The 245,305-nt window shown below is 41.8% G+C and overlaps 4 protein-coding genes across 5 annotated transcripts; 2 read left to right on the top strand and 2 right to left on the bottom strand.

Moving 5' to 3' along the window:
• Nucleotides 1-33,504: 33,504 nt before the first annotated feature.
• On the top strand, nucleotides 33,505-99,815 carry NUP205 (nucleoporin 205). 2 transcript variants are annotated; one of them, XM_079152412.1, is made up of 43 exons: nucleotides 33,505-33,737; nucleotides 41,041-41,183; nucleotides 42,940-43,111; nucleotides 45,198-45,342; nucleotides 45,867-46,026; nucleotides 46,406-46,634; nucleotides 47,780-47,944; nucleotides 50,446-50,621; nucleotides 53,971-54,087; nucleotides 54,275-54,412; nucleotides 56,340-56,490; nucleotides 57,523-57,728; nucleotides 58,373-58,555; nucleotides 59,693-59,743; nucleotides 60,563-60,772; nucleotides 63,373-63,472; nucleotides 63,957-64,094; nucleotides 64,404-64,593; nucleotides 65,271-65,391; nucleotides 66,636-66,717; nucleotides 67,536-67,700; nucleotides 68,012-68,136; nucleotides 71,229-71,343; nucleotides 73,659-73,808; nucleotides 74,568-74,639; nucleotides 74,998-75,155; nucleotides 75,719-75,799; nucleotides 76,786-76,977; nucleotides 77,503-77,770; nucleotides 77,871-77,969; nucleotides 79,076-79,224; nucleotides 79,709-79,900; nucleotides 80,728-80,849; nucleotides 81,772-81,910; nucleotides 83,438-83,564; nucleotides 85,795-85,871; nucleotides 89,639-89,767; nucleotides 89,954-90,080; nucleotides 93,657-93,823; nucleotides 95,778-95,901; nucleotides 96,336-96,464; nucleotides 97,221-97,294; nucleotides 99,457-99,815. In XM_079152412.1, the coding sequence occupies exons 1-43, from the start codon at nucleotides 33,710-33,712 to the stop codon at nucleotides 99,607-99,609; spliced, it is 6,039 nt and encodes a 2,012-aa protein (XP_079008538.1). In that variant the 5' UTR covers nucleotides 33,505-33,709; the 3' UTR covers nucleotides 99,610-99,815. The 2 variants fall into 2 exon arrangements, with proteins under 2 accessions (XP_079008538.1, XP_079008539.1); XM_079152413.1 differs by lacking the exon at nucleotides 59,693-59,743.
• A 3,618-nt stretch (nucleotides 99,816-103,433) lies between these two features.
• Nucleotides 103,434-115,596, top strand: STMP1 (short transmembrane mitochondrial protein 1). The gene is given in 4 exon segments (XM_079151104.1): nucleotides 103,434-104,065; nucleotides 113,998-114,051; nucleotides 114,898-114,969; nucleotides 114,971-115,596. Coding segments are annotated over 4 exon segments (177 nt in total). The 5' UTR covers nucleotides 103,434-104,050; the 3' UTR covers nucleotides 115,007-115,596.
• A 5,299-nt stretch (nucleotides 115,597-120,895) lies between these two features.
• SLC13A4 (solute carrier family 13 member 4) lies at nucleotides 120,896-165,136 on the bottom strand. The gene is made up of 17 exons (XM_079151102.1): nucleotides 164,960-165,136; nucleotides 164,387-164,560; nucleotides 159,121-159,249; nucleotides 146,036-146,172; nucleotides 143,731-143,903; nucleotides 143,266-143,317; nucleotides 140,769-140,808; nucleotides 140,000-140,077; nucleotides 138,180-138,364; nucleotides 135,847-135,966; nucleotides 134,555-134,656; nucleotides 133,042-133,143; nucleotides 132,146-132,243; nucleotides 131,830-131,954; nucleotides 126,387-126,548; nucleotides 124,901-125,038; nucleotides 120,896-122,515 (listed from the first exon to the last, which is right to left on the bottom strand). The coding sequence occupies exons 2-17, from the start codon at nucleotides 164,558-164,560 to the stop codon at nucleotides 122,378-122,380; spliced, it is 1,953 nt and encodes a 650-aa protein (XP_079007228.1). The 5' UTR covers nucleotides 164,960-165,136; the 3' UTR covers nucleotides 120,896-122,377.
• Nucleotides 165,137-167,468: 2,332 nt separating this feature from the next.
• On the bottom strand, nucleotides 167,469-182,097 carry FAM180A (family with sequence similarity 180 member A). Its single transcript, XM_079151103.1, has 3 exons — nucleotides 181,799-182,097; nucleotides 172,292-172,392; nucleotides 167,469-170,695 (listed from the first exon to the last, which is right to left on the bottom strand). Exons 1-3 carry the CDS (start codon nucleotides 181,872-181,874, stop codon nucleotides 170,363-170,365), a joined length of 510 nt encoding a protein of 169 aa, XP_079007229.1. The 5' UTR covers nucleotides 181,875-182,097; the 3' UTR covers nucleotides 167,469-170,362.
• Between the last annotated feature and the right edge of the window lie 63,208 nt (nucleotides 182,098-245,305).

The raw sequence follows: 245,305 nt of genomic DNA, 5'->3' as shown, positions 1-245,305 counted from the left end.
TTCTGGCCTCCAGTAATAGCACAGAAGATGGTCTGATCAGCTTTCCTTATTGTGCAAGAGACACAGAGGCACACTGCTAGTTTTGCATAGTGCAAATGTAAAGATTTCCTGGAGAGCCAGATGCTGTGGTGCACTGCATCTGGGTGTAATCCAGCGACTTGGGAGGCTGAGGCAGGAGGATCACAGAGTTCAAAGCCAGTCTCAGCAACATTGAGACGCTAAGCAACTCAGTGAGACCCGTCTCTAAATAAAATACAAAAAAGGCTGAGGATATGGCTCAGTGGTCAAGTGCCCCTAGGTTCAATCCCCAGTATCCAGAGGAAAAAAGGGGGGGGCTTGGCGAATGTAGCTTGGTAATAGAGCACCTCTGGGTTTGATCCCTAGTAAGAAAGGAAGGATGGATGGAAGGGAGAGAGGAAGGGAAAAGGATGTAGTGGCTTATAACAATTGTCATTATTTTCTTTTATGCACCCTCCAGGCAGCTGGGGGTCAATTGATCTAAACCAGGCTCATCTGGGTGGCTCTGCTACAAACTATTAATCCAGCTGTGATCACTTTCTCTCCGTGTGTTATGTTCAGGATTGCTTTCATGTGTGTTCAGGGGTGGTCACTTCCTGAGCAAAGCTGTTCAAGAGGCAGGGTACAGGAGGGCAAGACCAGATATGCAAGCACATCAAAACCTCTCCTTGCACCAAATTTGGTAAAACCTCAGTAGTCAAAGCAAGAGAAGAGCTGGGAAGTGTGGGGAAAGTGAGTGAATATTTGCTGAACAATTATCACAATAAAAGAGGGAAAGGAGTGAGTATCCAGGACCATCCAGATTTCTTTTTTATGCCACTTTCTGGTTCTTGGAGAGTTATAAAGTATAAGGCCCTTTGACCTTTCACTAAAGACAACTGTAAAGAAGTTGAGGGGCTGGGGAGATGGCTCAGTCGGTAGAGTGCTTGCCTTACAAGCACAAGGCCCTGGGTTCACTCCCCAGCACCCAAAAAAAAAAAAAAAAAAAAAAAAAAAAGAAGTTGAATGAATACTGGAAGCATTTACTGAAAAGTATCAAGATATAAAAATATAGTAGGCTTTGAACTGGATAAGAGTTAGAACTTAAAGAGGCGAATTGAAGCCATTTCTGTCCAAGGGGCATTTGATCTCTCAAAAAAGGCATCTGAGACACAAGTCTGCCTGGGCCACTGGCCAAAGGCAAGGGTTCTCTATCCTTATTATATATGCTGAAGGGCTACTGCTTTTATCCGAGGGCCATTTGCTAATCTGAGGGATGTAGCTGAAAAGTGGAGTGACTTCATGGACACCTGAGCCTGAAGGAACAGACATTATCTCCAGTGGTGGAGACCTTCTGCCCTTTGTTGAAATGCCCTACTTAAGAAAATAGGGGTAAGATCCCATTTACAATGGACCAACTAGGTGATCTGGCTTTTCCCTGGGACTAATAGCACCATCAATTACTTAGTAGAAGAAAACAAAATATTTATGGAGGAAGGCTACGTTATCCTAGCTTTTAAACTGTACCTAAAAGTAATTTTAAAATAAAATGGCCAGCCAGGTGTGATGGCACATGCCTGTAATCCTAGAGGCTTGGGAGGCTGAGGCAGGAGGATCACAAGTTCAAAGCCAGTCTCAGCAATTTAGCAAGGCCCTAAGCAACTCAGTGATACCCTGTCTCTCAATAAAATATGAAATATGTCTGGGGATGTGGCTCAGTGGTTAAGCACCCCTGGGTACAGTCTCCAGTACCAATAAAATAAAATGTCCTTGGCAGGCACTGTACCAAAGACTGTAATCCCAGCTACTCAAGAGACTGAGAGGAGGATCACAAGTTTGAGGCCAGCCTGAACAACTTAGCAAGACCATGCCTCAAAATAAAAAATAAAAAGTGCTGAGAATATAGCTCATTGTTAGAGCCTCTTCTTTGATCCAGTACCAGTACACAAAAAATAATTAATTAATTAGAAAGTCCCACTAAAATATGGAATACATGAGAAATCAAGACAATGCAAATGAGAACCCCAAAAAACAAAACCAGACAACAGGGAACAAAACTCAAAGGTACATTTAAAATGATCAGAGAGATGTTATAAAACAATTACTTTCCTCTTTTCTTGTAGGAAAAAAGATAAACTTTAAAATTTGTACGAGGAACTAGAAACTATTCAGATACCATAGAGTTGAAAAAGATCCAACTAGAAATTTAAAAATTCCTAATCACCAAAATGAAGAATTCAATGTGTGGGTTTCACAGAAGATGAGGTATTGTTGAAAAGAAAAGTGAACTCTATGAAGGAAGATTCAGCCACAGTGAAACTCATAGAGACACACTAAAGACAAATATGAATCAGAGAACATGAGATATATAAATGCAGTGAGATGGCCCCATATAATTAACATCCCCACAGGAGAAGAAAGAAACTGTAGTTGAGGCCCTATTTGGAGATAATGACTGGAAATTTCCCAGAACTGATAAAAAAACCTTGGTTCATTGATTCAAGATGCCCAGTGATTTCCAAAAAAGGTAGAACAAAGAAAGCCATGTGTGTTCATTCTGGGGCTCCTGCTGAAGGAATAGTATATATTATAGATAGCATATGTTGTAAGTTGTGAACATAGCTCAGTTGGTAGAGCACTTGCCTAGCATGCAGAAGTCCCTGGGTTCAAGCCCCAGCACCACCAAAAGAAGAAAGAAAAAAAAAGAATAGTGTATGTTGGGTCTTACTTTTCAATTCAGTTTGATGATCACTACCTTTTAACTGGGCTTTTAAAATCATTTATTTGGAATATAACAATTGATGTGGTTAGATTTCTATTGTATTGCTAGTGTTCTATTTGTTCCATCTTTATTCTTTTTTGCCCTTTTTTGCTATTTTCTTTCGTATTAGATATATTTTATTCCATTTCATCTTCACTATTAACTTATTAGTTATTTATTATTATTATTATTATTATTATTATTATTTAGTGCTGGGGCTCAGGCCTTGCACGTACTGCTAGGCAAGCATTCTACCACTGAGCTATACCCTAACCCTTAGGTTTTACATCTTCAGTACATCTTTAATACACCAACCTTAAAAAAATAGAAACTAAAAAAATTGTGTGCATTTACATATATGTAACAACTCTCATTAGTATGTATGTGTACAACTATAATGCTCCAATTAAAAAAAAGTTAGAAAAACTTTGTTTAAAGGTACCTTTAAACCTGTTGTGGTGGCACATTTCTATTATCCCAGCATCTTGGGAGGCTGAGGCAGGAGGATTGTGAGTTCAAAGCAGCAAGCCAGCCTCAGCAACTTAGTGAGGTCTTAAGCAACTCAGTGAGATCCTGTCTCTAAATTAAAAAAAAAAAGGGGGTGCTGGGGATGTGGATCAATGATTAAGTGCCCCTGAGTTCAATCCCTGGCACTCACACACAAAAAAACTACCTTTAAATAGTTTGGTAGTACTTCACATATAGCTAAGCATCTTGAACTAGAGGTGCAGCTCAGTGGTAGAACACCTGCAGACTTTGCCAAAGGCCCTGGATTCAATCTCCAGCACAAAAAAAAATCTTAAAAACAATATATTTCAATTTCCTCTTTGCCATTCTTTGTGCTATTTTTGTCATATATTTTGCTTTAGCATAAGTTATAAATCCCCAGTACATTGCTATTCTGAGATAGGAATAACAAACTTAGTTTCTCCTGTACTCACAACACAAATATTTCTATAACCTCCAATGTGTGCAGGTTCCACACACACACACACACACACACACACACACACACACACACCAAATAGTCCTTCAGCAGGGGACATCAACTGGATGTCCTCTAATTCAGTCCCTAATACATGGAGGTGGTATCAGATCTGAATTTTAGGACTCAGTCCCACAAGGCTGCCCCCCAACTTCACATGTAAATCATAAGCCCCAAGTTGGCCTACCTTGCTCACTAACCCAGTATGAATCAGGGTTCCCACAAGCCCCTCCTTAGGTTCCATTAATGCTAGCATGGCTCAGAAAACTCAAACATTTATTTACTTTCACCAGTTTATTATAAAGGATATTACAAAGAGCATGGATGAAGAGTTGTACAGAGTGAAGCATGGCAGGAGGAGTGCAGAACTTCATGGCCTCTCCTGGTGAACCATCCTCCAGGAACTGAGTGTGTTTCCCTATCTGGAAGGCCCCTGAACCATGCACTTTTTGGTTGATATGGAGGTTTCTTTAGTTAGGCATGGTTGATTAAATCATTGGCCTTCAGTGAACAACTTGACCTTTAGCACCTCTTCCCTCCCTGCAGGTTGGTGTGTGGGACTGAAAGTCCCAGCCTTCTAATTCTGCCATTGGTCTTTCTGTGAGCAGCTCCCATTCTGAAGTTTATTAGGGACTACCAGTCATCAGTCAATTGATTAGTGCACAAAGAGGCATTTCCACTTTGAAGAGTCCCAAGATTTTAGGAGTTGTATACCAAGAAACTGGATTAAGACCAAAAATGGATTTTACAACAGCAGTTATTATTTTTGCTTCAGACATCAATTATTTCTTTAAAAAATTAGTTTCATGTTACCATTTGTTGAGCTCCTATTTGTTCATATAGATTAGATCTCTACCAGATATCATACTTCTCCTTGGAGAACTTTCATGAACATTTCTTGTAATGTACATCTGCTGTCAGTTAATTCCCTCAGTATTTACATCGACATCTTTTTGGAAATTGAACCCAGGGGCACTTAATCACTAAGCTACATTCCCAGCTCCTTTTTATTTTTTACCTTGAAACAGGGTCTCATTAAGTTGCATAGGGCTTCCCTAAATTTCCAAGGCTGACTTTGAACTTGCAATCCTCCTGCCTCAACCTCCCGAGGCACTGGAATTACAGGTATGCTCCATTATGCCCAGTTACATTGACATATTTTTTTGAAAGATGTTTTCTGAGTCAAAAGTTATATTTGGTTTTTAGTAGTTTGTATAATGTGTCAGCCATGGAGGTGCATCACTCTTATATCCTTTGAAGAACCTGCTGCAGAGAATATAGCTGCCTGATAATCTCACCTAACATGCCTTTTAAAAGTCTACTCCTCAGAATCAGTCAATCACAGAAAGCACCAAAGACACACCTTAAGCATCAGGTTGGAGAAAATATACTATGTTTAGGGTGATGTCCTTCCAGATGCAGTATATACATTAAATTAGAGTCTATGTGACACAGTGTCACCAAGAGGAAGAATAAATGGGTCCAGAAAATAAGGGTGAAGCAAAAATGGCCTCATTTGTCACCACTCCCACGGGGATTTTGTGCTCCCATGTTGTAGGGCCAGGCTCTGGAGGGTTAATTGTTCTGTTACCCAAAAAGGCCATTTGTTTGCCAGAAGATACAGCTTGCCAAGGTCCCACTATAAGGTACTGCTGCCACCAGTGCACTTTGAACTCCTCGTAACCAGGAACCAAAAGTGAGAAGAATCCCCATCTTCATGACCTAATAATCAGGAAGAAGTGGGTGCTTTTCCACAACAGGGGTATGCGGGAATGCACATGGGATACTTGGGTACTTCTTAATATTCCCTTGCCCCATTTTAATTGTGACTGGACACATGCAGCCATCATGGTCTGAGAAGGCTACAATTGCAAAGAGCTCAGACGGTTTTAATTACACTTCAGGAGCACCTCTAAGAATGGCCAAGATGATAGTTGAGGGTGAGAGGTTTTAGCTTGGGTAATCAGAAAGGCAGAGAATGAAAACCTGTTGTAGCTTCCAGACCAAATGCAGTAATGGGGCTGTACTTCTTCCTATTAAATTCCTCTTCCAAGTGTACTTTCAGTAAGACAGGCCAACAAGGGAATGAGGTGGAGTCATTTTCTGAACATGTGTCAGAAAGTGGATCTGTACAGTGCCAAGGGTGGACTGTGACAGGAAGTCCCTCTGCACAGCGTCCCCTCAGAAAGCTGCTCTGGGGACCACAGTAAACTGACCCACCTTTAGACCTACCACAGTTACCAATCATAAGGAGCTGTGGCTTTGGGAGGGATCACTTAGATGGAATCAAGAAAATGGTCACTGAGGTGAGACGGTCAAGGAGCTGAGAATTCATGTGACAGGAGTTGGATTGAATCAAAAAACAGTGTGCAGTGATGACTTGGAGTTACCAGGATGGTAGAAGATGATATTAAAGAGTGGGAGAGGGGATGACATAGCCAAGTTATATGAATTCTGAACAGAAAAAGAAAGGAACAATAAAATCTATTTCCTGAAATATGTAGGGTATAATAAAATAAGAACCTTCTATTTCCAGTGATGTGGTATGCTGAGGGTACATTTATAGTTTAGTTGAGAGTAGTAAATACAGAGAATGATCTGGTAAGATATTGAAGATAGTTGTTGGTCACAGAGTAGAAATGCTAAGTCTCAGTGGAAGAGCTTAAGAGGAAGGAGAAGATGTGAGAACTGAGTCAGAAGACAGAAAGAACTAACCACCATAAGAATAAGAGGGAAATAACCGATAGTATATTTTTTAGCTTGTAAATCTATCATCTTGCTACTCCAATTGTGTCATTGACACCACCTAGGAGCTTGTTAACATACAGAATCTCAGGCCCCATTGCATTAGAATCTGTATTTTAACAAGATTCTAACATATATAATATGCATATTAAAATTTAAATTATACTAATATGGTTTTTGCTTACCCAGCATTCATTCATATTTTTTCTAGAAACATTACTCTGATCATTTCTCAGGGAAACAGTTTCCCCTTTTGGTGTTCCTGTGGTTCAGGTGACAGAGTCACTAGAGGTGGGACACACAGCTCTGCACTGCCAGGTCAAAGAATCAAAGTTCCTGAGCTACTCTGATAGTGTGATGGTTCAGGGTTGGTCTAAGACTTAGCCTTTCCAATTCACATCCTTCCATACCCTTGATTCCTCGGTTTAGAGCTAAGTGATCCAAGTTAGTCCATCAGAGCAACACCAGGAACTTAATGTAAGTGCTGTGAAGAAGAGATGTTCTCATTCCCTCCAATGATGCATCTGGAGGCTATAGATCCAAAAGATTTTCACATATGTTTTGTTACAGAACCTGTCAGAAAACTCACACAGAGATCAGCTCTGAGAGATGAGAGAGACCTGATCACATTGTTTGAGTCCCTAGTTCTGTCTTTGGCCTTTATGATCATCTGATTGTATGAGCTAAGGCCCATTGGAGTTAAACTTCTTTATTTGCAATGCAGAAGCCTATCTCATATCAGTGTGTTATAAATGGCTCTGATGCTCTGCCTCATCTCCTGTCAGCCCTCTGGAGTTCACTTCAGCTGCTACTGACTTGGACACTTCTCAGCTTCCATGTGTAATAATGTGGATCTTAATGTATCCCAGAAGCCCATGTGTTGAAGACTTGGTCGCCAACCTGTGGCCCTATTGGGAAGTGGCAGAACCTTTAGAATGTGGGGGCCTACTGGAAGTTAGCTGTTTGCATGCATGCCCTCGAAGGGGATTGGAACTCTAGCCCCTCCTCTGTTTTTGCTTCCCAGTTATCGGGAGATGAGAAGCTTTGCTCCACCACACAGTCTCTGTCAGAATGTATTGCTTCACCACAGGGCCAAATGGCCTGAAACTTCTGATACCATGAGCCCAAAAAATCTTTCCTTCTTATAAGTTGGTTATATTAGGTATTTTGTCTCAGCAATGGAAAAACTTCTGATACCATGAGCCCAAAAAATCTTTCCTTCTTATAAGTTGGTTATATTAGGTATTTTGTCTCAGCAATGGAAATCTGACTAACATACTATGTCAGAGTCTTCACTATGTCTGTTTGGCTACAGGCTGCAGCAACCTGGAAGCGTGAAGTTTTTTTTTTTTTGTTTTTTATTGTAAACAAATGGGATACATGTTGTTAAGCCTGAAGTTTTAATGCACCAGAGACAACCTTCAGATGAGAGGACTTGAAGATTGGTGAAAAAATACCCTCAGCGTTCTAGAGTTCTTGGTGTACGATTCTGAACCTTTGCACATAGAGGGTCCTTAGTAGGATCGAGCGCCAGTCACCCACCTCTTCACTGATCGTTAGTGTACTCTTTTCCTCTCTTCCTTGTCTTACTTTCCACACTTCCTCACCTGTACTTGGGATCATCTACCACAAAAGTACTTTCACCCAAGTTCTTACTTCGTGGTCTGATTTTGAAAGACTTCAAGCTGTCAGGTTTCATCAGGTGTACAATTACGTAAGCCTCACTGAAGACAAGATACAGAATGGTTCCTTCACCCTGAAAAGTGTGCTTGTGTTTCTTTGCAGTGTTCCTCCCTCCCCACTACTAGCCTCCAGCATCCTCTGGCCTGCTTTCTCTATCACTATCACTCTGCTTTATATATATTTTCACATAAAATGGAAACTTGATTTAAAATTTTTTGGCTTGTTGATTTTTTATGAGAGTTAAAAAGAATTGGTTATATATGCTTAAAGCTGCTGTACCCAAGAGGGACCCCAGGGAGAATCTCATTTGTGCCTGTTTCTGGGATTCATAAAAGTCTGAACATTTCTAGGAGTACTGAGGGACAGCTACCAGAAGTCTGCCTGTGGAAGATCTCAGGGAAGGACTGACATACAAGAGTGTAACAAAGCCTTAGTCACTGGAAAAAGCAGGGGATGATACTGAATCAGCTTGTTACTCATTTTTGTGTTCAAAATCACAACCCCCTCCAGAAACTCATATCTGAGTAATGTGGGCACCCAAATGCAGGGGTATGTAGTGGAAAAAGAAGCAAAAGTGAGCCATGAGTCAAAACTGAGAGAGCAATTTGCCTAAAATCTGCGCAATATTGGTGTGCCAGCATCACGTCTTTCACGTGCACACATAAAGCGTGACATCCAAAGCGCACTTCCCAGAATTTAGAGAAGCTTTGGCACCTTTAAAAGTCCCACATAACTACCATGATGATACCCAGAAAGGAAGGAGGTGACAATCAGGGCAAGTGGGGCAGCTTGAAAATCAATAGCTCCTGTGCTGGGCTCCTTCACATGACTTGGCAGGCAGCGAAATCCTGAGCAATTCCTGTTGCTGTGTTTAGGAAAGAGCATAGCTTAACTGATTAAGAATGTGGAATTCAGAGTCAAGACAAATCTCGGATTCAAACCCCAAGTGTCTCTGCATCCTGTTTTCATGGGAACCCTTGATAAAAGGCACGTACCAATTAATGGTGGGTGTCCAATGTATAATGATTTTTTCATTCGTTCAATACTTACTGAAGACCTACAGTATATCAGGCTCTACTGAGATGTGACAGTGAGCAAAGCAAATGAATTCCTTTTACTAATGAATGAAGTGCAAAGGCTCAAGTCCCTCTCTGCTAGTCACTCCTTAGCCTGCTCATGTTATTTTACCATTTCCAGGGTATAGATCCTTTACCACCTCTTCACCAAACTTGCTTTAGACAATTGGATTTTAACCTGGTAGCTTTGCCTAGATACTTTCATTTCCTCTTGAACTGCTGTCCTACCCAATTCTTGTGCCCAACCATTTTCTATTTGCTGGACAGGAGAGAATTCAGACATTTATCCTCTGATAACCGTATAAGAAGGAAAGAGCATTATCTAATTCCCAGAGACCCAAAGAAGCCCTTATTTACCTCTGTCTTGCTTTTTTACTTCCATGGCCTTTCAGGAGGGGATCAGATCCACACCCAGTGTTAAAAGTTATCCCACTTAAGACCCCAGTTCTGGGGAATCTCTGTGCTGTGTTTATGTCAGATTCTGGCTCCAGCTGAACTGTTTTGCTTGCCTTCCTTTTCACTGTATTAGTCAAAGGTTCTTGAATATGAAGAACAACAATAGACCCTGGTTAACATAAGTAGAAAGGAAATTTGTGAGAAGGATATTGGGTGACTCACACAATTGGTTGAAAAATGGAAAGTCAGACTTGGAGAACAGGTAAGAACCAGAAAGCTGGCGACTGGAGAGGTCTGGATGCCAGCAGGGTACATGTCGCTGGCATTGCGTCCTTCATCATTGTTCTGCATGGCACAAATGGCACTGTTGTATCTAGAGTTGCATACAATCACAAATAAAATATGACTAGCTCTTCCTCCTTGAATTATTTACTCTGAGGCCTAGAAATAGAACCTACTTGCAGAGCTCAGGTCGTATTTCTACAAGCCACCCAAAATTTGATAAGGTATTCATTGATTACCCTCTTTTCCTTTTCTTTTCTTTTCTTTTTTTTTTTTTTAAAGACAGAGTCTAGCTGTGTTTCCGAGGTTGATCTTGAACTCATGGATTCAAGTGAACCTTCCTCTTCAGTCTCCTGAGTAGCTGGCGCTATAGGCATGTGCCACTGTGTCCACTTGATTACCCTTTTTATTGCTCCCCGTTTCTCTGGACTGATACTCCTCCAAATTTTATGGCTGAGGAGATGAAAGCATCAGGGTCGACCACAGATTGAGATTCAAGAGCGTATTTGCAAGGAGACTTTCATGAGTGTCATGTGGACCCTATTTGGGCCCATTATTGTGTGTAAGTTCTCTGGGATACTACTATCATTTTCTCACTGAGTTGCCCTTGGTTCCTTTGTCTCTCCCTTGCCATTGTTCTCCACCTTTTGCTTTGCCATGTTTTACTGCAACTTATTTGAACCTGCATTTTCATTACTGAGACCCTTTTTCAATCTCAGTCATGTTAAACTTTTAGTTCTGTATTCTTTTTCCAGGTTTTGGATCATTTTGACTCTGGAAAAATCTGCACATGTAGCTAATGTTATTTCTCCTCAACCATCTCATTCTGCCATCCAAATACTTCACTTAATTCTTTTTTCCCCACTTAATTCTTAAACCATCCTACGCATAAAGAAAATAATTTATTCCCCAGAATCTACTATTCTTTTGCATGTTACAAACCTCTAATTTCTATTTTATTGTTTTCCTAAATTACTACGTATTTTTTAAAATTTGGAAATAATTACCCCAAGTAAGGTTTCAAAGAGCCTTCTTTTTCAGTATTTATATAATGTTATTTTCCCACTGAAATATTTTTGGTCTGTATGCTTAGGTATATTTTAATTCAGCATTGGTTTTAACAGCAAAACATAAGGTCTAAATGTCCATTGATAGTAGACTTGCTAAGGAAATTATGGCACTTTCATATAATGGAATTCTCTACATTTAAAAGAATGATGCAGAGTTATATACTGGTATAGAGTAATACTCAATACATCCTGAGAGGTGAAAAAGGAGGGGAAATAAAGTGTGTGCATGGTTTATTACCACTTGTGAAAAAATTCAAGTATGCAATAATTATCTCCAGAAGGATACACAGGAAACAAGTAATGGTGATTGCCTCTGGAACTGGCTATGTAGATTAGTGATGGAGCACTTGCCTAGCATGCATGAGGCTCTGGGTTCCATCCCCAGCATTGCAAAAAAAAAAAAAAAAAAAAAAAAAAAAAATAGTGATTGCTTTTGAAGAAGAAATCTGTCGACTGAGGGGAAACCGTGGGAGGGAGACATTCTTTTCACTGCATGCTCGGTATGGCACCAAAATAAAATATATTATTTCCACTAGGGGGAAGTCCAGAGACAGACAAAAACTGTCATAATTTGTGATTCTTCTGAAAGATCTTGAATTACTACATTTAAAGACGATTTGGTTCATAGTTTAAATATTTTCTGATTTCTCCTCTTGGTTTGATTGCCGCAAAAACTTTGAGGAAAACAAGATCTTTAGTTTACTGTATTTTCTTTGGAGAGACTGATTGGCATTTTTTTCTTTTCTTTTTTTTTCTTTGCAGTGCTTGGGATGGAACCCAGGATTTCATACAAGTTAGGCAAGTACTCTTCCCCAGCTTTGATCTGCATTTTTTCCCACATTTTTTATTGGTACATTATAGTTGTACATATTGATAGAATTTGTTGTTCTATATTCATACATGCACACACTATAACAATATAATTTGGCCAGTATCATTCCCCCAAATTTTCCCCTACTCCCTGCCTCTCACCCCTTGCCAATCTGTATTTGTGAAGAGGCATTCTAGAACATAGAGGTCGAATCTAATGGTATCTTCCCTCTGTCATTTACTTGTTTAAGAAGTATTTATTGAGCATCTATGGGACACCAGCACCCATGCTAAACATTGAAGTGGCCCATATTCTACAAGCAGGTTTCAGATCCTCTGATGAGAAGAAAGTATACAAGAAAATATAAGCCTGATAATGATAATTCTTGCTCTGTCACTGAGAGCACAATTCTGTGTAATTTTTTTTAATTCAAGTTCTTGAAAAACCAGTAAAATGACTTGAGAATTTAAAAACCAAAAATCCTTGTAGACTTAGACCTCTTTACTTCCAAACTATATTGTTTTTCCTTATAGTATTCTAGGATTAAAAAACCAAGGGTTACTCTACCACTCAGCTGCATCCTTGCCAACATGACCCCCCCCCCTTTTTTTTTTTTGGCAACAGGATCTCCTTAAGTTGCCCAGACTGGTTTCAAACTTGAGCTTCTCCTGTGTCAGCCTTCTAAGTTGCTGGGATTACAGGTGTGCATCACTGAGCCAGCCAGATGTCAAATAATTTTTAAGAAGCAAAGCTTTTTGGTTTTGTTACTGTTATTTATTTATTTTTTTTAATTTTTTTTTTTGTGGTGCTGGGAATTGAACCCAGGAACTTACACACGCTAGGCAAGTGCTCTACCACTGAGTCACATCCCCAGCCTCCCCCAAAGTTCTTATTTTCATAGTATAAGCTTTTATAGAACAAATCAAGTAAGTGATAGATCATCAAAATGTCATAACAGAAGTTTCTGTTAAAAATATATAATTATAAAAATATATAATTTTGTTCAAATACTTTTTATCAGTGTACTTGGGATCTTAGTGATTTTATTAAAATAATGCTTCAGTTTTAGAAATTAATACTTGTAGCCTCTTTTTCCCCATTTGGCATTTTACTGACATCTACAGGAGTCAGTTAATTCTTCCAGTTCTTTTCCAAAGATTTAGACAGTTATTTCCACATGAGACATTCATGGATACTCGATAAATAGCAGAGCAAGTGAGACAGAAATATGTGGCACTTCACTCAGCCAAGTTGCAATTGTAGTGTTCATCAGTTTTCCAGTGGGGTCGATCAGTGAAAAATAACCAGCCTGAGCCAAAAAAGAAGCCATCAAGAGGCCACTAAGAAAAAAAATTGACCATAATGGCTTAAGGAATAGCAATCTCAGAATGATGGTGCCGATGATGTGGTGCACTCAGGTATTTCTGCATATTGATGCAGTTGATTTTGCCTGGCTCTCTCCTTTAGCTAGAAAAGCTACCTCCTCTTCTACTTCTCCTTTCATAAGATACGTAAAAACTTTAGAGTGCTATAATTTGGGAGGGGGCGTGCTGAGGATTGAATCCAGGGCCTCATGCATGCTAGGCAAGCACTCTACCACTGAATGTCACCCCCTACAGCATTATATTTTTTGTACATCTTTTGCTTGAGTCGGTGGCATAACCAAATGTTGCACATGCTAGGCAAGTACTGTAATGCTATTCAAGGAGACTTTCAAGGGGGTTACAAATAGAGATCTGGATCCAGGCAGTTTTGTTAAGAGGCTTTTGAGGGGGCAAAACAGCATTGACTACAGGTTAGAATCTTTGTTATGGGAAAAGTGCTACATACAAACAGTTGCACAGTACCCCAGGAAAATGTCTGGGTGTGCACTTTTGGCAGAGACATATTTCTGTCTGAAATACATTTTCTTCCCTTCCCTCTGTCTTTAGTCTCAGTCACAGCTTAACTCTGCAGCACATAATAAATTAGCCAAATTTATAAACTATTCTTCCTAAATTCTGATCCCTTGAAATTATGACCTGGTAATTCCTCCTCCCACCAGTAATTCTGAAGTCAACATGGCATATAAATAAGGCAACTGAATAGCCACAGTTTTGATTTCAAGTTTTATTTCTCGGTATTAGACTTTGTCCCATTTTTGGTTCATTTTTCTGGAGGCCCTATAACAACAAGTTTTTGTTAGACAACTACTGTATCCTATAACTTTTAAGGTATTTTGCTTTATTTATGTTTTTAAATATAGGGTAGGAAGAATATTTGTATTTGAGCAAGTCCAAAAACTTCACCAGCAATAGAAAATGCAAATTGCAATGAGATATTGTTTTTTAGAAAACACTTTCAAATAACATCTATTTAAAAATTTTAGTATTTGAGGCTGTGAAGTTCAGCAGGTCAGTACATTCTCTGGCAGAAATGTAAACTGAAAGTCTTTAAAGCAATTTTGCTATATGCATGGAGAGTATTAAAAAGGTCTCACATACTAAACTAATAATGCTGCTTTTAGGAAATCTGTCTAAAGAATGTAGACAAAGATTTATGCATAAATATGTTTATGAAATTGTTGATAACAAAACATTAGAAAAAATCTAAACATTCATTTTTAAGAGATAAGTTACCTTAATTTAGGACTATATATTCATGTGCTAGAATAATACGTTGGCTTTGAGTTCTCAGCATGTAAATGTTCTCTGAATGAAACTGACTGAAAATGGTGATTTAAAGAATATTTAGCCAGGCATGGTGGCACACAGCCTGTATTCCCAGCAACTCAGGAGGCTGAGGCAGGAGGATCGCAAGTTAAAAGCCAGCCTCAGCAATTTATCAAAGCCCTAAGCAACTTAGTAAGACCCTGTCTCAAAATAAAAAACAAAAAGGGCTGGGGAATGTGGCTAAGTGGTAAAGTAACCATGGGTTCAGTCTCCAGTACCAAAAGAAAAAAAGAATGATGAAATAATGTTCATGGTGTATGTGTAGAACATAGAAACAACCTGTATGTATAATATTTAATTTATGCTAATACCCATGTGTCCAACTGGGTTAAATCAAGTTCTCTGTTAGATTGTGACTGGTTTTATTTTTTATTCTTTGCACTATTTTGTGCTTTCTAAATGCTCTATAATGAGCATGTGTTACATTAAAATCATTTTAAAATACTGGGGCCAGGGATATAGCTCAGTGATAGAGCATTTGCCTAGCATGCATGAGGTTCTGGGTTCAATCCCTTGTACCATAAAATAATAAAAATAATCAAATAGAAGTCAGAGGGAGTGAGCAAGGAGGTCAAGAGCCAGTTGCAAAAGAAACTCCTACTAGGAAAGAGTAAGACAGGCAACCATTCTGCAGACCTACCAGTGAGAGTTCAGTTTGGCAAGGGAATAATTTTTTCTTCTTTTCTCTCTCTTTCTTTCCTTTTCTTTCTTTTTCTTCCTCTTTTTTTTTTTTTTTTTTTTTTTTTATCACTGGAGGCCAAGTGCTAGGTAAGTGCTGTACTGCTGAATTACAACCTTAGCTCCAGAGAACATTATTTAATAAGTGCTGAGAATTCAAAACTTAGTAATGCACGATCATGGAAGAATTTGGTTTAACTTACTTAAAATAACTGAGAACTCTCTGTAAAGGTAGATGATCAGAGAACATAGAACCAAGAGTTTGGGGCTGGAAGTGTAGCTCAATTGTAGAGAGCTGCCTAGCACATGTGAGGCCCTGTTTTTTTATCCCAGAACCACCCCAGCTCTGCTTAAAAAAAAAAAAAGTTTATGTAGGTTACTAATGAGAACTGATAGCAATGAAGTCACACAGCAAGGTAGAAAAGGCAGAATAGTATCTTCTGTGAAGGTCAGCCATTCATCCAGATGTGCCCTCCACTTAGGCACAGAAAGATGAAAATTAAGAAATTAATCATTTTATTTCTCATTTATTTATCCAAGATATTTATTAAGTATCCCCTAAGTGCTAGGCACTGTGCAAGGGAATATATTGGTGAATATTTACTAAGAACACATTTATAATTGAACAAGTTAGGTTGATTACTTATTGTTGCTAAGTAGAATACACACAATGGGGCACTGTGGGAAGACTTAGTAAGAAATTGTTACAAAGGACTTAAAGGATTTGGGCTTTGGTTGAATAATTCTGGGTAGGATCTATTAAGTATCACTTAGATACTTATTAAGGTTCAAGCTGGATTAGGTGCTTTCTGAAAATGGGTTGGGAATCTCTATATGCCTTATCTATAGAGTGGACAGGCAAGAGGTTAAGGCTAAAGCTATATAGTAGTAGCATATATGTTTCAAGACCCCCAGTATATGCCTGAAACCAAAACCTATATATACTATGCTTTTTCATTTATATGCATATCTATAATAAGTTTTAATTTATAAATTAGGTTAGTAAGAGATGAAAAATAATAATAAAATAGAACAATTGTAATAATCAAAACATGTTTTCTGTTCATATCTTCTACTCACAAATTTAATGCCTTTTCCATTTAACTAAGCACTTATCACATACACTGTGGCTGTAACTTTTGCAATTATAGGTACAAGAGCAAAACTAGCATGGATTCTTTTTTGTTTCTCACAGTTTCACCAATGGATTTGTTCTTACTGCAAACCTTAGCTACCTCTGCATATACCTTTATTCTTATTAAGTCAAGAACTTTCACCTTTTCAGTTCAGGGAAACACTTTAAGGCTTCTCTTTGGCATATTTGAATCACTTTGGGGCCATTATTAAGTAAGATAAGAATCACTTGCATATAAGCACTGCCTGCTGCGATAGTGGATCTGGTGACCTTATAGCTACTAAGGTACGATGGAAGAGTAACGAAGTGGTAGTGTATACAGCCAGAATACTCTGAATAAAAGGATGATTCGTGATACTTAGATACAACAGGACTGCAACTCTGAATGGCACACAATTTAAAAATGGTTTGTTTCTGAAATTTTTCCATTTAATATTTTCAGACCATATTGATTACAAGTAACTGAAGCCGTATAAAGTGAAATTGTGTATAATGGGGGACTACTATAATTGGGGAAGAAGTGGTAGTCATTCATGTTAGTTGGAGAGAGGATATTTGGCATTTTGTAGCTTGAACAATGATAATTCTTGTCATTTTTTATTAACCCCCCCCCTTTTTTTTGGTTGGTCCTAAGTAGAAGGTGTTTTCTTGAATAAAGGTAAGTAGTACTACCTTTCTCATATATGTTCAGATGCTAGGCTAATCCTGGTTGTGGAAAGTATTCATATACTTTCTCTTACTCCATGTTCCTGAGACAGGATGACTTTACTCAAAGTGCTCAAAATGCTGCAAAAAGGAAAGAGAATTGTGCCTAAAAAGTAGTAGTGAGAAAAAAAAATGTCCTAGAATTGGGGAATGAGTTGAAGAAAAACTTATCCTTTGAGATTAGTATATTCATTCATTCAACTGTGTATTGAGCCATGTTCTGGACTAGTTGCTGAAGAATATAGGTGAGAAGAAGGTCTCTGCCCTCATGTCTTTTCAGTTAGCCATTAACCAATTAATTTGCCAAATCATTTGGGAGTGAAACTAATAATAATTATTATAAACTACAAATTTAAATAGTGATCACACAGTTTGATAGATGAAATGGCCATTTATTTGGAAGAACAAGTCCAGTCCAGAGACGAGTACTTCCTAATCTCATCAACAGAGTTGCTCAATGAATCGATTCTGGGAAAAAAAATGAAAGCACTTGGCTATAATGTGCCAGGCCCCAGAAGCATACACACAAAATGTGAACATACAGAATGATCTGTCTTAGAAAAGGGAGATCAAATGAGCTAGATTCGTGACTGCCACGATGTCACACAGGGAGAATGCCTGGGTCATCCTCTCCGAAGATTTGACTTGGTGATATCTCTGGATAAGCAAATATTCTTTTGCCATTTACTGTCCTTATAAAATTGAATTAGTAAGTCTGTCTCCTCTGTGAATGGAAAGAAACTGCTAAACTGAATTTTAAAGGTCCACCTAGTAAGGATGTATCATCTTTACTAAATATTGTGGATTTGGGGATTTTTAGTAGTTAGGATTTTGGCATTGATGTCCATAAGAAATATTGGTCTTTGGTTATCTTTCAGTGTAATGTCTTTGACTTTATCAGATGAATAATGGTCTTTTAAAATTATGTGGGAAGTGTTTATTATTCTCTTTTCTGCAAGAACTTTTATAGGATCTATATCATTTTTTACTCAAACATTTATTAACATTCACAAAGTAAGCCATTGAGGACTTGAGTTTCCTTTGTAGAATGGTTCTTTATTATAAATTCCATTTGAGGAGAGGGTGCTGGAATTGAACCCAGGGCCTTGTGTGTGTAAAGCACACACTCTACCACTGAGCTGTATTCCCCAACCTCAAATTCAATTTCATCAACAGATACAAAGCTGTTCGGGTTTTCTGTTTCTAAATTTTTGTTTATGAGGAAAATTTACCACTTCATCTAAGTTGTCAATTGACATGAGTTAATGTAAAGTTGTTTATAATATTCTCTTATCTTTTAATGTAGGATCTGAAGTGATATATTTGCTCACGTTTTCAATCAGTCAAGTTGCAGGCTTATTTTAATTATATTTTTAAAAGAATTATCAGTTGGTTTAGTTGGCTTTCTCTTTTTTTCTCTTTTCCAAGTTTAAAATATTTTCTGATTTGGGGTCTGGGGGTATAGCACAATAGTAGAATACTTACCTAGCATACACAAAGTTCTGGATTTGATCCCCAGCACTGGAAAGAAGAAAATGTGTGTGTGTGTGTCCTTAAAAAAACTAGGATTTTTTTTCTTGGAGTCTTCTCAATGGTTCTTTTTCTCTCAGTCCAACTCCGTCTCATACGTTTGTTTTTTTTTCCTCCTGTACATTCATTCAACAAATATTTATTATTCTTAATCCATTTTTTTAACTTATAAAGAGTAGAGGTTTATTTACTTCACAGTTTTGGAGGCTGGGAAGTTCAAGAACGTGGAACTGGCATCTGGTGAGAGGTGCATCATAACATGGTAGAGGGCATCACACTGGCGAGACCTCACTGGTTCTTTATTGACCCTACCACAAGGTGCTTGATACTATTCCAGGTTCTTGAGTAGCATGAGTGAATAAAATAATATCCCTGTCCTCATGTAGCATATATTCCAGTGATTCCAGTAGGGGTTAGAGTTTAATTTTATTTTATTTATTTATTTTGCGGTACTGGGGATCGAACTCAGGACCTTGTGCTTGTGAGGCAAGTGCTACCAGCTGAGCTATCTCCCCAGCCTGGTTACGGTTTTATTATGTGTACTATATTCATTCCTAACAAGGAGTTTCCTTTTTTTTTTAATCTTTGTGTGTGTGTGTGTGTGTGTGTGTGTGCACGCGTGCGTGCACGTGTGTGTGTTTGTATGTGTATGTGTAACCAGGGATTGATCCCAGGACTTCATGCACGCTAAGCAAATGCTTTAACACTGAGCTTATCCCCGGTTCCCTGCCATTTGTTTTCCTGAGTGTGTGAGTGTGTGTGTGTGTGTGTGTGTGTGTGTAGAGACAGGTCTTACTAAGTTGTGCAGGCTGGCTTTGAACTTGTAATCCTCCTGCCTCAGCTGCCTGAGTAACTGGGATTACAGATGCCATGCCTGACATCTTGATATACTACTTCATACATCTTCATTATAACTTTAAAATACTTACTTGCAACCATGAAATGATACTATGACTTTTATGTTTAAAAGACACTTAGTACCTCATATTTATACTGCAACAACTGATTCAGACCTATTTTTACATGTATTTCCTAAGTTTATAATCCTCTTCGTGAGATAGTACTTATTAGGAGATGTGTTCTATTCTATCATAGTTATGCCTTTTCCTGTCTGAATGGAGATGGACTAATTTCCAGAAGCATCTTTCTTTTAGCTTTAGGATTCCATCATCACTAAGGTTTTCTAACATTGTCAGCCCCAAAATTACTAAAGTTATCTCTAAGTGCTGATATTATGGTGATTTATATTTTTAATATTATAATTATTTGAAAATTAATTAAGAAGAAATTTCTGCAGTGATCTAAAGACTTATTAATGACAACCTTTCCTGGTCACTTGCAGAATGATCCTAGTTTTTAAAATAATGCATTGAAAAAACAAATAAGTTGGGAGGTTTCAGGATGACGGCCTGGAGGGTGGCTGCATTTCGTGTTGCTCCAGGACTCGGGATTCAGGGGAGGGGATGTTGGGGCGCTTGGGACCGGCTCAGGGTGGCCGGGTGACTCTCGCCCGTTGGGGGGGCGTCCGGGGTGGGACGGTGGTCCCGGAGCGCAGGAAACTTTGTGAAGTTGAGCTGCCGTTGAGACGCCCCTCCCCCCACTGGAGCAGTGGGCTCGGACAACTGGGAGCGCCGTAAAGGAGGCCGCTCGGCACAGCGCTGGGACTCGGGGCAACCACTGGGGCTCCGGCAGCTGCCCAGGGGAGGAGTGGCGAGGAGAGCTGTGTGGACTCAGGGCACCGGGGCCTGCCCTGAGGAGGAGGAGGGAGAGCGTGGCCGCTTGGATTCGGAGTGACTGCACCAGGGCTACGGGCGGTTGCCGGGGGAGAGGCCGCGCGGCGAGCTGTTTGGACTCAGAACGACGCTTCTGAACCCTGGGGCCTGCCCGGAGGGGTGGGGGGAGGAGAAGGAGGAGGAGCGCGGGGGTCGTTTGGACTCGCAGTGACTGCATTAGCGCTCCAGGTGGCTGCTCATTGGGGGGGGGGGGCGAGTGGTGAGTTGTTTGGACTTAAAGTGACAGCTCCTGAACACAGGGGGGCTGCCTGGAGGGGAGGCGTAGTGGGTCGCTTGGTCTTGGGTGGCCGCGCCAGAGCTCCGGGCGGTTCCCCAGGGGACCCGTGCGGCGGGTCGCGTGGGTTCGGAGCCGCTCGGGGCGGCCGCTCCTGAACACCCGGGGGATTGTCTGGAGGGGGGGAGGAACGGGGAGGGTCGCTTCCACTCGGAGTGGTTGGTTGCCCAGGGCTGCAGGTGGTTGGTGGGAGGTGGAGGCACGCGGTGGGTTTCTTGGACTCCTAGTGACCGCGCCGGAGTGCTGGGCGGCTGTCTGGAGGAGGAGGCGTGTGGCGGGTCTCTGGGACTCGGAGCGATTGTGCGGGGCCCCAGGTGGCTGCTCAGAGGAGGGGCCGCATGGCCGGGTGATTGGGTGCAGAGCGGGGTCCCAGGATCTGGGGGGCTTCTTGGTGGAGGAGCCGTGCGGAGACGGGCTTGGGGCGGAGCGGGGGTTCCGGGCCTGCGGGCGATTCTCTGAGGAGGGGCAGCCTGAGGAGATTCATCTGCGAGGGGTGGGGCTCCGAGGCCCAGGAGGTAGGGCCGGGCCCCTGGGAGCTTTGCAGAGGAGGGCAGCCCAGCCCAGGCGGAAGCTGTAAATTGAGGGGAACCTCTAGGAGGGAACTGACCAGCGAGACCTCCCCACTGGGTGAGTCTTCCCTGCCGGGTGAGGTTTCCCCACAAGGACGGTAAAACCAGAGACTCAGGCCCAAACAGGCCTTGCCTCAGCCCGCAGCCTAGGTCCCCTTTGGATGACCATTGGTCAACAAGTGGAGGCACCTCTGCCCACTAGCAGGGATTATACCCCACCTGAAGGCCACCACTCCTAGAGAGGCAGCTTCCTTGTGGAGCACCGCATTATCAACTTCCTCCAAGACTTCAGCCTACTGAAGGCTAAGAGGGGATATATATAGAAATCTTCAGGAACATTGTAAGTCAATAGAGGAAATCTGCAATATCTCAGCGGTCCAATGATACCTGAACAATATGAGAAAACAAGGAAAGAAAATGCTGCAAACAAATCTAGATGTTACATCAATAAAACCCAATGACAGCATGGCAGAAGACATGACAGAAAAGGAGTTCAGAATGTACATAATTAAAATGATCAGAGAAGCAAACGATGAGATGAAAGAGCAAATGCAAGCATTGAATGATCGCACCAATCGACAGTTAAAAGAGCAAATACAGGAAGCAAAAGATCATTTCAATAAAGAGTTAGAGATATTGAAAAAAAACCAAACAGAAATCCTTGAAATGAAGGAAACAATAAACCAAATTAAGAACTCCATAGAAAGCATATCCAATAGGATAGAACACCTGGAAGACAGAACCTCAGACATTGAAGACAAAATATTTAACCTTGAAAACAAAGTTGAACAAATAGAGAAGATGGTAAGAAATCATGAACAGAATCTACAAGAACTATGGGATATCATGAAAAGGCCAAATTTAAGAATTATTGGGATTGAGGAAGGCCTAGAGAAACAAGCCAAAGGAATGAACAATCTATTCAATGAAATAATATCAGAAAATTTCCCAAATCTGTAAAATGAAATGGAAAATCAAGTTCAAGAGGCTTATAGGACTCCAAATACACAAAATTACAACAGACCCACACCAAGGCACATTATAATGAAAATACCTAACATACAAAATAAAGACAGAATTTTAAAGGCTGTGAGAGAAAAGAACCAAATTACATTCAGGGGGAAACCAATACGGATATCAGCAGATTTTTCAATCCAGACCCTAAAAGCTAGAAGGGCCTGGAACAACATTTTTCAAGCCCTGAAAGAAAATGGATGCCAACCAAGAATCTTATACCCAGCAAAACTTACCTTCAAATTTGACGATGAAATAAAATCCTTCCATGATAAACAAAAACTAAAAGAATTTACAAAAAGAAAGCCAGCATTACAGAACATTCTCAGCAAAATATTCCATGAGGAAGAGATGAAAAACAAAGAAGCAAATCAGCAAAGGGAGGAATTATCCTAAAGGAATTGTCAAATAAAGGAGGAAACAAGTTGTGTCAAACAAATAAATAAAATTTAAAAAATGAACCAAATGACCAGGAAACCAAATCATATCTCTATAATAACCCTGAATGTTAATGGCCTGAATTCATCAATCAAAAGACATAGACTGGCAGATTGGATTAAAAAGAAAGATCCAACAATATGTTGCCTACAAGAGACTCATCTCATAGAAAAAGATACCCATAGACTAAAAGTGAAAGGATGGGGAAAAACATACCATGCACATGGACTCAGCAAAAAAGCTGGAATATCCATCTTCATTTCAGATAATGTGGACTTCAAGCCAAAGTTAGTCAGAAGGGATAAAGAAGGTCATTTCATACTGCTTAAGGGAAGCATAAATCAGCAAGATATAACAATCATAAACATCTATGCCCCAAACAGTGGTTCATCCATGTATGTCAAACAAATCCTTCTCAATTTCAGAAACCAAATAGACCATAACACAATAATACTAGATGATTTTAACATGCGTCTCTCACCACTGGACAGATCTTCCAGACAAAAATTGAACAAAGAAACCATAGATCTCAATAACACAATCAATAATTTAGACTTAACAGACATTTATAGAATATACCATCCAACCAAGAACGAGTATACTTACTTCTCAGCAGCACATGGATCCTTCTCTAAAATAGACCATATATTATGCCACAAAGCTAATGTTAGCAAATACAAGAAGATAGAGACACTACCATGTATTCTATCAGATCATAATGGATTGAAGTTAGAAATGAAAGAGTAAAACACAGAAACTATTCCAACATCTGGAGATTAAACAATATGCTATTATATGATGAATGGATAACAAGATATTAGGAAGGAAATTAAAAAATTCTTAGAGGTAAATGAGAACAAAGAAACATCATATCAAAATCTCTGGGACACTATGAAAGCAGTACTTAGAGGGAAATTTATTTCATGGAGCGCATTTAATAAAAGAAGTAAAACTCAACAAATAAACGACCTAACACTACAGCTCAAAGCCCTAGAAAAAGAAGAACAGACCAGCACCAAAAGTAGTAGAAGACAGGAAATAGTTAAACTCAGAGCTGAAATCAATGAAATTGAAACAAAAGAAACAATACAAAAAATTGACAAAATAAATAGTTGGTTCTTCGAAAAAATAAAATTGATAAACCTTTAGCCACACTAACAAAGAGAAGACGAGAGAAAACCCAAATCACTAAAATTCGGAATGAACAAGGAAATATCACAACAGACACGAGTGAAATACAAAACATAATTAGAAGTTATTTTGAAAATCTATACTCCAAGAAAATAGAAAATTTCGAAGACATCAACAGGTTTCTAGAGACATATGAATTGCCTAAACTGAACGAGGAGGACATACACAATTTAAATAGACCAATTTCAAGTACTGAAATAGAAGAAGTCATCAAAAGCCTATCAAGAAAGAAAAGTCCGGGACCAGATGGGTTCTCAGCCGAGTTCTACAAAACCTTTAAAGAAGAGCTCATTCCAATACTTCTCAAAGTAGTCCATAAAATAGAAGAGGAGGGAACCCACCCAAACTCATTCTATGAAGCCAATATCACACTGATACCTAAACCAGACAGAGACTCATCAAGGAAAGAAAATTTCAGACCAATATCCTTAATGAACATCGATGCAAAAATTCTCAACAAATTTTAGCAAATCGCATACAAAAACATATTAAAAAGATAGTGCACCATGATCAAGTGGGTTTCATCCCAGGGATGCAAGGTTGGTTCAACATCAGGAAATCAATAAACGTAATTCACCATATTAATAGACTTAAAGTCAAGAATCACATGATTATTTCAATAGATGCAGAAAAAGCATTTGATAAAATACAGCACCCCTTCATGCTCAAAACACTAGAAAAAATAGGGATAGTGGGAACATTCCTTAACATTGTAAAGGCCATTTATGCTAAGCCCATGGCTAATATCATTCTAAATGGTGAAAAACTGAAAGCATTCCCCCTAAAAACTGGAACAAGGCAGGGATGTCCTCTTTCACCACTTCTATTCAACATCGTTCTTGAGACTCTGGCCAGAGCTATTAGACAAACCAAAGAAATTAAAGGGATACGAATTGGAAAAGAAGAACTCAAACTATCCCTGTTCGCTGATGACATGATTATATATTTAGAGGAACCTGGAAATTCCACCAGAAAACTCTTAGAACTCATAAGTGAATTCAGTAAAGTAGCGGGTTACAAGATCAATGCCCATAAATCCAACGCATTTTTATACATAAGCGATGAATCTTCAGAAAGAGAAATTAGGAAAACTACCCCATTCACAATAGCCTCGAAAAAAATAAAATACTTAGGAATCAATCTCACAAAAGAGGTGAAAGACCTCTACAATGAGAACTATACAACACTAAAGAAAGAAATTAAAGAACACCTTAGAAGATGGAAAGATCTTCCATGTTCTTGGATAGGAAGAATTAATATTGTCAAAATGGCCATACTACCTAAAGTGCTATACAAATTCAATGCAATTCCAATTAAAATCCCAATGACGTACCTTACAGAAATAGAGCAAGCAATTATGAAATTTATCTGGAAGAATAAGAAACCCAGAATAGCTAAAGCAATCCTTAGCAGGAAGAGTGAAACAGAGGGTATTGCAATACCAGATCTTCAACTCTACTACAAAGCAATAGTAACAAAAACGGCATGGTATTGGTACCAAAATAGAAAGGTAGATCAATGGTACAGAATAGAGGACACGGACACAAACCCAAATAAATACTATTTTCTCATACTAGACAAAGGTGCCAAAAATATGCAATGGAGAAAAGATAGCCTCTTCAACAAATGGTGCTGGGAGAATTGGAAATCCATATGCAACAGAATGAAACTAAACCCATATCTCTCACCATGCACGAAACTAAACTCAAAATGGATTAAGGACCTCGGAATCAGACCAGAGACCCTGCAGATTATAGAAGAAAAAGTAGGTCCAAATCTTCACCTTGTTGGTCTAGGATCAGACTTCCTTAACAGGACTCCCATAGCTAGAATCAACCACTGGGATAAAAGCTAGAATCAACCACTGGGATAGATTCAAACTAAAAAGCTTTCTCTCAGCAAAGGAAACTATCAGCAATGCGAAGAAAGAGCCTACAGAGTGGGAGAATATCTTTGCCAATCATACTTCAGATAGAGCACTAATCTCCAGAATCTATAAAAGAACTCAAAAAACTCTACTCCAAGAATTCAAATAATACAGTCGACAAATGGGCTAAGGAAATGAATAGACACTTCACAGAAGAAGATCTACAAGCAATCAACAAACATATGGAAAAATGTTCAACATCTCTAGTAATAAGAGAAATGCAAATCAAAACCACCCTAAGATTCCATCTCACCCCAATTAGAATGGCGATTATCAAGAATACGAGCAACAACAGGTGTTGGCGAGGATGTGGGGAGAAAGGTACACTCATACATTGCTGGTGGGGCTGCAAATTAGTGCAGCCACTCTGGAAAGCAGTGTGGAGATTCCTTAGAAAACTTGGAATGGACCCTCCATTTGACCCAGCTATCCCACTCCTTGGCCTATACCCAAAGGACTTAAAATCAGCATACTACAGAGATACAGCCACATCAATGTTCATAGCTGCTCAATTCACAATAGCCAGACTGTGGAACCAACCTAGATGCCCTTCAATTGATGAGTGGATAAAGAAACTGTGGTATATATATACAATGGAATATTACTCAGCCATAAAGAATGATAAAATTATGGCATTTGCAGGCAAATGGATGAAATTGGAGAATATCATGCTAAGTGAGATAAGCCAATCTCAAAAAGCCAAAGGACGAATGATATCGCTAATAAGTGGAGGATGACACATAATGGGGGAGAGGGAAGGGTTAGTGTTAGGGTTAGAGTTAGGGTTAGGGAGGGGGGCAAGTATTGAGGAAGGAAGGACTGTATAGAGGGTAAAGAGGGGTGAGAGGGGTGGGGGGAAGGGAAAAAATAACAGAATGAATCAAACAACATTACTCTAGGTAAATTTATGATTACACAAATGGTATGCCTTTACGCCATGTACAAACAGAGAAACAACATGTATCCCATTTGTTTACAATAAAAAAAAACACAAATAAGTTAAATTGAAATTAAAAATGAGTAACCAAGAAGGATTTAAGGTTCAGAATATATCAAGAACTCCTGCAACTGAAAAATAAAAAAGACAACCCTGATTAAAAAGTGAACAGAAGACTAAATAGATGTTTGCCAGAGAAAATGTATGAATGACCAATAATCACCTGAAAAGATGCTCAACATCACTAGTCCTTAAGGAAATGCAAACCAAACCACAATGAAATACCACTTCATACGCATTAGGATGGTCATTGTAGAAAAAGAAAACACCAGAAACTAAAAGAAAAAGGTGTTGGTAAGGATATGGAGAAACTGGAACCCATGTACATTGCTGGTTGCAAAGTAAAATTGTACAGCCTCTGCAGATGGTATGATGATTCCTCAAAGAACTAAACCCAGAATTACCATGTGATTCAGTAATTCCTCTTATGGATATATGCCTGGAAGACTTGAAAGTAGGGATCCAAAGAGGTATTTGTACACTCATGTTCATAGCAGCATCATTCATAATAGCCAAAGATAGTAGCAATCCAAGGGTTCATCAACAGATGAATGGATAATCAAATGTACTATGTACATACTATGGAATATTATGGAATATCATTCAGCCTTAAGAGGGAGTTCTGACACATGCTATACCATGAATGAACCTTGGAGGTATTAAGCTAAGTGAAAAAAGTAACAAAAGGACAAATTATGTATGGTTCCAACTACATTAGGTACGTTAGGTACCTAGAGATTCAAATTCAATATCCTGTAGGAGGAATTTAGAGTTTTTTTATATTTGTTCTTATATAAGATAAAAGAATATATTTTGACATATTATATATATATATATATAATATATATATGGAGTATAACTTCTCATCCTTCCAGTTGTACATGATGTAGAATTACTTTGGTTGTGTAATCATATATGCACACAGGATAGTAATGTCTGATTCATTCTATCTTTCCTATTTCCATTACCCCTCCCTTCCCTTCATTCCCCTTTGTCTAATTCAAAGTACTTCTATTCTTCCCTACCACCCCCCTATTGTCAGTCAGTATCCATATATCAGAGAGAACTTTGGCCTTTGGTTTTTTGGAATTGGATTACTTCACTTAGCATGATATTCTCCAGCTCTATTCATTTACCAACAAATGCCATGATTTCATTCTTCTTTATGACTAATATTTCACTGTGTACATATACCACATTTTATTTGTCCATTCATTGTTGAATGGCATCTAGGTTGGTTCCATGGTTTAGCTATTGCAAATTGAGCTCCTATAAACATTGATATGATTGTGTCACTGTAGTATGCTGATTTTAAGTCCTTTGGGTATAAACTGAGGAGGAGGATAGCTGGGTCAAATGGTGGTTGCATCCCAAGTTTTCTGAGGAGTCTCCATACTGCTTTCCAGAGTGGTTATACCAATTCGCAGTCCCACCAGCAATGTATGAGTGTACCTTTTAGGAGGAATTTGAAATTGTATTGTGTATATGTGAATACTTAAGGCTTTGGGAGCCATATGGTTTATACTGTAACCAATTGATGGTACCATTGGGTGTAAAAGCAGTTAGACAATGAAAAAAATGAATGTTCACTATTATGTTCCAATAAAACCTTATAAAATTTAAAAAAATAAAATTAAATGCATAGGGTCATTCAACATGGTAGAGTCAACACTGCCATGGGATTTCATTAATAGAATTCATTGATATTGTACTGAATTGATACATCTTTATCAGACACTTTATCCAATAGCTCCTTTTCCCTTTTCTTTTTTGAACCCAGGAATGTGTCACCACTGAGCTACATCCCCAGCCCTTTTTCTTTTTTTTTTTTTTATTTTGAGACAGAGGCTCACTAAGTCGTCCAGGTTGGACTCCAGCTTGTGATCTTCGTACCTCAGTCTCCTGAGTCTTTGGGATTACAGGTGTGCACCACAGTGCCTAGCTCCTTTTTTCCTGTTTTAAATCCCTGTACTTCGCCCTCATCATTCTTTAGCTCATTCATCCTGATACTACCTCAGAAGATCTAAGTGCTTGATGTTAAATTGCTATATTAGTTCATGAATATCCACAGCAATCTGAGGAAAGTATTACTATTTCTATTTTAATGGCTGGGGAAACTTGGGCTCAGCAACGTTGAGTAACTTGCTCACTGTCACGTAGCAAGCCACTGGCGATGTAGGAATTCAGATGCAGGGCGATCTGTTTTAGGACTCTCTCCCCAACTTCACCAGCAGGCCGTGCCCTCCACTGCTTATCATGTTCTTCCTGATGTCCTAACTCTGTGAAGTAGGAAGAGAAGACATAAATCACATTGCTGAAGAACCACCCAAGCCAGTTTTGAATTGGAAGTATTCTTCTCTAATTTATTTACTTTTGGCATTTGCATTTGTCTTCACTTGTCCTTTGTTTCTGAGTTTACCTCATGAGTGGAACAGGTTTTAGTTATTTCTATCAGTGCTTTCTCATTCATATAGGAACACAGTTTCACTTTTGAGTGTTCTGAGAGGGCGAATGCAGTCTCACCCTTGGACAGAATCACGCTTTCTGTGGGAGCAACACTCTCCCTGGGCACTGCCTAACCAGAGCCAGAGCCACCTCGCCATGCTCTTTCCAGAATACCATCCAACTCCTTTCTGATGCTATGAGTTGACTTGCAATTAGCATCTTCACAACTCTGCCCTCCTCACTATCCTGTTTTAGGATATCCACAGTTGTGGCACATGCCCTTGTCAGGACCCAAGGTCAGATAGAGAAGGAAGTATGGAGTGTCCCCTGTTCTTCAGTTCCATGGTGGTCATCCATGTTTCAGAAAAGGAGGGACCCAACCTTCTTATCCCAGAAATTCCAGGCATCTCATGAAGCCATCGTCAAGGAACCCACAACATCGTGTGGCAGTAGGTGGAAGGCAGCAGCTGGACCTCTCTGCATCTCTACTCAGTTGACAAATGGTACCGGCTGCCCATGAGGCAGGCCTAATCTTTTGTGTGGAGTGTTCGTTCACTCCAGGACACAAAGTTATAAAAAAATTTAATCATGGGAAAGCAAAAGAGGAACTTTTCCTCCACCTGGGATAGAAATGGGATGGGGAAGGTGATGCTGTCTTGAGGCTTGAATGCCAGAGAAGAGTGACCAGAGGAAGAAGGGGCAAATCTGTTCTAGAAAGAGGAAGTCACACCAGCAAAGATTTAGAAGGATGATGTGACACAGCAGCAAAAGGGGAGTGACGAGAACTTGAAGCATTATAGAGGAGGAAGCGACTCCTCTGGTTATAGTGTGGAAGATGAATGGGAAATAAGACTGGAGGCAGAAAGGCCAGTCAGAAGGGTCTTGGGCTTAGGAAGGGAAGCCCTTCCACAGAACCCATTTGCTACATTATGGTTGTGGGTCCTTCAGGGAAAGTCTGTAGCACACTTGCTTCCTACTCTGCTAGACACCACTGGTGTTCAAGCGTATGTGATTCTTTGGGAGTCTTTTAATAACAGTCTCCTACAAGAATCTGTTTCAGTGAGAAGACAATGTCATAGGGAATAGGGTCATAAGAGAGGTGGGTCACAGCGAACTAGCAATGTAGGGAAAGGAATCCCTGAATCAGTCCTGGCAGTGGGTGGCGTCAAAGAGAGCATCACGGGAACAGCATTAATGTAGGCTCTGAGACTCAGAAGAGGTTAATTTGGTGGGTGGTCTGTTAACAGGGAAGTAAGGATGAGCATTCCAAAAGGATAGAACAGCGGGTGCAAAGCCATCCAGTACTTGGTACAAGAAAGCACATTTGTACCAGGAGGATAGAAAAGAGTTCAGAGTGATTAAGGTGAAGGGCCCTTGAGGAAGAGTGTGGGTGAGCAGGTGGAGAAGGAGCCTGAACCCTATCTGGAGTGTCATGAGTACCTTGCTAGAAAGTTTTCAGGTGACATTCCTGGGTCATAGAAGATCATTGATAAGTTTGATCGAGACAAGCACATGTCCTGCTTTGGGTATTTGAAAATCACTTTGGGAGTTGTTTTAGTCAACTTTTTCATTGCTGCAACCAAAAGACCTGACAAGAACGATTGGAGGAGGAAAGGTTTATGTGGGGGCTCTTTGTTTCAGAGGTCTTAGTCCATAGATAGCCAGCTCCATCCATCTGGACTGAAGGTGAGGCAGAACATCATGGCAGAAGTGTGTGGCAGAGGAAAGAAGGTGGGGATATGGCATCAGGAAGTGGAGAGAGACAACTTCACTCTCCAGGGACAAAATGTATATCCCAATGACCCACCTGCTCCATCCACACCCTGCCTGTCTACACCCTGCCTGTCTACCACCCAGTTAATTCTCATCAGGAGATTAATGCACTGATTAGGTTAAAACTCTCATAGCCCAATTTTTTCACTTCTAAAATTTCTTGCATTGTTTTACACACAAACTTTTGGGGATTATCTACTATCTAAACCATAAAAGGAGTCCATGAGAAGGAAATGAGATGAAAATCAGGGATACCACTGAGAGGACTATTATAAGATACCAAGTAATAGGAGGTGAAACCTGCAGAGAAAAATGGCATAAGGAGCAGAGGAGAAAAAAAGGGTTCCAGAAATATTTGGGGGGTTGAATGAACAGGGATTGGCAATAGAAGGAAGAATATAGAGACTCCTGTCTTCTGACTTTGGCAACTTGGTGAATACAGATGGCAGAATTTTAGGAGAAAAGTGATGATATACGTTTTGGACACATTGATTTTGAGATGACTGTGTGACAATAGAGATATAGATTATTCAGTTGGATATACAAATCTGAAGTTCAGCAGAGAGGACCAGATGACAGATCAAAGTATAGAATTCATCAGCAAACAACTGTCTTCTCACTAAACAAGATTTCCAAGAGCTGTTAGAATGAAAAAGGACAGAGGGTAGGGGGTGACCACAGGGAAAGAGCTGTACTTAGTGCAGGAGAAGAGGAAGAGAAGTCCACAAAAGAAGTTCAAAAAATAACTAAAAAGGTAGGAAGAAATCAAGGAGCGGTGGTGCCCCTTGACCACAGGAGGAAATAACATCTAAGAAATCCAGGAAAGTGCCTGCGGAATCTGACAGTCAATCACAGATACTGAGAGTAGTTTCAGAAGGGGTTCTAAGGACAATATCCCAGTTGCAAAGGACTGAGGAATTTCTGGCACGCAGTTGGAATGCTTGTAAGTGTAATGATGGTGATGGAGTTGCTAGAAGGTCCAGACAGCCTTCATAGAAAGCAAAGTGATTTACTGAGTTGGTGGGCTTAAAACAATATGTGTGGTGGGAGACTTGAAAGAATTGTCTGAGAATGAAAATCTTCACTGAGCTCTACTTCTGTCAAGTTCCTAGTCAGCATTATTCTTTCGTGCTAAACTTTGTGAAAAATCTCCTTGCCTTTTCATGTTCTCTCCCTTTACTCCTTAAAACCACTTTCACTGTAGTTTGGCATTTATCTGTATATAACAATGACTTTCAAAACTCAGCAGTGACTTTTATGTCACCTAATGTACACTGTGTCACTCAATATTTTTATTTGAAAGAATTAAAATATGCCTGATATTCTTTTGGGGGGGTGCCTAGGGGGATGCTGAGGATCCAACCCAGGGCTTCACACATGCTCGATAAGTGCTTTTACCTTGGATCTACACCTCCAGCCCTGTGCCCCATAAAATTCCTGATGTCATTAACAACCTACTCTATGTTTATGTCTAAATTATATGCTTTTGATTTCTAACATTGAAATGGGAACATAAGCTCCATTTACTTCCAGCCTCAGAGAAATGTTGGTGAGTTGACAGAGACTGTTAAAGAACACAGACCATCTCTGACATAAATAGCTATAATTTTATCTTCCCAATAAAATTATTGCAGAGATTAAATGAGATAATGCATGTGAAGTCCTCCTATTTTTCTTTTGTTGGTCTTTGGGATTGAAGCCAGGGCCTTAAGCATGCTAAGCACAACTCTACATTCCCAGCCCAATGCATGTAAATTTTCAAATAAATATCTGGCTTTTGATAGTAAGGATAATGATTATATATTTTCATTTGAAAATTAGCCAACTAAAATTAAACTAGTAAAAAAAAGAAAGTTTTGGGGGACTTAGGTAGAAAAACACTTGGCAATTATGAAATGATACCTGGAATTTCCTTCAAAATAATCTTCCATATTGTTCTGTGGGGAGTAGAGGGGACTGTCCCTCTCCCCCCCACCCTCTGTACCAGAGATCCAACCCAGGGCGCTCTACCACTGAGCCATATCCCCACCACTTTTCAGTTTTTAATCTTTGAGACAGGGTGTCTTGAGTTGCTGAGGCTGACCTCAAACTTGAAATCTTCTTGCCTCGGCCTCCTGTGTCCCTGGGATTACAGGAGTGTACCACCCGATGCACAGTGCATGCCCGGTGCTTGCCACTTGTTTGAAGCGGGATGTGCATTCTAATTTTGTATACATCTGACAATGTCATAGTAAAAATCAGTGCAGTTAATTGAAATCTTATGAAGACTTGGTTTGTGACATCCCACACCACTCCCCAAGAAAAGACGGCGAGGCATGAAGATGTCATTTGAAGTGTAGGTGAGGGTTTGAATTCACGCCTGTTGTATCGTGACGGGGCCTCACTGTAGTTACCGGTTGAGCGCATCCTGTCCTATTTCCACCTACGCCGCCGCCTCCCGCCCCGTCGCGTACTACACGTCCCAGGATGCACTGCACGACCAACGTCGAGGCCAGGACCCCGCGCCCCGGGCGGGCTGCTCTTGCCTCCTTGGAACGGCGATGGTCCTAGTGGACATTGGCGGCTGCGGCCCGGAGCAGACGGCGGGGGGCTCCCAAGGCCGGGTCGGCGGAGCGCGCCGTTCGGAAGGGGCCGCGCGGAGGCTTTCTGCTCAGGCGTCGCCCGGGGCGGCCTCGCCTTTCCCGGGTCCTCGGCGGCGACGGGCTCGGTAGTGCGCCTCCAAGATGGCCACGCTCTTGGCGGTAAATTCGGGTAAGTGCGGCCGGGCGAGGAGGGCGCGGGGCAGCGCGGAGGCCGGCTGTCCCGGGGCGACCCGCCGCGAGGTGCTCGGGGTCCGGGCCCCGCCGGGCGCGGCCCCGCTTTGCCCGCGCCCCGGCCCCCGGGCACGCCCTCCCGGTTTGAATGGCGCGCGTTGGCGCTGCGGCTCTCGCGCTCGAGCTGGGGTTTGAGTGGAGACCGGAGGCTGGGCTCGGTAGGCACTCGCGCAGCCTCGCGCAGCCTCGCGCAGCCCCGGTGAGCCTGGTTGCTCCCACCGCCTTCCCATCACGAACCTACGGTCCAGGTTTCGTCGTGATAAGCGTCGAGCCTCTGGCCGCGAGGCCAGAGCCCCCAGGTAGTTCTCAGCCATAAGCCGAGGTGGAGAGTCACCCCTCGGAGCAGGCATCGGGGTCCCTGCTGGGGTGGAGGTGGTTCCTAGAGGCGGCAGGCGCTCGGGTTGTGAAGTCTGCCGTCCAGGAGGGCCTGCGAAGGGGCGCCACGAGCTCTGCAAATGCCTGCCAGCTCTGCGGGCGAGGTCCGCCCTAGGCAGTCCTCTACGTGTATGTATAGCCCTGGACTTTGGCGTAAGTGGAAATCTAGACGGTAGTAAAGGAGCTATGGAAGACTTGGGGTGGGTCGTCTTTTGGTAATTTTGAACCCCCCCCCGGGACTCTTGAAAGAGTGGGTGCATTTTGACCCTCACGATCCTTGCGGTTCAGTACAGGCTTGTAATAGGCAGGGCAAAGATTCCAAAAGAACTGAGCCGGGCAGAACGGTCCTGAAAACATCCAGAATGCTAATTCCTTGAGTGAGACTCCCTTAACTATTAAGAGATTTTCTGTGGCTAATGCCATTCAAGAGAACTAAGACAACTCTTTCTTGGGAGTGTTTTCTGTCTCTTTGCAATCTTTTGTTGTTGTTACTGTTTGATACAGGTCTGCTTTCACAGGACCAATAACCATTTCAGAAATGCCCTAAGTTATTTGCAATAATGAGGTGTTGTATTTATTGAGCAACTACTATGTCCCAGGACTGGAGAGGGTGTAATATTTGCATTACCTCTTGCAGTCTCCTTTATGCCCCCTGGAGTAGCTGCTATTAAATACCTCACTTCATAAGCTTAAGCACAACTTAATTGATTTTATGACATCAGACTTTTTATATTTACATTTATGAATTTGGCAATCAAATTACATGCTTGATATTGCAGACCCTCTCTCACTACAGGTACACTTAAAAGCAAGGCTTGCATGCTACAATTGTGGAAATATCCAGTTGTTCAGTATGTACTTTTGGGGGGTAGAGAGGAGGCTACTGGGGATTGAACTCAGGGGCACTCAACCACTGAGCCATATTCCCAGCCCTTTTTTGTATTTTATTTAGAGATAGGGTCTTGCTGAATTGCTTAGCCCCTAGCTGTTTCTGAGGCTGGCTTCAAACTTGTGATCCTCCTGCCTCAGCCTCCCGAGCTCCTGTGATTACAGGCGTGCACCACCACACCCAACTTAGCATGTACTTATCCTGAGTTATTATCATCAAACAAATCACTAAAGGAAAGAAAAGTTTCCCAAAGCTGCAGATTATACATTGTATAATAAAGCTTTGTGACAGAAGTGTTCAATTAGCAACCAAAAAGGAAACATTTTTAAAGGCCTGGAGTAGGAGAATATCTTTTATTTATTTATTTTTAAAAATTTATTGTTACTTTGTTTTTGTGGTGCTGGGAATAGAACTCAGGGATTCATTCATGGTAGGCAAACACTTTGCCATTGAGCTATGCTCCCAGCCCAAGAGACTCAAAACAAAACATTTTACTGTCTGGCAAGGTGGCACCTGCCTATAATCCCACCGGCTAGGGAGACTGAGGCAGGAGGATCTCAAGTTCAAAGCCATCCTCAGCAAAAGTGAGGTGCTAAGCAATTCAGTGAGACCCTGTCTCTAAATACAAAATAGGACTGGGGATGTGACTCAGTGGTCGTCTGTCCCAGAGTTCCATCCCTGGTACCCACCCACTCAAAAAAAAATCTTAGGGAAACAACCCAAATGTCTGTGGATGAATGAGTGATGGATGAATGAATTAACAAAGTATGACATATATATGCAAAGAAATATTGTACAGCTTTAAAAACAAAAGAAATTCTATCATGTTACAACATGAATGAATCTTGGAACATTTTCTAAGTGAGATAATCAGGTCACAAAAGACATTGTATAATTTCACTTATAAGAACTATCTAAAATAACCAGACTTTTAGAACAGAAAGTAGAATTGTGGTTGTCAGGGTCTGGGAAAGATAAATGAGTTGTTTGATGGATGTACTATTTAAGTTTTGCATGACGGTGTGAATATACTTAACAAAAGATGACATTCCATGTTGATTCTTCTTTAATCTTACACACACACACACACACACACACACAAATGAACAACTTAAAGTTGGAGAAGGGAAAAAAGAATGAGAATTCTAAGACTTATGCTTGAGATTCAGTTGTATGAGTTGCTAGTATTGTGATCTGTATCACCTCCACCAAGTAGACACACTAGCAGGTGTGTGTGTAAGCAGCTATTAACATTGCTTGACAGTTCTTTTGTGGTAGTCTGGTCAGCCCTGTCAGTCACAGCAGTGACTGTTTCCGACACTTTCTGCTCATCAGACCTTTAAATCCCAACCCATCTAGAGAAAATAGAAGGCACCAGGTATGAACTCTCCTTATTCATCCTTAAACCTAAAAATCTAAATGTATTTGCCTCCTTTTGAATCAGTTTCCTTCTGTCTTACCTGAGGTAAATCCCACCGGATGTCCTACTCCCTATTACTTCTCTCTCTTGTATATTTACCTCTTGCTCTTTCTTTTTTCTCTACTATCTCTGTTCTTTATGCTGATCTTATGCTCTGCTCCATTTACTGTCCTCTTGCTCCTCTTCAGTGTCACCTTTGAAAGGATTTGTCAGTTTTCACCGTATCTTCTATTCCTTCGTCTGTTCTAGTCTGTTCTCATCTTAAACTGCTCTCAGTAAAGGTAACATGTTCAATTTCACTCAGTGTAGCAGACATTTTAAATCTTCATCTTGTTTGATCTTTAGGGTAACACCAACATCCTTAGCATGGGCTAGGAAGTCCTGTGCGGTGTGGCAGTTGCCTGCCTTGCCCATCCTTGTTTTCAGTATTCCTGCTCTCTCGGCCTTTTTTAGTTCTTTGACAAGGCAATGTTCCCTCTTGCCGTGGGGTCCCACTTACTGTCTTTTCCTGGAATGCACCTTTTTTTAAAAAATATTTTTTTAGTTGTTGATGGACCTTTATTTAATTTATTTATTTGTATGCAGTGCTGAGGATCAAACCCAGGGTGTCACACATGCTAAGCAACTGCTGTACCACTGAGCCCCAGCTCCATTCCTGGAATGTACCTCTTATCCTCCAGCTAACTGCTACTTTTACTTTTCAGAGTTCAGCCTAATTATCACTTCCCGAATCCTTTCAGCTGACTTCTTTGGTTGGATCATGTTCCCCTATTATGTGCTCTCTTGCCCTGGGTACCTTCCTTCCTAGTACTTATACAATTGGAGATTACATTTATGCACAATTATGTGATTGATGGGCCCTTACACTGTAAGCTTATAGTACCTCATACATGATGGATGAATGAATAAGTGTGATTTGCTGGAGGTATCCCAAAATGTTTAGGAAAATTCAAGTTGTTCAGTAAAGTGTACAACTTTTCTCTTTTGTATGGTACTGGGGATTGAACATAGGGATGCTCTACTATTAAATAAGCTCTATCCCCCAGCTCATTATTTTTATTATTATTATTATTTTATTTTATTTTTTTAAATTTGAGACAAGATCTCACTAAGTTTCCCAAGTTGCCCTGTAATCCTGCCTCAGTTTCTAGGGTTATAGGCATATATCACTACACCTGGCCTAACTTTTAAATTGTAATCAGTAAAAGAATCCAAAAAATGCAAATTGATCAAACTGAAGATAAATCTTTATCGTGGTTACTTTTGGTGATGTGTTGATGTTAATGATGAACTAAGTAGGCTAGTACATGTGATTTTTGTGTGTATATGTGGATTTTTGATCTGTTATTGACTGCTTCCCCAGAAATGGAGAAAATGGAACTTAAGTTCACTGAGCTTGGACTGGGGTTGTGGCTCAGCTGTAGATCACTTGCCTCGCACATGTGAGACACTGGTTTAGTCCTCAGTATCACATGAAGATAAATAAAATAAAGGTATTATGTCCATCTACAACTAAGAATATATTTTAAAAAATGAAGTTCACTGAGCTTATTATGCCAATCATGTAAAATGCAAGAACAATTTATTAGTTCTGCAGAGGTCCTGTTATATATTAAATATTTTAAGGGTATAGAATTAGCTTTTGTCAGCTCTAAATCAGATTTTTGGAATACTTGTGAGGCATGTTTTGTTTGCCTAGGGGTCTTTTTTTCTCCCAGCATTGAAGACTGAACCCAGTTCTTTGCATTCTACCACTGAGCTGTACCTCCAGTCTCTTTTTTTTTTTTGATACCGGGGATTGAACCCAGAGGTGCTTCAGCATGGGGCTACATCCCCAGCCCTTTTCATTTTATTATTATTATTATTTGTAATATCTTTATTTTATTTATTTATTTTTATGTAGTACTGAGGATGGAACCCCGTACTACATGTGCTAGGCAAGTGCTCTACCACTGAGCCACAACCCCAGCTCACTTTTTATTTTGAGACAGGGCCTCACTAAGTAGCTGAGGCTGGCCTTAAATTTGTGATCCTCCTGCCTCCACCTCCCAAGTTACGGGATTACAGGTGTATGCCACTGTACCCAGTTTAGGATTGTTTCTCTTATTCCATGTGATTCAACCTGTAATGTTCATTGATGGAGCTTAAAATTTTTAGGTAAATGAATTTGGCTGAGTTTAGACAAATTTGCCTGTGCTTGTCTAGATGTGATATATTCATTTTGCCACTGGCCATTCTATTTACCATGTATTTCTGATATATCTAAATTCATCTTCTGAAACCTTTTTACTTTCCAAGTATTATGCATGGAGGCAGTATAACCTGATGGTTTGTGCACACTCTGATGCCAGACTGTCCAGTTCAAGTCCTGCTTCTCCGGTGTGATCTCCAGTGATTATTTTGACTTTTCTGCCTCAGTTTCTGTATTTGTGATATGGAGGAAGACATGTGTTGACCTTATAGGGCGCTATAAGATATAATAATACATGTAGAGAGCTTAGGACTGTGCTTAGTAGCACATAGCCAAAACTCAATAAAAATTACCCATTATTGGCTGGGTGTGGTGGTATGCACCTGTAATCCCAGCAGTTCAGGAGGATTACACATTTGAGGCCAGCTTTGGCAATTTATGGAAACCCTGTCTCAAATTAAAAAATAAAAAAGGGTGGGATGTGGCTCTGGTTGGTAGAATACTCTTGGGGTCAACCTAGCACCACTGGAAGGAAATAAAAAGGCAATTATTGTTATTACATTTAGTAAATCAAAATGTGATCCTTTTTATGTGACTTTAAAATTATTTTGTGTTTCTATGCTATTTAGTTATTTAATTTTTGCAATGTTAGATGTCAGTGCTGTTTTTTAAGAGCTCATATCTCACCCAAAATAAAAAACAAAGTACATTTTTTCAGCTTCTAAATCAAGTTTTTTATTTATTTGTTTTACAAAGTCTGGATTATTTTCCTACCCCTGCTTTTCATTTGGATATTAGGAGGGGAGGAAAGGCACTACCTTTATTGAGTACTTGTGACATAGCAGTTACTGTATTGTGTTTATCTCATTTAAAAATTTAAAAACCATCTAACTCAGTGCAAGTGCTTCTGGGTTTGATCTCCAGTACCAAAATAAATAAATAAATAAATAAACAATGATAAAAAAAAAAAAAAGAGGACTGGGTTGTAGATCAGTAGTAGAATGCTTGCCTAGCATGTGTGAGGTATTAGGTTCAATCCTGAGCAGCACATAAAAATAAATAAATAAGCAAATAAAAATAAGTACAACTGAAAACTAAAAAAAAGAAAAGAAAGAAAATTGATGTAAGAGAATAGTTTGAAAAATGTATTTTGCAATCGTTAGTGTATATGTGTATATATGTGAATATATATGTGCACATGTATATAAATAAAAACATTAAAACCCTTTGGAGCAAAAACACAAAGTTTATATCATTGCCTAAGAATTCTACTAAATTGCTTTTATATTAATGTTTGGTTTGTATAGAACCTCTTATATTAAAAAGTAGTCACAAATAAAAGCAAGAATCAACAACTGGGATAGATTCAAACTAAAAAGCTTTCTCTCAGCAAAGGAAACTATCAGTAATGTGAAGAGAGAGCCTACAGAGTGGGAGAATATCTTTGCCATTCATACTTCAGATAGAGTGCTAATTTCCAGAATCTATAAAGAACTCAAAAAACTCTACACCAAGAATACAAACAATCCAATCAACAAATGGGCTAAGGAAATGAACAGACACTTCACAGAAGATGTACAAGCCGATTATCAAGAATACAAGCAACAATAGGTGTTGGAGAGGATGTGGGGAAAAAGGTACACTCATACATTGCTGGTGGGGTTACAAATTAGTGCAGCCACTCTGGAAAGCAGTATGGAGATTCCTCAGAAAGCTTGGAATGGAACCACCATTTTACCCAGCTATCCCACTCCTCAGCCTATACCCAAAGGACTTAAAATCAGCATACTACAGAGATACAGCCACATCAATGTTCATAGCTGCTTAATTCACCATAGCCAGATTGTGGAACCAACCTAGATGCCCTTCAGTTGATGAATGGATAAAGAAACTGTGGTATATATATACAATGGAATATTACTCTGCCATGAAGAATGATAAAATCATGGCATTTGCAGGCAAATGGATGAAATTGGAGAGTATCATGCTAAGTGAGATAAGCCAATCTCAAAAAACTAAAGGACGAATGATCTCACTGATAAGCGGATGATGGGGGTAGGAGGGGTTAGCGTTAGGGTTAGGGTTAGGTTTAGGGTTAGGGATAAGGAGGGTGGTAAGAATGGAGGAAGGAAGGACTATATAGAGGGAAAAGAGGGGTGGGAGAGGTGGGGGGGAAGGGAAAAAATAATAACAGAATGAATCAAACAACATTGCCCTACGTAAATTTATGATTTTTAATTTAAAAAAAAGTCACAAATGTGAACAACATGTTTAGATGGTAACCTCGCATTACTTCCCAAATGGTATGTTTTTTATTTGATGCTTTATTTTATTTGATGTTTTATTTGTTCATTTTTTTCTTCCAGCTGCTAGTCTATGGGGTCCTTACAAAGACATTTGGCAAACAGTGGGAAATGCTCTTTGGAGAAGACAACCTGAGGCTGTTCACCTTCTTGACATGATTTTGAAGAAACACAAACCTGATTTCATCTCATTGTTCAAAAACCCAGTAGGAAATTTTCTTCTTGAATTTTCTTTTTTTCTCTCTTTTCTTTAAAGGATTGAAGGAGCAATTAAGCTCTTAATGCATGTAAATAAAATGTTTCTTGAAATATTCTGGTGATTCAAGTTTTTCTTTTAAAAAATAATTTTTCCTGAGAGTAATTATTGTCTTTTTGTTCTCTGTAGAAGTTACTGTTATCTCCAGCTAAGAGTTAAACTTAATAATATTTGAAGATAATTTAGGAAATTCAGTGTATTTCAGAAATATTAGCTGCCTTAGAATTTCAGACGTATAGTTATTAATATATCTCACCTTGATAAGATTATTTCCAGACACACATCAGCATTTTAAGTGTTCATAGTGTTATGTAATTTGTGTTAGCTGAACTAATTAATTCTCATCATAATCACTATATCTTGAAAACCTCTGCAACTAGTAATAGAATATTTCAGTGGAGGGGATTCAGATTTGGAAACTCCTTTGCTTCTTTGACAGATTTTCTTTTTCATATTAACATGAGCAAATAAGAACTATTTATTGGATTGTGTGATAAGAAATGACTTTTTGCTTTTTAGATTTTTTCTTTTTCTTTCTTTTTCTCTTTTTCTCTCTTTCTCTCTCCCTTTCTCTTTCTCTTTTTCTTTCTCTCTTTCTTTCTCTCTCTCTCTTTCTTCCTTCCTCTCTGTCTTTCTCTTTCTTAGAAAGAGCCCTGTCCTCGAGCCTGGGAGCCAGCTGAGCTGTGTTCCAGACTTGATTCCATTCTAAAGAGTTATATGATCACAGAAGAGTTACCTGGCTTATCTGGGTGTCTGTTTTCCTGTCTGTAATAAAGGAGCTCCGTGAAATTACTTATGTAACCTTTTCTTTTTTCTCTCTCTCTTTTCATTTATTAATTTTTTAATTCATGCTAGTTGACAGTAGAATGCATTTTGACACATCAAACATAAATGGAGTATAATTTTTCATTCTTCTGGTTGTACATGATGTAGTGTTACACAATCATTTATGCACATAGGGTAATAGTGTCCAGTGCATTCTACTATCATTCCTTATGTAGCTTTTTCTAAGATCTAAAATTTTATGATCTGTGAGGTAATTCTGTCTGTATATCTTTTGTTAATTTTTTTTTTTTTTGGAAAGGGTCTTGGGGATTGAACCCAGGTACTTTACCACTGAGCTACATCCCTACCCCCCACCCCATTTTTAAAAAAATTTATTTTGAGACTGGGTCTCATGAAGTTACTGAGGCTAACCTCAAACTTAAGATTCTTCTGTGTCAGCCTCCTGAGTGACTGGGATTATAGGCGAGTGCTGCTGTGCCTGGCATTTGTTAAATATTCAAATCAAAGAATGTTTTTGGAAATATGACCACTACTAGGATTCACTCTGCTGATAGTTCAACAATTCATATGTCCATTTATTATTTCCCATTTAAAACCTCACGTTTTTTTATTAATTAGGCATACATTTGGAAAAGTTCTTTTGAAACTTGAAAAGTAGAATGCTGTTTGTGTGTTTTCTCTGAATTTTATAGTTCAGAGTTTAGCAGAGACAGTTTACTGAGAAGGTAGTATTAGAATTAGAAAGTTGAGTATTGCAAAACATTACCTCCTAAAGATAAGATTCCAGATTGTCTTATAAGGAATACTTGGTTTGTCTTGTTATAGGCTGCATTGTCATGAATATGCTTCTGTAGGTAATTCTGTAGGACCTTGTCTCCATTTACTGTTTTCATTACTTGATTACAATTTTTTCATTCTAGCCAAAAAATGTTCAACAGCATGAGAAGGTTCAGAAAGCCAGTACAGAGGGAGTCGCCATCCAGGGTCAACAAGGAACCCGGCTTCTTCCTGAACAGCTCATTAAAGAAGCTTTTATTCTCAGCAACCTTTTTGATATTGGGGAATTGGCAGCTGTTGAGCTTCTTCTTGCTGGTAGGTTGACATTCAGCTGATACAACGATAAAGTAGTAAGAACTATAAAGTTATGAACTCACAGTTTAAAAATATTTTGTTTGGATTCTAAAATAATTTCTAAGGATGTGGTTTACTTGACAAAACAGTATTAAAAATATTTCTTTTTGTTTACCTTTGATTAAAGGGAAGACCTCAACTTAGTGATCAGAGTTGTTACATTGTTACGGTAATTAAACTACTTTATGGTAGGTAGGCTTTCACTTGGTAACTTAATAGCAAAGAATAATAGGTTGTATTGGGTATGGTGGCACATGCCTATAATCCCAGCAATTTGGAAGGCTGAGGCTGGAGGATTGCAAGTTTGTGGCCAATCTCAACAACTTAGAGAGACCCTCAGCAACTTAGCAAGATCATATCTCAAAATAAAAAATAAAAAGGGTTGGGGATATATCTCAGTGATAACATGTCCCTGGGTTCAATTCCCAATACAAGGGGTGGGGGAGAATAAGTTTCATCTCAGAGTTTTATAGCACAAAGCATTTATTGCCTAAAGGTAAGGTTACTTCTTTTTTTGGAGATTTTTAGAGGGGGGTGATTCAGATAATGAACGACTAGGTCAAAAATAAGATGATTTCAATAATAATATTTGGAATAAAATAAGTTAGTGGGACATAGAAGGGGCAGGTTAGGGTAATTCTATATAGCATACTTAATGACAGCTTCTTAGGTGGGGATATTTGACCTGCAACCCAGTGATGAGAGGGTGCCAGCCCCCATACCTATTGGAAGGCTCTTCCAGGCAGATTAAACAATAGGTGTTTGCGGTGTGAAAGAAGACCTGGTTAGGGGTAAAAAGATCCCTGGGCTGGAGTATCATGAATGGGGAGTGAGTGGAGGAAGATGAGGATGCAGCAGGAATCAGATCGTGTTGAGTTTCGTAGGCCATGGAAGTTATAGGGATCTTATTCTGATTGCAATGGGAAGTTGAAATATATGTAATCCAGAATAACTTTGAGATTATTTATTTGGCTGCTGTATAGACAAGATCTTGGAATTTCTATAAAATAAGTAGTTTATTTTAATTTTAACAGGAAATTTGAAGATAATACAGGCATTTTGAACCAATGTTTAATGTCTAAAAGTATCATGTGCCTATCAAAATCCTTTTTGTTCTAAACTTTGTTGGAAGAAATATGATATTGAGAATGAGTTAGGTAGTTTTTCCTTCTGTGTAAGGGATACTTACCCTATGCCAGTCCTTGTGATAAGATTCTAGCAATACAAAGATGAATAAAACCTGAACTGGTATAAAGGAACATATAGTCTAGTCATTGAGAAAGATGAAGAAACCATTTTGAAACAATTCGGTGCATGAGTTCAAGTTTGTATGCAACTTAGTGACAGTCCTGAGAAAAGGGGACTAACTTGACATTGGATTGTGCAGAGGCCTTCACAAAGTTCCTGAGGTTTAATTTAGGTGTTGCAAAATGTGGGAGGGACACTCAGGAGAGCATAGTGCAACAAGCAGAAGACATCACCTGTAGGAGGGGAAAATAAGGTGAGGAATTTGGAGAACTGAAGCGGGTGTAGTGGAAGAGTGATTGAGTAGAAAGGAAGGAGATGAACTGAAAGATGGCGTGGAACTCATTCAAAGGGGAGTAGGTTAACAGGCAGAGTGCACTTGAAATGAGCAAACATTTATTTTCAAAGACTCCAGGAGAAGAAACTTCCAAATCTTTGTAAGTTTCCATGTAAAATGAAATATGGACATTGAATAAAATTAGACTCACTGAACAACAGTGAATTCTCACCCAGTATATAGAAGGTTTCTCACTCAATATATAAAAATCAGAGAAAGTAAAATTGAGAGTTTGGAAAAATGGTTAATTGCATGTCAGTGCTGTTGTTTGGCATAGCTGCATGGCCCTTTGCATAAGTTGTGCAAGGATTGAAAACAGCGGATGAGTATTTGAAGTGGAGGGCATGTAGGCTCCATTAAACTCTGTGGTTCTATGTTTCTTTGCACCATACATTGGCATAGTATTTTGTTTCATCTTAAGCACATTTGTTATACTTACTAAATTATTGTTCAACTCTTTTCTAGGAGAGCACCAGCAGCCACATTTTCCTGGACTCACTAGAGGATTGGTAGCTGTTCTTTTATACTGGGATGGAAAGCGGTGCATTGCGAATTCCCTGAAAGCATTGATACAGTCCAGACGCGGAAAGACATGGACTCTAGAACTCAGGTCTGTTTGCTTCTTGGGATTTCAGAGGTTAATTTGAGATTACTTGAAGAATTACAATTTTAAAAATAACAGAAATTTTACTTAGTTTGTACAGTTTCAGTAAAGTATGGAATATAAGCTTAGTAATATACCCCCTTATTGTATTGAGAATGACACAGCAGTTTATACTTGCTTTATTTTGTTTAGAAATAAAAGTAATTGTTTAGCTGGGCACTGTGGCATCTGCCTGTAATCCCAGTGGCTTAGGAGGCTGAGGCAGAAGGGTCATAAGTTCAAAGCCAACCTCAGCAACTTATTGAGGCCCTAAGCAAGGGAGACTGTCTCAAAATGAAATATAAAAATGGCTGGGGATGTGGCTCAGTGGTTAAGTGTCCCAGGGTTCAATCTACAAAAAAGATAGGTTATAATTACTTCATCCTGGTTGTTTTCAGTAATGTGTTACCAAAAGAGCATTTGCTGTATCATTTATTATGAGGAAGTATAAGCATAATTGTTTAATATAGGTTTATTTCTTTTCATTACAGTCCAGAATTGGTTTCCATGACAACACGTTTTACAGATGAGCTGATGGAACAAGGATTGACTTATAAAGTCCTTACTCTGGTGTCACAGATTGATGTGAATAATGAGTTTGAGAGACTACAACGAGAGAGAGGTTTGGGCAGTGAAAAACATCGCAAAGAGGCAAGATGAGATGAATCGGGGAGTTTTTGTGTCAAATCTGAGGCAGAAGAATTATGACAATTAGAATATTTTTGACATATAAGCCAAAGAAAATTAATGCATTTCAAAGTTATCTGTGTTCACTAGCATTTGTTTCAACTAGTCATTCATGTGCCATTCTAATATTAGTTCTGAAATGAGCTTTTTAAGGAATTGGTCATTCCATTTTTTAAAAGAATTTAAGGATGGGGAATAAATAATAGAATTTATTCACAATTCTAGAGATAAAACTTTAGGATCAGGTAGTTTTGTTAGCCTTAATAAAAGGTAGTTTACCTTTTGTACTAAGATCAGGCTTCCTGTAACTTACTTATATTATAATCATATTTTTTATTTCTAGGTTTCTGATCTCATCAAGGAGTGCAGGCAGTCTCTGGCAGAGAGTCTTTTTGCATGGGCATGCCAATCACCATTAAGCAAAGATGACACCCTCCTCCTTATTGGACATTTAGAAAGAGTGACAGTTGAGGCTAATGGCTCACTGGATGCGGTGAATCTGGCTCTTCTTATGGCACTTCTATACTGTTTTGATATCAGTTTTATAGAACAAAGCACAGAAGAACGAGATGGTATTCAATTTTACATATTTCAGTACATTTGTTTTTAGAAATGAGATTTGAAATTGTGGAGATAACATTCAAGAAAGGCAATATTTTAACTAACCAAATACAAAATTGCCTATTTTTGTTCCTGTGTGTACAATTCAGCCTTATTTGAATATTTAAATGTAAGATCCCATTTAAGACTGGGGATTCAGTGGTAGAGTGCATGGTTGGCACATGTGGCAACATAAAAATGCAACTCCCTTAGTTATCCCTATGGGATTGCTTTCTTTTGATATTTGGAGTGGACATGTTAAAGTATATATTTATAGATGCTTATGAGTTGGTTGGATTGCTTAAGTTTCTTTACTACTTATTTATACTTTCAAACTTTTCATGAAAACAGTTTGTTGACTATAATTTCAGTATTTCATCTTTGCTGTATAGTTTTTGTGAGATAAAAATTTTTGTAGACAAACTTTTTTTTTAACCAAAGATTGAACCCAGGAGCATCTAATCATTCAGCCACATCCCCAGCCCTTTTTAAAATATTTTATTTTGAGACTGGGTTTTGCTGAGTTGCTTAGGACCTTACTGAGTTACTGAAGCTGGCTTTGAACTTCTCATCCTTCTCCCTCACCCTCCCAAGCTGCTGGGATTTCAGGTGTGTGCCACTGTGCCTGGCTAAATAAAAATTTTTTGCTCTTAAGGATCGGCATTTATTTATATTTTAGAATTTGCATATAGAAAAAAAAATGAGTGGCTCTTGTTTCTAATTTTATGTTATAAAGATTATTGAGAGTAGTGAAATTAAAATTTAGAATTGGGGCTGGGGTTTTGGCTCATTGGTAGAGCACTCGCCTAGCATGTGCGATGCACTGTTTCAATCCTCAGCACCATATAAAAATAAATAAATAAAATAAAGGTATTCTGTCAATCTACAAGTAAAAAAAAAATATTTATTTAAAAAATTTAGAATTGTTATGTTTCTTCTTTTTTGTGTGTAAATACTTAACAGTGGTATGTATAGTATTTCACACATTAATGTTAACTAGCCATAATTCTTTTTTTAATATGCTCAGATATTCTGACTGCTAGACATTTTATTCCTTTGGGTCAAAAGTGAGTATTTATGTACTTTTGGGTAAAGTTATCTATTTTTGTATTTTCAGATATGATTCATCAACTTCCACTGTTGACAGAGAGACAGTACATTGCAACAATTCACTCTCGTCTTCAGGACTCACAGCCTTGGAAATTGCCTGGACTGCAAGCCACGGTTAGACTTGCTTGGGCACTGGCATTAAGGGGAATATCCCAGCTACCTGATGTGACAGGTAAAGTTTAGGTAATTTCGTAATGAGAGATAGTATTATCAGTTAATGAAATTTTGGAAGAAGTGTTATCTTTTGATATATATAAGCATGAACATAAATAGTCTTTCTTTGACCACTTTATGAAAAAATTATTAAGCCAGGCATGGTAGCTCATGCCTGTAATCCCAGTGACCCAGGAAGCTGAAGCAGAATGATCACAAGTTCAAGGCCAGCCTCAGCAACTCAGGGAGGACCTTAGCAACCTAAAAAAAAAGGGCTGGGGATGTGGCTCAGTGGTCAGTTACTCTTGAGTTCAATCACTTGTACCAAAAATAATAAATAATAATAGTAATAATAAAGTAGGTAGCCATTAGACTTTAATGTTCATGTACAAACTCTTATTACAGAACTACACATACTCTTCATTTATACATTTTTATTTCATTACCTTTCTTATATAAAATTAGCCTTTAAACTCTCAAGTGGCTATGATTATTACCCAAATTCGTACACCATGCTTTCCCATGCCACTGTTTTAAGTCCCAGGTCTTTGGCTACTGAATCTTTTTGGTTCTATATTATCATATTCTTTTATAAATTTTAGTCATTAGGGCTATTAGATTTTTGTGGGGGGATGAGTAGTGATGAAAATCAAACTCCTTCAGCCCCAAGAAATCGTAAACTGTAAATGGTGTTAATAATATTTAGCTAATTTAGTAACTTTAGTGTCATTATCAATCTCAATAAGGAATTAAGAGAGTATTTTGTTCACAGGGAGTTTAATGCTATGGGTAGAATGCAGATTTCATTTCAGAAAAATAAAAGGCCATCTATTCTGGTGGAGACTATCCTGACTTCTATATATTCCCTTTTTCAAGGCAATGAAAATGTACTTTCAGTAACAGACTGGGTATTGGGTGTATATGACAGCCAAGCAGAGTAAGTCACGTAGCAATTCTTCTCCAGTGCCAGATTGCCACAAAGCTACCTAGCAATTATATATTTAAAGTTTAAAAGCAGTTATAAGCAATATGTGTGTCTTGTTAGAAGATTGCAACACCACTTACGCCGTACTTACAACAAAAATCTGAAGTCAGATCCAGCCTCTCTAGATAGAACTACCACCTTTTAGTATTTTCAGAAGAAGGAGAATGACCTATACCACCAGGGTACAGTCCCTAACTACACTGTAGAAGTTCTGTGGGATGAAAGACCCAGTTTCTTCGGCAAACAAATGGCAAAGAAAAAATAAAAAAGATGTATAGAAGCCTACAAATGTATATGTTAACTGCAATATGTGGACTTAAAGCAAACAGAGTGCAGAAAAGATAAAAAGCAAAACAAAATCTTTCATTGCATTGATAATGTAATTGTAAATTTAATCTGCATATTTGACAGCAAGGAGTTATTCTTTAAGATACGATAATGAGGAGTGGGAGGGGTGGGGGGGAAGGGAAAAAATAACAGAATGAATCAAACAACATTACCCTATGTAAATGTATGATTACACAAATGGTATGCCTTTACTCCATGTACAAACAGAAACATGTATCCCATTTGTTTACAAAAAAAAAAGATATGATAATGATATTGTATATGTATATAGATCATTTTGTTTTTTTCTTTTCCTTTTTTTTCGGTACTGGGAATTGAACCCAGGGATGCTTTACCACTGAGCTAACCTTATTTTTTGTTTTGAGACAGGGTTTGCTAAGGTACTGATGGTCTCACTCAATTGCTGAGACTGGCCTTGAGCTTGTGATCCTCTTGCCTCAGCCCTGTACATGACTGAGATTACAGGCCTTACAGACATTATAGACATACTACTGCACCTGGCTCTTCTCAATACCTTACTGAGTTGTGTAATGAAATATTAAAATGTTGAAATGTTAAAATACTGAAATGTTTAATTAGAATTTTCTTCATTGTAGTATTATTGAAGGGAGGAATATATAGATGAAGTAAATTGATAATTCTGAAATGAAATGATGGTCTTGTTGAGGTTCATTAAGTTTGTTTGCAGTAACTTCAATTTTCCAAATAAAATATTAAAAATATAAGTGGGCCAGTTTATCATTAAGAGTTAGTTTTTCAATTTTAGCTACTTGGTTACAGAAATTGTATATTTATTTAACTGGTCATGTTTGGGTTTTGATCTTCATGTTTTGACTTGATGATTTTTTTCCTAAATGACCAATGAGAATTCATTGTTATGAAAGTCTTAGCATCTTTTTAATATTTTACTGTTTGGATAGTAACTGATTACATCAGTGTTATATTACACATCAATAAATTAATTTTCATCACTTGATATTATTAAGAGTACGTACTTTTATAATATACTTTTTTAGTAATTCTTTGGAGTTTATGAGTTACAGTTACACATAATTTCATTTTAATAAGTATAGCATGTGATAGAATGTTGGTAAGGTATCTGAAATTTGAACCATCAGCGGACCATTAAGAGGTGTCTTCAGTTAATGACTTTTTCTCAACGTATTTGTTTCTAAATGTATTTCCAGCTCTGGCTGAATTCACAGAAGCAGATGAAGCAATGGCAGAGCTCGCAGTAGCTGACAATGTTTTCCTGTTCCTCACTGAGTCTGTAGTCGTGTCAGAAAACTTCTATCAGGAAGAATTTTATATTCGTAGAACCCATAATCTCATTACAGATTTCCTCGCACTTATGCCAATGAAGGTAAGAGTAGCAATATATAAGATGAGTAAAAGGTAGTGGAAGAATTTTGTATAATAATTTTGAACTGATTGATCAGCTTAGTTTATGTTTTGGAAACTTAAAAAAAATCTTTTATTGTAGACTTAAAAAAAGTGTTTTTGGCATTCTGGAGATGGATCCCAAGAATGCTGTATCACTCAGCAATATCTCTAGCACTTTGTTTGGTTTTGTCTCACTAAGTTGACTAAGCTAGTTTCAAACTTGTGATCCTCCTTCCTCAGCCTCCTGAGGAGTTGCTGGGATTGTGGGAGTGTGCCACTTCATCTGGTGCTAATATAAAATTTGACTGTTGTGTGTTGCAATTATAGTTGTGACTCATGAAAATGAAATAAAATGATCACCGTTAGTCAAAAGTAAACCATTAGGAAGAGATGTTTGACATCGAAAATGGTTTATAATGAGAAAGTAGTAAGTGAAAGTGCTTTTGTGGATAGAAAATTACTAACTCCATGATACTGCCCTAGGGATCAGTGCTGACATTGCCTTTTGTAATGTAGTTGGCCCTTTCCATCTATAGGTTCCACATCTATAGGTTCAGCCAACAGAGGATTGAAAACATTTGGGGAAAAATAATTGCATCTATACTGAAGATGAACAGGGTTTTCCCTTGACCTCATTTCCTAAATATAGTATAACAACTATTTATATAGCATTTGTGTTGTATTAAATATTATAAGTAATCTAAAAATGAGTTAAAAAGTATATGGGAAGAGTTACATAGATTGTTTGCAAATGCTGTATATTTTATATAAGGAACTGAATCAAGTGTGGATTTTGGTTTCCTTGGGGGTGGGGTGCTGGAACCAGTCCTCCATGGATAGCAAGGGACAACGATATTTTTATACATGATTTAGAAGAGGCACAGTGAATAATCTCATCTTACAGATAATTGTTTATGCTCTTGGTCGTGAATAAATGGGACTCAGGGTATATACAAGTAACATAACGGATTTAAGAAACTGTTATGCAGTGGCTTGAGCTGTAACCGTGATCCAAAAAAGAGTTGTTGGAGCTATTTCAGACAATTCCTTTATATAGCGTATGTTCTGTGTGCCATTTTGTGCCTAAGAAGTCATCAAAATTGTGGCAGAAAGTAAATGTGTGTATATTATAAAACTTCCTCTTTTGTGTGTTAAAAAGAAAACACCCCAGAGGTTCTACACTTAAAATACATTATGAATTTCTGATACCATACCTTTTGAGAAACACAAAGCAAATGGAAAAAATGCCAAGAGGAAGACATAAAGCTGATGAACACATAAAAAATGTCCTGGGCTCAATCCCCAGCACCATGGGGGTGGGGAGGAGTAGGAAACCTACTCCCTTTGAGCAAAGAATTTATAGTCTAATCAATGAAGTAGATATATATAAAGAAAATAGATTATATAAAGAAAATAATGAGAAGTGCGGACAGTAAATTACAATGGTAAGTGTAGCTTACTTAGGGAATAGAATAGTCAGAGTGTACCTAACAGTTACTTTAAATGTCAGCAACATTGAAGCATCACAGAACTTTAATGAGACCTTGCCAATCCTTTATTTAACATTTGTAGAATCCTTAGAAGGGTTAAGACTTAAAATGTTTTCCTAATTAGTAACCCAGATGAGTATGATTATGGAAAGATGAGAGGAATTTGAATAGAAGAATCATAAATGGCTTGGATAAGGTAAATACTGAATTTACATGATACTGGAATATTGGAATTTATTTAATAAATAAAATATATATACGAAACTACTTGGATTATGTATTTTTTTCTTGCAAGAGCTTTGGCAGTTTGTAAGTATCAATAAATATGTCTTATTTCCTTCAAATAATCAAGTTGATTGGCATAAAGTGAATCCTAATGTACTGTATTGTACTTTTTGTTTCTATAGGATCTGTAGTGATATTTCCTTTAATTCCTGATATTGATAATTTATGTCTTTTCCCACTTTTCTTAATTAACCTGTCTAGAGGGTTATTAATCTTACTGGTCTTTCTAATGAATCAGTTTTTGGTGTCATTTGTTGTTGTGTTATATTTCATTTCAGTGTTCCTTATTTCTGCTTTTCAGTATTTTCTTTCTTTCGCTTTGGGTTTAATCTTCTTTTTTCCTTTTTAGTTTTTTAAGGTGGAAGCTTAGATTATTGATTTGAAACTTTTTCTCCCTAATATAAACTTTTTTAGTACTATAAATTTACCTTTAATAACTGCTTTAGCTGTGCCACACAAATTTTAACAGATTGCATTTTATTTTTTGTTTTAGTTTCAATGTATTTCCTAATGTTCCCTAATATTTATATAGAAGTATGTTTTTTAATTTCCAAATGTTTGGAGGAATTCCCAGTTACTTCTCTGTCATTAGTTTCTAGTTTAGTTCTGTTGTGGTAGGAGAACATCATAAGATTTTAGTTTTGTTGATGTTTGTTTTATCTCTCAAAATATAGCCTATCTTGATTAATACTCTATGTACACCTGAAAGGAATATATATTCTATTATTCTATGGAATGGTCCATGAACATCAATTAGGTTAAGTTGCTTGATGCTGTCAAATCTTTCATATCCTTACTGATTTTCTCTGTACTTGTTTTATTGAGCTTTGAAAGAAAGGCATTGAAATGTCCAGCTCTATGTAATTGTGGATTTGTCAAGCTATTTTGTTTTTGTTGTTGTTAAGAAGTGATTCGTGGGGACTGGAGTTGTGGCTGTGGTAGAGCACTTGCCTGGCAATGTGCGAGGTCCTGGGTTCAATTTTCAACACCACATATAAATAAAATAAAAGATCCATTGAAAACTAAAGAAAAATATTTTTTAAAAATTGCTTATTAAAAAAAAGTAATTTGTTCTTTCTGTTGACATTTAGTTTACACAAATGTAAGACAGTGGTTCTCAAGCAGGGCTCTAATAATCTTCACAGCATGTTGGGAAATGAGTAAGGCTGCATTTGCTTGTTACAGTTGCCATAGTGTTGTTACTGGTGGTTAGTATAGTTCCAGAGATGGTAAGTTTCTTGTAATGTTCAGGATGATCCACCCCAGTGAAGAAGTGTCCTACCTGAAATGTCACTAGTGGCCCCATTGGGAAATACTGTGGTTACACTCACCTTTAAGTAGTCAAAATTTCTTTGAAGATTTAAGATACTAGAAATTATAGGTAGTAATGTTGTGATAAGTTTCCTTGCATACGTCTTCATGTCACTGAAGTGGAATAGGTACTTAATGGTTTTCTGTTATGTAATCATTTTAAGATAGTTGTCTAATATTCTGATTTCATTATTTAAGCCATAAATAAGAAGTTTATATTAATTCGTCTAATAATTTTAATAGGTGAAACAGCTGAGGAACCGGGCAGATGAAGATGCTCGAATAATTCACATGAGTATGCAGATGGGTAATGAACCCCCCATTTCTCTCAGAAGAGATCTAGAACACTTAATGCTCTTGGTAAGACACTAATTATATTGAATAGTCTGTCATCTCTTTGTCCTTTCATTATTTTTTTCCTTAACTTTAGAAAATTTTAACTATAGTACTTTAAATTCGCAAGGAAATTTAGTACTAGTGTACATTTTTATTTAAAGCAGTTTTTTACTTATAAGCATTTCTCACAGTCTTTGCTTACTCATTGCAGATTGGTGAACTATATAAAAAGAACCCTTTTCATTTGGAGCTCGCCCTAGAATATTGGTGTCCCTCAGAGCCTCTGCAGACTCCCACCATCATGGGCTCTTATCTGGGGGTGGCTCATCAGCGACCCCCACAACGCCAGGTGAGTCTTTAGGCTCTTTACTTTTATATTCTGGTGTGGTAATGGGGAGTTTTGAAAACATGAAAAATGTTACTTCCTGATGTTGATGCTGTTTAAAACAAAAGACCTCTAGTCTTAACTATGAGAAATTTACACTTTTCCCTTATTTGCATAAGTTTAAAACCATTAAATTCAAGTTCTAATCATTTTGCAGGTTGTTTAGAGGCAAAAGGGAACGTCTCATATTTATCACTTATTTGAGTTTTATTAGTATTTTAGTCTGTCCTCCAAAGGTGCAACAGTAATGAATATACATGATTTTAATCAAGTTTTAGGAGTAGGAGAGGTACAGATATTAAGGAACAAGGCTTAGAAGTTTTAATTGATGAGAATATGCCTTCAATGACTATTGATAATGCAGGCAAGAGTTCATTTTCCATCCTATATTGTCTAAAGTGTGAGGTACAGAAGTAAATAAAATGGACTGCCATGTCAGTATTCATATCTTTGGGATATTTGTTGTAGAAGCTTTCATGCTGTCTATTTTTTATTTTCTCTGGAGTCTGTGATCAGATGTTCTTCTATTTTACTGTATTTCTTGTATTGTTTCAGTTTTTCCCCCATTCTAAAAAAATGTTTCAGAGAAGGATGTAATAAAACCTTTTTAAAAATTAAAAAAGTTATCTATTAAAAATCTGAAACATTTGGAAGACAGAATAATTATAATGAATATCCAACATCTTAATTTCATCTTTTAAGTTCACATTTTGCCATGTTTGCTTCATCTACTACCATTATTCCTACCACTTTTATTTTGCTGGGATTTTTGAAAGGAATTTGTATAGTCAATATCACATTTCACACCTCAGTAGCTACAATAAGTAGGATCTGTCTTCAAAATAAGGATATTTTCCTACTTCGTCATAAAACCTTGTTACACCTAACACATTTAACAATAATTCTCAGACGTCTGTAGCATTTTCAGTTGTGAGTTCCAACTAATGAGTCCGAATTAATATTTTTAGTTATAGGTTTAAAATAGAAGCAATTTAAAAGGGAAAACTAAGAAAGAGGTTTAATACAACAGGAGTATAGGAACATTGTTTTGGTGGCAACTATCAAAATAATAACAGGCTACTTGGTTTTCATACTAATTTAGTTGGGATTTAGGAACTCTGAGTTCTAAGTATACCTTTGAATTTGTTGGTTAATTTTGGATTAGTAAATTTCTTCAGCTGTTTTACATATTTAAAAATGTGTATAGTCACACAGTTTTCTTGGAACATGCCTACAATCACAGCAACTCTGTAGGCTGAACTGGGAAGAGAGTAAATTTGACTCCAGCCTGGGAAACTTAGGAAGACCCTGTTTTAAAATAAAAAAATAATTTTTTAAAAAAAGAGCTAGACATGTAGCTCAAAGTTAGAATGTCCTTGGGCTCAATATTCAGTTGTTGTTTTTTGGTACTGGTAATTGAAACCAGGGGTGCTTAACCACTGAGCCACATCCCCAGCCCTTTTTTATATATATGTATTTTTAAGAGACAGGGTCTTGCTAAGTTGCTGTGGCTGGCTTTGAATTTGTGATCCTCTTGCCTGAGTCTCCCAAGCTGCTGGGATTATAGGCATGTGCCATTGTGCCTGGCAGTTCAATATTCAGTTCTGCAAAAAAATGAAAAAATATGTATAGTCTCTTGTTGTAACATTGAGATGTTTGGGGGAAAATGCACTTTATGTTCACAAAAATATTCTGTAATTGCATTAAACTGCTAATGATGAGTTTAGAAAACAATTTTCATAAATAGAATACCAATTAATTTTGTCTTTTGAAAGGTTTAAATCAGAATACTTAATTGGTTTTAGTTCGTTTGTAGTCTTTATTAGCTAGTCTATGTTGTCTTATAGTTAAGATTCAGTTTATTTAAACTTTTTTCTTTTCTCTATTTCAGGTTGTCTTGTCAAAGTTTGTTAGGCAAATGGGTGACCTCTTGCCTCCGACTATATATATTCCCTATTTGAAAATGCTCCAGGGCTTGGCCAATGGGCCTCAGTGTGCACACTACTGTTTTAGCCTCCTCAAAGTCAATGGTAGTAGTCATGGTAAGGAAATCTAGATGTTGTTTAAGTTTGTTGTTACACTCTTGAGTTTGGTACCCTCTGCTTAGTAAAGAAGGTTGTTTTGTTTGCTGGGATCCACCAAAGGTATAAATTGTTCTTATGATAACAGAGGGCAAGAGGCACCTTGATTATGGTCTCACAGATTTGGGGATTTGTCATTCCTCTTTACAGATACAGTTCAGTATAACAGATCAGAATAAGTGTAAAAATTCAAGAACACATCTGGTGTACAAAGAAAAAATATATACCCTTGCCACATCTGTTTTATTTCTTTATCTTCATAAATATTTTTCTAAAGTTTTCTCTTGACCCTCTCCCAGTTTCCTTACTTCATTTTCAAACTAGGTCTGGTTAAACCAGAAACAGTGCAAAAGAGAAAAAAGATATTAGACATCTGGTTCTTCAGGCAGATACTATTCTCATTTTTACATGTGAAGAAGCTGAGGTTTAGAGATGTTAGATAATTTACCCAAGGTCATTGGTCAGTCAAGATCAGAACTAAGATCTGCCTGGTTCCAAAGCCAGTGTTTTGACTACTTTGTCAGGCCTGCCTATTCTATATGCTGTAGTCTTGCCCCTACTGCTTGATGTGTAATAGAGTAGCATAAATTTACAAATCTAGAGTGTAGTTACCTTTCTTTGGGAATTCAAGCTCAACATTTGTGCATTATTTTGTGGGGAAAAGCAGCCCTGTGTAGCTGCATGACAACACAGAGAACTCTCCTGGATTTTAAGCAGGTAACTGACATACAAAATAATTAGTATTTACATAGGCATCACCCCATCCTTAGCCCTTAGGAAAAATTAATCCAGAGTTCTAGTTCATAGAGGGATTATAACCCTTTTTCAACATAATATTTACCTAGGCAAGATAACACATTACTTGCCTAGGACAAAGTTTGCCTTTGTGTTATGACAAAGGCAAAGTTTATTGTTTTAAATTAACTTTCATTTCCATTTCTAAGCAAATGAATAGAGATTTTTGAAAAAAATTCTGTACGCCTTTCTTTACAGTTGAAAATATTCAGGGAGCAGGTGGTAGTCCTGTTTCCTGGGAGCATTTCTTTCACTCCTTAATGCTTTACCATGAACATCTCCGGAAGGATCTTCCAAGTGCAGATAGTGTCCAGTACCGTCACCTTCCTTCACGTGGCATCACCCAGAAGGAGCAAGATGGATTGATTGCTTTTTTGCAGCTCACGTCTACCATCATTACTTGGGTAGGTAACCTGTCGATAGCATGTTTATTTATATTCTAGCACAGTGATATTTTAAGGGGTCAGACATTTTCTTTTAATGCTTAATAGTGATAAATTTAGCATGATAATATAGCCTTTTGCCTTTAAGCACTTTGTTTTCTTGTCCTGCAGAGGGTATAAATTATGGAATAATCTTGGTATGAAAATAATGGCCTGAACCTGAAAGAAAGTAGCTAGAGTGGCATGTAAGAATCATTGTTAAGCGTGCATCCTTCTAGAAGCTTTTCTAGCATAAGTGTGGTGTTAATGTGTGTGCATACATAGAGAATAGCTTTAATTAAAAAGAAAGGTTATTTATGGAATTATTTCTCTCCCTATTCCAAAGCATTTTACCAGCTACAAATCAGTCTTTATGAAAGACATTATTTTCATAACATTATTTTCCAACTTTAAAATCTCATTTAGTGGTTTATAATGTTCACTAGAGCAAGTTCAGTTGCTCAGGCTAATGTTTTCTCTGGAGAAAAGGAATAGTATCTTTCACTTGTGTCCAGGAGTTAGAGATCAGCCTGGACAACAATAAAACTCAGTGTCTAAAATAAAATACAACTGAGAAGTCTTTCTCTCTCTCTCTCTTTTTTTTTTTTTTGGTGTTCATTTCTCAGAGTGAAAATGCTCGTTTGGCTCTCTGCGAACATCCTCAGTGGACCCCTGTTGTGGTGATTCTGGGACTTCTGCAGTGTAGTATTTCCCCTGTTCTCAAAGCTGAACTACTGAAGACCCTTTCAGCTTTTGGAAAGTCTCCTGAAATTGCTGCTTCCCTCTGGCAGTCATTGGAATATACTCAGGTAGCGTTATGAACTCCCTTATTTGTATTGTTTGGAAAGTGAGCTCAATAACAGCATAGAAGCAAGAGCATCATGTTTGGACTAACAGTATACCATGGACTTCTCAATGAGAAATTATGGTTTGGGGTCCACATACAGCATCAGAAACAAAGAGGCCTGGATTTTTCTCTTGGATTACTTGGCAAGTTCATTAAGTTACCAGAGACTGGTTTTTCAAATACATTTTTGAAGACCTTGTTTTTCAATGTCTGTAAAGATATTAGGAAGTGGAGGGAATTCAACTCTGTCTTCAAGACCAGGCTAATACTGTAAGCCTTCATAAGTCATATATACTCATGAGGGAAATGTCTGTTTTTTCTTTCCTGTATTCATACTGCCCTACATCAGAAGAGTGAAATATCTGTGGAGGTTGTTTTCCTATTAAAGGACAGCACAAACTGCTAAGTTTGTACAAAAATTTTAACAGTAACCAGAGGACTTTTTACTGCTGATCATGAAGGCTTATTGCCAGGAATAAATTTTGGGCATAAGTGGGAATGTAGCAAGAATTTTTGACTTCTTAGGAAATGTACTTAAACTGACATGGGAAGGGAAATATATGGGTTGTATAATGTTTGGGGGGGTCAATGAATTATTAATTTTTCCTTCTTGAAATGCAAGCTGTATTGGAATATTTTTGTCAAGTATATTCTCTATGTATAATGTGAAAAAGGAAAATAAGGATATCCTTTATAGGAATATCCCTAAGAAAATGGTTAGTTGGAATACGTGTTGTCTTAGAAGCAATACAATATAAAGTAGCCTGTAATTCTAACTCATTATTTACAGAAGCAGCTTTTTAAAGTAATAAAGTATTCTAGAGTAACTCTAACATAGGCTTCCTGAAGATGTGAATGATACTTTGTAAAAAAATAAAAATAAAAACAAAAATTAGTGGGACTGTGTGTTCAGAGACGGGGCCACTTTTGGCCCTGAATTGCTAGTGAAAGTCCCAAGAGAGACTCCTCCCTTGTCATTTGTGATGGACAGTGTGAGATGTGTGGGTGTGGTGGGTGAGGTATGTGATATCATATTGCATAGCCACTCCTGCTCATTGGTGAATGAGGAGTACATCTAACATCTTCTTCTTATTTTAAGGTACTGCAGACTGTCAGGGTTCCCAGCCAGAGGCAAGCTGTTGGTATTGAGGTAAAGTTTTCCTTTTAGTTTAAATGCTATACTCATTCATACTTGTAATGATAAAAGAACTGTGAAAATTTTTTCTTAACCTTTTAAATTTCTGTGATTTTCAAATCTAGTGTTTTTACATTTGAAGGGTTTTCTGATCAGTGTTGAAATGGAGATAAAATTCTCAATGAAAGGAACCAAAATATTTAATGTTTCACTGTTGGAAAAGGATGTTACATGGCAGCTATCCAAACTGAAAATTCTTGGTTCGAACTCAGTTTAATTAGGTTACTTGAGTTAATCTGAAGCAAGAATTAATTCTTTAAGTTTCTATTTTCCCTCTTTTTAAAGAAACATTTTAAGATTTCTAGTTTTTTGTTGTTGTTTTTCGGGTTTTTTTGGGGGCATGTACTGAGGATTGAACTCAGGGGCACTCAACCAATGAGCCACATCCCCAGCCCTATTTTGTACTTTATTTAGAGACAGGGTCTCACTGAGTTGCTTTAGCATCTCACTTTTGCTGAGGCTGACTTTGAACTCATGATCCTCCTGTCTCAGCCTCCTGAGCCTCTGGGATTACAGGTGTATGCCGCTGCGCCCTGCAAGATTTCTATTTTTAATTCAATATTGGGATGATATGTGGGAATTTGAAATTCTTTCAGTTGACCCATCTATATTGATATAATATTTTGTGTTTTTCCTCTCGGTGAAAAAGTAGTAATATCTGTTACTTATCTTTTATTGTGATAGAGTACTATGAATTAATTTCTGTAAAATGCTGTGCACTGTATAGCTGTTAGTTCTGTATTGCCAGATTTTCTTTATTTTTTTTCTTTAAAGGTTGAACTCAATGAAATAGAATCCCGGTGTGAAGAATATCCATTGACTCGGGCCTTTTGCCAGCTTATTAGTACCTTGGTGGAGAGCTCATTTCCTTCTAATTTGGGCGCTGGTCTGCGGCCCCCTGGCTTTGACCCTTATTTGCAGTTTCTTAGAGATTCTGTTTTTCTCCGATTCCGTACAAGAGCTTACCGAAGAGCAGCTGAAAAGGTTATGTTCAGAGAAAAGTTTATTTCTCCTTATTTATTTACTGTTGCATTTTCTTTATCCAGGGTGAAAGAGGCTATAAATTCATTTTAGAGCTTTTGAAAGTTAGTAAAATTCATAGTTTTAATTCTGAAATGCTTTGGATGGATTAATTTGTGTGCATTAGAAATAAGTTTGGGCATTAACATCAAAGCACTGACATTTAGTGATCAGTCATTGATATGAGTTTATAGTCTTGTAGTCTAAGAGATTCTTAATTGAACAAATTTTTACTAAAGTTGAACCACAAATGTTATACCTTTGTTGAAAACACACTTCCCTATAGGTCAGGGATTGAAGGAAGTTTAAACTTGCTCACCATGTTGTATCTGTTAGTGCTGTGGGTTGCAGAGTGGGAAAAGGAGTATCTTGACCCGTGAGCCGCGTCTGCCATGGTTGAAGGTTGAGGGAGCACTGACATTTATGCACATATTGGCTCTGCTTGCAAGGCACCACTGAGCTTATATATCATTTTATGTAATTCCAGTGTTGCCTTGAGGCAGGTACTATTAATATTCCCATTTTACAGATGGAGGCTTAGCAAGGTTAAGAAATTGCCTAAGGTCCAGGACCAGGATTTGAACATAGGACTCTGATTCCAGATCCAAGCTCATAACACTAAACTATGTAAAAGATCCTTCCAGGTTCTGATGTAATTCGCATTAGTCTATAGTACTGTTTATTACTTCCTAGAATACCCTTGGTTCTATCTTGTAGGAACATTTCTGCTCCATTTTTATAGTTTGTTGTTTTTGAACATGATGGGGTTTGGGGGATTATATTAATGATTATAAAAATAACTTAGTTCCTGCTAATTTGGGGGAATTAGGAAAATTCAAGAAGAAATTTTATTATCCATAACCCTGTTGCTAAAAGGATTCTTACTTCTAATTTTTTTCTACACGTATATATTTAAATAACACTTGAGATAATTAGATCCTTTAATGTTCCTTTTTTACCACTTAGCTTCATGTTATTAATGATTCTTTGAAAATAGTCTTTTTAGTTACTGAATAACATTCATTATTTGTATGTAGCATAGTTTGCTTATTCATTGCCCTCAGTGGAAAAACCTTATTTCTGATAATAATCACAAATACTCAAATTTCTTTTTTGTCAATTGCTTAATGATTTTTGTTTCCCTTGTAGTAAAAATACACGTTTAAGAGGGAATACATTTTATGTAAGCTCTAGAACTATCTTGTTAACATGAATTTCCTAATCTGATGAAAATGATAACAGCAGCCATGCCTCATTAATAAAGTCATTTTAGATGAATAATGCTAATCATTGCAGTATCTTCAACAAAATGTTCTGACACTTTTTTGCACTTGTTTTAAATGTCCTGTCTGCCTTTTCTTAAAAAGGTCAGTATGACTTAAGTGTATGGAGTTCTGGTCAGCCATGTTCTTTCCAGATGTTACTCTCTTCAACCATTTGTAGCTACTTTTCAAGTGGTGCTGCTTTCCCTGCCTGTCATTGATTTCTGTTCCACCCCCACATATTTACCTGAAAAAAATTTCCCTCAATTCTTAGAATTTATTTTACTTGAAAATCTTGAGCTTAACTTACGTAACTATTTTAGGAAATAACTTCTCACAGAAACAGTGGTTTGGATTGAGACAAATAATAAATATAGCATGTTATAGGCAGTTTCTATAGGTATCAATTCTAAAATCTATCATGTGACAATACATCTTTTTATTTGAATAAATTTTGAAAATTTTGGAAAATACAAAAAAATTAAATAAAAATAAATGATTATCCTGTGGTCCCATTCCAAAATTCAGTCTTGATAAAATTAAGTATATTGGAAAGAATGATTTTAAGAGAATAATTTTAACAACCATCCTGTCTACAATACCAATCTTAGTTTTACCAAAATTCTGTGCCATAGATTTTTAAAGTGAAGTTTTAATTTTACCATATATATTGCTATATGTATTCATCCTTTGATGTAAGCATTTTTCCTTATTTGTACAGAACTTTCAAATCCAGCTTTAACAAGGAGTTGATAATGGGGTCATTTGGGGCAAGATACCAGTGATTGTATCTTTACTGTCTTTGGCTGTAGGCATGGGATAGAACCATATTCTGAGGAGACCACGGCTTAACTTCCGGCATGTTTGCTGTCAAGCTATTTGGTCTTGGGGGATCAAACACCACTTTGAGCTTCATCTATAAATAACAATTAGATGAGATGATTTCTTAGAGCCTTTCCATGCTTTTTAAAGAAAGTGAAATGGTTGGCTATAGGAGAGATCTGCTGTTTAATTAAAAATTAAATGTGACTAGGTGCTAAATGCTTTAAATTTGTTAACAAGGGCTAACCTCTTCTATAGAAATGTTTTAAAAAATGTTTTACTGGAAAATGAGCAAATCCGTTATCCTTCAGCAAAAGAAAGTAACATGGACTAGGATTTCTGTGTTGCTTAGCATAAATTAATAAAATAAACAAGGGACTTCACTTATTTTTCAGAGAAAAATGTTAGGAATGCAAAGCCTGGCAAGGCTACTACCTTGGATTATTTGACTGTTATTAAAATGCTTGTTTCTTTCTGTAGTGGGAAGTTGCCGAGGTTGTTTTAGAGGTGTTTTATAAATTGCTCAGAGATTATGAGCCTCAGCTTGAAGATTTTGTGGACCAGTTTGTGGAGCTACAAGGTAATTTGTCACTTTTCAAACAAGGTGTCAACTATTTAAAAAGCTAATTGTAACTTATAACTTATGTATATATTATATATAAGTTCAAATTTATATTTATAAACTAAATTAGAAGTTATTAATAAGTTAATTAGAACCTAATCTTTTGTTTCATTGTTTTAATCATCTCAGTTGTTTTGTTCAAGAGAAAATTCAGTAAAATTCAAATGAAAAATGAAGAGCATTACATTTTAGATTCTTTAATGAGTTAACCTATAATCGGCGACTAGCTGCTATGTGAGTCAATTATTCCCTTATAGGAATTCCCTTTTGGGAATTATTCCTCTATACTACCATTATATAGTTTGTGTCACTGTCTCTAACTCAAAATTTACCTTCATTTGTTTAGATCCCATTGAATTTATAAATCTCATGATTTCATAGAAAGCAAGGGTGTGATGAAAACAAATTTACCATCTTTGGGACTGTGTTGTGTTCTGTCTAGGAGAAGAAATTATAGCATATAAGCCACCTGGCTTTAGTCTGATGTATCATCTTCTGAATGAGTCACCAATGTTGGAGCTTGCTCTGAGTTTACTGGAAGAAGGAGTTAAGCAGCTTGATACCTATGCTCCCTTTCCTGGTATGTACCTGAAAGTTGTTACATTTTGAAAACAGTTTTCTTCTTCTGTAAAAGAGAGTACTTTCTCCCAGTCCTGAGGATTGAACACAGGGTGTTTTACCACTGAGCTATATCCCCACCACATCCTTTCTTTTTTTTTTTGAATTTTTATTTGGAGATAGGATCCTCTAAATTGCTTATTAGGGCCTTGCTAATTTGCTGGGGCTGCTGGCTTTGAAATTGTGATCCTCCTACCTTGACCTCCTGAATCATTGAGATAACAGGTGTGTACTACTGCACCTGGCTCTAACTTCCATTTCTGGGTTTCAGGGAAGAAACACCTGGAGAGAGCAGTACAGCATTGCCTTGCACTTCTCAACCTTACTCTGCAAAAGGAAAATCTCTTCATGGATCTTCTAAGAGAGAGTCAGCTGGCTCTCATAGTCTCTCCTTTAGAACAGCTGTTGCAGGGAATTAATCCCAGAACTAAGAAGGCAGACAATGTAGTAAACATTGCAAGGTAAGTTATATTTATAGGTAGAGAAATGATGATATGAATCAGACAGACACTCTAGCTTTGATTTCTAAATCTTGTTGGATCTCTAATGCATCCCTTATTATTGGCCTTTTAATCTTGCTTTTTCTAGGTCTTTTGATTTTAGTAACTTCAGATCTCACAATTTCTCCTCTCAGGATAATTCTGTATCCTAAAAATATTTGAGTTTGAAATACACATTATTATTTGTTTTCTGCGGGGTAACTGGGAGTTTGGATAATAGGGCTAGATAGGAAGTAAACATCTTTCTCCATACATATATCCTAACTTTCTGATGGTTTTGTGTTCCATGGCTTATAGAAGTATTACCAGTTTCACATGGTGATAACCTTGTGCCTGTTTGTGTCCAAATCCTCAGTTTTTATGAGACCACCAGTCTTATAAAGCCCCCTTCAGTGACTTCATCTTTACTTGATTTGTTACATATGCAAAGATCCTATTAGAACTTCAAAATGTGAATTTTGGAAGGACACAATTCAGCCTAAAACAGGCTGTTTCTAACTAGAAGGGGACATCTTTTTCTGATTTATCCCAAAATGCTATATGACTCGGGGAACCCCTGGTTCTAAATTTTTCTTTATTGAGAATAATGAGAAACCAAGTTTGATCAGATTGTTCCTCAATGTTTTCTTGTTCTAAAGATACCTGTATCATGGGAATACTAATCCAGAACTGGCTTTCGAAAGTGCTAAGATCCTCTGCTGTATCTCTTGCAACTCCAATATTCAAATAAAATTGGTTGGAGATTTCACACATGACCAGGTAATTGATGTTGTTTCTGGTGCATTCTGACAGAAGTCACAGTATCTATGGAGGAACCATATTCTTGTTTGTGAAAAAATTCTCCGAGAATAGGTACTTGGTTGGACTCTTCACAGGTACACTACATACACTATATATAGGATGTGCCCTGTAGCTTACAAAATGGCTCTACTCTAAGCACATTTAAAATGACAGGGTTTGTAGATGCAACTTCTGTTTGTTTTCAGTCATTCTGTTAGTTGCTTCTGTTCCCGGTGAGCCTCTGCAGTGCTGAATGTGTTTCACTGTTGTGAGCTGTCTACTTCTGTGGCTGTCTGGTGAGCCCATCTGTGTCACTTCATGTGCTGTTATGCTGTAGAGTGTTTTTATTCACAGTAGTTGTGTTTCTATTCACTGAGCAGCTACTATTCGGGACTCCTTTTACTTTCTTTGTGAACATTTATCTTATTGTATCTCTACTTCAGAAATCACTGTTTTATCTAAAGGGTTGTATCCTTCAGAGTGTTTCAAAACAGGAGCTCTTCTAGCACTTTCACCTTGGGTAGGACAGATCTTCATTTTGTGAGTAATTGTCTCTCACATTGCTAGACCTTTAACATCATGGGTTCTCCTGCCACTCAATGTCAGGAGTAACCTCTAGTTATGACAAGTTGAAATGCCCTGTGGAATGGCGGTACCACCCGGGTTGAGAACCACTGTTCATATGTCTGATCTGTGAGTTCTTGAGACTATGGGATAATCTAGGGATACTGAAGATTTTTGATTTGCTAACATTTTATCTTCCTTCTAGATTTCTAAAGAGAAATCAGCCAAGACATATAAGATAAGCAATGCATTTCTAGAAAGAAGAGGAGAATCTTAATTTTATATTTTGGTTAAGATCTCAGAATACTGAGTATATAATGAAGACATCATGAAACAGCAACTTAATGTTATTTTTTTTTTAAGATAATAATTTAATTCTTTGGGAATGAAAATTAGGCAAGTGAAAGTTTTAGAATCAATAACTTGAGTTTTATTAGCTTATTTTCATAACACTAATGTAAAACAATTTAAGGAATTGAGTTTTCTAAATATAACCAAAATCTAAAACCTAAATCCTTTACTTGGAATAGATTTGCCTGTTTTTTTTTTTTTTTTTTCCAGACAGATATTTTTAGGTAAACCATGTTTATCATAGTTTCTCTAATATTTAGAAACCTTTTATTAATTTATTATTATTATTTTTGTCTATATGACCTTAGAGTGTAAGCCAGAAACTGATGGCTGGATTTGTGGAGTGCTTGGATAGTGAAGATGCAGAAGAATTTGTCCGTCTAGAAGAGGGTATGCCTCAGATTAACATGCTTATTTCTTATTTTGCTTTTTTTGGTACCAGTGATTGAAGCCAGGGGTGCTTAATCACTGAGCCACATCCGGAGCCCTTTTTAATATTTTGTATAGAGATAGGGTCTCACTAAGTTGCTTAGGACCTTGCTAAATTGCTAGGCTGGCTTTGAACTCACGATCCTCCTGCTCCAGCCTCCCAAGCCACTGGGATTACAGGCGTGTGCCCCCATGCCTGGCAATTTTTTACTTTTATATTCTTAACATAAAGAATAAAATCTGAAACTTAACTGTCTAGTGGTGATGTAAGACAAATTGAGGATTTGCTAGGATAAATGTCTAAGGCTTTTTTTATGTTTTATTTTGAGACAGGGTCTTGCTAAGTTGTTTATGGCCTCCCTAGGTTGCTTAGGGCTTTACTAAGTTGCTGAGGCTGGCTTTGAACTCAATGATCCTCCTCCCTCAACCTCCTGAGTCATTCGAATTACACTATGCCCTAGGATTCTTAAATAAATTAGACCATTTTAATGGCTCATTGGGTCAATTAAAATGAACATGGAGATTAGGGAAACTTGTGTTATATCCTCTACTACTGAGCAATATCCCCAGTTCTTTTTATTTTTTTAAATTTTGAGATAGGGTCTCTCTTTTAAATTGCTCAGTCTGTCTTTCAACTTGGGATCCTCCTACCTCAGCCTCCTGAGTTGCTGGGATTACAGGCATGTCCACCACCATGCCTGGCTTGTGTTGCATTTTTAAATTTGATATTTGTTAACTGTCTGTTGTTTCATAATATTGTTTGTGATTTCCACATTAAGGATCAGAAATTGAAAAGAAATTAGCTGTAATCCGTCATGAAACAAGAATTCACATCTTGAATCTTCTCATCACATCTCTGGAACGCAATCCACCCAATCTTGCTCTCTACTTGTTGGGCTTTGAACTGAAGAAACCTGTCAGTACCACAAACCTGCAGGATCCAGGTATAACCGTAAGGCACATAGGCATTTATTTGTTGCCGTACTTGTGTATCTGAGTGGTCTTTTATTGAACTTTGTGCTCGTGTGGTAATTCATTGAAAAAAGTAGATGATGTGAAAGATAATATGATGGGTCAGTCTTTAGGACTTAGAGTAAGACTGGGTAAATGGAACTTTAGAGAATTGGCATTAGTTAAGAGTGTTTATAGCAGTGCATATGTTTACATGTTTACAGAATTTGTTATAAAGACAATCTAAGATTTCTAATGTAGCAATTCTATAAGAAAAGTTGAAGGTTCTTTTGGTTTCACGTAGGAGTGTTAGGCTGCCCTCGGACATGCCTGCATGCCATCCTAAACATCTTGGAGAAAGGAACGGATGGGAGAACGGGTCCAGTGGCAGTGCGAGAATCTCCTCAACTGGCTGAGCTGTGTTACCAGGTATTCTGAAGACTGCTTGATAGCATTGGGTAAAAGAAATTTGCTTGATGTTTGAGTGTACTCAAAGAGGGGAGTATAACAGTAAGACTGAGTTGAAATGAGATCATGTAGTAATTTGACCAGTCTTTCTTTTATGGATAAAACCCATAAAGTATTGACTCCAAAAATCCTATAGATCTGAAGATCCTAATCACTTGAAAATGAGGGAAATTAGGATTTTTTGAATCGATTTTTGACCAGGTAGCATAGAAACTCCAATAGTGTCATATACAAAGTAGCTCTTTTTGGTGGTGAGACCAGTGAATTTGGGTAAGACCTGCGGTTTCCATCTTTGCCTGAGAATAGTCTTGCATCACGTGGGCATGCCACACAACTTCTGTGAGACTGAGCTTTTCACTCTGTTGAAAGGGCCGTTGTGCGACTACAATGGGAGTGTAAGTGGAAATGCCTGTTAACAGCCATGTCGTAAAGCCTGGAGCTGTGTAAGGTGGTAGAAAGTCAGATTAGTGTGAAGCTTAAATTATGAGAACTTTTGTGTTTATTTCTTTTATTTATTTTGTAAGTATTTTAAGAACTAGACTTTATGTGACTTATCTAGTACCATAATTCACATTTTTAAAGAAATGCACCATTAACCCCTCATTGGCATTTTCTATTATTCTACATTTCTATTGGTAATTTTTCACTATTTCTGTTTTCTGACTGTACAAACGTACTTTCACTGCACTATACTGCAGCTAGGTGTTTTTGTGAATCAAATTTAATTCTTCCTTAAAGGCAGAGCAAATTTGCTGTACACTTGAGTACAGTGTTGTAGAACTTTATATATAGGTAGAAGCAATTGATGAGCTTAATCATCTAGGCCACAGGCAGGTAAAGTAAGTGAATGAAGCCAGGTTTAAGTCAGAAAAGGAGGGGCTTGGAGGGAGAGAAGCGTCTGACGAATGGGAGAGCACACGCCTTGCTCTTCAGCTCCAACTGGTGTACCGAGTTAGAGAGCAGGCTGTTCTGCCAACTTATTATTTCTCTCATATCCTTGAGCATCTTATTGTATTTTCTTAATTTTGTTTGAGAAGTTTAGTATTAGCTTAAGGTTCTACTTACAGAATATCAAAAAACAAGCATGCAACTGTAGCAGAACTGTTCGCTTTATACCTTGCCTTTCCTTGAGTATACTTATTGTTTATTTAGTTGTATTGAGGACACGTGTTCTTTTACTCCCTCTCCAGCTATACTTTCAGGATTGCTGTAGTGTAAATTTCATTTAGGTTATTTACCAATTTTTACTCTGCTCTCATGAATATCTTCAGTTTCTTTGGCTTGTTTCATATTTTACTTAAGAATATATCCCCCATAAAGAATATATTTCCAGATATGGATTTGCAGTTAATTCTCATTATTCATAGTAGTTACGTTTTAAGGAGTCATTGTGAACACCGAAGGGGAGGATCCTGAGCGATAACCCCTAAGAAAAATAGAGGACTAGATTCCTGCAAACCATGGATCCTAGCATTCTCCTCAACTGATGAATCCATAATCCTGTTTTATGTGTATTTCTGTTTAAAAAACACTTATGTAGTATATATTGTTGATTCCTTAACATTGAACTCTGGGCAAATAGCAATGGAACTCTTATCTATGTCAGTTTTGTCTTACACACGGTTTTCCTCCCAAAATGCCTGTGTGAAGTTTATCTTTACACACATTTTTCACCGTAGCTTTCTTGGGCTTAGGAACACTAAATGGCATTTCAAAACCAGGCTGGACTGTTTAAACAGCAAAATCACCAGTAAAAAGCATGAAAATGAGAAAAATGTGGCACTAGATAGACCACAAAAAGATTTGTTTGCAATGCAAGAAATTAGAATAAGAAGGCAGAGAGAGTACTCCTTTGTTTGAGTGTATGCTGGTTGAGATTTTTCAGTACTCTGCTGGAAGTACTTTGAGTATTAATTTGGGGGTTACAAATAAATGTTAGCATGTAAGCATATTTGCAAATATGGAATCTATAAATAATTGAGTATCAATTATGTAGGGTCAGAAGGTATAGTTTTATAACTTTAGTTTTTAACTTGTAAGTATAACAATTGTATTAATGGTGCCAATAATAGATAGGACTAAAGAGTCTGTTACATGGAAAGCATTTAATAAATGTTGGTTAAATGAACCACACATGAATGAAATTTTCCTTTGCTGCTTTGCCAAATACCACAATTTGCATTTTACAGTTAGAATTTTTGTTGGTTTATGAGCTATGACACCTGCATTATTATTTCCTTATTTTATTTACTTATTTATTTTTTTAAGAGATGGAGCCTTGCAGTGTTGCCTGGGTTGGCCATGAACTCCAGGGCCCAAGTGATCCTCCTACCTAGCTTCCTAAGTACCTGGGATTATAGACATGTGCCACCATGCCTAGGTTAATTACTGTTTATTGCTGAAAGAAAAATGACGTTTTTCTTTGATTTTGAATTATTTTCCTCAAATAAAGTGGTTTTTCCATTTTTGTCTATTTTAGATCTTTGTGATATTTTCAAACATAATGGAGATCTTATTTATATTAGCGCTAATCACCTTTTCTTACATTTGATATAAAAAAACTTTTACCCCTAAATCTGTTGTTTTCAATTAGATTTATGTTCAAAGTTTATATTGTTGAGTTTGCATATCTTTGTAATTTTTGCAATTTGTTCAGTTTTGGTGTATCATCTTCCTGAGGTTGAAATGAAATATGTATGGTTGTCAGAAGTTACTGCCAAGTAATTTGCTTCTATAATGATTAAAATACTAAAACTTGTCAATTGACTATATGCATATGTATTGCCAAATATTTTTAAATGGTTTTTAAATTAGTTATAGGTCAGCACTCTCTTTTGTGTTTCAATATTTTTTTTTTTTTTTTCAATATATTTTCTTGAGCTAGGAGGCCAAGGACTGTTGATAAATTTGAGTTTATATTTTATATATGGTTTTATCCATTTTGTTGAGATGTCAATGTCTTAATTTTTCACATAGTAGCTCTAAGTTAATATTTTGTTATCTTAAAGTAGCACACAAAAAAGACTGATTTAAGAATTTTCTTATTTTATTAGGTGATATATCAGTTATGTGCTTGCTCTGATACATCTGGTCCTACTATGAGGTATTTGAGAACCAGTCAGGATTTCTTATTTTCTCAGTTGCAACATCTACCTTTCTCTAACAAAGGTAGGCCATTATTTTCTTTTGCTATTATAGATTGGGTATCCCTTATCTGAAATGCTTGATACCAGAAGTTTGAGATTTTGAATCTTCCTTGATTTAGAATATTTGCGTATACATATTGAGATCTCTTGGGAATGGGACCCGAGACTAAATGTGAAATTCATTTATGTTTATGTACATTGTATGCACTTAATCTGAAGGTAATTTACACAATAGTTTGTGTATGTATTGTTTGACTGCAGCCCATCACGCGGTCAGATACGGAGTTTTCTACTTCTTGGCACTCAAAAATTTTGAATTTTGGAGCATTTTGAATTTGAAATTTTTGGATTAGGTATACTAAACTTTTCTAACAAATGTATAAGCTAATGTTGAGTGATTTTATTCATACAGTATTTGAGGGGAGCAGTTATCATTTTTATGAAATTCTGTTCTAATTTTGTTACTTTGCTTCTGTAGTATTGTGGGTTGCTTTTGTATTTTGTGATTGAGAAGCCTGACATTTTAGCTTCTATCATAAAATTATTTAAACATATCCCGTTAAGGACAGAATTTCATTCTTTTATTAACAAAATTTAAAGATTTTGTTGAAGGGATAAAAAGTTTTACATAAGAAAATTATGGAAATTTTAGATTTTTTTGAACTGAAATTGATTTATAACAACTCTTGATTTACCTTTTTGGTTGTATTTTTTCACGTCTTGAAATAAAAATTTGAAAACTATAGTGAAAAACGTAAGTTAGTTGACATGGATAATAATTATCACAGACTAAGTTTTATCAGAATTTTTCTTTTTTTCTTAATTGATATTTAACAATTTTCTGAATTCAGATTATATCCAGAGAGTAGTGGTTTATTATTTTTTTTAAATTACTTTATATCATCTTTTTGTGATTTTGAGGCTCACAAATTTCACTAATAAATGTTCATTACTAGTAACTGGAAGCTTCTGATTTGTTTTTTAGAATAACACCCCTGGGAATTATGACAAAAAAATCTTGCACTGGGTTTGGGGTTGTGGCTCAGTGGTAGAGTGCTTGCCTTGCAGGTGTGAGGTACTCAGTTCGATCCTCAGCACACATAAAAATAAATAAAGATACTAAAAAAAAAAAAAAAAGAATTATTGATCATTTAAAAAAAATCTTGCACTTCATTTTCAAAATAAGTTTCTTATTTTTTAGTCTTGAAATTTTGTTTATATAAGAAGCTTTTAGAAATCCTGTCACCTCTTCTCCCCATTGTTGGGATTTGAACCCAGGGCACCGTACCACTGAGCTACATCACTAGCATTTTTTATTTTATTTCGAGGCAGAGTTTCACTAAATTGCCAAGGCTAGCTATGCACACTAGTGCATGACTATAATCCCAGCCACTTGGGAGGCTGAGGCAAGAGCATTGCAAGTTTGAAACCAGTATTAGCAACTTAGAGAGGCCCGAAGCAACTTAGGGAGACCCTGTCTCAAAATAAAAATTAAAAAGGACTGGGGGTGGGGCTCAGTGGTTAAGTGCCACTGGCTTCAATCCCTGGTACCAGATAGTTAGATAGATAGATATATAGAAGATATATAGGAAAACTAGCCAGGACTAGCTTTGAAATTCCAGTCCTCCTGCCTAAATCTCTGAAGTTGCAGTGAAACCCTCTTTTTATACCTAGCTAATCAAAAAGAATAGTTAATATTTACTTATTAAGGCATGGGGTTTTAAAAATTGATTCACTTTGCATCAAACTATTAATATTGTTATTTGGTGAATTTTATGTTTGTACTGTTATCATTTAGGATTTCAAAGGCAAGCATATAAAAATAATACTGAATTCAAAAACTACTCTTGTATTTGTGATTCCCATCCTTTCGTTATTTATTAAATCAAATGTTCTCAGTTATATTAGAAAATCTCATAAAATTATGCAATGTAGTTTTAACTTATTTTAAATATGTGATTTGTGAAATCAAACGCAAATTGTGTGATAGTTTTTATGAGATATATTTGAAAATACTCTTTGAAACAAAATATTATGTTTTAATGTCAAATAATTGCAGACTTAGAAGATCCTTGTGAAATTATTCTAGTAATGAAAACTTGATTTTCTTGTTCTTCATTTGCTTTACCTCATCTTTTATAGATATATACTATCTTATTTTTTTCCCTTTGTATCTTTTTCTTTTGTAATTTTACAGAGTTAATCCTGTGATGTTGCCAAGTTTCTTAAATTATTGACTTCTTTAATGGAAAAATATCTGATGAGTTATGGAATTTAGGTCTGTTCCGATCCCGTGTTATTACTCTGGGAAATGAAATTTATATGTTTAAATTTCAGAATATGAAATCTCTATGTTGAACCAAATGTCCTGGCTTATGAAGACGGCTTCAATAGAACTACGAGTTACTTCTCTGAATCGTCACGGTCCTCATACCCAGAGGCTCCTACACCTTTTACTGGATGACATGCCAGTGAAACCATACTCAGGTGAATATGTGAATTTCGACATTTGTTTTATTGTGCTGGTGACTGGTCTGTGTCAATGTAAATGCAAATCAGGATTTTATGCATATGTGATTGTAGACCAAAACAGTTCTTTCTATCATAAGAATATTTTTCCTTAAAACACAAAATTTAGCCAGGTGCAGTAGCACATGTCTATGCCCAGCTGCTCGGGAGGCTGAGGCAGGAAGATTGTAAGTTCAAGCCTTGGCGACTTAGTGAGGCCCTAAGCAACTTAACAAGATCCCGTCTCAAAATAAAAAATAAAAAGGGCCTCAGTAGTTATGCATCTCTGGATTCAATTCTGGTACCAAACAAATAAGACATAAAATTTAAGAATCATGCCATGATTGTCATTTTATTTTTGTTTTAAGCATCCACAATACAGTTATATACAAAATATTTTGTTGAGTTTGTCACACTGAGCTAGGATGACCTAAGCTATTTCAGTATGTCTTACACATGTGAATTAAAGATAAGGTTTTGAGTCATTTCATTGTCATGGTTGGATCTTACCAGTTTTGAAATTCTGATTATCCTCATTAAAATTGTGAATGAATACCATAGGGATGGAAAGAATTAAATGAATGTTGGTGTGGGGGTTTTAATTATTCATTAGCAAAAGACTCGTTGACCTAGACACAATGACCTAAAAATAAACACACTACATTTTGTCATTTTCAAATAAATGTAGTTTTAAGAGTGTGTTTGTTTTCCAATCTATTATTATTGATACTCCAACAGATGGTGAAGGAGGAACAGAAGATGAAAATAGGTCTGTCTCTGGGTTCCTTCACTTTGACACCACTACAAAAGGTAAACCTTTGATTTCATAATATACTTATTTTGTTGACATAGTCAATTGCTTAAAACTCATGTAGTTTATTTTGTCTGCAAATTCAGAACTAGTATAGAAAAACTATGTAAAGCTTTATTTGTCATTTATAAATTTTTTTAATTTAATAGGTAGGGTTATAGGGTAGGAAGGAAATTATTTTTCTAAGTGTATATAGCAGAAATAAAATCAGATTTAAAGATTTCAGCACAAGTCTTCAGTTTCCAGACTAATGCCCTTTCTGAACATAGTAGTCTTTGAGAGTGAATTGCGTATGATAGGTTTGTTCATCTCCTCAGATACCCCATGTACAACTGATTTACTGTTTATTGTTTTTAGTACGTCGAAAAATTCTAAGTATTCTTGACTCGATTGACTTCAGTCAGGAGATTCCTGAGCCTTTGCAGTTGGATTTTTTTGATCGGGTCCAGATTGAACAAGTTATTGCTAACTGTGAACATAAAAACTTACGGGGACAGACAGTCTGCAATGTCAAGGTGAGGATTGCTTTAAGTATCTGAGTACAAGTGGTTCAGCCATTGAGCCATAAAAAAAAGTATAACTACTATCCACTACCACCCTCAACCCCCACAATAGAAATTTTGGTTCCTAGCTCATTGGTCTGTGTGAGTGTGTAGGTGTGTTGTTGTTTTGTTTGTTTGTTTTTAAATCAAACAGCCAGGAAATAAAACTTAATAGATCACACTAACTTGTTTAGAAGGTTCCCCATCCTTCCTTATTATAATTATTCTGCCACACTAGTACTGTGGAATGGTTTTAACTACTTAATGTTCTGTCACACAAATGGTAGTGTCCTCACACAAAGAAGATAACCAGGGCACTTGCATTGACTTACCTTCCATGGAGGTTCTTTGGTACCACTTTCCGGAATGGAGAAGATTCTTAATATTTTTGTCTGGAAATTGAATAGTGCCATTGTTAGATTATGTATAGAGATATCTGAAACTCCCTTTAGGCCTACTTATAGTAATTGCTAAGGATTATTATTTCTACCAGTATCTGAAATGGTCTGTTTTTCTCTTTTCCCCTAATTGCATAGCTTCTTCATAGGGTTCTAGTAGCTGAAGTAAATGCTCTTCAGGGTATGGCAGCCATAGGACAGAGACCACTATTAATGGAGGTAAGTTCTATAAAGTAGGTTAGTTTTACTCTTTTAACTACTTAAGTAAACTAAGTTGCTTGTTACAGGACAAGACTGTAAATTGACTTGTAGTTTATCAGTTAGTAAACTACTTAACTATTCACTGGGTACAGTGGCTCACATCTTATAATTCCAGCTACTCAGGTGGCTAAAGCAGGTGGAGGATTGAAGTTCAAGGCCACTCTCAGCAACTTAAGGAGACCCTGTCTGGAAATATATTAAAAGGACTAGGGATACAGCTCAGAGGTAGATGTTTGTGTAGCACATCTAAGGCCATGGAATAATCCCAATATAATAATAATAATCTCATAAAACAAAATAAAACTACTTAAAAATTAAACCTTCATGGAATCTTTTACTTTTGATTTTGTGATTTTTATAAACTGAACTGAAGCTTAGTGTCTGGTGTGTCACATACATTTTCTGATATGCAGGTCAGGGATTTAAACTGTCAGAGAGGAGACTCATTTTTCATTACAAGTGAGGGGAGTTATGGGTAAGAGGTCAAACGGGAAGAACTGTATACATAGAAACACATCTGGCCAGGCCAAGTAGAAGGGCAGAGAAATAAAGACATGTTAGGGAAACATGCAATTGAACTTGGGGTTTAGGTAATTCTAGGGCTCTAAAGTAAATATAAAAAGACAGTTGCAAGGAGAAAGATGGGGTTACAAAGTTCATTTCCATCTTATACCACCTCTGTACCTGCATCTCTCTCTCTCTCTCGTGTCTCTCTCTCTCTCTTTCTGATTCTCTCTCTCTGTCTTACACACACACACACACAACTTTATATGTCAAGTTTCATAGTGTTGGCCACCAAAATAACATGAAAAAGTGTCTGCTGCCTGGCCTGCATATCGTGGGTTTTCAAATAAATGTTTTATGAGTAACTGACAGGAACCTGTTAATAACAAACACTACTTGCCCTTTGTGTTAACCTAGCTTTTCATTTTCTATGGCTTTAGGAAATCAGCACTATTCTTCAGTATGTGGTAGGAAGAAACAAATTACTGCAGTGTCTTCATGCAAAACGGCATGTGCTGGAGTCATGGAGGCAGCTGGTAGAAATAATACTCACAGCTTGTCCCCAGGACCTCATTCAGGCAGAGGATCGACAGCTGATTATTCGTGATATTTTACAAGATGTACATGATAAGGTGACATGCTTCCTAAGTACTTCATAAGGTTGAACAAATATATATGCCATTTAAACAATATATTTTGTCATCCTAATTTTTTCCAGTTTAGATTGAAAGTAAAATAGAGTTGTATGATACCAGTGTTAAGACTTTCCAGGAGAACGGGATTAATTCTGTTAAGTAGGGGCTCTCAGCTACTGTGGGTATATCAGAATTGTCTAGGAAGCTTTGTAAAAATATACAAGGACAGATCACACTCCACACCTACTGAATGGGACCCTAGTAGTGAGACCATTTCTGTGAATTTCAACAACAAAAATATGGAATGGAATTTTGACAGGAATCCCTTCTGGTTAAGAACATCTGTTTCTCCACATCGTATTTAAATTTCTCCCTGTATGTTAGCTTTTCCCCTTCAAATAATATTTATATTCCTTTTTTATATTGTTTTTGTAGTTGAAAAGTTAAAAAATATATATATATAGACTTGTTAATTGTAGCTGAAAGCTGGATCCTCACTCTGATTTGCCTTTGTACTTTAAGATACTGGATGATGAAGCTGCACAGGAATTAATGCCAGTGGTCGCTGGTGCTGTGTTCACCCTGACTGCTCACCTCAGCCAGTCTGTCCGCACAGAACAGAAGCAGCCATTGGTCTCAGGACCCAGAGAGGCTCATTATGCGTTAATGCTTGATAGTTCTTTCTCCTCACCTCCTCCATCAGAGAACCCACTGGTGGGTTTTGCTTCTATTGGAGATTCTTCACTTCACATCATATTGAAGAAACTCTTAGACTTCATTTTAAAGACAGGTTTTTTCATCTAAATTTTCTATAAATTACAACTTTTTATTTGTTTTAACTTTCATTGAAGAAAAGGTTTTCAAATGCCTGTATCTATTTGATTCCCCAGGTGGTGGATTTCAACGAGTAAGGACTCACCTGTATGGCTCTCTGCTCTATTACTTACAAATTGCCCAGAGACCAGATGAACCAGACACCTTAGAAGCAGGTAGAATTAGATCAATTTCTAATCTTGTTTTTAGAGATAGTTACTTTAAAAAAGAAAATCACTTCTCCACCTTTTGACTAAGCACACATATAATTAATGAATCTTAACATAATCATTAAAGACTAAAATCAAGGATTCATATTGTTTTTAAGATTTATTAAGATTAGTACATGAATACTATAAGGAAAAAAAAACCCTTAAATAATATGTAAGCTTTATAACCTTTTGTAATGCTCTCATTTACCTCCGTTCCCATTGAGCAAAATGTGCTATCCAGAGTTGTATAATGTCTCTTTTCCCTTTGTACTATAGCATAGTATATATCTAGGTGATTCTTTAAAAATGGCTTATTAAAACAAGTCATCAAGATGCCAGTTTAAAAACTGCTGCTATGTAGTTGTTGATGAAAAATCACAAGGTTAGTTTCAAATACAGGATATTGCTTTATTTGGTGTATTTATGAATCTTTTCGGAGGTTTGGGTGAATCTTATATGAAATGTATGATCATACTATTAATTACCATTGGATACTTAAATTATCTTTATAACAGATGTGCTTTTTGTTTTTAATAAGTACTTCAAGTAAAAAAAATAAAGAATAAGAATGTGTTGGATGTGGAGGCATATGCCTGGGGCCTCAGCTACTTGGGAGGCTGAGGTGGCAGAATCATCTGAGCCAGCCACTGTGTTCAAGGCCGGCCTGAGCAACACAGTGAATACCTGTCTAAACCAACCAAACAGTTAAAAAAAGTATATTTTTGGAGGAAGATTTCTGTCTACTTTATACCAAATTCCTCAAAGATCTCAATTAAAGGTAGCGGGAGATTCGTTAGCAGGATAAATGCAGGATATTGATTCTCTTGGAGTCTCATAATTTATTTTTGTTTAAGTATGGTTTATCCTTTTTGTGATACAATTGTTATTTTAGTGCACAAGCGTGACGTATGTGCATTGTGTTTGTGAGGCTCACCTGACTGGACTGATTGGTCAGTGACCCTTTGTGTGCGTGTAGTAATGGAAAGATTTTTTTTTTGTTGCATATGAGGTACTCAGTTATTAAACTGCTTTTTATTGGAATTTTTTTTTTTCCTGTTTTAACTCTTTAGCAAAGAAAACCATGTGGGAAAGGCTAACAGCTCCTGAAGATGTATTTAGCAAATTGCAGCGGGAAAACATAGCTATCATTGAGAGTTACGGCGCTGCTCTTATGGAAGTGGTCTGTCGAGATGCTTGTGATGGTCATGAGATTGGAAGGGTAAATTAACTGTTAATATTATTACTGAATGAATATTTTTGACTTTCTGAATGTATAAACTGAGTCAAGTTTTAAAATTTAATATATATCAGATTGTATATTTCTTGAATATTTGTGTGGGTTTTCTGTAATGCACATATACAATTTTAGAATTATAAAAAGCAACCTATTAAAAAAACATACTTTCCTTTAACAAGTAAATGTCTTAAGTTTAGCTAAAATATATTTAATGCCATCATACTAATGCGTTAAGTTTGTATCAAAAATTTGACTTTATCCTGAAAGTTTTCCTTTTCTTAATAAATTGAGATTCTGGATACATATAGTTTTCATCTCAAAAAAAAAAAAAAAAAAACAACATAAGGAAATTTTATTGCAAGTAACCTTCTTATGAGAAAAATTTGTAACTGTTTTCAAAAAAGGCAGTTATTATTAATTTTGGTAGCCATCAGCATGTTTGGACTTTGTTTCCTTCTTCCTTCAGATGCTGGCCCTGGCTCTCCTTGATCGGATTGTCTCAGTGGATAAGCAGCAGCAGTGGCTTTTGTATCTTTCTAACAGTGGCTATTTGAAGGTCCTGGTGGACAGCTTGGTAGAAGATGACCGTACTTTGCAGAGCTTACTCACTCCACAGCCTCCCCTTTTAAAGGCCCTTTATACTTATGAATCTAAAATGGTAAGGTTTTATTCATATTTACTGTTAAATCAGCAGTTCATTTCCTCTTGGGGCTATACATTTATGAAGGAAAATCAATGTGACATACATTTTGAATATTTTTGTCATAAGCTGTAATCATTTTTAAGGAGTTTTAAATGGGAGGGTCTGTGCTAATAATGATCTGAACATGCAGAAGACAGGCTGAAGTGATCCTGAGAGGGTTAGTTGAAAATGGACTGCTGCTAACTTACTCAGCTTGCCCATGTTGGCCATATGACCCAGATATTCCTTGAGGAGAAAGCAACAAAGTTGCAACTGTATTAGTTGACTTTTGGAGATCCCACTGTGCTGGTTCAATATATATGTTATCATTTCCTAGCTCTCAAATCTGTTTTAATTTTTCTATGTCCCCCTGGTTAAACTTATCACAGTGTCAGAGTAATAGAAGTAGTAAGCAGTAACTTCTTAGATTCTTCTTTTACTCTTTTCTCCTTCATTTATTCAATAGTTGTTTATTAAATACCTACTGTAAGCCAGGTGCATAGTATTAAGTACTAGAAACAACTGTTACTAAAACTTCTGTGCCCTCCGTAGGACCACATGATGATGACAGAAACTATAGTGTAATTGAATATTTAAATCATTAAAGTCACCATATGCAAGCCCCTTAGATACGTTGTACCACTGACTTCTCAAAAACCTGTGAGAAAGGAGATTATACACTTGCTGCTGCTCAGAACTTGTCTTTAGTGGTGACTAAAGATGAGAAATGTGCCATGGAAATGTCTCATTTTTATATAAGGACATGATTTCAGCACTGATAATTTCCTTCTGTAACTTTGTAGGCATTTCTCACAAGAGTGGCTAAGATACAGCAGGGTGCTTTAGAGCTTCTGAGATCTGGGGTGATTGTGAGACTTGCACAATGCCAAGTCTATGACATGCGCCCAGAAATGGACCCACAGGGGTAAGTGTCCACAACTAGTTTGATTAGACTCCTGGTAAAGGATAATTAAGGCTCACCTGCAGAACTATATTACCTACAGGAAAAAAATTATTTTGTTATTGCTTTCTAAAGTTTTAAATATGAGAATTATTATTTTTACGTTACCTAAAGGGGGCTGCAGTTCATGTTCTATCAGTATCACTTCTCTGTACAAAGCCTTTTATTTATTGCGTTTTATTTTCATATTCTGCTTCCATTTTCATTTGTCTAAAAATTAAATGTAAACATTTATAATGAAAGATAATTTTCATTTGTCTAAAAATTAAATATAAACATTTATAATGAAAGATAATTTATTAATACAGTATCTGAGGCCTAATTTTAAAGGTTAAATGATTTTAAAACCTCATTTTAACTTATTTTAATCTCATTTTGTATAATGGACAGTTTAGATTCATTTTTGGCTTGAATATAAGAGAGGGAAATTTGGGGAAATAACTTTCTGATTTCTTATTTTGGGGGTTTGTTTTTTGTTTTTTGTAGCGCTGGGAATTAAACCCAGGGCCTCACTTGTGTTAGCAAATGTTCTACCTCTGAGCTGCATCCTCAGTTACTTTTGTTTTTATCTGTTTCTCAAGAGTCTCTGACCCAGGGAAGAACATTAGGGAAGAATAAATATGTTTGAGAAGTTTTAGGCATTATATTTCAAAATTTTACTGATTTTCCTTGATAGGATTTTTCAAACATCAACTAACTCCATTTTTAGTAAGCTATAAGTTTAGGTAAGAATATTTGTTTGATACACTGATAGAGTCCTTACTAGTAGTTTTACATCTTAATCAACGGGCTGTGTTTCCTTGCCATGTAAATGGTAAGGAATTGTTAAGCTCCAACCTTAATTCTTGGAATGTTGCTTTCTCTCTTTTGGTTGAAATGAATCAAGCATGTTTGGCATGAGAGACCCTCCAGTGTTCATCCCCACGCCAGTGGATCGCTACCGGCAGATTCTGCTCCCAGCTCTCCAGCTGTGCCAGGTCATCCTCACGTCCAGTATGGCCCAGCACTTGCAGGCAGCAGGGCAGGTAAGAGGAATTCAGCTGAGAAATTATCTAGTACAAAAGTCCTCCTTTTACAGATGCAGAGTCCCTATGCTTATGAAGCTTGGTGGGTTTACCTTAGTCTATTGGTGGCAGAGCTACCTACAGAAAAGAGGTTTCCTTATACTTTGCCTGGAATTATATTGGTCTGTTTTTGTATTTTTTGTTCAAATGAAATATTCAGACTAATTAATAAACTAGTGCAATGGAAAGCAAAGATTGAAATTTGTTCCTCTAGAAAATAGTTATGATAGGAATAAGCTGTCTTTTAAGGTGTAATTTAACCAAATATTTGCTTAGAGAAGGAAGTGCCAGGCCTCACAGAAAATATATTAAAAAATAGCAGTGCATTTATTGTGATTTTTACGGAATGAAATTAGTTTTATTTCCATAACTGTTCATTCAAACATTTATTTCTGTTCCTTTAAATTAATAATACATAATTTTCCTCTCACTGTTTAATTAGGCTCCTCATCACGATTCTATAGTCTTTTGTAATATTGCTTTATTATATTTGATACCTTTAGGAACTGCCCTGAAATATTTTGATTTCTGGTAACTTTGCTTTCCTTGCCATCAGGCTCAGACTTGTCTCACCAGCGTATTTGCTATTCCCGAAATGATACCTGTTTTACGCTTAGTAGTCTAGGTCACATCCTACAGCCCTTTCATACACATGGCCATCGAGTTAGTTCTTTCCTTATTATCTTTATGGAAATATAAGATTTTTTAGTAGCTGTGGGACACTGACGTAAGACCTTTGTTCCCTAACACCAGCCTTACATTGAGTATAGCAGAGTCACTTGAGCTTCTTTGGCAAGTGCAGATTACTGATCTTACGTTCAGTGGTGGGCTGAGACTGGGGATCTGAAAGCTGGCACAGTTCCTGAGTGGTTCAGGGGCTCAGTGTGTTTTGGCTTAGTCTCTGCCTTCAAGGCCTGTCTCAGTCTAGGTGAAACCAGTGTACGTGAATGTGCTGAGAGAATCCTCCAAGGCAGTGCACTATAAAATAAAAGGTCAAGGGGAAAAGCAGAGTTTTTATCTCCTTTGTTCTACATCAGAAGGAGAATTAGACAAATATTTTACTTGATTGTTCCCATGTCGTCATAGTCAAACTTCTCATATTGCAGTTTCTCAAATTCTGTAGCCATTTTTTACTCATTTATTTAAAATTCTTATTCTAATTCCATTTAAACAAATAAATAAAATAAGGGTCAATTAACAGTTTTCACATATTAGTTCCAGGTTATAGTATATTCTTTTGCAGTAGCCTCTAATGTTAATTTATGGACCTGGAAATAGTTCTTACCATTAACCCTCTTGTGAATTTAGTTAAATGTTTGCTTCTTAAAAAAATAAACTACATAAGTGCCGAAGACATTTGTTTCTCTTATTCGTCCTCATTACATTGAATTACTTGCTTCAACAATACTGAGAAGATGAATTACACATTTATAACATACTTCCTATTCTTCTGCCTGTTTCTTCCTTGTCACCTGTTCCGTGGCTCAGGTGTTGCAGTTTCTCATTTCACATTCAGATACCATACAAGCAATCCTCCGCTGTCAGGATGTTAGTGCTGGATCTTTGCAGGAATTGGCTCTGCTGACAGGAATTATAAGTAAAGCAGCACTGCCTGGTGAGTTGATTGTGTTGAGTGGACTTTTAATTATTCTTTACACACTGACATGCGCTTATTGAAATCAATTTTTGTTATTTGGCAGCTGCGTATTATTTATTTGAAATTGATACCAAAAGTCACATGCCTTTTTAAGTGATATGTTTATAGAAATGATATACACTTATAAAAATATTTAAAAGTTCAAGGAGATAAAAATTTTCAAAATCTCATTACCTAAAAATTGCCAAATGTTAACATTTGGTGAATAGTTTTTCAACATTGTACTATGTGTGTTCACTGAGAAAGAGAAATGGACACATGCAAAGGTGATTACCTTTTCACATGCCGTTTTAATATACAAATATTTAATTTTGTTTGAATTTGATTCAAAAAACCTTACTGAAAAGAAATAAAAGGGATTGCTAAATCCTAAAAAAAATGTTTCTTCACTACAATAGTATAGATATAAGCTCTTAAAAGGTCGGTATGTTTACAAGAAATTTTGAAAAATGATTATGATTTGTTACTTTTCCCCCAGTATGATTTCTTTACTTATATATAAATGTTAGACTCATTTAACTCCCAGATGTGAAAGAGGAAGTGATGAGTTCTTTTATACTTCCTCTTCCATGTTCAAATTATGTTTGCTTGTTATCTTTACTTCGTCAGGATTTATAACATTTAGTCAGTCTTGAAATCTCAGTATCTCCAGTTATAGTTTTAGTTGTATGTTTACATGGATTCACTGCAAAACACCATTTCTTCTTCTCTGTCCCTGTTATTTCTTTTAAATTATCTCTTGATATTTTTAATTTGTATTATAGTTCTCTTCCCTCCAGGAAAAAAAAATGCGTTCTTTGAATTGCTCGTGTTAAGAATGTCTAAAGACTGTCTTTGTTCTGGAATGACAGCATGACCAATTATGATTTCCTTTCCTTCAGAATATGTAGTACCAATGATGACACTTCATTTATTTAGCATTTATATACCAGGCACTGTTTTAATCATTTAATTAGTTTGAGAACCCAACAGTCTTATGAAGTAAAACTGTTATCCACATGTGACAGGTGAGGGAACTAAGGCACCGAAAGGTTAACTTGTCCTAAGTCATGTAGGTGACTCTGGTAGTGTAGTTCCCTATACAATGTGGTTTCTGTGTCTGTGTGCTTAACTACTAGGCTATACTATCTCCATTTTTATGTTGCTCTGGAGAAGTCTGAGATAATCACAAATCTTACCCACCATCCCCAATTCTTTTCCTCTCTGAAGATGCGTCAGTAGCAGAACAGTCTGGGTGGGCAGAAGTTGAGAGTTGGGAAGGGCTGTGAGCTTGCCTATTGAGGTACTTGGAGCCTGTCCTGTTCCTGGAGAGATCTCAGGGTCCTCTCTGCCCAGTCTGTCTTACGTTTCCTACTCAGTCCAGCCTCCTACAATGAGACTGAGCCAGGCCTCCCTTTCTTGCCTCTTCAAAGGTCCCAGTAGTGCCACGGAGTGGTTTCCTAGTGATTTTCTTTTGATTCCTCCAAGACTTAACTAATTACTCTCAATATGCTTGTTTTTAAGTTGCAGGCTCTCCATGAGCATTTGTTGGTTTATCTTCTTTCCCTCTGTATTACTTCTGAGGAATAGATGAGAATCATGAGCTAAACTCACACTGCTCAATCCACCGGAAATTTCTCTCTTTTTCTGTCAGCCACCACCATCCCTCAGTATTTATGGCATAAGTTGGCCCCTTTCCTTTTTTTAAGTGAAACTTCTAGGTCTAAAGTCTTTCATTAGACAGTAGTTAACTGTTGAGTTTAGAAATTTTTTTTATCTTTTATGGTTATAAGTAAAAGTTTTTCTTGAAATATTTTAGTGTCTTTTTTTGAAATCACCAATTCAATCTAGATTTTAGATTGTATATAAACACATATGTGCTGATTCATTGTTATTAATATATAAAAAGCACTTAGTCAGGCCCGTGTTGAAGCTTCGTGGTAGAGCACTTGCCTAACACATGTGAGGCATTGGGTTCAATCCTCAGCACCACATAAAAATAAATAAAATAAAGTATTGTGTCTATCTACAACTAAAAAAAATATTTTTAAAAAAAGCACTTGTCTTTGTAGAATCATGTTTCTCAAAACTTTCATGGCAAAAATCTCTTCGTACACAAAAGAATGTAAAAATCCAGAACCTCTCTTACTATTTTTTTAGTTTTTATTTTAGTATAGAACTATATTTAAAAGTATTTCAAATTTTATAGGTATATTAAGTGAACTTGATGTTGATGTAAATGAAGGATCTCTAATGGAGCTACAGGGACATATTGGAAGATTCCAGGTAACTGATTCTGTTTCTAAATAACGGTTTAAAATGTGTTACAAAATATAATAGTCCTCTAACCTGTCTTCCCCATTATGCTACCTAGATTGGGCAACTCCTTTTGTCTGTTTTAATTTATTCTTTATTATCTCTGAATAATATGCTTATATTGATAATATATAATATGCTTATATTGCTGGTACTTGATTTCCCATTTTGGAAATCAACTTTGGTTTCAGTTGCAGAAGATAAAATTTAGATCTTGTTACTTCTTTTCTTTTGTCATGCAATTTGAATAGTTTCCATCATACCACACAGAAACTTAATAAAATCATATCATAATTTTTTTTTTTTTTATTGTTCAGGGTGATTGCTTTTTTTTTTCTTTTATTGTAAATGGGATACATGTTGTCTCTCTGTACATGGAGTCAAGGCATACCATTTGTGTAATCATAAATTTACATAGGGCAAATTTTTTGGATTCATTCTGTTATTATTTTTTTCTCTTCCCCCCCCAACCCTCCCACCCCTCCCACCCCTCTTTTCCCTCTATACAGTCCTTCCTTCCTCCATTCTTACCACCCTCCTTATCCCTAACCCTAAACCTAATCCTAACCCTAACGCTAACACCTCCCACCCCCCATTATATGTCCTCATCCGCTTATCAGCGAGATCATTCGTCCTTTAGTTTTTTGAGATTGGCTTATCTCACTTAGCATGATATTCTCCAATTTCATCCATTTGCCTGCAAATGCCATAATTTTATCATTCTTCATGGCAGAGTAATATTCCATTGTATATATATGCCACAGTTTCTTTATCCATTCATCAACTGAAGGGCATCTAGGTTGATTCCACAATCTGGCTATGGTGAATTGAGCAGCTATGAACATTGATGTGGCTGTATCTCTGTAGTATGCTGATTTTAAGTCCTTTGGGTATAGGCTGAGGAGTGGGATAGCTGGGTCAAATGGTGGTTCCATTCCAAGCTTTCTGAGGAATCTCCATACTGCTTTCCAGAGTGGGTGCACTAATTTGCAGCCCCACCAGCAATGTATGAGTGTACCTTTTTCCCCACATCCTTGCCAACACCTATTGTTGCTTGTGTTCTTGATGTTCGCCATTCTAATTGGGGTAAGATGAAATTTTAGGGTAGTTTTGATTTGCATTTCTCTTATTACTAGAGATGTTGAACATTTTTTCATATATCTGTTGATTGCTTGTATATCTTCTTCTGTGAAGTGTCTGTTCATTTCCTTAACCCATTTGTTGATTGGATTATCTGCATAATTTTTTTAAAAAATTTTGTACATTTATTACTAATTTTTCTTAAATTCTCCTTTTTTTTAAATTTTTTTTTTTTTATTTTTACATATATCAGGGATTGAACCCAGGGGTGCTTAACCACTAAGCCACATCCCCAGCCTTTTTTATATTTTATTTAGAGGCAGGGTCTTGATTGTTGCTTAGGGCCTCGCTACTTAAGCTGGCCTTGAGCTCACAATCCTGCCTCAGCCTTCTGAGCTGCTGGGATTACAGACATGTGTCATTCTGCCTAGCTCCTTTCATTATATTCAAACATATTAGTTTTATCAATCAGGTTTTTCTTTTTAATTTTAAATTTTTTTCCTCTTTCCATATTTTTTATTGGTGCATTATAGTTGTACATAATAGTGGGATTTGTTATTACTTATCTGTACATACACATAATATAACAATATATTTTGGCCATTATCACTCCCTAGCACTTCACTTCACTTCTCCCTCTCCACCTCCCATTCCCTGGTCCCTTTCCTCTATTGATCTTTCTTTGATTTTCATGAGATTTCTGCCTCCACCCCCCAAAGCTTTCTTTTTCTTATTCCTGTCTAACCTCTGAATGTGAGATCCTTGACCTTTTGAGTTTGGCTTATTTCACTTAACATAATGGACTTTAGTTTTGATCCATTTCCTGCAAGTGACATAATTTCATTTATCTTTATGGCTGAATAACACCCCATTGTATATACATACCACATTTTTTTTATCCTTTCATCTACTGATGGACACCTAGTCTGGTTCTGTAGTGTGGCTATTGTGAGTTGTGCTGCTGATGAATATGGGTATGCGTGTATTGTTATAATATGATGGCTTTAATTCTTTAGTATAAATACAGAGGGATGGTATAACTGGGTCATATGGTGGTTCTATGCCTAATCTCTTGAGGAACCTACTTTATCACAGTTTCTGGGAGCCTCCTAACCTACTTTGATCTGAACACCTTTACTTTTTATTGGCTACAACATAATTATATACTAGAATTTATAGTCCATTATTTTCCTACAGTAATTTTCTTAATCTGTTCTCTTTTCGAAAATTGTTTTTTCAATTTTAAAAGAAAAATGCTGGGGCTACAAACGCAGATCAGTGGTAGAGAGGTTGCCTAGCATGTGTGAGGTCAAGGATTTGATCCCTAGCACTACAAAAACAAAAATAACTGCTATCAGCATTTTTATATACATATTTTAAATTCTGGCTTAAATAACATGTGTTATAACTGGGTCCAAGGATATGCCTATAGTATATTTTGACAGCGTATTGTCAAATAGCTGCCCAGAAAGGGTAGCACTCTCAGCAACAAAACCCAAGTGCCCTGGGTTTTTTTTTTTAGTCTTCTCACTTTTTTTCACAGTAGGAAGAAAAAAATCTTTTTTGATGGTTCTTTCATAAGGTGACCTTTGGAAATGTTTAAGCATATCTGTTTTATATTCAAGGGCAGCAAATACATTTATAAGTTTGAAAAATAGAAATGACATTTGGCAAAATAAATCTATAGTTCGATTAATAAGTTTTGCCTTACTCAAACTTATTTAAACAAATATCAGTTTATATAACAAAACATTGTATATTATAAATGTATATTCTGAATATTTGTTTATATATAGAAGATGTATAGTGTTACCAGGTTTTAAAAATACATGCTTTTACTATATTCTAAGTGCAGAACATTGTGCTAAACACTTTAAGTATAATACAGTGTCTCAAATAATCCTGACAACAATCTTTTAAGATAGGAATCTTATAAGATAGTGTTATTACCACTTTAGAAATGTGAACATAGAGGCTTGAGGAAATAAGTAACTTGTCCTAGGTCACATGCAAAACATTTTGACTGCTGCTGGAACCCATGTTCTGAATCCAAACCCATCTGCCAATCACTGGATATGCTGCCAGTTTTGAAAAGTGATTCTTTCCCTCTGAGAACCCTAGGAACAAATGTACCCTCAGGTGAAAAGTACCAGCATTTCAAGATGGTATGTTGCCACCCTGTATGTCCCCACCCCCCTCTATGAAGTCTCTACATGCAACCACAGCAGTAGTGGCCTTTAAATTTGAGTCTAGTAGACAAAATTGTCATGGTTTGTTATGAAGCAAGTTCTAGTTGCCCTCTCATTTTGCTTTCATGTGTTTTACAACTTATGTTGTATAATAACCACTATCTCCCAAAGAATTAGTAAATGCTGTTTTGAATATGGCATAAAATTCTTTGGCAAGCATTTAGATTATATTGGGGATCAATTGCTGAAAAAATTTGGTACTTTTTTTAATGAATTGACAAAAAAGGTGAATTTTAATGGAGCTACCTTTAGTTGGCTCATTTAGAAGTAAGATAACAGATGTTTTTAAGAGCAGTTCCACTCCCCACTAATTTTTTGGTTTTGTTTTTTGTTTTTTGGGTTTTTTTCATCCCTCAAGAAGAAAAAGAGTTCACTAATTTTAAACAAAATATCTTTTTTCTTTCTTAGCGCCAATGCTTAGGACTGCTAAGTCGCTTTGGTGGCTCTGACAGACTACGACAGTTTAAATTTCAAGATGATAATGCAGAAGGAGATAAAGTGAGCAAGAAAGATGAGATTGAGTTGGCCATGCAACAGGTAGGAGGGGTGAGAATTGTGGAACTATGCTGAAAAGTTTTTGTGTCTTGGGAAAACTGCAGTGAAAATAACAGAGGTGTATAATTTTACAAATTGATTTACAACCTTGGTATCCTTCAAATCTAGATTTCTATGGTAGTAGACCATTTGGGGGGGCACATATTTACTGCTGTTCTTCCATTGTAGATTTGTGCCAATGTAATGGAATATTGCCAGTCACTCATGCTACAGAGCTCCCCTACCTTTCAGCATGCTGTGTGTCTCTTCACCCCTAGCCTTTCAGAAACCATTAATAGAGATGGACCACGGCAAGGTGAGCCCAGTTTTTTCATGTGTCTGAGGGATGAAGGTGCCCTGATCATAATGTAGGTCTTCATTCTGGTCCTAAGGAGATGCAATTTTTTTTTATATGAGTCATTAATGGGGAAATTTTAAAATAACTCTTTAAAGAAGGTGTGGGAGGTACTATCGTCAGACCCACATGTAAACCTGGAGAGTTGAAGAGAACAGGGAAATTCCTGATTTTCTGAGGCTAACTCTAAAAGATCCATGTGGGGGAGTATAGTTTTAAATAGTATTTGAGATCCCAAAGAAAGAATCTAGAATTGGAGAGTAAGCTAGCAGGGTAAAGAATATGAAAATACAATAGACAGTTTTGTACATTAAATCTGATTCAGCTAAATTCAGTGTCTAAGTTGGGGTTTGTATTATAACTGCAAATTTCTGTCACACAGCAAAGTAAATTTAAAAATACTAAGTAGGCTGACTTAACCTGTGATTTTCTAATGAGTCAGTAGGGAAGATGCAGAATGTGGGGCAGGATTATAAATGTGTTAAAGCTCTTATCCTGTGGGCACTCAAAAAACAAAGCCCCTTAGTATTAGGTAGTGATAATGGAATAGACTGGTGGTGATTTTAGGAAACCTTTGAGTAAGATTTTTGGGAATGTTATTTTAATAACATATTTCTTTATTATATAATTATGCTAAGAATTCCAACTCTACTATAAAATATTCTAGATAATAGGATTATATTCTTCTGAAAATTGAGGTATTCATATATAAAAAATTCAGTCAGCTTGAATAATTTTAGTAATAACATAATCACTTGTAAAACTCCTGTCACAGTCAAAACATGTAAATTATTTTCTCTTCCTTAAAGGCTCTTCTTGCTCCTTTGCATTTGCTTGTTCTTTCAACCCCTGGCCTAGACACCTACTATTCTGCTTTCAAATAGTATTTCTGCATTTTTCCACCAGTGTCTGTTTGCTTTTGTTTATATTATGTCCAGGGCTTTTTGTTTTCTGCTGGTGAGTCTCAAAGAAAGCAGAAGCTTGTTTGGTGTGATCCGTTTGTCATTCTTGGAAGCAGAAGTTCTACTTTTTTTTTTTTCTTTTGAGGTGTTTGTGTGTGTGTGTATGTTGTTGGGGATTGAATCAAGGGACTTATGCATGCTAGGCCAGCACACTAACACCATGCCCAACAGAAATCCTTCATAATTCATAAGCTACCTTTCATTTGGTGATTTCATTTGGAATAGTCTTTCATAGATGAGAATATACTTTAGAGAAATTTGGAAAGTGGCTATAGATTTATAGTCTATAGGATAAAATGCTTAAGTCATTTAAACTAGAAGTATAAAACAATTCTTTTGGCTTGGTTAAGTAAATTAATTCTATGTAGTTCTAGTTCCCCCCCTGTTCAAAAAGTTTATTGCCAGGATGATCACTCTAGAATAAAAAGGGACCACCATGAGAAGATTCCAATCCCTACATCCCTAGCATGAGGGGTAAGTTACCTTTCCCGTCCAGGTGACTCCACCAATGTGAAGAGAGTGGTTGACTTCACTTTAGAAGGCCTGGAATGACTGCAAGTCTTGCCCAGAGTCTCCTTTTTGTTCAATGGACTGGGGTTCCAGCAAGATTTTTTAAGCTGATGTATTCCCTTTCTAGCATTTGGTAAATGAACATCAGTCTGAACATACTTAAAAGATGTACTTTATGAAACTTTATAAATTGGTCAGCATTTTTCCTTAGACTTTTTTAGGGTCAACAGCCACATTTTCCTCTACCAATTTTAGGCACAAGAGCATGTAGGTATATAGTAGGTTTGAAAATAGACAATTCAATGTAGTAGTCAAGAACACAAGTTGATAACAAATTGCCTAGATTTGAATCCCAGTTCTACTACTGACAATTGGTGTGACTTCAGAGAAGTTACTTACCCTCTTTTGTGCCTCAGTTTTTTTTTATGTGTAAAATGGAAATAAACTCTCCTCTGACAAATTATTTTAAGAATTAAATGTGCTAATGTAAGGAAACTAGCATTGTTTTTCATAGTAGTAGTACCTGCTCCTAGTAGTACCTGTTGTTTGCTATTATTATTGTTAGGGTTATCATGTAGCATATTACTTATTATTTGTGATCCAGAGACCCTTTCCTGCAGGACTTCTACTTCCTAAGTCACAGTCTGAGGCCCCTGTGGGATCTGTTTCTGTACTCTAATTTCTCAAAAACCATCCTCATATGATGGGCCTCTGAATGCTCTATTATTTTCTAGACTTGAACAAGTCAGTGTGGTGAGAATTTCTAAAATGTTTGAGTCCTCTGAGCATTAGACCATCCTCTTTGTGGATATCAGTTTTCTTTGGGTACCAGTCTACCCAATTTCACCAGGAGAAGGCTCTCAATAAAGACTATCATGTCTTCACTGAAGACTGGAAAAGAAAATCTGGCTAATCAGATTTGTTTAGGAAATCCTGATTGGTTGCAGCATCTGCAGATAATACATCCCCTCCACATAACATCTGTGGAATCTGATTTTAGAACAAAATTAAGGGAGTTGGTAGTGGAGGAAGCAAGTATAATCTCCCTTTCAGAATCATGGCAGTGTGGGCCACCAGACAACTATTATCTCCAAATCAAACTTGAAATGTTCAAGTATTTCCAAGAAATCCCCTAGTCATGAGAAGAAATTGCTCTAATTATGCTACATAGGAATGATATCCTTATTGCTCCCTAGTTCTTCTGCAAACAACTTTTATGATATCCCACTGTTGGTTTGCACCTTTGTTGAAAGGTAGTCACGTAGAAGGCAGATTTTCTTATGTAGCTGGGCATGGTGGTACATGCCTATAATCCCAGAGACTCAGGGTTTGAGGCAGGAGGATGGCAAGTTTGAGGGCAGCCTCAGCAACTTAGTGAGACCCTTAGCAACTTGGCAAGACCCTGTCTGAAGTTAAAAAATTAAAAGGATTGGGAATGTAGTTCAGTGGTAAAGTGCCCTTGGGTTCAATCCCCAGTACAAAACAAAACAAAACAAAAACAAACAAACAAAAAAACCCCCTTGTTTGCTACCCATATAGAATTGTAGTAAAATACTTTTTAACATTTATGTGTGCAGTATTTCAGTTAGTGTTCTCCTGGAATCTTTCAAAGAATGACTTTGAGCTTTCAATTCAACAACCAGAAAAATGCAGTCTACAAATGAATGCAGATAACGACAACTAATGGTGAGGCAGGGATTACTGACCAGGGGCTGAGCACTCCCAAATTTGGGTGTCCGCATTGAGCAGGTTGAGGGGTGAAGGTAGAGGTATATATCTTTCATGAAGTTCACAAAGAAGTCTTCATCCATTAAAGAAAAAACTCTGCTGAGTTCCACCACTCACATTTCTTTCTCAAGGTCTCCAGTCTTACATACATACCTAATTTTACTTGCTTCTAAACACTTGTTCTTTGAATTATCATTGTTGTTTAAATGTACTCTTGGTTAGTTTTAGTGGTAGTTTACATGTCCTTAAATTCTGGAGTATCCATTGTTTTATGTGGGTCATTTAAAATTCATACAAAGGGTTTATAAGTGAAACATAGTTTTGTGTCATCTACTAGATACCCAAGCTCCAGTGGTTCCATATTGGCGCCTACCTGGTTTGGGCATTATTGTCTACCTACTGAAACAGAGTGCCAGTGATTTCTTCAGCTACTACGACAGTCACCGACGTAGCGTCAACAAGCTACAGAATGTAGAGCAGCTTCCCCCAGATGAGATAAAAGAGGTATGAATCTTGAGATGGGAACTTGAGAAACCATTGCTTTTATTAATCAGAGTCAGAGTACTGGTTCCAGATTTGGGAGTGAAGATTATGTACGAAGTGTGGCTTAAGGAATCGCATGATTCTTCTGTGTGATTAGAAGGAGAGTTTCACCTTTGCACCAGGCTCATAAGCATAGACATTCTTGACTGAAAAACAGTCAAGTAGGGGGTGGGGTTGTAGCTCAGTGGAGGAGCGTGTTCCTAGCACATATGAGAAACTGGGTTTGATCCTCAGCACTGCAAAAAAATAAATAAATAATAAAAAGGTATTGTGTCCATCTGCAACTAAAAAAAAAAAACCAAAAACGAACAAACATAAAAACAGTCAAGTAACTCCTGTTCAAGAAAATAGAAAGGGAGCTAGCCTTTAAGTAAATAGTTTTGGGTAATTTGTACTCTAAAATCTGTGCCGAGCAGTTGGCGTTTATGTTGCAGATAGTTTGGTAGTAAAACTTAGGTAAATTTCTCTGTGCCTTCAGCATCCTCCGTGTCCTTCTCGTGAATTTTTCAAACAAATGGGATTGCACATCAGGCTTGACCACTTTCTCAGTGACCCAGAATCATTCCCCTCTTTCTGTAGCTCAAGATGCTGAGGTACTGGGCTTGCTCCCTAACTAGCTTTCCTTTTCTGTTTGGCACAGCCAAGCTTGGCCACTTCTTAGGTCCTGGTACTAAGAATTAGCTTAGCACCTTAGCTTCTTGGTGCTCAATGGCAGCCTGGATATTGAGCTGTTTTACCCATCCTGGTTTATACCAGACTTTCATGACAAAAATTCCATGTCACTGGTGTGATTAATCAAAGCCTACTCCCTTTTGAAACTCTTCTGATAATCACAGGAAACATTTATTGAGCAATTTGTGAGCTACATGTTCTAGCTAAATACACGAGGCAGGTATTGTTGCTACTACCATTTGTCAAGCAAGGAAACTTAGGCACAGAAGGCTGGGATAACTTGCCCAAAGATACATGGCATGCAAAAGTAGGGTGAGGCAGAAGTTACTGACTAGCTTCGGGTCACCCCTGAAACCATGTAGTTCTTATCTGGTAGTTCTTCCTCCTGTTGTATAGTTTATTGGCAATGCTGAAAGGCTTATTCCTCAGTATACCCAGGCTGTGAATTCCAGGACCCCCTGCCACATTCCCAGGAGCTAAAGTCCCCTATGGTATAGCATTTGTATATAACTTAATGCTCACCCTCCTGTGGACTTTAAGTCATCTCTAGATTACTGAATGCCTAATGCAATATAAATGCTGTGTAAGTTATTGTTACAGTGTATTGTTTAGGAATACTAAAAAGGAAAAAATCTACGTGCTTAGTGTAGATGTATTTATTGTTTTAAAATGAGTTCAATCTGTGTTTGGTTGATTGTGCAGATGCAGAAACCGGGGATATGGTGGCATGTGCATTCCATCAGCCCCTCTTCTGTATACCTTCTGTCAAACCCAATGTCAGAATATTAAATTGCACCACTGTGCTAATGTGCATGTGGAGTCCAGAAGTGCTCAGGGGAGGTTTGGGTTGATGATCGCTTGTTTATTGTGCCCTAGAAGTCTATATTTCTTTTTCTTCAGGAGGTGCCTGACAGCTGTTACAGAAATTCTCCCCAGCATTGTTTCACCTACCGATTGAAAAACCTGTTTTGTTTTATTTCAGCGTAATAGGAAATTCATGGTTGGTGGCCCATTAGCAGGTTGGAAATGTCTATTTCTGGGACAGACTTTCTCAAAAGGCAGCAGGTGAACAGTCATTTGTGAATATGACTGCTTTGGCTCTTATTTGTAGATACTTATTTGCAAGGATTTTTTAAATGAGTGTTTTTCACAGCATTTATCACAGTGACCTGCTTATGGTGGAGTTTTGTTAAATTTGTTACAATTATATCACTTTCATGCTACATTTCTTTCTTTCTCTTAGTTGTGCCAGTCTGTGATGCCTGCTGGTGTTGATAAAATTTCCACTGCCCAGAAATATGTTCTAGCGAGAAGGCGTTTGGTGAAGTTGATCAACAATCGAGCTAAACTGCTTTCCCTTTGTTCTTGTATCCTTTATGAAGTCAGATTTGAGTGGTGACCTTTAAATGGAGGAGCTGTTTACTTATTCTCACATTATTTGGCCACAAAAACCAGGTGGAAGGGGATGGAATTATTGTTAATTTTCTTCCAGTAAATACATGATATATTTCCAGATTTTTTTTTCTTTTAGCATAGCTGGTAGTACTCTAATAAATGCAGGTTTTCTGTCTGGATGGGAGTTAAGGACTCAAAACCGTGGACCCAGTACCCTGCCACCTCCCCTATTTCCTCTCAGCACATCATGCTATTTTCTCTTACCCACACTGGAACCTTACCTGTCTGTTAGACTAAGGTTGTAGATGTATCATTATGTGAGTGCAGTCTCTCCTTTCCCCCTCCTTAGAAACTGGCTAGTAAAAAAAATACATGATGAGATTATTTTCCTTTAATCTGAACTCAGTTATCATAGAGACCTGCTTATTTATTCTTTGGCGCCATCTGGAGTACTACTTGTTACATTGCACACCCACAGATTCTCAAGATTCCTTATTTGCTTCCAGAACCTTATTTAAAAACAGAAGACTACAAGGTAAACTTTATTTTGAAAGTTATGCACATTAGTGCCTTGAAACTCTGGTAACTTTTTTCTTAAACAAAATCTCATTATGTTAGTGTGGTATCAAACTCTTGGGCTCAAGTCATCCCCCTGCCTCAGCCTCCCCAAGGAACTGGGACTATGGTCATGTACCACTGCACCCAACTATTTTTGTTTATTTATTTATATTTTTTATTTGTTTTTATTGGTAAATTATACATAATAGTGGGATTCACTGTTACAGATTTGTACATGTAGATAATATAACAATATAATTTGGTCAGTTTCCTTTTTATGTTCCAGTTTACTAAGAGTGAATTGGGTAAGCGATAACTACTTAGTCATAGATGTAGCTATTTTTTGTATTTTTCTTCTGTCCATGGGAAATTATGCTATGTATAACAATATTTTAGAGCCTTCTTATCAACTGTTTTTTAGCTTCTTGAGGTTAAGGGCTGACTCAGCTCTGGAGTCCTTTGGTTACAGTTTTTCAGAAGAATAGAAGTGGGTGAGCCACTAGGCTATGATTCTTATTGATTGCTGGAATGAGCCTCTGTGAGTGAGTGACTCAGGTGAGAAGAAACAAGAAAATCTTGAGAACCCTGGCTTGGATCAATGAAATATTTCTAGGAGCTTCCATGGCTGCAGGAGTTTCTTTCTTGCCCTGCATTGTTCACTTTCAGCAAGTTATTCCACTGGCTAGTAGGTCTGTACTTGCAAAGCTGTCTTGACTGTGTCTTTTGTCTCTAGATTCCTTCTCCTCAGAAACCAATCTGGATTTTAAAAGTGGGCTGACTGTAGTGAACCAACATGATATAGACCAGGTAAGGTTCTAGTCTTACACTGTTTTTTCTCTCTTTATTAAAGTAAAAGGGAAAGCTTGGTAAGTCAATAAAGATTATAATTCTCAGGGTTGCATATAGAGACCTGATTTGAATTCAGGCTTGGCTCCTTAATACCTGTGTGGCTTGGAACAACCTAACTTCCTAGCCTCTATTTCTTTATCTAAGCACTGCGAATGATAATTCAACCTTGGAAGATCTCGTCAGAATTAAATGAGGTTTTTGTTTTGTTTTGTTTTGTTTTTGCGGTGCTGGGAATTGAACCCAGGACCTTGTGCTTGTGAGGCAAGCACTCTACCAACTGAGCTGCATTCCCAGCCCTAAGTGAGGTTTTGTATAGTTGAAGCTCCCAGTGGAGTGCTGGGAGTATGCTAACTGCTGCTTAACCAGTAGGCATTGTGATCTGTGTGTTAGCTCTATGTCACTATAATTAAACACTTGATATAATTAACTTCTAAAGGAAAAATATTTATTGTGGCTCACAGTTTGGGGGGATTCAGCCCAAGACTGGACAGATCCATTGCTTTGGGTCTCCAGTGTGCATGCTGGGTGGCAGGTAGAGCAAGTTGCTTATCGCATGGCCAGAGAGAAAGTACAAGGCCTAGTCCCATAGTCCTCTTCAAGGGTGCACCTCAGTGACCTAAGAACCTCCCACAAGGCCCCGCCTCCTAAAGATTCTACCACCTCCCACTACTGTGGACCAGGCCCTTAAACACATGGACCTTTGGGGGACATTCATCTTCCAAACCATAGCAGTGTAGAAATCCTACTATCTTTTGATTAGCTTTGTAGAAGAATTTTTAGGCAGTCTCACTCAACACCTAATTTTTCAGAAAATAATGGTGAGAGGGATAATAACCATTAAAAATTCTACTGCAGTAGTCTATAAATAACAGGTAGCATTATGTTCTTTTTTATTTTTTTATTTAAAAAATTTTTTCATACATGTATATAGGGTAATAATGTCTGTCTCAATCTACCATCCTTCCCATCCCCACCCGCTCCACCCCTCCCCCTCTGCTTTATGCTTTTAAATAGCAGTATTGGTAAAATTGAAGACCATTCTGAAAACAATTGAAATGAACATCTCAAATTAAACTAGTAGCAAAGTACGATATTAGGGAAAAATCACTTGCAATTAGATCTGCCAGTGGGCATCTGAATACCCTTAGCCATGATTTGATAAGCCTCTGCTCTTCCCTAATCCCTCCTTGTTGCTGCCTTCTTAAAGCTGCAGGTTGGGCCTTATCAGAAGAGAGGTACAGTTACAGCAGCCTACAGAGATGTCCTGGACAATGTGCTCTCATCTTAGGCCTGATTGCATTTGCTCCTAAGTAAAAGAAACTTGTTTTTTGGATAGGCTTGAGTAGGGAAGTTAGTACCAAATGAGTCCAAGTGCAGAATTAGGCAAAGAATAGATCCTCCAGAAGATGTTTATAATAAAAATATGTTGAATTGCTGACTGTTACTGTTTCATTTAGAGTGGTCTCTTAAAAAGCTAGGGGAAGAAATGCAGGATAAATGGTCTCACTCAATGCTGTGATTTTAATGCAAAACTGAAGGCAAGTGGATTCATATAATTTTGTTCTTAATTTTAGCCTTTTTGCATAACATCAGAAAGATATTTCTGATATTATAAATCCATTCTAAATAGGTATGAATTCTAAAGCATATACTGGGTCAGACTTCCCCATTGATATTTTATAAAAACAAAACATGCAAATGTATTTTTTAAAATTACAAAATAAAGTAGAAGGTAAAAGCTTCTTTCCCACCTGCATTTTTTCTTTCCCCCAAAGAAACCACTCTTAACTAATTTCTTATGTGGCACTTTAGAAATTGGTTTTGTGTGTATGTCAGCATATCAGCATTAACAGTTTTACTATTTAAACAGATCTTAAAATTTACACATTTATACAAGAAAAGTAAGAAGAAAAAATCAGTAGGCTCATACCAAGAAATTCTAAAGTAGAAACTGTGAATGTTTATTAATTTTGGTACCATGTTACAAAAATCCAAGCATATTTTACCTGGAAAGACTACATTACAAAATAGAAAGGTATTTTAAAATTCAAAGGCATAGAATGAAAGAAATATTTGAGACAACAATTTTAATAATACAGTCTTATCTGTATTACCTCTAGCTTCAGGCCGATGCCGTCAGCGCTTTTGGAGAATCACTACAAAAGAAACTTCTGGACATTGAAGGATTATATTCAAAAGTTCGATCTCGCTATAGTTTCATACAGGCTCTTGTCAGACGAATCCGTGGCCTACTGAGGATATCAAGGAACTGAGAGCCTGTATGTATGCTCTTCAGTGGAAGAAATAAATTGGGAAACACTGTCTTCTTTTTATAGTTTGTTTCTAAATTATGACCAAAAAAATATTTTGCTATTTCTTTCTTTATATATAGACATTTTTTTCTGTAAACTCTTTACCTGATTTCATTCTCACTTGTAAAAAATAAAATCTTTTTTTAAAAAAACAAAGCAAACGTATGATCATTCTTTTGAAATTTTATCTAGTAAGTGATCTGCATTATTGGCAATCTAACAAATAAATATCCACAAGAGTAGTTTGCCCCTAAAGACATTCTTAATGTTAAAATAGAGGCATAATCTGGAAACCCTAATTTTTCACTCTTTGTATATACATTATACTTTTATGATATTCATGGTTACTCCATGGGGTAGGGTGGATAAGAATACTTGCCATGCTCTGTCATTGAATAGTGTATGCAGTATTATGAAAGCATATTATAGAAGTGTCTCAAAAAGTCACGTAGTCTCTTTTCCTAAAGTTAGTTTTTGCCCTATTTTCCTTTGGACCATGTAAAATGACAAAATGGTAACTTGCATTTGTTCCTTACAAATTATTGTGAAATTTCTTAAATTAATCATCTTCAATATTTCTCATTAATATAATGGGTACCTCCAGGACAAAAAAAAATATATACACCACTATTTCCCAATTATATTCAAGTGACTGTGTCATCTGAGAGAACAATTTCTTCTTTCCAACCAGCAATTATTTTAACCTAATATGCAGGAGAGAGACTAGATGAAGTCTTGATTCATGTAGAAACAGAAGATTAATACTTAGTTCAACAGTGGTGTAGTGTTGTTTTTTTAATCTATAATAAAATTTCCATGACTTTTAAATATTTTTTAAAGGCTTGATCATTGTTATATTCTGAAGTTAATTTACTGCCCACTACTTATAAACAATAGTCTTTAACTGGAAGACATCCTGATAGTTAATAGAAATCTTGGTGGGAGGTAAATGAATGAGTGGATCCCAAATATTGTTGCTCATGTCTGTTGCTCCACTGCTTATAAACTGTATGAGGCTATATAGCCTGTATATTATATAAATATATATAATCTCCTCACACAAGCTAGGCAAGTGTTCTGTCACTGAGCTACATCCCCAACCTGCATATAGTGATTTTCTTTTATCTGGAACACAGGCTCACATCCCGAATGATCAGCAGAGCGGAGCATGTTTATAAACCTGTGTTGTGAACCCTTCCACAGGAGATATTTGCTAAATTTGGAATTAAGATTGTGGGTTTACTAAACACCATTATCTTGTTTTCTTATTTCTTCCAAAAGTGTAGCTGACTGTGGATCAGAAGTTGGGGCAATGGAGAAGTGTGTGGGAGGGAGTTGGAGGAAGGACTGCAGCTTTATTGTGGTTTGGACCAGAAATGCTTTTTGACACAGGCAGAAGCTGACAGCAGCTGAGCTGAGAGGGCGGCCTGCTCGAGCTTTGTTACCTAGGTCAAAGGGTGTTAGGTACAACCTGGCTCTCCAGCAAAGCCAAAGGGAGGAAACCAGTGTTCAGATACTTTGATTTAAAATGTAAGCAAAGGTTCATCTCGTCCTCAAAAATAATAAGTCAATGTATGATTTTAATTTGTTTTTTACTGAGTTAATCAGTTTGTTGGGTTGGGAAATAAATGTACCTTTTTCCTAGCCATTATCACTATAGTTTTGACAAAAGGGTAATGTACACATATGTGTCTTATTTGAACTATACAAGTTGTGAATACACAATCTAGCCTGTTCTAAATATTTATTGTTTTCCCAAACCTATTTTGAAAATTTTTAAATCTTCAGAACAATTTGAAGAAAACTACAATGAAACCATATGCTTTTCACCTAGATTCCAATCGTCAACAATTTGCATATCTTTATAAATGTGTATGTGTGTATACACACATATCTGTAATTTTTTCCTTAAGTTATAATCATGACACTATCCCTAAATATTTTATCAAGAACCATATTTCCTTCTGAACTACAATTACCACATTTAAGACATTTGACAAAAAATTTTCTAATATGTCCATATCAAAAATTTCTCAATTGATCAAGAAATGTACTTTAGAACTTTTATTGGACCTAGGGTCCAATCAAGAATTATACATTACAATCAGTCATTTTATTCTCAAAACAGTTCCTTACCCCTGTTAGTGGGGAGGAGTTGGAGTACTTTAGCGGTTTTGAAAAAGCTTCCACATATTTTCTTTTCATTAGATTCATTCAGGTTAAATATTTTCAGTCAGAATCCAACTATAAAGGTTATTGTATAAGTGTGCCTTAAGTATATCCTATCAGGAGATTCATAACAGTCTGTTTCATTAACTCTGATATCTTGGTCAAGGTGGCATTTGACACATCTCCATTATAAAGGTTACTTCTCATTGTAATAAGTAATGTGAGTGATAACTTGGAGGCTGAATATCTTGTTCCTAGAAAACTTCACAACCACTGCTTTAATCAATTCAAGTATTTTACTTAAAAATTATCTACTATATGAATCATACAAATAAGATCAGTATAATAAACATCAAGATATTTACTCATGTCATCCACCCAATTTTTTCAAATGTTAAAATTACACGTTTTTTTAGGTTTTTTTTTGTGAAAAGAAATATGATAGATAGCAATGAGAAGTCCCTGATCCCACTCTCCTACTTCCCTCTGAGAAATCACCACTGTCAAGAACTCATTGTTATTCTTTCCCATATGTTCTATACTTCCATTACATGTGTGTATATTCATAGGCATTAAAAGGTATTGTTTTGAAGCTGGTTATGTTTTTACGTGTGTTATAATACTATATGGAGCAATTTGCAGGTTTTTTTCATTTGGCATGGTTTTTATAATTTCTCATATTTGTTTATTATGATTATTGAATAGATACTATATCCTGTTGTACAAATACACTAATTATGCCCTGTACTATCAGTGGATTGGCAGACATTTCGGTTTCCAATTTTGCAAACTGCAGTGATTATCATTATATACGTCTCTTTAGATGAGACATAACACATAAGAGGCTTATCCAGATCATATAATTAGAAGTGGAAATCCCACATTAAAGGTTTAGAGCCTTCCTTTCACTAGATATTATAATATTTTTCTTAGTGATTTCTTCAGTGTACCTCTACCTGTGTGACTATACATTGATGATACTTCAGTTGTACTTTTAATCTTTACCAATCTGATGGGTGTAAAACATTTAAGTATCTCAATTGATTTGCATATTTGTGTATTATTCACCATTCTTTTTTCCCCTCATGTTTTAGTCCCCCCCTCCCCCCCCATTTTCTGTGTAGGGAGTGGTTGTGCATTCAGAACGGCTTTAATTTTTTCAGTTTTCTCTGCAGATACTTGCTGTCAGTCTGTTGACTGACTTTATGGTGTAGGTTACTGATTGTTTTATCTTGTCAGAGAGAAGCAATGAATCGGATGTATGGAGAAAAGCAGGAATGTAGAGAAAATGATTCCTAATACCCCATTGCTGTTCATCGTATGTGTATAATGCATTCCGGTTTGGTTTAAGCTTATGATTTTTTTTTTTTTTTAATTGGAAGCCAGTTCTACTTAATAGAGTAGATAAAATTGATTTGGGGTACTGAGAGCAGTCAGAGAAGGGTGGGCCCACTGTGTGTGCTGAGGGGCATTTGAAGACCAGGGGCACGAGGGAGCCGGCAGTGTGACCTGGCTTCCCGGAGCTCACTGTCCTATGGCTCCCTTACGTGATCTCCCCGGAGCTCACTGTCCTATGGCTCCCTTACGTGATCTCATTTGGTTCCCACAACAGTTCCACAAGGTAGCTGGGGTGGACTGCATTTATACGGCGGAAACTGAACTTCAGAAGTGTTAGTTGCCCATGGCTGCCAGATGGTTAAGGAAATCAGGACCTGGGCTCATAGCTGTGCCAGCCTCCAAACGCCTCCATCCCAACCATTTAAGCCCCTCATCTCATGCGTAGTGGAGCTTTGAAAGTACAGCCTTCCTCCGTAGCCTTCAGAGTCCACGTGGGGTTAGGGTAAATGTCGGCAAAGCACCTGGATCTGCGCACCAGGGATGGGACGCGCTGCTTCGTCCCGCCTTGTGGGCCACGGTGCCCTAAGCCTGGCTCTGCATCAGAATCTTGGGGGTGCTTGGGATAACACAGACACCTGGGCATCGGGGCAAGCTTACAGAAGCCGTTCGAAGCTGCCCAGCCAGGCTCGGAACCTGCACTTCCCTGGCCGGGTTCTGGCGGCGAGCCTGGGACGCTCCGCTAGGAGGCGCCGCGAGCCGCTTCCGGCACGGGGGGGGCGGGGCCTGACCCGGAAGCGGACGGCGGGCTCCGCCCTCGCGCCGGGGAGGCAGGCTCGGACCGGCCCGCGGAGCTGTAGCCGCCCTTCAGGCCCTGCTTGTCTTCCCGGCCGACAGCATGCTCCAGTTCCTGGTGAGTGGAGCTGCCGAGGAGCAGGACCCGCAGCTCGGGGGTCGCCTCGGGATCCGGCCGCACCTCCGGTGGCCCTTGGGCTCTGGGCGCGGGACCGTCCCCGCAGCCTCGCGCCTGTGGTCGCCTTTCGGGGAGTCCTGTGGGGTTTTCTTCCTGGCTCTCCCTAAATCCTTTGCAGCGTTCATCTGCAGGCATCCAGCTTCGAGGGGCGTTCAGAGAGCTCATTGTGTAATCCTCGCGTGGAAGCTTGGTCGTTAGAGGTCCTTAGTGACTTCTCGTGGCCGTCCCTCCTTCCGCGTCCCGGTCCCGCGACAAAGGCCCAGGCCCTGTCCTTGACTTAGAGCCTGCTGATTGGCACAAACCTTAGTAAGCCACCTCACGAGGTCAGTTAGGGGCTTAGGCAGCCCTCACCCGACCTTTTTATAAGTTTCTGACTGTGAGGAGTGAGTCAGACGCTGGTGTACAAGTAATTTTTCCCAGAATTAGTCTTTTGGGAGAAATAAATATCACCATGAGTAAGCAGATTATTTCTCATGGCTTCTATTTGAGTTAAAAACGCATTTTCTGTCAAAGCTCTATTTCCTGAATTGCCTGGTGAAGAAAGGTTCCGGGAGGACTTGCCGAAGTTCCAAGTGAAAGTTTTTGTTTTTCACCAAGTTATTGTGCGTCCAAAACTTGATGCTTTCAGCCTTTTATTTTATCATTGTTTTGGTACTGGCGATTGAACTCAGGGGTGATCTACCACTGAACTACATCTCCAGCCCTTTTTATTTTTTTATTTTGAGACAAGGTCTTGCTAAGTCGACCAGGTTGGGCTGGAATTTGCTGTTCTCCTTCAGCATCCGGAGTAGCTTGAATTACAGGTGTGGTTGCCACTGTGCCCAGCTCAATCTCTAATTCTAATGAGGCAGATATTCTGTGTCTTTTAGATGATCAGTGGAAACCTGGTGCTCTGGGAATGAGTTAATTTCCCAGTGTTCTTTGGAAAGATAGTGATTGGTTATTAAATCCAATTAACCAAGAGAGAATCCTTGATCTAAACTGCCTGTTTAAAACAGGGTTGCTCTTTGCCTGTGGGAGTTTCTTCAGTGTCATCTTAGGAGTTAGGAGTAATTACAGTCATCTACTTGTAGAAAGCACTCAGTTAAAAGCAGTATCAACCTCTAAGTGTATGATGATATAATTGAGCATCTGTTGCTCATTGATAAGCGGAGAGGTCATTGGCCAGTCACAATTAACTTTTTAAGTGCTTTTGCAGAATGAGTTTACTTCTACTGTATATAAACTTGGATTCTGACTTGAGAATTCAAAATTCTCAGCATTTAAGGAGAGATGCTGAAGCCATTAATTAAATTCCTAGCTCTTTAGTAACTGGACTTTCTCGCCTTCTAGCCTTCCCTCCTTGTTGCTTTTGTTGAAAACAGTGGGTAGCATTGCTTTTCACACTGATTCCTTTTCATTCAGATGATTTACTAACTGTTAACTTGGGAAAGTCTTTCTATTTGTTTTCAGTCATTTCATGTATAAAATGCTGGTCATCTTATCCTAGTGTTTAAGAGGTTGGACTCTTAGAATCCTACCTCTTATCATTCTCAAGCTGTGGGAGTTTGGGTAGGTTATTTAAATTTTCCATGCTTCTGTTTCCTTGTCATGGTTTTGTTGTGAGAATTAAAAAGAAGTTAATACAGTAAATACTTTAGTGAAGTTCTGGTGCACTTGTGTTGCTTATATATTCCTTTCATTGTTCCCTTCTCCTTAAAATATTTGTCCATCATCCCTGTATCTACAAGTTGTTCCTAATTAAACTATAGTTATTTTAAGGAAGCAGTTCTAAGGGAAAGCATAATTGGTACCACTGCTGTGCCTACCACCTCTGGTTACTGTTGCTGTTGTCATTTGTTTTTCTTCTTGAGGACAGCAGCACTTTTGACTCAAATCACCTCATTTTTAATCTTTCTTAGGCTTTTGGATCTCATATGTTGGTACTTTGCAATATTCTTGTATGTTATAACATGCGAGAATTATTTTTTCATGAAAAAACCTGCAGAGCTAAGGTGACCAACTCTGGGCACTGGTTCTTCCCAGGACTGAGGGGATCATATCTGGGTTCACCAGTTGGGAAACTGCTCACATTTCTCCTGTTTTTACTGACTGCTTTTCCCTGCTTTTGTTTCTATATGTTGTTTAAGGCTTAGTTAGCCCTTGACCCTCCTCTCTTCTTTACAGACTCACTCAATTAACCAAGTTGGGAATGTGTTCCTTGTCATGCCATCACATTTCACCTGTTTGAAGGCAGCTTCAAAACGACTTTGAGTCCAGTTCCCTGATATCAGCTGTCAGCTACTCATCTCATATCTGCCTCTCTGACTCCACTGTCTAGACCCATTATCTCTTTCCTCCCTTCCAATGCCTACCCCACCTAATTTCTTTTTCTATTCTCCTGCCCTCCCAAATTTGAAATATTGACGTAGTCTTTGATTTATTTCTTTTTGTCATTCTTGGAGTGTTTTATTTGGTACTGGATAGTGAATCCAGGGGCATTCAAGCACTGAGCCACATCCCCAGTTCTTTTTATTTTTAATTTTGAGTCAGGGTCTCACCAAGTTGCTTAGGGCCTCGATAAGTTGCTGAGACTGGCTTTGAACTTGTGATCCTCTTGCCTCATCCTCCCAAGAAGCTGGGATTACAGGTGGGCACCACAGCCCACAGTTCCTTCCTTCTTTATATTATTTACCTGCTATTTTATCTGGGCAAGTTCTTTTATTGCTCTCTGCCTCAATTTTCCAAGCATGAAACTGGGCAGGGGTAATACCTGCTTTATAAGGTTATGTCGAATGTGAGTTAATTCATGAAAAAAAAAATTAGAATGTTACCTTGCACATAAACTGTCAATAAATGTTCTTTTTTTTAAGCCATTAATTCCCATTGCTTATTTAGGAAAAGTTCTCTCTGTTCCCACCGCTGTTTTGCAGAGCAGGTAGTTTTCATACCACTCTCAGACTAGCTAGCTGGTGTAGAATTTACATTTTGAGTTGGAAGGGTTATTTAAGGCTCTACATTCCAACTAATATACTGACGGTTAATCTCTACTACTAAGGACCCTAGTAAGGGGATGTACAAGGCGCTTGGTCAATACTTCATGATTGATTTCATTTACAGTTAGCTCTCCATCTTAGCAGGCTGCATCTGCGGATCCAACTGTGGATCAAAAATATTTGAAAAAAAATTGCATTTGTATTAAACATGTAGATTTTTTTCTTGACCTTATTCCTAAACAATACAGCAAAACAACTATCTAAAAATATAGCATTTATATTGTATTAGGACTTCTAAGTAATCTGGAGATAATTTAAAATATACATAGGTTACCATGCCATTTTATTGAAGGACTTGGGCATCTATGAATTTTGGTAGCTGAGGGGGTCCAGGAACCAGGCCCCTGTGGATTGGGACAGCTGTATTTAATTGTAGGTCTTTGTCCTTTGCCTCATTACTACTCTGAAATAACATAATATTTGCATCAGCTTCCTTGAGGACAGTCAAACAGTTCTACCTGGGGCACCCTTGTCCAGAGTGTTACAGGTTTTTCATGAGTGTCCCTATTTAACTTACTGGTGCAATTAAAAATTTAACAGTCCACCCCCCTTTATTCTTTCTTTTTTTTTTTTTTTTTTTGCGGTACTGGGGATTGAACCCAAGACTTTGTGCTTGCGAGGCAAACACTCTACCAGCTGAGCTATATCCCCAGCCCTTTTTTAATTCTTTAAGCAAAATTATTGAATATAAAATGTAGCTTACTCTTAAAAATGTGCTTTTCTGTGGCAGTAATAGAAGGGAGGTAAATTATATCCTTAGATTTTCAATTTAAGGTACAGAATGTGAATTTTATTTTTACTTGAAGTAATTGTTAAACTCATTTGATAATGTTCTCCACATAGGTTTAAAAAGGTAGAGCGCTTGCCTAGCAACCTGAGGCACTGGGTTCAATCCAGCACTCATAAAAATTAAAAAAATAAAACAAAGGTGTTGAGTCCATCAACAACAACAACAAAAAAACTAAGGCATAAAAAATTGGTTACTTGTTTTTGTGTCTCCTTGGAAGGTAGAGGTCTTTTTTTGAGGGGAAGAGGGGAGTGTCCACCGGGGATTGAACTCATAGGTACTAAGAGACCACTGAGCCACATCCCCAGCCCTATTTTGTATTTTATTTAGAGACAGGGTCTCACTGAATTGCTTAGTGCCTTGCTTTTGCTGAGGCTGGCTTTGAACCCCTGATCCTCCTGCCCCAGCCTCCTGAGCTACTGGGATTACAGGCATGTGTGCACCTGGTTTGCAGAGGGCTTTTGACTGCTTTTCTAGCTGAGTTTGATATTGAGAAAGAAAATTATCAACTTTATGTTAAATAATATTTAATTTTTTTTTCTTGTTGGTGTAGGTTTTCTTACCTCAGGCAGTGAACCATCTTTAGGTACCCTTTTGAATGCCAGTTGTTTGCTAAATAAAATGAGATTATTTTTAGATTTCTAAAATGAATGTCAGTAACTCGAGTTTGGGTGTGTCACTTTGAAAATGTAATTGATGAGTCATAGTTCAGACAGATACTTTGGGTTATTGTCAACCACTGTAGGTTATTACCAGGAGCTAACTCCCAAAACATTGTAACTTTATTTGCTAGCAACTTTTTGATTGGGGAAGGAGTTAAGCAAGATAAGAGTTTGCTTTGGATTTGGCTTTGTTCTTTTAAGAGTTAATAGGTAAAGTGTTTTCACTTTTTACATTAATAGGTCTATTGTGACTGGTCTGCTTCTGTATGTCCATACAAAAAAAAATGGCTAAAAACATTTTTCATGGAGCTGTCGTACAGAACCAACAATTTATCTGACTTTTTCATTCAGTTTATCTCCTTTTTTCATTTCTCGCATTTTCATTCTTTTTAAACATTAGTACATTATGGAAACCTCTAAGTTGTCTTTGATTTCTTCAGTTTCATCCCAGTGGCTGACATTATTTTACCAAATTTTAATGACCGTTTCAGCTTTGAGATATAATTCTTCCATTTAAAATGTATAGTTTTTTTGTTTGTTTGTTTTTGTATCAGGAATTGAAACCAGGGAGCTTTATCACTGAGCTACATTCCCCAACCCCCATTTTGTTTTTTTGAGACAGGGTCTCCATAAGTTCCTAAGGCTGGCCTGGAACTTGGGATTCTCTTGCTTCAGCTTACCCAGTCACTTGGGATTACAGGGTTGTGCCACTGTCCATACCTGGCAAGTTCAATATTTTAATGTGTTCACAGACTGCAGGCATCAACACTGTCTCATTTTATACCTAATGTCTCATAACCCCGGAAAGAAACCCTGTACATACTGACATTCATTTCTCATTTCTGTCTCCCCCAACCCTGAACAACCAATTTATTCTCTGTCTCTGCGGAATTGTCTATTCTGGGTATTTCCTTAAAATGGAATCATACAATATGTGGTTTTTTTGGATTGCCTTTCACAGTGTTTTCAAGATTCATCTGTGTCATGGCATGAATCAGTGCTCCATTCCTTTTCTTGGCTAAATATTACTACATCCTGTGAATATACCACATTTTGTTAGTCATTTCACTAGTTTATGGACTTTTAAGTTTTTTCCATCTTTTGGCTATTAAGAATAATCTTGCTAGGAATATTTACGTACAAGTTTTTATGTGGATGTATGTTTCACTTGTTGTAGGTATATACTCTTAAGTGGATTTGTGGTATGTATGTTAACTGTCTGCTGAGCTTTTTGAGGAACTGTTAGACTGTTTTCCAAGGTGGCTGTATCATTTTACATCCCCAAAAGCATGGTATAAAAGTTCCAATTTCTTCACATCTTCAGCAACATTTGTTGTTCCTTTTTTTTGACTATGGTCATTTTAGTGAGTGTGAGTTGGTATCTCACGATATTTTTGATTTGCATTTCCTCAGTGATAAATGATGTTGAGCATCCTTTTATGTGCTTATTGACCTTTTGTATCTTCTTTGGAGAAATCCTTTCAAATCTATTGCCTATTTTTAAATTGAATTATTTGTCTTTTAATCATTTAATTGGTAGAGTTCTTTCTCAAGTATCCCAGATATATTTTATCCTCTTCTGTGGATTGTCTCTCTCCTTCCTTTTTGATGCTCAAAGCAAATCTTTTATCTATTTGCTTATGTATTTTACAATGCTGGGGATCAAATCCAGGACCTTGAGCACACTAGGCAAGCCCTCTACCACTGAGCTATACCCCCAGCCTGGTTTTTCCTCTGAAATACACCCGGAGCTTGTCTTTTCTCTTTTTGGTGGTGCTAGGGATTGAACCGAGGGCTTTGGGCATGCTAGGCAAGCACTCTACCAACTGAGTTATATCCCCAGCCCTCTTTTCTACTTCTTAATGATAGTCTTTGAAACACAGATATTTTTAATTTTGATGAAACCTAAGGTATCTATTTTTTCTTCTGTCATTCTAGGCTTTTAGTATCATAACGAAGAAAACTATTCCTTAGCCCCAGGGTATGAAAGTTTACTTTTTTTTTTCCCAAGTTGTTTTACAGTTTTAGCTCTTATATTAAGTCTTTGATCTGCTTTGCGCTCATTTTTGTGTGTGAAGTAGGGATCCACTTTTATTCTGTTGTCTCAATATCATTTCTTGAAAAAACTATTCTTTCCCCATTGACTGTTATGGCTTGGATGTGAGATGTCCCCCAAAAGCTCACATGTGAAACAGTGCAGGAAGGTTCAGAGAAGAAATAATTGGGTGGTAAAAGTCTTAACCCAATCAGTGAATTAATCGCAGAGGGATTAACTGAAGTGGTAGGGTGTGACTTGGGGAGGTGGGAATTGGGGCATGGCTTTGGGGTATATATTTATATCTGGCGAGTGGACTTTCTCTGCTTCCTGATGTGATCTCCCTTCCCTCTGCCACACTCTTCTGCCATGATGTTCAGCCTCACCTCACCCTGAGGAATGGAGCCAACCTTCTTTCGACTAAGACCTCTGAAACCACGAGCCCTCAAATAAACCTTTCCTCCTCTGTAATTGTTCTAGTCAGATCATTTAGTCATAGCAGCGAAAAAGCTGACTAAAACAGACTGCCTTAACGCCCTGTAGCAGATTACTTGACCCTAAATCTAAAAGTTTATTTCTGGACCTCCATTCTATTTCATTCATCTTTATTCATATTTAAGAAGAAAAGTCATTTATGTTTGCATGTTTTCTCATGTTACCACATTAATCTGGCCCATCTCTAATCTGTATTTAGCCTTTTCTGAAGTGAATGCTTCCAAAGCTGTGTTTTCATCACATTTCTGCTGGTGGAGGGTAGTCAGTGGCTCCCTAGCATCTTATGGGAATGAAATTCCTTTGCTTCCTTTTTAAGGTCTGTCAGCTAGCCTTGCCCAGCTCTGCATGTGTATTACTCTCCATTCCCTGACTGGAATCCTCTTTTCTAATCAAGCCTTTGTCTTTTAGTCCAGTGATGTCCTCATTCCAATCTTGTGTCTTGCTTCTCCACTGTCAATTCCCCTTCCAGTTCTTTTCTAATTTAAATTTTAACACTTCCTCAGCACAGAGCCTTAAAAGGCACAACTTCTAGTACCTCCATTCCTTTCCGGTGTGGTTTCTTAACTGTATCATTCATTTTCCCACTTAATGCATGACCTGGTTCTAGTTGTGGGAGAACATCTTATACCATTCAAGATCCTGTGCTGGGTGCTGCCTTACTGTTGTTATATAACTGCCATTATGTAGCATTTCTTCCTATATATCATATAAATTCTCCAAGAGCAGAGACAAATTAAACCTTCTGCAGGGTTGAATATGAAGTTAATTTTAGTAATAGGAGACTGCAATCTCTTAAAATTTTGGGGCCCAGATATATTTGGGAAATTAAATTACCTTCTGGTTTTAGAAGGATAATAAACTACATAGTAACTTGGTACTTTAACAACCTAGCAGGGTCTGGAATAGCTGTTTGTAATCAAATGCACTGAAATTTTTGCTGTTAAACATTTTCCAGTGGGGTTGAGGGCAGGATCCTGTAAAGATTTCTATTTCTATAGCAAAAAAAATGATTATTCACCCTAAAATGTGATAAAGACAGTCATATATCTGTTTAAGTCAGGTATGATTTTGCTGCCAAATGAGCTGTGATGAAAATTGGTTTAGATAAGGTTTTGAGTTTTAGAATTGTGGCTAACGGATTGTGGCGCTTCACTGATTCTAAGTGTGCTTTGTTAATTATAGAGCCAGAAAATGCCATTCCTCTCTTGTGCGCTACTATGAACCCGTTTCCACTTCCCTTCTGAGGCTGTTAGCTCCAGCATCTTCTTTCCACCCACTGCTCCTCTCCACCATCTCCCTCATCTCACTCCTCCATCCCCATGCCTCTAGTGTCCTACTGTTAATGGTTTCCTGTGTGTTTGTGAGAAGCCGGTATGTTTTCAAATTTCTAAAATGTCAAAATCATTGCAGAGGGTATGATAGTAACATATTTAGTGAAGAACTTGGAAAGAAGGCATTTCATTTTCTGTGCTCTCTTCAGGGAGTGGAGGCGGGGTGGACCATGTGATGGTAAAGAGTAGGAATCTTAGTTTGGCAAATTATCTTTCTGGATTTAGAAAACTTCTGTCTTTGTGATCTCAGTCTGTCAGTGAAAAAAAAAAAAAATCATTCTGCTTCTTGGTGCTTCCTTGGTAAAAATATGATTTTCCAAGATACTGCTGATGAATCAAATGGTCAGAAAATGATCTGTGATTAGAGACTGGATAGCCTCTTTTATGTTTCTTAATTTGCTAACAACAAACCAATTTAAATTCCACTTTGGGTGTTTAAAGCTTAGTAAGTTTATGTATAGTAAGGACCCAGGTGTATTCTATTCCTCTGTATGCATTTGCAATTTGGAGATAAGTTTAGACCATTCCATGTATGATTGAAAACACATTAAGTGCCACACTTTGGTTTTGATTTTACCATGACTAGTGTGATTGACAAAAGCAACACTGATTAAACAAAATGATGAAAGAAATGGATGCCAGTTTGAATTTATAAAATTAGAAATTAAAACTTAGTTGGAGGTTCTTAATTACTAGGGAAAAAAAATGATTATTAAAATTTGAAACTAAGGAGCTTTGACCCTTTTGGCATATAGTGAATACTCTAGATTTTCTTGAAACAGCTTTTGTTCAGGAAAATAGTTACCCAAGGGGATAAACATTTATAGTTTTCCAAAAATTGTGACTGTTCCTCTCAGCACTGAATTGGACCCCTGTTCCCCACTCAGCCTAGGCGTCCTGCCCTTTGAACTCCACCATGGCAGAGTGCTAATAAGCTCAGTGGTGTATCAGAGTTTCTGTTCTATCATTACATATTTTATTTTTTGAGTGCTTATGTAGTTTAGGTTGTCCTATACTCCTTGCTGTGAATTACCCTGTGTAAGTCACTTTACTCCCTGGACCTTACCTTCCTCTTCTGAAATATGAAGAGATTGAAGTGTGAGAGTCCTTTCATCCTCTAAGATTCCATGATTCAACTGAATATTTTTAACTGAATAATTTTTATTTGATGTGAGGAATAACAATATCCATAATCAAAAAATTACAGCATTAAACAACAAAATCAGAACTTCAACTTGGATTTCTCGAATTTATAGTCTAGTATTTATGGGATTTGTGAGGGGACAAAGAATTTAGAGTAGATTTGTTCGTTTTTCTTTCATATGTTCTTTAACATTTTGGAGGAGGGTATATCTGTGTTTATTTTATCGGATAAAAATGTGCATCTCTTGCTAACCACAATCCTAGGTTGGACATCAAGGTCCTTTACCTGTCCTTAGCTCCTGAGGAGGATCCTGTCTGTGTGTTGTGGTCCCGTTGACACAGGACTTGGTATGCAGTGTAACTCTTCCTGTTCTATTCTTTCAGCTTGGATTTACTTTTGGCAACGTGGTTGGAATGTATCTGGCTCAGAACTATGACGTAAGTGGCCGTATTCATGTTTGATAGTCTTTTCTTTGTTGAGGTAAAGCGTGCACTCTAGCATAAATGAAATCTTTAAGTCTGAGGAGAAAGTCCTGAATTTTATAGAAAGCTTTTCTACTGTTTTGGGGGGGAAAAAATCTTAACATCTGTCCTCCACGTTACCACAAGAGGGCAAAATCCCATCAGTTTAGGTGGTCTCACAATGATCCCGAGCTGTGCTACTTAGTCCAGAGTAATATTAAATTTGTTCTTTGGAAAATCATGAGATACTTGAGAATTGAAAGATTGATTGGATAATCTTTTCAGGCCTCATACCCAGTAGTAGAGATGACTAAGAATATTGGAGATGGATCAATGTGGTGTAACACGTTTAAGGAGGACAGAGTTCGGTGAAGTGGGGAGTCATATTAACCTTATTGTATAGATGGGGAAGTTGAAAGCCAGAGACGTTTTAAAAAGACAGGCAAAGGAAAGAAATTAACTTCTGATTTGTTTTGTAGTAAAGTTCTTCCCTTTGTCAACCTTCATTTGAGTCATCTGCCTTTCTAGACAGGGGCTTTACTGATTTCTATCAATGTACAACAACTTTCACTTGGCTTCAGATTGAGGGGCTAAGTGTATGTTCAAAAGGAGAATCAGAATCTGGTGTTCAGAGAGAGCATTCACTTACAACCTCTGATATCTTTTATATATATATAGTTATGAGTCTAAGAAATACCACTATTGAGCAGGTCTCCATAGGAAAATAAAAACTTCTAGAACTGTCCTTGGAGGAAGAGAAGTAAAAGAATGTTAATTGAGTAAGTGTAATAATCCTTACAATAATCCCTTTTCTTTTTAAAGATACCAAACTTGGCTAAAAAACTGGAAGAGATTAAAAAGGACTTGGAAGCTAAGAAGAAACCCCCTAGTTCCTGAGGCCCGCTCCAGCACTACATTCTGGATACCCTGATTCTGCTGTTCCTGAGGGGCCTCCTGCGCCATCTGATCCCAGAGCTTTTGTTTTCATCTCCAGCCACAGCAGTTTTCTTCTTTGATAGATCCCGTGTTGCCTCAGAGCAAAAGTGGGGCCATAAGTTAATAACTTCCCTTTATATGTCCAATAGCCTCGCCTCTTCCCCTGCCTTCCTTCCAGCTGACTGGAATTATGGTGCTAGATTAGCAAACGTGACCTTTAATCAGTCGCCTCTCCCCTATTCTTTGGGATTTCTACTACCTTTTGTCAAAAGAAAAATCAGTGAGTTTTGTATAGCTGATCAGATACCAATAATGATAATTTCACAGTTTAGCAGTTATAATGGGTGTTTGTTAAACATTTGTTATTAAATTTTGTTGTTTCAAAGTAATTAAAATTAATATCTAGAAGCCAGTTTCTGATGAATTATCCATTTATTTTATACTCTTATCAGGCAGCTCCATAGTTGGTAATTCAACTAATAAATCAATTATGCTATTTGTTAACTGGGAAATTTTATTCTAAGAATCTTGTAAGTAACTGGGGAATTAAAAAATGTGAAAAATAATGTTTTTTGTCCCAGTGGAGTTCACTTAGCATAAGTGTTTTTCCTTAATGATGTATTTGATCTGAATGTTTTTTCCTTAAAAGAATCATTTTTGGGATTACAGGTATATTTGACATTACATCATGGATAAATGTGAAGTTGTTGATAAAGGAAATGTTAAGGCTTTTCACATTAAAAGATATATTTATATTTAACAATAGTGCTTCTCCTACGAAAAATGTGGTCCAATATATAATTTGTCTTTTTTTTTTTAAATGAAGTCTTCTGGTTGCCTAGGCTGGTCTTGAACTCCAGGGCTCAAGCAGTCTCCCCACCTCAGCCTCTTGAGTGTTGGGATAACAGGTGTGTCACTATGCCTGGCTAGTCCTTTTTTTTTTTTTTTCTTCAGTACTGGAGATTGAACCCAGGATTTCACCCGTGTTGGGCCAACACTCTACCGCTACATCTCCAACCCTTTATTTTTTATTCATTTATTTGTGTGTGTGTGTGTGTATGTGGTACTAAGGATTGATCCCAGAGGCACTTTCTGCTGGGCTATATCCCAAACCCTTTTTATTTTGAGACAGGGTCTTGCTAAATAGCTGAGGCTGCCCTTGAACTTATGAGCCTCCTGCTTCAACCTCCCAAATCACTGGGAATACAGATGTTCCACACCACATCCAGCTTTTATTTTGAGAACAGGGGCTTGCTAAGTTGCCCAGGCTGGCCTTGAATTTGTGATCCTTCTGTCTCAATTTCCCAAGTCGTTGGGATTACAGGTGCCTCATAGCTAGTTGGATTTTTTTTTTTAATTAAAAATGTTTAGTAGGTAACTTTTCCCATGGATGAAGATACAGAAGTGATTTCATATAAATAAAGGCCTGTCTCATTCCTATTCTCTTATTTCCAGCTCCTCTTCCGTGGGCAGTCACTATTACAAGTTCCCTGTGTACTTTGAAGGAGGAGTCTGTGCCTAAGCACTATACACAAATGGTAACAAACTAATTGAGCTCATTCTGTATCAGTACTTAAGGAACAAGGAGACACATTCCCTTTTTGACTGTATACAATTCTATTGAATGGATATACCATAATTAATCTGCTACTGAAGATTGTTTAGGTTGTTCTTTTGCTGTTACAGTGATGATACAGAACCTAATGTTATATATTCCTCTACAGGGTATAGCTGTAAGATAAAGTTTTGAAAGTATGCCCATTTCATTACGTATTTTGTTTCAGAGGGCTTGTTGGGTAACATTGTCAGTAATGCCTTTCTGAAGGCAGTTTAGAAGAATCAAACTGGAAGGATTACTTAGAGATACTTTTTTTCAGTGATGACACTAACCCTATAAGTGTTTCTAAAATAAAGTGATTCTGATTTTCTTTGAAAACATACACAAATATGTTTTATCCCTATAAAGATTATCCTTGTGTGAGACAGATTAGGATCAAATTATGGTTTGGCTTCTCCCTTGCAGTGGGAAGTGGACAAGCAGCAGCACATTCTTTCTGAAACTCCTGTATTGTCTGTAAGATGTGGATGTATTACCTACCTCATAGGGTTTACATGAGAAATAAATGAAGTAATGTGTATGGTGTGCTTTGCAAATTGTCCAATAAATAGTAAATTTTAGTCCAAATATGTTGCTTTTGGTCAGGATACTTTTGTATTTCTGCAATCATTTTTGGAATCAGTGCAATCATTTTTGGAATCAGTGCATGAACCCTGCAAATTACAACATTATTCCGTGGTAAGTCTTAGATATAGATGAAATTTTACAGTATCTACCTTGATCATACTGCCTCATTCACACGATTTGATCTTGAATGTTAGCAGAATTAACTACAGCCTTGATGAATGAAGGTTTACCACTCTTGAAGATATTCAGAATGCTAGAGGCTTACTTGGCTCCATCCCATGATAGCATTGTTATGTGTGTGTGGTCTCCCAGGGTGGCTGCTTTGGGGACAGTAGTCACTTAGATATTAGAAGATTAGCTCTCTTTATATTATACCTTATAATCAAAGCTTATATGGTTTTTGTACTTCCCTTAGAAGTGACACTTGTCCTTGTTGATAGAATCTTTTCTACCAAGGGGGCGCCATCGAGCACATCAGTTCTTAATTCAGCTTGAGGACATAAACTGGTACACAGTGAATACAGACTGACTTCATGTTTGCCATTCAGGTACCCTCTGCTGGTTTTATGATCTTGCTGCAGCGGGAAGGAACTAGGCAAGGTGATCTTGACTCAAGGATGTTGGAAGAAACTGGGACTATCAGATTTTAAGGTGTCATTGAAAATTGAAAATGTGAATGGGCTTGTAGCGATTGTGAATGTGGCTCTTAGTTTCTCTTTTGTAGGAAACTTTGCACACAGAGCAATAGGAAGAAATCAAGGTGTGCCCTTTTTTGTCTTTTAAAATACATTTTAGAACTTGGTGTGTTTTACAGAAACTTTCTGCCAAACCTTTTCATTAAAGGAGGGTTACTCAAAATCTGCCAGATTGTTCTGATACGTGAAATGGAAAACCTCAGGTTTGATATTTGAAACCTAATAACATTAAACTTGAAAGACTTAAACTGTAGCCTTCCCAAACAAAACAAAATCGAGGGAACAAAATAAAACCAAACTAATCTTTCTTAAAATTGCCAAAAGGGGCAGAATTCTATGAATTGAACTTACTAATTGACATCTATAGACTTTTCTTATTTGGTTTTCACAGAGTTAAGCAGTCATTCATTCACTTAAAAGGAGCAATTTTTATTTTTTCTAATTCAGTATTCATCCGTATGACTACAGAGAAGCTGTGTGGTTTTCCTAGTTTTCTGTACATATTAGTTCATATGTACATGTGTAATGTTTTCATTTCCAGTGAGCAGTTCACGCCCTAGATACTGTACTGGTGTTTGTTTTTCTGCTAAGGTCTCCCACATTTTAAATGCTTTTTCTGAGCTAAAAACTGTATACTGTACTGGAGCAAATGAGGCTTTTCTTAAACTTCCAGTCTTGGGTTTTGCACGTAGCATTGCCGTTCCTTATGCAGATGAATGGATTCTTTTTCACCACTTTACGGCCTTTCCTTATGGAAAGAAATAGGGCAGTGAAAGGAAAATATTTTGAGGCTTGCCTGGTCTCTATGGGGAGTTTGTGACACTTAAAATTTTAAATGTTCAGTTTATACCTTTCCTAAATTTGGTTGCAACATCCAGTTAGGTACTAAAGTCCTAATAGGTGGCATGATTTACAAGAGGAAAAAAAAAAAAAAAAATCTCAGCAAAGGGAGATTTTGTGTGAAGTGCCCACCCAGGGTGGGTGTTGTGAAACGTGGGTCCTGGGCTTACCAGAATCCCTGCCTCCATGGTAGGACTGTGTGAGAAGTATAGTGGAGTCATGCTGTCATACATGTGTGATTGTTCAGAGCTGGGACAAAAGAAAGGTGCCTTTTAAAGAATTGAGTTGTGCTTAGCGTTCATTCAGTGAGGGCAGCCCCAGGATGAGCTACCAGTGTACTGAGGGTCTCAGTTCGCTTCATCTTCTAATGGTTCAAGTATCCTGGCAATACAGTGGGATGTTCTAGTGTTTAGAAATAATTCATTTTAAATAATTTTTTATTTTTATGTGGTGCTAAGGATTGAACCCAGTGCCTCACATGCTAGGCAAGCACTCTGCCACTGAGCTATAAGCGCCAGCCCTAGAAATACTTTCCCAATGTAGTCCCCACATGCAAGTGGCCAACTATATTCATTTGTCTCATTTGTCCCTTGGTATCCACAGGGGATTTGTTCTAGCCCCACTCCCCACTGCCATGGATACCGAAATCTGCAGATGCTCAAGTTCCTTACATGCAGTGGTATAATAGTCACAACCTATAACATCCTCCTGTGTACTTTAGATTACTTACAACAGTACAATGTAAATGCTATGAAAATAATGACAGGGAACAAAGTCTGTCTATTCAGTACCAATGCAGTTTTTAAAAAGTATTTTCAGTCCAAGATGGTTGACTCTACTGAGCCAAAATCTATGGATACAGAGGACAGCTGTACTTCATTTGATTTCAGCTAAAGAAATAGAAATCTATTCTGATGTTGGAGGGAAGAGCAGCAATTTTTAAAAATTGAAACGTGGTATTTAAGTCTTTGTGACTTGTAAATGCCAATGTAAAAGTTTGTGTACCGTGTACTTTGGTGACTTAAAGGAATTTCAAAGGCAACTTTGACTAAGCAAATTAAATATATAATTGACTTGAGAATAAGATGCAACTAAGTGGCTCTGACTCTTCCAACATCTGGAAATTTATCTGGTATAAGATGATCATTTAAAGCTTTTTCATCCATGTTCTATGACATTAGAAGATTAAAATAATATGGAGACAAGACTACTAAGAAGGGCTAGAAGTTATCCAACAGTGGGATGATTTCATATGACTAGGGAGTTTTTTGTTTTGTTTTGTTTTTAGTACTGGGGATTGAACGCAGGGTTGCTTAACCACTGAGCCATATCCCCAGCCTTTTTAAAAAATATTCAGACACAGAATCTAAGTTGCTTGGGGCATCGCTAAGTTGCTGAGGCTGGCTTCGAACTCACATTCCTCCTGCCTCAGCCTTCTGAACCACTGGGATTACAGACATGCACCACTGCACCTGGCATGACTAGGAGTTATTAATTTTATCTGCCATCTCCTGTCACTGGGATGGGCAGTCTCCTTTGGCTTGAATCTGGGTTTAAGAAAAAATGGTGCTTTTTTTGAGAGCGGCTGGTAGAACAGATTGAAATAAACGTGCTTTCTACACCAGCGGGTTGAATGCACCTGCTGATGGAGCACCGGCTGCGGCTGCAGTGGGAAGTGGTGCTGTTTCCCCTTGAGTGACTCGGGGTCCCAGGTAGGTGAACAGGGGCCAGTAATCCTGAGTCCACTTAGTTCTAAGTCAACTTTTCTTTCCTTTTTTTCTTATTCTCCTAGAATCTTACTGATTTTCTGTGCCTTTGCCTTATCCTCTGACTTGGTGTAGGGTCTGTATAGGGTTGAGAAATGTGATGAGCTGGCTGCCCTGACAGTAGGAGCCGCACCCTGAGTCTTGAATACTTTAAGCAGATTGGAGGGATGCTGACTTGATCAAAGCAGCTGTAGCACAACTTACACTGGCATTTCATCCGGGCCCCTGAGATCTTTACTATTAAAATTGGCCAGATATCAACTAAGCTAACCAACAGGGCAGAAGCAGTAATATTCCGTTAGACCTGGCCAATCACAGTTTGTGGTTGGAGTGTTGAGTGTTGACTGGCACAAAAAAACAAAAGCAAAACAAAACAACTTTATAACTCAGACACTTGATAAACTAAAGGAGTGACTTTATGGATAAATTATTGTGGGAAAACCACATGCTATTGATAGTATCTTAAAATCAGTTAATACAGTGCAGTAACTATGGGGGACTACTTTTTCCTTAAGATGTATTTAGTAAGCAGCTGATTGTAGAAATTGGAAATACGTAATGGCAGCAAACTCGGAAGGACTGAGAACTATATCCAGCTTTGCAGCAAGGGCATCTCATGGGAAAAGAATGGCTTGGTCTACAGGAGGGAGAAGGCCTTGCCTTGCAGAGTGATTTTTCTCTTTGGGAGTATTTATTGAGCAGTTACAGCTTACCACATTGTAGAAGTTGCCAGGGGAATTCGAGAGACACAGGCATCTCCCTCCTCTCAGGGGGCTCACCAACGCGAAGGAAGTGATTGGCATATTAGACCTTTGGGTCATAGTACTTTGTCTTCTCAGGAATGAACTACTCATTAAATCCAGAAGCAAGCCAGCATAATACCAATAATGTGGTCGTTTTAAAAATATTTTTTTAGTTGTAGATGGACACAATAACTATTTTTATGTGGTGCTAAGGATTGAACCCACTGCCTCACACATGCTAGGCAAGTGCTTTGCCACTGAGTCACAACCCCAGCCCTTAGTGATGTGGTCTTAATTGTAGTTTTGGTCTCCCTAAAACAGATATGAAAGTTTTCCTTCCTTCCCTACGTGTAGCCAAGGCAATGGTATTTCCAGTTAGTGAGTGGAGAGAGAGCAGCTATTCTCAATGTGTCTTTTCACTTCCTTTTCCTTTGAACAAAGTGAATAATGCCAGCCTCTCTGCTGATGGGGAACACTTTTTTTTTTTTTTTTTTTTTGAACAGAATTGATGTCAAAGGGGAGCCATTGAAAAAATGGAAGCCATTGTTTAAGACTAAATCAAAGTAGTGATGAAAGGGTACTGATTGCCCCAAAAGGACCTATGAAGAATTGCCTTTTTGTGAAGAGAACTTAGGATTAGAAACACTTGAGATGGCTCAAGTTCTGGATAGGATTCCCCCAAAAGAGATGTCACTGGTTTCACCATCTGCATAGGTGGAATGATTTGGATATCTCCTCCAACTCCTAAGAAGGAATTGCAAATAACAAAACCTAATGAGGCTAGTCAGTGTGGGAGCCTTCGCCCCTCAGGGGCAATTAAGACAGGCTTGCTTTTTTTCCTGTCTTGAGAAAGAGTGGATTGGAAAGACCGGACCAAGGAAGAGAAATCAGTTTTTGGTTTTTTGAGCTGTGATGCTAAGGCAGGTAGGCAGGCAGCCAGGGAAGAAGACACCAACAGCCCAGCTCATGCCTGAGGCAGTTGCAGGGTCCCTGCACTTCAAGGTGTAGATGGCAGAATCTTCTGGCAGGGCACCCTCAGTGTGGTTCTGGGGTGTGGGCTCTGGGTGGGTTTCTTTGCCTGTGGTTCAGATTGTGCTCTGCGCAGCTCCTTTGACTGATCCAGGTGGTTCACTTGTGTTAGGCCTGATCAGTGATGTTACTGACCTTCGCCCAGGCTGGAAAAGTGTCCAAGTGGAAGAGGCTAATGCCCCAGGTGTTGATGGCCACCATCACTATCACCAGGCCAATGACGTTGACTCCCAGGCCAGCTTTCACCTGTAGGACACAAGCCAGTACAGATCCCTAAGTGAGCACTTCCTAGGTCCCCAGCAAAGCCTTGCTCCACCCAGGTGGCCCTCATTGTTCCTGGGGCTGCCCACAGGTGCTCTAGTATTGCCTTGTGGGGTGACACAGGACTGTGGAAGGACTGGAAAAAGAAGAGGGATTAGGACTGGGTGAGGGCACCTAGAATCATCTGCACTTCTTGCCTGTAGTCTTCCCTCTAGGAAGTGGAAGCCCAGGAAGTCTGTTAGTAATTTAGGATGTCGAGAGTTGTTTTTGCAGGAAACGTGTTAACAAAATTAAAGAGCTCTTAAAAGCGGGAACTCCGCAGAGCCTCTCATGTGCTCATACACACAAGGAACTTGGAGGGGCTTTATTATATGAGCCTTTGCCACTGTTACCTTTTTCCCCCTCCAGGGAACAGCTTGGGGAATTAGAGTGCCTTGGGTCACCTGGGGGAACAGGTCAGCTGTCTCAGCTCAGCCCTCTACTAGCTGAGCCGGGGCCTTTGCTTCTTCCCTCCGGGGGAATTTTACCTTACTGAGTCTGACCTATTTCATTTCTGACCTGGCCTTGACACTCACAAGCTGAAGGGGGATGTGAGGAATGATAAACTGGCCAAGCCAGGGCCAGTTGGGAAGATGTGTACAGTAAGGACAGCTAGCATCCTTCCAGGGAGTAACAAGCATACAGTGTGTAGTTGAAACAGGTCCCCTGCCTGCCAGCAAATCAGGAAAATTAAAGGGAAAAAACAGATGCTGGAAAATTGTCCCAAGCAAATGACTGGACATGTCCTCTGTCCTGCCTTTTGACTGGAGCCATGGACTCCTCAGTCAGCCTGGCCCCCTGGGCCTTTTGGCGTGGAGAACAGCTTGTGCTTCTCAGCATGTTCTGAGGAGCTAAATTAAGGTCCTTTAGAGCTGAGAGGGACCGCAGGGAGTATCTAGTTGGAACCTCCTCATTTAGCAGATGAGGAAATTAAAGCCTTGAATTAATGGCGCCGCTGGTACTAGAACCCAGGACTGGCTTGCTTCTTGTCATTCAGTGCCTTTGACAAGTAGTGTCTCTGATGACTGGATTCCCATGTAAAGGGCTAGGGCTGAACCAGAGGTCACACAGCAGAGGAAGCAGGAGGCAGAAGAGCTGGGCGGAGCTGCATGAGCAGCAGACTGGGAGCAGGAGTGAGGGATGGCTGTGACCTCCCGTCCCTGAAATAGCACGGACCAATACAGATGAGCAACTTGACGTGAGTATCTACTTCCAGCTGAAAGCACTTTCTTCTTTTCTTTCATTTGCTGTTTTACAGGGCTGCTGAGAACAAGTTTCAATGGTGGAAAAACTTCTTTCTCACCTCAGTAAGGGTGACTGGGCTCTATCTATATCAGACAGCCTGGCCTCAGTCATTTCTATCAGTTTTTTTTGTTTTGTTTTTTTTTTCCTCCGTACTGGGGATAGAACTCAGGGCCTTGGGCTTTCGAGGCAAGCACTCTACCAGCTGAGCTATCTCCCCAGCCCTCTATCAGTTTGTTTATCCTCTCCCCAACCCCCATCAGCCTGTATATTAAGAACAGCAATGAGTATGGGTTGAGTAGAGGGTGGATACATCCAACCATAAAGTCAGTGGCAAAATGTCTTCTTAAAGTAATTTTTTTTTTTGGCCAGGGAAGAGGTGGGTGACTGGGGATTGAACTCGGTGGCACTCGACCACTGAGCCACATCCCCAGCCCTGCAATTCAGGGTCTCACTGAGTTGCTTAGCACCTCACCATTGCCAAGGCTGGCTTTGAACTCTCAATCCTACCTCAGCACCCCCGAGCCATCAGGATTACACGCATGCACCACCATGCCTGACTCAAAGCCATTTTTTTATAAGCCCTTGACAATTAGAAATAAAGGGTGAGGCCTCATTTTTTCATTGTTGCTTCGGTGCTTTCTTACTGGGGGAAAAGTTGAGCAGAAGGATCCTGTTCTTACAAAACACTTTTCAGCCTGGATTCACTTTGCTAATGCTTCATTTTCTGGAATAAACCAGTGGCTTTTTGAATGAATATCCCCAGTAATCCAGTGAAGAAATGGAGGCAGAGATTTGTGTAAGCTCATACCTTCTGGAACTGGGCCACACACAGTGCCTGCTCCAGCTTTTTCTATCCATCTGCCCACTTTCCTCCAGCTGAGCATTGGGAAGAGCACATTATTAGTATTCTCAGAGCTTATGTACCATTCAAGAACCTTTTTACAGGTACATTCTTTCTACCACACGAGATAGGGTGTGGCCAGGACAGACACACTGCTACAAAAGAAACTGGGAGAAGGCTGTGCAGCTGGTCTTGCCCACCCTCATGGCGGCTGAACCTGGTGGAAGCAGGCACCTGCGACTCACCATGTCCTTGATCTGGCAGTGCCCATAGCTGAAGACAATGGCATTGGGGGGGTTGCCCACCGGCAGCATCACTGCAAAGGAGATGCACATGGTGACTGGGACCAGGGTGTAGAGTGGGTTAATGTGCAGCGTTTCAGACTAGGAGAAGAAAGAATTCACAGAAACGTTAACTCTGACGTTAGGCATGCACTTCCTGTGCATGAACATGCTTGAAATGATGGCATGGTGTGGTCTAGCCTTCGCTGGACACCATGTACTAGGGCTAGCTAGTTCCCTCCCCTCCAGGGCATGCAGGGCCCTTGGCAACCCAAGTGGCTAAAGCTTTGAGGCACTTTCTAGGATGAGTGTTTGAATTCTTTTATGCTATTCTAAGGAAGTAGTTCTTAAACTTTATTCTTTCATTGAAAAATCCTTCCTTCAAACAAAAAAAAATCTCATTAATAAGCTGCTTTGATGAAAACAAGGATGCCTCACCCTCCGGGTACAGAACTGAGGGCTTTTTTCTAGGGAGCATAATTGTTTCATTTGGGATTCAAACCCATGATATTGCTGTTACTGTTGCCAAGTTTTAAATGAGTGCACTCCCAAGCTCACACATGCAAGATGGTGGAAGAAGTTGGAGACGTCTGACCAGTGGGCAGAGAGAGTGACCATGTGGAGTTTGGGGTTAGAAGAGCAGGAAGAGGCTATTTTGCTAAGATGGGGAAGGGGCCTTCATTTCCTAGATTTCACCTCCCAACGTGGACAGATGCTGCATTGGGTCAAGTTCATTACCTGGTGGTTGTCCTCTATCCCTGTCCCACAACTATTGGTCTGAGGCCATGGAGTAAGGCTGACCTTGCTCCCAATGCTCAGAACCTTCCAGAGGACTTGGGTGGAGGTAGTGATGATCCTGAGAGCTGTGGGTTTGGTTTTTGTAGCTGTGTGTGTTTTGACTCCATTTTCTGTGGTTACTTCTTTGGTCCTACTGTTAGGTTGTTATCTTAGCAGAGAAAGGTTGAGGATCGTGGGGAAATGGAATTCTGGGGTTTTAAGATAGTTTTTGTCTGTTTTTCTTTTTTTGACAGTCTGAGTGAAACCCAGAGCTTTGCATATGCGAGGCAAGCTCTCTACCACTGAGCTACGCGCCCAGCCCTTTTTATTTTGAGACAGAGTTTTGCTAAACTTGCAATCTTCCTGCCGCGGCTCCCAGGGAGCTGATACTGTAGGTGTGCACCACCACACCTGGCTGTTTTGTCCATTCTTTTCTTTTCATTTGGGGCTGCCCCTAAATTAATCTTTTGGAAAAAGGGTTTCTAGAGTTCTTACTATGACTTACTAACGTATCTTTTTATTTACGAATTGCTGTTGGAAACATTTTTTTTTCAAATTTTGGTTTTAACACCAGGCAGTGAAAGCTGTTGTGGGCAGTGACCAGAGAAGAAGGTGCAGCTGTTGCAGGCCCTAGGGCACCTGCTCAGACACCCAGGAGCCCTGCTGTACTCACCAAGCTGCACAGAATGGGCAAGAAGATGGTGATGGTGGCTGGGTTGCTCACAAACTCTGTGACAATGGACACCAGGATGCATGCCAGCAGGGTGACAGCCCAGGGTGGCAGGCTGCTCAAGGACAACATCTGGTGCCCAATCCACGTGGAAAGACCAGAGCTCTGTAGGAAGAGATGGAGGAAAAGCACATTCCAAAGGAGCTTAGACTTCAGAGCGTCGGGATTGCTAGCTGGAAGGGATCCCCAGGATTCATCCAGTCTGTCTGCTTTAGTCTGAGCAGAGACAGATGCAGTCCTAGTTTCATGCTTAGATCATTTTTGTAGCCCAGAAATTTCTGTGATTGTACAGTATTCAATCTCTGGATTTCCCGATCAGTTGGCTGTCATATGGTGTGCGTAGCCACATCTCATTGCTATGATTCTTCCCAGGACTTTTTCTTAGCAGGGGTTGGAGATCTTTACCCCTCATCTTTAGCCCCTCAACATCATCCTCACCCTATGTAGCCTCTGACACCTTCACAACTCATTGATGATGTTTCACAGAGTCCAAATGTAATCCTTTCTTCTGCCTTTGGTATTGGGGATTGAACCCATGTGCACTTTGCTATTGAGCTACGTCCCAAATCTTTTAGTTGCTGAGGATGGCCTCACATTTGAAATCCTCCTGCCTTAGTCTCCCAAGTGGCTGGGGTTATATAAGTGTGTGCCACCATGCCAAGCTCCTTTCTTCTGTTTTTGAAGCCCATTTCTCTTTATCACTCAAGAAAAAGAAAAAACTACTAATCTCTTTATGTAGTAACCATGTGTGTGCATGTGTGTGTGTGTGTGTGTGTGTGTGTTGTTGGGGGGTGAGTGGGCCAAACTGAACATTGATGGTTCCACATTATTTCACATGAGTAATGAAGGAGAGAAGGATTAAAAGTCTCTCTCTGAAACTACAGAATGAGATAATATCTTTGCTAGCTACTCTTCTGACAGAGGATCAATATCTAGAATATATAAAGAACTCAAAAAACTTCATGCCAAAAAATCAAATAACCTAATTAATAAATGTGCAAATGAATTAAACAGGCACTTCGCAAAAAAAAGAAAATACAAATGACTAACAAATACATGAAAAAATGTTCAACATCACTAGCAATTAGGGAAATGCAGATCAAAACTCTACTGAAATTTCACCTCACACCAGTTAGAATGGCAGTCACCAAGAATACAAGTAATAATAAATGGTGGAGAGGGTGTGGAGAAAAAGGAAAACTTTTACACTGTTGGTGGGACTGTAAATTAGTACAACTGCCATGGAAATCAATATGGAGGCGCCGCAAAAGACCGCCCATGGAACTACCATATGAATCAGCTACACCACTCCTTGGTATCTATCCTGAAGAATTAAAATCACAGTACTACAGTGATACATGATTATCCATGTTTATAGCATTCACACTGGCCAAACTATGGAACCAGCCTAGGTGTCCATCATAAGATGAATGGATAAAGAAAATGGGGCATATGTACACAATGGAGTTTTATTGAGCCATAGAGGAAAATGAAATTATACTATTTGCAGGAAAATAAATGGAACCAGAGACCATCATGTTAAGTAAAATAAATCAAACTCAGAAGATTAAGGGTCATGTAAATTTTCTCATATATGGAAACTAGAGAGGGAAAAAAAAAAGTGGGGGGTTCTCATGGAAATCAAAGGGAGGTCAGTAGAGTAAAAAGACCAAGGGGTGGGAGGCAGGTCGTGCTAGGGTGATATTGGCCAAATTATATTGTTATATTGTGTGCATGTATAAATACGTAACAACAAATCCTATCACTATGTACAAATATAATGCACCAATAAAAAATGTGGGAGAAAAAATGGGAAAGATGCCTCCTTCCTCGCCTATAGCATAATTCCAAACGGTTGGGTGCAGTTCCCATCATAGTTGGCAAGTACATCTGTCAGTGTTTTCTGCAGACACAAGGTATGAAGGCATATTACCCAGTCTGAATCTTTTCCATTAGCAACTATTATATGTATCCACTCAAATAAATGAATATTCCCACTTGGAATGACTCATTGAATTGGAAGATACTCATCTGCCAATGGTACGTCTCCTCTTCTAAAAAATGAAAGCCACCAGTGAGTTTTTGAACTAAAAGTCCCCAGGTTGCCATATGCATCCTCCTCCCCTCTGCTCCCTCCTCCTCTCCCTTCTGTGACTGACATACTCCAGCTCTTGCTGTGGAACCCTAGATGCCAAGGCAGTAAGGAAATGGACAGTAGGGGCAGAAAGCAAGGCGAGATGTTTTATGATTCCTCAACTTAAAGTCGTGCTATTCATATTTTACTGTTAAAGATTGCCTTCACTACACTGTCAGCAAGCCACCTTTTCTCCTCTTTCCCAAATTCATCAAAAGCTCGTTTGATCTCTACACTTCCCTTACCAGCTCACTGCAAGCTCACAGATGAATGGTGACCAAAGGCCTCCAGAATTCTCTCTGTTGGAGCCCTCTCACCTTGGAGAACTTTTCTTCCTTTTTCTTCCAACTAACTGAGAGTTAGAAACTGAATATGTGAAGATTGCATCAATTAATGGTTGGTACAGTGCTTGCAGCCTGCAGGAACTCTGCTTATTCCCTCTCACAACATTAAACCTAACTCACTGGACAAAGGCAGGGGAGGAAGAGCAGTTGGTTGAGTGGAAACAGTACAGTTTGTGAAAAAAAAAAAAATGGAGTTTTATTTACCAAGTCATCCCACTAGTACTCATAAGTAAAGTTAAAATTAAATTTTAAAAAAAGTATCCCATTTGTTTACAATAAAAATAAATTTAAAAAGTAAAGTGACATAATTTAATGGCAATTATTTTTCCAGAATTCTTTTATGCTATAATTTGAAGTAAGTTGATAAATTGGACTGCCAAGTTAGACAAAACGAAATGAAGGAAGTCTTAATTTTTTTAAACCCCTTGGTATGAAAACATTTCACATTGAATTTTCCTCACTAGAGTGAAGACTCTGAAATTATTTCAAATTCAGTAGGAATCACATAGATTATACCTGAATTACTAAAGTTTAATAATTGGTAGAATCAAACCTATCCAAATAGGTTTTACAGAAACATCAACTATACTATCTGAAATACATACACAATTTTGATTTAAAAATAGGTCTTCCTGGCTAGACTCAGGCCAAAACTAACAACTGAAATTCAATAAAGATAAATGTAGTGTCCTGTGCTTGGAATTAGAAATGTTGACAGTGCACACACAGGATCGGTTGAAGGAATTCCGGCTTAATAGTGGCTACCAAAGAAAAGAATGAAGGGATGTAGTCGATTGCTATTTCAATAGGAACATTGACTTGAGTGCCTGGGAAACCCTGTAAAAGCGTCTATAAAATTGTAGGCTGGTGCCTGCGTCAGAGGAGGGAGGTGGATTTGGTAATCCAATAGTCCATTTTGTAGCAGACTGACCATCCCGGGCCATGTCTGAATAAGCCAGGGTAGGTAAACCACAGTGAGTCCTGAGGCAAGAGATCACGATGCACCCTTCTTTGAGAATGGCTAAAAGAACGAGGGAGTTCTAGGAGGAAAAACATCAAGAACTGTATTTATCATTTTACTAATTATCACCCAGAATAGGGTTCCAGAGAACAGAGCCAGAACCAACAGTGGATGACACACAGAGAGTAAAGAACAACTGGGATTTAAATAACTACCCTTTGCATAGGGAGTGCCCTGTTATTGAGGGTGTCTGGGCCCTGGCATCTGGGAGGGGACTGTCATCTTGCATAGAAAGTGGGGCTTAATATCCTCCAATGATCCTTCCCAGGGTAGGGTTCTGTGCCCTGCCTGTCACTGATGCACAGTGTGGGCAAGTGCAGGTGAACCATGTTTAGAATGGCTTCATGCATATTAGCAGGGCAGAGGGAGAAACCATCTGAATCTTAACCCAACTCATTCTTTTTTTTCCCCCTACTTTATTTATTTATTTACTTTGGTGGGTGGGTACAGTGGATTGAAACCAAGGGTACTCAACTACTGAGCCACATCCCCAGCCCCCACATTTTAAAAATGTATTTCATTTAGAAACAGGGTTTTGTCAAGTCACTTAGGGCCTCACTAAGTTGCTGAAGCTGGCTTGGAACTCGTGATCCTCCTGCCTCAGCCTCCCAAACTGCTGAGATTATTGGTGGGCGCCACCGCGCCCGGCTCCTACATTTTTTTATTGGTGCATTACAGTAGTACATAATTAATGGTGGGATTTGTTGTTATAGAGTCACACATGCACACAATATAACAATATCATTTGGCCAGTATCACCCCCTAGCACTTTCCTCCTCCCTCTCCACCTCTCATCCCTTGGTCCCCTTCCTCTATTGATCTCTTTTTGATTTTCATGACACCCCCCTCCACCTTTGTTTTTCTCTTTCCTCTCTAGTTTCTGCATATGAGAGAAAACATATAACACTTAACCTTCTGAGTTTGGCTTTTTTTTTTTTTTTTTGGTGCTGGGGATCGAACCCAGGGCCTTGTGCTTACAAGGCAAGCACTCTACCGACTGAGCTATCTCCCCAGCCCCCGGCTTATTTCACTTAACATGATGGTCTCTGGTTCCATCTGTTTTCCTGCAATTTCATTTTCCTCTATGGCTGAATAAAACTATTGTGTATATGTGCCCCATTTTCTTTATCCATTCATCTGATGATGGACACCCAGGCTGGTTCCATAGTTTGCCTATTGTGAATCATGCTGCTATAAAAATGGGTATGCATGTATCACTGTAGTAAGTTGACTTTAATTCATTAGGATAAATACCGAGGAGTGGGATGGCTGGGTCATATGGTGGTTTCATGCCCAGACTTTTGAGAATCTCCATACTGATTTCCATAGCTAACCTGATTCATTCTTAGGACTGTTCTGTATTTCAGAGAAGGTATTTCAGCCATTTCCCACCACCCACATTAGAAAGGTCTTATTCTAGATACTCCCAACTGGGAAACCAAGAAAACTTTACATCAGCTTTGGCAAAGCTTCTCTGAAGTGTTCAATCTATCCTGTTGACCAACAGGGACAATCCACTGTGTTATCACTTAGGCTGTTCTCAGCACTTATGGACTCATCTCCTATACCACTGTCAGATCCCAGGAAATGGCTACAAAACCCAACAAACATTTTGCCTGTGGCAGCGTGGGACCTGCAGACAAGGTGACAATGCTGGTGTGCCATGACCTGTAGCACAGCTGATCTGTAACTCTCGGTTCCCAGCAGCATTGAGAAGGTCAGTGAGGGACAGACATCTATCCTGCTCTGTTGCTGTTCATCCATGTGGCTGGTAACCACCATCCTCTCCCTCAGCTTCTTTAAGCCTCCTTCCTAGGGCTGTAATGATTCCCTAGGTAAAGCTTCCAGACTCCTATTTGACCCATAAGAGCAAAATTTAAGACTTACCTTGCTGCCAGAAGCCAGGGCATAGCCTCCTCCCACCAGGATGACAATCTCCCAGGGCATGGTTTTCTGGAAGTCCTTCCATGTTATGATGGGCTCTGTCTGTAGGGAGGGCTCCCGGCTTGTACCTACATCAAAGGTCGAGAGGGATGTGATTTGTGGAGACAGAGACCTGATGGGTGAATTGGAGGATTTGGGAGATGGCTGCACTATTTTGTGGGGAGTCTGAAGAGGCTTGGTAAGCCTCCTTTGAATGATTCTTACTTGGGCATTCTTGACTAAAGCCATCCCCAACTTCTTCCCCTGAACCTTCTCTTACCGTCATTCTTTTTCCCAAAGCAGGGCTTCTTTGCTGGAATGAGGAAGAGGAGGAAGCCAAGGAAGACAGAGACGGTGGCATCAGTGCGGTAGCCTTTCCTAGCAGAGAGACAGCAGGGCTGGAGGAGGAGGGTTGAGAATTCTTGGAAATATCATGAGTCTCAGGAAAGTTTGTCTAACAAGTGCCTCTTTTTAGGACCTAGTCTAGAGATGACAGCAATCTGACTTCTTGCCAGTCGCTGGCACGCTGTCCCACGGTGGATTCATAGACCGTGGTTAAGGCCCGGAGGCAGTGCCTGGCTGGGTGCGACGTGCGAGTGTGAACTCATGGGCCCATTAGTTGGGGGAGTCGTAGAAGTGATCAGGAGCCGCTGGATAAGGAAATCTTCTTTCCTGTGGATCCACAGCTCACCATGATCTACACGTGTCCCTCCTCGAATGAGAAGCTGGTGCTTGGAGACCTTGTGGCCTGTGTCTGGTCCCGGCCCTCAAAGGAACATGCAGGAGGGGCACAGGATCCTGTGTGTACCTCTCCTTCCTTCCACAGGCCTCGGCCTCTGGGTACACAGTCTCTTTGCAGTTGGTACTCGATAGACAGTGTCTTCTTTAACTTCCTAACACCCTGTGAGACAGCTGAGGGTCCAAGAGCTCATGTGAGAAGACTAAGGCCACACAGCTAATGAGCAGTGGCTGCATCCCAAGCCAAGACAGGGATTCAAAATGCTGTGTTTCCTTCCTGACTCCACACTACCTCCTCCCTAGAAGGAGCAGACTTCTTAGGCAGTGAAAAGCCCCCTGGTCTCGTGTCTGCCCCTAAGAGCTGTGATGGACAGGTGGTCACTGCCTGAGGCAACTGGGTGAGGGATTGGTTCTTCAGGAAGAAACTACATCACTTACTTTTCAAAGAAGGAGTCCCAGCCAGGGACAAAACCAGGCTCCCGGGTAAACCACAGTACGGTCATCAGGATGAAGAAAAATCCAGTCACCATTTCAGGGTAGCTATAAAATCAAACAGAACGAGCCACTCCAGGACTGGGGAGTTTTGCTGTTGTTTTTGTTGTTGTTGTTGTTTTAAAGCTTTTTCACTGTGCTTTTGGAAACTCCTTTATTCAGAGTTGCAACACTTCAGGCATAAAACACAGTCACTGCTTGCCACTGGAATGGCTGGCAGTGAAATAGGAAGAGGACCAACCAGGCAATGCCAGAAAATAAATAGGATGTTCACCATGTGTCCTGCAGAAATTTAGGAGGGAAGGGAGAGACTCCAGCGCTACCCATTTATGACATGATTTTAACTACAGCCACAAGGAGAAGGTATGGAAATGGGCACCCTCGGATACTGTGCTAGCAGGAGTAGGAAGGGGTACAACATTTTTGAGGCCATTTGACCTCAAAATATAGACACCAGGAACCTTAAGTTTGGTCCTTCCTTTCATCTAAGACAGTAATAGGAAAGGCACACTGAAATATTACCTAGTAAAAAGTGAAAAAAAGCATTTTGTTTTTCCATTGATCTCCTGTGACACTGAATGCATCTTGGCACAACTGTGTATCTACTAATGAGATGCATCTACTAATCATCTTGTTTCCACAACAGAATTCATGACATGAGGACACAGTCTACAGTACAATGGTAAGTGAGAAAAGGCAGGATATGTGGGTATGTTCTGTATGAATTTTACCAAAAATACATGTAATTTTGTACAAAAAAGTATGGAAAGAAGCATCAACAGTTAACACTGGGATGCTAAGAACACAAGTCAATTTCAATTTTTCTTTATACTTTCCTGTGCTTCATAAATGTTCTACAGTGAACATGTATTCCTTTTACAACTTAAAGCTTGAAAAATAGTTCTCCCCGAATTGTACCCAAAGTTGTACATGCCGATACCTCTAAGAGGAGAAGGAGCATCAACCAGAATGCCGAGGCACTGTGGACATGCTGACAGAAGTGGCTGAGCACTGGTTAGTGACTTCTTGAAACTTCTGTCTTCAATGCATACTTATTCTCTAAATAGCACCCAGTCTCCAGCTCTTAGGAGTGGTCCCTGGCTCACTGTGGTGGCCCACTTGAGCAGTGTGAGGAGCCTGACTGGGGAGGGGATCCGGCATGTTCCAAGATGGCACTGTGCCATCTTTCTGTTGCTCTTTCCCCGGCTGCCTCACCCCAGACATTCCACCCCCATGCCACAGCTATGCCTTGGACTCCAAATACAGCCAAGGGGTAGGGCAGCACTGCAGTCTGGGCGAGCTTGGCCCGGCATCAAGTGGCATCTCAATGCCTGGATTCATAGTTGTGGGAAACTCGCCCAATGTCAGGGACTGTCAGGAACAAGGCTGTTTTGTGCTTCGTTTTCCCCCCTGTGTTTCTGTCCTGGACAAGGGACAAGGGCAGTGGCTGAGGCTTTACCTGATGTCTCCCAGCTTTTCATATTCCTCTTGGATTCTCTTCTCTGACAACTCTTCCCTTTTGGTCTTCTTCTTCTTGCTCAGAGAACAGGTCTCTTTAAAGCTGAGGAGGGAAAAGGAACAAAAGAGAAAAGGAAACACACTTCTGAGACCCAGAGGAAATCAGATATCAAGCAGACACCAGACCACCCACTCGCTGTGATGGCCTTTCTCCTCTTTGCTCACATGCACTGTCCTTCTGTCCTTCTGTTCATACAGCTCCTGTCTGCCTGGTTACCCAGGCTTCCACCAGCCTCCCACAGCCTCTTGGGTATATCCATCTGGGACAGCTCTGGTGTGTCTTATGTATCCGTATGGGTGCCTTTACGTGTGTTTGTTTCTACATATTCATGCATAAGAAAAAGAATCAGTGTGATGTGGTATGTAAGTCTGAATGTGTGTGTGTCTATGTGTCTATACCACAAGCATGGGGGTGTGAGTGTGTGTCTGTGTATGTGTCTGTGTGTGTGCATTTATTTGTCTAGAGTTGAGGCTCGTCTGGGGGAAATGTGGATGTGAGTTTTATATTATAATCCTGGAGTTACAGAAATATACAACCATTAGTGGTTTGATAACAGTCCCTGAGTGAAAAGAGAAGTCAGTTCTGAGACTATTCCTTGACCAGTGGAGTGCTGGGCTCTGTGGACTCAGCAAAACATCACATGTATCATCGCTTTATGTGTTTGAAACTCATCAAATTTGGATGATTATGAAGAAAAGGATTACTAAACAAATTAATATTAGAAATAATATTGTACTTTCTTTTTTTTTTTTTTTTGGTGGTGGTGCTAGGGATTGAACCCAGGGCCTTATACATGGGAGACAAGCACTCTATCAACTAAGCTATATCCCCAGCCCTAGAAATAATACTGTAAGGGACATATCAAACTTGTTATTTTGAGGGAGCAGAGCATGTTACATATGATGCCTCTAAAATTAAATCAAAGGAAACTTCTATTTGGAATTATATTTCTAAAGAGTAGTTGGAATTAATCTATATGCTTTGAGTTCAAAACTACATTAAACACTCTCTGATTCAGACTTTTAATAAATCAGAGAGACCCTCTAACCAGTTAGTTGAAATAAGAACATTTCATTTTAAAACAGAGTCAAGCAGAGTTCATGGAAGTTTAGAGCTTCTAAAGGAGACATCTGGCTCCCAGTCCAGTCCACTGCCTTCTCCTCAGCATCCTGTTGGTTATTCCCTGCTTTGAGTAGAACCTCAGTGCTTTGCCAGCAGGGCCTGAGACTCACTTGCAGCCCAGGAACAGCCAGTGCATCCAGAACCAGCTAACCACCAGCATGATGAGGGATATGGGGAAGCTGAAGAGAAACCAAGTGCCGAAGTTGACCACCTCTGCAGCTGGGTACTGGCTGGAGGGCAAAGACAGGTCAGTGATTAGAAGAGGAAGGGCTTCCAAATGGTATTTGGGGGGAATGACAGGTGAATGCTCCCGAAGAAGACATACAGAGGGGTAAGGGGAGAGTTAATGATTACAGAATGATGATTCTATCTAGAATTCATTAATTGGTTTGTTGCAACTATACAGAATCCAGACAAGAATCATGAAGTAAGCTAAAAAAAAAAAAAGTATCTAAAATCGATACCACTAACATATACATCCTCTCCTGAGTGCACTCAGAATTACTCAGGACCTGTTTGCCCTTAATTTACATAAAGATTTTGAGAAGTTTAACTCCTCTGGTTTTGGAGACCACAGAATGGAGAGGAAAGGCTGGTGTACTTTGTCATGAAGTCACTCAAGGACTGTGAGTGTTGACAGGGGGACACATAGCAGCCAATTCTAGAAAACCATGGACCCTGGGACCTCGTGAGGGTTCCAGGTATGGATGGGGCCCGTGAAGGACCAGGACTTGGAACCTCTAAGCACATACGCACATCAGCAAAATAAAACGTGGGTGATCTGCTCACATGCCAAGAAAAACAGCCTGGAAGAACAAAACGTGGTGAGGAGCCCACTGGGCTTGGCTCCTGGGTGTCAGGTCTTAATTTTCGTTGGTCTTTCCTCCCTCCTTCCGCCCTTCCTCCCGCCCTCCTTTTCCCTTTCCTTGCTGTCCTCGCCCTTCTTTCCTTCCTTCTTCTTCCTGCCTCTTGTCTCTGACCAGTCTCTCTGCTCTGGATCCATCCTTTTGTGTTTTCTCAGTGGCTTCGCTATCCACTGCCCCTTTTCCCCACATACTCAACTTCCCTCTCATCTGGATCGTCCTGACCAGAGCTTCAGTGTCTTCCATTGTTAGACCTCTCCTCTCGCTCCTTCCCTCCCTCTCTATCGTCACCTCACTTCTCCTTCCCTCAGTCAGCTCTCCATTCCCTCACTTCCTTCTTACTCCTCAAGGCACCAAGATCTGGCCTCTCTTCCTACCACTTGACCAAACCCCGGTGGCGGGGGCTACCTGTAGCCATGGTGTCCCCCAACACAAGAGCTGCATTTTTACCCCATTCTGTGTCATCCTTCATTGACAGGAAATATTGTAGCTACTCCTTGAAACACTTTCTTCCTGGCTAGAGTGACACAGATCTTCCTGGATTTCCCCTCTCCTGTCCTCTGCTCTCCCTGTCACATTCTAAGTCCTATGACTTCAATTACCCGAGGGCAACATGAAAAGGTGGGCCTCTTGCTCAAAGGGTATGAAGAGTTTCTAGACAGGGACAGCCAGCATTAACCAGAGGTCCCTCTGAGCACAGTGGCTGGGGTCACGACACAGACCGCACATGCATGGTGCCAGCCTGCAGGCCACGGACTCCAAATCTCTCCAGCCAAAATATTCTCCTGAGATTCAGAGTCATGCCCCCAACTGACACCTCAAGCTCTGTCAGCTTCCCCATTCTTCGTCCTTTCCCTCCAGTCCCTCAGCTGCTGAAACCAGGGGCTGAGCGTCAGGCTCGGCCCTCCCTCTCAGGCTCTTTCTGATCCTACCAACGCCGCCCGGTTATCTCTCTGTATCTCTCAGATCTGACTCTTTCTCCTGCCTACTGCCACTGTCATCCAAGGCTACCAAAGCCATCCCTGAGGCAAAGGCAGCAGTGTCCTAAACTATCCTTCTGCTTTCTCCTTTCCAATCTGCTCTCCATTTTTCACCCAGCATGAGTTCTCAAAACCACAAACCTGGTCCCCTCACACCCTGCTTAACATTCCTTAAAGGGGTCTCACACCCTTGCGGATGAGGGTGACGTGCAAGTTCCTTCACAGCCCTCTGTCTCTGCCACCTGGCCTCCTTTGCTCTTCTCTCCTGCCTGGGAGCCTCCTCCACACTGTTCTCCTTCTGGGAAATCTCCCTTCATCTGGTGTGCTACAGCTCAGCCTTCTGGAGGCCATTTGCTGTCACCTCTGTGGGGAGGCACTTCCTCCCTGCAGACCTGGTGAGCTCTCCTAGTAGAAGTCGGCTTCCCTGGTCATACTCAACTGCAGCAACTTGACTGTCACTTTCCCTCTTGGCACAGAACCTGTTATGCCAGCCCCTGGAACAGAGCTGGAAGAGCCCATATAGATTCCCGAGCCCAGGGGTTTCCCAGTTCCTAATGCTTAGCAGTTGGTAAGTATCTGCTGACTGAGTGAATGACTTACTTGTTGAAGTGTTCCAGGAAAATGAGGCTGGTGGAGGTGCCAATGATGGTGGTCAGGCCGCCGATGGTGGCAGCGTAGGAAATGCTCAGAGAGAGGCACTTGCAGATCATTTGGTCGTGCTGGGACCTGTACTTTCTGTTCAGCTTCTGGTTCCTGGGACTGGGAGTCAGGACTAGCGACTTTTCCTACCAAAGGAAAAATCAGTGAGTCTGCACCAGCTTGGGCTGCCTAGCACACGAAGCCTGAAAGGCAAGAGGCACCTGGTGCAGCAGAAAGGTTTTGAGCTTCAGAATCAGAAAGATGAATCCCACTTTCTATCATTTACCAACCTGGACATGCCTCTGGGTTGCAGTTCCCTCTTTGGTAAAATGGGGAAAGTCATATTTTCTCTGCCATGTTGTTGCAAGGAGTAAATGAAGTAATATATATATAAAGCACTTGGCTCACTCCCTGGCAGTTAATGAATGGTTAGCTATTATGATTCTTTGTTGTTAATGTCATGAATACTGACAGCACGTGCTTTTTTCTTTTTTCCACTTGAACTTCAGTACGCTGGTTGCTCTCCACTTTGTGTTGGAACCAGCAGAAGATGGAATTAGGGTGAAGGTCCTGATGAAAACCTAGCTCCCCGGGGACAAGGGTCCCCGTGTGTGAGTCTTCCCTGTCTGCCTCACTCTTTCCTCTCTGCCTTCTCCTCCCACCTTGCACATAAGCCTCAGCCTTGCCCTGGTCCTCTCAGGCTCTGCTTGGTCCAGATGAGGGCTTTTCAGGTCACAGAGGTGATCTCTTGTTTCAAGTGGACTAAAGAAGTGAGAGTCCCCTCCCCACCCCAGATCTGGTCACCCTCACTGATTCTTCATGAGATTGAGAAGCCTGGTGCAAATGTCAGCAGGTCAGGTTATAAGAAAACCAGGGGGAAAGAGGCCACCTTGCCATGTTTCTCATGGCCCTTAATCATTGTCCCCTCCTCCGACCAGGCCACAGACTGGGCCCTTCCACACCTCTGAAAGACCCACTGATTATCAGAGTTGGAAGAGCCCATATAGATTCTCTAGCCCAGGGGTTTCCTATGATGCTTTCTTCCAATGAAATCTTACACAGAAACCCAATGTATCAAACATAAAAGTAGCATTTCATTGGCATAGATGGATTTTGTAACAGGGACACCTGGATTTGAATGGAGATGCTGCTCTCACAAGCTCTTGGGCCTTGGGTTATGATTTCATCACTCTGCCTCATTTGCAAAAACATGGAGTTCAAAGTAACTGCCTCCTTGAGCGAAGACTGGGGAGAAAATGCTTGTCACATAATCAGTACATCATAAATGGTGGCAGATATTTATGATGATAATGGATGTTAACCAATCAAGACTGTTTTCATGAACACAAAAAATGTGAAATCAAAGGTTGTAAGTGCCTGCAGCCATTTTTTTTTTTTTTTTACCAGTTTTAACATTCATTTGGTTTCTACATTTCGTTTGTGGTATAGTATCAGGAAGCCCTCATTTGTGCAGCAAAGCAGATGCTTTGGTATCTCAAGATACTAAAATAAAGTATTTGCAGTGTTCCTGAAGCACCTTTGAGGAGTATTTTGAGCGCCTCTGTCTAGACCAACCCTCGGCATTTGCAGTTGGAGAGACTGGGCCCAGGTGGTGGGAGGCCTTGATAAAGCCACGTGGGCTAGGTGCTTCACGGTCACGGTGCACACAGGCCAGATGTAGGTGACAGCTCACCAGCCTGAAGCCCTCACAATGCCAGAACAAGTGCCCCTGGGGAGCACCAGACATTGCGGGTAGGAAATAGAAGATGGGATTCTGTTACCTGGGATGGCTGCTTCTTGTCTTGGTGTTGGTTTGCTGTTCTGATGGGGTTGGTGATTGTGGGCACACCATTCAGATTCTGTTGAGACAAAAGCCATCACACTATTAGGAAGAGGATGTGGTGAGGACATGGGAAGAGGGCATGCACCTGACCAGCTTCACAGGGCCCCACGTGAAGAGGCCTTCACAACCTGGCAAACATGGCTGTGTCCTTCAGGAGAGCCTGACTTTCTGGGACTTCATTAGCTAATGAAGAACTTTTTATTGTTTGTTAAAAGAAAGAAAATGATTTAAATCCCACCTCAAGAAGTCCACAATTTTATTGGCCATTTACACTCCTTGTAAAGAGACTTAAAACTGGCTTTGCGGGTGGGGGATGAGTTTGAACTGCAGTGTGCAGGTAAGCGCTGCTCTCCCCTATAAATGTACCCCTTTATGTAATCAGATATTATAACTGGAACCCCCTCAGAGGAATCTTAACCTTATCTTTGGCTCTTGAAATCTGGGTGATTGACTCTTGGATTTCAGTGAAAAAGGTTAAATTGTATTTTATTTGGCTAAACCCAGTACTCAGGGCTGGGGTTTGGAACTATCCAGGCCTTTGCCACGAGCTTGATGGCCCTTATATCCAACCTGTGTGACCACTTTTCTGTCCTTACATCCCTGGAGGCTGCTGTGATACAGGATAAGCTGACAGGTGTCTTGATGCCTAAGTTACCTTGAGGGACTGTCAAGTGACATCAAAGCACAGAAAAAACACAAGGCCATACCTTGTTCTGCATCAGGGAAGCGAAGTCTGCAGCTGATGTGCTGGAACAAAGCAAAGGAAATGGTAACCGTAGTGGGCCAGATTTTGTGACACTGGAGTTCTCTTCCCCACGTCAAGGTTTGATGTAAGGGACGTGGCTCTGGACTCCATTTTTCTAGCCTACAGAGTTTTCTACCCTAATCCTCCTTGCCTTCTATAATGCTATAGGGGGTACTGAAAAGATTCATGGAGCCAGGGACTTGCTTCCTTCAGAGGGCAGAAGCTGCATGCTTCCTTTGGAGCAATGCTAACACTAGTAATATCATCGAACATGGAGTGCTTGTTAGGTGCCGAGCACTTAACTGCAGACATGATTCCTTGTGACATCATTAGTCCTCACAACAGATCCTTGGCACAGGTGTCACTCCTGCATTCACATCATTACTTAGCAGCGGGATGCTGGTGGTGTAAGGACAGGCGCCTCTTCCTGTCTCACAGGGGGCCTGAGTCCTGCCCATGTCCTTGTGGCTGACTTGAGAAAGGCCACTATCTACAAGGAGAGACTTGTGTAGCATGTTCATCTGAGGTGACAGGAGCTGGGAGGGCCTGGCTGTATCCAGGGAAAAGCAAGTGAGAATGAAAAGAAGGGGAGGGATTTCTGGTCAACAGCTGCACACGCCGAGCCCCGCAGGCAAGCTGTGGATCTGCCAACCTCTGCCTGAAGACAGAGGAAGGAGAGAAGTATCCATTACTGACCGGGTACTCGACGAGTGTCTCCAGCGTGTGAGGACAGCAGGTGCCACCAGCTCACCCTCTGTGAAGCCAGATGAGGGCACTGGGCACACCCGTGCAGGACACGGTGTCCTGCACCACCACCTGCTCCAGGCTCTCGCAGGGAAGAGAGGAGGCGAGGAAGGTTTGGAGTGAAGCCTTCTTTGCAAAACATGCCTTTGTGTCTCCCTCCCTTCTCCCTAAACTGGCTGACAAGGGCCAGCAAGGACCTCCTTAGACCACAGGGGGCGGGGCGTTGGCCATGAGAGCAGAGAGCCAAACAGCCTTGGCACCCACAGCACAGAGCATGCTGGGAGAGGTCCAGGGACGACTCGGGCTTTCACTTTGGAGTCTGGGGACCCAGTTTTAAGTGGAAGGAGCAAAGGCAGAAAGTCAGTGCAAAAGGGCAGAGAGGCCGGAGTGAGGAGAAAGCACCCACGCCTACCAGAGCAGCCTGAGCTTTGCGTTCAGCAGGCAGTGCTGCTGCGGAACCCTTTGGGAGTGGGGACACATGGAAGGAAGGTGGGCAGGAGCCGGCTGGAAAAGGCAGAGGCAGCCCAAGGACCAAAGTGCTGTGGGGAAGTGGGTGAGCCAAGGAGATGGGGAGTGGTCACTCCGCGCCTCAAGGGGATGCTCTACGCACCCTGAAGGTAGGAGCCCCACAGGGCAAGAGGCAGGTCTGGATCTCAGAAAGGCCATCCACCCCAACGGCCCTGGCTGCAGCCCTGACCTTTGTGCCTGCATCCTCCAGCCTCTGCCCCAGCCCTGGAGAAGTCAGAAGCAGCAGTGACGGGTGGCAGGGGAGAAGGAGGAGGAGGAGGAGAGGAGAAGGTCAGCTCCCGCCCCGACTGGCTTTCAGCTCTTCTGCAGGCCTGGGCTGCAAGGGGTGGGGAGAGCTGTGGACCAGAGACTGCAATTTTGATAAGAATCTGGACTAGACTGTGAATATCTGGATATGAGATCATTGTATCTAAAGTTATGGGACTTGCCTGAAGTACCAGGTGAACAGTGGGGGAGAGGGGGCAGCAAGGCAATGGGTTACGATTGAAGGCAGTGGAGGAGAAAAACAAAGCCATTTTCTGGTGGCATCCTCTGTCATCTATCCCATTATGCTAATTCCACTCCATGTGGGTTTTTGATTTTTTTATGAAAAGAGAAATTATAAAGCCCAGCTCCATTACAAATCCAGATTTTTATATTGTAATATTTGTCACAGAATACCTGGAAGATGACATTTTCATATAAAATCTCCAAAAGAAATACACTGTTAGTGGATAGACCTCCCATAAATGTTTGACTCAATTTTTCCTTTCCCAGATTTTCCTTTCTACCATTACAGAGCTCTGTCACCAACTGGCCCCTAATTCCCTGTCACCTAAGTTTTCTCTGTCATTTGTAAGAACAAATTTACTAAGAGCATATCTAACATTTATAAAATACTCTGTGATTCTCCAAGAACTTATTCTTCTAAGAGAACATCAATTTAGATGAAGTTGTATCTGGTGGCTTGACTGACAGTTCTTTATCCACTCAGATTCAGTATTAGTCTTTCTATTTCTTCTCCATGACTACAGTATTCTGGGGCTAAGGGAATGGCACTAAGGATCCTGGCAAGTGGCTCTGAGGGATGGAGACAGGATGGTGAACTTGGCCCACATATCTAAAAGAGTCGCTTATGGTCACATCTTTCCTGACCTCTCCAACTGGCCCTGCAAGGCTCTGTCTGGGAAGAAGACATTCGTACTCACTCTTCATTGACAAAGATGAGTTCCAGAGATGGTTGGCTATTTACATCGAGACCTACAAAGAAATGGGAGACGTGAGATGAGGGTGCTGGAGCTAACACCGGGGTGGAAGAGCACCCAGGGATCAGGGCAGGGGCGGGGGGGGGTTCTGGGTGCCGATTCCCTTTCTCTCTGCTCTGAAGGTAGAGTGGCGCTCACAGACTGACAAGGCCCTGCGCTCAGTAGTAACTCTTGAGTGTCTTGGGAGAGGGAACAGAAGGGGTGCCCGTAAGTGGAGGAGGAAGGAAGAGCTGGGGTGCGGATCAGGGAAGCTCCAGGTTACAGGAGCTGGTGTGGGAAAGAGGAAAAGCGAAGATGAGGGGCTCAGGGGACAGGCACCAAGCTGGCAGTGTCACAAGAGAAGACTGGCAGGACACCCAGGGAGGAGGTTGGGGGAGCAGGGAGGAGATGAACTCCCGCAAACTGTACTGATGGGCTCGGCCTCTTCGGCGCTGGAGTCGCCGGCCACGAGCTGCTCCTCCTCGGCACTGACCAGCTCCTGCAGCACGGCCTCCACGATGGGCATCACCATGGCGGTGGTGGAGGTGTTGGAGAGCCACATGGACAGCAGCGTGGTGCAGCACATGAAGCAGAGCAGCAGCCTGGAAGGCAGGGTGGCCGGCGGGGCATTGGCAGAATGCCCATGTCCCCGGGGCCAATGGTGGACCCTGCAGAACACTCTCGGGGGCTCCTACCTACCTGATGGTGTGTGTCTAGAGATCTGCAGCTGGCCTTCACCCACCAAGCCATTCAGCCTTGTACTTCCGTTGCTTGGCACTGAGTGAGCATTGATTTCAATATTTGACACAAGAATGAATCACACTTTGTGGGCTAGTGACCGTAGCCAAGAAAAAGTCCTTACTTAAGCAAAGAAGAGCTTTGGTAGAAGGATCACAGGGTGTGGACTTACTGATTGCTCTTCTCTCTGTGTGGATATTACGTGCTGCTTGGCAATGTGTTTCCTGGGTATAAGGGAATTCTTGTTTTGTTCCTGGTGGTGTTGGGGATTGAACCCAGGGGTATTTTACCACTGAGCTGTACCCCCAAGCCTTTATATTTTGAAACAGTGTCTCGATAAATTGCCAAGGCTGGCCTTGAATTTGGGATTCTCCTGCCTCAGTCACCTGAGTTGCTGGGGTTACAGGTGGGTACCCGGCAAGGGAATTCTTTTTCTGCCCTGTAGCCAGCAATTCTGAGCACCATTATATTCCCTACTTTGCAGCCAAGTCACCATAGTTGTTAGCGAGCAAATAGAGATTAACGTTAGGGGCTCACAGTCTGCCCATTACACACCCCACTGCCAACATGCTAAAAGCATGGCCCCCAAGTCACAGCAGTGTCCCGTACCACTGTGTGCACGCACTCTTTCATCTGGTATCTAAAGGAGTCAACACTTGTAGGAAAACACTAAGATAACCTTCAAATGCTTTCTCTTTGACTTTGAAACATTGTGCAATGTGCCTGCAAAGACCTGCCACCCAAAAAACCACCTGTGTTTGTGATGTTAGGTGGAATCATTATTTTTTTTTTTTATTTTTTGTGATGCTGGGGATCAAACCCAGGGTCTTGTGCTTACAAGGCAAGCACTCTACCAACTGAGCTACTTCCCAGCCCTAGTGGAATCACTGACTTCACACAATTTCAGGACAGTACGCTTGCCATGTGGGTTATGGCCAAGCAGGGCCTTGTCCTGAAGGTGCCCTGTTTGGGCTGACGGCAGTGTGAGTTTGTCTGTCCATTGCGTGCCCTGGCACCGGGGTGGTGACTGAGCAGGGTGGAAATGTGCTAGGTGACGAGGTATACAGGAAGAGCGGAAACGCAAGTGGATGAAAAGTTTTGAAGATAGAACACAGAGGTTTCCAAAAGGCATAGAGTCCTGACACGACGTGGGAAAACAGTGCCATGTGCCTAGGAGATGGAATGTGGGGACGAGATGATTGCTGGGGACTTGACAACCTAGGAGACAGGAGCATATGTGGAGGCAAAACCTGTATGTGTCTAAGGGCTGATTTTGAAAAGTAATACCATAATGATTTATTTCCACACCAGCTCCCAAAGGAGTCGCGCAGCTTTCATGAAACGTAGAAGCTGTGAAGCAGAAGAGGCAAGAAGGACCGTCCCAGGAACGCGCCCAGGGCCGCAGGAGGGAGAATTCCACAAAGCACTGACCGTGACCTTCCCACCAATCCCCGCCCCGTGCCCGCCTGGGCCAATCTCTACCGCCTGGCCTTCTTGACAGGGTGGAAAGAGGAAGCAGCTGCGAGCGTCCTCAAAGGCAACCTGTGGGTGCTCTGAGCTGCCACAAAAACTCTGGGGGTCGGATGGAAGAATACATCTACATTCCCTTAAATGGCAGAGCGGGCACCCCCTGCCTCGTCCAGCCTGCTCCCTGCCAGACACGAGAAGGCTGGAAAACAATTTCTGCCGCCCCCATGTTACCTAATGAGCCCCTTACATGTTTTAACCCGCTGTCTCCGCAGTCTAGGTTCTCAGGTAAATTCTTTGGGTTCTGCTGAGGATGGCACCAGGGTCACTGATTCAAATCTATATTCCACAGTCACCAGAACTCCCACTGGAGGGGGAGGTGGGAGCCCACAACTCTAGTGCTACCCACCCCCACGAACAGGACAACAGGCTAAAGTGGTGTGTGTGCTCCCCCCCGCCCCCCCCACCCCCCGCCTGAAGACACACTGGGTGCACTACGGCCTGCTGTCTCACTGGGCGCACGACTTACATGCCTGGCTTGGCTCCAGCCATCAAGACCATGCGCAGGGCGATTCTCTTGTGCAGGTTCCACTTCTCCACAGCGGCCGCCACGCAGATGACACCCACCAGCAGCAGCGTGGTGTTCTTGAAGTACTCGGCTGCCACCTGCGGGGAGGCCCGGGCAGGTCAGCTACTCCCCCTGACCCAGGGCCTGGCTGGCTGGGAGAATGGGTGGTGTCCAAACTCCTTCCTAGGCAGAGGCTGGTGAAGAGCATTATCCAATGGAGGGAGCATTCTTAAAATCGCTTTCCTCGTGGTGCCGGGTTGGAACCCAGGGCCTTGTGCATGCTGGGCAAGCGTGCTACCGCCGAGCTACACCTCCAGCAAAGAGAGCCCATTGGTTCAGAATCGTGTCTGCCCAGCGCCCTCCACGGCAGGCTCTGCGTGAGCACTTCACAAAGGTGACTTCGCTTCACCCGCCCCATGAACCCACGGGTAGACATTCTCCACTTTTTAAAACATAATATTTGTATTTGAATTTGATAGGAATATGATTTTAAAGAATAAACACATGCATAATTTTATATTGCTCTTTAAAAATTATTAAAATACCCTAAGGCTTATATCCAAATCTTGTGTTTTAATGTTTTCAGAAACATTGAGAAAATTATTTTCTTACTTACAGGAAAACGAGTACATGCTCAGTATGGAAAACTTCAAAATATAGAAAATTATTCTGCTTTTGTTAATACCTTAGTAATTTCCCCTCAATCCTTTTTTCCCTATGGCTATGTAGATACATAAATGGATTTTCACATTAGGTAGGAGTTTATATGTTGCCTTTTTTCCCATTTAACATCATACCCTGATCATTTTCTCTATTTTTTTCTGATCATTTTCATATACCACATAAATTTATTGGAAAAGTTCATTTTAATGGCAACATAATGTATCACAGAATTTATTTGGTCATTTTCCTTTTGTTGAATATTTAGATTGATTTTTTTTTCTTTTGTGCTTCTACAAATGGAGCAGTACTGCTCGCTTCTACAAATGCCCAGTACTGCCCCCCACAAAACAAACAAGAAGTTTCACATGTTTTGGGTTCATGGACCAAATCTCATATGAGTCCCTCACTTGGAACATTCTGTTTTTGCCTCTGGCTGTACATTCTCATCAGACTTCAAAGCCCAGTTCAGGCCCATTGCCCTCGAGAAAACCTTCCTGTGGCTCTAGCTTCTGACTCCAGAATGTTCCCTGTGGACACTTAATTCTACACACCACTTGGGGCAATGTTTGAGTTGTTGCTCTGTGCTTGTTCTATTGTTTGTTCACTTTTAAAAATTTTTTTTATTTCTTACCTTTCAACTCAATTTTGCGCTAATGGCCAAGGACCTTCCTTTATCTCTTAACACCCAATATCCAAAAACAGGTGCTCAATAACTATTTCACATACAGGAGAATTGCTCCTAGCTGGAAGAAACCTGACGGAAACTGAGAGGGAAAGATACAGAAAAGTTTAACTTCTAATTTAAAACCCCTCTTAAAAGGAGAAAACAAAAATTTTAATTGCAGGAAAGATAAAAATGGAACAAAAGAAGGAAACTAAATATAGTAACATATGTGATGTGTCAGTAAAGTAACCAACATTTGCATAATCAAACTAGTGTTAAGTAATCATATAGTGATTACTGAATTTACAAAAACCGGGATGTAACTATATTGGGGGGTGGGGGAGGGGCAGCAGAGGATGTAAAGGAACAAAATTGTCATTTGCTCGCACATGAAGTCAACTGATAATGTTTATAAATGTCTCAAGAACTAATGCAACAATAGCATATAGGAAAATGGAGCTTAATGGTGGAGGAGCAGGTGACAAAGGTACAAGATCCTCCGTCTGAGGGCGGATGAAGTGGGGAGGGGTGGAGGCTGTTTATTATTCAGCTTTTAAGCTTTGTACATGTAACACCTTGATAACATTCAAGCCATCGGAGAGTCAGGCTGCTCCACTTCTCCCTCTTTCATTGGACCCATGGAAACTTTGTTGCCTTTGGTTGATGAGATCTGTGCAAAGGGAACATCTGCCCTCTTTGCCACCATTTCCTGGGAGAGGAGTTTTCTGCTCTGGCAAGCCTAGTTCTTGTCCCCAAGCCCATTCCTCAGCTGACTAGGGTGGCTGAAGCTCCCGAGAGCAGAGAAGGTGCCTACTCTGGGCATCCTGTGCGTGACTGGAGCCCAGGGCTCTTGGAGAGGGGCAGTGCCATGGGGGACGATGCTGCCTCCTAGCGGGACGTGGGAGCGCAGCTGGGACCCGGGGCTTGTGGCTGGAAGTCCAGGACCTTCTCCACACGGGTTTCCCTCAGGTTTACAGGCGGCAGCTCTGGACCAATAGGGCTTTATTCTCTGTCTACAGAGGCGCCACCCGACTGTAGTTCTTGGAGATGGTCCCCCCACCAGCCACGGGATGTGTGTCCGCTGCGAAACTACTGAAGAGCTAGAACCTCTTTGGCACGTGTCATCCCAGGACACCGGTTTGTCTGTGATGACCTTTTAGGAGGCTCAGTGCCTGACAGCAGGTGTGGCTCTTTCCTGTGAGTTCTGCCGGAAGGCAAAGGAGAAACCAACAGGTGGAGCGCTCAGGCCAGGCATCGTGCAGTTGACACTCACTTTCTCCTTTGAGCTCTACTATGGCCCCATGAGGTTGGTGTCCCCCTTACAGATAAGGAAGCTCAGAGAGGTTAAGGAACATTTCCAAGGTCACAGTGCAGGGGTGGAGGCAGGATATCAATCCAGGTCTGTCTGAATCCAAAGCCTACCAGACAATACGCCAGGTGGGCCAACTGGAAACCATTGGGACTAGAATTTTCTTGATCTCCAGGCTGCATTGGCACATATTTCTTATCTTCAACCATAATTGCCATCCTGAGGCTGGCCCTAAATGCCCAGGGCCAGCTTCAGTGAGATATTGGTTGTGTGCTGTCTTGTCATTGGGTGGGTGTGAGAGTCTATTCACATGTCCTTCCTGCCTCTTGTAAGTGTTATCGTGTGCTTGGGAAATGCAGCCTGGGGCTCAGGTAGCAGAGTCAAGTGGGAAGAGCAAGGACTCTAGAGCCAGCCAAGTCTCGGCTGTGTGACCCTAAGCATGTTATTCAACTTCTCTGGGCTTCATTTTTCTTATTTAGAAAAGGAAAAGGTTATGGGAGGCCCTACCTAGTAAGGTTGTCACAAAGATTAAAATGACCCAGCTAGCATGGCCTGCCGTGTAGACAGCCAGGATTCCTAGGGACTCTTCCTATTATTAAATGCTCCACACAAAGGCTGACTTGGTCTGAGGCCATTAGCACACAGTGGGCTCAGAGCAAAGCCACAGGGCTACCTTTTTGCTTTTATAAATTAAAATCCCGCTCAGTGGTGTTGTTTGTTAGTTTTCTAGCTCACTGATTTTTTCTTTCACGATAAAATCTTGCTTATTCAGAACCCCCCAGAGAACACTAACATCCCAGGATGGTTGAGGATTATCTTAATCATTTTCTGAAATGTGCTGCCTCCTTCCTGCCTTTATTAACAGAGCCTGTGCGCTCTCCAGCCTCTTGCCAGCCCTCCGGGATGGCACCCTGAGCTGGCAGCTCCGTGCTCCTGAGCTTTCACTGAGCTACCTGTCCAGGTGCTGCCATGCCAAGCTCTGCATCTGCATTTTATGCTTTTTTTTTTTTTTTTTTTTTTGTCTTATTCTTAGGTGGCCACAGCTGTTGACAGGGTCCTTGCTGTTAGCAGCCCTTTCCTCGCTTCTAATATCCATAATCAATATTCTGTGGCTCAGAAGCCAGATAGCAGAGCATGTCTGAGTCGCCTGTGAAGAGGAATTGGATTCTGAAGGGGTGCCCTCCCAGGAAGAAAGTGCACGTGTTTTGTGACATTAGTGTTTGCACGTTGGTTGCTTTTCCTGCCTTTCTTCTCTGTGGTTCTCTCAATGTGCCGGATCACTGAACTTGGAGAGGACAGGTGTACTGGGACTGTGTTTTATAAAAGATGGGTTCACGGAGGCCACCTGGAAAAGGTGTGGCAGAGTAGAGCAGCAAGGCGCTGGAGCCTGGGAGTAGGAGCATGGCGTCCCCACTGAGGAGTTGTAGGCCACTGGACAAGCTAGTGAACTCGGTAGCCTGTCCCGCCAGCCTTATAAGGGCCAGTGGCAATGCCACACAGTTCATTTAATCTGTCATGACATGGGCCTTAAGTAAGAAAGTGCAGGTGGCTTCTTAGAACAGTGCTCGGTGCATCGGAAGTAAATGATACCATTAAGGAAGTAAAAAGGCCAGAGCTGTAGGCTGAGGCTGGGGTTAGCGATCAGCTCTGGCAGCATGAGCTAATGCAGGGAATGAGAGAAGGACACGACGTCGGAGGGAACGAGGCAGACCTAAGAGACAAAGATTCCTCCAAGTTTTCTTAAGCAAAGACTGACAGCTTCAAAAGAGCTTTCTGACTTCGCCTATATGTAGGTAACGAGGACAGAATGCTGGTGAATGTAGTCTACTAACTAACGAGTCCTGTGTTAGGGAATTACAGGTAACATTGGTTAGTGATGAACTTTCAAAAAACCTTATTTTCCTTGGGCACGGTATTATTTATTTCTGTCTAGATACAGAAATCTCCCTTCAAGTGAAGTTCTGTTTTCTGTGGTTTTAGTTACCCAAGGCCAACTCGGAAGAGAAAATATTAAACGAAAAATTCCAGAAACAAATAATTCATAAGTTTAAATGGCATGTTATTCTCAGTAGCATAATGAAATCTCTTGGGACATAGATGAATCATTCCCTTGCCCAGCATATCCACTGTGTATACACTACCCTCCCATTAGTCATTTAGTAGCCATCTCAGTTTGAAATTCACTGTCATAGTATCACAGTGTTTGTGTTCATGTAACCCTTATTTTACCTCATAATGGCTCCAACACACAACAGTAGTGATGCAAAGGACAGATTAACTTTGGTCTTATATGATGATCGTTGCTGACTCTTTGCGGTACAAAATCCGTGGATATTTGTCACCGCTTGCAGCAACAACTTGCACGGGTCTTATGGGTGGTGGAGTGGAAACTGAGGCACTTCTATCTTTCTCTTTAGTGCACTGCTTTCTTGCTTGTTTGTTTATACAGGATAGAGGAAATGAGGTTTACTTGCTTTGAGAGGAGAGAGAGAGAGACTTTGCTTAAGAGAGACTTTGAGAGAAGGACAGGCTTTGCTTAGAGCTTAGAGGAAGAGAGACTTGCTACACCTGCTAGCTGCCGCCGCTTTTCCCTACTAGCTGCTGCTATGTGTGTTTTTCCCTCTAGTTGCTGTGCCGCCTCCCTCTGCTTCCTTTCTTCTGGCTGCTGTTGCATGTGTCCCTACTAGCTGCTGCGTGTGTCTTCTTCTACTGCTTTTCTGCTAATGGCTGCTGTGTCTCTGTCTTGCTCCGCCTAAGCTTATATCACCTCCAGGAGGCGGAGAGCAGGGTCACGCCTCTTACGCAAAGATCAGGCATAATTAGGAGTGCTTGAGAACACATGTGCATACATTGTGTGCGTGGACGATAAAATCACCTGAGTGTGCTTATGTCAATTAACCTCCTCGATGCCGATGTGATCAACATGGCACAGCCCCCAACAGATGATACTGCAGGGCACATTGGAAGAAACTATATATATAGGGTTCTGTACTACTGGTGGTTTCAGGTCTCCACTGGACAGCCTAGAACATACCTCCCCATAGATAAGGGAGCATGTTACATTTTTTATCTTCTAAAGGAGTTTTGAAAATGGGAGGCAGGTTGGGCACAGTGGTACACCTGTAATCCCAGTGGCTTGGGAGGCTGAGGCAGAAGGATCATGAGTTCAAAGCCAGCCTCAGCAACTTAGGCCCTAAGCAACATAGTGAGACCCTGTTTCAAAATAAAAAATAAAAAGGACTGAGGATGTGGCTCACTGGTTACTGCCTCTGGGTTCAATCTCTGATATCCCTCAAAATGAAAATAAAAATAAAATGAAATAAAACAGGAGACAGAATTTGTGACTCTATTCCTAAAAGTTTGAGAACGGAAATCTAGATGTTTACCTCAGCTCACTGTTTTTTCACTGATTGTCTGATTCATTCTCCTTGGGACATCCCCCAGAGCTGAGACAGAGACAGACCAATTCTTCCCAGTTGGCACTTTCATACTCAGAATAGTCTGAAATTGTCACAAATCCCCAAGGGGTAGGAATTTCTATTACTCTCATTTTTCAGATGAGTAAGCAGCAGTGAGTTGAGCTGTAGAACTTGCTCGAGACTAGTCAGGGACATTGCTGGATTTGAACCTGGTTCTATCCTGCTGCAAACATGGATCCTGACCTTCCCTGCATTTCCGCCATACTTACTCACAGTGGCTGTGGGACTCTCTCTCCCTACTCTGAGCCAGAGAGCAGCATGTTGTGTGTACATGACTATGTCTACTCTCCTGACACAGGCATTTGGTGGTATTGGACTGTATCAGAAATGCTGCAAATTGCCCACACTTGTAATCCCAGTGGCTTGGAAGGCTGAGGCAAGTTCAAGACCAGCCTCAACAACTTAGCAAGGCCCAAAGCAACTGAGGGAGACCCTGTCTCAAAATAAAAGGGCTGGGGATGTGGCTCAGTGGTTAAGCCCCTTTGGGTTTGATCTCTGGTTTAAAACAAAGCGAAGCAAAACAAAACAAAACAAAACAAAAAAAAAAAACGGAAAAGAAAAGAAAGGCAGTGAATTGTGGACACCCTCTTCAAAGGGTGGAGTGTCTTGGGCCTCAGGAGCCTCATAGTGGTCTCTGCAACAGACTTGGTTTCAAGCTCTTTTGGTTCATCTGAACAATTGTGTGGTGAAACCTTCTAGACCCCAGGAGTGAGGGGCAGTAGTGAAAGGCTGGGCCAGCTCCCTCTCAGCTCTGGGCCCAGGGACCCCATTGCCGCACTCTAGTTAGTGCCTAAGCAGTGTCCTGAAGCCAGGCTTCTCTGCCTCTCTGCCTCTCCCTGGGGGCAGGCATGCCTGCTGTTTCTGCTGGGATGTGCCAGCCTGGGCTCAGACACCCTTCCCATCACCTAACTTGCATTGGCAAGAAGGGAGGTTCAGGGGCTGCTGCGGGGGAGGAAGAGTCCAAGGAGCTGGCTCTCTAGGCCCCCATTCCCAAACCGAGTAAGACTTTTCCTTCCATCTGTTTTATATGTTGAGTCTCCTAAGATTTGAATTAAAGTGTTGCTTATAAGTCTTTGCAAACCATACTTTAGAGACTCTAAAGCAGAGAGAACCAGATGGGTGGCCACCTGATCCAGAAGCCATATAGCCTCTGCATGGCCAGAGACACTGGTTCACACCTGCCACTCTGCCCCAGTTTCTTCTCCGGATGAACTGCCCAGATGTGGGGAGGCTGAGGCAGGAGCTGGGCTCTGAGCCCAGGGGTGAAGGTCTGGTCTGCTAATGGCTTGGAGGAAGTTTTCTCCCATGGAAACATAGACTTGGTCTCGAAAGATGGCAAGGACTGTAGGTTCCTACTTAAGGCCACAGGCATGCAGCTAACTGTAGGGCTATGAGCAGACGGCGGAGGATGATGGGCAGGCTGGGCTCATGCACAGCCTACATATCCAAAAGGCCTGCATGCGAGAGAAGGATCGGCCTTCATGGGGAGTAGAGGCCAGAAAGGCAGGGTCCAGAGTGGAGTATGAAAAGCCTCCAAGTTTAAACAAATAGAGAAAGCTAGGGTCTGGGCAATGGGTGGGCATCTAGTGGGTTAGGAAGATCAGGGGCGGATTCATGACATCAGAGTCCTACATCACTTGACTACAGCAGAATTTGCTATCCAGCAGGAGCTGCTTCTGTTCATCTCTTTTCCTGGCAGGAGCTAGAAGCTGACCCAGAGGCTTGCAGTGTAGGGCCACTGATGTAGCTGGTGGGCAGAGGGGAGAGAGAGAGAGAGAGAGAGAGAGAGAGAGAGAGAGAGAGAGAGAGAGAGAGAGGGGTAGCGTTGAGGAAGGGCTAGAGAGAGAGAGCACAAAAATTTACCACCAGAAGTAGTTCCTGACCTTGGTTTCCTGAAGCCCCTGTGTTCAAACTGTGCTTCTCACCCCTACCCCTACCCCAAGCCTTAGGGTGCCCATTTATAGGCTCTTCTCCCACAGACTATAAATCTTAGCTAACTACATTGACATGGGTGTTGTGCCAGGTTTTCAACATTGGGAGCAACACATTTAGAGGATTGCGAGGCAGATATAATGATAATAATAAAAGTCACAAGGAGTCAAAACAAAAAACCAAACATAAACAAATCTAAAATCCAGGACCAAGTTCTGTGTAGCAGAGGGAAGTAGTGCTGGATGCTCACACAAAGATCACAGAATCCTAAAGTCAAAGGGACATAGGGTTCAACCCATCTGCCAAGGCTCAAAGTCCATCTGTAGTGTTCCTGATGTGGTCATTTGGCTCCAATTTTCAGGGTCAAGAATATGAGGATCAAACATGGTAACTAACCCATTCCAGAGTTTATCCTTATCCAGAGTGGAGAGCACTCTGGGTAAGGCACTTTGACTCATTGAGCCTAGTGATGAGCCACGGAAGCCACAACTCATATCCCTCCAAAGTCTTCTCTTCATTCCTCAGGGACTCAGGTTCCAGATTTTTTTTACCTCCTGGCCAACCACTTCTGGATGGGCTCTTTGTCCAGAATTTGATGATCTGGACACATTATTTGTTAATGCAACACGAGATTTTGGTATTTATTGCCCAGGGGTCAAGATTGCAAATTTTGGAGTCAAACAGTCCTGAATATAAGTTTTGGCTCCACTACTTAGTAGCTGTGTAACCTTGGTAAGATACTTACCTTCTCTGAACTTCAGTCTCCTCCTCCATAAAATGAGGATAAAAATAATAACTCCTTCACAGAAGATTAAATGATACTGTGCATGTAAATGACAACCCATAGCGACTGGCATATGGCAAATGCTGGAAGTTTTGGCAGCAACATCATACTGATAGATGACTCACACTAAGCCTGTACTCAGCTAAAAGCCAAAGACCTTTTCACATCAACTGCTAACATTTATCCTTATTAAACTTCATTTTGTCAGTTTCAGCACATTGTATCATCCAGTCAACATCGACTCTGTCACCATACCTCAGTCACCCCCATCCCGCTGAGTCATCTGTCAATCCTATAATGTGCCTTTAAAAATTTCATCTCAGCTCTCTCTCTGGTCTGATGCCAACACGCCACTCAAGATCCTCTAGTTCAGCTGTTTATCACTCAGACTTTTCAGCTCTGCAATCTTCTAGCCCACACTGCCTCCCTTGAGTGAGGACCATGCCCCACCCCACCACCAAGGAATTTTGAAGCCTCCAAGAAAAAAGGGAATTTATATTCAACTACTTCATTTTAAAAGATGGGAAATTATAAAAGCTTATAGAAAGATTATACTCAAAAAGTGGTCAACTCAAAGTAAGGGCAGTTGAGAGTGTAACTACTGTGGAGTCTTGTGCATTTTCCCCATGTGGCCTATGCTTTCTCTCTGCTAGAATACAAATTTCTGAAGGTCAGGAAGGTCATTTCACATCTCCTCTTAGCACCTGAAATCTGTTGAAAGAAGGTACTTTAAGCTTTGCACATGACTCTTAATACCTGCTGGTTGACAAGTCATTACCCTAAAAAGTAATCACTTATATGTACTGGTGATGGTTAATTCTATGTGCCAACTTGGATGGGCTAGGGGGTGCCCAGGTGAAACAGAGATTCTGTATGTACGGGTGTTTCTGGGTGAGACTGGAATTTGAATCTGTGGACTCAGCAAAAAGCAGACGGCTGTCCTCAGTGTGGATGGGCCTCATCCAATCCACTGAGGTGCAAGGAGCAGGAATTTGCCCGCTTTTCCCAACTTCACTACTTAAGCTGGGACATCTGGTCTCATTTTCTGCTCTTGGACTGGGATTTATGACATCAGCTCCCCAGGTTCTCAGGCCTTCAGTCCCACAATGACACCATGGGCTCTCCTGGGTGTCCAGCTTGCAGATGGCAGATCATGGGGTTTCTCAACCTCCACAATCGAGTAAGCCAATTCCTCATGATAACTCTGTCTCTAGTGCTATCCTCATCTGTATTTATCCCGCATCCTGGTTGGTTCTGTTTCTCTGGAGAACTGTGACTAATACTGCCCATGTCCAGCTTCAGATGGAGGGAACATCAGAAGGGCCAGAAATGAACTTGAAAAGTGCAGAAATTATGTTTTATTCATTTTTGTCACTCTCAGGGTCCCATCCCATCCCATATCACACGTGGCAGATACAAGACTCAGGAAATACTTTCCAGAATGTTGAGTGAATAACACGAGGGCAAGAGCCACAGTCCCTGAGCCATACTGAGCCTGTTCACGTGGATTCACTAGAGATAACACTACTTACACAATCAAGAAATGCTGTGCTCAGGAACCGTGGGTGGAGGGCCCGGCGGGATGGAGCTGGGCTGCGTACAGGCTGTCAGACATTATAAATCCTAGGGCGGGGTGGGGGGCTGTCTGTAAATCTTGGTGGAGAGAGTGCATGTCTATCAAAAGTTTATATCTGAATGTCTGATGTGGACCATCTAAATGTTAAAACGTCAAATAGGCTCAAAAGGAAGAGATCAATACTGAGGTCTTTGGAAAGTCTTTACCAAAGAGAGTAATTGAGGAGGATTTGAAAAGCTGAAGGAACTGGAGAGAACTTGCCAAGGTGGACAAATGGCCCGAGTCGTGGCAGGGGCTGGTAAGCGGGACGCACAGACCATGTGGGGGCTCACGGTGTTTCCCCAGGAGCCAGGGCACGTGCTGGTGTGGTTGGGGAGCAGGTACTTTCCCTCTGCAGTAAACTGGCCCACTCAGGGCTCTTGCCCGTGTCCTCTAACTTATTGGCATTTACCTCTAATCTGAGCTAAGAAGGTCAGTTAAACAGACTGTATTTGGACTAAGCTGCTCCCTCTAGCCCAACCGCTAAATATCATTGCTAGTCAAAGTCATTCATATCAAACAGATGGATTAGGATTTTTTTTTTACTTCAAATGATAAAACAGGCCCTCTTGCTCCTCCAGTGCCCAGCATAGCAATACCTAATCCCTCCAGACACTCTTTCTATTCTCTGTACAGGTTCCTGTTAACCCCACCAATTGCTGCCCCCACAGACTCTGTCCTTTTGCCCTTCTGACTGTGCAGAGGGTGACCCTGGGATAGCTATTGCCTACCAACGTCACATTGCCAAGGGCTGATAGGGTCAGAGGGGATTCCCACTATGGGCAGCCCTTGGAGAAACAAAGACGTTGTCTACTTTAAGGCCAAGGCCTACTGTTGGCTTTTGGGCTGGCTGGAGAGAAAGACAAAGATTAATTCTCTTAATGAACAGTCATCCCAGTTTAGAATGTTACTTGGGATTCAAGTCTTTCTAAACTTCACTTTTTCCCCTCTACCCTCTTCTTTCCCCACCTACCCCACTTGAGGTTTTGGTTTCACAGCTTAAAGAGAAACCTGCAGAACAAGTTTGTACACTTCTCTTAAGATAAGTCATGTTTAAGGTCGATTATTCTTTGGGGCATGCACAGAAACCCATCTTCCCTATTCTTTTTTTCTACAAAAGAAGGAGAAAAATTGAAGTGACTGGTGATACTGGTTAGGGACTAGCTTTAAATGAGTCCCCAGGATGCTGGGGTTGTACATTCCAGAGACAAAGGCACTGCTGCTTAGAAAGCCTGAAGGAAAAAATAAGAGAAGAAGACAGAAAAGAAAACAAAACCCAAGGTCAAAGCAAACAATAACCGGTCAGTTGAGTTCACCTAATAGAAATACAGAGCATTCATTTGCACTCACCTAATTCTATCTGAGACTTTCGAGAAAGTTCTGTTAACCAGGTTAAGACATCCCATAATCCCAGCATCATTTGTCCTCTCTCAAATCACAGAGACTGAGAGACCCACTGCTCTTTGTAGTAACTCCATGGACTGATAACACCATGGAGTCACACAGTACTTTAAGGAATGTCTTATGATACAGCGAACTTTCAAATCTAATAGGTAAGGGTTTGAATCAAATTATGCTACTTCCTACTTTGCAATTTGGGGTAAGTGTCTTAACTCCCTGAGCCTCTTTCCTACACATAGACTGAAAATATTAACATCTACCTTGTAGAGACCCCGGGAGTGCATTCCATAATGACCACAACACTGCTAGAATATCACTGAATTCTCTTAGCAATTCAAACCTTAGCTCCCTGTCCTCTCCCTGCTCTGCCTCGGCCTCACCTTATTCTCACCTCTTCATCAGAAACTCTAAGTAGAGACCAGGGGCCATAATGAGACAGTCCAAATGGAACCAGATGTTCCTGAATGAGGGCCAGCGTCTGCTTTGCTCCTATTCTGGCTGTTCCCTTCTTCCTTCTTTGGGGTAGGTGTCAATGTTTGCCCTGACATTTGGCTACAACCTGAGCTTGATATTGATCACTTCTGTTTGAAATTTTGAGAACGCCACAGAAAGTGAACAGAGGGGCAGACTCTAGGTAGAGAGTGGGCAAAGAAAATCCACACAGTACTCTGGAGTTGGGGAGGAAGGAACAGAATTTTTTCTGGTTTTGAGAGCATAGTTGGGACTCGGGGAATCATGGTAAGTCTCTGTGTCAGCGTGGAAGCACTGATGAAGCACCTACTTTCTATGGGCTCAGCTTTCTAAACGAGATACACAACGGGGGGAGGGGCTGATTCCTGCCTTTGTGTGCAGACAGTAAAAATGGACACCAAGAGGCTGAAAAAGATGAGTCACAGATGACGTACAGTCCCCAACACACAGTTCCTAAAAGGTTTCAAATTGAAGAAGCAATTGGATGTGTTTAATCAAGGTATACTTCCTGGAAGAGGCAAGTTTTGAGCCAGTTTGGGAGGCAAGGGTGGGCTTGCAGGTGGGGAATTCAGGCTCTGGAACAGCAGGTGCAAAGGCAGCATTCAGGGATGGTTCCAGAGGGCAAGAAAGTCCTTCCTCAAGAGCTCTGTGAGTCTCCTTTTCCCTGGAGCCCTCCCACACCAGCCCAGTAGGACCCAAGCAGAGGGCTGGATCGCAAGTGGTCTAACCTCGCTGGATCGGAGAACTCCGAAGAACGGGTAGAGGAAGGCAGGCACTAAGGCTGCAGCTCCAAGAGGCACCGCCTCGGATACCCAGTACACAGCGGTCACGATCAGGACGTAAGCACACGCAGCCTCCTGGGAGGGGAAGAAGAGGTGGTCAGTCGCAGGGACGGTCACTGCCCCCAAGAATCTGAATGAGACCCAGGGCTGAGGCAGTCGGCACCTGGACTCCCCCACGGGCACCAGGATTCAGCCCTGGGAGGCGCAAAGCTGGATTTGGCAGGGGAGTGTGGCCGACGTGAGGGGACCCATCCTTATGGGTAAGTTATGGCTGCTTCGTTGGAGGACCCATGCCTGACATGTGGTTAGCAAAATGGGCTCAGGACTGTTGAAAGATCACACAGCTCTGCTGGTTCATGAAGCTGTAGAGGGTAGGGGCTGAAATTAGGCTCAGCATCCACACCCACGGTCATAACGCTGTCAAGGTAGAGTTTGAAGACTTAACTTGTGCTGGGACCTAACCTACTGGGGTCAAGTTGGTCAAATACTAGAGATTGTTGGGTGGTCAACGATGGGGTCAATACGTGTGATTGGTTTCCATGTGAACTCTGAGGCCACAGCCTAGTTCACAGGTGTAAGAGATTGGGGATGTGGCAGGGTGGTGAGGGCACTTGGAATGTGCCTGACTAAAGAGAAGCGGACCATAAGATGTGAGATTTACAAGGAATCCACCGGCTGGCTTCCATGCTGTGCTCTTGTAGCCCTGGAAACCGGGGATGTGTCTCAGAAATAGCCCAGGGGGACCAGCAAGGACTTGAATCCAGACCCCCTTCTCCAGCCTCACCTGGCTATAGTGACCCTGCTTTTATTTGATTTATATGTTGGCATAACATGTAAAATTTTATTTGAAAACTTTTTTGCTGTAAAGATGAATAAATGAAATTAAATCTCCCTACTCCAGACTATTTGCCAAAACAGGTCAATTCAGTAGTAAAGTTTTTTGTTCTTTTTTTTTCTTAATGGATGGGGTCTTGGTCTGCTGGCCAGGCTGGTCTCAAACTCCTGAGCTCAAGCCATCCCACCCCTCAGCCTTCTGAGTAACAGGGATCAGAGCTATGCACTACCACACCCATCTTAGGGGCAAATTTTAATCCAATAAATTGTTAGGCAGGAACTGGTTGACTCTTTTCCCATTCAGTGCTCGATCTGGGGTTTTCTGGTAGTGTACTAGTAAGGAGTGGGTGGACTTCTTCAGGGCCTCTTGGAAGAGTTGCTGAGGAGCCAAAGGGAGCAAACAGGGAGGGCAGGGCCAGCAGCAATCCCAAGAACAGACTCTCATTTTGGACCAGGAAGAACAAACAACTCCTAACTCAAACTTCCTCAAAGTTGGGCTCTAATGACCTTTGGGACTGGACAATTCTTTGTGTTCTGTGCAGCATAAGATGTTGAGCAGCATCTCTGGTCTCTACCCACTACCCCCCCAGTAGCATCTCCCTAGTTGTGGCAATCGAAGATGGTGCTCATTGCTCTCAGAATGGCTCTAGCTCCCTCATGGAAGCATCTTCCCACAAAGGAAACAGAGGCCCATCCAGCTGCAAGGAGAGGTGGGGACATTTATCATCAGTCTTTCCTCAAACCCACTCACTTTGCCACTGTGCAACCATGGGGGGCACAGGGTAAATACGTACAGCATTTGTATCAAATCCCAGCCCTCCTTAACCTTGGCCTCTAGTAATGCTGATTGTCTGGAGAGGCACTAATGGAGGTGTGGAGGAGGGCTGTGGCTTGGTAATGATAACATTTTCAGGCTGCGAGACTCAGAGGCCATTGTAGAGAAAATCCAAGTTGGCGGTGGATTTCTCAATTTTCACATAGTTCTAAACCATCTGGACTCAAGTCTGACCTGCTGTTCCAGGAACCTGACAAATCTTGCTCTGTTTATTGCTCCTTGAATTTAGAACAAGTTCTCCAAGCTTTTGCATGAAAGGTACAAAAGGTCCCTGTAATCAGTGAGTGTTGGGGGGGAGAGATTAACTGGTTTGGTTGGGCAGGACCCTTGCTCCCTCCTGAGAAGCAGGGATTAGGGGGTTGACTTGGGAGATGGGAACTGGGCCCACTGGTTGTTGACTGGAGCTCCTACTGAGATTTCCTCTGGGGTCAAAAGATCAGAGAGAAGATAAAACTTTTGGAAGTGCTGATAAGACAACAGAATAGATGGGGTGTGGGTGGCTCCATTTGGATAAGAATGCAAATTAGAGAAATACCCTCTTTATTGAAGACATAAAACTACCTAAAGGAGTTCAAAGCTCACTCAGTTCTGCTCATTCTCATCTTTTCTTTTCTAGGAAAGACAGAATGACAGGTCTTAATTCCAGGTGAAGATAAAGGAGCAGAATGTCTGTCCTTTCCTGGGAAGTCCTTATCTTTATCCTTGCAGGGTCATAAGTTAAGGGAGGAGGAAAGAGAGAGAGAGAGAGAGAGAGAGAGAGAGAGAGAGAGAGAGAGAGAGAGAGAGAGAGAGAGAGAGGGAGAGAGAGAGAGAGAGAGGAAAAAGAACGAGGAGGAGGAGGAAGGAGAGGAAGACTTTCTTCAACCATGCACCTTTTGATTTGAATTAGGAGGATTTGGGCAGGCTCAGATAAACTCTCCAGTCTTTCTACTTCTCTCTCTATTTTTTTTTTTTTTTTTTTTTTTTTTGGTACTGGGGGAATTGAACCCAGGGGCACTTAACTACTGAGCCACATCCTCAGCTCTTTTTAAAATATTTTATCTAGAGGCAGGGTCACGCTGAGCTGCTTAGAGCCTCGCTAAGTTGCCGAGGGTGACTTTGGACTCATGATCCTGAGGCCAGCCCAGTACAAGCAAATCCAGCCAGGAGTTTTAAGGATGAGATATCAGAATCTGAAAGTTGGATGGGTATGAGACATAGTCAGTATAGCAAATATCATTAGGATTTGGAGCAGGAGGAAGCCATCCTCACCCATCAGGATTAAGGACATTTTTATCTGGATTTTCCTTAGAGCAGAAGAATGGGAAAAAAAAAAATACTTTTGAGGGTCTTTTCATATATTCCCCACTTAGGTCACCCACAGAATCTACATCCTTGTCCTTTTTACCTCTGTCAGTCTTCTCAAAAGTCAGTTGGTGAGCCTGGATTCACACAACCCAAAATACTCTGCAAAGTTCCATTCTAGAAGTCTGGTGTCCCTGTATCTGGCCCCTGTCTGGCAGGTGGCTCATTAATATTGGCTGGATTGGACTGCTCTGTTAGCTGACAGGTCTCTCTTATCTTACTAGGGAGAACACGCTGGACCCCCAGATCCCTTTTCAATGCCAGTGGCTGACAGGAATATGGGAGTTGGTGGGTTTTTAGGGAATGTCTTTAAGGGACAGTGCTATTTTGCTCCATTTTTTTTTTTTTTTTTAAAGGAGAGAGTTCAAAATTGACATTTCTCCATGTAGAATGTTCCCTGCCTTGCTACTTATGAACTCAAGCTTGGATCTGCTCCTTTTCCACCCCTGGATGAGTCTTGAAGTCATTTGCTGTTATGAATGATTAATAGACCCTTGCAAAATTTAGCTTGGGAAGTTGGGGTGCAAGTTTTACCCTACTGGGGACACGGAAGAAGGGCTGAGTGATGGATGCCCCCTCTTGCATCTTCTTTTTTTTCTGATGCTGGGGATTGAACCCTGGGCCTCGTGCATGCTAGGGAAGTATTCCACCATTGAGCTACGACCCCAGCACTACCCTCTTCTGTAATATGAGAAACAGCCTGGACTCCTGTTTTAGAGAGATGGGCAAGAAAAAGGGGAAAGTCATTTTGATTCCTCCTAATATGTAATGGTGGCTTGTCACTTTGATGAACCATCAAAACTGCAGGCCAGGTGCTCCTGCCCAGGCACTCGGCCACGCCTCTCGATGCCGGTCCAGTGCCAGCAAGTTCATCGTTTTAAGGATGAAATATCTAAAGAATCTAAAAATCTGATAACCACAGCTGAAGGATGGGTACAAGAAATAGTCATTTTTGGGCCCCTAATTTGTCATTCCTGTGGGCACTGGTTAAAGTCCCCAAGGTGGGGGGGTTGACTTAAAGGGAGGCAGGGCTGCCTGATAACTGTTAGGGAAACTAGGGTAATGTGTCTCTTGTTAGCATTCCCTGAAATCAACTTGACGTTGAGTAAAAAATACCATGAAAAGAAAAGAAAAGAAAAAAATCAGGCCCATTTAGACAAAGCAGCCTAGGAAAAATGTCAGCAGCAATCACCGTCTGTTAATTCCAGCTCAATTTTACTCGGCATCTGCCTGGCATGCTGAGGTATTTATTTTACTAAAGACATAAGCCAGTTTGTTTTTAAGAACCGTCCTAATCCCCTCTATTTAACTTTTTAACTTAATCTTGGTTACCAAGTTACTCAAGGAGCACAGTGGGAGACACCCCACCCCCAAGGACCAGAACCAGCCTGTCTTAGCTTATTCTTCCTGAAATCTCAAGACAGGTGCCAGCTGGAGGCAGGGGAAAAGCCACAGGCAGACCAGAGAGGAGGAAAGAAAGGCAGAGAGCAAGAGGCCAGAGGCTGGCCGGATGCAGAGCCGCAGCTCTGGCTCCCCTGCTCGAACAGTGCTGGTTAAAAATTAGGTCACAGTCCAGGGCTTGGGGGCTCTCATTTCCTTTTGATCATGTCCTTTTATGGCTGTCATTCAAGAGCACAGAGGATAAAAACAACGCAAGGGCCATATGCACGGGACCAGGACAACATGTCAAACTCTGTTTCTAACTTAAACTTTCCTTCCCGAAAGTTTGTAAGATTTTCATGTCTTATTATCAGAGCCCTGTATGCTCTGACCACAGGCTCTACACAGGCTCCACCATGTCGGCCTCCCCGGTCCTCCTCTGTGTTACGACAGGAGGTCTTGTGTCTCTAGTTGCTCTCATGTAAAGATCACAGGTTGACTTCTGATGAGTAACTGTTCACCAGTGTGTCCTTCTTATGGGTTCATCAACTGGCTCCCAGCTTTGTGCAACACACATCAGTCATTTCAGCCTCATCCCTCACTCTGTTCCCACCTGGCTGGGTCCTGCAGGGTTGGGGTACTGGCACTGAGATGGAGGGATGGATAGGCATTTTGGTCTCCTCCAGAAAAGCACGTCCATTCCTTCGGTCCCGCAGTAACCCACTGTGGGTACTGCATAAGCACCCCATTGCCTCCCGACCTCCCTTCTTTGCCCTCCCACTGACTCCCGGCCCTGGAGGGGGACAGATGGGTACTTACGCTGCTGGGGTGGAGGATGGGCAGAGGCAGCAGCAGCAGCGGGACACAGACGACCAGCAGCAGGTTCCTCGCTCCGAGAAGGCCCTGCAGCAGGCCCATGGCGGCCCTATCTCCTCTCCTCGCCCCTGGACCCGCTCCGCCCCGAGCGCCTTTGGTCCTCACTACGCACGGCATCTGTCCAGGAAGACTTCTTAAACCTTTCTTGGCTCCCAAGAGTCCTCTCTGGTCTTGGGGGCAGAAGAGGAGGGCTGTTCTACCCCGGTTCCCACCGAGGGCTGGCTTCTGGCCTTTGCCTTAGGTGGGACTGATGAGCATGGTTTTATGACCACCGAAAAGGAACTGGCAAAGGGTGATAAACGGGGGCATAGCGGGTTCCCTCTTGGCTTGGTTAGCAAGAGAGTCACTTCATTCTCGGCAGTGAAAGCCCTCTTACGCAATGAAACCCACACTTTGCTGCTGTTTGGCTTTGAGGAATCATTTACGATCTTTAAAAAATAAAAATGCTAAGAGCATATTGTGCTCTCCGACATTCCCCTCCCTCGGATGGCCTGTTTGGGGGAGTACCTCTCTCACCTCCTACCTGGCTGGCTGTTGGTAAAATTCTGGAAGCCCTTTCCCTTTAGAACAGCACCTGAGTCTGCCAGAGGCGCATGCAGGCCTCAGATGGGGCTGCTGCTCTCTCCCAAGACCTGGCACCCTAACTCGTTCCAAACCTCTTTCCTTCAAATTGGTTTCCTACTTATAATTTGCCTTGAGTCTGGGCCTCCAAAGCAGGGGGGTGGGGTAGGGGGGGACCAAGACATTCCTTTTAGTCACAGGACAAAACCCTCCGGAGGCCCACCTTGAACTTTCATCCACCAATGGAAAGCCAGGACCGAGGTAGTACTCCGCCCATTCTGCAAAGCCAATCAGCAGGTTGAAAAGAACGAGCCAGTATCTCTTCCAAAGGCAGTTTTTGATTGGTCACAGCAGGGGCCTGCTGAGTCTGCGGAACCTAGGCAGCAGGCAACGCTTATTTTTCCGTTTCTCAAACATCCTAGGGGCTGGAGAGGTGATCATCACCGTAAACATAATTCCGCCTCCCCAAACACTGCTTTGATGTTTCTGGGCATCCAACGCAGAGCTTTCCCTGGGAGGGCCACTTGCTGACTTGATCCTCAGGAAGACAGGGTGGCAGGGAGAAAATGAAGTTTATATTGAAGAAATTTGTCCCAGAGTGCACAATAGTAAGCCTTTCAGACTTTCCTGATGGCTAGGGTCACTTCATCAGCACCTGGGGCAATAGAAGGGTCTGAGCCCTCGGAGAATGAACCTGGAAGAAAGGCCCCTGGAGCATCTGGGAGAAACAGGAGGGAAGCTGCCTCTCTGGAAAAGTCTAGATGCCAGTGTTACTTCAGAGTCTCCTTGAGTCTGATGTCTGTGGTCTTTCTGGCTGGAGTAGGTACTCAAATACTCCTTTCTAAGGCTTTTTACCAAAAGGAAGCAGAAGGTCTCCTTTGGCTGCTATCCAGGGAAGAGGTGGGAGGCACAGAAGTTGACCAGTTCAGGGACCAGTGGCAGGTAGATTCTGGAATCCTTCCTGCTTACACATTGGTAGAAGCCGTAGCCTCATTTCTCAGAGAGGACTTATGGATTTGGAAGGAAGAAAAAAGGTCGGGGAGAAAGCAAGCGAGCAAGCAAAAAAAGAAAGCCCCCAACAGTCTCTAGGTGGTGGTCCTTGGCAGTATTACTCTGACCTGGGAGACACTGAGCAGAGTCAGGGTTTATGAAACCCACACTGTCCCCAAGTCACAGCATTGGAGGAATGGCACCTTCTAAGGTCTGCAGCTACAGCAGTTGGAAATGATCCTCAGGCTAAAGGTAAAGTGACTCCAAGTATCCAGTCCTTCTTGACTTCTAAGGCAGGTGCAGCTGTGGACAGCCCTGATCTTTGCATTATCTTGTCATTGTAGGACAGGCTAGGGTGACTCATCTCTTTACATGAGTGTTAAAGGCTGCTCTTGTATTTACTAGATTCTGGCCTCATTTTAATAATGATTTTGAAACTCAGAATGAACAAGACCACATGTGTGATGTTTTGGTTGCAAATATTAGAGAGACCAGATGATAGTAAACAGCTGTTGAAGTCAGTATCCACTACTGGACTCAGAAATCACTTCAAATTCTTTAGTGAGATAATCTGAGATAACAAAGATTCCAGAGGGTTTAGTAACTTTATTGTGGCATTTTTATTATACCATAGATGAATATTGTTAAATAAAATTAGGTAAGGCGCATAACACAGTAAGACCAGTAGTTCTCCATCAGGGTTCAATCCGTTTATATGAAGAAAACACTTTGGAATCCAATGCTCAAGAAATGTAAGATAGATTCCACTTGAATGAGGTATCAAAAGTAGCCAGACGCTTAAGAACAGAAAGTAGAACGATGGTTCTAGAGTCTGTTGCACAGTGTGCAGGACTGTGGACAGAGCTCAGTGGTAGAATACTTGCCAAGCACGTGGGAGGCCCTGGGGTTGATTTCCAGCACCACAAAAACATGACAAAATAACAACAACAACAAAAAACCCAAAAAGCACCCCTGCAAAACAATGTGCATAGATTTAACACTAGTGTACTGTAGGCTTCAACACAGTTAAGATGACAAGTTTTTAGACCAGTTTACCTATAGAAATGCCTTTTGATTTACCCTTTATATAACTTTTTTCATCCAATTCAAGGTGAGATGACAGAGCAATGAAAGTTTCAGCATGCTGATGTTTGTTATCGTCTCTTGAACAATCAGAGAGAGTCATAAGGATGCCAACCATGCAGGTAGCTTCCAGAGTTTTTAGAAACTAAAGTTTCCCAGCAGTATAGAAATGGCAAAAACGGTCCCATAAGTCACAGGCAAGTTTCCACTACAAACATCCAACCCCAAATTATTCTATGAGTAAATGTGACAAAAGGCAGCCCCACTGTGACTGTGGTTATCTAGAGTGTGGTGCTCATGAGGTCAAATGGGAGAGTCTGTTTCTACCCTATGGTTGTTCACTGGGCAATGAGTAGGGCATTTTTTTTGTGGGGGTTTTGGGGGTATCGGGGATTGAACTCAGGGGCACTCAACCACTGAGCCACACCCCAGGCCCATTTCGTATTTTATTTAGAGACAGGGTCTCACTTAGTTGCTTAGCACTTTGCTTTTGCTGAGGCTGGCTTTGAACTTGAGATCCTCCTGCCTCAGCCTCTGAGCCACTGGGATTACTGGCATGTGCCACCATGCCTGGCAGTAGTGCTTTCTGAGTGGAGGTGGTGAGCATATTTGATTTTGTATGTCAATGAAGGTATTGTTTAAAAACTTTTTGCGGGTAAGAATTTATCTGTCTTAGACTAAAATCATGTTTAAGAATCTAGTTGTTGAAAATGAAGTCTTCATTTGTCCTTAAAAAGATCCTGTCCTTTTTTTTTCTATTTTTTTAGTGACTGATTGCCATAATTTATGAATATAAAGTGCCTTTCACTTTTTGTTGCTGAGCGAATGAGCTGTTGTTGCTCTCATTGGTCCTGGGAATGGTCCTTCATCCCCAGATCTCTTACACTGGGAGCCGCCATCTTTGTTTAACATGGTAGGCAGGAACTACACAGATGGGTCTTTCCACCTGATGATTCTGAGTACAAGAAAGTTCTTAGGTTCATTCTGATGGGGGTGGAGTCTCAGACTGACCATCTTGCACAGTATCTAGGGACTGAGAATAATGCCAGTCTCCTCCCCACCCCACATCCAAGAAAGGTACACAGAGTGAAGGGAGGCCATGAGGCCCATCCCTCAGTAATCCTGACCTTGTCTGTACATTGACCTTTGCTCTGTTCGAAGGAAACTGAATGACACTGAGTGTCAACATATGGGAAGGCAGACAAAGAGAGTGAGCAAAAGCCAACCAGAAGGGATTTGGAGATGTATAAAAAACAGAAAGAAAGACATTCAGAGCTGGGCACAGTGGTGCACACCTGTAATCCCAGCTTCCCAAGTAGCTAGCCTAGGAAATTTAGAGGAACTCTTTGTTTCAAAATAAAAAATAAAAAGGGCTGGGGCTGTAGCTCACTGGTAGAGCAATTGCCTAGCATATATGATGTCCTAGGTTCAATCCCCAGTACAGGAGGAAAAAAAATCAGAATTGGGTCAAAATACAAAGGAACAGAGACAAAAACTAGAATGGAATAAAAGAAAGGACAAGCAGAGAGACTGTGTCAAAGAGAAGAGTAATGTTAAAGGAAGATTGAGCAAAAGAGCATACGTCAGAATCTGCCTTTGAGGGAAATAAAGAGTGGTATAATCAGGGAGTGAGAAAGATAACGAGGCTAAGAGTTATTAAACTTCTGAGCCTGAGAGTATCAAAATGCAAAGCTGTATTTTTCTTGGCGATAAGTGCCTGCTTCTGGCCTCTCAGTATTTCTCCAAAGACCATGCAGTTAGTGCTGATAGTCAGCTCTTTGGCTCAAAGATTTTGAGGAGGTCTGGACCTCATGATCATCAAATGATGATTATTAAATACCCTCTAAAGAATCAAATTTAGCCCAGTGAATCCAACTCATTCAAAGATCAAACTTATTACAGTGTTAGCCTCCAGAACCCAGCTGTAAACCTAAGAGGAGAAGCCAGAAGATCTCTGTGCTGGTGAGGAATCTGTATCAGAATGTAGGTACTTCACTACCAGCAGAGACCTTCATCTTTCAACTCTCATGAACACAGAGTTATAGAAGCCTAGCTATCTCAGTTTGCAGGCAACGGAAGTTAAAGAAGAACAAACTATGAGAGTTATATTGGTAGCAATGAAGGTGGGCTCAAGCAGCTTGGTGGGGAGGGAGGCAGCAGGAAACCTCAGAACTGAACACAGTGAGCAAAGCCCAGGCTTTGCAGGGGTGGTCCCAACAGCCTAGCAGACCTCTCAGATCAGGCACCCTTCCTGCAGCATCTCATGGTCAAGTGATTGTAGAAATTTAGTAGATAGAATGAATCTTAGAGATTATCTTATCCACCTCCTTCATTGGAATGTTCCAAATGATTGATTATCTTAAGATACCAAATAGAAGCTTAAACCATATATATATATATATGCAGTTTAAATAAATATCAAGTCAATATTTTTTAAATGAAAATTTTGGCATTTGAAAGGGCAAAATTCTGCCAACTGAAAATCACTTTTATCTGCAGCACTTAATTATTTGATGAGGCTAAACAACTACAGACAGGCCTGGGTGTTGGTACCACTTCTGTCATTACGAGGACCTCTTAGCATTAGCTTAGTCTCTTTGTTCAAAAGATGGTGTGAACGGACTGGCAGCATTTCTCAGGCCTGCTTCCTGTTTCCTCTCTGTATGAGAATGACCTTCAGCAAAGATGAGTCAAGACACAGTGGTCTTACAAGGACTGATTTTCTAACTGATTCTTCTTGATGGCTTTTGAAAAAGTCCAGTCCATCCCTGGACTGAGCACGTATTTGATAGGATATGGATCTACTTTTTTTACATTTACTATAGAACCTTGGGAAATAGGGTTCCTTCCCCTCAGCACCCTGGTTCCTTAAGACCAAAGGAATCTGTTTCCCACCTTCCTGCTATGCCTAAAAAACTATGATGTCTTCTGCACTGTATCCTCACTCAAGGGTGTGTGTGTGGCAATTTCTCTGGTTGAAGTACAGCTTGAACTTCTGTGTGTCACCTGGCAAACCATTCTGCATCTGGAGGTATCTTGAATAACCACTCTAGTCCTTTCTTTCTGCCCAGGTCACATTATGACATGAATCGGGGGTGTCTGTCAGGAAGCACCAAGAGGCAGAAGAATATTGGGGTTACTCTTATGTTATCTCTGCCAGTCTCTGTTAGTGGTATGCTTGTGGCTGGCCTCTGGAGATGGAGTAGAGAGTGAACTTTCTGGATTACTGTGTGTGCTGGTCCCTGTTTCAAGGTCCTGATGTGGGCCAGTCTCTGAGGGAGACACTTAGGGACTTGAGGATCGCATCAAGTCGTGCCTCAGGGCCTGGAAGAGGCTAATGAGGGACTGGGCCCAGATGTCCTTCTGATACCCTTGGGACAGGGCTGTGCGATAGGCTGCATAGGCGAGGGTCAGCACTGTCCTTTCAAAGTCTTCTTTCTTGAGGATGCCAGGGTAGCTGGACAGGCTGGCACTCAGCCGGCGGATATCTGGGATGCGTTTGGGGATCACATCATTGCAGATGGTGTGGAAGTTCAAGGCCTTCCTCCATGAGGCCAGCTCCTCATCCTTGATGGAGATCTCCAGGTCAGGGCTGATCTCAAGTTCAGCCAGCAGGAACTGGTGAGATACATGGGATGTGGAAAGACATGAAACCAGGCATGGTTGAGGACACAGCGATTATCACTATTACACATAGTCACTTAGGGAGCTAGCTGTGGAAAGAGTTTGGAATCCAAGAGACCTGGGCTCCACATCTGATCTTTACACTTGCTGTGTAACCTTGGACAAATTGCCTCACTTCTCTGGTCCTTACTTTCCTTCTCCTCAAAATGAGAGATATTGGGATATTGGGATTTCATGATAGGTACATAAGACACATATGGACAAATATAACAGTGCCTGGCCCCTGGTAACTATTTAAGTGACCAATGATTGTTGTAGTGTCTCAGATCAGTCCCTTCTTTCCTTTTTCCCTCTCACCCCCTAAGACTCTTCTAAAGCATACAGATTTTGGATAATTTTTAAGCAGAGCTTGAGATTTAAAGGATGCAGATAATTGTGCTGGGAATTCAGTGGGATACAGAGATTTGGCTTCAACTCTCATCAGTTTGTAAGAATAGGGTCTGAATCTGCCACCCTCGTCCCTCCCAGGGCCTGGCTCATAGGAGGAACCTGATAAACACTCGGATGGATGCCTCCACATCTCCAGTCTGCTCCATAACACCGTCTGCTATCTTTCTAAAGCTTGGCTCTGTTCTGTGACTCCTTAGTTCAAGACTTGCCAGTCTGTTCCCCAAGATAGGGTTTGAAATCTCCCTGGCCCAACTGTGTGGCTACTGTAGGCTGTCTTTCTCTGAATCAGACAGTGCTAATACACAGAGTCTCAGGTTGTAAAAGCCAGAGGGGAATTTGGGGGGCCATAGTTGAACTTCTTCATGTAACAGTTGAGGAGATTCAGACCCAGGGAGAAATGGCGGCTTATACAAGGTTACACTACTGAAGACTTAAAGCTCAGAAATTGAACCTGGGATTGTACCACTGACCTGAACCAAGAGCCTCAGGAGGTTTGCTCTGTGGTTTGGAGGAGTAGGATCTCAGTGGGGCAGGTGTGAGTGGCAGACGAAGAGGCCGTGCAGGGTGGCCCAGGCTTCTGGAGACCTGACTGGACTAGCAGGGTAGCCAGACAGCATTGCTGTCCCAGCAAGAAGGGTCTTAGGGCCTTAGGGTCTGCACCCAGATCCCAGCGTGGCATCGCCTGGACACTGCTGGCGAGGTGGCCTGCAAACCTTTGCTGGGGAATCAGCCGCACTGTGTGCCTGAGTGTGGGCTGTGGTACCTACGGGACAAATCTGATCTCGAATTTTGCCTGGACTGAACTGCTAATCCCGTCATTCCCTGTTCAGGTTCATGGGAAAGGATTGGAGGTGTGAGGAATTCCTTCCTGTGGGATGGGTAGGACTCTGTGACCCCCACAGATGGGTCTAGGCCATTCCCTACCATGGCACAGGTCATTCAGTTCAGGGATTCAGATGGGTCATCTCTTTTTTTTTTCAAAAAAAAAGAAGGGATGATCTCAAGTTTGGCCAGTAGGAACTGGTGAGATACATGGAACGGTGAGATACATGGCTGAGGATACAGTGACTGACACGATCACACAGTCACTTGGGAGGCAGCCGTGGAAAGAGCTTGGGTTGAGCCCTTTCCTCTGCCTACCTGGTAGAGCAGCTCTACTTCCTCCAGGGAGGTCTGCAGGACTGGGTTCAATGGCATGGATGGTGACCTCTTTGGCCGATGAGCAGCAGGGAAGAGCTTGGCTGGAAGAAACAAGAGAGTGAGCTCGTAGACTGCTGTGCGCGCTGACCACGTCCCTCCACTTAACCCGGAGGGTGACCTGTGCATCTTGACCTGGCGTGGGCAGAGGTGATGGACTGACTCCCCTGCTGTGTCTCAGAGCTTTCCCAGGCATGTCAGGCCAGCATCTTCAAACCCAGCTGCTCGGAAGAACCAACCAAGAAAGTGTTGAAAAATATACGTGCCTAGGGATACGTTTGTGCTAGAGACTCGTATTAAGACAAAACCACATCAATCAAAACAGAAGTGAAGGGCTGGGGAGATAGCTCACTAGGTAGAGTGCTTGCTTTGCAAGCCCAAGGCCTTGGGTTCAACTCCCCAGCACCGCAAAAAAACAAACAAACAAACAACAACAACAACAAAAACAGAAGCCAGCAAACAAAAAGCCTCAAATTCAACAAGTGAGTTCCTAAAAATATTGTTCTCTAATAATACCACACAATCAAGCACTTTATATTAGCAGTATGGAACACTTTATATTATCATTATAATCAGTATGCTGGATTATAGTTTTTCACAATGCTGTCAACCAGAGAATCAGACTTCTGTTTTTTTTTTGGTCCCCTCTGAGGGGCCGGGGATTCGAACCGTGGCCCTTTCACATGCTAGGCAAGCACTCTCCAAAACAAGCTGTTTTTTCAGCTCCAGAATCAGACTTCTGGTTACCCTAGACATCTGCAGTATAGCTGCCAAAAATTTGAACCCAGGTAACAAAATGGTGCTTGGCTCTAGGGGAGTTTGTAGTCAAGCTCAGATTTTCCCCTAGGAGCCCTGAGATTTAGCAATGCATTTAGCATAAAGTCAGTGACTTCACCTTGTCCCCCAGTGGTTGCATTTAGAAAGGTAGCTGAAGGAACTTGATGTACTGGAGGTGCAAAGGAGAGGGAGGACTGGGAACTGACTGAGGACAAGGGAAAGAGAAGGCTGTTACAGGGTGCTCTAAGATTGCCATAGGCTGCCGTCTTCCAGGATCGCATCAGGCTAGGAGCAAACAGCCCCTGCCATCTGCTCAGGCCCTCTGTGCACTGCCACAGTGGTAAACGTGCTGCCAATGGCTCGGAAAAGCTGCAGCTTCTTTAAGACACTTGGCTGTGATCTTACCAGAGAACTGGAGAAAGAACCGAGGAAATCAGACTACAACAGGCGCGGCACCCCCTGGAGTTGTGCAAGCTTACTTTGCATGACCATTAATGACAGACATGCGAGTGGATAACGGTGCCCTTGAGCCATGGAGAAGAGGTCAAATTATGCTAAAGAAGGCAGGCGCTGCGTGAAGCAGTTTAGAAAGATTTCCATCAGAGATGTTAAAAATGGAAACATCTTCAACTTACAGGGAATTTCCTGAAAAACTCACTTAGGGATCTCCCACTTCTCAGAAGAAACTGGTAGGATGCAGATTGCTGAAATATTGTAACTCATTTCTGACGGATACTACAAATTCCCCAAGGAATGGCTTCCCGTCTCTGTGTCCTATCAGAGCCTGAAGTAATGAGTGGAGGGCAACGTGGACGAAGCTTTGCCTCAGATTTCTCCTTGGTAGGACGTGAAACCAGGACACGTGGTCCTAGATCAAGTGAACCCCTTCCTCAGGACTACTTCACATCTTTAATTCTCGTCCCCGAATTAATTTCTCATTGCAAAATTAAAGATACCTTTTCCTTAGAAAAAATTCATCCCCTAGCAGAAGATGGGGCAGGGAGGGAATGTCATGGCCGTGGCGCTCTCTGCTTCAGATGACAGGCTTTCTGTGGTCACCTCCACCGAGGTTATTACCCTCTTGGATCTGGGCTTTCTTGGTTCACTTGTTTCCCTGTGAACAGCTCTTTTCACGTGCTCACCCCAGGTGGACCCCAGGTTCTCAGAGTTGAGAAGAAAATACTTCCTGATTCAAAACCGAGCTCAATAACAGACACTTGGTCATTCCCAGAAGCCCTTGTTCTTACACCTAACAATAACCGTTTAGTGGAAATTGTTAGGATTGGCCTCGGTTCTCTAGACTCGGGGAGCATGGCTGCTGGAGGAAGTGTGTGTGGGGAGCACAGGAGTCTTCAAACTGGGTCCCTTTCTCCCTTCTCCCTTCCTGCATTTGTCCAATACCCTGGAAGTGCTGCCCCTCATATTTCTGTGGTTGCCTTGACCATGTGCATTGGATTAGAGATGGGGAATATTTATGTTTTCTTCCGCTGCTGGAGAGCTTATGAGGCCTAGCAGCTGCCAGAGTCTGACTCTCCAGGTGAGATCTGGAGAGAATAAATTCTTCACTGGTGATGCTGGAGGTGGTGGGCAAGAAATAGCTCTCTTGAGGCCATGTCAAAACGTAGAGGTAAAAGTTAAATGGCAGCCATTCCCAGATATTCTTGTCCATAATGATAAAGGCTGGATCATGACAGAGGTGCCAATGGCCAAAACAACTCCACACACATATACATATGTGCAAAGCTTGAAGCTAGATCTGCTTCTACATGATTAGAAGAACAACCCCATTTCCCTGGGAAGCCTCTCTTGGATACCCAGCCACACGCTGCTTTCCTTCTCTTTATTCTGAGGCTGCTGGTACCTATTCTGCACATTTCACATCTTGCTTAATAACTCCTGGAAAGTGTCATCAGCACGGTCAGGTCCTGGAGGGAGGGAATGGGTTTTATGCTTCCTCTGCATGACCTTGGCACCTGCATAATGCAGGGCTCAGGGCTCAGGATCAATGTATATTTTGGAATGATAAAAAAAAAAAAATACACTAGGTATTAAACAAAATAAAACCAAACAATAGCTTTGGAGACTGTTCAGGTTTTGCTGATTTTTTTCTTCCCTTTCCCTTCTCTCCCATCCCCCAAACTTATGGCGGTCACCGTAAGCTCAGCTCCCTGTGAGACATTAGAGTGAATTGCTTTGCCCAGTGGTGCTGTCTCAGCAAGGAGGGAATCCTGAGTGCTCCTTCCTGGGCAGCCATTAGCCATGGCACCTTCCCTGAGAGAGAAGGAAGAGAAGGGGAGCAAAATGGGGAGCCCAGAGACTGGTAGGAGGGTACCCCTCCATCCCAGGGAACACAGCTTCAGACAAGAAGACTTGTCAATCATTGGCTTTGGGTACATTTTGCTTGCTGTAAAACTGGGACCATTCATTTTCTTTCTTCTCTACTCAATCCCCACACCCAGTCCGTTCTCAGGTATTTCTTTGGAATGTGAATGTGCCCAGAGTGTCTGTCCTGGGGACACCTGGGCCTCACTAGTCTCCTTGCTTGAAAGTCTGCTGCACAGATTGCCCTGGGGGCCTGGAACTGAGAGCTACTCCCCTCCTCCCCAGCTCCCCAGACAATGAGTATCTGTGAGACATTGGACCAACCAGCAGAGAACAAGTGATTCACTCACCAGAGACCCTGCCACGTGGATTAAGTCTCTCCAGGAACCCGATCTAGAGATTCATGATTCATGTGTTATGGCAGGTCCCACCCATGTCTCCTGTTGAGACACCATTGGGTCTCATTCTAGAGCTGTTAAAATGTGAAGCTCAGAAATAATAACAGTTTGGGAGTGCCTACTGTGTGCCAGCTGGTGGGCTTTGTACTCCCCACATACAACTTGAAAGGTAAGTATTAACTCCCCATTTTCTAGATGAAGAAACTTGGAGGTTAAGGAAATTGCCCTGGGCCACCCAATTTGTTTGAGATGGGACTAAAGATCAAGATCTTCTGGACTCTGAAACCCAGTCTCACTGATATGGTGAACAATGCTCTTTTTTGTGGGTACATCTGTCCAAATGCTGCACATTCTTCAGTTCTGAATGACTACAGGAAGAATCAGGTAGTTAATCATGAATGAGTGAATGAATGGATACATGCATGAGAGATAAAACATTCTTTAAGGCACATACACGGCAAAAAAAAATCTAACTTCAATTTATAATACTGTGATATGCCAGGTTAAATCACCAAGGCGCTTGGGTTCACTCCCTTGTACCTCTCCTGTGTTCCCTTCCTGTCCCTTTGCAATCACTTGGCGAAAGCATTACTCAACCTACCTGTTCCACACCTGCACCTGCGCACCTGCAGGAGGCTGGGGAGAAACACTGCCGCCTCAAGTGGCCTTACTTTAAATTCACAGTCCCTCATCCCGCATGGGCCGGCAAGTGCTGCCCCTGGCCACCAGGTTTCCAGTGCCTCTCAGTTTCCACTTCTCGGATGACTGTTCCACCCACTCCTGAAGCCGGTGGCCTGCCCTCTGTTCACACGCCAACTTCCCTTCTGCTCTCCTCTCATGCCCCCATCTAGAGCCCACATTTCCTTGTGTGCATAAGTCTCCAGGAAGACGTCCCTCCAGCACAGCAGACTTTTCTTTCCTGCATCATGAATTTTCTCCTCTTTACTGGATCTTTCACAACAGCACGACTCACGTTGCTCTGTCTACCATCATCATAAAAAAAAAAAAAAAAAAAAAAAAAAAAAAAAAAAAAAATCCCTGCTTGCTGGCCGCCCTCCTGCCGGACCTGCTCATACCCTGGTGCACTGGGCTCTGGCCTCTTCTGCACACTCGCCTCCGTGCTGACTCCAGCTGTGCTGATTTCCAGGCCAGACCTCTGGATTTCCTACTGGGATTTCCTCTGTGGACGTGTGGCAGCTGTTTCCCCTTACGCCACCCCAACACACACACGCACACCTCTGAGCTGCCTCCAGGCTACCCCATCTCTCTCCAGGGCTCCACCTTTGTCTTTGACTTTCTTTGACATCCCATCCAGCTAGTCAGCAAATATTTTTGACTGTTTCTTCAAAAATGATCAGGAACTCGCCTTCTCGCCACCTCCTCTGCAGCTGTCTGGTCCTGGCCAGGAGCATCTCCCCTGAACGGCAGTGACCCTGCCTCCTTCTACTCTTAACACAACCACCCAAGTGAGTCTGTAGAGACGGAGGTCTGACAGTGTGGCTCCTCTGCCCAGAACGCTCTCTGCCTCCCCATCTCTCTCGGACCCAAAGACCTTCAAATGGCCACCAGGAGCTGCATGACGTGACTTCTCGCTCCCCTGGCTCACACCACTGTGCCACACGCCTCCTCACAACCCCTTTGTTCCCGTGTGCTTTTGAGCACACCAGGCAAGCTTCAGTCACAGGGCCTTTGCATTTATATTCCTTCTACCTGGAATATTCTTCCCCAGACTGCGTGACTCCCTCCCTGCCCTCTTGGGTCTTTGTCTCTTTGTCAGTGAGGCCCTCTGTGATTACCATACCCTCCATATGGCCCAACCTCGGTCCTACTTTGTTATCATCCAACATATCCTAATGTTACTTATGTATTGGTTTTCTGTGTCCCCTCCCTGTACTGTGGGCTACATGAAGGTACAGGATTTTGTCTTTTCCGTTCACTGCTGTGTTCCCAGTGCCCAGCGCAGTGCTCTGTACCCTTCGTTGGATGAATAAACAACCACACAGCAACACATTGCCTACTCCTGCTACCAAACTTGCATCTTTTCAATCAGAGTGCTTTACAAAACCTTCCTCTTTCTAACAGGGTGATTCTAGAGTTTTCTGTAGTCTCAGATCCTGGCTAATGATCAGAAAACACAGTCAACTTCTGTCTCCACCACATCCTTCCTCTATCTGGAGGAGCCCCACTTCTGGCCCGGAAGGAGCTGCTTCAGTTTATCTCAGCAGAGGTGGCTGCTATCTCCCAGGCCTTATCCCTTGCAGACTTCCTTGCCTAGACAGGCGCCTGAAGTGGAGTAGCCTGCCTGCCTGGCTTTGCAGTCTGACCTTCCCTTCGACCTTTTGCAATCTGGGTGAAACACCTCCTCCCTGCTCCCAGCCTGGCTATACACTCACCTTGACTAATACGTCAAGGATGCCACTGTGTTCACATCACTGTGCACTTGTAGCAGAGAGCCTGCTGGAAAGGATTCAGACTGCAGACCACACCAAGCCAAAATCCAACTGTGGTTTTAATGAATCAGTTGAAGCAACTCTATGGGTGTGCAAAGGAAAGGCTCTCGCCGTGAAAGATCTTTTGCCAGATTCTACTGATGTCATTCACTCTGTGGCTCCTGGGCCACCAGCCCTTTGGAAACACAGCGCTGCTCAGAAGGAGCCAGGGTCTCTCCTCCTGTGCGGGGGTCCTCAGGTGAGCCCTGAAGAGGAGCTACCTTGGCTGGAACGCTCCACCACTGCAGGGCATGGAGAGATGATGGAGACGGGGTGAGCGGGGACAGCGAGCCCATGCCAGACAGGCCCATCAGGGTCACACTTTCCCCTGCCAGCAGGGTGATCTGGGTGCCTCCCTTCTTGCCCCACCCTCAGTTTTGTCACTTGTAAATGGTCACACTCACATCTGCCTCCTGGAGAGACTGTGGCGGTGACACTGCATGGCCCTCCCAGGGCCCGGTGGGGCCAGTCTGTCACCAACACTCACCGAGCCCCCACCGCAGGCCCCGCCCCGCAGACCCTTCACGAGTTGAAGGCTCAGGACTCTAAAACGCACAGCTGACAAGGACCCGGATTCCACCAACAAGCCAATGACCAGCCTTCCCCAGCTAAACTGCAGCTTGAACGGTCATTTATATTGTTGAACAACGTAGACGTTCCTATCAATTAATAGATACAGAGTGTTCATTCTTTTAAAAGTCTGGTGGGCCCGTCCCCTCAAGTTGCTCTGGCAGGACCTGGGTGTGCTAGGACGTGGGCTGTGTGTGTGTGCGTGTCCTGTGTCCCTGGATTGATCATGCTGACCGCAGGTGAGTCACCTGGTCTTAATCAAGCTGGAGGATTGGAGCGGGCAATCCTGGATCCTGGCGTGGAAAGCACCTCCCAGGGTGGAATCCTCGAGAGCACTTCTTGGGGAGAGGTTGGGAGTGGTGGAAAGAAGGGTGTGTGCCAGGCTGGTGAGCTCCCTTTGGGGTTATTTCTGTATTTCTACATGCAGAGCAGGGCGCGGGGTGGGGAGGGTGGAGGAACCGGAAGTGGAGAGGGAGACCTTCTAGGGAGAGGTCACCCTCACACTCTTTCCAAAGGGGCTTCATCTGAGCCAGGGCTGGAGGCGGGTGGGGATAAGGAGGAAGATGAGGGGAACACACATTTGGAAAAATTCTCATCTACTTGGGTGTGACCCTCATTCATCTTAAAAAGTTGACAAGAATGGTGTATTTTTTATAATTAGAAAAAAAAAATGTTGTAAAAAGATCAACTGCGTGGAAGACTTGGGGTGAGGGCTGTACTTGGGGTACGGCTCGCTGGCTCCAAACCCAGATTTAAACCACCACAGCAGCCTCACATCAGCTGCCTCATCACAGACTTCCTGTCCCTTTCACTGGCCTTGAGTCTTTATAAGACCATGAACCTGCTGGGGGAAGATCTGCCCCGCTGAGGGGGACCTGGGCCAGAGTAGTTGCTCCCAGGATGTTATCAGACTCTGTTGAGAGTCTTCGATTTTAATGAAAAGTTATCAGTTTAAAAAAAAAATGGTAGGTAGTGACGAGCATTTATATAGTGCTTCATCATTTGCAGAGCATTCCCATTTATATTTTTGAATATGACCTTCATGAGGTTCATAGCCACACACCATAAGGGTTAATTTTGATACTATGAATATATTATCTGTTAGTGACTAACCTCAGAGAGATTAAGAGACCTGCCAGAGACCACATAGCCAATTAATTAGTTACTTTCAATAATTAATTGATTACCCTTGCAGGATAGCTCCTAAAATAGCCAGAGGGTTTAGGAGCTGTATTATAAGTAAAATTATTTCAATAAGCTTCTTTTCTTTTTATTTTTCTGTTTTCTTTTCTTTTTTTTTTTTTTTTGCAGTGTTGGAGGTAGAACCCAGGGACTGGCCCAGGCCAGCCAGGTGCTCTGCCACTGAGCTACACCCCCAGTTACTCTCCTCCTGCATTTTACAAGAAATTTTAAGACAGAGTCTTACTAAGTTACTTAGGGCCTCACTAAGTTGCCCAGGCTGGCCTCAAACTTGCAATCCTCCTGCCTCAGCCTCCTGAGTCACTAGGATTACAGGTGTGCACTACTGTGCCTGGTTCCTTTGACTTTCTAACAGCCTATGTTTTAGGAAGAGTAGCTATTATGGTCCCTTCCTAATAGGTAAATTAAGTTGTGCCCCCAGTGTGACCCAGGGGTGGGTGGCAGAACTCGAATTCCAGATGGCTCTGCTCTCTGTTTCCATTACTGCCCCAAAGTCTATGCACACCACGGGCAGGGAGGTGTGTGAGGCGTGTGTATGTGTGGTGTGCGCGTGAAAAAGGTCGTCAGGGGACTGCTGTGTTCTTTGCCCCTGGACATCAATCATTTGGTCAGCTCGCAGGACTGGGAGCTTCCCAGTATCAGGCTTCTGCGTGAAGAAATAAGTCCAACATAAACGTCCTGGCTCTGCGGCCCCCGCCCCTCCATCTCACAGTCTTCTCCCCCAGTGCTGCTGTTCCCACACTCCTTCCTTCCCGGGCCCTGTCCTCCAGGAGCAGGGTGTACATCCCAAGTCACCACCCCAGCCTTCGTCCCACTTGGGTCTCTAGAAACCCGTACCCATCTGACCTCAGCACACCCCGTTCTTCTTCCAGTTCTTTCTGGGAAGATGAACTCAGTTGACTTCAGACAGTGGGAAGCTTTCAGTTCACATGGGTGCAGAGCGGGCGGCCCTCTTGCTGCCTCCTCTCTAACGTGGTAACCCGGACTGCTTCCACACGCTGCCGGCGCCTGCCAGGCAGAGCCCGTCCCAGGGCACGAAGAAAAGATGCCATCCCAGCTCTGAGGAGTGACATTCCGAGGCAGAGGAGTCAGCCAGGAGAGGAAAGCTTTTGCAGGGGACTTTTCTTCCCCTGGTGGCTCTGGAGGGCCAGTGGGAGTGGCCAAGCACTCTGGGTGCCCAAGGGTTCTTTCCTCATTGCCACTGGCCAGCCTGACCGGGCTGCAAAAATGCATCTGCTCCTGGTCAGGGGGCAGCCTGGAGGCCTCCCTCCTGGCCACCCAGGCTGGGAGTCCCTTGTCCGGGCCACCCAGGTAGCACGCCTCCTTCCTCCCAGCGCCCCTATTCCATGATTTCGGCAGAAGACCTTGACACCTGCTCTCCAGAGGGTCTGCTCAGCTGCAGCAGCTGTGTGGAAGGGAGTCTGTCACATTCCATGCAGCAGAGAGGAGCCATCCTTTGGCCTGCCAGGGGGATGCCCTCTCCGTTCTCTACCTTGACCAAGTTCCCAAATCAGCAGCTCCAACGGTTTCCACTGTCATTTCCCATCGTCTCCTGATCAGGGGACCGTGCCAGGGTGCACTGGCAGAGATGAGGCAAAAGGAGGGCGGGGGCTTCTACTTCCCCTCCCAGCGCTAATCATTTTTAAGAAACAAGAATGAGCGTCAAACCAACGAATGAATAAAAAGTAACTCACCCCGGCTCCACCTGTGGGACCCTGTAGCCTGAGCATTGTAATATAACAGCAGCAGCAGCAGCGTCTTCCAGTCCATCTTTTCCTCCCAAAAGGTGAAAAGTGGACCCTCAACCCAGGTGGGACCCCAGTGGCTACAGGTAGGCCCCGGAATTCCTCCCAGGGAGACGCAGATAGAATTCTCGCCCCCCTTCCCTTTCCAGGAGTGAAGAAATGCCCTCTTCTTGCCTCCGCAGGGTGGAGGCCAGCCACTGCCTCCTGGGTGGGACGGAGTCGGTACCTCTCTTAATCCGACTCTCTCTGGGATTGGGGACTGGGCTTCCACACAGAGTCTCTGTTTTTGAGCACATCTGGAGTGACTCACGGGGCATGTGATCTCCTTGGCAGTGGGGTGGATAAATATAATTTCTGTACTTGAGTTCCATGTGTTGGATGCGCCCACTGGAATTTTTCTTTAACAAACAGACCCGCGGAACTTGTTAGAGAGCCCGGCGAAGACTTGGCTGCCCTCCCTGTCCGTCCACACATACTACATCAGAGCCAGGGGCGAGGACTTAGGAAGAGTTGGGAGGTGGCCTGGCAGACGCTGGGCCTGGTGGAGCCTGGAACTGCCTACAGGACAGCAAAATCATTGTAGTGCCTGGCCTGATGTCACCGTTGCCCATCCCTGGAGCTGGACCTAGGGATCTGGGGGCCTAGAACCTTCCCGGGTTCTGGATGGATGAGGAGTTGCCAGGCTGTGAGGGAGCACAAGTGGAGAGGTGACATGCACAAGTGCAGTATGTGTGAGTTTGTGTAGATCAAAATCCAGAAACCCAGAGTTGGCCCTCCCACACCATACACATCCATGATGCTTGTATTAGGCTCTTTTCTGTTGCTGTAACAAAGTACCTGAGGCTGGGTACTTTGTTAAGCTAAGAGGTTTATTTAGCTCATGGTTCTAGAGATTCAAGGGTGTGGTGCCAGCTTCTTCTCAGCTCTGGTGAGGACCTCACATCAATTGGCATAACAATGGTAGGAATGCATGTGGAAGAGACCACGAGGTGAGACAGAAAGCCTAGAGAGCTTGGAGAGGGTGGTCAGACTCACTGTTTTCTCATATCAACCCACTCCCACGAGAACTACATTAATCCCTTCTGAGGGCAGTGCCCCCATGACCCAATTCCCTTGCAGGAAGAACCACCTCTGGATGATCCTATCACCTCTAAATACCGCCACAGTGGGGACCAAGATTCCAACACATGAACCCGTGGGAGACAATCACATCCAAACCTCCCTTTCCACACGGTGCTCAGATCTGTGACTGGCGCCATTCAAGCCTCCAAGCAAAATGGCAGAATCTTCCCATGATCATTTAAAAAGTACTGCAATGGACACTTAGACTTTGCCTTCCTCACTTCTGAAATTACAGCCGGGAAATGCTAAAGCTTGAAGGGCACCTGAAGATCCCCACCCTGTGAGCGTCCAGTCCGTGGAGATGGTGACAGAGTGATGGGCTCCCGGCGAGGACACCTTGAGGTCTCCTCTTCTGCAATCCCAGCTCTCGGGATTTGAAACATTTGAAAACCACTAGTCTCACCAACACTGATAATAGCTACTGTGAGCTTCCGTTGTTTCAGGCGCTGTGCTAGGTTCTCTCCTTGCAGTCCCTGGTTTAATACCTACAACCAGCTGTGAGGTCAGTGTAGAACAGCACTTGCCAGAAGACATATAGCGCAAGTCCCAAAAGTAATTTAGAATTTTCCAGTAGCTGTGTTTAAAAAGTGAGAGGAAGTCAGGCACGGTGGTGCGCACCTGTTATCCTAGCGGCTTGGAAGCCTGAGGCAGGAGGGTCATAAGTGCGAGGGTCAGCAACTTAGTGAGACCCTGTCTCAGAATAAAAATGAAAAGGACTAGAGATGTGGCTCAGGGGTTAAGCACCCCAGGGTTCAATCTCTAGTAACCCACCCCCCACAAAAAAAAAAAAAAAGTAAGAAGAAGCAGGTACAATGAACTGTAATATACTTTTTATTTAACTCAAAATATGTTATTTAATTTCTATGTGTCAGATATCTTGTATTCTTTTTTTGCACAGAGTTTTCATGCTTACAGTAGATCTCGGTTCTAACCAGCCACATGTTGAGTCCTCAATAGGCACAGGTAGCCAGTGACTTGGGACCACATCAGGCAATAGCAGGCTGGAAGATAAGAGGGCAGGCTCTGCTCTGGCTGCCTGTCTTTGTATCTACTGTTGACTCCATCACTTAGCAGCTGTGTGATCTTGGAGGAGTTCCTCGATCTCTCCTTGCCTTGCTTCTCCTCTTTTATAGATTGGGTTCCTTCTTCAGGTGTTGTTGTGGGGAATCAATGAGCTGATATGTGTAAATGCTGAGAACAATACCCCGCACATACGAACCCTTCAATGCATCGGTGCCATAATACAATGTGGAAATAGGCTCGGAGCGGTTAGGTAATCTGCCCAATGTCACACAGATAGTGGAGCTGGGTTCAGCCTGGGTCTTTGTGATTCCATAGCCTGCGTGTAAAACCACTCCCCTCACCTGCCTCAAAGCCTTACATTTTGGAAACCCCTTAGGGCAGTACAGGTGAACATATTCTGGAGGGGTGGGAAGGGTGGGAAGAAGCCCTGATTTGTGGTGCTTGCCAGCTTTGCTGGCAAAATACTCTCACCATGCCAATTTCAAGTGACTGATGGTTAACATGTGAAATATCAACAATCTGCTCCTGGGAAGCTGGTATGAACTGGTTCCAGCACACCATTCCCCCTTATGGGGCTGGTTCTAGGGGCTTCGATACCTCCCACTTCTAGTGTAGAGTTTTCTCTCTGTACTCTGTACATCTGTAGGCATCACCCAAAGGACCCGTCATGGGGCTGAGCAGAGAGCACAGCCCTGGCTTCCAGTCCTGGACTTTGTCATCTGCAAGCTCAAATCCCCAAACTGTCACTTACTGATTACTAAACTGGGGATTAGCTCTTGGTTTTGGGCTGGGATGAATGAGTTTGTAACTCATTTCATTTCACAAGATGGTAGACCAGGCCTTCGTTCCCCACTCCCACCTGGCACAGGAGGCAAATGTCTACGGTTCCTCAGGGAGACCGACCGATGGAAGCCTTGGCAAGCCCTGGCCTTGGCACAGAACCTTTCCTCTTGCCACGTTTTTCTTGCTCTGCTGCAAGTCTACATGCACTGGTTGAGATCAGTATGAAAATGAGGCGCTTTGCCTTTTGAGTATCCTTCTTTTTTCTCTTCTCCCCTCTGAGGGACAGGGGATTGGAACCTGCGTCCTTGCACATGCTAGGCGAGTGCTCTCCAAGAGGAGCTATTTCTTCAGTTCTGGAGCTCTGCCTTTTGGAGAGCACAGAGCACAGAGAACCCAGGACAACGGAGCTTCCCAGAGTCGTGGACTGTGAGGGGGGTGTTCCAGCTAAGACAGCAGTCGCCAGGGCACATCTTCCCTCTGAACGGCCTCTGCACCTGCCTGCGTCTCTTCATCTTCCAGCTCAGCGACATCAACCACTCACAGTTCTGACCACACGCCTTGCTTTACCTCAATCGATTCCATAGCGATTCTGTTCCTCCTAAGGACAGACCTTTTGGCATACGGCAACTTGAAGCTTGGGAAGGATGAATAACCAGGTTCCCACAATTCCCAGAGGTTAAGCCCTGCCATGGACTGACTAGCAGCGGCTGAAGCGAAAATGAGAAAACCAGTAAGTAGCATCTACCCGCTGAGCGCAGAGCAGTAGAGAGAGGGCCAGGCTGGGTCCGGCATGACCGCAGTAGGTACGGGGGAGATCCTGTCCACTCTGAAGGCTTTAGCACAGAAGTGGCTCAGTCAGCACCCACTTTTTTTTTTTTTTTTTTTTTTTTTGGTCATTTGCTCATTCGTTCATCTAGTTTTTAAACATCTCCTATGTGCCAGGCACATGCCAAATAAGACACAGTCTCTGCTGGCAGGAATCCTCCTTCCATGTATATCCTGGAAATTGACATCTATCTGAGATACAGGTGGCAAAGATTTTCTCCCATTCTGCAGGATCTCTCTTCACACTCTTGATTGTTTCTTTGGCTGTGTAGAAGCTTTTTAGTTTGATGCCATCCCACCCACTGGTTTTTTAATTTATTTCTTGACCTTTAGGAGTCTTGTTCAGGAAGTCAGTTCTTTTGCCAATATGTTGAAGTGTTGGGCCTACCTTTTCTTCTAGTAGGTGCAGGGTTTTGGGTCTAATGTCCAGGTCTTTGATTCACTGAAGAGTTTTGTGCAGGGTGAGAGAGAGGGGTTAACTTTCATTCTATGACATGGATTTCCAGTTTGTCTAGCACCATTTGTTGAAGAAGCTATCTTGACTTCAATGTGTATTTTTGGTGACTTTGTTTAGTTTGAGGTAACTGTATTTATGTGGGTTTGTCTCTGTGTCTTCTACTCTGTACCATTGGTCTTCATGTCTGTTTTGGTGCCAATACCATGCCATTTTTGTTACTAGAGCTCTGTAGTATGATTTAAGGTCTGGTATTGTGATGCCTCCTGCTTCCCTTTTCTCACTAAGGATTGCTTTGGTTATTCTGGGTCTCTAATTTTTCCAAATGAATTTCGTGACGGCCTTTTCTATTTCTATGAAGAATGTCATTGGAATTTTGATGGTAATTGCATTGACTCTGTATAGCACTTTTGGTAGTCTGGCCATTTTGACAATATTGAGTCTAACTAATGAGGGGAATGCATACCTCCCTGGATATTTGGAACATGTGATGATGGGAAATTCCCTGGTAGAAAATGAGAGGGAGAGAGGCATCAGGGAAGTCTCCTTGCGGGGGTTGATGTCTGAACTAAGCTTTTAGAAGTGAATTGAACTGGATTGTGAGGAAGGAAGGGCTCACCTGAAAAACAGCACAGAGTGAGAAACCACTTGTTCACTGAGACGCTCCAAGTAGCTCTGCCTTGTTGGAAGATGAAGTATTAGCCCAAGAGCAGCCAGAGGTGTGCTGGTGAGAAGGTAGTGCCTGGTCAGCCCGCATGCCACCCGCTCTAATAGGGAGTCCTGGCAGGTTCCCCTCGGGGAAGCAAGGTGGTCAGCTCTGTGGTTGGTAGTGCTGTTGAGGGTGGATTTGACAGGGCTGAGACTAGTCAAGAGGAATCAAAGTTCCAAGGAAAGACTAGAGGGACCTGAGTCAGGGCAGGAGCCAGGCAGGAGAGGGATACGGATTTGAGAAAGATGGAGGAGGTAGAGCTGGAAACGGAGAAATGACATGGAGGAGGAGGTGAACGAGGGAGGAGCAGACGGGAAGTTCTATAGTCTCCAGCAGAGACTGAGCCAGAGGAGGATTTCAGTGTTGGCAATGCCCAGGCCCAGGGGTGTGGGCTGTTGCTGGGACTTGGCTCCCTAGACTCCATCCTCTGACCTGCTGGGGTTCCTTTTAGCCTGGGGAATGGCTTCTGTCCACCTCAACTCTTCTCTTCTGTGCTGGGGTCTCTGCTGTGATCTGTAGTTGTGAGGGTGGGAAACAGCATCAATTGTCTTTGAAGGGAAGAGCTACTCATGGATTGGAATATGAATGAGAACAGATCCCCGCTGAAGGGGCTATGGACACAGGGACATAACTCTTGGGTCTTCTCTCTCAGTCGGGAGGCAGCCTTAAGACCCCCTCTAGGCCTGGTGGACGAGTTCATCCTCCCCACTTTGCTCAGACTCCTAGGGAAGCTCCTCCCAGCTTCCCAATGAGGGTGGTTTAGCACTGACGCCTGTCCATGGCACCATGGATCCCCCCTCATTTGTAGATTTTTTTCCCAAGTGGAATTTTACTTTGATATTTTAGTTAAGCCCATTTAAGCTGTGGGCAGTGGAGAGCGTGCCCGTTGTCACTCACCATTACCATTATGTTCCCAGCACCTTCTGGAGCTTGGCAGGGTTCTGTAACCAGCTAGTCAGGCCGCAGGGCTTCAGTCAAAGACCCTGCAGGAAATAGATGACACCTTTCATAAAGGAATCGATGCGTCCAACAAAGGGACTATTTATAGAAGAGTGAAAGGATTAGGGAAACAGTCTAGGGACTGGTCACAGGAGGGGGCCCAGAGCGTCATTATGGATTGCAGTTTCCAATCCCCATTCCCAAAGTACTCAGAAGTTCTCACCCTCCGTATCTGATAATGTGACATTATTTGGAAACAGGGTTTTAGCAGATGTCAACAAGTTCAGATGAGGCCATTAGGGTAGGCCCTAATCCAACATGACTGGTGTCCTTATGAGAAGAGAATAGGAGACACAGAGGCACAAGGGGAGAGGACAGTCACGTGGCAGTGGAGGCTGAGAGCAGGCGATGCATCTATGAGCTAAGGAATGCCAAGGACTGCTGGCCATCACCAGAAGCTAGAGGAGGCAATGAAGGATTCTTCCCTACAAGTTTCAGAGGGAGCACGCCCAGCTGACACCTTGATTTTGGTCCGATAGCTTCCAGAACTGGAGCAGATACGTTTCTACTGTTCTAAGTCATGCAGTTTGTAGCATTCTGTCACAGCAACCCTAGGAAACGAACGTGCCGCACTCAGCCCTGAGGAGCGCGGAGAGAAGTGAGCCGTGTGTGGCAAAGTGCAGCAGCGGGGCCACCTACTAGCAGCGCCACACTCTGCCCAGGCGGCACACAGTAGTGCAAGCTGGCAGGGGCGAGCGGAGGAATAAACCCCAGGACTCCCTCTCCCCTCCTCTCCCCTGCCTCCCAGCAGCCGGGCCCATCTTGCTGCCAGAAGGCAGGGGAGCTTGGTGAGGGGCTCCTCGGAAGTCAGTCTCCAGGCACAGTGTGGCCCAGGGAGAGTGACCTGAAGGACGAGGAGAGCAGATCCCATCCAGAGTAGGAAAAAGAGTGAACGAATGAAGGAATGAATGGGGAGCGGTGCAGACAGAACTCCAAGTCAGCTTTGTTTCCAGCTTGGAAACGGGCATGTTTATGGCACTTCTATTTCTGTCAGGAGGAGAGAGGAAAGGAGTCGCAGGTTTTGAACAGTTAGGACTTTGTGTCAAGCCCTCCTCGCTGGCTCAGAACCCAGGTTCCGGGTCTTCAGAAGGCTCCCTCTTTGTCTGCTCGGCCAGCACCTTTAGGCTGGAATCTATTTTAAGGCTGTAAGTGAGGCAATTTGGTATGACAACAGAAACACAGCTGTAATTATGGAGTGCCAACCTCCCAAGCATAAAAGTCATCTGGCCCTCAAGGGTTGCCAACACAAATGACTTGGGAGTACGTGCGCACGAGCGCCGTCCAGGTCAGAGCATCCTCCTGCCGTGTGGAGGTCTGTATGCACAGAGGGTTCTCTGCCAGGTGGAAGAAACCTTGGGCAATTCAGTTCCTGTGTCTACGTGAGGCCTGAACATCCAGCTGTGGCTTCCAGCTCTGCTATCCAGAGCCGGAATTCAGGGCAGTAAAGCTTAGGTTCACCAATGATAGGCCAACTGAACAGAGAGTGCCAGGCCTTTCCTTTGGTGGAAAGGTTGTCACTGAATTGGAGGAGCCCCAGAAGCTGGCTTATGTGTCACTGAAGCACCTGAAATGCAATCACAGAGCAGTTTGGCTTTGTGCAGACCAGTGACCATATAATCTGTTCCAAGCACAGGTGCCTTGTTGAAGGGGCCGGAGAAATGGAAATGCATTTTTCTTTGACTTATCCAGCCAGGGATCATTGTAATAACCAGTTATACCTTTTGCTTCTAGTTTTTTTGTTGTTTCCTTTTGTTTTTAATGAGAGGTTTACTAAAACAAGGACATAGCACGGATAGACACAAGTTCTAGATGGTTCCATTTGCCCCTCAGGCTTTCTGATTTTCCTTATGATGCTAATCTTTCCTTTAGAATTATCCCTGTTCTCTTCAGACAGCAAATATCTTCCTGTGTCCACTGGACACAGATTGCTGGGGGTCAAAGGTAGGTAGGTGGTGGCAGGGTCCTCTGAGGGATTACTATTTTTTCCATCTTTAGCAAAAAGAACTGTCAATCAATTTCTGTAGAGGCTGAGTTAAAGGGCAGATGTTGAGACACACTCATTTATTAAGGGCAGGAGACCTGGAGAAAAGATGCAAAAGGATTTCTTACACAAGACTCTCTGGGTATGCAAAGTTCTGGTCTAATTCACACAGGAGTCCCAGGGTCCTCTGAAAGTGAAGGGCTGGTTATTGTCTTTATCACTCAGAATCTATCAAGTTGTGCCACATTAACAACTTCAAAATTTCAAGGTCATACATCAACGACAATAAATTAAGGTCAGTTTCTCAGTCATCATGAGTCTGCCATGGCTTCTCCTCCCTGTTGCAGCTTTTATATGAAGTACTGCTTGGTCATCATGGCAGAAGGGAAAAGAACCTGCAAACCATGCTGGTTCTTGAAATTTCTGCTCCGAAGTGACATGCTCCACATGTAAAGAGCTAAAACAGGTCAGAGGGCAATTCCTGAGTTCAGCAGCCAGGGATGCGTGATCCTCCTACAGTGTGGAAAAGCTGGCAAAATGTTAATAGCATCTACCACGTGCTTTCACGCCCTCCCCCTGGGGTTCAGAACTGGGGAGATCTTGTGGACATGGGCATTGGGCCGACTCCACTCAAGTCCAGTTGCAGAAATGGGTAGTTGGATTCTCAAAGTAACTAGTAAGTTTGAGAGGGATAGATGGATGGATAGATAGTTAGAGATATGTGATGCAGCCACCTGACGGAGGCAGGAGAGAAGGGGATTATGGTTCTGGGTCCATGAGGTACTTGCTGGAGTCCATCCTGGTCCAGTGCTCCTGGGAAGGAGCTGAAGGAATCCTTGAGGCAAGGGACTCAGGTCTTCGGCATAGTTTTCTTGACTGGGCACAGCCCAGAAGAGTCACTTTGCCTCTCCCAGTTATACCCAGGGACACAGAACTCTTCTCTAGCTATGGGCCTGCCACTGCTGCTGGTGAAACCAGGCAAAACTAAGTAAGATTTGACTCCTCACTTCTCATTGGCTTTGTGTTTTCTTCTCCCATCCTTACTACACAGCGGTAAGAATTCAGTTAACTTCGGATATATAAAGGTAAAGAGGTTGGACTTGGGAAAATACAGACTGGATTTCTAGCTACTGCCAACTGCCGGGGGGTCAAACATTGCACTCTGGGACCTGCTTAAGGGTATGCTATTTACACTACAAATTATGAAGACGGACATCATAGTTCTACCAAAAATGTATAAATCCCAGTTCCTCAAAGAAATATGACCTAGAAGAGAAGAAATATAATAAAAAAACCAAAAACTAATAGTCACATTAAATGCGAGAGACAAGTGTCTTCATAGCATTGATTCACTGAGATGTTGGAGGTGCTTGCTACAGCTCTTAGCCTACCCTAATACACTGTGTGTATGTGTGCATTGTGATTACGGTTGAGAGAGGTGGAAGGGAAGAGTGATTCCAGAGGGAATTTTCCAGAATGGTAAGATACCAACCCTGAGGGATTTAAGGAATGGATTCGAACATTCACTGTAACTTACAGTAAGTGGTTGGTCGGCCTTGGTGGTTAGAGCCAGTGGGTGGTAGGACTGGGGACCCAGGAGAAATGATCAGGGAGGAGCTGGAGTCTGGGCTCCCAGCAGGCTTGGAAGACAGGCGAGCTATGCAGGGAATTTCCTGGTTCTGCAACCCAATGCCAACAACCACAGCTTAGCTAATTCACCTCCTGGCCACTTTTGGTGAATTTTCAAAAAATAGCTCAAAAGCTCTTTTAGGTTTGTCCTTAAAATTCAAATGCAGTCCAGGACTAGTTCACTTCTGAATCTGACTTGGGGTAAATAACTGACAACTAGTTTATTGTGGTCCCCAATCAAAATGGAAGAAAAAAATATTTTTCCCTCTCTTTCTCTGAATTTAGAAATGCTGGGGAAGAATTTGTTCTTGAAAGAAGAAGAGGTGGGTGGAGAGTGGGGAGAGGTTAGAAAAATACCCTGGGTTTTGGATGGCGTCTGCAGAGCCCTGATGGAGATGGGGCCTACTGAGGTGGGATGGGGGCTCGGGAGCTGATTATGCAGTGTTGTCACTTTAAGAAAAGGGTGAGGCCAGCTTAGGGAAAGAACCAGGAGTCTAGCATCAGACAGGCATCAGCCCTGAGCTGTGAGGCCCAGAGAGCCCTGAGTTCAGGGACTCCCATCCACTCATTAGGACCCCAGAGAACAGTTTCCCTCCACACCTTGCTAAAGCAGGTGAGATACGGGAGGTGTGGACCTTGATTAGAAGGAGCTGGGGAAAACAGCGGTGCCTGAGCCAGCTGGGGTACAGAGAAGGTCTTCTAGGGTACACGCGCGGGTGGGGGAGTTCAAGGGACCAAGAGTACTAGACAGGACACAGGGATCTGAATGGCTTGAGCAAAGGCTCTTTAGTGGCAGCGTCCACATCTGGTTGTCCTCTTTCCTTTTTTCTGAACCTGTAAAGATCAGAGACCAATAGAGAGTCCAGGCTAACTAGGGAAGGGAGAGGTGAGCAGGGGCCTGAGAGAGAAGAGATCAAGGGCAAACTAGGAAGCGGTGGGTGGCCTCTGTTTGCCCCATGGCCCTGCCCATGGGATTTTGGTGGCAGCCTGAGGTGTGAGGAGGGAGGACCTCAGTAGGTGTATGGATGGTTGGTTATCTGCGTTAGATGTTCCACAAAATTGTAGTAATTTTGACCTTTGGAACTCAGGTCCTTATGGCTCAATGAATATTCATGGAATAAATCTCAAAGCAAAGTGTTTTGTTTTGTTTTTTGTTTTGTGAATGCGTGTGTCAATCAAATGATTACTTGTCCAGGTAGAGTAATAAAGACCTTCCTCTGGTTAAATCAATGCTCAGTTTTGTGATGGAGCGAGGTTGCACCCTGCACTTAGACTCCCAGTGTTATGGTTTGAGTGTGAGGTGTCCCCCATACGCTCCTGTGTTGATGCAGGACCGTTCAGAGGTGAAGTGATAAGATCGTGAGAGCTATAACCTGATCAGTCCATCCTCGTTTGAATGAACTAACTGGGTGGTGACTATAGTAGATGGGGTCTGACTGGAGGAAGTAGCTCACGGGAGGTGTGTCCTGGAAGGGTTCATCTTCCCTATGGCTCTTTCTGCCCCTCCTGTCTGCTTCTGGGTCACCATGAAGTGAGCAGCTCTCCTCCATGGTGCCCTTCTGCCATGATGCCCTGCCTCACATTGGGCCCAGAGTGATGGAGTCAGCTGATCATGGCCTGAACCTCTGAAACTGTGAGCCCAAATTAGATTCTTCCTCCTCTAAGTTGTTCTTGCCAGGTATTTTCTGGTCACAATGACATAAAGCTGACTAACACAGCCAGATATAGAGTGAACCCATTATAGTTAGAATTAAACAAAAAACAAATCAGAGCAAGAGAGAATGGTAGAAATCCACTGAAGGATCTGAAAACTGCTTGATAAAAATGCTTTGGAGGGAGACCTGGTTAATAGTTCTACTATTCTTTGCTGTTCTTTCCCATATATCTCAAAGAGAAACCACTCTTGTTTTCCTTGAAGACCAAAACGTATCTTAGTCCAATTTTTTCTATTATAACAAAATACCAGAGACTGGGAAATTTCTAAATAAAAGAGGTTTATTTTGATTCATGGTTCTGGAAATCCAAAAGCATGGCACTCGCATCTACTTGGCTTTTGGTGAAGCCCTCATGATAGAGAATGGTCCTCTGTGGAAAAGAGGAGAGAAGAGGAGGAGGGAGAGGAGGACAAGGAGCAAGAGCTAGAAGAGGTGCCCAGCCTACTTTATAACAACCCACTTTCTCGGTGACCCACCCCGTCTGACAAGATGGAGGCCTTCCACCCAGGAGAAAAGCATTAATCCCTTTTGATGACCTAATCCTGCTAAAGCTCCCAGTGCCTCTCCACACTGGTTTGGAGACCAACCTCAGCTTGAGTTTCTTTGGAAGATTTGTTCAAATATACAGCAGAGGACTGGCCAAAGCTCCTTCTGATGGGTAGGACAGGGGAGCCTCTATTGTTAGGGGGAGATGTCATCTGGTGGAGAGCTGGGTGTGTTTCTCATACTTGAATGAGAGCTCTAGGCTCTGTGAGTTCACGAGTGAGGGCTCATCCTCTGTGTGGAGACGGCCATTCTCTGTAGCACAGATCCTAGAAGACCCTGCTGCCACGCCATGCCCAGGGGTGTGGCACAGCCTGTCCCAGGCAGAGGAGAGGTTGAGTTGTAGGACCTTGAGGCTGAAAGGACCTCCCAGGGCATCTACTCCTTTCTATCTCATTTTTTGAGACCTTTGGAGGATGACTTTCATAAGAGTATGTTTGTAGGGGAATTAAAATAGGCACATGCTTTGAGACAAATTAACGACAACAAAAATCGTCCTGCCCAATTCATGTCTTTTTAGAATAAATAAACATAATAACCCAAACCCTGAAATCACTCCAAATGTTCATCAATAGAGGATAGGAAATATGCTATATTCATACAATAGAATACTATTCTGCAATAAAAGAGCAAATTACTGCATAGGTGTGAACCCAGAATACCTTAAAGTGAACAAAGGAGTGTGGGGTTGATAATGTGGAGTTGGCGGACAGGCAAAATGAAGCTATAGCAATACAAGTAACAACACAGGTGATTCTAGAAAGTGGGGTGGCTGTTGACTGAGGCAGGTTGGAGGGACCTCTCTAGAATGGTGAAAATGCTTTATATCTTGACCCCATACAATGCTGCATGGGTATACACAAAATAAATGTTACCAAGCTGTTCGCTCAAGATTTGCCCATTTTCCTGGGTATAAATGATACCAACCCTCTCCTCAAACAGAACATAAAATCCCAAATAATGGACATGAAACATATGACTAACATTTATTAACAATAAATGACTAACATTTATTGTTGATCAGTTCAGTGTAGCAAGTTTGGCAGTGAGTGGCCTTGATAGTAGCCTCCCCTCGTCCAGTAGTTTAACTCACTAAGCTCCAAGTTTTCAATTCTGTGAATATGTTACTAAAGTTGACACAGGTGTGTTAAAATTGGTTGGAAATCATAACCTAGAGCTTATATATATTATTATATTAATTAATATTAAACTTTTTATATAATTCTACAATTAGCTTATAATTATATTAACTATGTAATATAGTGGTCATATTAATATAATTTGTAATGTACTAAATTATATAGTTTACATAATTATGTACTAGATTTTGCACTATATTTAAGTTTTCAGAGGTGTTCCACATGTGGGACCATGGGACAAAACGGGTTAAGTAACTTGGGCGTGTTCCTTAATGCGTCTGGATTTTCGTTTTTCCTCTATTAAAAAGGAAAGAAGAGGGCTTATTTGTTCATCGCTTGCAGACTCTGCAACCTCAGATGGCATTGGACGGAGAGGACACAAAGGTGCTCCAGTTGCAGACCTGGCCGCTGTTCTGCTGGGACAGCGAGTCCAGTGACACTGAAGTCAGGGTCTCTGCCAAAGCCAGCCCCGCCCTGGCTCCTTCTCCAGCCTGTCTGGTGAAAGCCTGCTCCGCCCAAGCACGGAGCACGAGGCGGCCCTGAGCGCAGGCCAGGCAGGAGCCTCTCCCTCCCCGGGCCCAGCTTCCCTGGGCTCCACCGCTGCCCTGGTCTTCTAGCCTGCGGGGCCTGACAGGCGCCTTCTGATTGGTGATTGAGTTTAAAGCCACAGGAGAGACAGGCTGAGCGGGAATGAATCTCTGGGATTCACACGGCCACCCTCACATATGTGGCTAAGAGGCCAAGTCTAACTCCTCAGACCGACGCAGGACAAAGGTCCACCTTAAGGTGGTGCCACGGACACAAGAAGAGGCACTATCTCTGCCTGGCAGCCATGCCTGCACCACAAGGCTGGTCCTGAGCAGGGTCCCTCCTACCCCACCATTCCTACAGGCCCTTGAAAGGCAGGGAAGTGATATTTGTGGTTGGACCTAGCCACTGGAGCTGCATCCGGGTAATCTTCCACCTTGCTTCATGTATTCAAACTTTCCTCCTGACCCCAGGAGGCAGACACGTTAAATGCTCTTGTTTGCTGATGGGAAAACTTAGGTTCTAAAGATTGAAGAGTCTCACTCAGGGTCCTCGGGCAGAGGTCACACTTATCCTCCCTGATTCACACTCTGGATCAACACAGGTCACTTACTTATCTCCTGAACCTGAAGCAGAATAAACATGTTTTTGGCCACTGCATTCTGTGGGGAGCAGAGTTCAGTGGAAGCTCAAACACTGACCCAGTAAAACCACAGATTCTCAGACCAGGAGGGATTTAGAGATCAGAGGTTCCAACTCTATTTTGTAGATGAGGAAACTAAAGTGGAAAGGTGAAGTAACTAGCACAGGGACACAAGCCAATGACAAAAAGAACAGAAGTGACTGAGTGGTCCAAAGTTCTGAGCTAACCAGAAAGAACTGACTATGTCGCAGCGTAACCCATGAGACCAAGGTTTCTCAACCTTGACCATGCTGACCATGGGGGCTGGATAATTCCCTGCTGTCGGGGGCTGTCCTGTGTATTTGAGGATGTTTAGCAGCATCCCTGGCTTCTACCCATCAGATGCTAGTAGCGACCCGCATCCAAGTTGTGACAACTAAAAATGTCACCAGACATTGACGAAAGTCCCCTGAGGGGCAAAATCAGCCTGGTTGAGACCCCGGCGATAGGGAGTCAGTGCTTTATTCCTCAAGACACATCGTGGTGCACTTATTATTTGCAGATCTGTCTCCTGCCCATCAGTCTAACTCTTTGAGGGGACAGACAGGATCTTGTTGACCTATCGTTTCCTGTGTTTTGCACAGTACCTGGCATGGGAGAGATCCAGTAAATGGTTTTGAATGAATGAATAAAAATATTAATGGGGTGACTCTGGAAGATAAAGTTTCCTTTGCTGGTTATCTGCATTATACTAAATATCAGCCTGATACAGTCTGGCAGGAGAGGCAGGAGAATGACCTGCATGACCTTCTGCCCAGGGACAGTAGGGGCTGGCGTTCATCCACCTCCTCATCCACTATCACAGCCCAACAGAAGGCATCTGGAGCTCCTTTCTTCAGCTGCAGGCTTAATTATGTGGCTTCTTTTCATTCTTATAAAACAATAGAAATAGATAATACACAGAAGACCTTTTTTCTCGCTGCAGATAGAGCCAGGCTTCTGGGATGTTAAACCTTGAGATTCTCACAGTTAGAAGAAGTTCTCAAATACAGCCATTAGCAGCCACGAGTCATGGGAGAATATTTGTCACAGGGTTATGAAATTTTGGCATTGGAAAAAGTCACAAGTAAAATAGAAAAGGAAACATCTCTACCACAAAATCTGATGGTATTGGTTTTCTTAATCCCAGAATTTTTTTTTTTTTTTAAACCAGTGTTGACTTTGGGGAAGTGACTAGAAAATTCTGTTTCTGTTTCCTAAATGATAAAATGTTTGAGAGTAGAGTTCACTTTCATGTAAATAATAAAAAACAAGAAAAAGTATTGGGTGCCTTCAGAGGAACTTCGGAGTTAGATTACAAAATATAAAGTCCCAGTGAATTTTCAGAGAGTGGGTTTACTTTGGGCAGAATAAAAATGTGAGACACAAAGTGAGAGAAAAAAAAACATGAACTATTGCTTTAGATAGTTCTTACAAGCTAATTCATTAGAAAACACAAAGATAGATTGACCTTTCATGAATGTTACTGGTCAATTAATTCAAAGGGGCAAATCAAACACAATGGGTGAAAGAGAACATATTTAAAACAGCAATAAACTCAAGAAGGGAGTGAAGACCTGCAGTGAGAGGGAGAATAATTATGTTAGAAGAATGAACCCTGGTGGTATTGGGTTAATGTTACTTTAAAAATGAATTTTACCAAACTGCCAAAGCGCATCAAGGACCTTAGCATGAAGACATCGTATTGCGTTTAGAATTCAGATGATTGCTTTTCAGCCTAAATTTGGCAAAGTGACTACTTATCAGGGGTAAGGACTCTTGCTGACTGCTGCTGGGAGAAGTGGGAGAGGGACCAGGGGCAGTGGGAAAGCCACAGACTTGGGGTCCCAACTCAGTGACCGGTGCTCTGGATGGGAGGGTGAGGTTAGAGGCCAGAGATGTGCCAGGCATTTCAGGAAGTGCTGGGAAGTAGTTTGTTACAGTGAGAGAAGGAGCTGGGCAGGAGCGTGTCCCCGGGTGTCTCAGGAGAGTCTGTGGGTAAAGGTTGGGGCAGAGGGCTTTAGACCCAGGGTAGACATCACTGTTTTCAGAAGAGGCCCAGAGAGTGACGTTTTCCACAAACTTCACTGAATGCCTGGGGGAGGCCTCCTTTCATTTTCTGTGGAAAAATGGTTTTCCGTTTACTCTGAGAGTGTGGAACACAGTTATTGGTTTTTCACGGTGTTCAGTGTGACCTCAAACAAATGTGTCTGAAGCAGCCAGACAAAGGTGACTCCGAATGAGGTTCATCTCCTACGCTGATCAATGCTGAACTCTCATCCGTGCCACTCTTGTGTGTTTCTGGTTGTGCCCTGAAAATCCTCATCCTCAGCAGCAGAATTGTGTGGTGCTTCAGGTGACCAGCACAGGACTCTGTGGTGGCCAGGGAGGGATGGAGATGGCAGGGGTGGGGACAATGAGCTAGGCTTGTCAGATTCAGCCCATAAAAATGTAGGACAGTTTTAAATTTAAATTTCAGATGAACAATGAATAATTTTTTTTTTTTTTTTTTTTTTTTTTTTTTTAGTACCTAAGCATATTCCATGCAATATTTAAGACATACTAAAAAAACTCATCCACTGTTCATCTAAAATTCAAATGGAACGGGTCGGGTGTCTGGTGTTTTATCTGTCAGTTCTTTCTTGAGATTCTCAGCAGGAAAGAAGCCTATGACCTCCAGGGTAGTGAGCTTGCGGGTGTGGGTGCTGCCCCTGTCCAAATGGAAGAGGGCTGTCCAAGTCTGCCCTCATCCACGTGGGGTTTCCACGAGAGACAAGAAATCCTAACGCCTTTGAGAAGTCCGGGCAGCCTAGGAAGGAGAGGAAACTTCCTAGGTCATTACTGCCACACGTTCCTCTCTGCAGTCCCCTTTTGTCTTGCTCCAGGAGGAACAACACACTCTTTAAGGATTGAGGACAGAAGGAAACTGGGGTTGATAAAGCCAGCACACACTGTAGCTTGTGTCCTGGGGAGATAATGGCTCTGAACCTGCTAAAATAAATGGTCTGCTTTGTTCTTGAATAATAATCAGTTGGCAGCTTTGTTCTCTCTTCCCAGCAGCTGGAGAAGGAGATTTTGATTTCAGAGGAAAAAGAGTGACCTCTGCCTGACCATATGGGATGGAGGAGAAGGGAAATTTACCACCACGGGCAGCCCCCCTACCCCCCTCCACCGTGTGGTGATAGAGCCTCTTGCTCCAAAGTACGTCCCCATCGCTAGTCATAATGCCTAAGATTCTGACATTAAAGTTAATGACCTTCTCCTTAAAAAATGGCAAACAATCCTGATAATATTATATACTATATATAATATAGTAACATACTGAGTTAGCATCCCTTTAAAATGAAATTGTTCTTTTGGGTGATTCTAATCCAGCTTTTGACTGAGAGCAGGGTCTGGAGGTTATTGGATTCTAGGGCACATGTACTTCTTATTGGTACTGAGTGTCAGAGAGGTGGGTCACCTAGAGAGAGAACATGAAGTCCAGACATAAAAGGGTCTGAGAAGTTCAGGGCAACGAGAGTAGTCCATGCAATTTTCCATTGAGAATGAATCGTGCTGTCTCCCTCCTCCCAGAAGTCCTGTAAGTTCCAGAGCTTTCCCTCTGCTGTCTTGGCCAGTTAACAGAATGTTTCTAATTCAGATAATAGCGGAATCTGAAACGTGACAAAACCAGCTGCAGAATTCTCTCCTTGGATGGAGAGATCCTGGCAATAATAGGGTTAGGTGTTCAGGGGTTACAGCCTGCACTCCAGCTCCAGCTGTCTGCCCTAGAAATGTGTCCTTCAGGTTTCAAAGGACAAAGAATGCAGCTTTTCCCTGCACGTGACAAAAAGCTGGATTTAATGACAGTAAGAACTTTGGAGTCAGGAGAACAGCCCTAGTTCCTTCCCTTGTCCACTTGGATGGTGTGGTACAAGCATGATTGTTTCCTCTGCTATAAAATAGGGATGAGAACCTGGGCTTGCCCCTGTTATTGGAAGGGTGTTGATAGAGAAGCACATTTCAAGTTTGCTGATTGTGATCACAATTGTGGATGGAGAGTGTCAATTTCATAATCAAGGGGCAACCCACTGGGGACTCTGCCACTCTTGTCCTTGGCTTCTTGTCAGTGGTTTCTAGCCAGTGGAGCTGCTAATCAAAGCACAAGGGGTATGAATTGGTCCACGTGAGCCAGTGGAGAAGGCCTTCTCATCTCCACTCCAGCTCATGACAGGACGGGGGATTCTGTGGCCCAGCTGGACTGTTCAAAAGAATTGCCCATCTGGGACACCACACATCTCTAACTGTGTCCACAGTTTGGGCTAGGGACCAGTAAGACCAAGTCCTATTATATAAGCCCCTTCTGCCTAGAAGGATACGAGAGCCCACTTCTTGGTGGATACTGCTGTTTACCTCTAGTTCTGATCTCCCCTAGGAACTCTTTTTTGATACTAAGTTCCTTTTCATTTTCTGATTTAAAAAAAAAAAATGAAAACCCTATTAATGTAAACAATCTTTAGCTTTTTCCAAAATGGTCCAATGAAGACAGTTATGCAGATGACTCAGGTATACCCTTGGTAAATTTGGGCACCCTATGTGTTTTAGTCAGCTATTTCGCTGCTGTGACTAAATGATTCAATCAGCACAACCATAAAGGAGGAAAGGTTAATTCGAGGGCTCACGGTTTCAGAGGTCTTATTCCATAGAAGGCAGGCTCCATTCCTCGGGGCGCAAGGTGCGGCTGAACGTCATGGCGGGAGAGGGTGGTGGAGGGAAGCGGCTTACATCACAGTGATCAGGAAGCAGAGAGAGACTCCATTCACCAGATACAAACGTATATACCCCACAGCCATGATCCAATTCCCACCTCCTCCACACCCTACCTGCCTCCAGTTCCCACTCAGTTAATCCCATCAGGGATTAATTCACTGATTAGGTTAAGACTCTCAAAACTCAATCATTTCTCCTCTGAACGTTCTTATATTGTCTCACACGGGAGCTTTTGGGGTCACCTCACACCCAAACCATAATGCTGTGCATTCATATGGGGATGTAAAAGGTCAGAAAAATGATGGTTTGCTTTTATTGAATAGCTACCATGGACATGAAAGTGTTTGCACATATTATTGCATTTAATTCTCATATTGTCCCACTGAGCAGAAAACTAAAATTATACCCATTTTAAAGATGAGGAAACTAAGGTTCAGGAAGGTCTTCTCATGCAGTTAGGAAGTAGCCGGCTGCAGCCTAAATTCAGAACTGTTTGATTCCAAAGCTCATGTTCTTAATCATCATGCAATTATTTACTTCTTTACCTTATTTTCTTCCCCGCTTGTAACTTCCAATCAATCTCCCAGAAAGCACAGCCTTTTTTTGCCTTTCTTCTGATGGCCAGCCCTGTGTTAAACTCCTCAGCTAGGCCCTGCCACGCTGAACAGGGAGTGGCATGTAGGGTCGAGCTGTGGCAGGCAGGCTTGGAAGCTATCGGCAGCATGGGCACCCTCGTTGGCAATGACCAAGGGTGCCCTGGCAGTTCTTAGGGAGCAAGTAGGCAGGGGAAATTAATGGGCCTGGGACAGGATGCCCTGTCATCCCAGAACACTCCTGAAGCTGGCAGGGGTCCTGCCTTACCTTGCCAGCTCTGTTCTGTTAGTGCCAACCCACGGGCCATCCCGGGAGAGTAGAAGTCTTCTTACTTTTTTCTCTTTGAAATGGGCATAATGGTGTGATACCAAGGGACAAAATGGGGAGAAAACATACTTGGCCAGTTGTTTGAATCAATCTCACGCCTCCCTGCGCCCAGCCTTCTTGTTGCTCTTCATCTTTCTCATATCAGTGCCCAGTCACACCTCTAGGAGGTCTTCCCTGGAGACCAAGGCAGGGTGAGGGTCCCTCCATCTGAGCATTGTTGGTGAATGAATGAATGTCTCGCCCTGGACTGGGGGTCCTCAAGGGCAGGGGTGACCTCAGGACTTAACAGATTCTTCATGCATTTTGATGGCTCGAACCATGACATCGAGTTGAAGAAATCCCATCCATTCCAGAGGATTTTTGCTGTTGTTTTTGCCCATTTGTATTTACTTCCCAGTTCTTCCACCTTTGAGGCAGAGCTGTTCGTTGGGATTTTTTAATGTCTTTGGAAGTTTCCTTGCCTCATGGAGATCTCTGGGTCATGACTTAGTGTTCTGGGGAATTCTGGGGAAAGAAAAATAATTCTTCTTCTGCAAACCCGAATGTCCACTGTTCTGATAAAGGATCCCAGCTGTGACAAGGAGATTATTTACTTGAAACTAATGAGCAAAGCTAATTACGGCAGTAGATTTGGGCAGGGACAGAGTGTACCAGAGCAGGGTGCTGGCGAATGTTCCTAACCCTCCAGCCTGGCTTCTGAGCCAGGGAGCCCCCAGACGTGTCAGTGCCTTCTGGTCCTCAAATCGCCTGCTCAATAGCAAACAGATTTGAGATCGTGGTTTGGGGCTTGATTGTCTGGCAGGAGCCAAGAATGAATTTCTGTGGCTTGTTCTTGTCCTCTCTGGTTCTAACTTTTATGAAATATATAAAACAATTAAAGTCTGACGTTTTTGAGGGTGTGGGATTTTGGATTCACCCATCACTTCCTCCACCTCATTCCTCACAACTCCTACATGGTTCCTCTCCTCGAGAGCAGGAAACTTACTTCTTATCCCTCCCCGACAAATGGCCGGTTCCTTGTCTGAGGCTTGTCCCTTCTAAACGGTGCCTGGAGTATCTGAACCATGTGAAGTCAAGCTCACCTTCCAGGAAATGGTCACCACTGACCCCACCTGATGATGTTTATGACTTTATTTGGCATTCGAAGCTGTGCTTGTACAAGACGCCAAATCCCATTATAATGAACTATGCGCGGCATCTGAAGTCTTTTCCTTTGGAGGAATTTTAATAAAATTAGATGCAAGAGGAGATAATCATGAGCCATATGGGGCGAGAAAGAAATGAGTTAACATATTATAAAGTGCCTAGTCTAGTGCCTGGCACAATTTATGCACATTTTTTAGACATTTAATTTAGGTATGTATCTTTAGAGCATATACCATAAGCACAATCCTGTAATCTACACTAAGCAAACCTCCCCTCCCACAGAAACCACAACCCTCCCTACATAAACCCCCTTCTGTTCTCAAAGGGTTTGCATTTTCATGGGGGATACATACATGTGGCAAGTTAGCAGCAATCCTAAAGTGTACATGGGGAGAGAGAAGGCATGAAGCACAGGCAGAAGTATTGAGATTTAAAATAAGAACAGGACACCTCAGGGGTGAGGTTAATTGGAAAAGGCTTAATGGGGAACGATAGTTGAAAATTGTGATTTCTGGTTTGCCAGAGACTATTGGAATAGGCATTGTGGGCATGAAGAGTGTGTGGAGACCCAGAGATGGTTACCATGGCAACAAAGGATGCTAAAACTGCTGAAGTACAGGGTCTGACAGGCCACTATAGGGTGTGATGGGCACCTAGAATCGATCACTAGGGAAACCGTCAATGACTGAGCACTAATGACTTCAGGAGAGGGGTTAGTAGCTGGTGGGCATTTCACAATCTGAGTAAGGAAGACTGTTGGTTTCCTTTGGAATTGTGGAGTTAGAAGCAGGTAGAAAAAAAGAGTCTCTTGTTGAGAAGAATGAGTTGAGGTGTACCCTTGAAAATGGTGAGACCAAGGTGGCAGGGGAGGGAAGAGGTGACAGTGGCCTATGGATGGGAGCTTCTCAACGTCAGCCTTGGGGACTGTCACAGGAAGCTCTCAAGCAAGAAGGAGTGAGCACCAGGGTTAGCAAACACATTCTGTGCTTTGAATCCTAAGGACTAATAGGGAGTTGTTATGGATCTAAGTTCTTGAATTAAAAAAAAAAAAAAAACTTATAATAGTGAGATTCTTATTTCATACAATTCAGTCAAGCAATAGGTCAAAGTAAAGGGGAAAAATGTTAAGCAATCGGTTTAAAAATAAGGCCTAAATATCTTAAATATTTTGTTCTGTTCTGAAAGGTAAATTGTACATTTATTCTCTAATACTTTCATGTCAAATCAAGACTTCTGCTTTGGTTATGGGTATACTGTTCAGGCTGATTTTTCTTTGTATGAACCAATTCATACAAAAAAAGTTTGCAGTAATGTCTGCACACTTTTTTCTACTCCTCCCATTGAGAGGTGGAGATGGTTTTTCTCTACTTGAAGCTGGGCTGTCTTTTTCCAGGGCAAATAGAATGCAGAGGAAGAGATATTCTGGGGAAGTGATGTTGTTGGGTTTGAAAGTCTTTGCTGGCTTCTGTGAGACCCCTGCGGAAACCCCTGCCCTGCCACGTGAGCTCACTCCTTTGAGTCCTTATGCTTGAAAGCCTACCTGGGGGCTACAGAGGAGGGTCCCAGTGGAACTTAGCCTCTTGTCATCCTTATCAAGGTGCAAGACATATGAACAAAGCCTGTCTACCATCAAATGACCCTTGATGATGCTATGTGGCACAGAATAATTGAGCAGCTGCATCCTGTCTGAATTCCTCACACACACCTGTGAGAAAAAATGGTGGTTGTTTTAAGCCATAAAGGTTTAGATGGTTTGTTATGTAATAGGCACCAGGAGCTTCACTGGGAAGAAGGCCAGACACGTGTTCTCAGAGCTGGGAGAGACCAAGAGGCCAGGTAGTTCAGCTCCTTGGTTTGCCCATAAGAATTCTTAATATTGGGGTTGGGAATGTAGCTCAGTGGTAGAGCCCTTGCCTGGCCTGTGCAAGGCCCTGGGCTCCATCCCCAGCACTAAAAAAAAAAATCAGTCAGAGGCCTCCAGAGGTGACCTCAAAATGCAGCTATTTCTCAGAAAGTGCTTGGTCTTCCTTACCCTGGCCATTCCCCACTCTCTCAGAGGCCTGGGCTGTGTTTTCTGTCTGTCTGGCTTCACTCTTCCCATTCCTTCTAGAAGGCCTACAAGGGAGAGGCCCCTTCCAGTTCAGTGGGCAGCTACCTAGCTTAGGGAGAGCGCAGAGGTTCCCACCTGGATGCTACGGCTCCCATGGATGATCCCATGGCCAGGACTCCACACACAGAAGAGTGCTCCATTTAACACGCCGCTGTCACCGTCCTGAAGCTGTTAATACTTCTGGAACTAGGGGTCCTGCACTTCATTTTGCATTGGATCCGAAAACTATGTAGCTAATCCTTCCTGACTGTGGCTCACACTAGGTGACACAAGAAGCTATGGCCATTTTGTTGGCACAGCTTGTTACTATTTCACAGAGAACCAGGTGGAGAGGAGGGGTCAGTGAGGAAGGACAATTCACATGGCAACGTGGTGATCCTCATTCCCTTTGATTGATAGATCTCTTCTGACACCTTCAGAGCAGATCCTCCCATCTGCCATCATGAACAAAATGGCCCATCTCTGGCAGGATTAACTGGGCATGAGGGAAGCTCGCCTGGGAACAGGGTTGGAGGCAGACAGCACCCTGTGGATCGGGCCTAAGACAACAAAACCCAGAATGTGCTGACTCTGAGTCCTTCACTAGGAACCAAGCTGAGTCTTTCCACAGGGGGAGACATGGGGCAGTGGGAAGCATGGCTGTCAGGCCATTCTGAACCAGGGAAGCCCAGAGAGCAAGGGACTTGCTAGAGGTTTGGGGATCGGTCAGAGGTGAAGGAAGCCCACTGTTCCTTAGGCAGCAAATGTGAATCCTACTCCTCAGACACTGTTTCGGACTTGGTAATCATTTTTAAAACTCCACCTGCTACGCATTCACCCTTTCACATACCTTCTCCCATCCAAACACAGCTGTCTTTCCCGTGTCACCAGCTGGGCCTCAGAAAACATCAACAATGCTGGGTCCAAGACCTAGCTCATGTTTCTTTGCCTTTTTTCTATTTCTGTGTTATCTTAGAACTGTGATTCTTCAATGCTGGTCCCTGTCCCAGCAGAGTCAGCATTACCAGGTAAGTTGTCAGATAGACTGATTCTTAGACTCCACCCCAGCCCCCCTGAATCTAAACTCTGGGGCTGAGGCTAGTAATCTGCAGCTTAACAAGCCCTCCAGGTGCCCCTAATGATCTCAGAGGCTTGAGAATCATTCTCCCTGAGTCATGCGACAGAAATAAGGCCCTCTACCAGCACTCAGAATTTCAGAGTTGACACCTGTGTGAGGGATGTGTGTCATTTTGGAAAAGGAAAAAAATAATAACTGTTTTTAGGTAGTCTGCAGGCACACAGAAGAACAGGGCAGAGAATGACTTGCTCCTCTTTCCTCCTGTATTTAACATCTGTTCCCCACACTTTAGGTTGTTTGAACAAGAGAATCAGTATCAGAATAAACTGGCTTGTAGGATGTTGGGAGGTAGGTGCGGCCTGCCCCTTTTAATGCAAGCTGAGAACAAACGCAGCATACTGAGCCCAAATCAGCCTTCAGCTGCTAGAGACAGAGGTGGAATTTGTGTTTTGCTGGTCTGAAGCCCCCTGATGGGCTGCCTCACCTTGGGGCCTTAATTAGAAGCAGCAGTGACCCTCAGGCCTGCTGAGCTTCTATTTGATGTGATTGCACAAAAGAGCTGAGATGGAAAACTAGACCTTTTGTTATTCCACATATTCTGAAAGCTTTTTAAGATTTGTCATACATTTCCCAGGTCCAATTTATGTCATCTCAGCCCCACGTTGGCTCTCTGACAAGGGGTCCACCCCTAGCCAGACACCTCCCCATTTAATCACCACAGTTCTTCCTTCCCTCCCCCTTTCCCTTTTCCTGGGGGTTTTCGAGAGACATTCTAGTGTTTAGTATTGGCTTGTAAGCTTGAGCATTAGAAAGAAAAATTCAATATAAAAGTGAAAATACCCACTTGAGATGGAGGTATATTAATTTCATAATTGTATCCCTCTGAAAGACCTGCTAAATAAGGGCTGTGGGGTTTTTCTTGTGTCTTGCTTTATTCCAATACAAGTAACTGAGGGTCTGTTGCAGGCTGTGGGACTTCAGCCCATCCAGGTGAAGATAGGAAGTAAGAAAGAGGAGAGAGGAGACCCTGCCCCTGGATCTGCATATCTATCGTAACAAAGTGCCTGAGCTTAGCCTAATGACGTTTCTGTTTCTCAGCAAGTCTGAACTACCATGTGGCACTTTCCTGCTTAGCAGAGTAGCCTTACCTGGGGTTAACAGAAAACATGTAGGTTCTGATGTTTTCTGACACATCAAGAGGGCCTTACACCCGGAGCTGTGGAGTTGTGTTGGTAGGATACGCTTGCACTGTTCTGTCTTGATTATGTGGGCTTTCAAGTCATGGCTATTCTTTTCTTTTTTATCCGCACTCACTTAATTCCCTTTAAGCACAAAAGGGAATTTATTGGAAAAACACTGGAGTATCTCACAAAACCCAAGGCCAAGCCTGGCACAGCCTGAGCTTCACAAAGGCCTGGATCAGGAAGCGGTGGAAAACCATCCAGAACCTAGTTGGTTATTTCATCCTCACTTTTCTCTCTCCTACTCTCTGCCTCACCTGGAGAGACACTAGAATCCTTTCTTCTTTCATTGTGCTTGATGTTCCCTCCTTTTTCTCTGACAACAGCTTTTACTTCTTTGGTGTGAGCATGGACAAACATGGCTGCCACAAAATGGCAGACTCTGCTCCCTCATTCAAGGGGGAGTTCTGAGGATATCCCCAGACTCAACAGTAGATGGAGAAGCTGAGCCATGGAGGTCGGGTCCTAGGCTGTGGTCAAGGATAGGGTCATTGCTGTCTATGGTTTATTTCAGTAGATGGGGATTTGTTCTGTTAAGAAAAATCATCTCAAATTTGGAAATAAAATGAAAGGAGGACTCTGGGTCCTTTCAATTTCCTGTTGGAGCACGTTTTACCTCTATGGGTTCTTTATTTAGGGGGATGTACCTCTAGCGACTCGCTTTCTCCTCCTGATTGAAGATCCAGACTCTGAAGTTAGATGTTCATTTGCAGAGTTTTGCAGTAGAGATGCAAATGATTTCCCCCTGGGAATGATCCCCAGAGGCTATGGCTTTGTTTCTCAGGAGTACATTAACCTAGCAATCTCATTTCAGCATTTTCTTTCTTAATGACTGTGCAACCTCTCAACCTATACTTCGCCTCTGAACCAGTCCCACTGTCCTTCTGACAGCCTCGTGGTTGTGGGATTTGCAGACAGGGACAGGGCACTGGGGCATTCAGTAGGAAGCAGTGTTCATCCTGGGCCAGCACAGACTTGGCAGAGTCTCATCCAAAGGTGGCGCCCGGAATGCCGCAGGGCTTCGCCTTCTGTGGCCCCTGCTAGTCCCCCCACCCACCGTCTCCCATTACATATTAGCTCCTTGGTCTGCCCTGCATGGAAAGAGACATTTTGCATGGGTATTCTGTACTGTAAAATCATTAAGGACGGCCCCACAGCGCTGCGCAGGCGCCCTGGGGTGGGTCCTCAGGCGGTGCGTGCTCCCTGAGTGTCAGCGGAGTTGAGCTTGCGCACTGGTGCCCGGTCGCCTGTCTCTAGTCTGGGACACTCGTGTGCGCGTGGTTACTGAAGGCGCCGTTTCTCGGCCTTCGTGTCCTTGTTTGAAGAGGCCTCCTGCCGTGTCATAAGCGAGTTCAGCAAATTGTTTTGTTAGTTCTCACACAGAGGGAAGGACTGAGTTGACTCCTCAAAGTTACCTTTTTAAATTTTCTTTTTCCTTCCTCTGAATTCCCTGTTTCTTTGACTTTAGTGAAAGCCTTGTTAGTCATCTTTCTGTTTTTGTTGATCTGAAATATATTTATTTAATTTTTGTTCCCAAAATAATGTTTCAATGGATGGATTTTCTAGGTTGATGTTCCAAGTTGACTCTCTCTTAGGCCTTTGAGAATATTGTTCTACTGTCTTTTGGCCTCATTTATTGTGTTTGAGAAATCAGAAGTCAGTCTAATGTTACTCTGTCATAGGTAATTTCTCTTTTCTCTCTGGTTACCTTTTGGTGGGGTGGTATCAGGGATTGAACCCTCAGGGGCACTTAACCACTGAGCCACGTCCCAGGCCTTTTTATATTTTATTTTGAGACAGGGTCTCACTAAGTTCCTTAGAGCCTCACTAAGTTTCTGAGGCTGGCTTTGAACTTGTGATCCTCCTGCCTCGGCCTCCCAAGTCACTGAGATTACAGCCGTGGGCTACTGCACCTGGCTCTCTCTGGTAACTTTTAAGATCTCTTTCTCTTTGGTATTCTGGTACTTGGTAATAACTTTATTGTGGATTGATTCTTTATACAACTTGGAATTCATGGGGCTTCTTTATTTTGAGAATTTGTGTTTTTCATTAATTCTGGGGAACATTTAATATCTGCTCAAATATTACTTGTTCCCATTATTTCTATGATCTTGTTTCCAAATTCCAAATAATTGTATGTTAAATGCTTTTAGTCAATCTTCCATGTCATTTAACTTACATATAATCATCTTCTCCCTACAACCCACCTCCAGGGCTATATACAGGGTATTTTCTCCAAGTTTATTTCTGGTTTAATTCCTTCTTTAGCAGTGGCTAGGATTCTTCTCAATAAACATGAGAGGTATTCATCATCATTGTAATCTGGAAAATACAGATATAAATTATTACACTTTCACCAGAAGGGTTAAAATAAAAAAGAAAGATAATTCCAAGGAAAGAATGTGGAGAAGTAGGTACACTGCCTTGGGAGTGTAAGGGACAACCCCTTTACAAAACAATTGCCATAGTTGGGTGCGGCAGCATATGCCAGTAAGCCCAGTGGCTTTGGAGGCTGAGGCAGGAGAATTGTGAGTCCAAAGCCAGCCACAGCAACTTAGTGAGGCAACTTAGCAAGACCCTGTCTCAAAAAAAGGTGGTGGTGGGGGAACCTGGGGGTGTGGCTAAGTGGCTAAGCGCCCCTGGGTTCAATCCCTGTACTAAAACAAAACAAAACAAACAAAAAAACCCAATTATCTTTATTTAATGATAAAGATTTTCTTGCCCTTTGAGCTAGCAATTCTACCTATAGGTGTAAAATTAACAGAAAAACAGGCACATAAACACTTATAAACTTACAGATCATAACATTATTCATGATGGTTCCAGACTGGAAACAATCCAATTGTCCACTGAGAGTAGAAACAATGAATTGTGAAATATTCATATAGTGAAAAACTGCAAGGAATTATAATGAATAAGCTCTGGTTATACACAATAATGTGGATGCATCTCACAAGCATAATATTTTTTGATAGTAATTTTTTATTTGTTCTTTTCAGTTATACATGACAGTAGAATGTATTTTGACATATCACACATACATAGAATATAACTTCCCTATCTTGTGGTGGTACTTGATGTGGAGTTACACTGGTTGTGTATTCATGCGTGAACATAGAAAAATTATACCTGATTCATTCTACTGTCTTTCCCATTTCCATCCCCCTTCCCTTCCCCACATTGTCCCCTGTCTAATCCAGTAAACCTCCACTGTTCGCTCCCCTAGCCTATTGTGAATCAGCATCTGCATATCAGAGAGAATATGGCTTTCGGTTTTTTGGGAATTGGCTTATTTCACTTAGCACGATAGCCTCCAGTTCCATCCATTTACTGCCAAATGACATAATTTCACTCCTTTTTATGGCTGAATAATATTCCATTCAATTGTGTATATGTACCATAATTTCTCTATCCATTCATCTATTGATGTTCACCTAGGGTTCCACAACTTAGCTATTGTGAATTGAGCTGCTATAAATATTGATGTGGTCACATCACTGTAGTATGCTGATTTTAAGTCCTTTGGGCATATGCCGAAGAGTGGGATAACTGGGTCAAATGATGGTTCCATTCCAAGTTTTCTGAAGAATCTCCATCCTACTTTCCAAAGTAGTTGTACCAGTTTGCAGTCCCACCAGCAATGTATGAGTGTCCCTTTTCCTCCATGTCCTCACGAACATTTACTGTTACTTGTCTTCTTGATAATTGCCTGTCTGGAATGAGATGAAATGTCAGTGTAGTTTTAATTTGCATTTCTTTAATTCACAAGTATAATATTGAATGAAAGAAATAAGGACCAAAAGAATGTGTTCCATATGAACCTATTTATACAATAAGCAAAAAGCCAACCCAAAATGCAAAACTAAACTATTGTGTTTAACTCAGGAGTTAAAACTTAAAAAAAATAAAACCACGGGAGGCAGACTGTCTTGGTGAGAATATGTGGTGACTGGGAAGGGCACTATGGTTTTCTGGGGTACAGACAGTATTCTGTTTCTTGACCTAGTTGGTGGTTCACTCTATAGTAGATCATAGACCAAATATTGTTCCATGAAAAAGAAAATGTTTTTATTTGCAAAATAATGATAGTACTACACACCTAAATGTATGTAAAAATGGTATTTGGAAGGAAATTTATAGATTTAAGATGCTTATATTATAAAATAAAAATGGCCAAAAATCAGAGAACTGAACATCTGATTTAAGAAGTTAGTAAAAGAACATTAAAATAACCCAAAGAAAGTAGAATGAAGAAAACAATATTCAAAAAGAAATTAACAAGACAACAAATAAATAGATTAAAATATAGAATAAAAACGATCAATGCAAAGAATTTATTCTTCGATATGACTAATACAATTAAACTTCTGGCAATATCGATGGAGATATGAAGACAGGCTAAAAATAGTCAATACTGGGAATTAAAAAAGAAGCAGCAGAGATTACAAAGATAATAAGAAACTACTATGAACAAATTTATGCCAATAAACAGTAATTAGTGAAATGGGACTTTTATAGGAAACTGTAACTTACAGAAACTGATTTAAAAATCAAAAGAAACATCAGATAGTTCTATGATCATTAAGTAAATTGAGATAGTAGTAAATAATTTTCACATTAAGAAATCACTCCCTTAGATAGTTTAATAGTAGGTTTGATCAGACTTCAAGAAAGGGTTGACGAAAATATTTCTCCAACTCTCACAGAGAAGAGGGAATACCTGCCTCCCAGTTTGGTTTATGTTAGGAAAAGCATTCATATCAAAGATGAGCACAATGAGAAAGGAAAATTATAGGCTGATGTTATTCATGAAGGTAGAGGCAAACCTCTCGAAGAGAATTTTAGCAAACTGAGAAAATAATATATGTTTGTAGACAAGCATGACTAAAATAGAACAAGGGTTTATTCCAGAAATGGATGACTGGACCAACGCTTGAAGCCTGTGGTGTAATTTACTGTATTCACAGGTCAAGTGAGAAAGTCCTCATTGAATTCTCTCAACAAAAGAAGAATCACTGTTCAAACAACATGCAGTGTCAATATGTGTTGATAAAGACTCTTAGCAATCTAGGAATAGCACTTTCTGAACCTGGTAAAGGACATCTGTATACAAAACAAAACAAAACAACAAAAACTCGTGGCAATCACTACACCTAGTGATGAAGCAGGAAAACAGGAACGAGACAAGAATCCTACTTCCACCACTTCCTAGCCAGTACAGCAAGGCAAAGGAAAAACTAAATAAATAAAGGTTTTTAAGGTGTAAGGATTGAGAAGGAATATGGTCATTATCCATACATAATATAATTATATGCATAGAAACAGGGATAATTTGCTAGAATTAATAAGAGAATTTAGCAAAATTGCTAATTCTAAACCAAATATAAGCAAATTAATTACATTTTTATACACCAGTAACCTGGACAATTTAGTTAGGACAAGCTATTATTTATAAGAAAAAAAAATCTAAGGTGCTTAGGAATAAATCTAATAACAAATATGTAAAATCTATATAGATAAAGGTGCCCCTTTTATTGAAAGGCTGTAAAGAAGAAGACATAAAGACATGGAGAATACATAGTCTTGGAAATTATGTACGTTTTTCCAAATTTGAGCTCTAGATTTAAAGCATTTCCAATAAAAATACCAACATGGTTTTTCATGGAAGCTGGCAAGCTGATTCTAATATTTATTTGGAAAGGCAAAAGTCCAAGAGTAGCCAACACAGTCTAGAAGGAAAAAGGACAGTGGAAAGATCTCCCCAACTAACCATTAAGACTCATACTAAAGCAACAGTAGTTAGGACGGGGTGGGGTATCAGGACAAGGTGGACAGAAGAACTCTGGAACAAAGCAGAGGGCCCAGACACGGATGTAGGCACGTTTAGAAACTTGAAAAGAGAAAATAAATTGGCACAAGAGAAAAGTGCCAGACTATTTAATAATCACTCATATGGAAAACAAATGAAATCAGAGTCCCGCATCACACCGCATACAGAAATCAATTCTAGCCTGATTAAGGACTCACAGATGAAAGACACCACCTTAAGCCTTTTGGAAAAAATGCATAAAACATCTTTATGGCCTCAGGGTAAGGAAGACTTTCTTAAACATGACCCCAAAGTGCAAGTCACTAAGGAAAAGGCGAATAAATTCTACCTTAATAGAGAATTATCACACCCCTTTAAAAAGAGTGAAAGTAAGTGCTCCAAACCTGGAGAAGATATCTGTAACCCATATAAACAAACAGAAAAGAGTTATTAACCAGAGGATAAAAACAACTTCTAAAACTCCCTAAGAGAAACATAGAGTATACAAATAGAGAAGACAGCTGAGAACAGCAGACCCCAGAAGAGGAAACAGGAACAGATAAGGACCATTTCGCCTCATTACCGACCAGGGCATGTAAATGAAAATAAGGAGGAGATTCTGTTTTACAGCATCCAACTGGACAAATTAGTAATTCAGACAATAACAAGGACGTGGAGCAAAACACCACTAGGGGAGTGTAAATTAGCACCGTTACTTTGGAAAAAAAAGTTGGCATTATTAGAAGAGTTAAAGTTGCAAAACACCACATGGCCCAGAAATTCCACTCTTGCACCCTAGAGAAACATTCCCAAATGAGCATGAGGATTTTCACAGAATTACTCTTAATGATGAGAAAACTAGAGATGCCCCAAATGTCTACCAAAGAGAAAATGATATGTAAATTGTGCTACGTGCAGTAAGAAGTAAATGAAGTTCATACCTGGGAAAAAACAATCTCAGAAACAATGTTGAGTGAAACAAGCGATTTGCAAACCATCACATACCCTGTGGTTCTATGCTTATGAAGTTTGCAAACTTGCAAAACCAAACAAGATTTTGTTCAGAGATATTTATAAATGCTGAACATTTTTTGAGGCAAGTCTTCTAATAGATACATTTTATAGGTGAGGTTACTTGCCTACCACTTTGGGCAAGAGGACCATCACCTGCTTCTTTGAGAGAAGAAAGGACAGTGAGTGAGGACCTCAGGCATCCTCAGGTCTGCCCTTCCTTGTTCCTTGCTTTTTTGGGATAATTATAAAAAATAACTCCGCAACCTGATTGTACAAAGTCTCCCATCCAACAGATGGAGTCATTCTCAGTTTCTGCTTGGCTCTGGGATTGAACCATAGTTTAAGCAGGGAAACATAGACTCATAGACCTCAAATTTAGTGACTTGACACGAAGTTAGATTCCCCCCTAGTTTCAGGGTTCTTTGGTTTTTACACCTACATCAAGCTGACATGATACCATTTTTTATTTCAAATACTAGGACACAGACTGAGGTGTAGCAGAGAACATTTGGGTACAGCTGGAGTGGATGTCACTGAGTCTGGTCTCTCCTGCTCCATAGCCGCTGAAGAAGCCAGTTTCTGGCGATGCTGTCTCTGGGCAGGGATCCTGGGTCCTGTGGGCTGCAGCTGCTCCCGCTGAGCATCAAGGAGGGCCACGGAGCTCATGCATCTGCCCCTTCCTTCCTTTCCAAGGCAGTGGTTCCGGTGGGATGCTGAAGGGTTAGGAAGGAAGGTGACAAGAGAGGGTGAAGGAGGGCAGGAAAGGAGGCAAGTGAGGGATGGAGTGGGGAGAGACCAGGCAGGCCTGCCAACAAAGCTCGTGAGTCCCTGAGCCAGGATTTTTTCTGAAACACACCAAGTCCTTTTCCAGCAAGGTCCAGACAGACCCACCATTCATATGGATAGCGCCTTTTTCCTTGCAGAAAAGAACCATTCATCAGCCAGCTGCTCCTGGAATGTGGGTTGGGGAACTCGGTCCAGGGGGCTGGCCCTCCTTCACCCACTGATGCCAATGGCCATCAGGAGACCACATCACAGCCTAAAAATAGCCTCCATCTTTACCCCCACTGCCCCTGTGCCCTGAGCTTTCCAGGGACTCCCTCTCCATGCTGACTCGGTTAGAGACAGGGAGTATATCTGGAAGAATATTTCTGGGCCGAGCTGCCTTTTCCTTCCAAGTCAGGCCACTTGAAAACATTGGGTTTCAATGAAATGTCCACTCAGATGTGATTTCTACAATATTTGAACACCTGATTCAAAACCGAATTCAAACGCCAAAGTGCTCTCAGCAGCATGATGTACGTGAATGCACACAGACTCGTGTGAGAGAAGAGAGGTAAAAATGGGCCCCTCTGCAGCTTGGCGAGCAGGGTTTCCTGAGCGAACTCCTCCAAGCCTGTAAATCAGCAAAGCTAATGAGGCTGAACACTAGCGAGTTCAAAAGGAGTGAGCCCGAAGTTAAAGGTAGACCTTTATACCTTCTCTGAGTTTGTAGTCAATGAACTTAAAAGACACACACATAAAAGTCATTGGGCTAAAATATAAAAAACATACTGGAGGGTAGTCCCAACATGGTGGACCATAAAGACAGTTCCTTTTTACGTGTGAAGAACCACGTGAGGGGATTTAGTATAGAAGATTCTGCTATCACCACAGAGTACTTTTCCCCACCATCTCATTAATGTTATTAATTAATCTTGTTAATCAGCTTCCCATCCTGAATCCCAGCTTCCTTTCCCAATTACCTGATTCTTCCCAGAGGAACACCCAGTCCTTCAGGCAAGGTTATGAGAACCTTGGAGTCTTTGAAAATTCTTCCCTACACTTCTCACTTTACAGCCAACCTGTCCTCAAGAGTAATCATTTTCTTCCTTAGAAATGCAAAATTTTTTTTAATTTTTTTTTTTTTTTTTTTTTTGGCTTTAATTCTTATTTCAACTCCCACTATCTGACAGCTCTTCCTGGAGACCCCTGCCTAGTCTGACAAGCTTGGGCTAGGTCCTGCTCTACCACCTGCGTGTCTTTGTCAAACTGATCTTACTGAGGCTGCTGGGGTCCCTCCTTACTCAGGAATGCACTGAAGCTCACTCCTGCAACCTCCACCTGTTTCTCCTTGGATGGCTCTCACTGTCCCTCCCCTGCCTTCTGTTTTTGCAGTTACTCACTGTGTACTTTCTGTAATTTATTTAACTGGTGTCTTATTGATATCCCCTAAGCTGATCCAGTCTTTTGCTATTGTGTTCAACACTTCAGTAAATGACTTTGTACACAGTCCATTTTGCCCTTGTAGGATAAATTCCTGGAAGTGGAATTGTTGAACCAAATGGAATATGCCTGTTTGAGTTGGTAAATATTGCCCAGTTACTCCAGACGTGTTGTATCAATTTACACTCCCACTTGTCCTAAGTGAGAGGACCTGTTTCCTCTACAGGCTTCCGCATTATTAAATTTTTGGATTCTTGCCAATGTGGTCTGTTGGAAAATCGTATCCGTTCAGTTCTAATTAGCATCTTTTATTATGAGAGAGGTAAAGCATTGGTATTTCCTTTTAGTGGGCTTATTTTTCTTCGGCCCATCAATCTGTTTTTGGCCAATTTGTAACAGCTTTTTGTATTTATGGGATGTGAATTGCAAATAGTTTTCTATTTTTCATTTCTCTTTGCTTATAATATTTCATTTGTTTCTTTTTATCCATGCAGAAGTTTTAATATTTATGGAGTAAAACTTTTCAGTTTTTTCTTTCATGACATCAGGATTTTGAATCGGGTCTTACCCACTCTGAGCTCATAAAAGGATTCTCATATGTTTTATGATAGTTTTTTCCCTTATATTTAAATTTCTATTTAATTTGAAAGTTATCCTGGCATGTAGTGTAAGATATGACTTACAAATGTTTTTGTGATGCCTATTCCATTGGAATAACAGAGTTATTGAAAAGTCCATGTTTTCCCCACTAAGTCCCCAAATTTTCTCATACAGCAAATTCCTTCATGTATTTGAGAATATTTCTAGACTTTCTATTTTGTTACATTAGCCTGATTATTTCTAGACTAGTCCCATGCAATTTAAAATTTGGAGGCTTATTAATATATGCTAATACCACTATACCAACATGTTAATTTTGTATATACCATATATGCCAATATGTTAATACTGCTGTTGCTTCGCAGAATTCTTCTACTTCATCTTTCTTGGAGGTCTTTGGAATTATCTTGTCTAGCTGCAGGAAAAAAGGTTTATTTGTATTTATATTGATGCAATGTTAACTATCTGAATTCATTTAAAAAGAGTACTGACATATCACAAGACTGAGTTGTTTTCAAATTTTCTTCCCGTAGGTTCTGAGCTTTTTAAATTTGCCATTTTAATCTTTGATTTCTATGATAAATGGATTTTTCCTCCATTTCATCTCCAACCCAGTACTGTTTGCTCATTGGTGCGGTAGCCTCCTACCTCACAAAGTATTCTTACTGTTGAGGTACTTTTTTGTCAGTTTTCTGGTGTACCATCACAGAACCTGTAAATAGTATGTTTTATGTTTTCCTTTCCAATTTTTATATCTCTGTGTCCCCTTGTCTTGTTCTAGGAAAGTTCGCGGAATGGCTTTTTTAGTGATACACATGCCAAGCAAATTCATTGTAACGATGAGTTTGGGCACATTTGTATAACAAGCATCCTGTGGGGGCAGAACTGGACTGAGACCCTAAAACCTTCTCTATGAAATCCAATATTGTTACAATCTATATGGTAGGCTGGATTGGCCCAAAAGAGGTCAGATGGCAGGAAAGAGTTAACAGGTGGCTCAGAGGAAAGCTCATCACAGGGTTCAGAGAGAGCCACAGGATTTGGCTGAATCAAGAATCACACTTGATCCAACAATCTTGGAGCCATGGGTATGACTTTGGGGAAACAAATGACTCTGTGTGTAAGCGTTGTCTTGCCACAGTATGCCAGAAAAAGAAGACCTGTGATATTTGAAGTTCAAGTTCCCAGCCGCTTTCAGGGCCTGTGCCATGGCTGGGAGCAGTGCTGCAGGAGAGCGGCCCCTGCAGGGCACACGGCTGCACTGTACTTTGGGCTGCCTATGTTTCTACAGTGAAGTGCCCACGGCTCTGCCCTGGTGACTCCCAGGGTAAAGGGATCTGTTCTGGTATTCGAGGTCACATCATGAAGGAGCAGAGGCATCAAAACTGGAGAACAAGGGAAGACTGAGCAGTGCACAGAAGCCTCTCCACCTACTACTTCCCACTGCCCGGCCCAACTTCAGAGCCAAAGCGCACCAACACTGTCCATCCTCAGCAGGTGGTTAGTGGACGCCATGCAAGTCCTTTCTCAGCAGCCATGCATCTATTAGTCCACTATGTATTTCCATGTATGTAGGGAATTAATAGTAGGTAGTATGATTAGAAGGAAAAAAAGCATATCGAGTGACATGGGAGATGTCTGACAAGCAATGGGAAGATGAGAGAGAGAGTGATGGATGCAGTCAAAGCATTTTACAGGAAGAAATCCTTTGTCAAGAGTTTTGGCTTCGTGTTGGGTCAGATGGTGGCAAGGAATTTGCTCAGGACCTGTAAGTCTACATGTGGTGAACCTGCTGCTGCAGAATGGTCACAAGCCAGAGGTGGATCACAGCTTCAAGGCCTGTTCAGATCTGTTAGCATCAAAGAGGTAATGTGAAGGGTGAGAGCAGATATGAAGCCCTAGAGTTTACAGCTCTGCTAAGGATTTTCTCAAGATAGTTACGGAGACCATCCAGATGGGGATGACAATGGCTTAGTCTCAAGAAGATAGCCTTGCAGGACACATATCATCCTCAAATGTTGCTAAGGCTTCACACAATTGAATCACAATCCTTGATGGCAGGGTATCCCTCCCAGGGAGCTGATTAGCTTTAGGTGTTTGGCCCTTGGGAATCTGTTCTGCTTTTAAGCAGGAAAGCTTGTATACCTGGCTGTCCAGTGGTGAGGTAGGATGGCTGATGGGTCTACATAAGCAACTCTGGGATTTTTTTGAATATTGTTTTGGAAGGAAGTTCTGGAAATAGGTCTTGTCTTTGCACTAACTTGGGCAGCTGGGAACTTAGAGAAACGTGAGAAACGTGACTCATTTTTGCAATGTAGTGGTCACTTCCTGCCCTTTTCCAATGTTTATCTTTCCACATGCTGTGTTCTCAGTTGTGGTTGGGAAACAGAGGCAATATCCTAGACCCCGAAATATGCAGTGGTGAGTCTGAGTTTTCAAAAACTCCCTTTCTCAAGGGGGGAAGAAGCACAGTTACTAAACCACCAAAATTGGCTGGAAACTCTGCTGGTAGCAGCCCTCTCAAGCAGTGGACACACGATCCTTGACTGCTAGCCAAATGTGGTGTCCAGTATGTGAGAATGAAAAGAACCAGAAGACTTGGTCAGGAATCTGCAGTTCTGGCCTCGTGTCAGAATTTTAAGAGCTTCTGGAACATTTACAAATCCTAGTTGCTCAGACCTCTTCCCCTAGAAATGCTGGTCCAGTAGGTCTGGGAGGGGTCCCAGTGAATGACTCAGATGTCCAGCCAGAAACCACCAATTTAGGCAGGTTCCAGTGCAGTCATTAGGGAGCTGAGTGACCTTTGGCAAATCACTGTTACTTCCCTGGACGGCAGTTTCCTCATCTCTCAAATTAGAACTTGGACTGCAGGGATCTAGATCTGGTGGCACATCAGCAGCTCCCAGGAATCTTCAGAAATGCAGATTCCGGAGTCTCACTCCAGACTACTGAACTGGAGTCTCTGGGACTAGGGCCCAGGAACCTGTATTTTTAGGAAGCTCTCTAGGAGATTCTGATGCAGCCAGTCACCTGATAGGGACCACTGGTCTCAGTGGTGACTTGGGCTCCCTCTGGCTCTAACATGCCCAAATGCATGTAAAACAATAAGTTGAGCAGCTAAACTTGCATCAGGTACCAATAGTTGTCATGACTTGCCTACGTGCTATGACTGTTCGAGATTATTCTCTGGCTGTACTGGGTGTGAGCCCTTTTTCTTCCTCTGTTGACTTTATGCTGCCAGCATCAGTGCCTGGTATATATTAGGTGGCTCAAAAATGTAAGAATGAATGAGTGGACAAATTAAGTCCTTAGGGGTAGAAGACAAGGTCTCCTTTTAATATTGATCTATGCCAAGAAGTGCTGGTGACACAGTAGATCCTAATGAATGTTTGTGGAATAATCACATGTGGACCATTTTGGCCAGTATAGGTGGCAGATTGAGCAGGCAGAGTGGACTCCAGTTAAGAGTGTGAGTGTTTTGTGTGGGGGGCAAAGTCTGTGTAGGCAGCATCGGAATGTATGGGTCTGCATGAATCTGTGTATTTTTCTTCTTTGTGCACAAGAGTCCTAGGGCCAGCCAGCTGTTGACCAGCAAGAGAGGGTGTCACTGTGGAGCAGAATCCCTGTTGCCAGGGCAAGCTCCAACCAGGCCTGCCCTGCAGGGTGTCTTGTGCAAGCCTTGCTGGGCACTGACCTCGGGAAAGCTGGAACCCTTCCCTGCAGCATGGCCAGCAAAACAGGAGGGGCCTTGTGCTTTGTTCTCTGGAAGGTGGAGCAGAGTGTCACACCACAGTTCACGATGTCCTGGAGATCACAGCCTTCTGGCTGTGGCTGGGGCTGTGTCCTTCTGGTCTGGATGACAGTCAGGGAGAAAGCAGTCATCAACGTCCTCCTGGTCACCACCCTTGCCTCAAATGCTCCTGGTAGGGATGGTGCTGTCTTCCTTGGAGTGGACACCCTTAGAGTGGACAAGATGTATTTCCATAGGTTGTCATACTGAATGATTCGTTGTGTTATTCGCTGAGTTATTTATTAGTGTGACAGGGTGGGGAAGTAGAAAACCATCTCTCTTCAACCACATTGGTCAGAAGCACAGATGTCATCCACTCCCTGGACTCCCTGGTGGCTGGCTCTCCTCTACATTTCACCTTCCACATTCAGCAAAGAATGTTTATGAGAACAGCAGGCTCTTCTTCTCTCTCTGTCATTGAGTTTTGTCTGGAAGCTGGCAATGAGTGAACGAGGGAACTGATTTAAAATCAAGAGGCAGCTAGGAGGAGGTCCTTAGAGAAAGAAGGATATACACAGGCCCCCTCATTATCTGAGGGGAACTGGTTCCAAGCCCCCTGCAGACACCCAGATCTGAAGAGGCTCAAGCCCCTTGTATAATGTGGCGTGGTGTTGTGTTTGAACATAACCTATAGACATCCTCCTGCATACTTTAAAACATCTCTAGATTACATATAACACCTAATGCAATGTAGGTGCTATGTGGCAGTGATTATATTGTACTGTTTAGGAAATAAGGACAAGAAAAAATCTGCACATGTTCAGTAGAGATGCAATTTCTTCCTTCCTTCCTTCCTTCCTTCCTTCCTTCCTTCCTTCCTTCCTTCCTTCCTTCCTTCCTTCCTTCCTTCCTCCCTCCCTCCCTCCCTCCCTCCCCCCCCCCCCCCTCTCTCTCTCTCTCTCTCTTTCTTTCTTTCTTTCTTGATACTGGGAATTGAACCCAGGAGCACTTAACCCCTGAGCCATGTCCCCAGCCCTTTTTGTTTTGAGACAGGATCTTGCTAAGTTGCTGGGGCTGGCTTTGAACTTGAAATCCTCCTGCCTCAGCTTCCCAAGCCACTGGGATTACAGGCTTGTGCTCCTGGCTCTTCCCAAATGTTTTCGATCCATGGTTGGTTGAATCCATAGATTTAGAACCCAGTGATACTGAGGGCTAACTATATATTCAGAAACTTAATAGTAACAAATTTACAGTGACATAACATCTATAAAGTTTTCCCTCAAAGTTGGCTGAACGAAGTCCTTCAGTTTCATGGGGACCTTGAGTGGTTGGGTGACTTCCCAGGCAAGCCCCGTTGATCCTTCTTCTCTGACTCATTGCAATATGGTACCAGGGTGTCACACTCAAGGTAGGAAGAAGGGCAAAAGTGTCGCCATTGTTGAATTTCCCTTTCATCAAACAAGCCATCTTCAGAGGCTCCACTACTCTTCCTCTTAGATGTCATGGACTGTGTTATAGCACAAGGCCACACCCCAGCTGCAAGGGAGTCTGGGAAGTGGGTATTCAGTTAGGAAGTGAGCAAGAGGAAAGGAAGTCAACGTGCGTGTCTGTCACACTCTCCCTTCCTCCTCCTCCATGACACACTGTTCTCTTATTCAGATGCAAGGACTCTTCCCCCTTGCTCCTAAGGTACTCTTGGCATCTCAGTTTCAGCACTGATACACTCTTGCCTATGACAGTTACCAGCTGTTTCTGAGTTTATCTTATCTTCCTTCCTAGACTAGAAGTTCCTCAAGAGCAGAGACCATCTCTAGTTTATCTCTACGTCCCCTATAGCATCCACTACTGTTCCTTAAACATGGCCTTTATACAAATGTTTTAATATTTGTGAGTAGTCTTGAGTTTAAGAACTATACTTTTGTGTTACTTGGTTAAAGCTCTGCACTAGTACATTTCCTTTATGAATATTTTGGAATGTTAGATGGGAATCACACCTGACACTTGAGTTATTTTAAAACAAAAATTTTTAGATGTTGATAGACCTTTATTTTATTCAACTATTTATATGTGATGCTGAGACTCAAACCCAGTGCCTCACACATACTAGGCAAGTGCTCTACCACTGAGCCCTGACAATTGAGTTCTTACCATCTGCAAAGCATGTGAGCGTACCTGTAAGAGCACGGCACTCTGTAAGGACTAAATAAACAGGAGGTGTTGTGCCTTTAAAGCACAGTGACATTTCCCCGAAGTAGGTGCCATTATTATGCTTGTAATACAAATGTGGTGGTACGGGATTCAGAGAGGTGAGTTTCTTGAGTCCAAACATCAACTGAGTTGCAGTGCTGGGATCTGAATCCTGGACTGTCTCAATCTGAGGTCCACGATTTCAACCATTAGCTCTGCTATTCCCAAGCTAGACTGGATTTCCTTCCTTACCTCCTCCCCCAAGAGCTGCGACTTCATGGAGATTTTGTTGGTGGCCATCAGCTTGTTTTTTCTTACACTTTTCATCTACCAGGGCAGGGGCTTGGTGCATTGGCCTGCATGGCACCAAAGAAAATAATTTGCTGGTTAGGCTGAAACTGGCCTCCAGTGGTCTTGCTGCTTGTAGCGCTGTGACCAAGTAAGCCCTGCAAAATGGCCCCACGCCTTGCAAAATGGCCCTCTCTGAAGCTGAACCTCAGACCAGCAGGAAGCCTGAGTGTGATCAAAGCAAGGCTCATCTGTAGCCCATTCACAGAAATGATCTGGGACCTCTTTCCTCATTCTTTTGATCTTTGAAGGATTATTACTCAATTCCTTACCCCTTTGCTTTTGTTTCTGACAGTTGAATTTGGCTTCTCTAGCCTGGCCAAAAAAACTCTGCCCTTTGGTTTTCCTGTTCTCAGTGGCAACTGGCATCACTGGAGTTCAGCTCAGCCTGGCAGTTGTGACCTCAGCCTGGCCACGTGGCTTGGCCTACTTGACGAGGAGCCTCAGAACAAGAAGAACTTGAGCTCAATGAAAATGTTCACCAGTTCACCAGCTTAAAAAATGTGCACTATTTAGATGTAGCACCATTCCTTCCTATCACTAGCCAGCCGTATCCATTCATAAACTTGGTTATTAAAACTTAACTGTCTTCACACAATGCCAAATATCTGAAGGAAAAGTCAACTATGTGGAGATTCTCAATATTTCACAATCCAAATATTTGGCTTTGAGAGAACCCTGGCATCTGTGTGCATGAAATGTACAGACACCCAAGCGTTTGGATGAAGAATGAAAAACTCAGTAAATACAGGGAAAATTGGCATTTGTGGAGAGATTGAACGGCTGACTAGTCTACAAGCTGTTCCGGATGGTGTAGACAGTTACAGCATTTCTCATACCAACACAGACTCTGATTAAAGATGGGTCCACGTCCAACGAAGTGGAAACGGGAGGCAGAGTCTAATGCCCACCTTTCCGTCCCACCTCTCTGCCCCGGGGCATGTGTGAACTTGTGCGGCTTCAGTAATCTGCTTTCTCCGCTCTGGCTTGACTTAGAAGGCAAAATAACTCCTTTATCCCAACATAGCGCAGCTACTTAGATGTGAAAATTTAACCTTCTTAAGATGAAAATCCCATTATTCACCTTGTCCATTACTCTATTGGAAAAGAGTCTAATAGACTGTTAGAAGCAGGCGAGCTAAAAATATTTCATCCATAATGTATCTATTCTAAAAAAATAAAATAAAATAACACCTCTAAGAAGCTGATTACTTCCAGGAGCAAGCATCTTTGAACACAGGGTGAAATCCTGTTTTGTAATTTTCAGTCTTCATCACCTTTGGGGCAGTTGTAAGAGAAAGGACTAGGTGCTCCCCAAACACGTGGCTTCTCTCTTCGGGCCCATTTTTGTTTTGTTTTGCTTTCACACTAGCTATCCTTTGGGTTGGTGTGAGGATTAGATGAAATAAGGTGTTCTTATTCTCGGTTCTTTTCTGGATGGACATGTTAGTTCTCCCGTGCTCCCCACCCCTTTCCCACTGGTATCTGTGTCGTCTGTCCACAGTCTGGAAGGTAAGATGGAGGATCTAGCACGGCAGGAGGGCACATCCATATTCCTGTGACCTTATACAAAAAGCTCACATGGTTTCCTTCTATGGAGATTTTCCATAAGCTTGGCTTCCTTCACCTGTTCTTTTCCTCTCTGTTCCACCCTTAGAGGAATGAGATCACTCTGAAAGCACATTCTTCACCCCAAACATCAACAAACCCTTCTGCCTTTGAACAGCAGAAATCAAAGGAAAGCAAACAAACAAATGAGAGAAACCCTGTGCAGCCTGAGAAGGACTTGGATCCCAGCCTCGGTTCCAGTTTCAGTTGGCTAGAGGAGCTCTAGGCCAGTCCCCTCCAGACTCCTGAGGGACAGTGCCCCCTGTCTTCCAAACCCTTGCTTTTCTCTCACAGTTCTCAAGTTTATGATAGCGGTCTGCTGCGGCTGTTGGGGACTCCCTTGCTCCACAAACATACCGTGTGTGCCAACCACGAGCTGTTCTTGCAGCCAGGCAATTGTTTGGAGTTGCATTTCTGGGCTAATGGATCCAATGCCTAGTTATACCACAATTATTTGTTAGCCTTAGGCAGAGGGGAGTCTTAAAGTAATTACATTCAGAAATCGCCCAAATCATCAAATTATTCTAATAGCATAAGAGTAAATTCTGGGTCCCGGAGCCTTCAAAATTTAAATAAGGGATTTTCCGATTATCTGCAAGCAGCAAACTCAATGGCCCTGTCTGTAATATGTCTAAGTCATTTGACTCTGCACGCATACCCAGCCAGTTTTTTCCCTCTAGGACAGGGAAAATCTTTTCTTCTCCCCCACTCCATATTTTCTCCCTGGACTGTTCCCCACATTGAGAGAGTTTGGAGAGGTGCCCTTCCCAGCCTCTGCCTCTGCCAGTGGGAACATACCTAGTTGGTGCAAAGGCGGGTGGGGCCTCCGAGCATGCGCAGTCCCGGCCTTTCTGGCTACGCGTCAATGCTGTCAACGCCACGGGCTCTATGAAGTTCCTGTGAATTCTCCTCTTCTGGAATTGATGTCGTTTCCCTCCATCATCTGAACTCATACAAGCCAGGCATCAGTGGGGGCTTCCCGAGGTCACACTCAGCAGCTCACCTTGTCTTAATCTTGTTTCTTCCCTTCTGGCAGTGGGTGTAGACAGGGTCACTGCAGCCCCCAGGTCCCGGTTTGTGCTCACAGCTGCCCAGATGTAGACCACAGTTGCTTCTTCAGTTGCCAGAAAGTCCTCTTTGCACCTGTCACTCCAGGGGATGGCATATGCTTCTTAGAGTGGGTGCCCACAGAGAGCGATGGTCCCCCCTCCACACAGTGGGCCTCTTTCTCCTGCCTCCTGACTCTCTTTGGAGGCCTCTCTCTTTCCCTCCTTCCACCCCAGCTTCCTCTGCTCAGGGTCCCTGGTGCCCCACATCCAATTCCTTAATACTGGCCACCTAACCATCGTGTTCACCAAGTGACTCTTCCAAACAGGGAGTTTCCTTTTGAAGAGAAGTTTTGATGGCGGCTATTTCTATCCCCAATCCAGCTGGCATTGCCTCAGGGAGGGAGCCTACTCTGAGGCGGGGGTCTGCTGGTACTTGTGAGGTGGTTTGCAAGGAGTGTCTTCTGCGGCCCCTGTTCACAGGGAAATGCCTCCACTGTTTTCTGCTCAGTCACCCCTCAGTCAGGGACTGACCTGTGTGTGGATCCAGGGACTTACCTGGGGACATGTCCAGAACATTATTCATAGGAAAAGCTGGCAGGGGCTTCTACTTGAAGCTCGTCTTCGCTCATAGGACTTCTCCGACAGGAGGGTCTCTTCTACCTAGAGAGCCCCTCATCTTTCTGGAGTCCAGACCATCCTACAATCCTGTTTCCAGTGATCATTGACTTTTCTTCCCCTGCCCTAGGCCTCCTAGGTGAAAAATCGTTGTCTTTTACCCACGTGGATGGGAGTGTTTTGTTTTCGCTTTGGTTAGGTTGGGGAAGAGGAAATGACCCTGAGGTAGAGGTAACAGAGAAGAGAAAGCAGAAATAGACTCACGACCTGTAAGGGTGCATAGGCTTGCACTCATAAATCCAGAGGTCCTGTTCACTCAGTAATATGACATGAAAGCGCAGTTCACAGGATGATGGCAATGACTCCTTTGAGCTTGGTCTCTTCTCAGTCAAGGGCAGTGTGGAGAGAAATGACGTACTTTGAGTCCAAAAAGTCCTGATTACCTCGGCTGGGTCATCAGCTCACCAAATGGCCCTTGACAACTGCCTTACCATCTCAGAACCCCGGTTTCCTCATTTAAAAGGACAATGAAAACACCTCCTATACAGAGTCGCTTCAAGGATGAAATGAGAACTGTGTTAATTTCCTAGCATGTTCTTAATGCCCAATAAATACCATATCCCCAGAAGGACGGTCCTGGTTGGAGGAGTGTTTGCCAAGCCCCTTCTGGGCCCTTTTTAAGTGAAGCTACTCGAAGCTTTGCAGTGGATGCTGAGGGACTATCAGCTGGAGGCTGCAGAAGATGCATTTATTCTTCTTGAAGCCTCTTTGAAGGAAATCATGGATTTATCCAGGTATGTGGCCTCTTGGGGCATCTAAGAGGGCGGGTGAATTTTAACAAGAACCATTACAATTTATGGAGCACAGACTATATTCTGCACCTTCCATGTGTCACCAATCTCATGAAAATCAGTTCTTCTGATACTGGACTGGAATTTGGTGTCTTTATAAAAGGGTGGAGAGATAACATTTCTTTGCTTCCTCTTCCTGACATTGCTTGGTACTTTTGTAGATCACTGCATTCTTGAATCTGGTTGGTTCCATGAGCACTCTGCCCCTTTTGACTTATTTCTAAGCAGTGACTGGGAGACACTATAGGATGAACACCATTGTGGGTTTCTGGTGGTGCCCTGGAGCCAGCTTGCACCTGCTGCTGCTAAGAGCAGATGGTGGATCTCTTCTGAACTCGGCATAGCAATGTCATGCTGGTCCTTGAAATCAGCAATGGTGAGAGTATTTGCATCAGGGCAGTTCGCAAATGCTAGAAGTCAGGAGCAACCTTTGGCTGCCCACACATTGTAGAAAAAAGCTCAACAGCCTGTTTCAGACTTGGATGGAAAAGCTTGTAGAGACCTTTATTTTATAGACATGCTTTACACGAAGAATTTCAGGCAGACAGATTTTACTTCTATTAAGCCCAAAATAGAGGAAGAAAGTAATAGGTATTAAAAAACCATGCTGAAGGGCATCCTCTGGGGGCCAGGTACATCTTTAGAATCATGTTCTGCACTTGGAAACATCTTAACCTGCTTTGGGACATCTTATGTTTCTTTGTTTTTGTTTATTGTTTTTTGTTTTTTGTTTTTTTTTTTTGGGGGGGGTGCTGGGGATCAAACCCAGGGCCTTGTGCTTGCAAGGCAAGCACTCTACTGACTGAGCTATCTCCCCAGCCCCCATCTTATGTTTCTTTAAAAAAAAAAAAAAAAAGTATACCTGGCAGCTATAGAATACACTATGTGCATTTATAATAGCTATTTTATTTATTGTAGTGTCAACATTTTTAAATTAAATGTTTTACATTAAAAAAATCTTATGTTTCTTAAAATGCAATGTCTCAGTATACTCTGGAAATTAAACCGGAAGACACAGGCCAAACTATAAGGAATCTGAAGGAAAAAAAAAATGGGTTGGCATATCCCAAACTTCACTGTTTGTACACAAGGTGGCGCTGTCTTCTTAGGAGAGGAGACCAATTGGAAAAGATGCTACCCACTGAACCAGCAGCCAGAGGGTTCGACTCCTGTTTACAATGCAATTGGTTTGAGCTGAACAATCTGAAGGTCAAAATCACTGGCCTGTTGCCTTATAAATATGTCTCTGTGATCATCTGTGTCAGCATCAATTATTTCCACTTCTGGGGAAGGGAAGTAGGAAGAAACAAGTTCCTCTGTGAGCCCTGTTGCTGGTGAGCCTTCTGTCTGCAAGGAGGGGAGATTAGAATTGATCCCCCAGCTCCAGCAAGTGGTCAAAAAGCTCCTCAGTGTCCAAATGGAAGACAGAGGGCGTCCAACATCCCTCTTAGACCCTAACTCATGCCTCACCCCTCTTCCCCTTGTCCCTCCTGGTCGTTCCACATGCCACCAACTCACATCCACGGCTCAATCCTACTGCACATTCCAGGGATTACAGGGAACAAATGGTATTCGATGAAGTAAGTTGCAGATGTGATCTCTTATCACTCTTACAACTAGGGACAGATTTAGACACTGACCAATCCACTTAAGGTCTCTGTCAGTTTTGGAGCCTGGCTAATGTGCAGGCCTTGGAATTCTTGTTCTCGTTGGCAGTCTGCATACTGGAAGGCCCAGCCCATAGCCAAGCTTTTTCCTTTGGCCCATGTTGGTCACAGAAGTAGCTGTCTCCTCTTACCCAGGCTGGAACAGTGCTCCTCCAGGCTGGAACAGCGCTCCTCCAGGCCTCCTTCCCTGCGGGCATGGCTAGTGGTCCCTCTGGTCATTGCCTCTGGTACTATTTGCGGAGATTTCTGCTGCTGCTGCCCCCTCAGTCAGGGCTCACTGGAGGTCATTCCCATCCTCATATGTCAATTGCCCAGGTTCCTGGACATTTCTCGTCTCATCCTTGGTGCTCCAGATCAAATGGCCTCCTGTTGTTCTTCTGCCTCACCAAGAAACAAAGGGCCCTTCTGCCCTTGGCACCCCTTTCCATAGGCACTGTCCTTGGGAAGTGGGTTCTTGGGCTTTTGTGAAATAGCCCTGCTACTGTTACCAATATTTTACCTTACTGGAATTGTGGGAACAATAACCACTGATGGGAGCAGGTTTATTCTTGGTCAAGAGTAGGAGAAACATGAAGAAAGGCCCACAGATCAGCTTCTCATCCCACTGGGGGTCAGCAGGTTTTAGCTATAGGGTAAAAGAAATGAGGAGAAGGCATAGGCTAAAAATGAGAAAGATAGTCAAATCTTTTGGGTCTGGGTGGAAATTTTCTGGGAACACAGGCTCCCCCTCTTTTTGAGGCACACTTGTAGACTTTGGGTTTGTCACCTGTGACACAACACCTGTCCCTATGGAGCAAAAGTCTAACAATCAGGGCTCTATCACCTGCATTACTGCAATAAGATTGATAACATAAAAGAACTCCTTAACTTGCTTCCAGCCCAATCCATCTTGCCTACCACTGCCAGATTCATCTGCCCCAAATACCAGTTCATCCCTAAACTTTCTTTTCTCTGCTCAAAGATGCACGGTGGTTGTGGATGGCCTTTTGGACCAAGCCTAAACTCAGTCTATTTTAGTGACCCTATAATCGATTCCATTATTCATACAGCCCATTGTCCACTCTGAGCTCCAGCACCAGAGTCCTCATACTCTGGCCCATACCAGGCTCTGCCTTATGCAGACCATTGTGTGTCTTCCCAACTGCCCCAGCCCACATCACCTGCACGATTGTGCAGCGCCTGCTCAGCTTTCAAGCTTTGAATAAGCCTTTATCTTGTCCATGAAGACTCCTTGGTAGTTCAAGAATATGTTGATGTTTGCTGGTTTAGAACCCATCATAGTTGTCACTAGGATTGGGTCTCACAATCTCCTTGTTCCTCAAGGGTCAGTCTTCACTGGTGAAAGTCATGGGTGGAGAATTTAGAAAAGTTTTATGGAATGGTCAATTCAAAGCTGCTCTTGTACCCAAGGAAACTATTATTAAGGAACACAGACCTTTTGCTTGGTCTGTAAACCCAAAGGGAATTAGAAAAAGAAATAAATGCCATTCTGTATAATAATGGAGCAGCTACTGTCCTTGAGAATTGATATGTGTGAGTGTGCATGTGTGCATGTGTGTGTGTGTGAATGGGTCTATGTCAACAGATCCAACAGTTAAGGAATAATCATGACTTTTACCCACTTTGGAGAGGTCACAAAGGCAATCCGACCTAGGAAATCCTAGACCAACCAGGAAGCAGGAATTCCAAAGCTGTTCCCACTGGACTTCTCTGTGGAATTTGGTGTGTTAAAGGCTGTCTTAGTTGGTTTGTGCTGACAAAACAAAACACCACAGACTGGATAATTTACAAAGAACAGAAATTTGTTTCTCAGTTCTAGAGGCTGGGAAGTTCCAGGTCAAGATGCTTCCAGGTTTCGTTGTCTGGTGAGGGCCTAGCCTGTGCTTCCAAGATGGCACCCACCTGGTTGCTGCATCCCCTGGGGGGCTGAACACTGTCCTTGCATGATAGAAGGGCAGAAGAAACTAACTTTTTCCCTCAGACCCTTTTTCAGAGCACTAATTGGCTCACGGAGGCCGAGCTCTCCCTGTCTAGTCACTTCCTAAAGGGCTCCACACCTTAACACGGTTGTGTTGGTTTGAATATTACACGTAGTCAACAGGAATTTCAGAGGTGACAAACACATTCAAACCATGACAATGGCCTTCAGTGTTTATCTAGGAGAATTTTCAGGACCCTCTGCCATCCTAGTGATCCAGAGTTGGGAAACGACACCTGAGGAGAAGGGAGAAGGCGAACCCTGAGGTTACTTTCAGTGTAGAGGGTTTTCCCCAGAAGGGAACACCAGGTTGGGAGGTGTGATGACTGAGATGCTAAGAGGAGAGGTATGGGAGGTCCAGGCCAGGGCCACCTATGTGGAGGTGTTCATGTGTTTAGATACTCTTCCTCTGGAGTTTGGGAGAGCCTTATTTATTTAGTGCTCAGATTTATCTCTTCCCCTCTGAGTTCTTTCTTTTATTTGACCTAATTCTTGTGAGTGTACCCCTGGATGGCCTAGTATGGAGGAATAGGGGAGATGAAAGGGCTAAATGGAGGATTACAAGCCCATCTCAGTGGTCTGTAATTTTTTTTTTTTTTGCAGTTTTTAAAAACTTTATGATTTTACTTGCTGAAAATCTAAAAATGTTAATCTAAGATTTTCTTTGAATGGCCATTCTGTAAAACTTATCATAATATTTTCATGCTTACATTTATACCTCTGTACCCAAACACATTTGCATCAAGTGAAAGCCCAGAGAAATCACAGTAGATGTTAGGAATGAAACTTTGATAATGAGGTAGGATGGGAGAATTTTGTCCACATGTGGCTTAGCATGGTGCAGGCCTGCTGACCACTACCATGTCAACTTCAGGTTTTATAGTGAAAACTTCAGGGCTTCTTTTCTGTATATAACAAAGAATCTGTACATTTTTTTTTATACTTTGTTACGTAAATTTTGCACAGAAAGTTTTTGTCATAAAAATTATTTTCTTTTAGTTTAGTTCTGTGCATGCACTAATAAAACTGGTTGTTTAATTTTAAAAGAATATGTAAAACTTTAACCCATGTTATTTTCTATTTTTCCTGATTATTGTTTCAGATGTACGATTTTTTTTTTTTAGGGTAAAATTGATTTTTCAGGGATTGAACACTATTGTTAGCAAGTGCCTAAAAAAGATGTGAAACAGTTTACATATGTTAACTGTAACAGTAAGGTCCAAATGAGCCATTCCCCTAATAGTTTTATTTTGAAGAAAGTCATACATAGATGCTTCAGACTATCTTGCTATGCACATTATACTTGTACTGTTTTTATGCAGTTTATCTACTTTTTTAGTGAAGTATTTTTTGTATAAAACCTGTTAAAATTGTGTTTCTTAAATTGAGCCTAAGAATGGAATTGATTGGAAATACACAGTAAATAGTAATAATGTATATGGTATTTAAAGAATGGTAAGCATTGTTAGTTTCATTGTTCTTTGTTGATGAATGTTTCCTTCAATTAAAGTTATTTTAAGTTTGTGTTTAAGAAAATAGTGTCACATATAAGTGGATCTGCTGTGTGCTCAACTGTTACCTTACAACTTGAAGTTCATTAAAAATACATATAGGAGTGGCGCAGGCGCAGTGGCGTCGAACCGTACACCGTGGGTAGTTGCCCGGCGCGCTCCCGAACCAGCGTCTTGTTCCAGCACCGAGGACCCCACAGTGACGGCCTTGATCCGCTTGGCATTGAGTGTGCCCCATCTCGGGGTCTACATGAGCCAATGGCATCCCGTCCGGAGTGGCTGAGGCCGGGGACGCAACTTTTCTGGACGTCCCTCAGCAAAGAGGAAGGGCGGAAACCGCATCCGGGAAAGGTGGAAAGACTATCTCCCAGTTGGCCAGGATGGCTGAAACTTGATTGATTGCTTTTAAAGTCCCTTTGTAAAAGTCATAAATGGACACTGTACCTTCATTTTATTTATTTATTTTTTATGTGGCAGGGAGTGTCGAACCCAGTGCGTCACTCATGCTAGTGAAGCACTCTACTGCTGAGCCACATGTGCAGCCCAGCACACAGATGAGTTTTGAAACCAAACTTGCTCCAGAAGTAAAGTTTTTGCTCTGGAACTTTTAAGAAAATTTGAGAACGAACAAAGAGCTTGGATTGATTATTGATTTAACCAGTACTCAGCACTAATATGAGTCAGAGAGATCTGGAAAGACAAATGACAAGACATATCTTCTATGTGGGCCAGGCAGAACAATGCACCTCATCAGCTCTGACTGTCCTCCTTGCCTGAAGTACAGCTCCAACTTCTTCTACACTAGATGTATATACAAAACAGTTTCTCAAAGAGAATTCAACTTGCTTCTACTCCCTGAACAGTGTTGGCACTGGCTAACTGGAGAAACTGAGGTCACACCCTTCTGCGCACCACCATAAGGCGCAATCCATCGATTGTAGGGACTGTAATGGAGAAGGGAAAAGTCTGAGACCATGAGGCTGAATCATTCCACGCAGAGCTCACAGCTGCTAGCATTGGGAGAGCAATGCTAAGTCACTGAAATCACCCCAACTTCAGACATTGAGTGAGCATCTCATTCTCATGACATCAAAAGTGTCATAAAATCTCTTCTCCAGCCTGAGGCCACAGCTGATTAGGAGATGTGATGGTCAATTTTATGTGTCAGCTTGACTGCATTAAGGAATACATACGTGGTAAAGAGTTATTTCTGGGTGTGACTTTCAGAGGTTTTCTGAAGGAAACTGATGTGTGGTTCTCCAGACTAAGTGGGGAAGATCTGCCATCAATATGGGTGGGCACTATGCAGTCAGCTAGGACCCCAGACAGAATCACAACAAAGGCATTCTTTTTCTGCCTTTGGAAATCAGGACTGGGTTTCTAGACTTTGGACTCTAAGACTTGCACCAGTGGCTCCTGGATTCTAAGATATTTGGACTGAAACTGAAAATTATGCCATGAGCTGCCCAGGTTCTGAAGATTTTGGATGTGAACAGAGCCACATGGCTAGCATTCCAGGATGTTCATCTAGCAAAAATATTTTGTGGAACTTCTCAGCCTCCTTATTCATATAAGCCAATTCCCCTAAGAGCTGTGGGGCCAGGTGGTCTCTACCTAGATTTCAAGACTCTACCTAGATTTCTTCAGACTGCAGACAGTCTGAAGGCCTGTTCCGAGATGTGTCATAGGAGCAAAGCCACCAACAAGATTCCGTTTGGGGCAGCACCTTGTCATTAGAGGAGTGGGGCAGTGCTTAAAGACTCAGAACCAGAGACCATCAGTCCATGATTTCATTCTCTACAAATTTGGGCATAAGACTCCAACTCATGAGTGCTCTAAGCAAATTGAACTCAGCAGAAAATATAGAAATGGGCTGTCTGAGGTCTTCGGAGAGTCTATCCCTTGTCCTGGTGTACCCAGGATGCAGGATATGGAATCAAAAGTGATTGTTCTCCAACATTAAGACTTAATGTTGTTTTCACATGTTTGGTTTTTTTTTTTTTATTTTTAAAAAATTTTTATTGTAAACAAATGGGATACATGTCGTTTCTCTGTTTGTACATGGCGTAAAGGCATATCATTTGTGTAATTATAAATTTACATAGGGTAATGTTAAAAAAATACATATAGGAGAAAATTTATAATACAGAGTTTTTCTTCATGTAGTACAGGCAATACCAAGATTAAATTTGATTCAGACTCAAGAGTGTCACAATGTTAATCTTATCTTCAACCAAATTAGCTTTACGGTGTTATCAGAAGATGCACTGAAATAGGCATTTGAGAATTGGATGTTGGTGAATTTTGGTTAAAGATAAGGTCTGGATATTCTGAACTAGCAAACAAAGCCTTGAAACCATTCATGTCATTTTGAACAGCACTCTTAGGTAAACAGGCCTTCCCCAAATTAGTATTAGAAAAGCCAAACTATAAAGCTAATTAAAGAAAGAATCAGACCTGAGGCTCTTTCTATTATTAAACTGAACACCACTAATTTGGTTTTAGCAAAACAGTATCATTAAATTGGTGTTGTTAGCTTGAATATTACTTGTTTTTTCCTGAATTTTTTTAAATAAAGCATTTACAAATATGCTTTGGTCTTTATTTGTAAGTTTAAAGCTTTATACCAAGCTTTATGTTTATACATATTTAAGTAGCATGGTAAAAAATTTTAAGTCACACTGGAAGTTTCCTGAACTTTTTTTCCTTTTAAGAGACTATTTGTTATCTTAATTTGAGAAGAAGTGTGGTTGGGAAGCTCCCTGGGTTACATACACGTGATCAGCATCTGTCATGTATCTCATAATCTTCTATTAGTTCTAAGCATGATAAACTGGCTCCTTATCTGTTTATTTTACATCTTTGGTACTTGCCTAACACCCGACATATAATGGCTGGCCAGCAAATACTGGCTGAAGGAGAGTGTCCTGAGCTCCATGAGAAGGGGGTGAGATGGACTGGGAATGGATCAGAAAGAGTGGCTGGCAGCCCTCGCTGCAGAATAATCGAGGAGGCTGCAAGTTCAGATAATACAAGGCCTATGTGTCCCCTGGTGCGTAATACAGAGGAGGCGCTCAGTCAACACTTACGAAGTACAGGGGCCTTATCTTCAACAAAAGGAAGGCTGCTGTCAACAACCCCGAAGAGTCCTACACATGCACAGCCATCGAGAGCCACTGCTTCTGCATAGGCGGGTGCGTGGCTCAGGTCAGCGGGCCCGAGCCCACGTCACACGCACAATGCGGACACACACACACACAGACGCACGCTCTTTCTTTGCAGGGGGGTGGGATGGTCCAAAGTAGAACACTACTGATGACAGGGTAGGCCATTGGAAGCCTTGTCCCCACATGGCCTCCCCTGCATCTGGAAATCTGACCGCACAGGCTCAAAGGCGGAAATCTAATCCTGGTCACATTTTCAGTGAGTTCTCAAGTGTCGGCCGCCTTCCTGATACACACCCAGGGCCGAATTTCCCCATGGCCTGGCCCAGGTCTGCCAGCCATTTCAGAACAAGAACACAGCCCCGGTGGGTATATGCCTCCTACGGCCTGTCTAGGTTTCTAGGGCTCCTGCACCCGCCGGAGACCCACTAACTGCTGTGGCCACTGGTGACAGCCAAGCCAGCCGTGGCTGTAACCAACATGCCTGTGAGGAGACCATGCGGTAGATTTTGTGCCATTTTCTAATGATGCATATATTAGGAACGGAAGGGAGAGTCCACCTCCTCTCCACCACCGGAACTTCAGGGCTTTGGGTCAAGACCTGGTGTTAGGGCAAAAACCGTCTGTGGCTGAGACCCCAGAATCTGGATTTTTACCATGATCTCCGGTGACTCTGATGCACTGGAAAACTACTGACCCTAAGAAGGTGATCAATACCGTTAGTCCTTTCCCCACACTGCCAGCCGCCAAGTTCAGCACTTCTCCCTTCCCTGGGTGAATGGGCATCTTTTGAGGGCCCGGAGCCACACAGCCAGGCCTGGGAATTGAGCTGTGGCCACTAACCTCCCTGTAGCCCCAACAGCTCCTGATTTGCTGCAGTTTTGGGCCACATGGAGGCAAGCCGCTCTGACAGTCATATCTCACTCTCCTGGTATAAAATGTCTTTATCACGACAAAGCCGTCCCCTCTCCTCCCAGCCTCCTCCCGGCCTCTGCAGCTGGTGGCTGCCTTTTCCTTTTCTTTGTACCGCAATCACATGCCTGGCATAGAGAGAGAAAAGAGCTAAAGTGGCTGGTGGCTGCGATATCATATCTCTTGCCTGTGTTATGAGCTGTGAGCCTTGTCCAGATCAAGGGGACTATTATCAATATTAGCAGGCCAAGGGCAAAGTGCCAGGATGATTCCCTCCCCTGGTGCATGCTCAGGAAAAGCCAGAGATTAGAAAAAGGTACAAAAGAATTCTCTCCATTCTTTTCTCTTCTTCCCCCTCTGCCTCCTCCATCCCAGTTACAGTATTGCATTCCAGAATTAACGAACATGAATGACAAAAAGATTTGACTGACCAAGGGCACAGATTGCTACATTTTCCTGTCCTTGGGCTGGTATAGTATACTTAATAGCTGAGCTCCTTCTCTGCACCTAAAAGTTGGTGGAGGGATTTGACACTATTCTGTTCTTAATTTAATATTATTGTCACTCCATAAATGATTGTTGTCCTGCAGGGCAAATGCAGTCAATCCAGAAAAACTCACCTGATCATGAAGAACACAGGAAGGCAGGCAGGTGAGGATCTGCTCCCAGAGGCTGTAGAGTTGCATAGTTTTTTAGCTTTTCACACATAGTTTTCCTTTTTCATGTTTTTTGTACCATCATTTTTGAGGGATCTACCAGGTGCCTAGATTTCAGTGTGCACTCCACGAATTAAGTACCTACTGCATGCATTGCTCAAAGAGTGGTTTCTAAAACTGGCATTTCATTAGAATCATCAGGAAAGCTTTGAAAAATCCAGGTTTCTACTCCTTGAGATTTTGAGTTAGTCTGGGATAGGAACCTTGACCCTTCATGATGGGAGGTGCAGTGGGGATATGAAAGAATTATGACAGCCCTGTTTCTTTGAGGGGCTCACCATCTATTTGGGGATGAAAATATGAGATGCTCTATGGCATTATGTGTCATGATATTAGTGAGACTATTACAAAACCTAAGTTGGAAAAAAGTTAAGCATTCCTTAGTGACTGTGAATTTAGATGTAAAGTTCATTGATTTTCCTCAGGCCTTCATGGGTCAATCATGTTGAAGACGGTAAGGGACAGCATGCCAGGCTCAGAAATGCATTGAGCTGGAAGGAACCTTTCCTGATCTGAACCTGTCTATTCACGGATGAAGACACTGAATTCCAGAGAGCTGGTGGGACCTGCCAGAGCTCAGACAGCAAGCTCCCGGCAGAGCGAGCACCGCAGGCTCCTGGGAGGGTCACGGCATCTGGTCTCATGAGACTGGTGCTTGGTGCACTGTAAGATGATGTCATCTCTGAGTGGGGAGCTTTCCCACAGAACCACCCACCTGCTTGGCTGGGTGCCACAGGCCCCTGGTGCTTTGAGCTGCATTTCTTTTCACCTCCAGCTTCTGCATTTCCTGAAGGTGAGGAAATTCACAGAAAAAGCTGTTGGACTTGTGTAATTAGCGCCCGCATTTGCCACTTGAAATGATTGCTAAGTGATCTCGCACCAGGGTTCTGCGGGCAGTCCCACTGGAGCATCCCACCCTGGAAGGGCTTCCCCCTCCGACCTGAAATGTTCCTGTTCTGGGAAAGTCTAGCTAAAATCACGACCCAGAGAAACTGTTATCATTGAAAATGACCAAGAGCACAAAATGCTATGTCTTTCTATCCTTTTGCTGGTTTTCTACCCTTAATAACCTCTATTTGTAATTGAAGTGGAGTCTATATAAGGACCAGTGTGTTAGCCAAAGTCCTCCAGGGACATAGATATGGGAAGAGGTGAGAGATCAACTCACTTGCCTTTGGAGGTCGAGACATTCTGTGACCGGTTGCTGGCAAGGTGGGGACAGTTTGGTGGTTGATTCCACTCTGAGTCTGAAGATCTGAGAACCTGAAGAGCATGGGGTAAATGTCAGTATAAAGGCATGGGAAGGCCAATGTCCCAGCTCAAGGAGGCGGGCAGAAAGCAAAGGGGCAGATTCCTCCTTCCTCCACCTTTCTGTTTTCTTTTGGAGATGGGGGTCTCACGACATTGCAGGGGCTGGTCTTGAACTCATGGGCTCCTGTGATCCTCCACCTCAGACTTCTGAGTAGCTGTGCCACCAGGCCTGGCTTTCACCTTTTTGTTTTTTGTTAGCCCTTCCACACATTGGATGATGTTCTCCCCACCTTAGGGAAGGTGATCTAGTACCAGGTCTACAGATTCCAATACTGGTCTTACCTGGAAACACCTTCACAGACATGCTCAGTTTACTTTGGGCAACGTGTGGTGTAGTCCATGGATGCTGAAAATCAGCCAGAGCAACCAGCCAGCAATAGAATGTATGGGGAGGAGAGAAGGGAACGCGGCCTCAGGGGTGGGGAAGGGGTGGGGGTGGAGAGCGTGGGCAGGCTCATTATCTCCACTTTAGAGACAAGGAAAGAGCTCAAGTTTGTAAACTTACCCAAGTTTACAAACTAGTGAGTGATGCTACTGGGACTTGAACCCTCTCAGCCAGTAGAATCCTCTAACATTGCAGAGGATTCTCCTGCCTCTCCCGCCTGCCTCTCTTTGGCTTAAGGATTTTATGTCTGGTACTTTTATTAGGTAGTTGTAAAAAGGAAATGTGTTTTTGGCATGGGGATCCTACACTTTGCCCATTAAAACACTCTTCCAGGGTAGGTCCTAAACTAAACTTCCCAATGGCCGATGGCTTTGGAGATTGGTGACTTCATTTTTCATCATCTGAACTGTCTACTAAGCCCCTCTCTCCAAGGGACCATGCTGAGGATCCTACCTTTGAAGCGTCAAGTGGAAGAGAGGGCATGTAGACAAGTCCAATAAACAGTTAAAAGTTGATACCTGCTAGGAAAGAACACTGAAGCGTGGTTGGATTCCTGGAGTTATTTATACTTCATGTAAGTTGCTCTGAATTTCTTGTTGGGCATAATCCTGATATAGACAGGATTATGTCCAGGGAAAGTTCTTGTGGAACTGAGGGAAGGGGATGAGGGTTAGCTCAGAAAGTGGGACCAGGGACAGCAGATGTGGGTGCCTCTGGGATTAATGGGGTATCAAAATCTCCAAATCTACTCAGTTCCTTAGTTACAAAACAACTCTGTGTAGGAACCAGTCCTTTGGCAACACAGGCAAGAAGTCATCTATATCTGTGAGGAAAGAAGGAAATCTTCTCACTGGATTGTGTTCTTTGAGATATTCCTGGTTGTATTTTAACTCCAAAGGTTGAAAGAGAGTACATTTTGTTTCTATGGGGCTTGGGAAACCAGGAGACCCTGGGTTGCAGGTTCCCTGGCAAGTTCTGCCCAACATCCCACGCGGAGGAAGGAGCCCTTGGTGCACCATGTGGGGCATTAGTGGCCTGACTCACTCCACACTGGCAGGCTCAGAGCAGACCTATGTATTTCTGACCCTTGCCTCTGTTCCTATAGCAGGTTTGGCCTTTGTCACCAGGGGACACAGCGCCATCTCTACTGGGACCATCACTCACCTAATTGTTCAGGTAAGAAGTCTTGCATCACCTCCCTCCGGCCCTCTCCTTCCTCACCCAGCTGTCTCAGATACATTTGCTTCTTCCTATCTCTGCTGCTGCGCTCTGGGTCCAACAGCATCCGTTCCCACCTGGACTCTGCAGTGTCTCCTTTCTTGTCTCCTGCATCCTCTTTTTTCTTTCAGTTTCTCTCCATGCATAGCAGCCTAAATAATTTTTTTAAAGATTAAATTGTAAGAATACAAATAACCCAATCAACAAATGGGCTAAGGAAATGAATAGACACTTCACAGAAGAAGATCTACAGGCAATCAACAAACATATGGAAAAATGTTCAACATCTCTAGTAATAAGAGAAATGCAAATCAAAACTACCCTAAGATTCCATCTCACCCCAATTAGAATGGCGATTATCAAGAATACGAGCAACAACAGGTGTTGGCGAGGATGTGGGGAGAAAGGTACACTCTTACATTGCTGGTGGGGCTGCAAATTAGTGCAGCCACTCTGGAAAGCAGTGTGGAGATTCCTTAGAAAACTCGGAATGGACCCTCCATTTGACCCAGCTATCCCACTCCTTGGCCTATACCCAAAGGACTTAAAATCAGCATACTACAGAGACACAGCCACATCAATGTTCATAGCTGCTCAATTCACAATAGCCAGACTGTGGAACCAACCTAGATGCCCTTCAATTGATGAGTGGATAAAGAAACTGTGGTATATATATACAATGGAATATTACTCAGCCATAAAGAATGATAAAATTATGGCATTTGCAGGCAAATGGATGAAATTGGAGAATATCATGCTAAGTGAGATAAGCCAATCTCAAAAAGCCAAGGGACGAATGATATCGCTAATAAGTGGAGGATGACACATAATGGGGGGGGAGGGAAGGGTTAGTGTTAGGGTTTGAGTTAGGGTTAGGGAGGGGGGCAAGTATGGAGGAAGGAAGGACTGTATAGAGGGAAAAGAGGGGTGGGAGGGGTGGGGGGAAGGGAAAAAATAACAGAATGAATCAAACAACATTACTCTATGTAAATTTATGATTACACAAATGGTATGCCTTTGTGCCATGTACAAACAGAGAAACAACATGTATCCCATTTGTTTACAATAAAAAATAAATAAATTATAAAAAAAAATTGTCTCTTCTAAACCTAAAAAAAAAAAAAAAAAAAAAAAAAATTAAATTGTGCTATTTGTGCCCTTCTTATGACCATTCAGTGGTCTACCACTGTTGTTAGAAAAAAGTCCTACCCTAGCAGCATGGTGGCGAGGCCCCGCCCGAGCAGGCTCCTCCTCCCTTTCCAGCTTCATCTTTTCCCACTTCTCTCCTCCCCTTCTCACCGGTGACCCGCTGGCTTCACGGTATTCCTTATATCTTTTCAGCAATAGCCATATCTGGTCTTCTGTCACATTGTTCCCTTTGCCAGGGACACTTTCCTCCTGAGTCTTTGGGTGGTTGGCCTGCATTATACCTCAGGTCTTGCTTTAGGTGTTGCTTCCTCAGCAAGTCCTCTCCTGCATTATTGCTCCCGCTCTGCTCTGTTACTGCACTTCCTTTCTCCCTTGCAGGTAGCCTACATATATATATAATTTTGTCAGTGCTAAGGGTGGTATGCATTCCATATAAACAATTGACTCTCCTTGAATTTGATCAATAACAAATATTTGGCAAAGAACTTGCATCTTCTTTATAAAGTTTTTCTTGTAAAAACTTATTCCTTGTAAGGAATTGTGTACAATGCAACATGACGACAATGTGCGTAGCATTTACATTGTATTAGGTATTTCAAGTAATCTGGAGAAGATTTAAAGTGTGCGGGCCATATGCAAATATGACATTACTTTTTATAAGGTAATTGAGCATCCCTGGGTTTTGGTATTTGCAGAAGCTCCTGCACTATAAAGTTACCAGCCTCCAGAAGGGTAAGAAACAAATTTCTCTTCTTTATAAATACCCAGTCTCAGGTATTTTATTATAATAACAGAAAACAGATACACATTGTAACTCTGGGGTCTAGCATAATGCCTGGCTTAAGGAATGTGTTTTACAAATATTTGTTGAATAAATAAATGTTCTTTCCAATAGGATTCTATTGTCTTTTCATATGAAGGCCATCACTCAATGTTCCTGCCCAACTGTGAGTGAATATAAAAACAGCCACAAAACAAAAAGGATACCTTTTCAAATATTTTTTGAAAGTATGTTTTGCATTTATAGTTTTATTTTCCCTGTCCCTCCCTGCCTCCATTAATGAGCTTAGAGTATGAGGAGGAAAAAGTCTGGAAGCTCACTTGCCTTTTAGGCCTTTTAAATGAGGCACAAAAGGAGATGCTTCTGGGGACAGAGAAGAAAGGGAACTCTATGTGGCATGGAGCAGCTTGGTCCCAGACGGGATCCTTCCAGGCTCATTAAAGATAATTTGCTTCCAGCCCTTGCAGCATCCCCTCAGAAGGGGGGAGAGTGTCTGGCTGACTGGCATCAGGAGTATTCAGAGGCTCCAAGTTAGGCAAATGAGCAGCCTGCTCCGTGTTCCTTCTTTGCAGAGGAAAATGAGCGTCTCCCCCTTGCCAGAGGAAAGGGAAGGCTGACAGAGGTTACATCTGCATCCCTCCTCCTGGTTAACTTGCCAATTAAATCCTCCTTCGCTGGACAGAGTCCGATCACAAGAAAGCCCGTCTCACTGACCTCCTTGAATCCCGGTCGCAAATAGGGCTCAGTCGCTGGCAGCTGTGGACGCCTCTCTAATGCCCTCTTGCACTTTAGCGCTGTCAAAGAATGTGTTTCCATATGGTCTGAGAGTGGTGGTCCATGAAGGCCCATCTTAGAGGGGAATTTCAGAGGCATATATTTAAATTTGGAACCCTTAAGCTGTAATGTTCCTCCTATCCCATTTAAAGAGGAAATCGGTAAATCGCTGGTGGAGAGTGACTGTCTCCTGCCGTGTGGCAGGGCGTCCAGGGGATATTGATGTCTGTGCTGACAAATGATCCACCAAATGGGTGCTTTTACAGTGTGGCTTTGTCTTTGTGCTGAAACAGGGTCAAACCGTACATTTCCATAACGAGGCACTGATGTGGTTTCTGAGCCATGTGTGGGGACGGATGATTAGACAAAGTGATGATTTGGGACCTTCTTTCGCAGGGGGAGATGGCGTCACTCTCAGGGTTGGATCAGGTACTTACAGAGGGTCTGTGATTCCTGTATGTATCAGAAGAATTGAGTTGGGGTGTGCTGCACTTTGGGAAGAAACTGGAAGGAGCAAAAGTGTTTGTTGAGACCCTATGAAGAGCCAGACCTGGTTTAAAGCGTCTTTTGAAGATTGGCTTAATTTCTTACTGGGATTGTTCCTGACCCTCTGGAGTTGCCCCACCTCCCATTTGCCTGGGGAGGGAGTGAGACGCAGAGTCCAGCTGGAAAATCGAGTCTCACGACATGCGATGCATCCATGACTAAAGAAACAACGCACTCTCTTCTGAGGTGAGGTGACTTCGGAAGTAGGATTCAACGTGCTGGCTCAGTCACGGTGTGCAGCCATGGTACAGGCTCTCCCAGGCTTGTGGGCCTGACTTTGTACCTGCTTTGCACTCAGTCACTCAACAAGCCAGTAAAGACACCCGGGAGTTTCTCTCCCCGGGGACAACAGTTCTTAACAAAGTGGCATCGAAGCCACACGTGTTTGAGTGTTTGGATTCAGTGGCGCTGGTGTGGGGCCTGGATTTGCATATACTTCTGCTGCTGGTCCAGGGACCTCACTCCGCAAAGCTCTGTTCGATAAAGAGGCCCTGCTCAATCTTTGCAAAGGGCCAGAATTTGGGGGGAGCCCAAACTCCATCAGGATCCCCAACCCACTTCACCCGGCCTCCTTACTGACCAGACTGCCCAGTGAGCAGATAATCTCCCCCCTCCTGATCTTTCAGAATTCAATCCTCTCAGCAATCGTCTTTCTTTCTACTAAAAAAGAGAGGGGGTTTCTTTGAGGAAATACCTCTTTTAAGTTTTGCTTTGGAGGACTTTCTGTTGCCCATAAGGTGTCTTTGGGATCTCTGCCTCTCGAGTGTCCTAGCAGGGAAGATGGCAAGCAAACAGTCACTGTATCTTCAAAGATCAGACATGATCAGGGTGTCCAGCAGCACTGGCCCTCTGACCACTACTAGTCTGATGGCAAACATTTAACATCAGCACCTGGGGAGATGCTAATGAAAGTCAGTGCCAGGCACAGGAAGATTGAGGAAGTGAGGAATACAGTGGGAATGTGTGTATGTGTGTGTGTAAGAGAGAGAGAGAGAGAGAGAGAGAGAGAGAGAGAGAGAGTTTTATTTCCATACCTGGGAGAAAACTCTTCTGTAACAACTAACATTTTGAAACCCTAGTTTCATAAATTGGTCCTACTGGACAGAGGGGTGAAGTTCTTTGTTAAGGACACAGAGTCTACCCTTCTGAATCTCATATATAAAAAAGGCATAATGAGAGTCTTTATTTGTAAGGGAGAGCGCTTTCCATGCCCAGTCCTGGGCCTGGCCTGTGGGGAGCACTCTGTGACTCGTGGCTATTCTTGTGATTTGCAAGAACTTGGAATGAGAGCAAAGAGCACTAGCTCGATGGTTGAAGGGCCTGAAGTTGTGAGACCCTGGCAAGTCATTGTTCAATAAGGGATGCGTGGCCCTCATGAAGTTGACCTGGGCCAGAGCGTCTCTTCTGAACACATCTTGGGTGCGGACTGCCGCCTCCATTTCTGATGGCGTGTTCCTGCCTCATCCCTGTTTATCCTCGAGTCCAGTGTTAGAGGTCTGGGGGTCATTCTCTCTCTTGGGAGACTTCAACTGAATCAGTCCTTCTTGAATTACTCTCATGGTATAGCAGAGTAAGTTTTATCCTTTGGAACTTTTTTGTTGTCACTTTGAACTGCCAAAAAAGATGTGCCAAGCATGAAGAGTGGCCAATCATCACTGATGTTAAGTTGGCTAAGTCTGGGGTCTGAAATTCTTCTTTCTCTTAGCGATGACAGAACCGGGTCAGTGAAGGGGAGAAGTCTGACTTACCCTGAGGCATTTGATTAGTGAGTTTCATATAACCATGTCACCAGAGAGAGTTCTTTGGGGTACTGAATGAAATGAAATCATCTGTCTTTTCTGTTTTTAAGCTAGGAAAACATTGGGAAGCTGCCTCAGGGTTTGCCAGGTCGGTATTTCCAGGGAAGGGTAGCTCACGTGGTCTAAGCTCTATCTTGCCAGTCTCACCCTTGATCTGATCAAGTTGCTATTTATCTCCTGCTCCTTTTTAG

The sequence above is a fragment of the Sciurus vulgaris genome, assembly GCF_902686455.1.
Source record: "Sciurus vulgaris genome assembly, chromosome: 8".
Lineage (NCBI taxonomy): Eukaryota > Metazoa > Chordata > Mammalia > Rodentia > Sciuridae > Sciurus > Sciurus vulgaris.
Note: the sequence above shows the minus strand (reverse complement) of the source record. Positions and strands in the feature narration are given on the sequence as shown.

What these genes read in the sequence shown, in the direction of transcription:
- NUP205 (XM_079152412.1), top strand. Translation starts at nt 33,710, where the DNA reads ATGGCCACGCTCTTGGCGGTAAATTCGG. An exon ending in AGTCATTGGAATATACTCAG is followed by an intron (nt 58,556 to 59,692) that starts GTAGCGTTATGA and finishes TCTTATTTTAAG; the next exon opens with GTACTGCAGACTGTCAGGGT. An exon ending in CACAAACCTGCAGGATCCAG is followed by an intron (nt 67,701 to 68,011) that starts GTATAACCGTAA and finishes GGTTTCACGTAG; the next exon opens with GAGTGTTAGGCTGCCCTCGG.
- FAM180A (XM_079151103.1), bottom strand. Translation starts at nt 181,874, where the DNA reads ATGGACTGGAAGACGCTGCTGCTGCTGCTGTTATATTACAATGCTCAG. An exon ending in GTCCCACAGGTGGAGCCGGG is followed by an intron (nt 172,393 to 181,798) that starts GTGAGTTACTTT and finishes TGTTTCTTCCAG; the next exon opens with CCAAGCTCTTCCCTGCTGCT. An exon ending in AAGTAGAGCTGCTCTACCAG is followed by an intron (nt 170,696 to 172,291) that starts GTAGGCAGAGGA and finishes GTATCTCACCAG; the next exon opens with TTCCTGCTGGCTGAACTTGA.
- SLC13A4 (XM_079151102.1), bottom strand. Translation starts at nt 164,560, where the DNA reads ATGCCGTGCGTAGTGAGGACCAAAGGCGCTCGGGGCGGAGCGGGTCCA. An exon ending in ACAAGAAGCAGCCATCCCAG is followed by an intron (nt 138,365 to 139,999) that starts GTAACAGAATCC and finishes TTCCTTTGGTAG; the next exon opens with GAAAAGTCGCTAGTCCTGAC. An exon ending in ACTGCCAGATCAAGGACATG is followed by an intron (nt 122,516 to 124,900) that starts GTGAGTCGCAGG and finishes TGTGTCCTACAG; the next exon opens with GTGAAAGCTGGCCTGGGAGT.